This window comes from Podarcis liolepis, assembly GCF_965112155.1.
Source record: "Podarcis liolepis genome assembly, chromosome: 16".
In the NCBI taxonomy this organism is placed as follows: Eukaryota; Metazoa; Chordata; class Lepidosauria; order Squamata; family Lacertidae; genus Podarcis; species Podarcis liolepis.
In genome coordinates this window covers 28,255,377-28,519,350 of record NC_139567.1, presented here as the reverse complement: position 1 = coordinate 28,519,350, position 263,974 = coordinate 28,255,377, and the positions used below count along the sequence as shown (strand labels likewise).

Sequence of the window (263,974 nt, the reverse complement as noted above, 5' to 3'; positions counted from 1 at the left end):
TTGGCAACTATTGGCCCATAGCTGCTTTTCTGAACGGTTTTTGGTTTCTGTGTTTCCAGCTCTCAAGTCCCAAAGGGTGTTATTTACAGAGATGTGTCGTTTCCCAATCACAACGAGGATTTGAATATGGTTTGATCCAGCCAGCCGGGCCAGATTGGGTCTGATCTAGATTTACAAACTGAAGCCACAAATTGGCTTGGGGGTCTATCCACAGACATATTGAGCGGTCTGGTATCATTCATAATCCTGGCTACCTCAGGAAACACCCTGACTCAAGATTATTTGGGAATAAAGGGAGACCTCCCTGCTGCTCACTTCCGTTCATTGTAAGAACCGTTCATTCATGTCCCGCTGCCTTCAGCTTCCTGTTCCTTAACTGGTTACCCATCTATAAAATGACTTGTCCTCTTGTGCCTGCTCCCACTACTAAGTTTTATCAAGGTACTTAGATGCGCTTTAAAAACAAAAGCAAACAAACCAGGTTACCAGATCACTTTTGGCTATGAGCCTGTTGACACCCACAAAGAACTCTAAAAGTTTGATGGGAGGAGGATTTCCCTTCACAGATGCCATGCTAATTTTGCCTCAGTAAGTCTTCGTTTTTGTTGCCTCTTTGTTTTATTTTATTTCATCCATAAAATTTATACGTTGCTTGAGTTTGTTGAAAAGCCCATCAAAGTGGTTTACAAAAAGATCAAACAAGAAAAACAAACGTTTTGGCAAAATACATGGATCGGACCATGAAGAAAAATATACACACTACAAAACCACTGACTTTCTGGATCAGGGCCCCCCAGCTGCTTTTTCTTCACAATGGAATTATAGATTCATGGAGTTGGAAGGGTCCCAAATGGTCATCTAATCCAACCCCTCTGCAATGCAGAAATCACAGCTAAATAAATTGTGACCTTAAGCACCCCTTTTTTGAATAGCGTGCTCCCCACCCCAATTTCAACCTAAGTGACAGACTAGAGAGATTGGTGAAGCATGATTATTTGTATGTTAATCAACCCAGACCTGCAAGCTTGACATGCCAACCTGAGGCAGGTGCCAGGGACTAAAACATGGGTAGGCAAACTAAGGTCCGGGGGCCCAATCACCTTCCAATCCGGCCTGCGGACGGTCTGGGAATCAGCGTGTTTTTACATGAGTAGAATGTGTGCTTTAAATTAAAATGCATCTCTGGGTTATTTGTGGAGCATAGGAATTCGTTCATATATATTTTCCAAAATATAGTCCGGGCCCCCACAAGGTCTGAGGGACAGTGGACTGGCCCCCTGCTGAAAAAGTTTGCTGACCCCTGGGCTAGAGCATGGGTAGGCAAACTAAGGCCCGGGTACTGGATCCGGACCAATCGCCTTCTCAATCCGGCCTCCCGGATGGTCCGGGAATCAGTGTGTTTTTACATGAGTAGAATGTGTCCTTTTATTTAAAATGCATCTCTGGGTTATTTGTGGGCCTGCCTGCTGTTTTTACATGAGTAGAATGTGTGCTTTTATTTAAAACGCATCTCTGGGTTATTTGTGGGGCATAGGAATTCATTCATTCCCCCCGGAAAAAAAATAGTCTGGCCCCCCACAAGGTCTGAGGGACAGTGGACCAGCCCCCTGCTGAAAAAGTTTGCTGACCCCTGAACTAGAATCCTAGCAGGCCCTCCTTTAACAGTGCTCTGAGCTGGTAAGCGCTAGGCATCTGCGTCCCTCAGCATCCCCAAAGCGTGTCATTGCAGGAAAGCAGAGTGTCAGCCCCCAACCTGTGCCCTGCGGAGGTCTGAGAGCCAATCGTTTTAATTCCCCATTGCATTCTAGAATGGTGCTATCCTTGGGGCATTGCATTGTGGGAAACGTCAATGGCTTCTTCACTGGTACACTTACATTCTGCCACTGCCACTACCGGGCGGGTGGGGAGGCAGCACTGATGGCCCTGATGGTAACGGGCTCTGGTACCTGGGATGGATGTCTGTGGGTCAAGTGGCCTTTCAAAGGCAGCAACCTCCATGGTCGATGCAAAAAGGTTTGCAGGATCCAGCCTGACAACTCTCCCCTCAAACCCACAGCCAGCGCTGTGTCAACCTGAGCCTGCCTTGGAAGAAGAGCAGGATTAAAATCTGAATGCTTGTTTTAGTTTTAAGGGCTGCAATAATTAAGCTCCAGAATTTTGTATCAAAAACTCACCCCTTTCCTTCCAGATTTCCACATTTACCCATATATGGTGAAATATGCCCACGCCAGGTGGGGGTGCATACACCTTCTAAGCTAACCCTGCGGATATAAAGAGCTCATCGTTCCTTGCAGCTATTTTAACTCAGGAAATTATTCAAAGGGTTCTATATTCTGCCCGGCCTTTGATGCAAAGGATATTTCAGATCTGAACACCATAAGAATGGAACTTATCCAACGCTGGATATATAATCTGGACATTCCTTTTCCATTTCAGGGAGATAACCCTGCCAGCAGCTGGGCTCAAAATGCCTTTGAGGTGTCCTGCCGCAGCTTCTGTGAGATGGAGGCCTTTAGGACTGAGCAACCTTTTTGGCAGGATATTTTTCTGAAAAAAAATAACAGCCCGAATCCTACACCCAGCTTACTGCAGAGTCAATCATCATTAAACGAACAGGGTTCCTTCTGGAGAAATGTGTGTGGGATCATGAGTGGCATTGTTCAAATTACGAGGGTTGTACTGGAAGTAATGAGCCACGTTTAATGAGCCTGCAGAGAATTCAGATTCATTACTTTCAGTAAGTCCTTTGTATTAAGTACTGCGTTTTGTTTTGTTTTTAAAAAATGTGTATTTATATGCCGATGCGCTACAGCTGTTATTCATGCAAATCACTCTATTAACATTAAAGGGAGAGTTAAATGAACTGTGAAGGAAGGGGGTCTTTTGTGTGTGATTGGCTGTGGTTAAGCCCGGAACACAGCCAATGGGGTGGTGCATGAGGCTTTGACTCTACCCACTGCAAGTGTGTGCATGCATGTGTGTGCGCACACACACACATACACACACACACACACACACCACACACACCCTCAATGTTAGCCATAAGGGACTTTGGCCCTTGAAATGAAAAAGGATCTGAGCATCTCTGAGCTAGGGACTCTGGATATTTAACCAGGATCAAGAGGAGTGTCAGGCTACATGAGACGGCTCCTTTTGTGTGGGTAATCTGGCCAAGGATGATCTGGAAATGTGTTACACAAATGTTGATTACTACTATTGCTTATTAGTATTGCTGTTATTATTAGAGGAAGTCAGTTGTGGGTAGGGGTATCCTTTGTCCCATAGAAACTTTTCCACATACACATAGCCTGAAAGGACTCAAGGCTCCACACTGGAGCCCTGAATTTTTATAAATAAATTGATTTGCTTGGTGCGGATTAATGCTAAGGTTGCAGGTTCGATCCCCACATGGGACAGCTGCATATTCCTGCATTGCAGGGGGTTGGACTAAATGATCCTTAGGGTCCCTTCCAACTTGACAGTTCTGTGATTCTATTGTTTATATCCCACCTTTCCCCCTGACAGGGACTCAAGGCAGTTTACAGTTAAAACAGAAGCAGCCAAAAACATGGCTGGATGTGGGGTGAGGGAGGCAGAAGCAATCATTTTAAGAAACAACAATTAAATATTAATAGAATTAAAAGATATAAAGATAAATTAAACTATCTATTTGATCAGGTCCTCTGGAATAGCTCAGTCAGTAGAGCACAAGACTCTTAATCTCAGGGTTATGGGTTTGAGTCCTCCATTGGCCAAATATCCCTGCATTGGAGGGGATTGGAGTGGTGACCCTCTCTGATTCTTTGAAAACATACAGCTTATTACAATGAAAACATTGACTCCTATTAACGAGTGGGAGACATTGCAACTCCGCCCCCCAAAAGCTTCCTCTTGGTTAAACGCAAACCCACCTATGGGGGTGGGGAGGTCAGAGAGATGGTTAGGCAACAATTAACAGTTGTGCATTGCTTCCCCAAAGCTAGTGGAACTTCAAAGTTCACCAGAGATTTGAATCCTGCTGCGACAGAAAGGCTCAAGGAAGGAAGATTGTTCTTCCTGTTGAAGCCAGCCCACAGCTCCGTTTCATGGTTGGGCTGTCCCTGAAATGAATCAAAGAGGTCAGTGCCAGGGGAAACGTCAATACACCAGGTTCCTCTGTGCTCGTATCTGGACTTTAATGGCTCCTCCTCCCTATCCTGTGTTGGCATGTGACATGTGGTACAGATGTTCGTCCTCTGTGCTGCCTGACTCAACATCTGGATGACAGGCGTTTCTGCATCCCTGTTTGCCAGCAGACCCAAGGAAGCGGATGGCAGCGAAGCCTCCCTTTCTTCCTCCTCCTGCCCTGAAATATCAAAGAGCAGGGCGTTTGCTTTTTTATTTATTAAATTTCTATCCCACTCTTCCTCCTAAAGGAGCCCAGAGCAGCAATCATTAAAACAAGGCTGTTTACAATAAAATAAAAAACATATTTAAGAGCAATTTCAAAACCCAACTAAACAAACACACATTTCAGACCCATTTAAAAGCCATTTGGAACATCTGTTTTTTGTTTTTTTTTTAAATATCTAATAACTGTCATGATGACTGTTTCCCTGGAAGGTGTGCTATTGTCCACCCCCACCCCCCGGGTCCGAGTCTTACCCATCCAGGTCAAAAGGAGTCACATGCTAAGAAATGTGGGAGATTTCAAGGGGTAAAAAAGAGAGAGGATGTACCGTGCTATATCAGAAGCAAACCCCCCCCCCCTTGTTTTGATGAATTGGAAGAGCCACAAAAAGATGCCATTGAGCACATGGATTGATAATATGGACAGATTAGCTACATACAAACGAATTGCATGTCAACACAAATTAAGAATGGATAAATATGAAGAAATCTGGAATGAATATTTAAGTGATAAGGCGGATGGTGGGGGGAAGTGGGGGGAGGAGAGAGAGGGGATAAAATATTTATTAAAAGGTGCATATCAATGTACAGTATTTAAATCTGAATTGTTAAATTGTGTTATTATTGTTATTATGGATTTTGTTGTAGTGTCTTTTGTGGTTGCTGTTTGTATTGAAAAAATGATTAAATATTTTTTTTAAAACAAGAAAAAGAAGATGAGTCCATTTGGATCTGCCCAAAGATCCACACAGTCTTTCCTCCAAAAGTGACCACCTGAACACTTCTGGGAAGCAGAGTGCAAAGGCAACAGCTTTACCTTGGCTGTTGTCTTTCCTGCCAGATGCTTTAGACTACAACTCCCAAGCAACCCAACAGGACCAATGGTCAGCGATAATGGGAATTGTAGTTCAAAGCTTCTGTGAGGAACCAGGTTGGGGAAGGCGGCAGTAGCCCGAAAGCTCACTCCCTTCTTCAAGGGGGCACAGGAACCTAAGACAAGTCTGCTGGATCAGGCCCATCTACTCCAGCATCCTGTTCTCACAGCAGCCAAACTGTGGGAAACCCACAAGCAGGATCTGATCACAAGAGCCCTCTCCTGTCCTGCTGTTCCCAACAACTGGTATTCAGAAGCCTTCAGCTGTGGAGGGCAGAGCATAGCCATCCTGGCTGGTAGCCATCAATAGCCCTCCCCTCCCTGAATTTGTCTAGCCCTCTTTTAAAGCCATCCAGGTTGGCGGCCGTCACTGACTCCTGTGGCAGTGAGTTCCATAGTTTAACTATGCGCTGCATGGCGGAGGACTCTATCTGTCCTGAATCTTCCAACCGAATTCTTAGGCTGCCAGTTTGGCATGATCCAAACATGAAGCACCAGCAGGCTCAGAGGAATGCCAAGGTTTGCAGAAGCAGAAAAACTATTTGGGGGTGTCTGGGCAGGGGAGTGCCCCCCGCAAAAAACCTGTTGAGGACTGGGCGTGCCAAGTGGACATGGAAGGCTATCTCTGTCTGTTTTAGTGTGGTGGGGAGAATGGAAAACTGAGAGGAGGGGAAAGGAATGGAATATATTGAAAGGGCCCATGACTGGCAATTGGCCGGCACCCAGAACAGAAGGACTCCATTACAGCAACATTTCATTGCAGATCCCATTTGTACTGCTTGAGCAGAAGGTTCAAAGAACCCAATAAGCTTACCGTCTTCTGTAAATGTGTCTCATAATCCCACTTAAAATGGTCTAGGTCACATATTTTGGCAGCAGACCATCCACTGATCATCTATGCTGTGTGAAGAAGTGGTGGTTTTTTTTTTTTTGGTTCTGTAATAAAGCAATCTGTACTGAGCTCCGAAGTTTTGTCAGAGATGCATAGGAGCCGTTCATTTTGCTGGAGTGCCCTGGCCAGGGAGAGACTGGCTAGCCTACCATGTGGAATGAAGTAAATTGAATAATTAAAGACTCCTGTGACCCCTAAGGCACCATACACAAAGGAGGAGGCAGCTCGCTGCATCTCTGCAAGAGTCCCTGTTCTGGACTTGCCTCTAGCTTTTGCTCTGGGCAGACAGCTGCACCAGCTGTCTGACTGGGGCTCCCCCAGACGATTGCTATTTGGAGGCACAATTTGATCACATACTGGCAAATGCCGATTGCACAGCTGAAACGGGTTTGGTGTTCTGGTGCAACAGAGCCAGACTTTTCTCAATAAGGAAAGTGCTGGGAAAATCCATCAGAATGTGTAGCATAACCATGCAAGGTCTCATAAAATCTGCACACACAAATCAGAACAAATGCCGATTCCCCACAGGCTTTGGGTGTGGGAGAAGGGAATCGGGACGAAAGCTCAGTGAAGCTCCCACCACCATTCATTCCCTCTGCCAAATCACCTTCCTGCTGAAGGCCAATCGCTTTCTTCATAACCTATCTGCAAACTTGCACTCTTCCTACATCTACCGCTCAGGTCTGTTGTGGTGCTAAGGTGAGGAAACCCAAATTCACATATCATTGGAAGATGCCATCTAAAGAGCGGCAACCCAGTTTGAAGCCGTGGGTGGAGTGGGGATTTTGCTGGGAAGCCAGTCTCTTGCCAGGCCCGCCGACGAGCTGATGATAAGGGAGGTGGCTTAATTATGGCTTGCATTATTAATCTGAAGAACTGAGCCTTGAGTGGGAAATGGAGACATGGGGGATGAAGTGTGGGGAACTGACGGCGGCCGGTACTCATCACAACTGGGGGCATGTGCACAAATACAGCCATCAAGACCCTGCTCAGGGAAGGCCTGCATTAAAGCCAGGCAGGCATTGATCACACCACCTCTCCAGAGACGGTTTCTCCCTGTGGCCACTTAGGCTTCATCTATGCGCACCGGAACACCATGCATTATTCAGCAAAGGGCACTCTATGCTATGTGCACACACAGACACAGAGGATCTGTTGAAAATTGCCTCCTCGTGGTGCTAAACGCTGTGAGAGAAAACGAGATGGTGGAACACATAAACAACCCCCCAGTCACCTCTCCTTGCTGAGGGTTCCGTTACAAGGAAATTCATCGGATCGGGGAAACGCCAAAAGCGCTTTTGGCTCACTCCTTGTGTGGGTGGGCAGAGCATCCCTCTCACAGGAGAGACCTTCAGTGGACTTAGGCCAGATTCACACCATACTTTTAAAGTGCTATGATACCACGTTGACGGCCATGGTTTCCCCTAAGAATTCTGGGAGCTGTAGTTTGTTAACGGTGTCGAGAGTGGCTAAAATGTGGAAATGTTGTAGATACTAGGAGGGGATATATTGATTAAATTGTATCCTTCCTAACTCACACTTGTGAGTCAGCAGCAGAGTGCATTCTCCAATATATAGCAGGAAGCTATTGGTAGATTCGTTTGAATCTCTTTACTTAAGCAATCCAATCTGGCTTTGTTCAGATTGGGTTTGGTTCCTGGCAAGTCCCCTTTTATCCCTCCTAAAAAGAATAAAGACACAAGAAACTTCTTTTAAAAGTAATAAGAAATTTACTCACATTCAGTTCACAGTTGGATCCCTGGAGGCAGGCTTTAGCTTAGAGTTACAGAAAAGGGTTTAAGTTCATCCCATATGGGAATGAGCCCATGTCCTGGTGGCTGAGAGCCAGCAGACAGCAAAATACATCAATATCAAGAGAGCATGGCATCAAGAGGAAGGGAAAGGGAGATGGCTGCATGACTGGACCTTTTGAGGGGTCTGCAAGGGTCACGCCCACCTACCTGGTCACACACAGGTGAGAATGCTCCAAACCAGGTGTAACAGGAATTTCAACTGTCTGAATCAACATCCCCCGTCTGTGTCCACTCTAGGCAAACAAGGAATTTTGTACTTGACTGCTCCAATGAATTACACCCTACATAGAAGACACCTATTTCCACTCCCTGGGTTCAAATTCACAGAGTGGTTTAACCATCAATCCCTCTTCACAGGAAACTCTGCAAAGTTGCATATGAGAGTTACTATATTGGCTACATTGTTAAGATCCAGTCCCAGCAAATAGTTAAGTACAGTGGTACCTCGGGTTACATACACTTCAGGTTACAGACTCTGCTAACCCAGAAATAGTACCTCGGGTTAAGAACTTTGCTTCAGGATGAGAACAGAAATTGCATGGTGGCGGCGCGGCAGCAGCGGGAGGCCCCATTAGCTAAAGTGGTGCTTCAGGTTAAGAACAGTTTCAGGTTAAGAACGGACCTCCGGAACGAATTAAGTACGTAACCCGAGGTACCACTGTATTTAGTATGCTTAATCATCCCACCAATGGTCCATTAGATAGTAGGTTAGAGCCTCTCATATTGAGCAGACAGAAATCTGTCCATTTCAATTCCTCTCATTTTACCAATCTTATACTGTATCCAGTTCTCATAACGTCCTCATCCATTTGAGAATCTCTTTTCAGCCCTCCTGACAATCCCCCCCCCCCACTTTTTAGGGTGCCTTTCTCTCAACATGCACACTTTCTTTTTGTATGTGTGCATTTTTATGGACACGTTCCCCTTAGTCTCACATTTCCATGCACATGATGTGATTGGAAAACTGCAACGTACAATTCAGGGAGGCTCAAGTCCCACCACAGGTTGCACAATTCAAGTTGACACACACAGAGAGAAACTGGACTTGTGGTGTTCTGATAAGTGATAGGGAAATGCATGAGAAAGGGTGGGGTAACAATTGTTTTGAGTGACATTATATAGCCTCCTATCAAATACACCGAAACCAGTGCGCAGCTGGCAGCAAGCATTGCAGAACCTGTGTGCAAATTTTGCACAAAGCCGTCAGAATAAATCCTGCATGAACAGGTTGTCCGGCAATGGCTGGAGATGAGGAGCCTATCAAAGACGGGGTCAGGCTTGGGTGAAGGGATGGCGTGCAAAGCCACTGTGCCCGGAAATGCTTGTGTCACCGCCTTGCACTACTGGGATGAAGGACTCCCCTATAAAGGGGTCACAGAGATGCCTGTGAATCAGATGCTTCATTCTGCAGCCATCCCAGATGGAATCCGAGGGGTTTCCCCTCCTTTTTAAAACTGTCACTTTAAAGCTGGCTATTTAAAAAGCTGTCTGCTTGAGGAGAACAATCATCTCTTAGGAAGGAAACAAGTCCCTCGACTCAGGATTTCCCCCCTTGCCATCTCCAGCCCAGCCCTTGGACAATAAACAAGCTGTTGGTGCTTGGAAAGGGATGGGGAGGCTTTGACTGCAACCGAGGGACCAAAGCAGATAATTCTCCTAATGGGGCCAAAGTGATACATTTCTAGCTTGGACAGTGGAATGGACTCTTTCAGAAGGTGGTAGACTGTCCTTCGTTGGAGGTTTTCAAGCAGAGCTTGGATGGCCATCTGTCATGGATGCTTTAGTTGTGATTCCTGCATTGCAAAGGCATACCCTCCAACATTTTTCTGATGAGAATAGGTATGCCCTATTCCATAATAATAATAATAATAATAATAATAATAATAATAATAATAATTTATTTTACTACAGTGGTACCTCGGGTTAAGTGCTTAATTCGTTCTGGAGGTCTGTACTTAACCTCAAACTGTTCTTAACCTGAAGCACCACTTTCGCTAATGGGGCCTCCTGCTGCTGCCGCTCCGCCGGAGCACGATTTCTGTTCTCATCCTGAAGCAAAGTTCTTAACCTGAAGCACTTTTTCTGGGTTAGGGAAGTCTGTAACCTGAAGCGTATGTAACCTGAAGCGTATGTAACCCGAGGTACCACTGTATTTATACTCCACCCAACTGACTGAGTTGTTTTAGCCACTCTGGGCAGCTTCCAACATATAGGAAAACATAACCAAACATTAAACATAACAAAACTTCCCCATACAGGGTTGTCTTCAGATGGCTCAGAAGTTGGATAACTCCATATGCTCCAGCATTTCTCCATTGAAAATAGGGATGCGCTAAGGCAAGGTGAGACATTCTGGGATCAAAGCAGAAATCTGTAAATCCGGGACTGTCCCTGGAAAATAGGGACATGGAGGGTCTGCAAGGGGTTGGACTAGATGACCCTGGGGGTCCCTTCCAGCTCTATAGTTCTATGATTCTATTATTATCCCGACTTTCCTTGCTGGGCAAAGAACTGGAACGTCAGTTTCTGCCGATGGCTTCAGTGCACCTATCAAGCTGGTGCATAAGCAAAGCTCAGGGTTCACAGAGACTCCCTGAGGGCAGAAAGAAAGGCCTGGAGGGCTGGATTTGGCACCCAGGCCAGAAATTTCCCACCACTAGCCTGTTATGCTGTATCTCTGCCTCTGGTGACCCCTTCACCGGCATCCAGGTAACCCCAGGATGCCGTAGGCCAGCCTTTCTCAACCTGTGGGTCCCCAGATGCTGTTGAACTACAACTCCCATCACCCCTAGCTAGCAAGGCCAGAGCTCAGGGATGATGGGAGTTGTAGTCCAACAACATCTGGGGACCCACAGGTTGAGAACCGCTGCAGTAGGCACTGACTGCAGGTGTAAACCAGGCCTGGAAGTTATCAGGATGTGTCCAAGTGAGAGGACTCATGAACTGTGTACAGAGGCCCAGAAGTGCAATTCATCATAGTTATCATCCATGTAGTTTTCATTGAGTTAGCACCTAATATGGTTAAGAGGGGAATGCAATTTTTAAAATCATCATTCATAAGAGTGTTGCTAAACCACTGACTCACTCAAAAATGACGATGTAAAATTATCTGAGATGCTAGAGATCAACAGGGATGAGACATCAGAGGAGAAATACATAGGGAGATCTCATGAGATCTCGATGGAAATCGGTGCCAGTTCTGGTGCTGCTTCTCTGTTGGTGGGAGAGGCAGTGGGGCTGGTGGGACAACCACAAGAACACCATCTCAGGGATTTCTGCTGCCTGAGACAGCTGCCTCTTTGAGCCTCTGAGCCTCATCATTATGCCAGCCTTGCTGAGAGGTGACATGACAGCCATCTTTGAGTATCTGAAGGGCTGTCCCATGGAAGATGGAGCAAGCTTGTTTTCTGTTGCTCCAGGGGGCAGGGCTTGGCAAATAATAATAATAATAATAATAATAATAATAATAATAATAATAATAATAATTTTTATTTATATCCCGCCCTCCCCAGCCGAAGCCGGGCTCAGGGCGGCTAACAACAATCAAGTAATCAAACAATCAAATAATCCAACATTCTAAAAACATTTCATTATAAAAATTAATTAAAATCAAATTAATGGCAACCGTTAAGCAAAATTCTGTTCAGGTTGCCAGAGGAGGGAGTCAGGCTGCGCCCTGACCAAAGGCCTGGTGGAACAACTCTGTCTTGCAGGCCCTGCGCAAAGATGTCAGGTCCCGCAGGGCCCTAGTCTCTTGTGACAGAGCGTTCCACCAGATTGGAGCCGCAGCCGAGAAAGCCCTGGCTCTAGTTGAGGCCAGCCTAACCTCTCTGTGGCCTGGGACCTTCAGGATGTTTTTATTTGCAGACCATAGGTTCCTCTGTGGGGCATACCAGGAGAGGCGGTCCCGTAGGTACGAGGGTCCTAGGCCGTATAGGGCTTTAAAGGTTAAAACCAGCACCTTGAACCTGATCCTGTACTCCACCGGGAGCCAGTGCAGCTGGTATAGTACCGGATGAATGTGATCTCACAGCGAAGACCCCATAAGGAGTCTTGCCGTGGCATTCTGCACCCGCTGGAGTTTTTGGGTCAGTCTCAAGGGCAGCTCCACGTAGAGCGAGTTACAATAATCCAGTCTGGAGGTGACCGTCGCGTGGATCACAGTGGCTAAGTCAGGGCGAGAGAGATAAGGGGCCAACTGCTTAGCTTGGCGGAGATGAAAAAATGCCGCCTTTGTTATAGCTGTAATCTGCGTCTCCATAGAGAGGGAGGCATCGAAGATTACACCCAAACTCTTAACGGATGGTGCTGGCACCAATTGCACCCCCGCAAGAGATGGAGTTGCCCCCTCAATCCCATATCGTCCCGTCCCAGCCAGAGGACCTCTGTCTTCGAAGGATTTAACTTCAACCGGCTCCCACGTAACCATCCAGCCACAGCTTCCAAACATCTGGTCAGTGCGTCTGGGGCCGAGTCAGGATGGCCATCCATCAACAGATAGAGTTGGGTGTCATCGGCATACTGATGGCAACCCAGCCCAAAACTCCGGACAAGCTGGGCGAGGGGGCACATAAAGATGTTTAAAAGGACAGGTGGTGGGCTTTCCAGCTCGGAGGAGTCTGTCCACATCAGCTGGGGATATCCGGTCAAAGTGGTCCAATACTGGACCCGAGGACAGTCGAGGGGCCTCCAGTTCCTTTATTGTATCCAAATTGTCAAGGAGGTCATGGCGGAGCAACAGGACCTTCTCACAGCTGTGTGTCAGATTGTTATTTAAATTTGGCTGTCCTTCAAGGGATGTTAAAGACCTAATTATACTAAATAATTGCACCGGGCGAGAGCTAGCGGATGCAATGGAGGCCGAGAAGTAAGACTTCTTAGCAGCCTTCACTGCCATCTCATAGGTTTTCATAAAAACCCTATAAGATGTTCTATGACATTCTGACCAAAGGTTAGGAAGGGCTTCCTGATGATAAGAGCTCTTCAGCAGTGGGATGGACCACCTGGGGAAGTGGTGGACTCTCCTTCAATGGAGGTTTTCAAACAGAGGTTGGGTGGCCACCTGACATGAATTCTTGAGCTGTGATTCCTTCATTGCAGTGGACAGAACTAGATTACTCTTTGGGTCCCGTCCCAACGACAGGATTCTGTGATTTGAAAGTTATCCTTCACACATCCTTGGGATCAGCTGATGGGGAAATGACAAGTCAACCTGGTAAGCCAACAGGGCCTTCCTTCCAGGCCAATGCACAACTTCTTCCATGGCTGGCGTGGCTACGTCTGCAGCACCAAGAAGAAGAAGAAGAAGAAGAAGAAGAAGAAGAAGAAGAAGAAGAAGAAGAAGAAGAAGAAGAAGAGGTGTGTGTGTCTCAGGAGGGGAATCCCAGCAGGCCATGGAAATACCAGTTCCAAACTAGACTTCTAGGCAGGTTCAAGACACTGAGCAGGTCCTATTCCAGGAACCGGTGATTAAGAGGAGTCCGGAAGAGCATCATGAAACACGTACCTCGGTGACTGATGCTTTCCCCAGCTTTGGTTCTCCTCAACTCCACCAGTAAACGTTTCCATTATCAGCCTGGCATTTGAAAGATTGCCAGGATAGTTGCCCAAGGCATGGGCATGGAGATGAGCCATGGTTAAACCCAGCCCTAAACATCAAATCTTGCACCATCCTAGGTCAACCTTCCTTAGCATCAGTATGCTCTTTAGTATATCCAGTGAGCTATAGAAAATGGTGACAAAGGGGATGTCTCTTTTGGTTGTCGTTATTATTATTGTTGTTATTTTAAATGCATTGGCTGCCCTGTGTCCATGGGCAAATGTTCTCTCTGCCCAGCAACTTGAAAACAATGGGGAAAGGGATTGTTTCCCCTTCCCCCTTTGCTTGGCATCTGTGAAATTGTGCAACAATGTTTTGCGACCCGGTAATTCCCAATCCCTCCCTTAGGAATCAGCCTTATTAACTTGTGCAGTCAGACTGTTTAATGTATTGGCCAACTGAGGAAGGACGTGTGTGTGTGTGTGTGTGTGTGTGTGTGTGTGTGTGTGTAACAGAAAACAAATATTACAATCAGAATGTTGAATTCCCCTGTCACTCCTTTGCCAGAACAAACCTTCAATCAGAGGAAGCATTTGGTCTAAATATAGATGCTCCAACAAAAATCCAGACGCTCTCCCCCCCGCACACCAAATTTCATGCTGTAAAACATCTGCTGAACAGTTTCCTATAACTGTTTTTGGACCTTAAATCAAAGAGAGGCAAAACAATGCCCTGGTTAATTTTAAGTGCGGGGGGAGGATAAATGTGCCTTCCTCTGAGAGTAGGAGGACAATAGGAATGGAAATAGCAAAGGAGAAATGTGGTATCATCTTGAGTACAGAGAAGTGTAGTTCTGCTTCACCTGGGCATTTCCTCTGCTCAGATGTCCACTTTGGGGAACAAAGCTGAATGTCACAAGATTCAGAACAGAGGGGGAGGGAAGTCCTTTTTGTAGTGCATAGTTAAACTGTGGAACTCATTCCTGCAGGAGGCAAGCTCTTATATTCTGGTGTTCATGTGTGAAATGGCCCCTTGGTTACTCTTGATCCCTCATGGCTGAGTGTGGCTTCGAACCCCACCCACAAGCACCGCACTTTGGGCAGGGTGAAAATCCTGCCTGCGTTGTTCCCACCATGATGGCAGATTGATTCCTCACACGCAACTCACCTGTGGAGCTACAGCCATGAAACCATTGCGGGAGCCAGGTTGGCGGTTCCAAGATAAGCTCATAAGAACATCATAAGAGCCTGCTGGACCAGGCCAGTGGTCCACCTGGTTTAGCATCCTGCCCTCACAGTGGCCAACCAGGTGTTTGTGGGAAACCTGGAAGCAGGACCTGAGCAGAAGAGCCCTCTCCTGTCCTGTGGTTTCCAGCAACTGGTATTCAGAAGCATCGCTGCCTCCAACTGTGGAGGACTCTGCATATAGCCAGCATGGCTAGTAGCCATTGATAGCGCTCTCCTCCTCCATGAATTGGTCCAATCCTCTTTTCAAGCCATCCACATGGGTGACCAAAACTACCTCCTATGGGTGGGAGTTCTGCCGTTTAACTATGTGCTATGTGGCAAGTCCCTTGCGCAGTTGTGTCACTCCTGGAATGCCTACTGTCAGCAAGGCCCTGTGGCTGGCTTGAGCCCAGCTGGCCTGACCCACATCTGCGCAGCACCAGGGGCGGCCAGAGCACATCTGGCCCCGTTCCCCTATTCAATTCCAGGCACCGTCGTTTGAGAGCCACGTCGATTATTATAATTTGGAGGCTCCCTGCCAGCATCTGCAGGGAAACAATCGAGCCCTTCACTCGAATTTTGGCAGGGCCCTTTCCTCCACTCCAGCCCCTGCCAGCGGTGGCGGGGGGCAGTTTTCATTTCGGATGGCTCTGCCCTCTCCCGGGGACGGTGCTGCGGTCACACCTCTTTGGCTTCTTGGAACCCAGTACCTCCCTGTGGCTGTTTCCTGCCAAGTCACAGGATGCCGTGATGGTGCGGCTGGGAAGACTTCAAACTAGCAAACACAATCAAAGGTTGTCTGCCGAGCAGAGGCTAAAAATGGCTTCTTGGATGGATGCCCGCCTGCTCTCCTGGGGCCGTTGTCAGGGGCATTCAGGTTCTGGATCTGTGACGAAGGAGACTGATCTAATCTCGCTTCCTGTTCGTCATCAAGAGGATTGCATTTGGCCCAGTCCCACTGACCCCACAAAGTCCGGGACCCACCAGTTTATATGCTAAAGCACCAGCCTGGCTTTCCTGGCAAGGAGGCAATGGATAGCAGACAAGTGGAGGTGGTGGGGAGAAAAAGAGTCCTGAAGGACTGAAACCATCAGCAATACACCACTGACCAAAGTCTGGAGGGTTTTATGGGATATATATTGTTACAAAAGGGACGCGGGTGGCGCTGTGGGTTAAACCACAGAGCCTAGGACTTGCTGATCAGAAGGTTGGTGGTTCGAATCCCCACGATGGGGTGAGCTCCCATTGCTCGGTCCCTGCTCCTGCCAACCTAGCAGTCCGAAAGCATGTCAAAGTGCAAGTAGATAAATAGGCAGGAAGGTAAACGGCGTTTCCGTGCGCTGCTCTGGTTCGCCAGAAGCGGCTTAGTCATGCTGGCCACATGACCTGGAAGCTGTATGCTGGCTCCCTCGGCCAGTAAAGCGAGATGAGCACCGCAACCCCAGAGTCGGCCACGACTGGACCTAATGGTCAGGGGTCCCTTTACCTTTACCTTTTATTGTTACAAAAGTTGGGTGCCTCCCCCACTCTCTGCAGAGTGATAGCAAGATCCCAAGGGGTACCAGTCACTCACCCAGGGTCTGTGTTCCTTTGGAGAATTGAGACACGGCAGAGATTGTTGTAGCTTTAAGATATATGGTTTATTCACCTATTTACACCTTCAGTCTGGAGGGAGTCCAGATCTTACAGTATGGTCATTTCAAGATGGAACGACATTTCCTGTTGCCACAGCAGGTCTGTTGCTGGGATTCTTCTGGTGGCGGGGCATAGCAGTCACCCCCTTGGGTCACCCCTTTGGGGTGTGATGGGACACTCCCGTGGGTCATTGGCTGTGGATGGGCTTGTTCCTAGGTGAGAGAGTCGAGCAGCAGGTGTACAGTGGTACCTCGGGTTAAGAACTTAATTTGTTCTGGAGGTCCGTTCTTAACCTGAAACTGTTCTTAACCTGAAGCACCACTTTAGCTAATGGGGCTTCCTGCTGCCGCCGGTGCATGATTTCTGTTCTCATCCTGAAGCAAAGTTCTTAACCTGAGGTAGTATTTCTGGGTTAGTGGAGTCTGTAACCTGAAGTGTCTGTAACTTGAGGTACCACTGTATGTGCAAGAGAGTTCACCTGGATTCCGGGGGGGGGGGTTGAATTTAATGCCACAACACTTAAAAACGAGGGGGGCCCCACATGGCAATTATCCCATTGCCTTTACGCACATTAGAGCACCAGAAGGCAAGAGCAACTTGACTTGTAAGCACATTTTGCAAAGCAATGCACTTTTGCCTGGACTTTTCATTAATCGATGCATTCACATGCGCCCTTTACCTGAGCAGACGCATTCTTGTGCACAGTCCTTGACTGGAAAACTTGGCTGGAGAAGTGTGAATATTGAAGGACGGCTGTATTTTGCTTTGCATATTGTTTGGGGAAGGATGGATTGGGGAAGTTTGCCTTTAAATGTGAACTTAAACGAGCTGCTCTCCCGTTTCTGCTGCAAAGGCGTAATTCAGTGGCCCAAGGAAACATCGGTTTGGTCTTGGGTCCTACCCATCTCTTGCTCTCTTCCCCGTCCCATTTCTAGAAGTCTGTGAGATCTCTCTTCCTGCTCCTTGTCCTTCCCCGCAACTGTGGTGTCTCCATTCATCAATTCCTCTTTCCGCCTCCCTCCCACCCACCTCTCTCCTAGCCCCAGCTGTATTTTTAGCAGCCTGGCCATTCTGAAGATGTGAGCATCTTTATCTCAGAAGAGGAAGCAGGCGGAGGAGTCTCCCATTGCAGCTTGCGAATGCACCTTATCAGCCCACAGCCAGGCTTTTTTTTGGGGGGGGGGGCTTTATCTTGGAGCTCCTCTCCTGGAGCAGTACCTTCCAGGCCCCTCTGTCTCTAGCTTCCTCATTCCCCATCCCCACCTCTGAGCAGCTGCTTCCTAAGTTCATTACCCCGGAAGCTTCCCCTTCTGGAGGGATGAAGAGGGTGTCCCCAGCCAAGATGGACTCTTGACCACATTGCATCTCATCTGTATGGATATCTGGAGGGAGGGTAGAGAAGGTGTGTTAAAAATGTAGCCTACAAAGGTAAAAAAAAATTACATCTATTGCTCTGCCTACATTTGTGAAATATACTCGGAGTCCTGTACTGATTTCATGCTCTTTAATTGCAGCTTGTAAAACAGGGATTTAATTGCCCCCCAAACTTTGGGCTTTTATATACATTATTTTCACAATGAGTCCTGTCTGATTGGCTGATTCTGCTTCCCTCCTGGAGCCTGATTGGTCTTTTCCTGCAGGCCAATCAGTTGTTGCTATCTACAATCCTACCAGCCTAATAGGCTGATTAACTTTCTCCTGGGGCCTGATTGGTCTTCTCCTGCAAGCCAATCAGTTGTTGCATTCTAGGATCCTACTTGCCTATTGTTCTAGGATCCAAGCTTAGTACATAACAATTTGTCTCTGGCCCTTCCTGCCACTAGGATATGGCCCTCAGACATTTGCCCAGCAAGGAATGACTCCACACCCCTGCTCTAACCACTACACCACCCTGTCTTTAAATCCTGGATACACTCAAACAGAGCTGGCCCTTGGAAAGTGGCAATGCTACCACCTCAACGCCAACAAAATCTGGGCTTGCATAGCGGCTAGACTGTTGGACTGTCAGGATCCAGGGCATACCAGGTCCTAATCTCCACACATCCATGAAGCTGTCTGGGTGGCCTTGGGCTGGTCACTGGCTCTCAGCCTAACCTACCTCACAGGGTTGTTGTGGTGGTTAAATGGGAAGTGGAAGAGCCATGTTACACCACCTGGAGCTCCACGGAGAGAGAGAAATGTGGGATATACATCTAATAAATAAAAACGACTAGGTCAAGCTGCGCAACTATTTTAGAAAGCTGTCTTGGAAAGGTCCTCTCATCAGAAGCCTCCTGCAAGTCCACATCTGGGTCTCTTGCTGTGCAGTGTGTGGCATGAGGTTGATCTGGAGGGTGCGGCCTTGTGGGTCTCTCTCACCCGCCTGGCAGCTTCTCCAACATAAAAGCAGCAGAATCCATTGTGCTCACAGACAAGAGCAGGGAGGGGGTCCCCGAGTGGACTGTGTTTCTCCAAGAACTCAGAGAGTTTACAATTCCAGAGTCAAAACACTGGAGGCCTGGAAGCCAAGGTTTCCTGGGCAGAGCCTGCTTGCTAAATAAAAGACAAAGGAAAGAGCAATTAGATGCCCTTAATTGTTGTTAATGAAGGTGCTGTTCGCTGCCAGCCCTCCCCCCCCCCCCCAGCGGATGCAGCCCTGGAGTTACCCAGCAAAGCTGCAATAACACTGGTCTGGGGATGGTGTTTGTTTTAAGCCTAGATGTAAGGTCCCCCCCCCCATCCATCCAAGCTTTCTCCCCTCCTCTGCCCCCTCCCTGCCAGGCTCCTTTGTCCCCCACAGTTGCTATCCAGAGGAATTAACAGGGGGAGAAATTGATCAGTTGGTACCCATTTGTCTCAGGAGACACTGGAGGACTGCACCTTTGCGGGTGAAGTCAAATTCATTTCAGACTGTTGAAAGGTTACAGTACTGTTGGTGTTGGTGTTGACCTTTAAAGCCCTAAACAGCCTCGGCCCAGTATACCTGAAGGAGCGTCTCCACCCCCCATCGTTCTGCCCGGACGCTGAGGTCCAGCACCGAGGGCCTTCTGGCGGTTCCCTCATTGTGAGAAGCAAAGCTAAGCTGCAGGGAACCAGGCAGAGGGCCTTCTCGGTAGTGGCGCCCGCCCTGTGGAATGCCCTCCCATCAGATGGCAAACAGATAAACAACTATCTGACATTCATTTGTGGGTGCCTGGCCCCTTCATGGGGAATTTTGTGGGTACTTGGGCACCCGGGGCCCCAGGGAGTTGACAGCTACGACCAGGAGGATTCCTGAGCAGCTTCTCTGCTTTAACTCAGGCAAGCAACTGGCTGTGGACTAAAGTTGATGGACAAATTTGACAATTTCACTTTCTCAGTTTTCTCTTTTTCAAAGCTCTGTTCTCCACACTTCCACATCCGTTTGTGATTTTAAAAAAGGTCCTTGTGAAAATCTGCCAGCATTTTAGTGCAAAACTTTGGACTGAAATGCAATCTGAACTGAATTCCTTCCCCCATTCCTTGCCAAGGTGCCTCCTAAACAGTGGGTGCTATAAGACCAAGCAATCTCCCAGGTCCGCCGCCTCAGTGTACCTTCCTTTGGTTCAACCCATCCCATGTCCCTACCTCCTCAGTTCTGTCTTCACCCAAGGTAGACCTTCTTATCAGCCCAGACTGGTCTCTAGTGGAGCCAATCTTGGCTGCTGGGGGCAGGGACTGGTTTGCATTGGAGCTGATGAGAGCAGGCCAATGGTTCCATTTGCACATAGTGGGAGGTACCTAACCCAAACTCTCTACACCCAGCAACATAATTTGTGTACTTATTGTTTACATACTCAACTGTTTATAATCCACACCATCATAAAATCCATCAAGGCAGTTTACAATATAAAAACACAGTCAAATCAGTCTATAAATATCTATAAAATGAAATCAAAACATCAGCCCATCCTGGTTGACTAAAAGGAAGAAGACATGTTGTGTTAATGCCCATCTAAACAATACAGTTCTCAGAAGACGTCTGGAAGAAGGGAGGGTTTCTGCTGAACCTCAACTGGCAGGGAGTTCCACAGGGCAGGTCCTGCCATATCAAAGGCAATGACCTTAGTGAAGGCCAGCAAAAAGCAAAAACCTCAGGGGCCCCTAAAGTGCACCGCCAGGGGATCTTGGTGACCCTCTGACACAAACATAAATGACATGGCCCCATATGCTAAATCTGAGAAGTGCCCACACCACAAGGAAGCTGGAGCTGCAATCCTTACTGGGTCTTTCATAAATTGCAAGATGTTGAGAGGGGGATCTCGGATCAGGACCTCTAGCAGTGCCTTACCTCCCATGCCACCAACAGACTGAGACTTAGGGCAAGGATAGCCTACCTGGTGACTTGCAGATCCTGCTGAACTTCAACTCCCATCAGTTCCAGTAGGCATGAGGGTGATGGGAGTTGTAGTTCAGCAATATCTGGAAGGCACCACACTGGCGACTCTTGCTGTATGCACAGATCCAGCCACAAGAAGGTACGTGTATGACCCAGATCTCCGCCAACGGGGCTCCCAACCTGGGTGTCAACCTTCAAGTTAACCATCTCATTGTGCTGCTGATCTGAGACTATTGTTTCTGCAGCTGCAAAACCTCTGAGCCTTTCTAGGTCACCTTTGAAGTGCATCATTCTTTTATTTCTTTTTCGCAACAGCGGCAGCTTCCTAGAAACCAACGTCGCCTGCTGCAAACCCGTGCTTTCAAAAGCTTTTTCTTCTTTTCTTGCAAATAAACTGGAGGGATCTGTTAGGTGTTTTCGATTGTCATTTTTTTCGAGGTCTCCCATCGTTAGAGCTTTGGCCAAGGCAGCTCGACGGCACCCCCTAGAGGAAGACTTCCGCCTGCCGTTCCGCAATGTGGGCTGCACGTTTGTATCACATGCCAGGCTGGAGGTGAAGGGTTCACAGAGCAGGCTGGAGGCCAACAGCAGAGTTTAATCAGTGCGCCTTGTGCGATAAGCAGAGCAGCAGCTGGGAAAACCAGCAACCCGCTTCCATAAAATTAAAAAAATCTTCCCATTTCCCGTCGCAGGCTGCACAAGCCTCCCATGTTGCAGCTGGATTGGGGAGTGGCTCAGCAAAATGTGCCCTGTTATGGCACCATATAATGCCAGCACCTTGCCAACAAAGGTCCATATAGTTAAAGCTATGGTTTTCCCAGTGGTGATGTATGGAAGTGAGAGCTGGACCATAAAGAAGGCTGATCGCCGAAGAATTGATGCTTTTGAATTATGGTGCTGGAGGAAACTCTTGAGAGTCCCATGGACTGCAAGAAGATCAAACCTCTCCATTCTGAAGGAAATCAGCCCTGAGTGCTCACTGGAAGGACAGATCGTGAAGCTGAGGCTCCAATACCAGTGCTCTGGTCCATGGGGTCACGAAGAGTCAGACACGACTAAACGACTAAACAACAACAAATGCCAGCATCATAAGAACCTAGTTCTGCATCCTGTTCTCTCACTGGCCAACCAGATGACTCTACTTGGAAACCCGCAATATGTATTTCTGAACACACTTTGTCAACAACAACAACCACCACCACCTGTCCTTCACTCTGAGGACCTAGGGCGGGTTACAACATTTAAACACAGTGTCAGAGCTGCTCCCAGATCCTAGCTCCCAGAGGATCACGCTAGCCAGCGTTCACTTTATAAAAGTCTTTATTGAGTTACAGTTTCCATTTCCAAGCTGCCGCGTGCAGCTCTACGTCTTATAAGCTAGACCGGCGAAGCTCCGTCTGAGTCTCCGCCCCTTGTACACCAACTTAATACCCTTGCCTTACTCCATCTTTTCCGCCTGACCGTTCTTCTCTGGGTCCCTCTGCCCCCCGCGGTCTCTTCCTTCCTGGACTCTTCTGACGCTGACCCCCCGGACCCTCCTGTCTCCTTGCGTCGGGCTTTAGGACCTGGCTCCCTTTCCGGGCTGCTTACTGCGCCGCCTTCCTGTGCATTTGAACTTGGCGCGCGCGCCCATCCTTCCACTTTCCGCTTGACCGTTTCTTCGCTCCCCGATGGAGGTGTGGCCACTCCTGACTCATGCCCTCCCCCCTGCTGCGAGCTGCCAGAGCTCGATACCTGACGCCCTTCCTCTCCACTGCGCTCTGCTGGGGACACTGGCCCTGATTTCCAACTGCTGCCCTCTGAACCCCCTCTGGCCCCTTCTTCCTGGGGTGTCCCCCTAGGCTCCCCCCTTGCTCTGGCCACTGGCGCTCCTTTCTGTGAATCTTCTGATTCACTGGAAAGACTCGGAGATCTCGGGTCGTCGTCATCACTCATCTTTTCTTCGGACTCCTCCCCCTCGCTCTCTGTTTCCTCCCTTGTCCTCGCCTCTGCTCCTGAACCCCTGACACACAGTATTAAAAATAAGGGGGTCCTAAAAATATTGTTGTTTAGTTGTTTAGTCATATCCGACTCTTCCTCATGGACCAGAGCACACCTGCACTCCTGTCTTCCACTGCCTCCCGCAGTTTGGTCAAACTTATGCTGGTAGCTTCGAGAACACTATCCAACCATCTCATCCTCTGTCATCCCCTTCTCCTTGTGCCCTCCATCTTTCCCAGCATCAGGGTCTTTTCCAGGGAGTCTTCTCTTCTCGTGAGGTGGCCAAAGGATTGGAGCCTCAGCTTCAGGATCTGTCCTTCCTAAAAATATATACCTCAAGAATCAAATACCAGGGTACAGAGATGTATCTTCATTTTTCTTATATTAAAAAAATCATTTTTTTTATTTTCTTGAGCCACGAGCTGCTCTGTAAAATTAAAGAAAATGCAAAATCCGAGCCATGGCTGCACATTCTGTTCTACACATTTTCCCGAGAGGTGCAGATGACGTCTGTCCATTCCATTTATACAGAAATTTGCATTCATTGCCCCACCCACTTACCCCTCTGGCTCCACCCACTAGTGGGATGTGGCTCCCCTCCCCTTCCCCCTTCCCCCGCCAAGGTTGCAGAGAAAGGAATGTGGCCTGTGGTGTGAAAAACATTTCACTTTGCTGCTACAGGTGGAACCATTTTGTCCATCGCCTCAGGCAGCAAAAGGTCTCAGGTCAGCCCAGGTTGCAGGTTGGGTGAGACTAGCATGGCTGCCCTACAACCTTCTGGGTCTGAAAGCACAATGCATCCCTAAGGAGGGATGCAGTGCGGGCTGAGAACTTGCACCCTTTGGGCACGCAAGAAAACTGCTACCAATGTGCCGCCACCAGGCGATCTGTGGAACTGCGGCTTCTCCATTCTTAGCAGCATCCATGCAGCCCATCACAATATCAACCGACCACTTCCCACTCTGCCAGATTTCTTCTTCCTGTTTGCCTCAGGGTCTGAGCCATCCTCCACCCTTTGGGTGTTGCTGGACTGCAACTCTCATCATCTCTAGCCAGCCTGGGTCATGGGTTCGAGTTCCACATAGGACAACAGATTCCTGCATTGCAGGGGGTTGGTCTAGAATAGATAACACCCCGGGGTCCCTTCCAGCTATGATTCTACCCATTTATGAAGAGCATAGCTCAATCGGTAGAGCATGAGACTCTTAATCTCAGCCTGGGTGGCCTAAGCAGTGACTACACAAGGGATCAGCGTGACCTTGGCTTGCTTGGTTTGCCAGTTGCCCTGGGCTCCTGAAATGGGCTTTCTGCCTTCATCTTTCAACAGAGTAACAGGGGCTTTGAAAAGCCTCTTGATCTTTTCTCCAATGCTTCATGTTAACGTGGCATAGAGCCCTCTGATGGCCACTGGCTGCCATTGCAATATCTGTGAATGGAGGAAGGAGGAGGGATCCAGGGCTTCTTTTAGCAAAGGGTTGAAGTGAGATGGCTCTCATTCAAGAAAGGTCTCCCCTCCCCAGAACAGGGCTTCTGATCGCTTCACACATGTCTGTAGCATAAAAAGAGAAAGGAGAACATCGTGCTGTCCTCAGTTCCCCTGTTTTCATGACCTACTTATTCAAGGCACCAGAATGAGGAAGTGAATTTGCTTTAAAAAGAAAGTGTTGCATTCATAAGGCAAGACTGAATTAATTCATTGAGACTTACTTCTGAGGAGGGAGGGGTGAGGAATTTGTTTCAGTCCACGTTTGAAGGCAAACTCACCTAATTTGCACTTTGCAAAACAAGACACCAACCGGAAGTTAGCCCTCCTCCAAAATCTGCACATTTCTGAAACATAGAATCATAGATATGAGACAGATTGTACCTTTCATAGGCTTTTAAAAAAATCACACACACACATACACCATCCCTAACGCATATGCACGTATCTGCCAAGAAGGATAAGTCTTCATGAAGATGGTTTTATAAAGTTGTTAGGTTTTGGGAGATTGGGCAGTTGAGAGTTAATGGAGCCTGGAGTGTGGCTGGTGATCATCTTAAGCATGGGTAGGCAAACTAAGGCGGGGGGGGGGGGATCTGGCCCAATCACCTTCTAAATCCAGCCAGTGGATGGTCCAGGAATCAGCGTGTTTTACATGAGTAGAATGTGTCCTTTTATTTAAAATGCATCTCTGAATTATTTGTGGGGCCTGTCTGGTCTTTTTACATGAGCAGAATGTATGCTTTTATTTAAAACACATCTCTGGGTTATTTGTGGGGCATAGGAATTCTTTCATTTTTTTCTTCAAAATATAGTCCGGCCCGCCACAAGATCTAAGGGACAGTGGACCGGCCCCCTGCTGAAAAAGTTTGCTGACCCCTGATAAGGGTCCTGGCAAAGTTGCCAAATTTTCTCTTCTCCAGTGGGACCTGGCAGATTGCCACAAGCTGGGATTATGTATCCTTAGGAACTACTGTACCTGAAGGGGAGGAGAGGGCCTCTCCCCAGGGGGTGCTGCCAGGTACTTAACAGCCTTTGGACACAGGGCCCTGACACAAATCTGCATAACATTCAGATATGGCAATGTGTTTGCATAGATTCTTTGGGGACATTAAGGCAATAGGTGGGCGACTGGTGTCTTGCAGGAAGTGTACCCAAGCATGCTCTAGCAAAGCTGGCTTGTTGTTGTTGTTTAAAAAAGTGTTTTGAAAAGGTGAAAGGGCTAGGAGATCGGGGACCAGATGCAGAAGACCCCAGGCGTGGGAGGCTTGACAACACTTGTGTCTCTCCTTCCAACTCCTAGATAAGGATTATGTGATCCAGGAGGTATCTACGTGTAAGGACAGCCTGCTGCCTGAGTATGCTAACCACATTTTGGGATGCTAGCTGTCATCCTAGAGGTCTGATGTGGAAACAGCAGGCTTTGACTGCCTTTTGGAGGGTTTGGGCCAGAGCTTTCCAAACTTTTCATGTTGGTGACACACCTTTTAGACGCGCATCATTTCGTGACACAATAATTCCATATTACTAGCAAACAGGAGGTGAAACTGACCCTTTTCCAGCTCCATGAGGAGCACAAGGAGCATTAACGTGACACACCTACACATTTGCAGCCAACACACTAATGTGTTGCGACACACAGTTTGTTTAAAAAATTATTTGATTTTACAAGTATAAAATTATAACAGTACCAAATACATACCTATATTTAGAGATTCCTCTGAATCTCCATACTTCCCACCATCCCCTCGATGGGTCCTATTGTCAACATTTTCAACTGCATATTATTTCATCATCCGTATTTTATATCTCTCCATATTGTCCATAGCATTTGTTACATTACAAGTGTTATTAGAATCCTGCTAATGCTTTCATCTGCTTATGGTGGTCTCCTAAATAAATTAGAAATCTTTCCCATTCTTTCTTGAAGTTTTTGTCGACACACAGTTTGGAAAGCTCTGGTTTAGGTCATGGGCCTCCACTTACGCTCAAACTCTTTATATCTGTAAATGAATGCAACAATACGAAACACCGGTAAGCCTCCAAGGATCCATTTTTTCATACCCAACCTGGTGAAATGCTTCACCCCGGAACATCTCACCACTCAGAGATAAGGTGGGAGCAGGCCACCGTGTTTGACTCAGAAGATCAGCACCTTCAGGGTGACCGTCTATGTCCACAAAATCAAAGGACAAAGATATATTTTTTGGACTGTGCCTTTTCAGGCTGCACATCTCAGTGAGGTTCCTGTTTGAATGTTCCTCCACTAGCTGCAATTCTTGCATCACTGGGGGTTGGACCCTTTGGGTCCCTGTAGAATTGGCAAGTTTGCCATGTAAAATTAGAGATCGAGAAGAGACTGATTTTAAAGAAAATTGGAAAATGTTTGCAGAATACTTAAAAACTCAGTGCAAATATGTTAAAATGCAAATAGGATTTGAATAAGAACAGCAGTGGGGTGAACTTTTTGTTTTTCTTTTGTGATAAGTAGAGATAAGTATAGTGTAACTATAATATGCAGCGTAAAGTCATAAGTAGAATGATTGATTGCTAAATCTGAAATGTGTTGAACTGTTTGTTTTATATATATATATATATATATATATATATATATATATATATATTTGCTTTCGTAGATTTTCACGGGTACAGGAATGCAGGTTTTGGTGTCTTCGGGTGTCTTCCCGTGTAAGAGTTATATATATATATATATATATATATATAGATGGACCTTTGGGTCCCTTGCAACTCTACAACTGTGTGATTTTATGGGGGGGGGGAATTCTCTGCATGTAGACATGCTGGCTGTCAAGGAGAATGTTAGGCTGAGCTCTTCTCCCTTGTGTGCACGTTTTGGGGTACAGAGAACCCTCATCCGGACGAACCTTTGTGAAGCCAATAGTAGACAGAAAGGACAGTTTGAAAAAATAAGATAAAAAGAGACCAGCTTGGAATCCTTTTCCCAATGAAGTCCCTCCAAGGCATAAACTATAGGCCACCTTGCTTTCTCTGTAGACACACAGACACAGAACACACTTCTCAAACTTAGGGTGGATGGTGGAACGGTGGATCAGGACAGATGGACATAGTCACTGTCAGCAGGAAGGGGGCGAGGAAACCCAACTCTGCTTTCCATTTGGTCTCAGTCTAAATGATTTCACTTACTCAGCGTCTGATGGAGATAGGATCTTGGATGAACTCCAGCTGGCTTTCAGCTCAGTACAGACAAGGGAAAAAAAGAGGTGATGTGGGCAGGAAGGTATTTTTAAGAAGTGCCACTGTCTTTGACTAATGGCCCACTCTTGTTGGTTTTTGTCCAGTCCCCTTTAAAACAGACACAAGGCTTTGCCATAAGTGACCAGAGGACCATAGGCTTGATGGTGGTAAAAAGTGACGCCACTGACCAGCATTGCTGTCAATTTATGGAATCTGGAATCTGAAGCAGAATACTGTCCTTTATTTTTGTGGCAGCCAAACTCATTGTAGTTAGTCACCAGAGATCATTCGAAATAAAATTCCTCAGATGAATGGTACCAACAGGTTAAGAGCTGAGAATTGATGAGAAAATTCATGAGGGGCTGTAGCTCTGTAGAAGAGGGTCTGCTTTGCATGAGAAGCTCCCAGGTTCAATCCACAGGGACATCTCCAGGTAGGGCTTGGGGTGTCGTCGTCGTCGGAATTCCAGAGAGTTGCTGCTGGTCAGTGTAGGCCATACATGAACCGCTGGGGTCAGCAAACTTTTCCAGCAGGGGGCTGGTCCACTATCCCTCAGACCTTGTGGGAGGCTGGACTATATTTTGAGGGGGGGGGGGAATGGATGAATTCCTATGCCCCACAAATAACCCAGAGATGCATTTTAAATAAAAGGACACATTCTACTCTCTAAAAACAAGCTGATTTCTGGACCATCTGCGGGCCGGATTTAGAAGGCGATTGGGCCAGATCCGGACCCCGGGCCTTAGTTTGCCTACCCATGCCCTAGATCAGGGGTCTGCAACCCGCGGCTCTGGAGCCGCATGTGTCTCTTTTACACCTTTGCCGCGGCTCCGGGGCGGATACTAGCGAGGGGAGGAGGCGCATTGTGAGCCCCGACACTCCCCACTGTGGTGGGCGCTGGACTGGCTATGACGTCGCATGGGGGCGGTGCGTGCATTAGTCACGCACCGTCCTGACATCACCTTCCCGCCCGCTGTCAGATCGGACATTAAGGTAAGAAACAATATATGCAGTGTTATACTTGTTTTAAATGTCGCAATGGTTTTGCGGCTCCCAGGTTTTTTTTCTTCGGAAACGGGTCCAAGTGGCTCTTTTTGTCTTAAAGGTTGCAGACCCCTGCCCTAGATGAACCAAAGGTCTGACTTGGAACACGGCAGTTTTCTGGGTTCCTTTCTAAGCAACTGAAAGCAAATCACCCATGAATATGTTATTTGATAAGGCGTTACTTCGTTTTATATTAATTGTTCTGAAGACCAGTAGCCTCAAACAGGGTTGGCGCCATGAGTCAGAATGTCTGGGCTTGTGCCAAGAACCCAAACCGCACCACGGGATCTGCTCTGCCTCAACTGGGAAGCTTTTAAATTTGCTGTATCCCCTCCTAGACTCTGCATTGAGCGACTTCAATTTTCTCTCTGGAGATCTCACAGAATCATAAAACTGTAGAGTTGGATGGGACCCCCAATGGTTCTCCAGTCCAACCCCCTGCAGTGCAGGATCTCTCAGCAACTGAGCAAGCCTTAAGAATCAATAGATTCATATGGACTTCCTCGGATGGTGGTGGACTCTCCTTCAACAGAGGTTTTCCAACAGAGGTTTCAGGGATTCTTGAGCCGTGGTTCCTGCATTGCAAGATGACCTTTGTGAGGGCCTTTCAATTCTACCATTCCACGATTCTATGGTATGTTGGTTGATAATTAGTTGCAGAATTTCTACTCCCCTTTAGAACAGTTTTCCTCAAAAAGAAAAGAAAGTCCCCCCCCCGTGGCCTGGCCCTCTGCTACTCCGAACTGCAGCCTGGAGGGCCTGGCCTTGCTCTTCCTGGTCACCTTGTGTACCCCATCACCAGACTCAACCCTCTTCCTACAGCGAAGCAGGCGGCTGCTTTTCTAAGTTGTGTGTTGCTCAAGTTGCTCTCAAGTTCTTAGTAAAACTGAAGTGTGGACAAACTGCATCAAGGAGGAGTCTGTTGGCTCAGTTTGTCCCTGTTGCTGACATTCACTCCACGTTCTGGATTTATTTTCTGCTTCTCAGCCAACACGAGGTGGCAGTGTTTCAGAGCTTGGCTGCATCATAAGTCAGCAGACAACCAGATCCAAATGTGACTTGGGTGAGAAGACGGCAGATCCTGGCAAAGGAGACTCTGGTTCAAAGAGGCGTCCGTTTTAGCGCTTGCACTAGACAGAAAGCCAAGGGCACATTTCAGCCTTTTCCACAAAGTTCCCAGTTCCTTCTTTGCTCGAAAGATGAAGTTGACAATGAAAAAGAAGAAGAAGAAGTTGGGGGTTTTGCAGGCCCCAAACCAGACATCGGAACAAAACTGAGCTGGTTTCTTCAGCTTCAGGTTTGCATCAAGAGGATCTTAATTAAAAGAGTTCAGATGTTGACGTTTTGCTCCAATTCTGAACCTGCTGCTTAAATCTTTGGATCAGAATTAGTCCCACTGAATTGAATGAGGTGCATTACTATGAAAGACCTGCTTCATGTTTTTGCAACATCCCCACCCTGAATGCTTTAGAGAACTGAAGGAGAACCAGGCTGCTGGATCAAACCAAAACCTCATCTACTCCAGCATCCTCTTCTCAAGAACCCTATCTTTCCTCGGTCTCTCTCTGCTGCTGGAGGTCATATATAGCCATTGTGACTAGAAGGAGCTATTGTTCAATAGCTGGGAAAGACTGAACGCCTGTGCATGTGAAACTGCTAGTGCATCAAGCCCCACATTGGGCATAAGATTCCTGCATTGCAGAGAGTTGGACTAGAAGATGACCCTCGGGGTCCCTTCTGTGATTCCACCAATAAATGAACAGAGAGGAGGGCCACCTAAGATGTGATGCACATTGGCTAGCCTCACCCCTGCTGCCTGCACTGATTTCCTCCCCCTTCTGGTGTGAATATTTGCAAGGAGGCAGCCTTTGCGCATACAGCTGGGCATGCAAGAGCTTCAGCACAGGAGGTCTGTTAATGAAAAGGATGGAAATGGTTGGGAAAACTGGATCAAGTCTTCATTGTGCCTTAGCCATTGGCAAGCCCTGGGGCAAAATCCTTCTGGTGCATTATCGAAAGCCTTCCCCCCCCCCCCCGGTGGAAAAATAGCACCGCTGGCATATGATTTTATTGACAGAACTCTGTGTTCTTTTGCACTCAGAATGAAAACGAAAGTTTGGCACCAAAGTTTGGTGACCTGATTTTTAAGCCAAACACAGGGAAATGTCATCAAATTTTCATACATCTATTTATCTTGGCTGCTCCTCTGGTTTTACTATTTAGAAAGGTTTTTAAAATGCACTAATAGAGAACAGGGAGTAGTAATAGAGAATGGAGTAGTAAACTACAAGAGAATGCAAAAGCATTGTGTTACCTAGAACATTTTGATATTAATTTATTACGTTTGATTTTGGTATGAAATTCTGTTCCTCTATGTTTAGATATCTCCTTTGACTCTACATTTGCTTTCTTTTGTTTGGCATCTGTTATTATAATTTCTTATGCTTTGTTATAAATAAAAATATATACAGCAAGAAGTTACTTGCATGCAGCCCACAACTCTTATGTTGCAGTCCTCTGCAGGCTTACCTAGGAGGAATCAAGGTAGCTTGCTTCTAAACAGACATATATATGGCTCTGTTAATCAACTCCCAATTTCTTCAGTCGTGGGATTGCCCTAGTTGTAGCTGCTGTCAGGAAGCCAGGAAAAGCTGTCGTGTACAGAAGGCTCAAGAGATTGAGGTGCTATCAGATCTAATTGCCTCCTTTCTCCTGGCTCCATCCACAGAAGGAAGGAAGGAGGATGCGATTACTGAGTCGTGCAGATATCCATCAGACCCCCTGCCATCTCCGCACAAGGAAGACAAGCCTGGGTAATTCCTCTAAGCTCCTAATACTTCCCTGATCTCCCGATAGTGCCTAAATGGGGCTCTGCACTCCGCGAGGCTGAACCGGGAGAAGCGCCTCCTGGGATGTGAGGCTTAGCCTTTTGATTCATGGCTGCCACTTTGACCCCTCCCCAAAAGGGAAACCACCCCAAACCCACATTCTTAACTCTCTGAGGATTTGTCTAAAGAGGCAGGTGAGCTCCAAGGTTATTTGCCCTGGACCTTGTTATCAGACACTCAGCTGGGAACCTGTTAAATGCAGCAATTGGGATCCCAGCAGCAACTGATCCTTTTGATCAGAAGGATCCCTTGGAGCTTTTTCAGACACTGGATCTATGAAAACATGTGTCTCAGCGGGGCATGGGAATTGTGGTTAGTATCCCAGAAAGTGACCACTCACATGCCTTCAGACTAGAGCTGAAATATTGGGCGGGGGGCAATAATTCAGACTGCAGTCCTAATCCGCTGGGAATAAGGAGTGGATTCATGAGACATGACTAGGATTGCACTGATCATAGGTAAAGGTAAAGGGACCCCTGACCATTAGGTCCAGTCGTGGCCGACTCTGGGGTTGCAGTGCTCATCTCGCTTTATTGGCCGAGGGAGCTGGCGTACAGCTTCCGGGTCATGTGGCCAGCATGACTAAGCTGCTTCTGGCGAACCAGAGCAGCGCATAGAAATGCCGTTTACCTTCCCACCAGAGTGGTACCTATTTATCTACTTGCACTTTGACGTGCTTTCGAACTGCTGGGTTGGCAGGAGCACGGACTAAACAACGGGAGCTCACCCCGTCGCAGGGATTCGAACTGCCGCAAGTCCTAGGCTCTGTGGTTTAACCCACAGCACCACCTGCATCCCTGCACTGATCATAGTGAATTTCTAAATGTAGTGCCTGGCAAATATTCACTTAGCAACCTTCAGTTTTTGAACTCAGAATTTCTCTTTTAGTTCTAAGTTCAGATATTAAAAGTTATACCACCTGCGTAGTTGTGAAAGTTGGCCTGCATTTCCTCTAAAAATACACGTAATAAATTTTACCTTCCAGGCAAATTATGTGGATCTCTTGTGGGACTTTCAGGAGATGAAAACTCAGTTTCCACCTAGAGGCAGTAAACTTTCTGAATCCCTGTTGCTGGGAGTCACAAGTGGCGAGAGTTGTTGTTGTGTTCAGGTGCTGCTTGCTTGGATTGCTCCTATTGGGGCATTTGGTTGGCCACGGTGAGGACAGGAAGCTAAACTAGATGGGTCATTGGCTTAGTCCAGCAGAACTTCTTCTTATGATCTTATATTAGCAACAGCCCCCCCCCCCCAAGAAGAGGCTACTGTGCAATAATTTCCAAACCACATCCCACCATTGATAAGTACAAGAATCCCATTTTAGCTTCTGGTCTCCAGCAAGATGATGTTCCTTCCCCTCTCCAGCTAACTGAAGCTTCCCAAACAGATCATGTCCTGCTTTGCTGGCCCCTTCCAATCAGCCAGCGAAGCTCTCGTCCATATCAGACGCCAGCTGGCTTGCAGGAAGGATTCTGGTATATCTGGATTCTTTCGATAAAATGTGCTACAAAAATAGAATTTCTCTCTTTGTGTTTTCATTGCTTTGGTGCTATAGAACCGCAGGAGAACATGAAACAGAGACATGCCATCTACAGATGTTCAGGACATCTGGCTGGGCCAGTTAAAGCATCCCCCAAATTGCCACAGAAGCAATGGACAGTTTTCAAAGGACCTGACTGTGGATTTCAAGAAGAGCTCAATTCTCATTTATGAGGGCTATTGGCTCTCGGGGGTGGAGACTCTTCTCTGCATGCAGAAGGTCCCAGGTTCAATCACCACCATCTCCATCTCTAAGACAGACACCTGGCTGAAATTCCAGATAGCTGCTGCCAGTCAGAGTAGACAATACTGAGGCAGATGGACCAATGGCCTGGCTCAGTGTAAGGCAGTTTCCTATGTTCCAGACTTTTTAAAGATCTCAGATCTATGACCTAATTCGTTCTGAGAGCTAACCTCTACTGAAGGGTTTCCCAGACTTGGGTCTGCAGCTTTTGGACCACAACTCCCATCACCCCTGACCACCGGTCCTGCTAGCTAGGGTTGATGGGAGTTGTAGTCCAACAAACAACAGCTGGAGACTCAAGTTTGAGAAGCTCTGCTCTACTGTATAGAGGGCCCATAGCTCAGTAAAAAAGCATGCTCTGCAGATAGAAGTTCCCAGATTCTGGGATTGCAGAGCTGAAGGGAGGTAGACACTGGCTTCTGCCACCAGGACATCTCCAGCCTCCTAGGAAGAGCAAGTGGGAGACCAACCAGGCCCCATCAACTGGCCAATAAATGAGCAGTTGCTCCAGTGTTTATATGCTAAGTATGATGCGATGCCACACTGATGCATGTCTCCTTTGTTATTGCCCCAGAGACCTGAGGCTTTCAGAGGCGCAACTGATAGAGCCTTCTGCTTCTCGGTGAATGGCCAGAGCTGACGATCCCAGGCGAGGGTGTGTTTGCATCCCAGAAACTGCCATGGTGGGAAATTATTTATAATTCCAGCCCTTTGGCCAAGAGGAATAAATCGTGTGGGCTTAAGGTGGCACCCTGGGCTGCTGACAGATGCTGGGCTTGGAAGACGATTCCTTATGGGAGGCTGGAAAGCAAAAGCGGACATTTTAGAAAGGGGTGGAGGGATATTCTGTGGATGCATGGCAACTGAGAGCATCGTGCATCTCGGGAGGTGCGTGTCGGTGGCCAAAGAGCCGTCAGCATAGCTGTCCTGCTCTGGGAATGCAGAAATGAGCTCAGTGGGCACCAGAAAGCAAAAACAGTGGACAGCTCCAAGTTAAATAAAGTGGGCTTGGCCGCCTCCAGCTCCTGCCTGAGGTTATTCTGAGGATTGTCAGCGGAGGTGGTGAGGAGGGTTTCAGGCCTAAGTTACATTACTGCAGACTTCCTTCTTCTTTCTTTCACCAAGCCATTAAACAGCAGAGAGTGGAAGTCCAATAATAGAATTGCATAAGGGACCCTAAGGGTCATCTATTCCAACCATAGCTGTCAACGTTTCCCTTTTTTAAGGGAAATTTCCTTATTCCGAATAGGATTCCTCGCAAGAAAAGGGAAAAGTTCCAACCCACTACAAAGCAGGAATCACCGCTAAAGAATCACTTGCCAATGGACAGCCAACCTCTGTTTAAAAATATCCATTGAAGGAGAGTCCACCGCCATCTGAGAGAGTCCATTCCACTGTTAAACGGCTCTTACAGTCAGAAATTTCTTCTTAATGCTGAGCCAAGAATCTCCTTTCTTAGCAACAGAATCCATTGGTTTGGGTCCTCCCATCGGAAGCAGCAGAAAACGAGTTTGTTCCATCATCCATGTGACAGCCCTTCAGATATTTGAAGATGGCTCTTGCATCCCCTCTCAGTCTTCACTGCTCCAAACAAACCATCCCCAACTCCCTCATAGGATTTGGTTTCTAGACCCTTTATCATATCAGTCACCCTCCTCTGTACATGTTTTTGCTGGGGACGTTTTGCATGCAGTGTGTACTCCACCACAGAGCTATGGCTCAAGTTTTGATTCTCTTAATATAAATAAAAACAGCAGCCCCCCCCCCCCAAAATCTGGATGAGTCTTGTCAGTCAAAATTGTGACAGACGTGTATATGGATCTCAGCCTTCCCAAAGATTCCTCGCAGGAATCTTGCAAGGACAGCATCCTTGTTGGATGGGCAGCCACGCAGACTCTGCTTAAATGCCTCCAGCTTGGGTACATGCAGCAGACGAAGAAATCTTGTGAGCTACAGGTAGCTATTACCTTGAGATGCCTCTAGCCAAAGAGAGCCGCCCCCACCCTCTTTGCGAAGCAGTCTGCTGCCCTGCAAAGCAGAGGAAGCATCTCTTAATGTTTAGCTAAAATGTGCTTCCTTGCAATTTCCACCCTCCGGTCCCAGTCCTGTCCTCTGGAGCAACCGACCACAAGTCTGCTCCATCTTCTGCATGGCAGCCCTTCAGATATTCGGAGATACTTATCCTTATTGCCCCTTGATCTTTTCCTCTCCAGGCTAAACATCCCCCAGCTCTTTCAAGCATTCCTCATGCAACTGATTGCTCACCATCTGAATTTCTCATGACCTCGGAAGGTTGGGAGATCCAAAGAGCTGTTTTAGGCTCAGGCAAGTACTTGGGTATATCCCCTAAGGGGTTTTTCGACTCTCACTCCTATGCTGTCCTCCCACTTCAAACAGGAGACTTCCCATGATATACCACAGAGTTTTTGTATTTTGTATAATTATAATTCACCTTGCAATCTCTCCCTGAAGTTTGTTTGTTCAGGAGTAGCCAGTGTGCCATAGTGGTTAGAGTGTTGGACCCAGGTTCAAATCCTCCCACTCAGCCAGGAAACTCACTGGGTGACCTTGGGTTAGTCACTGCCTCTGAGACTAACCTACCTCGCAGGACTGTTGTGCGGATTAAATGAAGATGGGGAGAGCCTGGTTCATCACTTTGAGCTCCTGGGAGAAGAGCAGGTGGGAAATATTGTAAATGCAATAAATAAATAAGCTCAGCTATAGAGTGTCCTGGGGATATGGATGGCCAAATCTGACCAATTCAGTTTCTCATCTTTTCCTGTCCTAAATTCAGTTCCCCACATTTCCACATCAGCTTGTGATATATTAAAAGTCCTCATGAGAACTCATTAGCTTTTTAATGCCAGTTGCTCCTACGGTATACTTTTTTTGTATGGGATTTTGCCTAATATACTCATTTTTGCAAAGCAATTTCCTCTAACATACTGGATGCTCATCTGCTATTTTTACACGCAGGCACCCCATGCATAATTTACCCCAGTCTATGCACATTTCCACATATCACCTGGCTGGAGAACAGTCCTGCAATATTTGAAATAGGGGGCACTGGTTCCTGTGTCATTTTGAAAAGTGTGAATTATGCAGGTTGGCTGTTCAATGTGAACTAAATCAAATTTTCCACAGTCCTGACCCAGGAGGCTGAAATGTCCCCCCCCCCAGCTTTTCTAGCCTGCCTTTTCTGATGTCCAGTTTGGTGTCCATTTATTCTTCAGTATGGCAACTGGCCTCTTTGTCCAATGTTTGGAAGACAGAAGGGCATTGTTGGCAGATAATGGCATCTATCCCACCAGAAGATGAGCAAGTGAATGGACATCAACTATGCCAGCAGAGCAGAGATGGGGACAGAGTTGGCATCTGGGTCTGCCACAGGCTCTGGGGTCGCTGTGGGTATCCCTGCTGCATGTGGCTTGTTGTACAGTGTTGTGTTGTAAGGCTGGGTGGAGAGATCCTCTCTGTAAGCAAGGACATGTGGACGGAGAGAAGTTTTCCTTTCTCTCTCATAACACTAGAACTCATGGTGGACATCACATGAAGCTGAATGGTGGAAGATTCAGAACAGACAAAATAAAGCTCTTCATGTAGCACATAGTCGAACTATGGAACTCTCTACCACAGGAGGCAGGGATGGCCACCAACTTGGACAGCTGTAGAAAAGGATTAGGCAAATTCATGGATGAGAGGACTATTGAGGGTTACTAGTCATGGTGGCTATGTTCTTCCTCTACAGTTGGAGGCAGCCATACTTCTGAATTGCAGTTGCTGGAAGCCACAGGAGGGAAGAGTCCTCTTGTGGTCAAATCCTGCTTGCAGGTTTCCCACAGGCATCTGCCTGGCCGCTTTGAGGATAGGATGCTTGACTAGATGGGACATTTGCCAGATTCAGCATGATCTTAAGCCTGTCACTCAAGGCATGTGAGAGGGTAGTGTCATTGTCCATGATTCAGCCTTTCTTAACCTGTGGGTCCCCAGATGTTGTTGAACTACAACTCCCATCACCCCTAGCTAGCAAAGCCAGAGCTCAGGGATGATGGGAGTTGTAGTCCAACAACATCTGGGGACCCACAGGTTGAGAACCACTGGGCTAGATCATTCCAGGGGTTTTATCTGGGAGCTGTAGGTGACAAGGTGGTGGTCTGACAATGAGTCATACATTCCTGGTAGGCTGGGTGGTTCAGTGGGACTCTTGCCCCAGTCTGCAGCTTGGTTTCCTGAATTTATCTTGCCCAACAGATTTCCCTTCACTGCTTGCAGACTCTCACTCCTGCAGGCTCACACACCTTTCCAATCCATCTGAAGAGCCCATCTGGGTTCACAGCTGGCTGTCAATGAAAGGAGCAGGAGATAAGAAGCTGGGCTATGTTTACGTTTCCTTAACTTATCCTGCTTGCTGGAATATATATATTTCCCCACTCTGAAAAAAATGCATTGCTCAAGGAAAGGAAAATGTGAGTGTCCTGTTGGAGCAGGAATGAAAGGCCAAATATGCAAGCAGGAAAAGGCATTGGAGATGAGCAGGGATGAGAAATGAAATGAGGAAAGAGGAGACAGAGGAAGAATGGTTGAGAGAGATCTCAAGGTAATAGCTACCTGTAGCTCACAAAATTTCTTCATCTGCCGCATGAACCCAGGTTGAGGCATTTAAGCAGAGTCTGAGTGGTTGTCCATCCAGCAATGATGCTCTCTTTGCAAGATTCCTTCATTGAGCAGGCAGGAACTTCGGAAGCTGCCTCCATTGGTCCAGCCAGCTCAATACACCTATACAGACTGGCAGCAGCACTTTGGGGTTTCTAATGGGGTCTCTCTTACATGGCATCCTACAATGCCATGTAGGATTGACCCTGGAGCCTTCTGCATGAAAAGCAGGTACTTTTCCACTGAGGTGTGATGGCCCTCCCCCCAAAGGCAATTGGACTAGGAGACCCCAAGGAACCTTCCAGCTCTAAAATTCAATGGGTTGCATCCAGCGTAGCACTAGGCTAAGGGCACTTAGGAGGATGCTTGTTCTGCTGGTGAAATGTTTTGCACAAGTGGGATGTTGCTGTGCAAGAAGATGCATAAGCGCATTGCTGGTCACTTTGTTGTGTAATGGATGGCGCAATCTGTTGCGCAATGAGTTTCTGGTAGGACAACTGAATAATAATAATAATAATAATAATAATAATAATAATAATAATCCACCCATCTCTGGGCTGCTTGCAACACATATTGAAACATAATGTAGCATCAAACATTAAAAACTTCCCGACACAGGGCTGCCCATTTGCTAGCTCAAGAGCCTTTGAGTCTGGGCACAGAGAACATAGTTAAACAATGGAACTCACTCCCCGAGGAGGCAGTGATGGCCTTCAAAGAAGATTAGACAACTTCATGGAGGAGAGGGCTATCGATAGTACTTCCTGATACTGGTGGGTTCCAGAAATGACCTAAATTTTATCCCTTGCATCCAGAAAGCAGAATTTGCTTGTCTGGGGCTTGACGTTGGTCTTTATGGCTCTTGCTCAAGCCATACATTGTTAAGTTTATATTGACCTATTTGTGTTTGTAATTCATCCGAAAGCAACCCCAGGGTTGGGGTATCAAGTAACCCTTTGCCTCAGTAGCCCCCGTGATGGCTGTAATCAAACACAGCTGGGGCTCCTAGAGCAGACCCCAGCTTCTTACAATAGTGTGCAGTGCACAGAACTGGCATCGGCTAGGATCTGTTTTCTCATAAGGTAGCAAGTGATTTGAAAAACCCTGCGCCACTCTCCTTTTCCTTTCCATAACTTCCAAATGAATGGTTTGATTTGATAATTCTCCAGCGTGACAATAAGGCAGGGTGGGGGGAGCCTCAAGCCAATGTGGCCCTTGAGGACTCTCTGTCTGGCCTCTGAAATGCTCCCCAGGCAACAACCTTCCCTGGCCTTGCTTCACACTCGGAGCGTGCCTGTCTGGCTGGGATGTGTGCATGATGCTTGATTGTGCCATTTGGATGGAGAACAGAGAAGGGTGTGGGAGTGGATGTAGAAATGAGTCCACTGGACAAAGGTGAAAATGGACATTTGTTGCTCCTATAACCTGCTTTAAACATGCACAGCCTCAACATTTCAACACAGGGTGGTTACTCCAAGTTGAAAGGGACCTTAAGAACCATCTAGTCCCTGCAATGCAGTAATCACATCAAAAGAATTGCTGACAGATGGCCACACAACCTCAGTTTAGAAATCTCCAATGAAGGAGAGTCCACCACCTTCTGAGCTAGTCTGGGCTACTGTTGAACACCTCTTCCAATCAGAAAGTTCTTCCTAATTTTTAGTTGGGGTGTAGCCTAGAATTCTGCAGTAACATGCACCAGAATCTTGGCATGTTCTGATGATGCCATTCATGTGAACCAGCATTTAGAAACCTTAGCGAGGCTAAGACCGGTGTGAGTGTATAGTGAGCTGGGAAAACCCAGCTCTGGTGTGTAAATAAGGACCGGGCCCCTCACTTTGCCTTGGATTTGCCCTATCTGAAACACAACATCCACCACCAAACTTTAGTGTGAAGTCTGTTGCAGCTCAGGATACGTTTTGATGTTTCACCCAGGACGGTGTTCTTCAACCTTGGGTTGTTGTTGTTGAAATCCAACTTCCCTCATCCCCCACCAGCTTAGCTGATGGTCAGGCATGATGGGAGTTGTAGTTCGGGAAATGATCTATAATGAAATTAAAAAGGTCCTTAAATGGACATTTTTGAAAAAGCCAGAGGCCTTTCTCCTGGGCATGGTAGGCCAATTGGTGTCAAGGAAGGACAAAACATATTTTATGTATGCTACCACAGCGGCAAGAATTCTTCCGGCAAAGTATTGGAAGACGCAGCAGCTACCTACTCTGGAAGAATGGCAAGCGAAGGTGATCGAGTACATGGGAATGGCAGAGATGACCGGCAGAATCCGTGACCAGGGGAGAGAGACGGTGGAAGAAGACTGGAAGAAATTCAAAAAATATCTTAAAGACTGTTTGTAAAATTGATGATGGCTGAGATGTTATGGTTATAAGAAATAGAAAATTGCAGCGGTAAATCATAATTTTAAAGAATGCAAAACGAAAATGAGCGAATTAATTGAACGAAGGGTTGCTGAGAAAGGGTTAACATAAGGATGCAGAAAAAGGGAGGTACGGGGAAGTCCGGGAAATAAGGTGTATGAAAATAAGTTTAAGAAATTATACATGTTTATTTGTTTGTATGTCTTGTATGGTTTTGTTTTGTTATTTGTTTTATTATATGTTTGGAAAATTAATAAAAATTATTATAAAAAAAAAAAGATGGGAGTTGTAGTTCATCAGCATCCAGAGACGCAAGGAACTTACTTCCACCCAAGTGCACTTGGGCTCCTCTCTCAGGTGTCTATGGGCATCTTCCAGTGATGCCTGCCTGGTGATGGGGATGTTGAAATGTTGCTTACATACCAGTCACTTATGGTTTGTCAATGAACCCTGGAGATGGCAGGTTGCATTTGGGAGTTGTTTGGGGTACACAAAGCTCCTGTGAACGTTTTCTGCTGCTCCAGGGTGATTTCCCCCCTCCTTCCCTCCTTCTTTGCTTTGTTACTGGGCCTGCAGCTGTTTCCAATTTGCTTGCAATTTTCATCTGGGCTAGTAAAGCTCTGGGGATGACTTAAACTAGCCACATGGGGGATCTGGGCTCTGCTCGGAGGTTTGATTACAGAGACAGAAGAATTGTATACTTCAAGAAATGCATATATTCTTAAAATACTGCCCCACCCCCACAAACTTTTTATGTGTATCCTAGACCTCCCTTCCTTTCAGAATTGTTCATTTGGGAGGGTTGGTTTTATTTAGTATTCCAGTTTTAACTTGGTTAGAAACCCTACAAATGAGAAAATTGGTGAGATAAAAATCTGGGGTTGTATTTAAAACACACACACACACTTACCAATTAAAGGGGGTGATGTTTGTGTATATATATTTGCTTCTTGGGGTGGATGAAATGTTCAGTTCAGATAAATTGTTCTTTTCTGTTTGGTTTATCCAAGCTGCTGTCCTGTACCTTCTTACCTAGAGAGAAGCTAAACTTAACTTAATGGGACTGCCTTCTGAGTGGACATTTATAGGACTGTGCTGTCAAACCCGCCATTTTGGAGAAGCAACTGACTCTGACCTGGCGCCCTCCAGGTGTTGTTGAACTACAGCTACCATCATCCCTGAGCACTGAACATGCTGGCTGGAGCTGGTGGGCGTTGTAGTCTGAAACATTTGTGGCGGTGGGAGGGAATGGATTGGTGGAAGGCTTCGCTTAAGCAAAGGTTGGCATTCTTTAGGCTATTAAAATCAATGGACAAGTTTGCACTGGAACTTATGCATTTTGGTTTACACAGCAGTGAACTTGGCCCTGGATTAAAATGCAGTTACGCTCAGTGCAAAATTAAAAATCCAAGTACATGCACCATCCATCAGCATAGCTGTAAACTTTTCCCTTTTCTTGAGAGGAATCCTATTCAGAATAAGGGAATTTCCCTTTTAAAAAGGGGAACGTTGACAGCTATGTCCACCAGCAGTTTATTCCCAAGTCTTTTAGTCAGTGGCGTAGCGTGGGTTGTCAGCACCCGGGGCAAGGCAAGTAATTTGCACCCCCTAACCCGTGGATTTTAGCACTCGCGTCTCTTCCGCGCCCTCCCCCAGATGTTGCGCCCGGTGCGGCTGGCCCCCCCTGCACCCCCACGCTACGCCACTGCTTTTAGTAGAGCTAAAAGGTAAAGGTAAAGGGACCCCTGACCATTAGGTCCAGTCGTCTCTAGAGTAAATGTGCTGGCTGAATTTGCTTTAATCTTGTTCCTTAAAAAAACAAAAAATACTCAGATGTAAGTACTGTGAAGTTCAAAGATTCGCATTCTCAGGTTAAGAAACTGTCACCAACAAAATACTGAATCAAACCACTTCCTACATTTCAGTGAACAGAATTATGAAAATCTGTCATTTTAAGCTGCTGCTGTTGTTAAAACAGCAACAAACTCACAACGCAACCCTTCTAGGACTCTCTAAAGAGAAGATTTACTGCATTACTTTTCAGGCTGAGGCCTAAGAAATACAATTACTTGTGAGTCAATACAACTGAAATGGTGGTATATAGACTGTTCAAGTCTGCAAGTTACATGCCTTTGATATTCTTGGCTTTTTCTTTCCTTTTCTATTCTTGCAAGCTTGCAATGTTTACCTTGCCTGCAAAAATGGGTTTTCACGACAATCAGCCCATAATCTTCCCCCCCCCAACAAAGAAGAATAATAATCTCAAGAATGCCGACATTCAAAAATGCCTTTGCTTGTTCCAGAATGCACATTGAGGCACCATTGTTTTCTTTAGGAATTGTCAGGAATTCTGTCTGGTGGGGAGAGTGAATTGTATATAGACATGACTCCTGGGTTGCCCTTTCACCCTGCCACATTATACATATATATTAAGGAGGAAAATGTTTCAATATGTTAGACTTAGGCGTAAACCTGAAAGGGAAGAGATTTGCTGCTGGGGGTATTCTAAATACTTGGGGCAGGAGGTATTGTTTACACTAAACGAGGTCCCTTGCTACATAGTCTCTCTGTGGGCCTTATAAGAACATACATAAATAACTTTTTTAAAAAAATGCTGTCTTAAGTGACATTATTTAGAATTTAAACATGCAAATAAATCATGCTATCTTAGTCCATGTAAGGCTTTTGTTTTCCTTTACCACAGCAATCAGCCCAGGGTTGCCTTGACCAACCACTCTACTCCAAAGTAAACCTGCTTTCAATGGGACTTATTCCCAGGTTACGAGATGGGCTTTTCTGACAATTTTAATTTTTCTCATTTTCTCTGTCCTCCCACCCTACCACCAATCTAAAGTTTGGCTCCCTACATTTGCCAAATCAGTTTGCATTTTTTTATTTTTAAATCCTTTAAAATTGATCAGCATTTTGGTGCAAATATCTTCTAACATACACATTTTGGAATGCCTTTTTGCCTAATATACGGTACACATTTTTGGGAAGGCTGCTTCCTCTACTATAATGCCTGCTTGTCATTCATTTTTTGGACACCCTTTATCCTCGGATGTGCATTTTGCTGAAAGTTACCTGGCTGGAGAATCTCAGAGCAAAATCTGGAGAAGTTTGAATTTGAAAGGATGGCAGTTTTGATTCGTTTTGAATTTGAAAGGACGGCCGTTTGATTTGAAAGGGGAAATTATGTAGGTTGACCTTTATATGCACCCTGCCCCTTTCCTACTCTCAGGTAAGTGTGTCTAAGATTGCAGCCTTAACGCATATTTGAATAGATTACAGGCATATCCAAAGTCTGTTTCAAGGGCCTAATCCCCCCAAAAATCATTAAAAAAACTCAACAACCTCAATCCTAAAAAAAGTTCAACAACTTTGGTCAGCCCTCACACATGTTTACTTTGTTTGGGAACCCCTGGTATAGAAGATCAGTGAATATTTCGATGGCAAATTTGTTACCTTAGTCTGAGGTCTTGAAGGATTCTCTTTTTTGTGGTGGGGGAGGGGAAAGGTCTCCAGCAGCTCTGCTTCATTGGGGAGGTGTTAAGCCTCTTTGCACTCCCCCATTTGCACAAGTACATATCACTTGCTTGCACAATACCTGCCTGACAAGTGGTTGCCGTGTGTTTGATGAGGAGGTCAATATGCTGATGCTGGATCACGATTCCTTCACAAATCATCGCTTGATATGACAGCTATCAAGTAATGAATGCGTATGAGGGAAGCACGTTTCTCTGCTTCTCTCTCATGCACCCTCACTTGATGGCTCCAACCTCCAATACCCACAATGGTTCATTTCCCCCCCATTCCACTTTTAATTTGTATACCCCCCTCTCTATTTTACTAAACCCAAGGCGGCTGACAAGCTGAATGGCAGCATTTGTCCCCACAGTTGTAATATACCAATGAAGGGCTCGTTCACGCACAAATTGGTTTCGGGAACCAGGAGTGTATCTTCAGTTGGAACAACTGAAGGATTCAACCTGGAGGAAGTTGTATTTTAGTTTTGGTTAACTTGTCCCCTTTATTTACTTCAATGGGAAAGAGGAGGTCCGCTTCCACAGTGTCAGATCGTTGATCCCTTCAGGTCAGCAGTCTCTTGCTGAACCTCCGCTCACATAAGACTAAGACCAGTCTTCAAATCTCTGAAGGGCTGTCACATGACGGGGGGGGGGGGGATGAGATTTCAACTAAACATCAGGAAGAACTTTCTGATGGCATGAGCTGTTCAACAGTCGAATGAGCTACATTGGAAGGTGATGGACTCTCCTTCGTTGGAGGTTTCTCAGCAGAGGTTGGATGGTCATCTGTCAGGGATTCTCTAGCCATGTTTCCTGCACTGTAGGGGACAGGACTAGATGTTCTTTGGGGATCCCTTCCAATTCTGCAATCCTATGATTCCTTTGGGTTCATTCAGTCCATAACAAAGAGGAGTGGAATCTCCTTTAACATGTCCAACCAATACCCACCCCTAGATTTTTTAGGAACCAGATGAGAAACAGTTCTCTTTACCTGTGCTTTTAGTAGATTGCAAGTTGCTTTTGCTGCTTTTATTCCATCTGACTTTTCTGTGGTTTTATTCTGTATTTTAATGCAGTTGTAGTCTGCTTTTCCTGTTGCATATTCTGTTCAATAAGCTTCACTTTTGGCCATGTGGGTAAGTCATTTATGATTTGATTATATTTCTAATTCAGAAGATGTCTGGACGGTAGCCTTCTTAGATTAGCACTGAAAGTCATGTTTCAACCCCCTCCCCACACCCCTAAATAAACAAGAGACTTCTGAGCATGCACAGAGTTCTTTTACCTTCCCACCAAGTACGCAAAACTCACCCTCTCCCATCTAGAATTGGAGAGAAGGGCTTTCAGGTCACTCAGATTACACTTTACACAGAGGCTTGAGTTCCCAGCACATTTCCTTTTTGAACTTAAAAGTACTGCCTTCCTCCCAAACAAGTAAAAGTCCAAACCGAGGAATGATGATTTTAAGAGCTGGTATTTGGAGTGTCTTTCTTTTGAAGCGGGAGACCTAAAGCAGAACTTGAGCTCCACTCAGTGACGCTTTTTGGACTGGTTGCTCCAGTGGGTGGGTGGGTGTGTTTTCCCCTTCCCCAAAAGTTTTACAGTCTTGCATCTTTTTTTTTAAAAAAATAGGGTTTCTAGAAGATGAAAGCAGCTCCAGTCGAAGAGCAATCGACGGAGGCAAAAATGGTCACATTTGGCTGATTTATCAAAGGAGCAGCTGAAATATTGATAAGAGGTGACGCTGGGTGGCAGGCAGGAAACCCAATGAGAGGAGAGGAAGGGAGAGGGGTCTGGGAGTAGGGGAGAGAGCAAAAGGGGAAGGAGGCACTGGGACCCACAGCATTGCAGAAAACCCCCGAGGATGCCTGAGAGCTGATGCAGGCAGTCTGGAGAGTCTGGGAAGAGAAGGACCCTTTTCATCTTCTCTACAGCCTCTGATGCAGCCAGGTTAATCTCCTTCCCGCAGAAAAGAGCTCTGTGTTGCCTTCGTAGCAGAGGGTTATGTTGGACCACCAGACTGGGGGAGACTTTGCTTAATTTTCTCCGTCACCTTGGATCTTTACAACTTGGCCTTCTTACTGGCAAGAGAGAAAGAGAGAGATCGTGCATAAAAGGTGAGGTTTTAAAAATATTTTAAAGTAAATACGTAAATGAAATCTGCAATGCAAATAAAGGATTTTAAAAGTTTGCCTTGTAAACGGAGGGCTGTGTTTTGCGTGGACTGGAAACATTGCCGGAGCACCACCACCCGCTGTTCCTTTTCCAGGGTGGTTTCTCTCAATGCCAAAAGTTTTATATCGAAATTTAAGAGGAGTTCTGGAAGCAATTCTGCTCGCAGCAGAGAAGATTTCCCATCTGAGAAAGATAATTTGAAGGTGGTGAACCCCTTCCTGACCTCTGAAAACGAACTGGCCAAGGGAAATTATATTGCTCCTTAAGTCAGAGGCTTTTCAGCCCCTTCCTTATAGTTAAAAAAAAAAATGAGATGTAAAAAAAATTGGAATGTTTAAAGGAAGGAACCGTTTAGAGTCAATCGTCCTTTTGTGCTAGCTGGCTGAACAACAAATGTATATTCTACATTATTTGAACTTTTCTTTTTAATAGTAGATGTTTTAGCAAAAAAATCAAAGGCTTTGGAGAAGAATAGAGATGTTTTCAAAAGGAAGGTCAGGGGATGGAATTCAGGATTTCTCCTTCCGAGAAGTTCTCCTGCTCAGGGTCCCAGTGAAATGAACGGGAGCGCTTGCTCCGGTCCAGCAAACCGGAGGACGGTTCAGCGGGGGTTGCACAATGTCGCTTCTCCCGTTGTTGGATTGTGTCCTAAAGCTGCAAAGGCAGCAGAGACGCAACCGAAGAGCTTCAGTATCGACTGCCGGATTTGACACACAACGTCGGTCCTGCATTGTGTGGGCTGCATTTTGATTTATTTCTTTTTGCCAGTACCATTCACAAAAACAGCAAACATGAAACTTTGCACGAATACCTACCCCCTTCCCCGCCCTCGACACCACCCTTGCACCGTGAAACACACACCTCCAAATGCAACATTCATCTTGGCGATTTTTAATCCCAGGTAGTTGTAGAAAATCAATATCGTTTGCATTTCAAAATGCCTAAAAGCTGCGGGTGGATGGGGGACGCGGCAAAGATCTTGGATGAACTTTGTCGTACTCCAGGAATTGTGCGCTCAGGGTACAATCTTAAAAGAGAAAGTAAGTTTGGCTGCATTTGACAGAATTTACTTCCGAGTAAACATGCTTAGGGCTGTTCTGTCAGTAGCTCAAACATAAGGCAAAAAGTTTACTCATTCCTATTTAATAACAATTAATATTTTATTATTTATACCCGGCCCACCTGGCTGGGTTTCCTTTGCCACTCTGATGCAGGAAGTTCCCCCTTAATTTTAGAAGCACTTTGAAAAAAAGGAGTTGGTTCTCTCCCATCTTGGTTACTAGGTAGGCGTGAAATGAACCAATCCTTCTGATAATCCATATTTGTGTGGGTGTGGGTGTGTTTGCGTGTGGGTGTGTGATCCTAACCTGTTAATAGCTGTGTGGGACTCTCCAAACAAAGCAGCACTCCAATCCAAAAGACATGGCTTGGTAATGATTTCCACTGAAACCAATACTTATTCCTAGCAATGTAATAAAACTACTGTACACTGAATAAACTAATGACACGCACCACTTTAGCTGAGCACCGATGACATTTTCTTCCGTCTCTCTGAAATTCTCTCCGCCTTATACATCGAGATCTTATCAATGGGACCTGCTCCCGAGGAAGCAGTATATGGATCGCTGCTCCCTTGAATCCTGCAACCAGTTCCTCCATAAAACTCTTCACGGTGACGTCGCATTTAAGTTGCAGTGAAAGTGGTTCCGTATAAACAACCCATTATTTTGACATCAGATATAACACGGGCTGCCTGTTCCTTGCAGTGTTGATAACCCCCGCCCAAAAGTATTTCCATGACCAAACACAGCTGTAGCTGCAAACGACTGCAGAGTGCTTTTCTGTCCCAAAATCAGTCGTGAGGAATAACTTCATTTGCTTAACCAGTTCCCACTCGCATGATCCTACACATCCATGGCCAGAAGCACCCCTGTCTGTCACTCGTGTTATCAGTGATCCTTATCAGGCACGACGTGGAATAGCGGGTCCGCAAAAGGACCATTTGGGAAGATTTGTGTCTCCGCACTGAGGACTTGGGCTTGTTGGGAAATGAGCATCGTTGATTCCTGACTTCTAAAAGATAGTGGCTGAGTGTGGCTATGTCAGCTGTCTCCCTTGCAATCTGAGGACGAAATTCACCCCAAGTTAAACACTTCCAAACCCACTGATTTGTATGGGAGAGAGTTAAGCACATGTTAAGCTCATTGACCTCAACGGGACTTTTAAGGACTTGGCTTTGATTGGCTGGTAGCCCAAACTTAAATACACCAAGACCCATAGCATTTATTTACTGCTGATATATTTGGTTGTGCATGCAAGTGCGAAGTGTGTAATGATCAGTAGAAATAAATAATCTGAGACTATTCGTTTTACTACTGAGGGGGCTTTGCTGTGAACACACTAGGTTCTGTTCCCTTGCCTTATTAGAAATCATGTTAACAGTTTATTAAAAGCTATTAATGATGACATCATGATGTCATAAAGGTTGACCCGCAGAAAAAGTATGCGAGACAGCAGGAGCCCCTTGGCTGGCCAGCTACTTGTTCAACCAGCAGAGCTGACATTAAGAAACTGGGTTTCTTTGTTCTTTTTGGTGACAGGTTCTGCTTCCTAATATATGACTTGCACAGCATTGATTTGTTTATTAATGGGCAATACACACCCCCTCAAATCAACAAGGTTTGTGCAAACCACATTAAGGACTGCAAAGAGTTAGCATGTGCTATTCTGAAAATAGGAACTTAGTACATTTGCATTTCATTTTGCAAAATAAAAAACAAAAAAACCCCACACCTTCCAATTTGGATGTTAATGCCTAGCCAGTCTCAGCCTAAATATTCAAAAGTTTATTTTAATTATGAATTGTTGATGTGGAAATTGAGTGCAATTATCTAGTGCAAAGTTTTCCACCTTCTCTGCCCTCCCTATTCTCCTGGCCCCTTCAAAAGAGACGCTGCAAAATGGATAAGTGTTATTATTTCATGTGGTTTCCCCAAAATTGTTCTTTCTTCTGACATATAAACCTGGATTAAAACCTGCTCAAACTGTATCTCAACTTGCTGGTTTTTATTATAAAAATCGAACAGGTTTGTGTTTGGGAATTTTTTTAAATAAAAAAATTACATTACTCTTCCAGGCCAACTTTGGGGCTGTTTCAAACATCTCTGTACAGATAAGGATGTTCCAGACGGTACCAGACACTTCGTCTTACGTCAAGGTAAGACATGACAGCATCTTTAAACAGGTAATGTCAAACATTTACAATCCTCCCATTTACAACCCCCTCCCTCTATTCAGTAAACCACATGTGTTAGTTTCAAGGTGAGACTTGAGCCTCCGTGACAATGGCTGAGTTTAGGGAAGCTTCCTGAAAAATTCCTTGCATCAGCTGTTTAATGCAGAGATGTTTACAGGAGTCAGTTGGGGTTTCCTGACATACCGTATATCATATTCATCCTTTTGCCTTGTGGGAGTCTAACTAAGTAGTCCTATAAGGTAATGTACTGATGAATAAATAGAACCTTGTTCCAAGATTATTAAACAGCAGCCTGTTGCTCAGATTTACATATACTGCATAATATACATGCTTCCCCAAATGGTATCAAGTCTAGAATCTAAATTTGGTGCAATGATGGGAAATGTTCTTGTCGCCTTTGGGGTTGCACTAACAAATTTCCCATCTTTATGACAGGTGCTAAGGGGGCCCTTTGCCATAGCAAAGCTTACGGGAAGATTAAGAAATCAAGAAGTGATTCTTTAACGAAGAATGGGGGAGATACAGTACATGGATTATCTGAAAAAATACTGTAAACAATTAAATACATTAGCAGGATTAATTTAAAATCTAGCACTTAAGAGGTGATTTTGGAAGAAATATAGAGAGTAATAAACAAAAGGAGTTAAGGAGGAGGTGCAGTTTTGAAAATGTTTGTATAAGAAACCAAGGAAGGGGAGGAGGGAAGTCTAAACAGCTATGTATGTATTTGATGATTATTGTTAATTTGAAAAAATGAGAAATAATATTTATATATATATATATATGTATAAGGAGGGCTTTTATATAGAAGTAGTAAATAGCTCGACGCAGCATGCGGCCACCGCCATGCAAAAGATAAATTCCATGTTAGGCATCATGGTGAAAGGAATTGAAAAGAACACTTACCAGGATCATAATGCCATTATACAAATCTATGGTGCGACCACATTTGGAAGACTACAGTTCTGGTTATCTCCCCTCAGGAAGGATATTGTAGAGTTAGGAAGAGTTCAGAAAAAGGCAACCAGAATGATCATAGGGATGGAGTGGCTCCCCTATGAAGAAAGGTTGCTGTATTTGGGACTTTTTGGTTTAGAGAAAAGGCAAGTAAGAGGTGATATGACAGAAGTTTCCAAAATCATGCATGGCACGGAGAGAGAGAGAGGTTAGAGGCAAGATTTTCTCCATCTCATAACATTAGAACTTGTGAACAGCCAATGAAGTTGAAGGTTGAAAGATTCAGGACAGAGAAAATAAATTCCTTCACACGGCGCAAAGTTAAACTGTGGAACTCACTGCCACAGGAGACAGTGCCGGCCACTAACTTGGATGGTTTTAAAAGAGGATTAGGCAAATTCATGGAGGAAGAGAGGGCTACCTGTGGCTGCTAGCCAGGATGGCTCAGCTTCTGAATGTCAGCTGTTGGTAACTGCAGGAGGGGAGAGTGCTCTTGAGCTTGTTCCCTGCTTGTGGGCTTCCCATAGTGGACACCTGGCTGCCCACTGTGAGGATGTTGAACTAGATGGACCATTGACCTGATTCAACAGGCTCATCTTATGTTATTTATGACAGCAGATGATGCGAAGAGGAGTTCCTTCTCTGAATCACAAACAAAGTACAGTGGTACCTTAGTTTAAGAACAGCTTGGTTTATGAACAACTTGGCTTAAGAACGCTGCAAACCCGGAAGGAGGTGTTTTGGTTTGTGAACTTTGCCTTGGAAGCAGAACATGTTTCGCTTCCTGTTGAGTGTGTTCCATTTGTAAATTGAGTCCCCCGCTGCTATGGGAAAGCACGCCTTGGTTTAAGAACGCTTTGGTTTAAGAACGGACTTCTGGAACGGATTAAGTTCGTAAACCAAGGTACCACTGTAGCTTGTTTTGTTTTACTTTTGCATTGAACTTCACTGTACAGTGAGAAATCTGGAGAATAGTTTTTATCAGGATCTCACTTGCCTGCCTTTTTTAGGCTGCTTGTCCTCATACATTGTGGGATCCAAGATTGCAGATCAGGATTTTTGGGTTTGTTTTTGTTAAGCTCATTTGAGCCCAGTATCATATTTTACATTATATATATGGGGTTTCCCCCGCCTCCCCAAAACAGTGCCGAAGAATGTAAACAAACCAGGCCTGCGACATCTGGATTACACATTTTAAACCAGCTTGCAGTCCGTACAAGAATTTAACATGCAGGCTGCTGCTACTTTCCTTGTCTGAAAAAGTGGAGGTGGAGGAGGAGGCTGTGATAAAACCAGTATCTGATGCAGAATTTGCCCTTTCCCTTTTTGCCAGGCTGGGATCTGATCTTCACAACATGGTTCCTTATAAACATGAAAATCAATAACATCCAAAGACAGAGACCCCACAGAGTTGAGACAGTCTTATCCCCTATGGAGCAGGATCCTATGCATGATTACTTGGAAGTCCCATTAGAGTTGAAGGGAGTTTGGGATGGGGGAGGAATTTGACCCAATTCGCATTTTAAAGCGAACCTATTTAATTAGCACTTTCCAAAACAATATGTGAACCCAAAACCGTCTTTTGAAGTTTGTAAACTGCCAAATATTGCAATGCAGTTTCACAGCCAAGTAATGTGTACTAAATATGCACATTTTAAAGGTAAAGGTAAAGGGACCCCTGACCATCAGGTCCAGTCGTGGCCGACTCTGGGGTTGCAGCGCTCATCTCACTTTATTGGCCAACGGAGCCGGCGTACAGCTTCTGGGTCACGTGGCCAACATGACTAAGCTGCTTCTGGTGAACCACAGCAGCGCACAGAAACGCCGTTTACCTTCCTGCAAGAGCGGTACCTATATATCTACTTGCAATTTGACGTGCTTTCGAACTGCTAGGTTAGCAGGAGCAGGGACCGAGCAACGGGAGCTCACCCCGCCGTGGGGATTTGAACCACTGACCTTCTGATCGGGAAGTCATAGGCTCTGTGGTTTAACCCACAGCACCACCCGCATCCCTCTAAAATACAAAATACATAAAAATCCTTCTAAAATACAAATCCCTCTAAAATACTAAATACATAAAAAGGCACATATTAGTGAAAGCAAGATGAAAAAAATGCATTGTATTAGGAGAAATGACCTTGTAAACAAGGTATATAGGAGAATTTCACACTAAAACGCTGGTGAATATTCATGAGGACTTAAAAAATAATAATTCACAAATTGATGTAGAAACAGGTAGGACTGAACCGAGAGAAAGTGAAATTGACAGATTTGCTGGTCCTTGGAGCAAGGGCCTGCGCTTTGCATGCAGATGGTCCCAGCTATTTCTGGCGTCAAAACGTGTAATGCTGCCAAAATCTGTATTTCCTGGCTCCAGAATGCAAACCTCTGTAGGCTCATAATGCTTTCCTCAGTATGGGGTGAGAGTTGTGACTCTGGTGTCCTTCTCCAGACAGGATGCCTTCCATCCACGCCTGCTCCTACTTAAATTTGTTGCTGCTCCATAGGCAGTGGAAAGAGGGAGGAAGGGAAGCCTATGTCCCCTCCGCTCCCCCTCTGAGAAATAGAATTTATCCATTCACATGCATTGGTAGCACTGGGAAAATCACATTTTCTGCCTGACATGCAGCTGAAGCAGCAATCTGGGGATGGGGCTGTAATAATAATAATAATAATAATAATAATAATAATAATAATAATAATGTTTAGGGAAGTTTTAATGTTTGATGCATTACTGTATTTTAATATTTTGTTGGAAGCCGCCCAGAGTGGATTGGGAGGCCCAGCCAGAGGGGCGGGGTATAAATGATAAATTATTATTATTATTATTATTATTATTATTATTATTATTATTATTATTATCACCCTGCCCATCTGGCTGAAAGAAAAAAAGAGGTGGACTGGGAGTCAATTAGACCAGGAGAGCAGGAAGAGCACTTAAAACTTCCTGGTGCAGGATTGGAGGAAGGGATTGGACCATATTGCGCTTCTTATGACATCATTGGGGGAAAGACATAACTTTTCTGTAATCCAGATCGGAAATAACTGTAAACTATTTTCCAGGTTTGGAGAAACAGTTCTGGTTCTTCCTGAGCCTTCCATCATGATGGGGGCATCCTTCCAGTCACTAATTTTAGATCTCAAGTAGAAGAGCTGCTTTGACTTGGTGGAAGGCAGACATGCTTAATCCATTTGCAAGGAGAGACTTGCAAAAAGCCAATGCTGAATGCCAAGAATTCATGCCCAGATCTTATCAGCCTCACCCATCCTCCTCCATTTCCTTCTGCTCTTGCTTCTCCTGGCTCCGAAGAATCCCGTCTTCATACCGAAGCTTCATCTCAAGCAGGCATAGGGTGTCAAGCGCGGTCTGCCAGTTGTTTAGAAAGGGACTTCCTGGGGAAATTGAAGTACTATAGGCATTGCAACTTACACAGGGGTTATGTAACTTACGTTCTGGGGGTTCATGAGAAAATAAAATTGTGCAAAGTCAGGAAGACTCCTGGAACTGCACCTGTGTTGACTATCCCTACTTTCCCAGGTTCTGGGAAGGTTGCGCAAGACCCTTGGAAGTCTGTGGGAAGCTCTCATGACATCTTGCAGGAGCCTACCACAGCCTTCAAGAGGTCTTGCATGACCTCCCCAGACCGCTGTAAGCAAGGCTCATTCCATGGCAGGAAAATCCAGTGCCAAAAGAGCTTTGTAAGCCCTCTTGCCTTGCTTACTGGGCTCTGGGAAGGTTGCAAGAGATCTCTGACTGTCCCTTCCCTTCCCTTCATTTATTTATTTCCTCACCATTCACACAAAGCTGCAATTGCATATGTAAAAAGGTAAAGGGACCCCTGACCATTAGGTCCAGTCGTGACCGACTCTGGGGTTGTGGCGCTCATCTCGCTTTATTGGCCGAGGGAGCCGGCGTACAGCTTCCGGGTCATGTGGCCAGCATGGCTAAGCTGCTTCTGGCAAACCAGAGCACCGCACGGAAACACTGTTTACCTTCCCGCCAGAGTGGTACCTATTTATCTACTTGCACTCTGGCGTGCTTTCGAACTGCTAGGTGGGCAGGAGCAGGGACAGAGAAATGGGAGCTCAGCCCATCACAGGGATTTGAACCTCCGACCTTCTGATTGGCAAGTCCTAGGCTCTGTGGTTTAACCCACAGCGCCACCCACGTCCCCGCAATCGCATATGTAGATCATGTGTAAGTTGTGGATATACTGTACATATTTAAACTACTGAATCAAACTGCTTCCCTTGCCCCCAGATAGGCTTGGCAACAGGGGTTCTACTTGAGGCTACTGTGGGACTGCTGAGTCTGTAATGGGACTCAGATGAGGTGTCTGAAAAACCAGAGAGCTGTTGTTGCCAGCTTCTGCATAGAAGATACTGGAAGAGATGGACCAAGAGTTTGACCAGGTGCAACCCCCCTCTTCCTAAATTGACTGCATCGCAGCAGTTGGGTGAAAAAAAGAAAAGAGCATCAATTTGACTATAAGATGGCCACATACAATGATGGTAATTGGGATGGAGGGGAAGGTGTTTCATGGAAATAATAATAATGACCTCCTGTGAATCATGCCCTCCCACTTTGGAGGCTATTAAGAGGGTCCTGCAAAACGATATGAAAATATTCACCTGTCCGTAGTAATGACGAGATGCATGACCATCTCTGATTTGCCATCATGATGTCACCCTCCAACAGGTAGCCAGAACTGTTTGTGACATCATCATCCCTCTGGCTATGTGATCTCTGATTGGTTAGGTCATGTAGCCAGAAAAAAGAAGAAAGCCTTTTTGAATACAAAATGGATATGGATTGAAGTGGTGTAAGCAAATGTTTGGCTTTGCTTTGGGACCCACTTGATACATTTTTTTGTAGGAAGGGGGAACCTTTTTCAACCTGAGAGCCTCGTTCCCTTCTGGGCAGTCTTCCAGGGCTCACGTATCCATGGTGGGTGGAGCCAGAGACAAAAGTAGGTGGGGCAATGAATATGAAAGTTACTCTTGTACAGCAGGCTAGCTTATTACACTCAAACAGCCCCCTCTGTCCTCCAGGCAGACAAGCAAGAGGCATGATCAGAGTTCAAGGACACATCCCAGCCAAGCAAAAATATGTGGGGGCAAGGTCAGTGAAGGATGTGGCCTGGGGAGCATCCCAGGGGCCAGATAGACAGGTTTGGAGGGCCACATTCAGGGTCTAAGATTCCCCACCCATGTTTTACTGAATGATGGCCATTGCATTAGGGGTTGATACCAAGTTAGAAGTTTTATTTCCATGTTGCATATTGAAAATGCTGCAATTTGGGGGATGCATTTTGGCTGTTCTTTGAGATTCAGAATTAGCTGCATCGTATTTCAGTTTGAAACAGCCTAGGATCCTGCAGGAAAGTGAAATGAGCTATTATTGCATGTCAACAACACTCCAGAGGTGCAATATGAATGCTTAAAGATGATGATGTTTTAGGAAGGCCTTTGGGGTTGATATGGGAATTCAAGCTGGCCAGACTGTTGTCATCTCTCTGTTGCGTAGATAAAATATTATGGCCACGCATTGGCCAGGATCCAAAGGCCTGTGTGACTAGTTCTGTGTGCTCAAGTGAGGAGGAAGAGGGTGGGCTTGTGCTTCTAGCGCAACAGAACCTCATGGCTCAGGGTAGAGGGGCTTTTAATAGTGAAAGGAACTTCCAAAGCAATTTGTAATGATGTAGGGGGAGATTTGCTGTGTGAAGATGTGTATGTGCTACCAATCCGACCGACTATACCCAAGCTCCCAAGAGCACATAAAACAGCTCTTTGCGCCTGTAAATGAGTGCCAGGTGACAATTTTGAATCATCTGTATATATAGACATCTCTTGATCTACAGTAGAGGAGGCTGGTCCATCAGGGCAAATGGGGCAGTGCCCCACCGTCATGGTCTGGCTGGACACAGGAATGGTGAGAGGCACCAGCTGGAGAACCCCCAAGGGAAGAAGGCTGAGAGCCTGGGGATTGGTGGTGGGACAACGATGGGTGGTCAGAGGGACGAGACTGGAAGGAGTTGGTGTCGGAAGCAGAAAAGGGAACAGGATTTAGTGAGAAGGGAGAGTTTGTGGCAGAGAGAAGTCCAGAATCAGAAGTGGAAGCAGGAGAAGAAGGACACCAAGAGCCAGAGATAATTCAGGCTGGTGAAGATGCCAGAGTGTCTTCTCCTCCTGCTGCAACCAGCTCCCTTCCCGCTGGTCTCCCAGGACCAGGAGAGGCATGAAGCAGGAGGAGCAAAAGCAGGCACATGGCATACTCTCAGATTGCTTGGGAAAGACCCGGGAGAGGAGGAGACTTAGGCAGCTGTGGGCAAGTGAGCACCTTTAGTCCCCACAACTGCCTCATAGAGGCAAGACCTATAGAAGAAGAGTTGCTGTGCTCATTAGGCCTGGCAGTACTGAGAGATCTTCTTTCTTCTAATAAAGGGTTAAGTTCACTTCCTCTGTGTGATTTATTGCTGGCTTGCTCCAGACACCCACCTACTTTAGCCTGCCCTCAGTCAGCAGTCAGCTCCACCTGTGTGCTGGTCCCATGGGTTAACCGCGAGGCGAGGTCCGAGTCCAGTCCAAGGTCAAGGGTGCAGTATGGAGGTAGTCCATCAAAGCTGGAGCTGGGTGCAAGGCAGGGAGTCAGGTGAGGTCAGGAGCTCCGGCAGGAAAGCAGGCCGTGTGCAGGCAGGAACTGGCTACCAACAATGTTGCTCCCACAACTTGGGACTGGAGCTGGCTGGCTTTTATCTGCCCCGAGCCATAGGGCGGCCCCGGTCCTAAGGTGACTCGCCTGGAGGTGAGCACTCCTCCTGCGGGAACTTAGTTCCCTCCGCCTCTCTGCCCTGAGCCTCTGCAGCTCAGGAGAGGCTGGAGGGTTACCGGACCCAGAGGCAACCTCCTCTTCCCCTGACGGGGCTGAGAGTGGTGCACCTGCAGGCAGTGGGTCCTCCATCACCTCAGGGGCCAGAGCAGACTCAGCTGGTGCCTGCACCTGAGGATCCAGCACAGGTGAGGACCCTTCAGGCTCAAGCCCCAGCCCCGGCTCAGCTGGTTCTGGGGGCGGGGAATCCTGTGCAGGCTGGGATCCCTCAGGTTCAGCATCCGAGTCCGAATCCCAGGCCATCACAACCTGCCTACCTTCTCACATCCATCTAATCCAGAGAGTGGACTTGCCTGCCAGCTTCCTCCTCCTCTTTAGCCTCAAAGTTTCCCTTCTACAACCCAGCAGGGCAGAGGAGAGCCTGAGAGAGAAGGGCATTTGCTCTCCTACAGTTGGTACCCACCTACAATGGGATGTAGGGGTGGGGGTGGGGAATCAGTTCAGGCTGCTTTTTAACGTGAATCTACCTAATTTGTACTTCCCAAACAATGTATGGACCAAATTGCAATTATTTTTCAAAATTCATTTTTTTCCTCCAAATTTTGCATTTAAGATCCTGGCTCACTCTGAATCTTGACATTTAGGTTGGGTCACAACTTGGTCTTTGTTCTCTGCCTGTAAAATGGGAGGAAATTGTGAAAAGGGATGAAATGAGGTTCAGAGGATGCTGTGCTGCAGATGTAATTTTTGAGAAGGAATGACCAACGTTACTCAGATCTAAACAGGTCCCTTTCAAAATCCCCTGTGTCTGAAAGGTGTGCAAAGTGGGCAACTTTGTGTGTTTCTACCAAGCTTGAGAAAGGACCTGTTTGCCATCTGAATGAATTCAGTGCGCAATTTCTTGCTTTTTCAAAAATGGGTTTTCATACAGCCATAATGTTTTTGGTCTCTCACAAAGAAGCACATTCATGGAGGGTGAATGGAAACAATATTTGGCTTGTTCTTGGCATTGGCCTGTCTGGAAGGTTTGCAAAGCCAGAGAGAGAGAGAGAGAGAGAGAGAGAGAGAGAGAGAGAGAGAGAGAATGAATTGTTGATAGCTAAAAACATCAATGTTTTCACTAGACAGAAAACAATTACAACTGCTGACAAATTGTGACACTTCCATCTTATCAGTTTTGTGCTCTGTCATGTCATGCAGTAACAATGGATAGTAGAGAGAACTTCTGCCTAAGTAGCAAAACGACTGCACAACGGAGCAATTCATTTCCATGTACTCTTATTACATTTCTATCCTGTGTTTCCTTCCATTGGTTGTACATGATTCTCCCCATTTTATCTTCACAAAAACTGTGCAAAGTAGGTCAAGCAGAGAGATGGTGAATGGTCCCAGGGCAACACAGCAAGCTGCATGGCTGAGTGGGGAATTTGAACACTGGACTCCCAGGCATGGGCATAGCTGGAGGGGCACCTGCCCCCTAGATAAAGTAAAACAATAGAAATACTTAACTAACTGACCAATCATGTCAGTTCTGCCTCTCCTAACAAAAACCCTGCCTACACCCATGCCCCAGGTCCTAGTCTGTCTCCCTAACTGCTACACAACACAGGCAAAATGATGACTGGCTTGGTAATGGTGACTTTTCAGAGGACAGCATTTGCTACAGTTCTTTGATCATGGGTTCATGGTCAGGGTTGGTGTGAGACATTGTGCTGCCTGAGGCAGAAGAGCAAGAAGGATTGTCCCCAATGCACTTAGTGGGATACTTCTTTCAGTGGCAAAACATTTTGTGCAAGCCGAATGCTGCTTTCCATGAGCAGAACGTTGTTGCACAAGCAAACTCATAAGCAGGTTACAGATAACTATGCTGCAGAACAGATTGTGCACTGTGTGTTTCCATTAGCTCTGGATTCCTCTGTTGGGCAAAGCTGAAACTCACCTGTTCACGAGAGCAATAGCCCTTGCACTAGTAGACACAGAAAGCCTTAAATGGCTCAGGGCCGCAATAACGCAAGGATTGCCTCTCTCCATTTGAACCTACGCAAACACTGAGATCATCCTCTGAGCCCCTTCTTTGTGTGCCTCCCCCATGAGAGGTCTGGAGGATGGCAACATGAGAACAGGCCTTTTCTGCAGTGGCTCCCAATTTGTGCAATGCTCTCGCCAGGGTGGTTCGGCTGATGCCTTCATTATACACCTTTAGGCACCAGGCGAAAATGTTCCTCTTTGGCTATTTGACATCCAGTGCCCTTTTAAATGTGTGTGGAGGGGGGTGTTATTGGTTTGTTGTTGTATTGTATTATGGTTATTGGTTTGTATTATGTATTTTGTGGTTTTTATATTGTAATTTTATGTTGTGAACCACCCTGCAGATGAGGGATAGTATAATAATAATAATAATAATAATAATAATAATAATAATAATAGTTGGATAATTCCCACTGTCTCCCACACCACATGTGAAGGTATTTAGTACTCCAGTCTGGCCAAGTTATTTTGGAATCTGGGGCGGAAAGTCCCACAAGTTTTTCTCCCTTGGAATACAAATACAGTAGCAATACATTAAATAACTAACAAGTTACTGTCCTTTTATGAAACCCAAAATTCTCTGCCTAATGGTAGGGCTGGCTCTGCCCATGATTGTGGGAGAGCTGGGGGGAAATAAGAATCCTGTTCCTACATATCTCTTGCAGCTAGGGTTACACAGAGGCAGGGCAGAGGAAAGGACTGCCTCAGTAGGCCCAGTTTGGCCCAGGTGGATGCTGTCTGGGTTAAGCCAGGACCACCATTCCAAGAGATTTCAATGAAGCAATCTGACAGCACAGAACAGCACAGACTGCCATCAACAAAACTGCAGTATAGTAAAATCAGCAGCCACTAGGCCCTTGATCACCTTCAAAAACCTTCTCCTGACAGCAGAGGGAAATGGCAAAGGAATGGTATCCACAATATACAAAATACTGTTCCAAAACCCCACACACCCCCTTGATGCAAAGAACAATGGGAGCATAACATAGGCTATGAAATTAACCCCACCCAATGGACTAGAATGTGGTCTAAACCTCCCTTAAATCCATCTCAGCCAAAAGAAGGTAACTCACTCTGAAACTCACCTACAGGTGGTACTTAACACCACAGAAATTGGTGCTGATATACCCAGGAACCTCGCCAAAATGTTGGAGAGGCTGCACCTCCACAAGCACATACCTTCACGTGTGGTGGGAATGCCCTTAAATCCAACCCTTCTGGACAGTAGTCGGACAAGAGATATGCAAAATAACTAAACAGGTATTAGAACTCACCCCAGAACTGGCCCTACTGAACATCTTCCAAGACCACTCACATTATACAGAGCTTATAACCCCCCTACTCTCAGCAGCCAAAAGCCTCATAGCCAGACACTGGAGAGACCTGTCAGGAGTGAACATGGACCAGTGGTACCAAACTGTATGGGAAACAGCCTTACTAGAAAAGCTAACCCATAAACTGAAACTGACACAGGGACAAATAGAAGAGGACACCTTCACCCCAGTATGGCTCCCCTTTATCACATACACATCCCAACAAGACAACAACAAGAACCCATCACCAGCATACAAATCAATCTGGCTTACCTGAACCAACAAGCCCCCACCATCCCACATGCAAACAAACCCCACTGCAGCCAACCACAGACAACCAACCACACCCTGCCCCACACTACCTCTCACTACCAAGGAAATGTAAAAAACGAATAGAAAGAGAACCTACCCAGCTGATGCTGACTCAAAACCCCACATGTACACTGTGCAAAAGAATATAAGCCTCCCCACCCCACCCCCTCTTCTTCCCTAACCTTATACTGTACTCAACACTAATGCCTCACAACAAATGTAACTCATTTGTAAGAAAAACTGTACAACCTGAAAAAAGAGACAAGACATGAACTTTTGTAAACCAAGAAAATCTTTAATAAAATATTATCAGAGAAAAAACAAAACTGCAGTATGTCCCAATCTAAACAAGCTTCTCTCTGCCTGCCCTGGATACATCTCTAGTGCCTCTGTTTCTGGATTCTGTCTTTTTGTCACACTCTGCTGTGACCAAGATATGGAGCCCAGGGTGATGTTGTGCAGATGAAGCAAACTCCCTTTTTGATAGATCCCACTGGATTCTATAGGGGGAAATTAAGAAAAGGTTGCAAACAGCAAGACCTTCTAGAAGGGGCATAACCCACAATAAACCAGGGGTGGTATTCAACTCATTTTTACACAGAGTAGACCCACTAATTCTGAGTAAAAGTGTGTCACCAAGGGCAGCTCTCACCACCCCTGCAGTGTTTTCCTCCCACTCCAGGATGGAGGTAGTCAAATTGAGACTGAGTAGGGATCTGCTGTGGTAGATCCTTCTTGGTGGCATCTCTGTGTGTTACTTGGAGTAAGTCACAGTCCATCTGGAGGAAGGAGAAGATTGTAAAGCCTTCTTTTCTCCAGACCAATACAAGACTCTTCAGGGGGCCAGGGAAAGTCCTGTGCAATTTGCAAAGCTCCTTCTTCTGCCAACACAGCTGGTTCAATAAATGGTAAAACTTAAGGCTGCCCGACATGATTCTCATTCTTAGATCCACATCCACACTCCCTTCCTTAAGCCAAACATGTTGCTAAACTCCTGGCTTACAGTGCTTCAAGGGCTTGAGAGAGAGAAAAATACTCCTTATGCTCACTTACTTGGGTGTAAGCCCCACTGAACTCAGAGGGACTTACTTTTGAGTAGACATGTATGCATAGGATTGTGCAGTCAATCAGCAGCATAGATTAAAACATGTATTTTAGTTAACTTATTTAAAAAATAAAATATGTGCCAACCTTTTTAAACATTTGAATGAACCGTTTTCACACAGCTTTAAAATAAATCAGCAGCTTTTTTTCTCATCCTAGGACAATCTTCACCTTGTTATTTTAAATCATCATCAACTGCAATGAGTTATTTTTTAAAAAAAAAAAAATACTTAAAAGGTATCACTTGGAGTTAAAGAAAAGAGCAAAGTTATTTATCCTGGAAAATTCAACAGGCTGAAGCTGTTAAAAAGAAAACAGCTTAAAAAAAAAAGGCAAGAAAGCAAAATAGGCACAGGGGATCGGCTTTTACACTGCAAAAGTCTCTTGCTTTTCCAGACACCAGAATCCAAGTAACCAAATCCCCCTTCAGTTAATTCACTAACTCTGCTGACCTTCTAAAGGTTCCATTATTTCTGTGACTTATAGAAAAATGCACCTCTAAGAAAACAGACTTCAGCTCCTCTGCACATTTTGCAACCCAGACTGCCTCGCCACTTCTCCACCCCCCCCCCCGCCGCCTGCCCCCTTTCTCAGTAGGGGAGGGGGATGCTAGGGGAGGGCGTGGGGGAAGCCTTAAATCTTTCCTTCAAATCTCCAAATATATGAAGTCTGAGGAACAAATTCAAAGCAGGCACGGACGCCTGAAGAGAAGTTAGAGGGAGAAATATTCCGTTTCATTCAAGCGCATCAAGGGTCTAGCTGGAGTCTTGTTTGGCTAAGGTCAGACGAGACTGGGCTCTCCAATAAAAATAAATCTCAAATTAATTATGGCCTCAAGCGAGGGGCCAGACGTTTGGAGCTGGTGTGCTGCAGTCTGGTTTTGGGGAATTCGTTTTTTCTTCTTCTTCTTCTTCCTCCTCCTCTTCCTCCTCCCTCCTCCCGCAACCACTTTAAGTTTACAATATTGGAGCGAAATGGGGAAGAGAAAGCGTGGTTTCTTTTTTACATGTGGCCTTCCAGATGTGTATGGTGGACTCTTGGATCCCTTCGGCCTCAGCCAACATGACCCTCGGCCAGAGATTATGAGAGTCCAGCAACCTCTGGAAGGACACGGGCTCCCCATTCCTGGATTGGGGGGGCGTGTACCCAAAGAGAAATCCCTTATCTATTAAGAAAGAAAGAAAGAAAGAAAGAAAGAAAGAAAGAAAGAAAGAAAGAAAGAAAGAAAGAAAGAGTTTGAGATGACAAAACCTGAACTACAGCTCCAGCATGGAGTAAGAAAACTAATGATGTCAGTGCTTCTGAGCATGTGCAAAATTCCTACTTTGTTAGGACAACTGCTTGGCTGAGATATGTGTGCTGCTTTGGTTTTTTTTTGTCCTTGTTAATGCTAAAAACCTATGGAGGTGCTACTTCCCACCACCACGGGAGCCAACTCCTAGGGGCAACTCCAGCCTCCCCCATAAAATACTTGAGGGGGCTACTCCCCACAAAGTTGATGGGCATTGCCATTGAAGTGGTGTGAGTGTGTCACACGTTGTGTTTGATTATGTGCCCCCATATTTTATTCAAGTTGGCACCCCTGCCCCCCCAAAGGAATCTTATGCCTCTTAGCCAAGGCATACATCAATTTGCCCAAGGGCTCATTATCATTGCCATACCTGTATTTCCATATTGAGCAGGGTGTGTGGGTGTGGACTTGCCCTGCTGAATATCTGCCTGTTTCATAGCTGTTAAGGAAGAGTTAACAAACAAACAAACAAGCAAACAAACAAACAAACAAACAAACAAACAAACAAACAAAGGATTATTCTGTCTAGTTGTGCTGAAGACTGCAATTCAAACCTTGCCAACTTCAGCCGAAAGCAAGTCCCCAGTCTTTCTGGTCCTTAGCTTATGTCACTGCCTTGTTTGTGTGTGTGTGTGTGCGCGCGCGCAAGGTGTGGAATCCTGCCTATGTGAAAGATAATGAGAGGCTTTCCCTCAATCTGTGAATGAGCCAGGATCTCTCTCTGCTGCTGTCTGTTTGCATATCCAAGCCAAGTCGAAGAACTTCCAGTTCTTCTGGCAGCCTTGCATCCAGATCCTTCGCTCATCGGGGGTTGGCTGAAATGTCTAACTGACGTTCACTGCCCCCACCCCCCATAATGGTTTTAGGGGGACTGGATTGTGCAAGCAATGAATGTAATATATAACTTCTCTCCAAACTCCTTTGATTTCCGCACTGTTGACAGCTACATATTGTAAGCTCCTTGGGGGCGAGGACTTCTCACTCCCGCTTCTGTAACTGTAAAGCCTCCGGTCCGTTCACAATGCTCTATAATAATCATAATGCATGAGAAAGAGGACTCGCTAGGCTTCTTTTTAAGCCAGATCGGATAGGTAAAGGGAGACTTCCCGGAAGAGTGGAGCCCGAAGCAAGTCTCATTTGAATCTACGGGGATTTCTATCTTACATGCATAGAATAGAATTTCAGCCTGGGTAATCAGTAGCTTATACGTGGAGCAGCGGTATAGATGCACAAAATGTCACTGCAAAAACGATAATTCTGTAGAATGGCCAGCATTTTGCATAGTTACTTGGGAGCAGATTTCTGCTGCAGTCAATGGAACTTAGTTCCAAAGAATTCGGATCCTGCGCATTTTTGCCACGATGTTCTACGGAGTTCCAAGTAAGAAGGCATAAGATTCCAGCAGGGTGTGTGTGTCCATGTTTCCAGCGTGTGTGTGTGATATGGACATAGACACCAGCGAGGTACCAAGAGGGTATCTTTCTTGCATAGGTGTCTGGCATAGGGTTCGATCCTAAGCACAGAGTTCATTGTGGATGGAAGAGACAATTCCTGCATCGCAAGGGGGCTGGACTAGATGCCCTTTGGGATGCCTTCCAACTCTACAATTATATGATTCAGTGATGCGGTCTAAGCATTTCTCACCGAATCCGTAGCATAATTGCGTTCTTGTGCAGTCCACGGTTGCTTTAAACAATAAATGGCGTAAGGGGTGGTCCATTCCACTATCCTGATTTGATTGATTGATTGATTGATTGATTGATTGATTGAACGACGGTATTAAATACTGCCCGCCAGTGATCCCATCTTTTCTGGAGCTCCTCTACAGTCGGATCCTATGCAAAGTGAGCCACGCCCAGTCTGGCGTTTGAGAGCCATCCGGAGAGGCGCGGAGGGACTCAGCGCCGGATTGAAAAGGAGAGCCCTTGAGGAAAGAGGCTCCCAGCATTCCTAGGCATGCTTACTCGAAAGTAAGTCCCATCGAAATCGATGGCATTTACTTCTAAGTCAGCAAAATGAGTAGGATGGTTTTACGCTCATTTTAACCGATTTGCGAAGTTTATTGAACATCTTGTTTTAAAATTTCATTGTGATATGCTGCTCTATCCCCCCACAAAAAAGTAATATCTTAAAAAAGAGAGAGGAAAACTATCCTGACATTTTAAAAAATTGTTTCCAAATCTCCCTTGGCATCCCTATTAAGTCGTAAATTTTCAAGGCGGACTCTTGAATAGAGACAAAACAGAAACAAAAAGTCGAATTGAGAGTTTGCAAAAATTGTTTTCCAGTTGCATGAAGAACGCAAGGCAGCCGCCCGCCCGGGTTCATCCGACGCATCAAGAAAGGCTTGGAAAGAGTTCCTTGTCCATTTACCTCCCTCGCTACTATCCCGGTTTGCTTGTCAAAGCGTCGCTTAATGTTCCCGCGGCTGACAAGCGGGAAATGTTAGGGTAATTCGGATCTTTCGCCAGTCTTCAGCCAGACCTCTTGGGCCTGCGAGAAGGATGTGGCCTGAAAGTAAGTTTCGTTGAAGTCCACGGGACTTACTTCGGAGTAGACGTGCCTAGCCTGGCTGTGACTGACTGTGCGCAGTGGCCTGTCAGCTAGCTCAGGATCTTGATGAGTCCTCTCTGAGGCGATCCAGCGCCGGCTCGGCGGCTTAGATCCCATTGATGTCAATGGGGTTTCAGCAGCCTAACTCTGAGGCTGCGCTTAGCTCCTGATCTTCCTGCAGGTGAGGGAGACTTGCCGAAGGAAGCGGGCAGAAAGAAGGAATTGCTGGAAGTGATCAGCCCAAGGGAAAGCCGGGATTGGGGGGAGCTATCGGCCAATCCTGTCTCTTCGTTGGGTTGATCACTATATACAGCGATGTATATACATATGTGTGTGTATATAGATATAGATATAGATATAGATATAGATATAGATATAGATATAGATAGGAAGTGAGAATCTCGTGCGTTCCAACTTTCGCCTTCCTTTTACTTGTCAAAGGCACCCCAATTCTTTTCTTGTTGGCTGGTGGGGGGCGATAACAGGCGGCCTGATCCCTTCTGGCGCTCCCCTTGTCCACACCCGCGTTTTATTAGAACTTAACTCCGAAAGGAAATTGGTTCAGATCTCGGCTTCCAGTATAAAAGGCGGAGGAGCCCAGATCGCTGGAAGACGAGCCCTTTCAGAGCGCTTTCTAGCCCTCTCTTCGCCTCGCATCATTTCCAGAAACTTTCTCGATTTCAGATCTTGACATTCACGGCCAGGTTTTAATGGCAAGCGACCTCAGGTCACCTGAAGGTCAGTATATTCGTTTCTCAAGGCGCACAAACACAGCAGGCAGCGACCGGGATGGCTTGCTCTTCTCAGTCGCCATGGGCACTGCTTAATAATAATAATAATAATAATAATAATAATAATAATTGTACCACGCCCATTTGACTGGGTTCCCCCAGCCACTCTGTGCGTCTTCCAACATACATAAAACTTCTTGTTGTTCTTCCCGATGCCATTTAGAATTAGACTGCGCTGCTGTGCACATCTACTCGAAAGTAAACTCCCCCGGATCCAATGGTTCTTCTGAGCAAGCACGCATTGATTCGGGTTGCAAACATTAAGAAAGCGACATCTGGGTCAGAGGAGGATGGGGGGGGTCCCCTTTCCTCCCTTCTCCCCCACTGGAGTTTGCCATGTCGTGGTGAAGCGGAGGGAGGGAAGTTGTTGGTTAGAAGAGACAAGCAGCCGGCCAGCCAAGGGTTAAGCCTGGTGCCTTTGCGCGGCCTGCCAGCCAGCCCCCGTGGCCCCGGGCGGAGGGGACCTGACCCCGCTAGCAGCATCCAGATGTGGGCTGCTCTCCGGGGACACCGCGGCAGAGCAGCACTCGGATTGTAAAAAGGAGACAAGGCGGCGGGGCGGGGGGAGGCGGTGGTCTTGTCCCCAGCCTTAGCCGCCCCACCCCACCAGAGACTGGCTGGCTGGCAAGGCGGGAGCCCCCGACTGGGTGGGGTGAGTGGGGGGGAATGGATGGGGGCTGATTTCTGGAGAAGGGGAGACAGAGGGAGGGGCCAGGGAGGCTTCTCCGCCGCCGAGGAAGTCAAACATCCAACTCTCTGGGCGCCGCGCCTCCGCGTGCGCGGCATCCTAAACAAACCTCCCCTTCTGGACGGGAGGGGCAAAAGGGACTCGGGCTTCTGCTTGAGACAGACACACACACACTGGCTGGACTAACAAAACCGGAAGAGGGGGGAGGAGGAAAGGCTGGACCTTGCATGAGGTAACCATCTTTTGTGGAGGGGGGGCTGTAGAGAGAGAGATGTTGTCAGTGAACTGCGGGGGGGGGGGCTGAAGCTGCGTGGGGGAAAACTCATTTTCCAATTTCTGCTCCATTTCCTTGGAAGACAACCCCCACCCCCACCACCCCTGCGCGCGTCTTTTCATTCTTCTCTGTTGCACAAGAACGGTGGAAGTGTTGGATGTTGGGGCTACTTTGGGAGGGAGAGAGATTTGTTTGAACAGTGCATGGCTTTGAGTGTTTGGGGAGTTTGTCCAGATCATTCTCATATATATATATATATATGAATCTCCAACCGTCGCCGCTCGTTACATGGAAACGCTCCGCCAGACCCTCAAATCCCAGATCCTGCAGGGAATATCCCAGAAAGAAATCAGAAACAAATCGGGCTTTCGTCCGGGTTTGTCTGGGTTCTGCTGGCCGGTCGCGCGATCCTGTGTACTTTTACTTGAAAGTAGGTCCCATTGAGTAGAATCATAGAATTGTAGAGTTGGAGGGGACCCTAAGGATCATCTAGTCCAGTAAGGCGGGACTTCCGTGGGACTGAGCTCCGTTGGGGATTTACTTCCGAGTAAACCTGCCTATTCACAGGTTTGGGCTTGGAGAAAAGAGGCAGAGAGGATCGGACTTCTTTTCAATCCTTTTTTTTTACATTGGTCGCCTCACCGTCCGCCCTGAGTCTCAGACCTATTCCCACCATCAAAACCGGCAGGGGAGGTCTTCTAAGTCCCTTGCACCTAGTCCTAAGCGGGGGGAGTTTGTTTCGTAATAGAAAAACATATTCGAAATTAAGCGTCTCCATATATAGATATACTCCATCAATTGCTTGGCCCGAATGTGAATCTGTCCTAAAACTGTCCCAGACCCCCAAACGCAGTAAATTTGGCACAGTCCCTCTCACTTGAAATGAGCAAACGTCTCTCCACACTCTGGAGAACTCAGGAACCCTTTACTTCCGAGTAGGCATCATTGGGATGCCGCTGCATCTCAGCTGTCCTGCAACGCAAAAACGTTAAAATGCCGATTGGCTGCAGTGCTGACCAGGATATCACCCGAGCAGGTTGCTCAAGAAGGTCAGTTTGTGGCTCCAGGAACCATTCCGTAGTACAAATGCTGTATTACTGAGAAGAAGGTGCAGAAAATAAAGAACAGGGGTCCCCAGAAGGGCTGCAGTCCTAGCTCCTCTTACTTGGGAGTAAACCCCATTTCATTTAATAGGATTTACCTTTGAGTAGACATGGTTAGGGTCGCGTTGCAAAGCTGCAATCCTCCGGTCGGGCTGAAATCCGAAACAAATTTACAAAGGAGTAAATCGCACTGAAGCCCGTGGGACTTGCTTACAGGGAAGCACGCTTAGGATCACCCTGTTAACTAGGAGTAAGCTCCATTGAATCCCGTGGTCTTTGAGTAGACACGCATAGGATGCCACTCTTGGCTTATTAAACTTGGTGGCAAACAATGCTTTATTTTATTTTGAAAATAAAGAAATCTTGTGGTTACGCGAAGCCAGCGAAAAGGTTCAAGCTCTCACATACACGTATACACGTGTCCACCCACGGTTGCCTCGCGCCTTACCTTAGTTGCCCTTTTCCTGGCAATAAACGGGAGTTTTGAGTTCCCTGTTAGGAACGGGGGAGGGGGAAAGCCAAACAAAGGAAAAACCCTCCAGAAACCGTTCCATGAAACGCCTGTTGAATATTGACAACCATGTGGTTTTGTCATCTATCCAAAAGAGCACATAGGCACATTTAACCGTAAGAAATCAAATCAAATTTGGTAGGCTGGGGCGAACGAGAGCCTTCCCCCATCCCCGATGTAATTAACCTCCGACGGGAAAACGCCTTATGAATGATTTATTTATTTTACAAATTGCATGTGAAGGAAAACGGGAATTGATGGCTCACACTGGGATCCTGCAACGGATCTGTATCCTACTGAATTTCCGGATAAATAGAGCCAGGATCGCAGCGTCGGGCACCTTTAAATAGATCTGTCTGGACAGCTGGGGAAAAAAAATATCCCCCCAGATGTCCGGGAGAGGAGAGCCGAGTGGGGGATCCTTGCCTCTCCTGACCAGCCAGCCAAAATCCTGCAGGAGCCGGAGGGAGCGCCCCGAGTCCTGAAGCGCGCTCCGGGGTCTCGCTCCTTATCTAACCCCAGCAAATATCCTGCTAGCTTTAAAAAAAAAAAAAGTTCTCCTCCTCTTCGGATCCAGCAGGGCCGGCCCAGGCGCGGCGGGGAGCGAAGTTTCCTCCTCGAGTGACTTCACTTCCCAAAGTGAGCTGGGGAAAAAAGTTTCATCCGGTTAACTGTCGCTCTTTCGCTTTGCGGCGAGAGGAGAGGCGGAGGAGGCAGGCCGGGCGCGGAACAGAGTCGGGGCTGAAGCGGGCGGCGTAGCGCGGGCGCGGAGCTCAACCGGGTCAATGTGCGGACTCCCGGGACGCCGGACTGGGAAGCGCGCTCGATGGACGGGACCATTAAGGTAAGGGGGGGGGGAGAAACTGGGGGAACCAGGACGGATGAAGAGGTGGATGGATGGATGCGGGGCGAGAGGAGCGCAGCGAGCAGGGGTTGGGGGGCACAATTGGGAAGAGGGCTGCTGTGGCTCTTTCCGAAAGAGGAGGTCCAGGAAGGGTTAAAACCCGGCCGGCGAGCGAGGAGCACCCCCTCCTGCCTATTCTCCTCTCCTCGCTACTTGGCTTGCGCGGCGCCGGCTGCGATCCTACGCGAAGGGCGCAAGCGGCGCGCGGCAGAGCGCAAGCCTGAGCTGCTTGCCTTCCCTCCAGCTTAGCCTCCCCCTCGGCTGGGGAATCGGGGTTGGCAGCATCTGGTGGGATCTTGGGGGCTAGTCTTGTGCGTTTCCCCCCTTCTCCCCACCAGCATTATCACGCACACGTTGGAACGGGCAGAGCTGGCGGGAGGGAGAGAAGCGCTGGACCCGGCAGCTCTGGGCTAGAGGAGCTGCTCGGGTCGGGGATGCTTTTGCAGAAGGACTGCAGCGTGCGCAACGAAATCCAGGTCCAGAGTAATCGGGATCGGTGCGGCATCAGGATCTCCGGTTCCCCTCCTTCTGTATTTTGCAATCCCCCCCCCCCAATTTTCAGGGGAACTTCTATCCACGAATCGCCTTCCGACGATTGGGCGCTGCTATTCGCCTGCCTGGCTCCACGCGCGCCCTTCCCACGGCGGGGGCGCCACTGCTCGGTGTTTCTTTGGATTGCTGCGACCGGGGTGGGGTGTCTGAGTGTCCCGAGCCCGGCACGGTTGATCCTCGGGCTCGTCTGAACACGCGCCGCTCTACAGAAAAACAACTCCACACACGGGGCAAGGGGGCTCCCTTCCTCCACCCCCAGCTCCATTACGGACCTGCTTAATTTCTTGGTCGCCTTTCAGAGGAAGAAAGAGGCGGGGAAGGGTTCTTTTAAAGCTTCCGTGTATCGGGCAGGACTTCGTTGCGAGGCGCACGAGTTGGATCTGGGCCCCGGGGGGAGGGAAGGGAGCTGGCCCAGAGGGTGCTCTCCCCCACCAAACGTATCTGCCTGTTTTTGGAGATTCGTCGTCGTTGTTGTAGGAATCACAGAAATGTAGATTTGGAAGGGACCCACAGGGTCATCTAGTCCAGCCCCTTTGCAATGCAGGATTGTTGTTTTGTGTTGTTGTTTTGACGGCTTCACCAGCAGCCCTTGAAACGGATCAGAGGAGGCGAATGTGGGCAGGGACGCGGCGGGCGGGCGGAGAAACAGCCCTGGCGGCTTCCTTGCCTGGGCTGGGCGGCGACAGCAGCTTCCCTTCCTCTCCTCCCTCCCTCCCTCTCCCGCACCCGCCTCGCCCGCAAGTGATCTCTTGCGGAATCTGCCAGATTCCTCGTAGTGAGTAACAAGTGCAGCATCCCACCCTGCAGGGAGGGTGGAAGGGAGCGGACGACGTCTTGATGACCTGGCAAGGAGGCTGCTGCTGCTGCTGCTGCTACCACGAAGCCTTCAGCTATTTTGCTTCCTAACCACCAACTCCTGGAGAGAGAAAACACCAGTTTCTCCTTCAGCCTCCCAGACACTGACGGAAGCCAACTACTCCAAATCCTCTTCTCTCTCTCTCTCTCTCTCTCTCTCTCTCTCTCTCTCTCTCTCGGACAGAAACACTCCGGAGTAAAACCAGGAGAAGGCAACAGGTCTCTGGGAATTATTTATTTGGGCTTCCAAGATTTAGCCTACCTAGTGGTGAATTTGAGCCCTGGTCCTGGGCGGGAGATGTAGATCGGCAACATCTGGAGGGCCAGAGGTTCCCTGCCCTTGCCCTATAGCGAAGTGGTAGAGCCCTGAGGCTGCCGGTAGAGGATCGCAATTTTTTGAATGGAGAGTAAACCCTTCCCTGTATTCAGCAACACATCGTTGATGTAATGCCAGGGCATCCGTGGTGGATTTATACTGGATCATTCATACATCATTTTGCTTTGCTAGTTGTTCTGTGTCGCACAGATACAGCAAAGGTGCCATTATTGTAGCTGCTTGGGGAGTCTTTTTATAGCCCACATATAATAATAATAATAATAATAATAATAATAATAATAATGGAATTGGTAAGAGGGAAAGGAACAAGGAAAAGTTCTGTGAATGGTTCAAAGGCTTGCTTTTGTACCCCATCCCAGCTGAACTGCCAAAGAGCAGCATGCATTTACAAGTATTTGCTGTGGTTGCTGCTAAAAATCTCTGTAATAACTTCTGTGCAACATGAAATATGGGGGAGCACCTACTCCCTTATGACTTTTCCCAGCACCGCTCTTAAGAGCTATGTTTTGTGTTGTCTGGGCCAAAAGTGGATGTTTGTATAAAAGGCCTCAGTATTGTTTTGATGGGCTTGAACTCCATATGTAGCTTTATATGAGACCTAATGTGTAAATCAGCCAGTGAGGTGTAATGGTTGGACAGACGGAATATGACCTGGGAGACTAGAGTTCAAATCACTGGGTGACCTTAGGGCTGATCATCATCTCTCCGCCTGACCTAACTTGCAGGCTTGTTGTGGGGATTAATGGAGAAGGGGTAGAACCATATCCACCACCTTGAGCTCATTGAAGAAAAAGTGTGAGATAGAAATGTAGTAAATAAATAAAGCTTCCTAGATGCTGCTGGATTCCAGTTGCTGGTGTCTCTGATGGTTGGCCAGGGTTTTTTTGGAGCCAGGAGTCTAACAACAGTTAGAGTGGGGAGCGGGGGGGGGGCAGCGGAGATCTTTGGCCCTCCAGCTATTGCTGAACTACCCCTCTGATCAACCCCAGCCAGCCTGGCCAAGAGTTGACGCTGATAGGAAGTGTCATTTGGCAAACATCTGGAGGGCCACAGGTTGCCCAAACCATGATGAAAAGGACGGTTTACATTTTGGATTCAGGGCAGTGTGACAGGTTCCCCCGCACTGGCGCCGAACCATAGTGCATTGCGCAGAATGGAAGGCAAGAGGTGATGGGGGTGGACACTGAATTTTGGCTTTGGACAGGGGGGGGGGCGCAGCCAGGGCCGGATTTTGGTTTGATGAGGCCCTAAGCTACTGAAGGTAATGGGGCCCTTTATATGGCAGGTGGGGCCCTTTACTTATATCATAGGAGCCTACACAACACAAGACAAAACACTGTTGCTGTATGTAGGTTTTATTTTATTTGTTTGTTACCTTATATTTTGGAAATGTACATCCAGGATTTTTTTCCTTTAAATTTTTTTGGGCCCCACAAGAGAGTGGGGCCCTAAGCTATAGCTTGTTTAGCTTATACATAAATCTGGCACTGGGCACAGTTGAAATTTGAAAGACCAAAGCCCACCCCTGTCATTAGGTATGTAGTACCGGCAGCCTTCCCCCCCCCCCAGAAGAAAAACACTGGTTAAAAGTGTGGTGCTTACTGTAACATCTTTGTGGTGAGAACTGGCACTTTCTTTCTTGAAGAAAAGCACCAGCTGTAACCATGTGCATCCATGTAAATGGAAGTGGTGCATTCTGGTTGGCATTATCTGCCCTTGTAGCGAAATGCACTTTGTATTTAAACAGTTCAGTGTTGCTCCCAGCAAGGCAGGCTGGGGAGTGGGGGGCGCTGGTCCCAGCAGCTGACATGCAATGTATACAGGAGCCCTGGGTAAAATGGCAAAATATTAATCTCTCCAGGTCTGCAGAACTGCAGAATTAGGAGGCAACCAACACCCAAGTTTTGCTCCTGCGTGATGTTGGGCATCAGTGCTCATCTGTACCAGCCAGCCTGGACAACGGTTAGGGGAACATGGAAGATGCAATCCAACGTTGTCTGGAGGGCCCCACATTCCCCATCCCTGCTATATGTACATGAGCGACCACATTCTTCTCCCTTTTCCAAATTCAAGTGCATCTAGCAGAATGCTCGCCAGAAGGTGGAGGGAATGGATTTGGAAATGTGGACATAAATATGAACTGTGGGTGAGCGTTGGTGGTTGTTTGCCTTTGTTACAGTGGTGGCTGGTGCCCATAGGGTACTGGTAGGGTGGAAGGCAGGGAGCCCAACAGTAGGGGGCACCAGATCCAATGACAGGCAGGGCCAACTAAGTCTGCTTTGGCTCAAATCCTTCTCTCTGCTGAGTTCTACAAGGGCAATACTGAAGAGGAGGAAGTTGATAGGCAGGGCCACCTACTGGACTGGCTGTCAGTAGGAAGGCCAAGATGGAGGCGCTTGGAGGAAGACCAAGGTTAGGGTTGCCATATGTATGGATTTTCCTGGACAAATCCAGAATACTGCAGTCAGCAGCAGTGTCTGGGCAGAAATCAGGAAAATGTCTTGGAAAATCTTGGCCTATGGCAGCCCATGCCAGCAGTTCTGTTTTTGCCGCTTCCCATAAAAATAGCTCAAAAACGGCATTTTAATGCAATTTTGCGGGGGAAAAGCTCAACCACTTTTCTGTCTGGATTTCCACTGTTTGAAATATGGCAACCCTAACCAAGGAACGCAGGTGGCGCTGTGGGTTAAACCACAGAGCCTAGGACTTGCTGATCAGAAGGTCGGCGGTTCGAATCCCTGTGACGGGGTGAGCTCCCGTTGCTCGGTCTCAGCTCCTGCCAACCTAGCAGTTTGAAAGCACGTCAAAGTGCAAGTAGATAAATAGGAACCGCTCTGGTGGGAAGGTAAATGGCGTTTCCGTGCGCTGCTCTGGTTTGCCAGAAGCGGCTTAGTCATGCTGGCCACATGACCCGAAAGCTGTCTGCAGACAAACGCCGGCTCCCTCGGCCCATAGAGCGAGATGAGCGCCGCAACCCCAGAGTCGGTCACGACTGGATCTAATGGTCAGGGGTCCCTTTAACCAAGATTGATGGAGCAGTGCTCCATTTGCCTCACTGGGGTAGGTTCCACCGCTGGCTTTGAATCTACTTGTTCACCCTTGTCCCTTTGCTCCATTAGCAAGCATGGCAATTTGTGCCCTTGATTGCCAATCATGCAGATTGATCTGAGAGGAGGGTGGGGACTGGGCCAATGCAGGATTCCTCAGCCTAGTTCCCTTTGGACTACAACTTGCCTCATCCCTGAGTGCTTGTCATGCTACCTGGGGCTGATGTGGTCCAACAACCCCTGGAGGGAACCGGGTTGGTGAAGGCTGATCTGGCGACTGCTAATTTTCTGGCTCTCAAGACAGAGGCATAAGTTGGGGAAAGGGCAAGAAGTCTTGTGTCTCTATTCTGTTGGCTTCTCTCTCCTGGCAAACAGGCCTGGAAGATATCATGTGTGCATTTGAGCCCCTTCAAACATGCAGTTCCTAACAGTGTTAATCTTATAATTCACCCCTTTCGGGCTCCAATCCTGTCCAAATCATCACATCTGTGTACTTATTTGAGGAACGATGGCCATTTTTTATTCTGGAAGAATCTGGGACTGCAAAACAGCACCGAGATGACCTTTACATTGCCTTAAATTTAAATTGCTTTAAATGTTGTGTTTTAATTACGTGACCTGCCCTGGGACTGTAAGGCGGGCAATAAATAAATTAGGAGGAAACCCAGTTTGGTCCTTTGCCAGTCGGCCAAGCCAGAGAAAGCTGGATTGAGAAAGCTTTCCAAGTGGAATTACTGCTTCTGGGCCACCGGGAGATGGGTGCAGCGCAAGACAGTCCCTTTCCAGGCAGGAGGCTACTCTCGATGCACCTGGCAACGTCCTAACGGTAACGGGCATTTTTCTGCAGCTGCGGCTCCTCTTTGCAAAGTTGGTTTGCCGCAACATAACAGATGGAGGAGGGAAGAGCTGTGAAAGGACAGGGAAGGAACCCTTGAGCGTAGCCTGCAAGGGAAGGAGCAGTTGCCCACAAGGCTGGGTAATTTGTCCAACCTCAGAGCAAGAGCTCTTTGTGCTTCCTGAGAGTCTGTGCCTATTTCTGTCCTCTGAAACATGCAACTGACATACACAGTCTGCCTGCCTGTCATTTAGAACAGAAAATTTTAGATTTATTTTTTTTTAAAAAAGGTTGTCAGTGGTCAACTCTTAACCCGCGTGATACGCTGGCTGTGTTTTTAAATGTGCTTCTTTGGGATCTCTTAAGCAGTTAAAGGACAACTAAATCTGTGATGCAGAGTGATCCTGTGTACACTTTTGGGGACCACAGCTCAGGGGCACAGCACGTCAAGAGTGTCAACTTGAATAGAATATTGTGGGGGCCCAGGTAAGCCCCAGCATAATTGATCACCTGATGCGGTGCACACACCCCATGTGGATGGCAATGCGCACCAACTTTTGTTGGGGGGGGCTGGCTCCCTCAAATATTTTATTGCAGGGGCCAAAGCTCTCGTGGCCCCTAGGAGTTGGGCTCCTATGCAGCACGTGCTCTGCAGGTGTAGAGATCCTTTGGCCTTCCATTCGTTGCTGAACTGCAGCTCCCATCCTCCTCCTTGACCATTGGCCATGTTTGCTGGGGCTGATGGGAGTTGTAGTTCAGTAACTTCTGGAGGACCTGCTGTGGTTAGGAGGGCAGGATTGTAGGTGATGGAAAAGTGAACTCTGTAGTCACTGGAGGCCAACATGGACTCAGAGGTGGAAAAATTAGTCTGAAATAATAATAATAATAATAATAATAATAATAATTAATAATATCATAAAAATATTTTAAACTGGCACTCCAGGCAGCTTACAAAAATTAAAACAGAGCTTATTTGTAAAAATATTTGTATACCACTATAGCATAAAAATATAGCAAAAGTGGTTTACAGCAATGAAAACATGAAGCCATTTAAACTTGTTTTATTTATTATTTATTTCAGAAAAATGATATGTTGCTTGACTGTTTAAAAAGCCCTCGAAGTGGTTTACAGAAACAAGAAAATCAAGAAAAAATACAATACTTTGAAACACACAGAAAGTTAAAATAATAAAAGCAAATTAGTATTCATACCAGCTTTCTAAGCATCTGGGTAGGCTTGTCTAAACAAGGATGTTTTTAGCAAGCGTCAAAAAGAGGACCCTGAAGGCACCTGCTTGATCTCAACAGGAGGGAGTTCCAAAGTGCAGGTGCTGCCACACTAAATGACTGAGTTATTACAAATGGTGACAGGCTATTATGTGGCACGTGTATTAGGGCCAATTCCATCAATTGAAGCAGTCAAGTGGGCACATGTGGGGTAAGGCGATCTCATGATCCCAGGTTGTTAAGGGCTTTATATACTATTAGCAACACCTGCAACCTGGCCCAGTAGCAAACCAGCAAACAGTGCAGGTCTCTGAGCTGGGAAAAAAAAGTTTAAAACAAACAGCAGCAGACTACTGTGGATGGGCTAGACTGTGGCACAGTGGGTCAGTACACCTGGCTGTTAACCAGAAGGTTGGTGGTTCGAGCCCACCCAGGGATCAGTCTTGGGCAGGATTGCTGCATTTCAGGGGGTTGGACTAAATAATAATAATAATAATAATAATAATAATTTATACCCTGCCCATCTGGCTGGGTTTCCCCAGCCACTCTGGGCGGCTTCCAAGAGAATATTAAAATACAATAATCTATTAAACATTAAAAACTTCCCTAAACAGGGCTGATCTTTGGGTCCCTTCTAACCCCACAGTTCTATGAATTGCTTGAACAGGCCTGGCAGAATAGAAACATTTTTAGCAGGCCTTTATAAGTTGGCACAGAAGTCGCCTGTTGGATCTCTGTGTGTGTCTCCTTCGCTGGCATCCTATAGGTGGGGGTCACTAGGGCCAATAATACCTTCCCCCCCCTCCTCGTGTTTTCTTCTGGTTGTCACAATTATTTCATTCTTTAGAACAGGTGGAGGCAGCCTTCCGACTTGTCAGATGTCCTTTGTTTGTTTGTTTTTATTGGAACCAGATTTCCCAAGCCTAGCCAGGTGCTAAGTAAATAAGAAAAGAAAAAAATATAATAAAAAGAAAATGTGGGGTTTTTTTGGGGGGGGGGTGTCAAATAACATGGTACATCTGAGCACTTTTTGAGCCTAAGGATTTGTTTCTAGTATCAGTACTGAACTCTCACAAAAAGCCATGCCTGGCTAGGTTGCTTCATCTCAACAGACTTATCTAGATTGGGAAAGGAGGTCATTTCGTTGTTGTGGTTGCTGCTGCTGTGGTTAAAACGATTTGCCAAGGTGTGTTGCACATCCCCTTTCTGTTCTCACTCCTCTGCTTTACAAGGTTGCTAGGGATGTACTTCCTAGAACGGTAGAATTGTCGAGTTTGAAGGGCCAGCGAGTCCAACCCCCTGAAATGCCGGAATCACAGCTGATTTCCATCATTTCCAGCCAGACAGTGATGCCCTTTCCCAAGACTCCATTCCATCCCTCCTCCTCCCCTTCCTCTTCCCACCGAACATTCTGTGCCCACTGGCACTAAGCTCTTTGGTGTTTTCGATTCCTGCATTACAGTCTCCCTGTCCCCCTTTGAAGATATTCTGTAATACTGAAATTTTGAATTTCCCCAAGCCTGTTGATATCTCCCACTACTGTGAGGATGGTGCCATTTTGGTTACATAAAAACCGAGCTCACTGTTGGTGTGTAAGGTGCTGGGGGCAGCCTCCTTTGTGAATGAAGCAACAGGAGACTTTCATTTGTTATTAAATTGATCCATTTTTCACAAACAAGCAGTTTTCTCCCCCCATGGAAAGAGCCCAACATGCCTTTTTGAAAGTTCGCCTCTGTCCCAAGGCAAATAGGAAAGCTTTTTGGTTGCTTTCCTAACCCAATAGTGGTAAAATTGCAAATACCTGCCTGAGGATTGAAGATGTGCTCTCGCACCTGTAAGCCATCTTCGGCTGCCACTGTTGGAAAACATCAGCCTTAGTTCTTGAGTGCATTGTAAATTAATTTTACGTGCAAAGAAAAAGCGAACTGCAGTCAAGAAATGGTTGGCTGCCTTTCAGGGATTCACAGCTTCCTCTCTGATGTTTCCCGTTTTCCTCCATAACCTCTTAAGAAGCACCATAACCTCAGAAAATTGCTTAAATATGTGACACACATTGTTGCATGGTTGGGTGGGGGAAATGGTTGGCATGTGTCATTTTTGGATCTAACGCCACTAGAGTTTTATACAGTTTGGTGGAGCTCCAGAAATTGAGGTCATAGAGAAGAGTGTTGAGTTAGACCAACTGGTGTCCAGTTGGTGGTGGGACTGGACATCAGGAAGCCTTAGGTATGGCTCCTAGACTGGGCACCATTAATGGTAGCAGTAAGCAGAAAGATTCAGAGTCACCAGCTTCCCTGGGATTCTCCTCTTCGGCTTTCCCCAGATGGTCCATATTCAAGTGCAGACCCAAAATTTAGCTTTGCACAGTTAAAGTGGGTGAAAGTGCACTGTCACCCTAACACAACACATTTAGAAAATCCAGACTTTTGTGGTTGGGAGAATGACAGGGAGATGCATGGAAAAGTGTGGGAGATGGATGGATGATTGACAGGAAGATGTACCAAACACTCGGCAAGCGAATCAAGGTGAAAGCTCATTGCCGTATAACCTCCCTTTAAGCATATTGGAATGAATGCTCAGTAAAGCCCAGAAATGGTCTGACGTCTGCCTAGGCAAAGCAGGTTGTTTGGAAAATTAAGAAGCCTTTTGGAAATAGAAAATCAAATCAATCAGACTGGGCAATATCAAAGCAAGACACACTTTGCTAAAAGAATAGATGAAAAGAGAGTTCTACGTGAAAGTACATGTGTTAGGTGATGTTCTTGAATGTTGCAGAGAGATCACCTCCTTTCAGAATGTGGAGCACACAGTGGCATGCTAGAGGCACATGATATCAATGGTACCCAATGCTCAACATAGCCATATTTTTTTGTCGTAGTGAATGGATTATTTATATAAGTTTGTCCACAAGAGAGAACCTCCATATTCTCTAATACCGTTGAGAAACTGATAAGTGATTCTGTATTTTTACAGTGCTTAGAAATCTTGAGTCTGGCTGCTAATAAGCCAAATGTGATCAAGTCTCGATAAGAATAATCTTCATTGTCAGACATGCCTAGAAGTGCTAAGTACGCACAGATCTCAATTCATGATCAATTATCAGTTATATTTCTCTGAAGATATTTCCACACACTACCCAGTAAGGTTATACTTGGACACATGACTTAAAAGAGCACCCACATTCCCACAGCCTCTCCCGTAAGTGTGTGTTATATCAAACCTATAAAGTTTTATAGGAGCCAACTGCCATATAGGCATCAGTTTTGACCCAGTCTCACATCAACAGAAATAGAAGGAAACGGAAGTTTGTTCCACACCGCAGTCAATTTATTTAATAAGTAAATAAACCTTTGTGCCATAAGCAAACATAGAACCAAACTGCAAAAGGGCTGTAGTTGCCTGTTGTCTGTGAAATTGTGCTATTTGAAAAAATGAAAGCACGTTAACCTAAATTTATCAACTTCACCTGCTAAGAGCTCAAATGCTAACCTACCTGCTAACCTAGATATGAAATTGGTGGCTTTGGATGAGTCATACCTTTCCCAGAGGCTGGTGAATGTTGTCACGCTAAGCCTCCCCAAGTCAAGAACTGTTTTTTTGAGAACCCGATGGAGTTGAACAATGGAGAATCTGTGGCCCTGCAAAGGTTGTTGAACTACAACTCCCATCAGCCCCAGCTGACATGGCTAATGACCAGGGACATGATAACTGTATTTAACAGCATCTAGAAGGTTTGCAGGTTCCTCACCTGTGGCATGCTTTAAGATCCCAAAGGGGGTAGGTGGGGATTCTGAAGCCAGAACCATCAACCCCTCTGGTGCTATTGGTGTGATAATGATGTCTGCAAGGGGAACGGGTTGCCACCAACAGTCTTGCCTCGTGATGCATCAGGACACACCAACTGGCATGGGAGATGTTATGGAGACACCTCCAGTTGCTTTGCTTGTGCCTCTTTCAGTGCCTCTGCATGTGGTCAGCCAGGGATTCTCCTAGGCACGGGAGCCCTGGGATAGCTCAGCTGGTAGAGCTTGAGACTCTACATTTCAGGGTTGTGGGTTTGAGTCCCATGTTGGACAAAAGAGTCCTGCATTGCAGGGGGTTGGACTAGATTGATGACCCTCTGGGTCCCTTTCAACTCTAGGATTCTGTGTGATGAAGGCAATAGGTTGTGTGAGCCATGCTCTCCCTGTGTTGTTCTGTTTGCAGATGATAATAATAGTAATTTATTATTTATACCCCGCCCATCTGGCCAGGTCTCCCCAGCCACCCTGGGCAGCTTCCAACAAAGTATTAAAATACAGTGGTCTGTTAGACACTAAAAGCTTCCCTAAACAGGGCTGTCTTCAGATGTCTTCTAAAAGTCTGGTAGTTGTTGTTCTTTTTGACATCTGGTGGGTGCCACCTCTGAGAAGGCCCTCTGCCTGGTTCCCTGTAACTTGGCTTTTTGCAGTGAGGGAACCGCCAGAAGGCCCTTGGTGCTGGACCTCAGTGTCCAGGCAGAACGATGGGGGTGGAGACGCTCCTTCAGGTATACTGGACCGAGGCCGTTTAGGGCTTTAAAGGTCAACACCAACACTTTAAATTGTGGTCGGAAATGTACTGGGCTCAGATCTTCTCTCTCTCCAGAAGTGGGAGGATGGCACTCTTTTTGTCTTCCCCACAAATTGTTTTTTGCCTCTCTCTCATCCCACCAGCAGTGGTGAAGATAGTCAACAGGCAGGTGGCAGGCTAAGCCCAATCTCCCCTGTCTCGGGTCTGGGGTCCAGTGCTTGCTCAACAAACAACTTGGTTGTTCTCTGCACAAATTTAAAATCGTTCTGCTGCAACTTCTCCGTCCAGGTTTGATTGACTTATAACTGCATCCAAACCCACTTCGCTTCAGTTCTTTTTATCAGGCTGAGAGAGGCTTCCTGCGCTCCACAGCCTGGCTTCCTGATGTGTTTCCTTTTTTCCTTTTAACAGAACAAAGGAAGCTATAACTCTCAGCTGCTCCTGTTCCAGCTCTCCTGGGGAACCTCACATAATGTTTGCATTGAACATTGCCTTCTTTCTTTCTTTCTTTCTTTCTTTCTTTCTTTCTTTCTTTCTTTCTTTCTTTCTTTCTTTCTTTCTCTCTCTCTCTCTCTCTCTCTCTCTCTCTCTCTCTCTCTTTTGGTAAAGCAAGCATTGTCTGAATACCGGCCATTTCACATACTGTTTTCAACAGTTTCTTTTTAAAAAGTGCTTTAATTGTGGAATGGATTGCCCATGTCAGCCCAAAAGCTCTTTACCTCTGGGGTAAAAAAGGGGTACCTGGGTCAACTTTAAAGGGTCAAGCTACTAGGTGAGAGATTTTTCAAGAGGTTTATTTTGCCAAGCTAGAGGGCTATGCCTCTATCTTCTTAGGGATGCATGGATCCGTCTGTTTTCAATCTGTGTTAATTTTGCATGTCTTCGTTCATAACTCCATTCCATCCTGTTTCCCTAGCAACCTGATTTTTTTAAAGGGGAAAAAATGCATGAAACTTCACATTATTCTTGAATCTTTTTGCATGAAATTCGCATTGTTGTAGGCAATTTACCCCCAGAAATGTAATTCTTACTGTTATAGGCATACACAATTTCTATATGCATATTGGTACTTTTTTTTTTTGTATTGCAAAATTCAAAACAGTGTGTAAACCAAAGGATAAGTTGTGCTCTGATACAGGGGATAACCCAGGAAGTGCAAGCTGAGCCAGGTTGCTTAAAAAGGTTGATCAAAGAAGACAGGAGACACATGTGGGAATCTCAAATCTGCTGCCAACAGTGCAGGCTCAAGAGCCTAACACATCATCACAGATCCTGGGAGAGTGTTAATCTATATGCATCTTCCACACAGTGGAGATAGATAGTGAACCAATAGGAATTCATCTTGCAAACTCCCCTAGACAGGGTTGGGGACTTTTTAGAAAAAAGGAAAGTAAGAGGCAACATGAAAGAAGTTCGCTAAACTAAGGAACTTGCTGCCACGGAAGGCAGTAATGACCACCAATCTGGATGGCTTTAGAAGAGAATTAGACAAATTCACGGAGAAGAGGGCTATTAATGGCTGTGCTCTGCCTCCACAGTCAGAGGCAGTGATGCTCCTGAATACAGTGGTACCTCGGGTTAAGAACTTAATTCGTTCTGGAGGTCCATTGTTAACCTGAAACTGTTCTTAACCTGAAGCACCACTTTAGCTAATGGGGCCTCCTGCTGCTGCTGACGCCCGCCGCCCAATTTCTGTTCTCATCCTGAAGCAAAGTTCTTAACCCGAGGTACTAATTCTGGGTTAGCAGAGTCTGTAACCTCAAGCGTCTGTAACCCGAGGTACCACTGTACCAGTTGCTGGAAACCACAGGAGAGGAAAGGAAAGGACTCTTGTGATGTAATCCTGTTTGTGGGTTTCCCACAGGCTTCTGGGTGGCCACTGTGAGAACAGGATGCTGGACTAGATGGGCCATTGGCCTGATCCAGCAAACTCTTCTCATTATGTCCTTCAGCCTGGTGCCGTGCTGATGCTTTGGACTACAACTCCCATCAGTTGTTGCTGGGACCTGTAATTCAAAACATCTGGGTGGGTGTGGCTGGCAAAGGATGCCAGAAACACATTCAGCACTTCTTGTTTATTGGGGACAACCCCTATATTTTGGTGCCTTCCCCTAGAAAATCCCTGTCTCCATTGTGCTTCCTATTTTTGCCTTTTTGGAGGATGCCGTCTTGAAACGCTGTTAAGTGTTAGTTGCTAGATTTGGGCCATTCTCCAGATTCAGCTCAGCTTCCTTCCCAGAAGCATAAACAGTCAAATCTTCTGAGTGGGTAGGTGAATACAGCATACCTCCAACACACATCCATGAAAATTTTAATGACATCCCCCCCCCATCTGTAGAGAAATTATTTGGATTCAAAGCACAGTGCGGTTGTTGCATCTACCTCCTTTGAACTTAGATAGGTGTCGATCCCATGATGTCATTGGGCCGGTTGATCAGCCTGCCAAAGTTGGCCCATGGAGGGATGGGGGATTGAGGGATCCTGCCGGGTGTCTCCCCCCCTGTGGCTTCCAGGAACTGGTATTTGGAAGCATAGTTGCCAATGACTGGGGAGACCGAGCCAAGCCACCGTGGTTGGTAGCCATAAATAGCCATCAATGGTACGCAACTGTACCAACTGAATCCAGGTTTCTTTGGTGGTGGGTGAAGACAGCTCATCAGAATCCACGGTAAAGTTCTGAAGCTTTTGAGCAGGACATAAGTAGAACATTAGCTGTGTGCCTGAGGGTCACGTGAGTCGACCCCACAGATGAGAACTAATTAGTCTGACTATATATATATGTATAGGCTCCCTTTTATGCAAATGATGCTTAGAGACTGGATTGTCTTCAGTGCTCATCTTCTCTGAATGCCAATCGGACACCTGGGTTAGCACCTGCCAAGACAGCAAAGATGCAAATAAGCCCTGGAAATCTGAGCTGGATCAGCCGAGGCCATAATGAAGGCTAATAGACATGACAACAATGCTTCTGAATGGCTTTCCCTTTAGACGGGGCCAGGCGTAGATATGGACTCAATTGCATTAATTAACAAGTCAGAATGGAAAAGGCAGCATTGCTCCCCTGCGCATTAAACAAAACAAAAGAAAGAATTCTCAGTGCTTTCTTTCTTGTGTGTGTGGTTTTTTGTTTTTGCTTTTTTGGTTGCTGCTTGGTTTCCTTTCTTTTTAAATAAATGAATGAGGAGGGAGAGCTTTTATTATTTCTGCAAGCAATGTGCTCCAGGGACTCTGATGTGTTCCACGGATAGGTGGTGGTGGTGAGAGAGAGAGAGAGAGAGAGAGAGAGACAGAGAGAGGAGAGGAGAAAGAGAGAGGAATTTTGTTGCTGAAAGCTTAAATTGCAGAAAAATGATTTCCGCTTATTCATGGCAGCAACAGGCTGGAGATGTTTTTTCCAGATTGTGGCTTTCAAGTCTGCATTTATGGGAGTCTATGGGGCACCCAGGGACTCAACAGTGCCACTAAAATTTGCAAGGGAAATGGAGGAGTGAGTTAAGATAATATGATGGTCCCTGGATTTTTTGTTGCAGTGCTTTCCAAATATGTCAGCATTGCTTCACCATGTGACATTATGAAGCACATCATGTGATATGATGAAGCACCATGTACACCGATAGTACTATTTAATAAGTATTGTAAACTGATCCCGGGGATATTGCCTGCTAACCTCAATGGCTTCAAAAGAGGATTAGACAAATTCATGGAGGAGAGGGCTATTGATGGCTACTATACTAGGGACGCAGGTGGCACTGTGGGTTAAACCACAGAGCCTAGGACTTGCCGATCAGAAGGTTGGCGGTTCGAATCCCCACGATGGGCTGAGCTCCTGTTTCTCGGTCCCTGCTCCTGCCAACCTAGCAGTTCGAAAGCACATCAAAGTGCAAGTAGATAAATAGGTACCGCTCTGGCGGGAAGCTAAACGACATTTCCGTGCGCTGCTCTGGTTCACCAGAAGCGGCTTAGTCATGCTGGCCACATGACCCAGAAGCTGTACGCCGGCTCCATCGCCCAATAAAGCGAGATGAGCGCTGCAACCCCAGAGTCGGCCACGACTGGACCTAACGGTCAGGGGTCCCTTTACCTTTTTAGCCATCATAAACTATGCTTTGCCTCCACAGCTGGCTGTAGCCAAGCTTCTGAATCCCAGTTTCTGGAAGCCAAAGGAGGAGAGAGGGTGCTTGGGCTCAGATCCCACTTGTGGGTTTCTCACAGGCATCTGTTTGGCTGCTGTGAGGACAAGATAATGGACTAGATGGGCCGTTGGCCTGATCCAGCAAGTTCTGATGTCCAAAGGAGCACATGATGTGTCTTCACATTCACATATTACTTGTCTCTGCAGCAGCAGGAGTCATTGAAACTTAAGGGTTAGGGCAGGTACAGGTGTTGCTTAGAAACCAAGCAGAGTGGCATGATTTTCATAGGGGGGAACAGGTGCCCTGATTGACTGTGTAGTCCTGAGGGTTCTTTTCCTCTGTGTGTTTGGTTGAATGTCTCCCTCAAATGTTTCTCCTTCAATTATCCACTGTTTTTGTTCAGTTGGCTTAGTTAAGCATTACCAGGATGTTTCCCTCTGGATTCCGTTGGTGTTCTTTAAGTGACTTTGCTAACAGTCTCTTCCTCACATGCTTCTTTTGCTTATTTTCATCAGTTCCCTTCCTCTTTCTGTCTAGAAATCTAGAATTTCTGGTGGTGTCAGCAGAAAGCTCCCCTCCCCATCCATTGAGTTCTGCTTCCATTTTTGAGTTGTGATTCATAAATTTAGCAGAATCATACAATAAAGCTTTCCCTGGAATGCAGATGAGGAAATCACATACACTGGTACCTCAGGTTAAGAACTTCGTTCTGGAGGTCCGTTCTTAACCTGAAACTGTCCTTAACCTGAGGTACCACTTTAGCTAATGGGGTCTCCTGCTGATGTCGCGCTATTTCTGTTCTCATCCTGAAGCAAGTTCTTAACCCGAGGTACTATTTCTGGGTTAGCGGAGTCTGTAACCTGAAGCGTCTGTAACCTGAGGTACCACTGTATCTATAACCCACCTTTTTCTCCTAGGACCTCAAGGTAGTCTATGTGGTTCTCCCCGTCCTCATGTAATCCCCAAAGCAATCCTGTGAGGTAGCCTAGACTGAGATGCAGTGACTGGCCTTTAAGGTCACCCTGTGAGCTTCATGACCAAGTGGCCATTTGAACCCTGGTCTCTCCCAGCCCTAGTCCGACACTCTAACCACTACACTACACTGGCTCTCTAACTGGCAGAAAGCAGGGCCTCCAGCTCTTTTTGGACCACAGTTCCCATCATCCATGACCACTGGTCCTGCTAGTTGGGGATGATGGGAGTTGTAGTCCAACAACATCTGGAAAACCAAGTTTGCGAAAACCTGTGTTGGACTAAATGTGGGAGAGACCAAGGTTTGAATCCCTGCTTGGTCGTGAAACTCGCTGGGTGTGACCTTGGGGACTAGTCACTGTCTCTCAGCCTAACCTACCTTGCAGGGTTGTTGTGTGGATTGAATTAAGGGGGGAAGAGCCATGTACACAACCTGGAGCTCCTTGGAGGGAAAGAAGGTGCGATATGAATGCAATAAAATAAATAAAACTTCTGGATCATCACATGTTCCCCATAGCCACTCTGTATTTTCATGTCTACATTTTTTGTGCAAATCTGCAGCCTTGTGCTAACCTTTTTTTGTTGATTGCAATGCCTTCCATCATTTTTGGTGATGCACAAACAGGTTTATGACTGAGCTGGGAAATGGCAGACCTAACGAAAGTGAGGGCCCAAGCCAGGCAATTGTAGTCACATTAGCCAAATGGGTAACCCAGCCCTGATGGCGTTTGAGATTTGCACATCCGAAGCCCCTTTAAGTGCAAAGTCCCGGGGCCTGGTTCCAGATTGACCATAACGGCAAAGTGCTTTTCAGTTCCGCTTCATGCAGATTTCGGGGCGCAGAATTTCATCTTTCCAAGAAACTTTGCACTTGTGTGTGTTTTCAAAACCTTTCCAGAATCTGCTTTCAACTGTGGGCAAAATGCCTAGTGACATCTCAGATGCCAAAAGGTTTTCAGCAGTTGTAAGTTGGGGTTCCGACCATCCTGTATTGCTTCCTGCCTTTCCCTGTGACTAGCAGAAATCAGAATAAAACATGAAAATAGAGGTGTTTAATGAAATAATAATAATCTGCAGAATTAGGACTGAGATGAAAGTTGCATTCAGAACTTCAATGCAGAAATCACAACTAAAAAACTCCTAGCTGATGGCCATCCTGCCTCTGTTTAAAAGTGGACTTTTCTTCACTGGAGCTGTTTAAACAGAGGTTGGGTAGCCACGTGTCAGGGATGCTTTAGCTGTGATTCCTGCCTTGCAAGGGGTTGGACTAGATGACCCTTGGAGGCCCAACTTTACAATACTATGATTCTAATTTTTCCAGCTAAAATAGGGAGGGTACCCTCTGTGATCCTGGTAGTGGTTATGCCCCCAACGGAAGCTCTGGGGGCTGGTGGACACCATTTCTTCCCCTCAGGAGACTGGAGAGTGTGGGCGGCCAGGAGTAGCTTTACATTGATTGACCTGGTGGTTGTATATGGAAGACAAGTAACATTTAAAAACCACTGCAACTCCCGGGACTGCGATTTTCACCAGGATTAAAATCATGGCACCTCCCCTCCCCCACAAAACACACTTTTCCCCCGCTGCCCCCTTTGCCAAACCTCTCCCCTCTCAACCATTGCATGTGTATAAAATGTTAAAGTTGGAGAAGCATTTTTGGTTCAGCCCTTGAATAAATTGCAGGGAGAGGAGGGTGGGAAGGAGTGGAAAATTGCTTGTTTTCTTATTATTATTACTAAGGCTTTCTTAAAGATAAAGAAAGAGAGCAAATCTAATAACATCATAAAACACCCCAGTAAAAAATGGGATTCCCCACCCCTTCTCTTTCCACATTACTGTGTCTTCATGAATATAAGGTTGATAATGTCTTTACAATCTTCACTCAAAAATGCCTTATTTTGCTGTTTGTCTTGCAAGCCACAAAGTTTTGGCTGAAAGGCACCCAGTTCTGTGCCTTTATTTTTTGGGGGGAGGGGGAGGGGAAACAGACAGCCCTAGTTACAAGCCCCTATAGGATCCGAGTGCGAAGGATGAGGTTAACGCTCGCCTATTCTTTTCCCCTCTGCATCTCCACCTTTATTTCTTATTTTTTGAACGTGCATCACCATATTTTCAGAATGTCACTTTTGGGATAAACACAATTGCGCTATAAATACTCTGGGCCGTTTCCTGTTGTTGTTCTTGCTGCAGCTTGCGAGAGCTTTGAGCCTGGCAAAGGGTGTGCCTGCTGTCCACGCACTGACATATGCGAACTGTCCTCTCTCAGTTTCCGAGGCCCTTTGCTGTGTGGGCTGGAATAACTTTGCAAATCTTCCCTCTTTCTCCCAAGTTTTTTTTATCTTCCCATTTGGCCAAGATACCATTCTGCAAGGCATCATACACATTCAGTGAACACATGCAGTTTCAGGATCATTTGCATTGTGCCATTTTTAACACGTGGACACACCCATGTGCATGACTGGGGCAGGATAGAACCACAGGCCAAATCAGCCTTTTGATTTCAATAGGCTTGATTATATACAGGTCTGAATTACCAAACAACCTAATCTCAGTTAAGAAAGGAGACTTGATGGCGTTTATTATCTGTGCTGTGTTGCTCCTGCATCAGCTGAGCTGGTGCAGGCAGCACAGAGCACTGAATTACTTTGGCAACACAGCAGCTTTCAGTTCAGGTTCTGTGAGGGAAGGGGCAGCTGTCAGTTTGGCTTGGATTAAAATTTCTCAAAGAAGTAGGCTGGGGAATGGAAAAAGGCCCTGGGACACAGAAAACTGGGAGCATTTAAATTGCTCTTTAAACCCCTAAAAGGGTGAGAGTGGTTCCCCTTTCGATATTCATATCCATTATTCATAGTCCTCTTCAGAGAAAACCCACTGACATGAATGGATCACTTAGCTATGATTCCTGCTTTGCAAGGAGTTGAACTAGATGACCCTTGGGGTCTCTTCCAGCTCTATGATAACAGATTTGTTCATTTCAATGGGTATACTCTGAGTAGAACTTGCTTGGACTTAACCCTCTGAACCCAATCCCCCTGTGACTGAGCTGTTGTGTGAGGGGCAATCTTGGCCAATAGGTGGCAAACCTATTGGCTTCCTGCTTTGTGGATTCTCATGTATAATTGTGTAGTTGTATTTGTGATCCATTTTTTCTACAACACCTTTGGTGTGCTGTACATGATGCTCAGCATATACTCAAAGGCTCATCAAGGAACCAAGGCTCGGACTTGGAGGAGCTGAGCCATGGGGCAGGTGTCCTCCAATTATCTTCTCCATGCCTCCAGTGGTTACTTTGAGCTCCAGACTGAGAAAGACCAAAGAGGAGGTTGCTTGCTGCAGCAGGCTAGTTTCTACAGACACCTCACACACCTTTCTCTGTCCTGGATTTGGACAAGCAAGAGGCACAACCAGAGTTCATTTACAGCCTGGCAAAATCTCAGAACGAGGATGCAAAGCAGAGGGCAGGAGGAAAGGGTATGGGGCCTGAGGAGAATCCCAAGGGCTAGGCAAAGATGCTGGACGGGGTGGGGGCTGCATTTATAGAATTGTATAGAGTTGGAAGGGACCTCCGTGGGTGATCGAGTCCAACCCCCTGAGATGCAGGAATCACAGCTAAAGAATCCTTGACAGATGGCCTTCCAAACTCACTTTACAAACCTCCAGTGAAGGAGAGCCCACCACCAAGGGTCTATGGTGTTTCCCATCAAGCAGATGGGAATTCAGGCACTTTTTGAAATGCAAAGCATTCCTAGCACTTCAAGGTTGGTTTGTGTCCAGTGCCGGATGAATGCAGGATGTGTTCCTATGTGTGTCAGGAGGCCTGGAGCCTTGTGAGCACAAGACATAATCAATTTGAGCCCCTTGAACCTTCTTACAATGAAAGACTCATCCCCCAGTGCTCCCTTCTTCCTGCAGTGAGGATGTGAAGTCATAGAAGCACAGAACTGTGCAGTTGGAAGGAACGCCCGAGGATCATCTCATCCAACCCCCTTCCTTGCAGGAATTAGGAGGGAAAGCATAGTAGGCTAGAACCCTGACATCAAAGTCACAATATCCTTTATGAACTGCGCCCGCGTAGCATATTTCTTTTAACCTACTGCAAAGCACATGCCATACCCTACAACATCACAATGTTCAAAATCAGGACATTTGTGTTTGTGTGCTGTGTGGACTCACCAGTCTACATGTGCGTCTGCATTTTATGGTATGGATGGTTCAGGCAGTGGCGCTGCTTTTTATATACAGTTATATAGATACTCCTTTTCCTGTCAGTGTTTGTTGGGCTTTGTCATAGTCTTTGGCAAGTACAAGAGAGCTTATTTTGAGCGATTGATTGATTGGCCCCTAGCTCTTGTGGGCGTCAGCTGATTTGTGCCAGAGCATCGGACCAAAAAATGGGACATTCCGGGATCCATTCAGAAGGCTTCCATAATTCCGAGATGTCCTCCTCCCATTGAGAGGGTTGAGGGCTATTGTCACAACATTTTATCCAGTTCAATTTTCAGATTATCTCGTTCAAGACAGGACTCTCAGTATGCATGGCAGGTTTTCTTCTTTCTTTGGCGATCACTCATAGCAGAGTAAGATTGTCTTCCATAAACACGGTTTTAACAATGAGTCCATAAGTGACTGTGGAGGCCAATTCTGGATCCACATGTCCTTCCACAGTGGGGACATTGGTTTCCAGGCAGGAGTTGATCACGGTGTGGATTTGCCAAGCGTGCCTTCCACTTAGCACATTTCTCCCTTGCGTCCTGAGTTCGAGTGTCTTCAAAGCCCATGACACCTTTGGTAAAGGCTGTTCTCCAACTGGAGCGCTCTCAGGCCAGTGTTTCCCAGTTGTCAGTGTTTATACTACATTTTAAAAGATTTGCCTTGAGACAGTCTTTAAACCTCTTTTGTTGACCACCAGCATTACAGAATAGAGTAGTTACTTTGGAAGATGATCATCAGGCATCCACACAACATGACCAGTCCAACGAAGTTGATGTTGAAGAATTATTGCTTCAACACTGGTGATCTTTGCTTCTTCCAGTATACTGATATTAGTTTGCCTGTCTTCCCAAGTGATGTGTATAAAGCTGGGGTACAAAGTCACAAAAAATATCACTACATAAAATGCAACTTCCAACTAAGGAAGGCGGCTTTGGGCTCCCAAATCTGGATCATATCACCAGGCTTACCTGATGAGTAAGACTAATTATTGGAGAGCTAGCAGGAATCCCAAATGGGCTACTCTCGAATATAATTTCTTTGAACTTCTTGTAGGGTGGACTAAGCTCGGCTCCAATTTTATGAAATATCCTATTATCCTGGAGGCTATTAAAGCACCTATAAAAATTTGGATGAATATAAATGAAAACGAATATAACTAAAAATAATAAGGATGACCCCTATCAGCATGAGAAATTAACAATATAGGCCAACTCAAAATTAAAAACTGGAAATCAAGTACAGTAATAATTTGGCAAAATTGAATGAAAAAAGGTATTTTGACATTAAATCAATTTATTGATGAAAATTATAAATTTGTGCAATATAAGACTTTGCAAGTAAAGTACAGATTAACCAGTGAAACACAATGGCAATACATCCAATTGAAACATATGTTGGAAAGGCAGTTTGGCCCTGATGCTATAGCAGTATCGGAAACACCCATGCTGCTACAAGATTTAATCTCTGCAACAAAAACAAAAAACTGTACACTTGCACTATATAAAATCCTACTCAACAGGAAGAAATAAGATTTAGAATATGATAGACAAAAATGGAGTGAAGAGTTAGGGGTACAGATAACAAATGATATATGGGAGTCAAGTATAAAATCAACAGAAATAGCCTCTATGGATCTAAGACTAAGACTTATTCAACAGAAAATAATATTCAGAGCCTACTGGACTCCAGCAAAACTATACCAAAAGAAAATAACAAGTGCAGACAACTGCTGGAGATGTGGGAGTAAAAATGCGAACTTAGTACATATGTTGATTAACTGCCCGATGATAAGATCATTTTGGTGCGGGGTGAGGATATTTATAGCAAGATTAATAAAAAGAAATTGTTATTTAGGGGAACTGAATCTAATTCTAAATTATATTCCGGAAACATGGGAGATTTCAAGGGGTAAAAAAAATAATGGATGTCCGTGCTATATTAGAAGCAAAAAAACGTGTTTTGATGAATTGGAAGAGCCACAAAAAGATTCCATTGAGCACATGGATTGATAATATGGACAGATTAGCTACATATGAATGAATTGCATGTCGATGCAAAATAAGAATGGATAAATATGAAAAAAATCTGGAATGAATATTTAAGCAATAAGGCGGATAGTGGTGGGAAGTAGGGGGAGGAGAGAGAGGTGGGGAAATACTGTTAAAAAAGGTGTAGTCATAGGTATATCAGTGTATTCAAATCTGAATTGTTAAATTGTGTTATTATTGTTATTATGGTTTTTGTTGTATGTGTCTTTTGCGGTTGATGTTTGTATCAAAAAAATGATTAAATAAATTAAAGGGGGGGGGAACCTTCAAATAAAGCTCACCAAAAACCAACAGGCTACTATTATAAGTGCTTATGCACCAACAATGGATGCTGATGAAGACATTAAAGAAAAAATTTACTCTCAGCTGGATACCATCCTATCAGAGACACCTAAGGAAGATAAAATTATCCTCCTGGGTGATATTAATGCAAGAGTTGGGTGAGATTTCGATCTGCGGCCTGGGACTATTGGGAAAGAAGGAGGTGGCAACAGCAACCAGAACGGAATCTTACTTTTGACGAAATGTGCAGTGCACAAACTTGTTATTACCAACACACTCTTTCGACAGAAAAATAAATTTAAAACTTCATGGAGGCATAGGCTTTTTCAACCTGCTCACAAACTACAGAGCTTGTGGGTTTCTTCCAAATAGGAGCCAATAAGCTAAAAGATTAGACAAAATACCTGAGTCCAGCAAAAAACCCTGAATCCTGAGTTAGTGTACCACCTGGCAACAACACTATGAAATCAAAGAAATAAACGTAATTACATCCTTTATTTGTTTGATTTAATATATTTCTTTCCCACCTTTCCTCCAAGCTGGAATTCAAGGCGGTTGCCCTAAGCCGCCAACCCCAATCTAGGCGCTGGGATTTATTTAACTATCATTATTTAATTAATTTATATACCCCTTACTGCCAAAATAGGCTCCTAAGTAGTTTACAAAATAGAAAAGCTAATTGCGCAGCATTAAAATATATGAAATAAATATAGGCAAAGGTAAAGGTACCCCTGCCCGTACGGGCCAGTCTTGCCAGACTCTGGGGTTGTGGCGCTCATCTCACTCTATAGGCCAGGAGCCAGCGCTGTCCGCAGACACTTCTGGGTCACGTGGCCAGTGTGACGAAGCTACTCTGGCGAGCCAGAGCTGCACACGGAAATGCCGTTTACCTTCCCGCTAGTAAGCGGTCCCTATTTATCGACTTGCACCCGGGGGTGCTTTCGAACTGCTAGGTTGGCAGGCGCTGGGACCGAGCAACGGGAGCGTACCCCGCCGCGGGGATTCGAACCGCCGACCATGCGATCGGCAATCCTAGGCGCTGAGGTTTTACCCACAGCGCTACCCGCGTATTAATGCTTAATTATTTTTTCATTATTGTCTTCTCCCCCGCCATGTTTTTAGATACGGGTAGGTAGCAGTGTTGGTCTGCCGTGGTCGAAACAAAATAAAAAAATTCCTTTCAGTAGCACCTTAGAGACCAACTAAAATTGTTGTTGGTATGAGCTTTCGTGTGCATGCACACTTCTTCAGATACCTTCATGTTTTTAGATGTTACCCTTTTAGCTGTACTCTGCCTTGTGTCCCTGTCAGGAAAAAGGAATACAGTGGTACCTCAGGTTAATAACTTAATTCGTTCCAGAGGTCCGTTCTTAACCTGAAACTGTTCTTAACCTGAGGTACCACTTTAGTTAATGGGACTGTGCCGTTGTTGTGTGATTTCTATTCTCATCCTGAAGCAAAGTTCTTAACCCGAGGTACTATTTCTGGGTTAGCGGAGTCTGTAACCTGAAGCATCTGTAACCTGAGGTACCACTATACTAATACGAATACGAATACGAATACGAATACGAATACGAATACGAATAATTCCACAATCAAAATATACAATAAAACCATTCTGGGTAAATGTTATCAACAAGCTTGCCCAATTTTAGCTCAATATGAATTTATATCAAGTAATTTTCAAGCTGTATTTCAGGTGGCATACATGTGAAAGAAAAAAGCCGATGTTCTTTCTTCCTTTCACTGACTGTGCTCCTCCCCTCAGTGTTCAGTATAGTGGGGATTTTTTTAAAGAAACAACCTGTCCTATTGGGCCAATGAAACCGATTGATTTATGCTGGCTGGGGGAGGGCAGGGCTGAGCTTTGCAGCAAAGGCTCCCTCTCCCCCCCCTTCCCGCCCACCCCACCCCTCTGAGCAAAGTTAGTTTTGCACACCCACACGTGGCCCAAATGGCTGCTCCATGAATGGGTGCCTTTGTTCCCCGGCCAGATCAACAAGACAGGCTGTTTAGTTCATGTCTGCGCCTCAGCAGAGGAGGAGAAGCCGGCCTGGGAGGCAGATGTGGCCTCTTAATTGCGTGGAAAGGTTAGCAGATTGTTAAGCTCTCTTTGACAAGGGGTTCCTCTTGGGGCAAAGGGGCCGGTGCTGCGGCTGCAGGAAGGCAGGGGCAGACGACTCCTTTTGCCCCACTCCATCAGAGCCTGCCCCTCTTCCGTTGCCCCTCAGGGGCAAAGCAAGGGCTTGGGTCAAGGTGTGTCTCCTGTCCCCCATCCCCAACCTGCCCCATCAGGGGAAAGGATCCCATCAACACCTGCCTAGTGTTTTGCTAGATCAGGTAGGGCAGATCAGCCCACAGAGGACCTCAACGGAGAGGTCCAGTCTCCATAAGAGAGGCTTCATCCATCTAGGTCAGTGTTGTAAGAAGATAAGAAGACCCTGGTAGACCAGGCTCCAGCATCCGCTTCTCACAGTGGCCAACTGATGCTTGTGGGAAATCCCAAGCAGGATTCGAGCACCAGAGCACTCTCCTGCCCTGTGGTTTTCCCTCCTCGGTTTCCAGCAACCGGTGTTCAGAGCACGGCTTCTGTGGCTATAGCCATGGATAGCCTCCTCCTCCTCCATGAATTTGTCTAATCCTCTTGTAAAGCCATCCAAGTTGGTGGCCATTACTGCTTCCAGTGGGAGGCAGTTCCACAGTTTTAACTATGTGCTGAGTGAAGGACTTTTTTCTTTTCCTCTTCAGATACATGATTCTGCTAAAGTCCTTCGCCATCTTTTTATTTATTTTTTTGTTTAGCTCTAGCATTCTTTATTTTATTTTTTATACATTTTTTAAAAAAATTAATTTTCCAATTATTTTTAAACATTCTCAATCAAACCTAAACAGCAAAAGAAAAAAACAGATAGAAGATTCTCTTGCATCATTGGACCTCCCTCTGCCCTTCAATGGGTTCCATATTTAACCTTTTCTGCTGTAAACAGCCGAGCTCTTTAACAGGACTTACAGTAAATAACACTTGTGAGTTAACAGAGACTTAAGATTTAACATTTATATCTTAAGTCTCTGTTAACTCACAAGTGTTATTTAAGTCCTGTTAAAGAGCTCAGCTGTTAACAGCGGTCTTCTACATACAACATAATTTTCCTCCAGTCTATATTAAAATCTTCATCTTCCTGGTTTCTGATTTTCCCAGTCATTTTTGCCATCTCTACTTAGTCCATCAGTTTAGTTTGCCATTCCTTTCCGGTTGGGACCTTGTCGTCTTTCCATCTCTGGGCAAGTACTTTGCCATCTTAGGCTGGATCATGCTCCCTTAGAAGACATCTGATAAGTGGCTTCACGCACACGGCAATTTCTTCTAGTTCCCCAACATTTACCTTACTGTCAGTTTCCACACTATATTTGAGATTCTGGAATTATAGTGGAATATAGTGCTTATTTCCATATCATTTGCTTCCAGGAAAAATAATAATCCATTTGCGAATCCCATGGAACTGAAAACAGGTTGATTAGCATGGGAATTTGCAAAGAGCTAATTTCTCAAGCACCTCTAGTCATTGCGAGTGACCTCACAGTCTATTGCTATGCCTAGGGCTCACTTTCAGGTCATGTGACCTGGATGGTGGAACTTAGATCACTGACTCCTCCTTGAGTTCTTGATGGAAGAAAGGTGGGAAATAAACATTATAAAAATAAATAGAGAAATAAATATTGTGGTTTTAGGGTGGGCTCAATGGGTAGTCCCAATTCCAAGAGCATTTAAAATATATTTGCAAAAGAACAGATGTGGGGGAAACAGAAAAACTCTTTCATATCCTTTATGTCCCCATAGAGGCCTCGTTTATTAGTTCATTGACCTTTGCCACAGCTCTGTCTCCCTACACAATTGTTGAAATTCTAATGCAGAGATATATATGCATTTTGGTTACCATGATCACATCCATGCCTGCAGAACCATCACATCTGGGCGACCTAGATGCCCATTTTGGCATCCTTCAGCTTCTCATTTTTTCCAACTTTTAGTTCTCCACCTTCCCACATCAGTTTTCAATTTTATAAATCCTCATGAAAAATTATTAGCATTTTCGTGCATTCCCCCCCAATAATAATCACATTTTTTTGGTATGCAATTCTGACTAATATACACATTTTTGCAGGGCATTTCCCCATTTTTGTATGCTGTTTTTACTAATATATGCATTTTCATGCACACTTTACCCTTGCATCTAATTGCCTTGCAAATTCTGGAGATGTGAAAGATTCAGTGAATGGCAGATGTTCCGGTTTGTGTATAGTTTCAGAAAGTGTGAATCAGGATTAGGGCTGCATTTTCAGTGCAAACTGGATTTAATTTCGCCCTAGGTGTGGAACTTGGGCTGCAATCCTAGACATAATTTTCCTGGGGCTTACTTCTGAGTAGACACTGTCAGTTGTGCAAAGCAGCAGACAGTTGGCAGCAAGTGAAAGGGTTACGTGATCCACACTCCCATTCTCACCCATTCTACAATGCGGGGGGGGGGGAGTCTCCTGGCATTTCTCCCCAACAACTGGAAGACTTGGCAGAGAGCCGAATGTTGGCTCTCTTATGCTCAAAGCAAGAATTGTCTCCACAGGCACGTCAATGGGCTCCCCTTGCTGGGGCTGGTGGGCAGCTGAGTCCAGCAGCATTGGACAACACTACATTGCCTACCCTCCACTACATTGATGGGAGAAGATCTTGTATGGAAACATATTAGAATCATAGAGTTGTAGGGCTGAGAGGAACCCCAATTCTGTAATGAAGGGTTTGTGGCTCAAGAATCCCTGGCCGATGGTCACCCAATTTCGGGCAATATGTTTCACCATCCAGCTTTCTCTGACCAAGTCAGCAGTCTTGCACCAACTGTTACAACAGGAATCTTACGTGTTTTATTACTGGTTGCAGATTTTTGTGATTGCAAATTTTGAGGTCAACACCTAAACCAGTGTGTCAAATGGAGTTTTCTCTCATTTCCCTGAGTGCAGTCATCCCTTTTTCATCTTCGGTCTGCGTTACTCATATCAAGACTGTGCTCAAAGCACCAAAATCCCCACGAATGTGAAACGCCAACCGATTTCCTATACTCATTGCACCCAGACGTAGGAGGAATAGGATGCGGAGTTTGGGCACAAAGAGCACTGAAGTGTTTAAGTTTGCATTCAAGCCTCTGCCTTGCAAAACCTTTGAGGGAAACTTGAACAGGACTCCATCTGTTCTGCTTGCTTGTAATTATTATTTATTGCATTTGTATCTCACCTTTTTCTCCAAGGAGTGCAAGGTGGTGTTCACAGTTCTCCCCTGCCTCATTTAATCCCCACAAGAAGCTTGTGAGGTAGGTCAGGTTGAGAGGCGGTGACTGCTGTCCCAGGATGACCCAGTGAGCTTCATGGCTGAGTGGGATTTGAACCCTGGTCTCTGCCAGGTCCTAGTCTGACCCTCTAACCACTACACCACCCTGCCTCTCTTTATGCCCTCCAAAAGCTCAGGATAGCCCTCTCACTCTGTCCTCACAATAACTTTGTGAGGTCGGCTAGGATATGCGTGAGCGGCCGACCCAAAGTCACCTTCTAAGCTGCCTGCCTGAGCCCGGATTTGAACCCTTGGCTCAATGAGTTCTTTAAGCAGAAGCCCTTACGCATTCAGCTGGAATGGTTGTTTGTTTGTTTTTAATTGTTTTTATTAAAGATTTTCTTAGCTTATGAAAGTTACATGCATTGTCTCTATTTTCACATCGTAAAATCCTTTCTACAGATCAGTTATATTCGATGTGAGATTTAATGTTGAGGAAATGGAGCAATAACAACTTCACCCTTTCAGACAAAATAACCATGATCAAAACATGATCACCCTCCCAAAATTAACCCGCCTATTCCAACCCCTCCCAGTCTGGATTCCCCCAACCTACCTCCATAAATGGCAGCGGGGGGGAACTACACTTGTTTATTTTCTCACACACAAAAAACCCAAGGATAAACTGAAATGAAAATGTTCTTCACTTGTTTCTGGAAAGCACAACAAAGGGGGTGCCTGTTGGATCCCAACAAAGATGCTGTTCTGCAGAACTAGGACATCGGGAAGATTTTGTACCCCGTGATCACTGCAGGATCCCTGGAGTGGATCTTTCCCTTGAAGGGAAACTGGTTTATTGCTCCGACCATTGCCCCACCCTCTTTAGAAGTGAATGACACATTGCTGTGTTAACTTTGGGTCTGCGCCCAGCATGGTCTGAACCCCCCCAACCAACATTCCATCCCAGCCTGCGACCCACCAAGCCCCTCCAGGGGACACCCTTTTGCTCTTTTGGAGATTGGAACATTCATGAATCTTTTTTGTGGAAAATGAGATCAGCCAAGCCCGCCTCCCCCGACAGAAGTTTCGGCGGCTTGAAGCTGGATTTTCAATCCCCCACGGTGCGATTGGGACTGACAAAGAAAATAGCTTGATGTAATCCCATTGAGATGTTTTTGTTGGAATGCCACGAGAGGACTCGTTCGCAACGCGCACACACACAGAAAGAAAGTCTATACTCCCGCCACCGCAACACACACTCGTAGAAGTGCGTGGAGGCAAACCGGCCAGCGTGGAGCCGAAGGCTGGACTGGGTGTGGAAAGAAAACACAGACGCTTGCCAGCCCAGTGGGGGCAGCAGATTTGGGCTGGGCTGCCAAATGTGGGGGGCCAGTCAGGGGAGAGACGCAGAGGAGTTCAAGGGAAGGACATATTTGTGGAGGAGGCCAACCAGTGGATTGCCAAATGACTCGGGGTGGGCAGCGCCAATATTGTCCACCCCAGGGCACAGCTGAAAAGACAAATGATGGTTTCCTCCTCTTTCCCCAAAGAGAGGGATGGAGATGGCTTGGAATAATTCGTGGTGGTATATAGATTCATCACACAGTTGTCTCTCATGGACAGACCCAGGGGACAGTTGCTGGATCAGGCCAATGGCCCATCTAGTCCAGCATTCTGTTCTCACTGTGGCTGACCAGATGCCTGCAGGAAGTCAGCAAGCAAGCCAAGAGTACTCTCTCCTGTCTATGGGTGCCAATTTGAATAAAATGGGGGGGGGAGAGTAAGCTCTGCCCCACACAATCAATCATAAGACGTGACATACTCACATCATTTGAATGGCAATGCCCATTAATTTTGGGGGAGGGTCATCCTCCTCAAATATTTTATTGGGCGGCCCCAAAGGGACCTCAGCCCCTAGGCGTTGGCTCCTATGGTTTCCACAAATGGTATTCAGAAGCATTGCTGTCTTCAGCTGTGGAGGCAGAGCATAGCCATCGTGGCTAATAGACATTGACATACCCTCCAACATTTCACCAAGAAAATAGGGACGTCCCATTCCATAATGATAATTTTACTATTCGTACCCCACACATCTTACTGGGTTGCCCCAGCCACTTTGGGTGGCTTCCAATATATGTAAAAACATAATAAAGCATTAAACATTTTTTTAAAACTTCACTATACAGGATTGCCTTCATACGGCTTGGGGGTCAGATAACTCCATGCCCTCCAACATTTCTCCAATGAAAATAGGAACATCCTAAGGAAAAGGGGGACATTCTGGGATCAAATCAGAAATCAGGGTGGCTTCTCTAAATCAGGGACGTTCCTGGAAAGTAGGGACAACTTGGAAGGTCTGCACTGATAGCCTTCTCCACCCCTTGAAAGCACATTGGAAGGGTGTTCTTTCAAAGAATTCTAGGCCCTGTTGTTGAAGGTTGGTAGTAATGGTAACTCCGAGAGGGGGAATACTACCGTTCCCAGAATCCTCTGAGGGAAATAATGAGCTTTGGAAGTGCTTTAAAGGGATAGTGTGTGCACAACCTCAGTCTTTCTTCAGGGACATCATCAGTCAAAAAACAACACGTTGCATCATGTACAGAAGACAACAGGAAGCCAATGGGATTGTTGGAGCAGTGGTGACATGTATTGTAACCCTCTGGTATTACATGCCCCCAGTAGGAGACAAGCTGCTGAATGTGTTACATGAATTCACAGCACCAGGAAGCTGCCATGACAAAGATCTTCAGGGTTTAGGCAGGAGTCAAAACCAGCACTTTGAATTGCTCCGGTGAACGACCTGGCCGCTGAATTCTGCACTAGCTGAAGTTTCCGAACCGTCTTCAGAGGCAGTCCTATGTATAGCGCATTGCAGTAATCTAACCTTGAGGTTACCAGAGTGTAGACAACAATAGTTAGGCTACCCTTGTCCAGATAGGGGAGTAGCTGGGCCACCAGCCGAAGCTGATGGAAGGCACTCTGGGCCACTGAGGCCACCTGAGCCTCGAGCGACAGCAAAGGATCCAGGAGGACCCCCAAGCTACGAACCTGCTCTTTCAGAAGAAGTGTAACCCCATCAAGAGCAGACGATCTCCCACCCATCTGGTCTAGGGAACCACCCACTAACAGTGCCTCAGTCTTATCTGGATTGAGTTTCAGTTTGTTGGCTCTCATCCAGTTCATTACTGAGGCAAGAAGAAGAAGAAGAAGAGTTTGGATTTGATATCCCGCCTTTCACTCCCTTTAAGGAGTCTCAAAGCGGCTAACATTCTCCTTTCCCTTCCTCCCCCACAACAAACACTCTGTGAGGTGAGTGGGGCTGAGAGACTTCAAAGAAGTGTGACTAGCCCAAGGTCACCCAGCAGCTGCATGTGGAGGAGAAGAGACGCGAACCCGGCTCCCCAGATTACGAGACTACCGCTCTTAACCACTACACCACACTGGCAAGACACTGGTCCAGCACTTCCACTGCCTCACCTGCAGATGTAAAGGTGAAACAGAGCTGAGTGTCATCTTCATACTGCTGACAATGTACTCTGAACCTCTGGATAACCCCACCCAGCGGTTTCCTGTAGATGTTAAACAACATGGGGGATAGGATTGAGCCCTGCAGAACCCCACCTTGAAGGTGCTACGGGGCTGAAAAGCATTCCCTAAGCAACACCCTCAGGGAACGACCATCCAAGTAGGACTGGATCTACCACAAAGCGGTGCCACCCATCCCTAGTTTGGAGAGTCGCTCCAGAAGGATACCACGGTTGATGGTACTGAAAGCTGCTGAGAGTTCAAGAAGAACTGACAGGGACATGTTTCCTTTGTCTCTCTCTTGACAGAGGTAATCATACAGGGCAACCAAAGCAATTTCTGTGCCAAAACCAGGTCTAAAACCCAATTGAAATGGATCCAGAAAATCAGTTTCTTCCCAAAGCACCTGGATTTGGTCTGCAACCACTCTCTCCAGAACCTTGCTCAGGAAAGGAAGATTAGCAACTGACTAGTAGTTTGTTCGGTTTTCCGAATCCAGGGAAGGTTTCTTAAGGAGTGGTTTTAGCACTGCATCCTTCAAACAGACAAGGATCACCCCCTCACATAAAGAGGCATTGATCACCTCCCTGGCCCAGCCGCCTGTTCCCTCCCTGCTGGTTTTTACCAACCAAGAGGGGCAAGGGTCTAGAGCGCTAGTGGTCGCCCTGACCAATCCAAGCACTGTGTCCACATCCTCAAGCCTTACCAGCTGAGCCTGAATCGTTAACTGGGCCTGCGGACATCCTCAAATTGCATTCTTTCTCTTCCTGTGAGTTTTTCTTTAGGCAGTCCTATTTGTTTTTGATTGTCTCCCCCTCCCCTTTAGTCTTCAATAAAACATCTCATGCTGGAAGTGAATGTTTTGGTGTTTGAACCAGACTCTATCAGCAGCACCTTGTGAATGTTTCCTAATGGGCTTCCGCTAATTGTTCTGGAAATGGCGTTGGGATAAGGAAACAGGATGTTGCAACACAATGCTTATGAATGTAGGTGGAATAATAGCGTCACGGGTTGGTTTAAGAAAAATAATGAATGGGCATTGCTTGTAGATGGTGGATCAACATAGCAGACTTCAGAAGCGGCTACGTATGTCCCTCATCTTCTCTGAATGAGTTGTATAGACTGGTGGTTTCCCAACTGTGTTCCTGGGGAACATTTTGTTCCTGGATGAGAAGATCAGTCATGACAGACAAGATTCCCTGGAAGATAGGATGTCCAATACTGCTGGCCTTTTGTTATAATGGTCAACCCACAAGGTAGCACTGGGTTAGTTTTAAGGCAAATTTTCATTTCATCTAGTGTGGGATGGGATTCAAAATTCAGTAACTGAGCACATGTTTACATGTGTGCTGGTCCCATGGGTTACCCGAGAGGCGAGGTCCAAGTCCGGTCCATGGTCAAAAGTGCAACATGGAGGCAGTCCATAGTAGCTGAAGCTGGGTGCAGGGAAGGGAGTCGGGTGAAGTCAGGAACAGACTTGCAAGCAGGGAGCCAGGGCGGGTCAGGAGCTCAGGCAGGAAAGCAGGAGAGGATTCAGGCAGGAACTAGCAACCAACAATGTTGCTCCCGCAACTTGGGACTGGGGCTGGCCGGCTTTTATCTGCCCTGAGGCATAGGGTGGCTCCGATCCTCTGGTGACTCACTTCTCCTGGCCTGGAGGTGAGCACTCCTCCTGCAGAAACTTACTTCCCTCCACCTCTCTGCCCTGAGCCTCTGAAGCTCAGGAGAGGCTGGAGGGTTACTGAACCCAGGGGTGACCTCAGCTTCCTCTGACGGGGCTGAGAGTGGACCACCTGCAGGCAATGGGTCCTTCATCGCCTCAGGAGCCAGAGCAGACTCAGCTGATGCCTTCACCTGAGGATCCAGCACAGGTGAGGACCCTTCAGGCTTATGCCCCAGCCCCGGCTCAGCTGGTTCTGCAGGTGGGGAATCCTGTGCAGGCTGGGATCCCTCAGGTTCAGCATCCGAGTCTGAATCCCAAGCCATCACAGCATGGATAAAGTCTAAGGTTCAACTCATAATGTCTTCTGTTAGTGGTGATGAGGGAGACTTCCAGCTGAGACCTTGAAGAGCCCACTGCCTCTTTGAGTGGACCAGCCTTCCCCTGACCCACCAGATGTTTGGGACTTTGGTTTCCATTATCCCTGACCTTTGGGCATGTTGGCCAGGACTGATGGGAGTTGTGGTCCCACAACATCAGGAGGCACCGGGTTGCGGAAGGCTGGAATAGAGAATACTGGTTGAGATGGGCAAACAGCCTGAACTTCTGGGGGAGTTTTGGTGAGCAGAAGATTGGTCTCTGTAGCCTCCATGGTGATTCATGAGCTTCGCCTGACCATTCTCCTGCTGAGGTTGCATGGGTAGCCTCAAGCTTCAGGGCAAAATTTAGCAGAGCTGCAGTGGGAGAGTGTTTCTGGAAGGCTCTGTTTGTGTAAGGTACTGAGGCAAGAGAAACAACAGCAAATTAGAACCGAGAGTTCCTGCTAGTGTGCCCAGTCAGTGAGCACAAATGTGGAGATCTATGCCCAGGAACTGAATTGGAGTAGCCTATTGATAGATACTGTTAACAGGGGTGAAGAGATAAGAAACTGAAGTAGACATTACGTAGCACTGTGATCCTGACTGATAGAGTAGTAGTTTATTGGAAAATGAAGTTTTAGAATAAGGGTCGAGATCATTTGCAAGGGGGTCGGATAGTTTATAAGAAATCGTTGAGATACTAGTGAAATTCATGGTGGGGTTTGTGGAATATATTTATTAAAGGAATAGTGCAATGTTATTCAAAATGAAGGGATTGTGCAATATGCATAGAAAGCTGTGCTTATTGTGGGTTGTGAATTTTATGGAGGGTCTGGAGGAAGTATCTGTGTATTTGAGGAATGTGATAAATAGATAAATGAAGATGTAACCTATTCAGGGAACCAGTCCTCATTAAGAACAAATCAATACAGAATAAAGATGAGACCGAATATTCACAGAGTGTTAGTGAGTGTCCCCCAGGACATGAAGACTAGGTTTCATAATTTCAGTGATAATATTAAAGGCTTTGAAAAAGGATGAATTAGTATATAAGAAGAAAAAGATAAAATCAGAAATAAAATTAAAACTAAATACGTTTGAGAGAAGTTTTTTAAAAAAGGATTTTAATCCATAATGGATAAATAAGGTATTTCAGAAAGCAGAAGTACACATCAAAATTGTCACTGTTATGAGAAAAGTGGAAAAGATGAAAGAAGAAAACAGATTCACCGAAGCAGCGAGCGAGATTGATGAACCTTAGATAAGCCATTTAGCGGAAGAAGAAAACGAATCTAGTTGTGCTAACAGTGAGAACAGAGGCATTGAAGAGCTCAGCAAGTTGCTAGAAGAATTATTAGCAACCATCCTAGGAGGAGCATAGCAAGGGGGGTGCGGTAAGTGCGGTCTGACCCAGGTGTCTCCACTGAGGGGGGTGACAAAATGGTGGACAGCAGTCACTGTGGGGCCTGCAGCGCACCCGAGCCACACATCTCTCCTGGGAGTGACGTGGTGGCCACTGGCGGAGGAAGAGGTGTGCCGGAGAGTGCACCGCCCCTGGCAGCGAGATCCCGGCAGGGTGCCATCGTGGCTGCCCTCTGCCCGCGCTGGGTGCCACGCCTCTACGGGCGGTGCCCCCAGGACGCATGACAACCCTGCCCCACCTGCTCTCCGCCCCCCGGTGCTGGAGCATGAAGCTCTGCCACTGGTAGTGGCTCCCCCTCAGCTGTAGGGCGGCTGAGTGGGAGGAGGCAGGCAGACTCCTCAGAGGCGCTGCGGTGCCCCCATGGGTGGCTGGCCCCGCCCCCAGGCGCAGGGCATGTGCGCTGCCCCAGGCGCCCAATCGGCTTTCTCCACCACAGCATCCTAGGAACGAAAGTGGATCGTTGTCAGTTGAGCCAAAATATATATACAGTGGTACCTCTGGTTGCGAATGGGATCCATTCCAGAGGCCCATTCGCAACATGAAAAGAGCGCAACCCGCAGCGGCACTTCTGCACACGTGTGGATTGTGATTTGACGCTTCTGCACATGCACGTGATGTCATTTAGCGCTTCTGCACATGCACGAGTGGCGAAACTCGGAAGTAAACCTTTCCAGTACTTCTGGGTCGCTGCGGAATGTAACCTGAAAGAACGTAACATGAAGCGGACGTAACATGAGGTATGACTGTACTGGGCCCGGGAAAGTAGGCAAGTCCATGGGGAGGAACTCACAGGTGCTTTGGTCTGGTCTTTTTTCACTCCTGCACAGCACTGAGCAAAGTCCCTAGTCCTCCATCTGCTCTGCAGGATTTCTCAGGCCTCTGGGGCAGGTTTTGTGGGGCTAGGAGGGTCAAGCGGAGGACAGAGGAACCCTGTGGTGGCAACAGTTGTCTGCTCATGCTAGGTTGGATCTCACACTTAATTTGGATTTTTTTTGGAGCATTTCCACTGCTGAAATAATGCTATAGGTAAAGGCTGGATCGTCTCCTGCCACACTGGTGTGGCGCACCACACTCTTTGAGAACCACTGCTGTAGATGAATCAGTGTGGAAAAGGGCTGACCCCACAGTCAGGCAGAGGGAGGCAACTGCCTCAGGCAGCCCATTCTGGGGTCCTTGAAGGGCAGCACTTAATTCATTGTTGTGTTTCTCCTGCCGTTGGGAAGTTTGTGCCTTGGCTTGAGGAGGCGCCATTTGTTTACTTCATTTATCAACAGCTTCCTTTGGGGAAGGGGGTCAGAGGTCAGTGGCAGAGCTCATGTCTTGCAGGCAGAGGGTTCCAGGTTCAATCCCTGCCATGGCTGGAGAGTCTTTCCTGCAAGTGCTGACCAAGATGAGCCAATGGCCTGACTCAGTCCAAGGCAGCTTCCTGTGTGCCTTCCTATGAAGCATCTCAAAGCAATTTCGCAACGAAGAACGACATCTTTAACATAAAAAGTCACAACAAAGCATGCGGTGTATTCACGTATCAAAACAATAGTTAGCTCCTCCAAATGCCTTCCACACCGGCTCTGCTTCAAGATAGGAAGTTTGGAAATGGCCAGCTTGGTTTGTTCAAAAGGACATTTGATGTCCTCTGTGGTTCTGCGTCTTTTTATTTCCTTCTGATGTGGCTTGCTAACAAAAGGTAACCTTCTGACTGGAGAGTCGTCCTTTCATATTCCCCCTCACCCCACATTTGTTTATCCTTTCTGAATGGGGAAATCAAACAGCAGGACCGTCGGACAGAGCGTCTCTTGGTCTGGCTGGGCACGTGGCTAGAGAGGCTTCTAAACTTTCCTGCACCAGGAATAAAAACCAAAGCTTCGGGAAGCGAAAAGGACTTAACGCTCAAGCTTCAGATTAAATCAGAGAAGCGAACAGGGCTGCAGATGGAGATGGATTTTATTCGGAATGATTTGCCGTGTTTCTCAGCCCAACCAGCTCCACATCCATCGCCTGCCTTCCTCTCCCTCCTTGGAGGAAGTATAACCCTTCTCATCTCTATGGCTGGCCCTGCCACGGGGCACTGGTAGGCAGTTGCCTCAGGCGGCAGGTGTTGGGCAGTGACAACAGGAGTATCAGCCCTCCAGCTGTTCTTCCTGAGGACCTGATCCCTTCTGTGGGAGAGGAGAGCTGTGCATGCTCCTCAAACACTAGACTTCTGATGAAGGATGCTACCTAGTCGCTAGTGTCAAAGCAAGATCAAACTGTTGATCCAGTGGGTTTCTATGAACAGATTAGGGGTGGAGAAGGGGAACACAGCATCTTGACCTTGACCTCAGGTAGCAAAATGTCTTGGGCCAGCCACACAACCGATTAAGACCACTTTGCCTGTGGTGTCTGGGGCAGGGGACAACTTTGGTATTGCAGAGGGGAGGGTTAAATACCCACCAAATCTGCAGTCTCTCTCCCACCCCCCATTGCTCAGCTGATTGGCAGGGAACAACTGATCGGCAGGAGAAAGGAGACTGCAGCCCACTTGCAGTGAGATGGATGAATGAGGAAAGGGGAAATGCATGGCCATTTTTTGAGCAAATCAGAGTAAAGTTTCCATGTCACATAACTTTGGCTGATTAGCAAGAGGGGGACACCACGAGTCACATAAAATTGGGCACTGCCTCGCATGTGTCCTGTGGGCAACTGTTTGCCCACCTTTGAACTAGACACAGAAAGGAAGGACATGCTTCTCAGACAGTACATGCATATTAATTGGAGAATGTGCATATTACCCAGAGAGTGTTCAAAAACCTTTTTCAGATGCATGCATTATTTCCAAGGCCTGTTGGTGATTGTGTCTGTTGACTGGATATGTGCTCGCTTCGGCAGCACATATACTAAAATTGGATAATATATAAAATGTTGTTGAGATATTAATGATCCTCATTCCTTTTTTGGAGACTATGTACACTGACTGGGAAATGTGCACAATTCCCTCTATGGGGCATGTTAAATGTGCATAATGGCCAGTTGCAGACCCTCCAAGTGTCCCTATTTTCCAGGGACAGTCCTGCATTTACAGAAGCTGTCCCAGTTTCTGATTTGATCCTGGAATGTCCTGCTTTTCCTTAGGACATCCCTATTTTCATTGGATAACTGTTGGAGGGTATAGTAGGATGTCCCTATTTCCATCAGATAAATGTTGGAGGGTATGGAGTTATCCAACCCCAGAGTCATCTGAAGGCAGCCCTGTATAGGGAAGGTTATTTTTAATGTTTAATGTTTTATTATGTTATGTATTTGGGAAGCCACCCAGAGTGGCTGGGGCAACCCAGTCAGATGAGTGGTGTATAAATAGTACAGTTATTATTATGGAATAGGACACCCCTATTTTCATTGGAGAAATGTTGGAGGCTATGCAGTTGTTTATGCACACTCCACAGGCATTGTACCTAACTGTGCACTTCATTTAACCTCTCAATTTTGCATGTGAGACAAAACTTCTTAGAAAAATTCAATATATTGTTGAGAAGGAAGAGTGAAGCCTGTTGCATGAGCAGAAGTCTGGCCTGCTCACATGCAGAAGGTGTTGGATACTATTATTACCTTGTCGTGGATGCTTTAGTTGAGATTCCTGGAGGTTGCAGGAGGTTGGATTAGAACCAGGCACGTCCAACAGGTAGATCGTGATCTAACAGTAGATCACTGGACGTCTGTGGTAGATCACTGGCTCCTCCCAAAGAAGCTCAACAACTTTGGCTCCCCTAAAAAAAGCTCAACATTTTTGCCCTGCACCCCAAAGAAAGAAACGGGGCTTACCTTCCCCCTAAAAAAGCTCTACATCTGTGACCTGAAACCCAAAAAGGGGGTAGATCACCACCAGTTTTTAATTCTGTGAGTAGATCACAGTCTCCAGTCTCTTGGGAGTTGGTCACCCCTGGATTAGATGATCCTTGGGGTTCCTTCCAACTCTATGATTCCATCTTCCCCTCCAGGTTGCTAGCATTTTGTGGGAGGGATTCAGAAATTTAGGTTTGGGAAATTAAAGTAAAGCTTTCACACCAGCACAACTAATTTACTTTAAAAAACAAAAACAAAACAAAACACCAAACTGGGTTTTTTGTGGTTAGGAAAGTGATGCAGAAATGCACCCCAAGGTGAATGAATAACGAAAGGGGAGGTGCATGGCCACCATGTGAGCTAATCAGAATAAAGTCTCCTTGCCATATAACATTTGCTTTAACCAGAAAGAATGCTCAGTGGTGAGCAAACATAGTCTAACCTCTCTGTATGTTTTGTGCAAGAAAGTAGCAGGATGAAGTCTCAGTGAACAAGTCACCTGCAGCAGCCCCTTCCTCCAAAGACCTATAGGTTCATGACTTCCCTCCTTTTCTTGCCCTTTAAATTCTGGCTGTAAGGGAGACAGAAAGTAGAGAAAGCTGCTGCTTTCTGCAATGCAACGTGCTTCACTTATTTATTCGTCGAGGAAGTGGTTTGGTTTGCAAAGTAGCCAGTTCTTGAAACCATCTTCTCCCTGGCCCCGAGCATCTCCAGCTGAAAAGACCATAAAACCTGCTAAAACAATATTTACAACTGTGTCTGCAATATGCGACTGTGTATTTATAGCCTTGGGTCAATGCTGACAAATAGGGATGCCTAATTATTTCCCCCCAAAATGAAAGGAACAACAAGGGAGAGGGAGGGAGAGAGTGGGGAGAGAGAAAGCGAATCAATGCATGCACGCTTGGAGAGAGAGAGAGAGAGAGAGAGAGAGAGAGAGAGAGAGAACATGCTTCTCTCCCCCCCCCCCCGCCCCGGTCTGGTCTGTGGGCAATTGAGCGGCGCTGTAAATTGTTATGTACATACCAGATGTAAGTGAGCATTAAGGGGAAAGTGGGGCGTATTTGGTGGAAGAGGCAAGGCTCGGAGTCTTGAACTGATTTGCCAGCTCGGATCAATCCAGCACCAGGCCCAGGTGGTTCTTGTTGGGATTAGCATGACAAGTTTAGCCTGGCTGCCAAATCAGCTGCAACAGTTTTGGCTGCCTCTGCTCTGCTGCTCCAAACCAAGAACAGAGCGCAGAAGACTCTCCTGCACGGGAGGCTTTTCAGCAGAGGTTGGATGGCCATTGGTCAAGGGTGCTTTAAGCTGCGATTCCTGCCTTGCAGGGGGTTGGACTAGATGACCCTCAGGGGTCCCTTCCAACTCTACAATTCTGTGATTAAGAAGGGATGTATGTGTGTTCAGTTTTTTTTAATTGTCTGTTTATGGATTTATTTCGAACCATTTTGCTTTCACTCTTCAGGTCTCCCTCCTTCCCTCCCTTCTCCTAAGAATATGCCTGAGCATCATTCCTGCATTGCAGGGAGTTGGACTAGGTGACATATTTGCTTCCTTCCAAGTTGACAATTCGGTGATTCTATGATCTGGGCTAGGAGAGATTTACAGGGATGGGATGGACAGTGGATTGAAAATGGCAGCCTTACAGAAGTGAAATGGGTTTCAGAAGGAAGAGCTGAATGTTTTTTTTTTTTTTTTTTTATAAAATTTTTATTGGTTTTACAACATTTTTAAGAAAAACAGACAAACACTAAAAATGACAAACATACACGTATAGTTTCAAACATATTTTCATAAACCTCTTTTCTTGGACTTCCCCATACCCCCCCTCTCTGCATCCCAATGTCCATAGTTCAACTAGCAACTCCCAATTGTTACTTTCCAATCTCTATCATCTTAGTCCTCTTTTATAATCTGACCTTATATCCCTGTACCCCTTTGTTTCTGGAAACCACGGCATTTTAGCATTCATTAAGTTTATAGTAGTCCTTAAGATAACTTTTGAATTTTCTCCATTCTTCTTCCACCGTCTCTTTTCGTTGGTCACGGATTCTGCCTGTCATCTCGGCCAGTGTCATATAGTCCATCACTTTCATCTGCCATTCTTCCAAAGTGGGTAAATCTTGTGTCTTCCAATACTTTGCGATGAGTATTCTTGCTGCTGTTGTGGCATACATGAAAAAAGCTCTATCTTTCTTTATCACCAATTGGCCGACAATGCCCAAGAGAAAGGCCTCTGGTTTTTTAGAGAAGGTACATTTAAGTACCTTTTTCATTTCATTATAGATCATTTCCCAGAAGGCCTTAATCTTCGGGCATGTCCACCAAAGGTGATAAAAGGTACCTTCAGTCTCTTTACACTTCCAACATTTGTTATCGGGCAAATGATAGATTTTTGCCAGCTTGACTGGGGTCATGTACCACCTGTATACCATTTTCATAATGTTTTCCTTTAAGGCATTACACGCCGTAAATTTTATACCGGTGTTCCATAACCATTCCCAGTCAGCTGACATGATGTTATGTCCAACATCCTGAGCCCACTTAATCATAGCCGATTTAACTGTTTCATCCTGTGTGTTCCATTTCAACAACAAGTTATACATTCTAGATAAATTCTTAGTATTGGGTTCTAACAGTTCGGTTTCTAATTTTGATTTTTCCACCTGGAAACCGACTTTCCTGTCCTGTTTAAAAAATTCCATTATTTGACGATATTGGAACCAATTTTCTACTTTATGCTTCAATTTCTCCTGACTTTGTAGTTTGAAAGGAAGAGCTGAATGTTGCTCAGCTGGTTGGTTTTTTGCTTTTTTTAAAAAAAGTGTGGTAAGATCTGTCTGTATACTCTGGACCAGCTCTGCACATCTCATGACCTACTGAGCTGATGAATCTAGATGAGTGGCCCTGCCAGATGGTTGTCAATGACAAGGCTGCTGCCTTTGCAGTCCCAACAAGGCCAGGAGATTTAAAGGAATTCTAAAAAGCAGCAGCAGCAACAACAACAGCAACCAGGCCATATTTTTCCACCTTCAACATGACCGCGATGGGGGGGGGGGATATTTTCCTGGCATAAAGATGAAGCAACAAGGAATGCTTTGCCTGTTCCACTGCTGGGAAGGTGAGGTGGACACTTATGCATTGTCAAAAAAGAGGAGGCTGTATCCAACCTTATTTGCCCTATTCAGAGTACACCCATTGGCATTAATAGGCATAGCTAATGTAGGGCCATAAGTGGTCTCCTCTGATTAGAAGCTGGATATGGCTCAGGAAACCCCCCCCCCAAAAAAAAGTCAAATGATGATACAGTTTTTGCATAGATTCTGCACAGGGGCGCCAACTTGGGCCACAGGTTGTGGGTGCCCAATGGAACCCATGACATAGTGTGATGTCATGGTGTCATGACGTCATGACATCATGTTACATCAACGCTCTGCAGCAGCGCTTCTGAGGACTGGCAGGGCCTCTGACGTGATCTCTGAGGCCTTGCACATCTTCCCCCGTGACTTCTGGGAAGGGCCTCTGACGTGACTTTCAGTAGAAGCCAGAAGTTGCATTGGAGCCTGTGCTGTGGACCCACAATTTTTTTTGTGGGTGCCTTTGGCCCTTAGGGCCCCCTGTAGTTTGTGCCTATGATTCTGCATATTTAGACCTGGATCTAGGTGTGGTTGGAGAGTAAGGGGCTGTTGAGAGGTAAGGGATTATTCCCCCTCCATACTAATGAAGCCGTGCTGATGTGAACGGCTTTTGTGGGGTAGAGGAGGAAAGAGTTGTGAAAAGCACCGCTACAACTCCACTGTGCTTGAAAACGGTAATATGAAACTCCCTGGCTGGAGCTGATGTCCAGAACATCTGGAGGGCAGCAGGTTGGCTAAGGCTGCTCTAAAACATTTTGACTGTCTATTTTTAAGGGTTATCTTTTTCTCTTTTTTCTGTCGGTTTGTTCTTCACTTCCTCTGTTTCAGCAGATGTGCTTTGGTATGACGTCAGCTGGACGTTGGCTCCCAAACTGCAATCTGGTCAACACTTGATTCAAGGAGTCGTTTCAAAACACAGCTCAAAATTGCTTGGGCGGATTCTTCCTCAGAGGGCTCCTTTTGCCCTGAGAGGCATTCAGAAGTTCCAAAGTCAGGCCTGTTATTGTGAAGCAACAATCCCTGACGATGTGAGCCAGCCACCCCCTATATCTGATGGATTTAAGTGGTTCCCAAGTCAGTTGTGCGGAAGTCTTCGCCCCACCCAGGTCTGCAGGCTGCAGATAAAAACTCTGTCGCGCTTTCCTTGATTGCTTAGTCTGAGATGAAAGAGAAGTGAGTTAAGAGTCCCAATCTGAATTATTCCCAGGGCTTTCTCACTTCCCTCTGAGTTCCCTTTAGCTCATCTGCTGCCTCCTGTGTGCAGTGCACTTATTCCACTGGAATATATTCTCTAACCTTCCAAAACTGAGAGCATCATCGGCCACTTATCACCAGGGATGGAGAAAACCACCAATTTTGTCTTTTCTCAGGCTTCTTATATTTTCAGTCTTCACCTTAGTCCACCCCATTTCCACATCAGTTAGTAGGCAAAAACTGGCAAGCATTTTTGTGAATATTTTTTCTCAATGTGTGCATTTTGCAAACACTTCCCTAGAATGTCACGTCTTTGTGTACATTTGTCTCAACAATATATGCATTTTTGGTATGCCTAAGCTTTCGCCTAAAATAATGCATTTTGGGACACAGTTTTTTTGGCTGGAGAACTAAACAAGCGCAATGAATGAACTTGCGCTGACAATTCAGAGAAGTGCGAATTTTGAAGGTTAGCAGCAACTGAGTTCACTTATTGGTTCATGAAGTGCACCTTGCGTAGATTGGCAATAAAATGTGAATGGAATAAGAATCTCCCTACACCTTCCATGTGGTTGGTTTCCCTTTGGAATAGCTGTATGTAGACAGGAAACATGCATAATATGGCCCAGAGTGCAGAATTCAGTCTTCAATGAGTTTCAGTTTTGTTTATTTAAATTGAATGGTAAATTTCTTTCTCCTATGACCGTCTGCAACCAAGTATCAGAAGCCAGACGTTGATGGTGCTTGAATGTATGGGTACAGTGGTCAGTGAATGGGGGCTTCAGCACCCCAATCAACTCTTTGTCCCTCCCCATCGCTAGCAAAAATAGACTAAATTGTGCCAGTTTTTATAACAAATTTAGGTCACAGGATTCAACCTTCCTGGATGAAAAATGCTTTAGAGCAGGATCTTAATCTTTTGCAAGGTGAACTGTACACACAGCCAAGGAACTAGGATAACAAGATGTCTAGATTTAGGGCTTTTAAAATTTGGTGTTGCGTTGGAAAACTCTAAGGACCCTTGGGTGGTTTCCTAGAAAGGGTTGCTTGCTCTTGGAGAATGGACTATTTCTGTTGTTGTTTCGTAATCTACAAAAAATGTACATGCACAGGTGTGTCGCAGTGAGCTGCCACAAAAGGGGGAGAATTATCTGTAGCTCTGGTTGACCAGCTGGTGATATGTTTGCCTCTTCTACCTCATCCAGCACCTTCTACATGTTTTCTGTATGAATTCTTTCCATACCTCTGTGAGCTCTTAAGGTGTTTTCCCTAGTGACGCCCCACAATCGTCTCCCTATCCCTGCAGCCATAAAAGCGGCCGTCTTCTGTAGCGCCATGCAGCTGTCTTGGGGGGGGGGCAAGGGGTTGGGGTGTGGTGCTGACAGTCCCAGGAACCTGGGCTATGTTCAGCTTGGCCACAGACAGAGCCCACAGCAATGTGCCAGGAATGCAGATCTACAAAATGGGGGAAAGCTAGAGAGCTGGCTCTCCACCAAGGGCAATAAAAGGCAAGAGGCAAGCACAAGGCCCCTCTCTCAAGTTCAGTCTGGCCAGCTTTACAAAGATCAGGACAAGCCATTGTGTTGCAGGGAAAGAACTTGCCTAGGTTGCTTCTAGCCTGACTGGGCGATAGAAGCCTCTTTATCTGCTGCTGTAGATTACTGAAGGAGCCCAGCGTGAACCATAGAATTGTAAAGCTGGCAGGGACCCGAAGGGTCCCTTCTTAAATTTTGATGCCCCAAATTGGACACAATATTCCAGGTGTGGTCTGACCAAGCAGGATAGAACAGGACTATTACTTCCCTTGATCTGGACACTATACTTCTGTTGATGCAGCCTATAATAGCATTAGCTATTTTGCTGCTGCATCACACTGTTGACTCATGTTAAGCTTGTGGCTCACCAAGACCCCTAGATCCTTTTCATATGTACTGCTAGTATGCCAGGTGTTCCTCATCTTATATTTGTGCATCTGGTTCTTCCTGCCTAAGTGCAGAACCTTACATCTGTCCCTACTGAAATTCATTTTCTTAGCTTGGGCCCACTTCTCCAGTCTGTAAAGGTCATTTTGGAGAAGAGGAGGTTAAGGGGTGATATGATAGCCATGTTCAAATATATAAAAGGATGTCACATAGAGGAGGGAGAAAGGTTGTTTTCTGCTGCTCCAGAGAAGCGGACACGGAGCAATGGATCCAAACTACAAGAAAGAAGATTCCACCTAAACATTAGGAAGAACTTTCTGACAGTGAGAGCTGTTCGACAGTGGAATTTGCTGCCAAGGAGTGTGGTGGAGTCTCCTACTTTGGAGGTCTTTAAGCAGAGGCTTGACAGCCATATGTCAGGAGTGCTCTGATGGTGTTTCCTGCTTGGCAGGGGGTTGGACTTGATGGCCCTTGTGGTCTCTTCCAACTCTATGATTCTATGATTCTGCGGCATTAGCCACCCCTCTCAGTTTGGTGCCATCTTCAAATTTGACGAGCATCTTTAATATTTGTTGCTGCATCTCCTTTGAGTATTTGGATGTTTACAAAGGTTGTCCAGGATTTTCAAAATGCTCAACTTGCAGACACTGAGAGTCACCAGAGTTGGGGCTTCCATCATAGCACAGCACATTCTATGCATTAGCATTTTCCAGTATGAGGTGAATCTTCTGCCATAAGCAGCCTTCTGCATATGAAGCCATGCCAAACAAAAGGGCTGCTACTGTCATGGGGCCTGATTGACCAAACTGCCTCCACCAAGTGATTTTTCATATGTCTCAGCCCTCAGTCAGGATGGGCTAAACTGTTGATTTTGGGTTCTTTCAGTTTCTCATTCTTCCAATCTCAAATTGCAAATTTGCAGTTTCAATTTCCAATCTTTCAGTTTGCGGGGCGGGGAACACACACACACATCTGCACCAGCATTTTGGTGTAGATTTCTTCTAATTTTTGCAAACTGTTCCCCCTGATAAAATGCTGTGGGTTTTTGTTGTTGTTTGTTTTTTGTTTTGCTGTTTTGACTAATATACGGTAAATGATACTGATGGTGATGATGATAGCAGCAGCAACAATTTAATTTAATTTTTTATACCCTGCCCATCTGGCTGGGTTCCCCCAGCATATTTTAATACATATGATTTGGTTAGAGAAGTTGACCAGATTCAGAGAATTGCAGATTTTGTAGGACAGCTGTCTTTTACTTAGCATATTGTTTTGGAAGGTGTGAATTAGGGAGGTTTGCATTAAAATCTGAGCGTAACTGGATTTCACCCTCTGAGCTCTTAGCTATTTCTTCTCCAGAACCCTCTCCAGAAAAAGGGGAGGCAGTAGACTGTTGGTGAATCTTTTGCTCCTGGTTCCAGTAAGTTCCAGTTAAGAGCAGGAGCCCAGGGGTTTCACTTAACAGTTGGGTGGAGGTGCAAAATATCTGATTCAATCTGCAACTCTGAGGCAAACACTAGTTTCAGGTAAAGCCTGCCTTGGCAGCTGCTTGCCAGCTCAAAGAGGGAGCATAACTTGAGTTTCTAGTCTAGTTTTGACAACCATTTTTAATTTTGGGTTTCTTCTCTTTGGCATCCAGGAGGCCCTCTCCGTGGTGAGTGAAGATCAGTCCCTCTTTGATTCCACCTACGGCGCTGCTGCTCACCTCCCCAAAGCAGACATGACAGCCTCAGGGAACCCCGATTACGGCCAGCCCCACAAAATCAACCCTTTGCCTCCTCAGCAGGAGTGGATCAACCAGCCAGTCCGAGTCAACGTCAAGAGGGAGTACGAGCATATGAATGGATCCAGGTGAGGAAGGACAAAAGGCTGTGCTGTATTTCTAGAAAAAGAAGTGTCGGAACTCACCATTAACGCTATACCTTGTTTTCTTATGTAGGGACGTGGGTGGCGCTGTGGTCTAAACCACTGAGCCTAGGGCTTGCTGATCAGAAGGTCGGCGGTTCGAATCCCTGTGACGGGGTGAGCTCCCGTTGCTCGGTCTCTGCTCCTGCCAACCTAGCAGTTCGAAAGCACGTCAAAGTGCAAGTAGATAAATAGGTACCACTCTGGAGGGAAGGTAAATGGATTTCTGTGCACTGCTCTGGTTCCCCAGAAGTGGCTTAGTCATGCTGGCCACATGACCCGGAAGCTGTACGCCAGCTCCCTCGGCCAATAAATCGAGATGAGCGCTGCAACCCCAGAATCGGCCATGACTGGACCTAACAGTCAGGGGTCCCTTTACCTTTTACCTGTTTTCTTATAATGGCAATGGTGCTCACCTGACAGGTGCTGGAACTGCAAAAAAGCCCTGACAAAATGTGTGAACAGGATGCCTTGGTGCCAGCTTGGGATCCTGTGTGTGGAAGCTCAGAAAGGCACACAGAGGAGATTCTCACCTCTGGAGTTCAGGTTGCACTCTCCTACTGCAGGGCCAACAGTCATTTCCCCCTCCTGAGGTGAAATGAGAAAGTGAAACCCTGCACAGACCCACACACACACACCCTTGCCAACCTCGCTGCTTACTGGAGTTGTGTAGCTGTGGCCTCCAGGTTCTGGCAAGATCTCTGCAAGATCTCTCAGAGACCTCATGTGGCCTTCACAAGACTCTGGTAAAGTTGCACGAGGCCTTCACAAGATTTCACAGGACTCTTGCGAGATCTCGATGGAACCTGGAAACTGTCACTAATTTTCCTCACTTCTCCAGCAGAGTGTGTGTGTGTGTGTGTGTGTGTGTGTGTGTGTGTGTGTGTCTTCCCCTACATCCAAGTAACCAATGCCAATTCCCCCCTCCTGAAATAGAATTTGGTTCTAGATAAGAGCCTCTGGCAACTTGCCATAACATGGAAGGAAAAAGGAGAGTTGTTGCATGAAATTCTAGCACATACTGAAAAATAGGGGCGGGGAACTTGCTGTTGCTGGACTACAACTCCCATCATCCTTGGCCATTGGTTTTCAGACTCCAGGATAAGGGTTTAGGGTTGTCAGTTTGTGATCCAGAGGTGCTACATACATATACAGGACAACTGCCTCTAGATATGTCAGGGGAATCAGAGCTGGCACAGGGATGCCTTCAGCTTGCTCCATTTCTCCCCTCTATTTCCAGTCTCTGCCTCCCTTCTGCATCTGCTTAGTGCAGTATCCAAGGAAGGTGTCTCATCAGGGCATGAATTTCTGCTTGTACAGCAGAAATTCTGCCCCCTCCCAAGTGCTCTCTGAACTCTCCCCAAATTGCTCTGGAGTTTTGGGGTAATCCCTAGAACAGAGGTCACAGGAGGAGAAGAGAGGGGAGCTCCGTTGTGCAAGCACTGATGATATGAATTTTGTATCGCTACTTTGGCTGCAGTCCCAGGACTTCATTTTTTGCACTCTGGGAAGAACAAGAGGAGAGCAGGAAGAGGACTTGGGGGCAGGGGCATGAGGACCATCCACAGCTGTGACCCCTCTGCATCAGAACCCGGAAAGCCAGCACCAGAGAACAAAATTGTGCTGTGACCTGCAAATTGCAATGTGCTTCTTTGTAGAGCACAATTTCTCCCTTCTCCCCAGTAGTTTTGGCAAACTGGCCTTTGCACCTCATAGAATTGTAGAGTTGGAAGGGATCCTCAAGCATCATCCAACAATTCAGGAACCACAGTGAAAGAATCCCAGACCGATGGCCATTCAACCTCTTCTTAAAAACCTCCAATGAATGACAGCCTGCCACCTTCCGCCTTTGTGATCCTTGCCAATCCCAATGCAAAGACAGATAAATGGAGCCAGTGACTATCAGGCCATAGGTTACCCTTTCCTACACTTTTCTTCAGAGGGGCTACAAATGGACATCTTAGCTGTGGTGTGGTTTTGCCCTGATGGCGCTTTTTGTCCCATGATCAGCAATGGGGGAAACTTGCCGCTGGCTAGCTGTTTAGCCTCCCTTGTGACGTTCTTCTTTCCTGCGCCTGAAATGAGGAAATTCAGAAGCAGTGCCTAGAGGTAGATAAACAGAATTGGTGGCTCGTTCCGAGGAATCTTGTGCTCCAAAAGAAATGGGGACAATATGTCAGGCTCCATGAGCCAAGGCAATTTGAATTATTATCCTTCCAACGAGAACCGGATAAATATTTTCTAGTGCCCGAGTCTGTGCTGGATTAGCAGCTGTTATTTTTTTTTTTTTTTTGCAAACAGGACAACTCTGTAAGAATAATGCCTGGTGCTTTGATTTTAAGGTTGCTATAGGATTATGGAACTATCTGGGTGGGAATCTTAACCCCGACACCTTAGAGACAGCAATGTTAATTCTGAGCTCTGCTGGCAGACTCCATATGCCTGTCCCTGGGATATTTTCTTTATTGAAACAATTTTTTAATCGTTGTTTTCAATAACCACAACAAGCAAACAAACAAAAACCAGACAGTAGGAATGCCAACCTTTATCATTCTGGAAAAAATTTAAGGACTATTTACAAAAACACTATAAGTTATATGAATGTTGAGAATTTGCTAAGTTTTTGGAAGAATTAGCTTCAGCAAAAAATTTTGAAAAATGGTGGAAATTAAGTTATAACTATGAAAAGACCAAAGTTTTAGAGTAAAACTTTTTTTTAGGACTGATGGTAAAATAAGAGGTGATTTAACAATAAGTACTCTAAACCTAAAATTTAACTACAGGAAAGTACAAAAAACGCATGAAACAAGGTTACAATTTGCTGTTATTTTTATTGTAAGGAATGCAGAGTGCGGAAGATGCGGGGAAGTCCAGTAGATTATGAAAAAGTGCTTTGGAAGGATGAATATTTTCTTTTCCAACTCTTTTCTTTTCTTTCTGTAAAAATGCTTTTGTTGCGCTATTGATGATGTATTTGAATTTGGAACCTAGAAAAAAGCAAATAAAAATATGATTTAAAAAAAACACCTTTATCATTCAAAAATAGGAATTAATAAAAGATTCCCAAGAGCAATCTTCAGCTCCAGCGGTTCTCAAACTCCTCCTACTCCTCCTACCTCCACAGACCACTGTGGATGGTTTTGGCGAATCACATAACAATTTTTCTGCCTGTTGTAGCCATAGTAATGCACCGTGCTAGGTGTTGTATGCTTTTAAGTTATATTTAAATAACTTATTTTATTTCTTATGTACTGTTGTATCGTATTGCGTTTCATTTAATTCACCAAATTTATATACTGCTTGATGGTTAAAAACACACACACACACACATACACACACAACCGGGAAAGTGATTTACAATAAAATGCATTTCGTAGAATTTGAGAGGGTGGGGGTAGCAAGACCATTTCATTTCTTCATTTTAAAAATAATTTCATTTTTCATTTTCATTTCACAATTGCAACATTAGATAATAATCCCAGTATCAAATAAACATTTAATGTTGACATCCTCCACCCTTTCCATGGTTTACTTCATTATTTTATTTTCCACAGCATATTCTAACTGACCCCTCACTTTTCATTTTCTCATTTTTTTATCTCAATAATTGTTACTGCTGAATTTACTCTGTTGCTGTTAACTTTTTAATAGCCTTACAATAATTTTCCAAATATTCTGTAAAACATTTCCAATCTTCTTTAAATGTTTTTTCCCCCCATCTTGGTTTCTTATTCTGTTGGTCAATCTTGCCATTTCTACATATTCTATCCATTTCATCTGCCATTCTTCCTTTGTTGGTATTATAGAGTAAGACCATTTCAGACCAGGGTCTCAAAATTACCTCATGGGTTAAGTCTAACAGCTGCCTGCCACTGAACTGGGGGAGCACCATGGGTCATATCAAAGTTCAGTGGTACCTCGCAAGACGAATGCCTCGCAAGACGAAAAACTCGCAAGACGAAAGAGATTTTCGTTTTTTGAGTTGCTTCGCAAGACGAATTTCCCTATGGGCTTGCTTAGCAAGACAAAAATGTCTTGCAAGTTTGTTTCCTTTTTCTTAAAACCATTAATACCCAGGGAAACCGTGCTTCGCAAGATGAAAAATTCGCAAGACGAAAAAACTCGCAGAACGAATTAATTTCGTCTTGCGAGGCACCACTGTAATGCCAAACTGATCCAGAGAGAAACGCCTGCTTATCAACCACAGCCGTGAAAGAAACAGAGGCTTCAGATGCCTTCTCTCATTGTTATCTTGGCTATTCTGATTTCTCTTCCTTTAGTCTGCAGGAGATGGAGGGTCCTTCGAAAGCGGGGCAAATTGTCCCCATCTTTGGGTGGTGGGGGGAGACGCAGAAGGCCAGTTGAAATCTTCCCTCCCCCCCAAAAAAATTACCGGTATTAGTTTTCCAAATTTATAACAAACACAAAATAACAAAACATATTAAAAAGGCAAAACAAACAAACATATAAAACTTCTTACAGTTAAAAATCCAAGTTAATTCCCATTGTTAAATGACTTCCTCGCATCCTTTCTAACTGATTTTCACGGAGTCATTTTAGCAATTTTCCAATATCTACTTCCTAATAAAATTAAGTAGTTCAAATTGTTAACTTCCTTTCTTTTCATGGTAATCTCAATCCATAGTATTATACAATTCAACATACTTTAATCCTAAAACAATTTGGTACTTGCAAGTATTTCCACTTACGTTATACTATAAAATTTAGCTAAACATTCCTTAAATTTCTTCCAATCTTCTTGATATTTCTCCTCTTTCTGCTTGCGGATTCTTCTAGTAAGGTTGGCCAGATCCAAAAAGTCCAACATCTTCATCTGCCAATCTTCCACTGTTGGTATTTCTTGTGATTTCCAGTTTTTGGCTAGTAAAATTATCGCTGCAGTTGTGGCATACAAAAACAATCTAACATCTTTTGGGGGCAATTTCATTCCTATAGAAGGCCAGTTGAAATCTTTGTGAAATTTCCTCCTTTTGCAAACACAAGGGGAGAGTTTGATAATAGGCTCGAGACTCGCTCATCTTTGTATATAGCCTGAGTCCCCTCACTGGCAAAGTAGCTGGTGTCCTTGGCATCGTGCCACGCAGAAAGGCCTTGTCCCCCCCCCCCACAAATAATGCTGAAACCCCATGTTTGTGGTTTGCAGGGTCTGCCTCCACCTCCACCCCGTTCATGTGTTTCTTGTACCCCGCAATTGTTTGGCAGAGCTGTGACTCTTGGATTCTGAGTAATAAACATGGTCTCTCTCTCTCTCTCTCTCTCTCTCTCTCTCTCTCTCTCTCTCTCTCTCCTTTCTTTCTTTTCGCCTCTCCCTCAGCCCCCCTTTTTACAGGGCTCCAGCTGCCTCCCAAGAAAGCAGCCTTTACTCTCTTCTTCACCTGTGCGTCCAGCCAGGGATGGGCAAATCCGCTGCTTCTCCCCGTAAAAAAATGTTTAGGGGTACTCTCATTTTGACGCAAGAAAATTACCGTTTTATACTTCAAATTGGGAAAAACAAATACAGTAAATGGACAAAAGTACAAAGATTCACAGAATGTTTAGGGGTATGCGTACCCCTGCACCCCCCCCCGAAAAAAGCACTGGGCAAATCTGTCCCTTTCACTTGCTCTCTGGATCTGCCTTTCTGCCAATCAGTTCTCTACATTTCCACACCGGTTTGCAATTTCTTTTTCATGAAAATTCATTCTCATTCCCACATGTGAAATTCCCTAATCTGTATGCAACTTGCCCAATATAGATTTTTTTTCTTTTTTGTGAAGCTATCTCCCCAAACACGATCCATTTTGCGGTGCTCTGTTTCGTGAACAGATCCATTTTGATGTACATTTTACCCCCAGTAAATGCATTTTTATATTCCTTGCTTGCAAAATTCAGAAAAGTGAGAATTTTGAAGGCTGAGCATGACCATCATGGCTAGTAGCTCTTGGTAGTCCGTTCCTTCTCCAGGAATCCATGTACAAATCCCTGTGAACTCTGGGAAGGCCCATAGCACATGCTTTGCATCCAGTTCTTTATATCTCTACCTGGACTGGAAGAACTGCAAGCCACTGTAGACAATGCTGAGCTAGAAGCCCCAGTGGACTGACCTGATATGAGATCCTTTGGAAACCTTAGGTGGCTTTTAAACAAAATAACTGAGACAACTGCCATTCTCATATTCATCAGAGAGACCATACGTGGCTTTCTCTATCCTCAGTGAGTCAATGCTCATAGCACTGTGACCAATTGCTGCTCTCCAACATGTCCCATTGAGTGTTTATTGCATTCAGATCTCCCCTTCCCACTGTGAGAAACACCAAGGTAGTCACAGCATGGTTGCTACCTAAGAGTCTCAGCTTCTGGGCCCCTCCTAGATTGCTGAAGAAGTTGCTGTCCCGATGTTGCTGGACTTCAACTCCCATCATCCTTTGGTCTGTTTGGTTGGGACCAGTGCTTATTTTTCGGGGGGGGGGGACGACGCATACCCCTAAACATTTTGTGAATCTAAGTTTGGCCTCACTGAGAGGCAGTATTTCAATATGTGTAGGAAAATGAGAGTACCCCTAAACATTTTTGTTTTAGAAAAAAAGCACTGGTTGGGACTGATGGGAATCGAAGGCCAATGATATCCAAAGGACTACAGCTTCAACCCCTCAGCCTTGCAGCACCAGACACCTGAACCTGAAACCCTGACAGCAGTTTCTGCTCTCTGATGATGTCCTATCTTATACATCTGCTGGCAGCCCAAACACTACTTTGGAGAAGGCTGTAATCCCTCCAGAGAAACTCTGTAGCATGCCAAAGATTTTGCACTCCAAATACTTGCAGCTTTTAACACCTGACACTGAGAATTTCTGCTGCCAGTGAGAAATGGTCTGGCCTTCTCTCTCTCTCTCTCTCTCTCTCTCTCTCTCTCTCTCTCTCTCTCTCTCTCTCCAAGGCTTGTCTGCCCTGCAGTTCCTCAACACCCCCCCCCCCGACTGCCACGGGGACATTAAAACTCCAGCAATTTACCTCTCCAAAGACTGACTTTGGTTCGGTGCCTGGAAAAACAGTAGGCGAAATAGTGCAACCTTAAATTCTAACATGTGTAAGTTATACATCTTATTTCCATTTCCAAGCAGCCTTTCTCCCCAGAAAGACATGAGGAAAAAATTACCATCCGCCTCGAGAATATCTCAGCGGAACGTTTATCTCCTAGCCACGATAACTATGCTAGAGTAATTCTGCCTCCGCGCCTTAACAAACAAATTTAATGTTCTCAATTGGAAAATCCTTCAGGCTTGTTCGCCAGATGGGAATCCAGCACAGAGTTGTAAGGCTTCCCTTTTCAGTGAATAGGGGCAATTATTTCAACGCTGGATTTTGTGTGTGTGTGAATGTGAGAGGTGGTTGTGTGTGTGTGTGTGTGTGAATGTGGGAGGTAGTAAGTTCAGATGACACACACATACACACCCTGAAATAATATATGATGTATAATGTCCACTGTCCCATGTGGGCAAGCTCTGCTTTCCATGGGTAACACAGGCCGTGACCACATCCCCTGCCCTCCATGGGTGTGGCTGGCATGTAAAAGGAACATGGAAGGAAGACCCTTGGTCCATCTAGCTCTTTGTTGAGACATTGATAGTCAGCAGCTCTCCAGGGTTTCAGGTGAATGATGTTCCCACTCCCACCTGAGTTGCCTCCACTGGAGATGATGCCTGGGACCTTTTGCATACAAAACAGATGCTCTAACCACTGAGCTACAGCCTTTCCCTTTATACTTGGTCTACAATGATCATGGTCCTCAGTCGTTTCAGATAGGAGTTGCTTTAATGTCCCATGGTGGGCAGGCCTGTGGGTCATCATGGCTGCCCAGGGCTTTCCTAACATATTTTTGCTGCCCCACTTTCCCTCCTTGGCACAAGAAGCCCTCTTTCCTCTGGCATTGCAGGGGGCTGACCCATTGGATCACTTCCAACTCTACTGTTCTGTGTAGTTGCACTGGAGCTGACGATTGCCTGGTACTGATCTGCCCCTGTGTTTGCATTTCAGGGAGTCCCCGGTGGATTGCAGCGTCAGCAAATGCAACAAGCTGGTTGGTGCCGGGACCGAATCAAACCCCTTAAATTATGGCACCTACATGGATGAGAAGAACGGACCTCCTCCCCCCAACATGACAACCAATGAGAGGAGAGTCATTGTGCCAGCAGGTAGGGGCTCAACAGTTTCTGGGACACTGACACCCATCTGCATAGCCCAGATTTGGTTTTGGTCCTAACATGACCTCTTTCATCAGAGAAATGAACAGGAATACTGTAGGCCTTCAATGAAGGGTGGTTATTGTGGTTGCTCCAGAAGGCTCCATTTTGGGGTCAGTGATGAATCCAAACATCATGGCAAGATGGCAAGTTGAGGATGCACGAATTGCCTTGATGAATCTGGTCCAAACTTGGGGAACCTGTGCCCTTGCCCTGCCCCCAGATGCTGTTGGTCTCCCATCAGTCCCAGTCAATATGGCTGATGGGCAGGTTTGACAGGAGCTCTAGTCCTGGAGGGCCACAGGCTCCTCATCCCTGACCCAAAGCCTTGCCACAGCAGTTCATGCACTTGAATTACTTCAAGACTGGATCACTGCAGCACGCTCTATTCAGGGCTTCCCTCGCGCTTCATCCAGAAGCTGCAGTTGGTGCAGAATGCCGCAGCACGATTACTGCCAGGTGTAAGGGCTTGCCAGCATATAACACCTTGTGCTCAGAGATCTGCACCTGTTGCCAATTTGCTGCCAGGTCAAGTTCAAGGTTCTGCTATTGGTTAGAAAGCCCTAAACAACTTGGAACCTATGAGATCACCTTACCCCACATGTGCCCACTTGCTGAATTGGCACTACTACACGTGCCACATAATACTCGTTCCTCATTTGTAAGAACTTGGTTGTTTAGTGTGGCAGCATCTGTGCTGTGGAACTCCCTGCCTCTTGTCATCAGGCAGGCACCGTCACTGTACTCTTTTTGGCACCTTCTAAAAACATTCTTGTTTAGACAAGACTGTCCAGATGCTTAGAAATGCTGAGGTGGATTTTAACCTGTTTTAGTATTTTAACATTTTGCACATTTCAACTTTTCTTGGTAAGCAAGGATGGTCATGCGAGGACTGTTCCAAGGAGACGGTTCAAGTGCACGTGTTTTTGCTTATGCGCACCAGTCCTGGTTCATAACCCCCATGCAAGATGCTATCGTGCTGTAATTACAATTGCAAGAGTTCACCTGAGGATGGAATCTGGGAGAGAGGAGAAGGAAAACAAAGGGCATGCAGAATATATTCTGCTATGACTCTTTTCCCGAAGGGTACCCCTGCGTGTCCAGATAAGAGTCATGAGAAAAATAGCACAGGATGCAGATAGAGAGGCAGACATGCAGTGATAGGTACCTCTGTAAAAACAGCTTCAGACCCTGATATATTGCTCCCTAAGGAGAGGCACAAGGGTGTTGTTTTTAAAGTAGTTAGATTTATAGTTAGATTTACTTTATTTTATAGTTAACTGCGGTTCACGGTAACTATGGTTAGCTTTAAATAACCCCAACCATGGTTTATGGAGCTGGCTTGTTTCAACTGAGCATGCTTCTGAACTCCTCAGCTGTGTGGAAGGAAGAGAGGAGGGAGCAAATCTAGGAGCCTGGGGAAATCTAGGTTCATGTGATCTTCCATTAAACCATGGTCTGGCATTATGACCAAACATGGCTACAGCAGATTCTGCAGAGTGAATAGTTTTTGAGGAAGAAGCCATGGCTCACTGGTTGAGCATGTGCACTGCAGTCTGAAGTGCCTAGGTTCCCTCCCTGCCATTTCCAGTTAAAAGAAACAGGTGGCAGAATGAGATGTGGGAAAGATCTCTTCCTAGAGAGCTGCTGGTGGTTAGAGTAGGCAACCCTGGGCTTGTGTCTGCACAAATGTGTCTGCACTTAAGGCAGCTTTCTGATCTTGCTATATCAGAGTCCGATAAAGTTGGCATAAGGTAAAGGGACCCCTGACCATTAGGTCCAGTCGTGACCGACTCTGGGGTTGCGGCACTCATCTCGCTTTATTGGCCGAGGGAGCCGACATACAGCTTCCGGGTCATGTGGCCAGCATGACTAATCCGCTTCTGGTGAAACCAGAGCAGTGCACGGAAACACCATTTACCTTCCCGCTGGAGTGGTACCTATTTATCTACTTGCACTTTGACGGGCTTTCGAACTGCTACGTTGGCAGGAGCAGGGACTGAGCAACGGGAACTCAGCCCATTGTGGGGATTCGAATTGCCGACCTTCGGATCGGCAAGTCCTAGGCTCTGTGGTTTAACCCACAGCGCCACCCGCTTCCCTAAAGTTGGCATAAGGCCAGCCTAATGTCGTTGGTACCCTAAAGTCCTCCAGCCTGCACAAGCCAAGCGTGGAATTGCCCTATCAGTTCCTAGAATCGCCACTGGCGGTTAGCATTCTGTATGTCAGTCCTTGGCAGCAATGTGTCGTTGTGGACGGAATCCATCATTCTTCCTGCCCTCCTCCTCCTGTGTTGACTCTGCAGGGCTAGCGTGGCAAGGGAAGGGTGAGTGGGCGGGGGAGAGTTTGTTTTTGTCAGCAGGGTCTGGAAATATGACTCAGACCGAGGAAGCCAGCTTGTCTGAGCAAGGAGAGGTCATTTTCACAGAATTTACTACTTTCTGGAGCGCAGTAAGGAACATCCGTCCAAAAATTTTAATAACCCATCTGTACGAGATTTGCAACGGGCCGAGAGGAGGACCAAATGTGCTGGCCTGCCTGTTTGTAGCTGCTTTGCGACTGGAGACCTGCAAGAGTAGCTGAAGGGGGTGGGGAGTAAGACCTCCTGCTCTTCAGAAAACAGAGGTGCTGTGATGGGGTCAGTGTGGTGTGTGCAGTGAGTTGTTGAGTGGTGGGGTCAAATCCTGCCCATTTGGCTTCTCACACAAGCACCCACAGCTAATGCAGAAATGAGCTGTGCCCTCCCATCTGCTGATGTCACAAGTATGTCCGCTGAGTGGCAGGTGAGCGTGGCTTGGGGAAAAGATCATCGGAGGCCAAATTGGGACCCCTGGCCGGCCAAGGTTAGCCCACCAGTCCGTCTGTAGCAAGAGAGAGAGGAAGACAGCAGCAACCCTCTTAGTCCCACTGAAGTCTTACTGATGGAAAAATTTCTCATCTAGCTCAGTTGGTAGAGCACAAGACTCTTAATCTCAGCATCTCGGGTTTGAACCCCACGTTGAGCAAAATATTCCTGCATTGCAGGGGGTTGGACTAGATGACCCTTGTGGTCCCTTCCAAGTCTACAAATTCTACGATGCTATGATTCTAATCTCTTCAGTATCTGAAACTGATGGCTCATTGATAGGAATAACACCCCCCCCAACAATCTTTCGGTGCTTGTTTGCATTTTCAAGTGCCCAGATCCCCCCCCACTTGCTTAGTTGCAGTCCTTACAACAACCCTGTAAAGTAGGTCAGTGTCATTATCCTGAATATCACAAACAGGGAAGATTGAAGCTGAGAGGGAGTGCCTTTCCTAAAGCCAAGTGGTGAGTTCGTGGCAGAGGTGGGATTTGCACTGTGGACTTTCCCAATGCATAGCTCAGTCTCACAATCACACAGGGAAAATGTCCTTAGCTACCTGTACATTGACGGAGCAGGAAAGCTATTGGGGGGGGGCGTGATTCCGGGCAATCCCCCCCCCATGACTTTGGACTACAACTCCAATAATCCCTGTTCATAGGCCATGCTGGGTGGGGCTGATGGGAACTGGAGTCCAGCAGCATCCAGAGGCCTTCACAGGTTGCTCATGCCTGCCCTAAACAATCTGGCCCAACTTACCTGCAGAACTGTCTTCACTCCTGTGATCCACTGTGACCTACATAAGAACAACGGTGTACAGAGAAATGTTCTCAGTGGCTGCTCCCCAGCTTCAGAATTTTCTTTCCCTGGAGACTCTCCAAAGCCAGAGCCTGTGCATCTTCTGGAAGTGGTGGTTTTATTCAAGCCAGTAGCCAGGATGTGATTGTTATTGCAGGTTTTTACAGCAAAGCATAATTGCAGGTTTTACAGCAATTAAGCGGTACATAAATTTTGTTGAATCAATAATAAACACATTGGCATATAATCCACTCTGAACACTTGGAATCTCAAAGGTTATACACATTGTTGCAGGGAGGAGGATAACAGCTTCACTGTTGCTCTAAAGCAGGGGTGGAGTGTGGGGCTTTTTTTGGTCCTCTGGATGTTACTGAGCCACAACTCCCATCAGCCCCTGCAAGCATGGCCAACAACCTGAGATGATGGACATTGTAATTCGGTGACTTCTGGGGGGCCAAAGGTCCCCCATACCTGTTGTAGGAGAAAAACCTTGATGTGACTACATGAGCACTGTTCCACACACAACATTTGATATTTTCATTTACATACATTCATTCGAAATAAGATAGCTTTATGAAGCAATTCTATATCCTCCCACCACGCTGACGAAGAATTATACGAAATAGTAGTCTATATCCAGAATCACTGTTCAGTGTTGGACATCATATTTGCTGAATACACAAAGCTTCACAGCTTGTCTTTCATCGTGCAAAGTCTGGTACCTCACTTCATTTAAAGATTTTCAGAGACTTTGAGACCAAAGATTTCATTTTGGATTTGTTATGGTTTGAAGGAATTCTATAAAAGATTGTCTATTGCTTATGTACATGGTCATCGTGTTGCCTAGACATTGCTGACGTTCTCTTTGCAACACAGGGGTTTGTTTGCTTACTTATCAGTATCCCCCCCCCGCTTCCTTCTGGCAGACCCCACATTATGGACCCAGGAGCATGTCCGCCAGTGGCTTGAGTGGGCTATCAAGGAGTATGGCTTGATGGAGATCGACACCAACCTCTTCCAGAACATGGACGGGAAGGAGCTCTGCAAGATGAACAAGGAGGATTTCCTCCGGACCACATCTCTCTACAACACGGAAGTTCTGCTGTCTCACCTCAGCTACCTCAGGGAAAGTAAGTGACTGCTCTGTTCTGCCTTCTTCTTTCTCGGAGGCCTGCCTAGCACGTCAAACAAAGAGTAGGTTCTTTTGGCCGAGAGCTGAAGTCAGAAGGGTAGCTGGGAGGAGAAAAGGAAAGAGATTGAAAGCGGGCCAGCGTCAACAGCAAGAGCCAGTGTGGCACAATGGTTAGAGTGTTGGGCTAGGACCTGGGAGACCAGAGTTCGAATCCCCTACTCAGCCATGAAGCTCACTGGGTGACCTTGGGCCACCCGCTCACTCCCTCGCAGGGTTGTTGTGAGGAGGAAAATGGGGAGGAAAAGAACCATGTGCCTCTCTTTGAGATCCTTGGAAAATAAAGGTGGTATATAACTGAAATACATACATACATACATACATACATACATACATACATACAACAAGAAATGCAAGAAAACAGCGTCTTTCCTGATGTTTCTGGAATCTAACTCCCATCATTCCTGGCCCATAGCCCTGCTTTCTGGGGCTGATGGGATTTGGAGTCCAGGAACATCTGGAGGGCCAAAGTCTCTCCATGCCTGAAGCAAAATCTCCCAAGCTGTGCTTGTTCTGCCTGGTTTTTTCTTGTACCCACTCTCAGAGATGGATTTAGGGCAGCACAACTGGTTCCACTACTCTGGCCACCAAGCCAAGGAGGCATTGCAACAGTAGTGAATTGAGCAGAAAGGGAGAGGTGGTGAGGCACTGGCTTTTGGCCTCACATAGGGCACCTCTGAAATTTGAAAGTCCTAAGTCCACCCCTGAGGCTCCTATCACAAAAACCTAGCTGGCGTTGTGGAAGAGCAGATCCACCGGGTTTCCTCTGAAAATACAGATCAATGAATTGCTTATTTGTTTAGCTCTGTTATCTCACTGAGAACAACTTTTTAAAACACCAAGCCGCAGACATTTTGTCTGACTGAAAAAAGGTGTCTCCAATTAACTGATGGAAAGATTAAGTAGTTATAGAAGCTGTCTCTGTGCAAGCGATATAGAGTGAAGTGTGTGGGGAGCCTCTCCTTAAGGGCACAGCACACATGACTCTTATGGGGGCCAATGGGAACTTTGCCCCCCATTGCTAATTGCAGCACAGGGTAGTTTTTTTCTATTAGGGTTGCAATTGGGGAGGGAAGGTTCATGTGTCCCCTCCACACATGGTGTAATCCCAATGGAAATCCATGGGGTGTGTGTGCCTAGGATGTTGTTTTTTTATCACCTGATTGCCTGCAAGTCCCATAGCTGGTTTAATGTGTAGTTAGGTTTGCATGCAGATGTATGTCACAATAAAGAGCTAGAGCAGAATGCCTATATGCATGTGAACTCAGAAATGAGAACCGTGCAAATCTGTTTGGCATGGGGAGAGTGCAAAAGAGGAACCAAAGGGTTTGCATTTCTGCTTTCTGTACACCTGGAATTTGTAAGATCCAGTCACGAAGACTTGTATCCAATACAGAACAGATTTGCTGAATTCTACTGGCATGGCTAGCTTAGGTCCATTCATTTCAGTGGGTCTACTCTGCGTAGACATTAGTTGGCTCCCAGTTCCAGGGTTCAACCAGCCTCTCAGTGAGTGAACCCATCAAAGTCTTTTTTTCAGTGCAACCCAAAGCCAAACAGATTTGCCAGCAACCTCCAATTCAGCAGCCTCCCACTCTTATCTGCCTCAAAATGTGGTTTCCTGGAGTGCAGCAACTTTGAGGACGTAATGCTCAGCACCGCCACGTTCTGAGGCTTCTTTCCACCCACATCTGACTTGGCAACTAGGAGAGTTGTGCTGATCAACATCACTTTCTTGGTGTTTTCCTGCCGTCACAGTGCAGTGACCTGAGCTCAACCACCATAGAATTGTAGAGTTGGAAGAGACCCAAAGGGTCATCTAATTCAACCCCATGCAATGGAGGAGTCACAGCTAAAGAATCCCTGTCAGACAGCCATCCAGCCTCTCTCTAAAACAGTGGTTCTCAACCTGTGGGTCCCCAGATGTTGTTGGACTACAAATCCCATCATCCCTGAGCTCTGGCCTTGCAAGCTAGGGGTGATGGGAGTTGTAGCTCAACAACATCTGGGGACTCACAGGTTGAGAAGGGCTGCTCTAAAAGCCTCCAATGAAGGAGAGTCCATCACCTTCCAAGGTCATCCATTCCATTATTGGACGGCTCTTACTATCAGAAAGTTCTTCCTGATGTTTGGTTGGAATTTCCTTTCTTGTAACTTGAATCCATTGGTTTGGATCTTCTCTTCCGGAGAAGCAGAAAACAAGCTTCCTCCATCTTCTGTGTGACAACCCTTCAGATATTTGAAGATGGCTGTCATACCACTTCTCAGTCTTCTCTTCTCCAAGCTAAGCATCCCCAACTCCCTCCTCTGCTCCTCTTCAGGCTTGGTTTCCAGACCCTTAATCATCTTGGTTGCCTTCCTCTGCACACTTTTCAGCTTGATTGCTGTGGTCAATGACTTGCACGAGCCTGCCTCCCTGGGCACCTGACCTGTTCCTTTCTTCTGTTTTGCACACTGACTCCATGAGATGAGGCTGCAATCCTCTGCGCTGCTTTCTTGCTGCTGCCATCTCTGGCTGTAATTGGGGGCGGGAAGAGGTGTGGGCTTTGAGGGAGATAGGGCAAAGCCTTGTTCTCATTAAAGCGTGTTCACAGGCCAAGCCAGGCTACTGGACATGACTCCTTTCCAAACAGCTGTTCCTGTGCCTGCTTCACGACAGTCTGGTTTCTGGATTTCTGGGCAACTCCCTTGTGGTGTCATGCCTTTGAAGGGAATTTATTGTTTTTCCAGACTTAATTTCCACTGGATGTTTTGCGCTGCATCTATGAACCAAGAAGGGCACTGGAGGAGATGGCTCCTTACTTCCCCACAACAGAGGGACATTGGGGGCACTTTAATCCACTGCAGTGAGTGAGGAACACTTTGCAGAGAGCAGTGGAGCAGCTGGGGAATTTTAGACTCTGGGTTTAATGGTTGTCCGGATGGTCACTTGCTTAAAAGTAGGGCAAGCCAGCCCTATGGTAGCTGACTGGGGTCCTGGGTCAGAGTCCTGCCCTGAAGGCACCAGGGTAAGAATTGCAGGCAAGCAGCTTACAGGGGGGATCTGGTTTGCTTGTCATCTAAAGGTAAAATTAACACATTTGCACTTTCTGAAATGAAACACCATGGGTGGGGGACCTTTTCTGCCCAGCAGGACAGATCCTTTCCTCCTTACCCTTGGAGGCCCAAATCTGGCAGATGAGCTGGGTCACCCACCTGTCAGTTGCCCAACAACATAGTGACATCAGGTGATGCTGTGCTTTGAAGCCCCCAACCATTGGGGCTCCAAAGCATAGCATAGGGATGTCCAACACACACACACACACACACACACACACACACACACACACACACACAACTCTAAATGTCTGGGTAGTGGAAGTTTAAAAGGCAGCATGCGGCTGTTTGCAAAAGGGCTTTCAAGCAGCCCTGCACTGCAGCCAAATGATTTATCAGTTTTCCGTGGTACAATGTGAAATTTCCTAATGGTCTTAAGTACTCTGCTTCTTTGTCGTGTGTTTGAACTTCTGTCGTTTTTATTGTATTCCTTTGTTTAACTTACTCTGATAAAAATGATAAAATAAATAATAACCTGGAATTAGCAATGAGGGCTTGCCATCCCGGCACAAGCCCTTTAGAATGTAAAAGTTGTCAGTTAAGGATTCCAGGTCTGGTATTTCTGCTGGTCTCAGTGCCCTTAAAGTCTTGATGTCTGCTTCGTTCTTGCTCCCCCCCCCCCCGCACACATTCCCCTCCTTTTTTCATTTAAGCATCTTAATAGGAAACACATTTTTCTTCCTTTTCTGGTGTTCCCAACTAGAAACCTCAGACTGCTGGGCAAAGGTGAGAACTTTCAGCAATAAACCTGGGGCGACTCTCTCCCTTTTGACGGCCACAACTTGTGCTTTTCAGCAGAGAGTGGCCCTTGTTTTATCTGACAAGTTCACTTAGACGGGAATTCCCCCTCTCCCTCGCCAGCCCCACTCCCTGCCCCACCGTCTGCAACTTCAGCCATGTAGGCTGTCTGTCTGATCACTGGGTCTTGGGGCACTGGGCTGGCTGGCTGATGCTGTTGTACTGAACATCGAAATCTGGATCCGTTTCCAACCAGAAGCCAGAAAATGTGTCAGGCATGAATTAGTTCCCTCGCTGAGATATTTGAGAGGAACAAATTAAAAGCGAAACGAAACACCAAGTGAAAACCAAGGATAGGGGGGTGGGTGAGAAGTTTGGTTTGGTTTGTATTTTAATGTGAACCAACCTTAATAAATCACACGTTCTGGAACGAGATCGGCGAACCAAAATGCAGCAGTTCCTTGGAATTTGCACCTCTCTGATGGTTCTCGATGTGATTCTCCAAACAAGTAATGTGCACAAAAATCTGTATTGTAAGGAGGAATGTGCATAAAAAGGCCAGCATTTGTGAAAATAGCATTAAGGGAAATTGCTTGCAAATGTGTTTCCGTTAGGAGACCTTGGCACTCAAATGAGGATTAGGCAAATTCATGGAGGAGGAGAGGGCTGTTGATGGCATCTCTGCCTCCACAGTGAGAGGCAGCAATGCTCCTGAATACCAGTTGCTGGAAGCCACAGGAGGGGAGAATTGCTATTTTGCATTGGATCCTGCTTGCACGCTTCCCCTAATGGGCATCGTATGGGCATTATGGGAATCACATGCTGCTTGGAGAGAGGAGAGGAAAATCTGAGATTAACAATGCCATCCTGCATAAAGCTAATCAGAAGGAAACCCCATGAGTTTAATGGAATTTACCCCTGTTGAAGAATCAGTGGAAACTGATTTCATCTCAAATTACCAGGTCAGTTTCATGAATTTTTAGTTGAATCACTGTTTCCCAACCTTAGCTGTATCTAAGTTCTACTCAGATCAAACCCACTGAAATTAACAAACCTAAATTAGTCATGTCCATTCATGCCAGGGGGTCTACTCTGAGTATGACCAACGTTGGATACAACCCATAGATAGATAATACAAATACTTAACGGTAGTTTTGGTATGTGTCATATCGTAAAAGGTATTCCCAGTTCTCTCACACTTGGCTGAATGGGGGAAATGCCTCTTCTCTAACACGGGGGATGTTTTTCACTTCAAAATTATTGTCTTGTTTATATTCAGACAGGGGGATTTAATTGGCTAGGTACTTTGAACTGATTTATAGACTATGGCAACTAGTCATGGATAGTGCTCCGTTAAGATTAGAAGTGATCCCTGATGTTGATCTCTGATCATGATGATCCACTTTCCAGAACACCTGCTGATTTTCCTTTTGAGATAATGGACGTTAGGGATTCTTTAGCTGTGATTCGCTGCATTGCAGAGGGTTGGACTAGATGACCCTTGGGATTATTCTTCCAGCTCTACAATTTGATTATCCTAACTGCAGAAGGGAACTAGGAAACTGTTCGTTTCTCCTTCCTTTCTCAGCACAGATCCCTTCCGAGCAAATAATTTGATCACAAATACTTAACTGCAGCATTTCTCTACCCTGCCCCCATTCAAAATACAGGCTTTCCCCCTACACATTGTTTTTCAAAAATACCCGTTTTTGCACAGGCTAAACCTCTTCTTGTCCTTTATTTTTTCCCCTTCCAGGTAGTTCCTTGCTGTCTTACAACACACCAGCCCACACGGAACAATCCTCTCGACTCAATGCCAAAGAAGGTGAGTTCCTTCTTCTGGATCTTGACCATTTGTCTGAGACTGTTTTGCTGTAAAAAGTACCAAGGAGCTCAGTTTGGAAATGTGCAGAATCTGCTTCCTTGTCTTTTCATCCCAGATGCTGGGGAGGATGTTTTTCCTTTCTTCCCCATTGTCTAAAGCCGGTGTGGGGAACCTTTGACCCTCCAGAAGCTGCTGAACTACGACTGCCATCAACCCTGGCCATTGGCCATGCATGCTGGGGCTGATGGGAGTTGCAGTCCAGCAACTTGCTGGCATTAGCAGCTGTTCAACAGGGGAGTGGACTCCCTCAGGAGATTATGGACTCTCCCTCACTGGAGGTTTTAAAGCAGAGGTTGGATGGGCATCAATCATGGTGCTTTAGTTGAGATTCCAGCCTTGTAAGAGGTTGACTCTTGAGGTTCCTTCCAACTCCACAATTCTATGATACTATGAAATGTAGTGGTGTAGTGGTTAAGAGCGATAGACTCGTAATCTGGGGAACCGGGTTCGCATCTCCGCTCCTCCACATGCAGCTGCTGGGTGACCTTGGGCCAGTCACACTTCTCTGAAGTCTCTAAGCCCCACTCACCTCACAGAGTGTTTGTTGTGGGGGAGGAAGGGAAAGGAGAATGTTAGCCGCTTTGAGACTCCTTTGTGTAGTGATAAAGTGGGATATCAAATCCAAAACTCTTCTTTAATGCACCCGAGTGTGTTGATGGTGCTCTGCTTTTCTGTTTGTTGCATTAGTCAGTGCAGTTGAACAGGTGTGTAATTGTCCCCCTTGGGCTTTTATCTTCATGTGTCCTTTTGCGTTGCGTTCGTGGCCAGTGCTGGATTTACATATAAGCTAAACAAGCTATAGCTTAGGACCCCACTCTCTTGCCCCCGCAATTTCACTGTTAATATACTTCTTAATTGTATTTCAGTTCAACAATTACTTTGATCAAATACATATTTTGTTATGTGCAAACGGCTTTAGATACCTATTAGGTCCATAAATTACCATATATTCAACACAAAAAACAGCGACAATTTGTTGTTGACAAAGGACAGCTGGACATATAAAGGGCCCCATTACCTTCAGTAGCTGAGGACCTCATCAAACCTAAATCCGGGCCTGTTTGTGGCCTCCCCGGTAGAGGCCCCCATCCATGCTAGGCAGCCCCTGGACCTTTCCCCCTCCATGGCCTCCTCTCTCCTTCTCTATGTCTGCATCGCTGCTAAGCCAAAGCTGAGCAAAGGTCCAAAGCAGGTCTGCAGCACTTCTTTAGGGGTTGGGTTTCCTCATCATGTTAAGAGGGGTGCAGGTTGTGCAATATCTGAGTCGACCCTTGTGAGTGTATGTGTGTGAAGGCTTTGATCACAGCATTGTGGAGGCAGCTGGTGAGGAGATGGAAAGTTTAAAGCGTGTGCATCCCAGAGGCTGATCTTGGTCTTTGGATGTGTACTGCGTTGTCTTGGCCCTCATGGCTTGCCATACCAGGAACTGAGTCAGCAATCGGGCATCGTGCTTCTAGCTCTGCAATAAAGCTCTCCACACACACAGCTGCCCTTGAAATTAACTGCTTTTGGAAAAGTTCTCTGGTTATCCATCTTTTGTGCAGCCTCCTCTTCATGATACCAGAGGTTGCCACCCGTCCCTAGAAAAAACAGGATTGCCCCATTTTTGGACAAAAGTGTCCCCTGTCCCATTTGGACTTCAAACACAATCCCCGTATTTCAGCTCAGCTGACCCAAAATGGCGGCTGTGTCGCTGTTGGTGTGGTTGACGAGGAGCCTGGCCCGGTGCGAGCGACAATAGAGAGGGAGAAGGAACAACTTCCTCTCCCTCTCTCATCCTCTCCTTTGTTCCATTTCACTGGTGCTCCACATCAGCCACCACCTGTTGGTCTAGCATGGTGCAAGTCTGCCACCCCAACCTGACCTCCCCTCCTCCCTCCTCTGAAATTTGTGAGGCAGTTCTCTGCCCCAAAAGGATGCTATCTATCTATCTATCTATCTATCTATCTATCTATCTATCATCTATCTATCTATCTATCTAATCTATCATCTATCTATCTATCATCTGTCTATCTATCTATCTATCTATCTATCTATCTATCTATCTATCTATCTCATCTATCTATCTATCTATCTATCTATCTATCTATCTATCTATCTATCATCTATCTGTCTATCTATCTATCTATCTATCTATCTATCTATCTATCTATCATCTATCTATCATCTATCTATCTATCTATCTATCATCTGTCTATCTATCTATATATCTATCATCTAATAATAATAAGGAGAGTTGATTGGGGAACTGCAGAAATGGGCCCAAATTGGATACAAAAGTTTGCATACAGGGGAAAAAACCCCAGAAACGTTTGTGCAGATTTGTACAGGAAAAATTGCAAACGGATGTGGAAACGAGGCAGATTAAATTTAAGCCTGGAAAAAATGAGGGGCAGATTTGCCCATTTTCCTTAATGCAAAAATATTTCTTGCATATCTGTGGAGGGGGGGAGGGGCAGGTTTTTCCGCACAAAAGCACCAAGCCCACGTTAATCCTGCAACGTGAATTTTGGCAGTATGCAATCTGAATCCTACCCACTAAACAATGACTGTCTGGGAGAGCCCTTACTTTCATATAATTGTGCCCCATGGGATTGCAGTGCTCTAGATCCATGGAGAAAATGTCCTGCGGATCGCTCAGATGTTGAAGCCAGACATTTACTCTTTGGACGTCTGTTCATCTAGAGGCCAACAAGCGAAGAATCCTCCTTATGACTTTCCAGGCACAGCACCCCACCAGAGCCTGCTTGTTCTCTGACAAGGGGGGTGGGGCGGGGTCTGGATTTTAGCTAATTCATGCCTTTGCAACTGTCTGTTTCAGCACGAAGCCCACATTTTATATAAAAATCCCTTCTGCAAAGTGTTGTGTCTCGTGGTACTTCCACATTCCCACATCCTGCAGCCGCTGAGTCCATTTCCCTTAGCAATCACTTAATCTAAATCCCAGCTTCATCCTGGCTTTATAAGCCTAACCCTCTCCACCTACAGAAAAAAGAAGCAAGTAGCGTATCTGTTTCAGTTTAAGCTCTGCCAACATCTCCTGTGTGCTGACGGTTGATGGGTTTGGCTCTAGGAGATTTTGGGGGAGGGAAAAGGGCCAGGTCTTTTTATAACTTGATGTTTCATTGATTACAATTTCCTTTTTTAGATGTGTTTTTCGTATTTACAGCAGTAGCAGCATATAAAACGATGATATAATAATCAAGATCAAAGCAATGCAATTCAATATCGCAATTTTAATTTATTACCTGCCATTCTCCCTAAGGTCCCAGGGTGCAACCATTTAATAAAGAGCTTAAGAATTTAAAAGATGCAGCCACCCAAAATAGAGTGGGTCCTGAAAATATACCTCTTAGGTGTCAAAAGAGCTGCGTCTTCAGCATCCTCTGGATGCTATATAGTGAAGTTGCCAAATGTATCCCTTTGGGAGGGAATTTTACCACTTTGGGGCTGCCACAGAGAAGGCCCTGTCCTGGGCATCACATGCAGGTCCTGCAATATAATATATAACTGAGTGCAAAAAAAGGGGGGGGGATATATCCAGTACATAAGGTAAAACTACAGCTGGCATACACACGCATTTTAAGACTACAAATCTGCAATTTGACTAGAAGAAGCGGAGCAACCAGCTGCGAAATATTTCAGTTCAGAGAAGTGCAGCCTGTTGGATTGATCAATAATTGCTGTAGAGATGACAACAACACAAGCATAGTGGGAGAACCTCCGGATGTGTATACAGGACATGTTAGCATGGCCTCAGGCTGGAGAATGGTCTCCGCATCATGGACAATGTCCTCTAATCTCCTCAACTGACACCTTCGAAACAGTGTCATTTCCTTTTTATCAGAGCAGTTGATAAAGACGGAAGCCAAAACCTCTCGCCACATACATTTTTCTATAAAAAGCTCCGTTTTGTTAATCAGAGTAACATAGATATTATTTTAGTATTTAACTGGATTCTAAAAGGAACCTTGAGCATGCTTGTATGAAGTGCTTGGAGTGGGCTCTTTTGAACTCAGGTGTGCTTACTGCTGCCTGCGTAGGTTCTACTTGTAAAAAAAAAAAAGGTGCATTGAGCATTAACAAAAGATCTTCAGCCAGCTGAAATGCAACCTTTGGCTTTTAATTAGAAATGCAAACCCTCTTGCAAAGAAAGCTTAGCATTAAGTTTGCTAGCATGAACTGGGAACCCCACTGAAGAAAAGGAAAGAAGGACCCAGCCTCTACTTAATTATTTCCCTGATTCTTCCAAGTTCAATCTTTTTTTGGAAGCCTCCTTACTTTGTTTATTTATATGAATATATATGTACCACCCTTCATCTTATGTTTGCAGAAAGAAAACTAGTGTACAGTGGTACCTTGGCTTAAGTACTTAATTGTTCTGGAGGTCCATACTTAACCTGAAACTGTTCTTAACCTGAAGCACTACTTTAGCTAATGGGGCCTCCTGCTGCTGCGGAAGCAAAGTTCTTAACCTGAAGCATTATTTCTGGGTTAGTGGAGTCGGTAACCTGAAGCGTATGTAACCTGAAGCGTATGTAACCCGAGGTACCACTGTAGACTTAATAAAACCCTCACCTCTGTCATTAGCCAGAGCAAGAAGGGTCTGTCTAGGAGCCCAATACCCTGGTAGATGACATCATCTGCCCTGCTCATAAAAAGCTCTGCTCCTCTACCTTTGCCCTCCCCTACTTGTAGGGCTTTCATTGCATGTTACAGAAAAGGCAAGGCTCTGAAACGGGACTGCGGTTTTCCACAACCAGGAAGACAAAAAGACAGGCAGAAGGCAATGAAAGCAACAAGAATGCAAAAAGGAGAAAATGGCAGGTACCAGCTATCACGGACAAGAGGCCTGTGGGTTGTTTGTTTGTTTTTAGATCACCTGCTTCAGAGATTTGGGTAAGCTGCTTCAGAAAGCCTTAAGATTGCTCCTGGAGGAGGGACTGCTTCAAGCTTCACATTAAACCAACCTTCCCTGACATCTTAGGGGTTGATGGGAGTTGTGGTCCAAAATTCTCCAGAGGGCACTCAAGCCTGTGATGGCTGCAATGAATGCATGCCATGCCAACATTTCTTCGATGAAAATAGGGACGTCCTAAGGAAAGGTGGGGACACGGGTGGTGCTGTGGGTTAAACCACAGAGCCTAGGACTTGCCGATCAGAAGGTCGGCGTTTTGAATCCCCACAATGGGGTGAGCTCCCGTTGCTCGGTCCCTGCTCCTGCCAACCTAGCAGTTCAAAAGCATGTCAAAGTAGATAAATAGGTACTGCTCCAGCGGGAAGGTAAACGGTGTTTCCATGCGCTGCTCTGGTTCGCCAGAAGCGGCTTAGTCCTGCTGGCCACATGACCCAGAAGCTGTACGCCGGCTTCCTCGGCCAATAAAGCAAGATGAGTGCTGCAACCCCAGAGTTGGCCATGACTGGACCTAATGATCAGGGGTCCCTTTACCTTTAAGGAAAGGTGGGACATTCCTGGATCAAATCAGAAACTGGGATGGGTTCTGTAAACAGGGACACTTGGAGGGTCTGTGGACCTAAACCTTGATAGCTGGCGCTGATGAGGGCTAGTTTCTTCTTTTTGCATTCTTCTGAGTCCCCCCCACCACCACCACATCATAACCAGCTGCAATGAGCAGCGAGGCGTGGTTTTGCAGGTTGTGACGATGCACTCCCTGAAGAGGTGAAGATGAGCATAGGCCTTGTGGCTGAGCAATGGGAGATCATCACGAGGGTGCCTGCTTGGGGTGACACCCTTGTGTTTCCTGCTCTGTGTGGTTTTGGCCTCAGCAGAGGATGTTATCTGATTCTGCTGCTGCGCCTTCTAACCTCAGCCGCCACCTGCCTCGCAGGCAGAGAGAAGCAGTACGCAAACATTGTGTGTGTGTGTGAATGCGGCACCCTGCAGGTGCTGCCATTGTCTCCGCAGCAGCCGCCCACTTGAGTGCCCTGTGCCCTCCTCGCCCTCCTCTGAGCAGCCCGGCTGCAAGGTGGCAACAAAGCTCACCACGCTTGCCTCCAGCTCCTTCTCTGGGTGAATGGGTATCTGTTTGAAAATAATAACAAAAGCTTGTTTGGACGAAGCAAACAAGGAGAGCCTAGAGCCTCCATCTGAAAGCGGGGAGTGCACACAAACCCATCAACCTCACTGAAAGAACTGAGCCTCATTCCTTTCTGGACCCCTTGGGGGACAGGTGCTGAGACTGTAAACACAGGAAGGCAAGCAGAGAGAGACAGAGAGAGCATGCTCAGGCTGCAAAAGTAACCCTTCTGGGTTTTGTGTGGTTTTGTTGAATCTGGCGTAACTTCTGTCGCTCGAGAGCAGCCCTGTGTTCATTTTCAAAAGGCAACCTGGTTAGATATCTTTTTGTGCAGAGCATGCAAGAGGCTGCGTTTTATTTGGTGTCTGGCCTTCACGCCGTTAATGTACAGGGGTGCTTTCCTCATTTGTCTGTCTCTAAATAAAAATAAAAAAGGATCAGAGTAGAATGAAGAAGAAAAAAATGCCCACAAAAAATCCCAAGAAAAAGAAAAGAACCGGTTGGAAACTAGCACAGGGAATTGCTGTCTTCCCCCACCCCTCTTTATTAGATTAAGGGCAGAATAATTTATAATTCAAACAACAATCACAACTTGACTGTCAGTTCTTGAAATTAAGACTTCCAGAATGCAGCAAATGGATCCCATATTTGCTCAAACTGGTTTGAAAAATTTGGATTTCCCCCAAGCGCGCTTATCTTGTGCAAGTACATGATGTTCTAAGTTTAGTGTGGCGTAAGGAGAGCTTTTTCTGGACTAGAGAGTGTGTTATGCGATGCAGGAAGTCAGGAGTAGCCAACCTGGTGCTCTCCAGATATTCTTGGGCTCCAACTCCCATCAATTCCAGCTAGCATGCCCAGTGGTTAGAGATGTTTTGTGGGCTTTTTTTTTTTTTTTTTTTTTTGCTATTGCTATTCACATTTCTTAGTTGCTTTATCCAAAAAAAGGATCACAAAGGTCTCTAGATAAAATATAGATTAAAAAAATAAATTAAAAACCACATTTTAAAAAGTGCAAAGTACAACATTCCCAAAATGCTCATCCGACAATGAACTAAAAGATGAGCACCACAGGAGAGGATGATTTAACCACCAAAGGGCTAGGTGAAAAAAAACATCTTAGTCTGGTGCCTAAGAATGGACAAGGATGGCACTAGGCACATTTCCCCGGGGAGAGCATGTCCATGCGGACACCCTCCACACCTCCTTTGGAAGAGACACACTGTAAAGGACATCTGGTAAAGACTATGGGGCCTGGGCTTGTTTCCGCAGGATGATGTAGTTGAGCAACAATCCAAAGGGCACTCCAGAATTAAGTGGTATTGCCTACTGGGACTTGAGATGCACCACAGGTTAAAAGGGGATATTACACACTGTGGAACCAAAAGACTATGAAACTCATGGTCAGTATTTCAGGGGTTGTGTTTATTTGCACAGTATAACTGGGGTACAGAAATGACTGCTAAATTAGGAGATCTCTCTCTCTCTCTCTCTCTCTCTCTCTCTCACACACACACACACACACACACCAACAACAATTAGCTTGGCTGCCACCTTAGTCAGTAGGTATGCTATCATACCCTCCAAGATTTCTCCAAGGAAAATAGGGATGCCCTAAGGAAAAGTGGGACATTCCAGGATCAAATCAGGCTTTTGCAAATCCAGGACTGTCCCTGGAAAATAGGGACACTTGGAGGAGCTGTGCTATGCATTCCTTGTTGGTGTTAACTGGCTATTAATCAGCATTCATGGTTAGGAGCCAAGCCACTAAGCAAGAGAGCAGATTGCTCCTAACAGTATCACAGGCGGTTGTGGTTGTGCTGGGGAACATGCTCAGGTTGTCTCCGGCTCCCTCCACAACAGTCTGCCTTGCGGTTCGTGAGGCAGGTTCCTTTGGGATCAAGCCCGGCCTCCTCTGGACATTGGCTGAGGTTCCCCGTTAGCAAGCATCCCAACCGTACAAATGTACGGGGTTTCACGTCCTTGGTACAAATTGTCTTCAGCTGCCTTGGAGACCTGAGTGGTCCTAATGAGAATCATCAGGCTTTCCTGGCCAAGGAACAATTTTCTTGCAAACGAAATGAGGCTCCTCTCATCACTAAGTGGAACGATTTGGGCCTCTCTGCTTGTTTTGTTTTAATGGGAAAGAGTCTGTTTCGGTTTCCATGACTTGGCAGACCAGGTCAGATATTGCAGGGGCATAAGGAAAATGGGAGACATCACAAGGTAGTTTATTGTACAGGCAGGGTAGCATCCTCAGAACACCATTCGCGTTTTGCCAAACCAGATTTCAATATGGCAATGCAAAACGGCATGGTTTACGTCAGGAGTGGCTAAATCTTTTGAGGCTGAGGGTGGCCTTGACCCTCAGTCAACATACTGAGGGTTGTTCATCAAAGTGGGTGTGGCCAATGTGGGCGTGGCCAATGTGCAAAAGTGGATGTGGCGAGAACTTTAGAATTCTCAGGTCTTCTTCTTTGCCCATTAGCTGTTCGGCGCCATTTTAAATCCTTATTTTATCATCCATCGTTCAATTCAGCAAACAGCAGCGACAACAATTTAAAGGGACAAATGTAGGTGGTGTGCGCAGAAGACATGGAAACCTTTTGGCATCGCAACAGTGAGCACACACAAATGGTCAGAGATGTTGCTTTTTAAAAGGGGAAATTACATTTTTGTTTTTAAAAGGCCAGATTTGGGTGAGGGTCTTAGGAGTCTGCAAAAAGCTTTTGGCAACAGTTTTTAAAATGGAAAAAAAAATGGCAGAGAAGGGGAGGGTCGAGGACACAAAAAACCAACAGAGGACCCGTGGTGGAGGCAGAGGCCCCAGCCCAGTTGCCACCGTGGCAGCAGAGAGCTGGAGCTAAGGCAGCAGGTGGTGGTGGCAGGCAGAGAATGGGCACCGACAGTGAAAACTTTGTGGGTACCCAGGGCCCCCTGGAGATGGCGCCAGTGCCTTTTGGTAAAATGGCATAACAATAGGGGAACCACAGGAGCGGGTGTGTGTGTATGTGTGTATGTGTGTTTCATTTTATAGTTTTTAATTTGTTTATTTATCTAAGAAAGGACATACAGTTAAGTAACATGCAATGTAAGAAAGAAAAGAGACAGACAGACAACACAACTGAATGAAAATTAAACATACACACAAAATGCAAATTTGAGTTGTTTCGTTCATTATCCCTGAAGATTATTATTATTGGTGTTGGGAATGGGATGGGGGCAGTGATGCCTCTCTGCCCCGCTAAATTTTATAGTTTTTACTTATTTTTTTATTTTGTATCTTTGTAAATCACATAGAGAACATTGTAATTAAGTGGCACATACCTTGTTTGAATGAATGAATGAATGAATGAATGAATGAATAATTCTATGACCTTGATGGCTTTGATGTCCCAGTCTAATGCAAAGCAGGCACTCATGTACCCCTCTGTGGTAAAAATGCACAAACAGGACATATTTCTATTCAGATTATTGTAATTCTCTATAGATTTGTATATAAATCACCACGTGCATGTTTATGCAAACCAGTGTCCTCTTTTTCCTCAGTGTGTTTCCTCTTTTTTTGTGGGCAGGGTGGGGGGAGTTGCAATGTGCAAGTGGTTAGCCTATTGCAGATAGTGGGCAGACACCACCACTCCTGTTCCAACGAGGATGGCAGTCAGGGCAATGAGTTTAAAAAAACCCCACAACCTTCCCTACACGTGAGGTCCAAATCTGTTCTTCCCTCCAAACACACACACACACACACACACAGAGAGAGAGAGAGAGAGAGAGAGAGAGAGAGAGAGAGAGAGCGCTATGCAATGCTAAAAACTCTTTAACAAATAGCACCTCTTGCTGTGCCCTCAGAAGTAGAGTTACTCTAGAACAGGGGTCAGAAAACTTATTTAGCAGGGGGCTGGTTCACGGTCCCTCAGACCTTGTGGGGGCTGGACTATATTTTTTTTTGGGGGGGGGATGGATGAATTCCTCTGCCCCACAAATAACCCAGAGATGTATTTTAAATAAAAGGACACATTCCACTCATGTAAAAACACGCTGATTCCCAGGCTGTCTGCGGGCTGGATTTAGAAGGCGATTGGGCCGCATCTGGCCCCCGGGCCTTAGGTTGCCTACCCATGCTCTAGAAAGAGTGAGTTCTAGACCTTTTTCCACAAGGGAAGGATCACACGCCCCCATAAGTAATATATTGGTTTTTGAAGCATCTTTTGTGAATGAAGGAGGCCATCCTGCCAGGAAGACCTTCTGCAGATAGAAAAACACACCTTTGCTTACCCTGAGAGCCAGTGTGGTGTAGTGGTTAAGAGCGGTAGATTTCGTAATCTGGGGAACCGGGTTCGCTTCCCTGCTCCTCCACATGCAGCTGCTGGGTGACCTTGGGCTAGTCACACTTCTCTGAAGTCTCTCAGCCCCACTCACCTCACAGAGTGTTTGTTGTGGGGGAGGATGGGAAGGGAGAATGTTAGCCTCTTTGAGACTCCTTCAGGTAGTGATAAAGCGGGATATCAAATCCAAACTCTTCTGAGAGATTTCATAGAATTGGAGGGGAACCCCAAGGGTCTTCTGATCCAGTCCTCTGCAACGCAGGAATACTGTATCAGCTAAACTAAAGCATCCATGAGAGATGGGCATTCAACCTCTCCTGAGACTCCACCCCCTCCCAAGGGAGTCCCTTGCACTGTCAAACAGCTCTTCCCTTCATTACGTTCTTCCTGACATTTAGTTGGAATTGCCTTTCTTTTTAACCATCTCTCCCTCTCAGGAACCTTTGCATCTTTCCCTCATTCCTCCCCCCCCCCCTTTTTTTTACTGGCCAAACAACCCCAAATCCCAGTCAGGACTTGGCGGACCAAAAATTTCTGTCGTCCCCCACCTGCAGCCACCACCACGTATACTTTATGTTGTTGCTGCTGATGCTCCTGCGTGGAACTATAAAGTCAGGATTTTTTGGTTCCAGGAGAAACAGTAGCTTGCTCTTGGGAGCTTAAAAAAAAAACACCACTGTTTTCCTTTGAAATTCCAGCGCTGGTGTTGTGTCTGCATTTCTCCCTGACCCGCTTTGGAGGTAGCCATGTGCATTTTTCAGAGAGAGAGAGAGAGAGAGAGAGAAGGGAAAAAAGGAGGGGAAGGCAACCCCTCCTGGAAACAAAGCACTGTTGTCTCTGTGCTGGAGCAGGCCGGAAACACTGCTCACAGGGGATCCCTGAAGGCCAGGACTGTCCCAGCGCAAGACTCCAGTGGGCTGAATTCAACCTGACAGCTTGTCTGGAGCACTTTCTAAGTAACCATTATCCTTCCTTTGCCCCTTGCTAAATAAGGGGGCTTCTCTGCCCCCATCCATCTCCCTCCCTCCTTCTGCCTTGAGTGCATGGAGTGCAGTCCTCTGGCACATGTGTGCAAGGAATGCGCTGGAGGGGATACCTTTGCCCCCTTCAGAAAGATCCCAGACTGATCCGGGCTTTTTCCTAAGACAAAAAGTTAATGCGTTTCCTGATGGTGTGTTTCTACAGACCAACAGCGTGTGTCTTTCTCCAGCTTGCATTGCGCCTGTGCTCATGCGTACGAGGACTGAGTTCTGGCTGCATGCACCCCATGCAATTGAATCCCATTTCCTCTTGCCCAAGAATCCTGGGGACTGCAGTTTTTTTAAGGGTGCTGGGAATCGTAGTGCTGGGAAGGGTAAGCTACAGCTCCCCAGATTCATAAGAACATAGGAAGAAGGCTGCTGGATCAGGACCATGGGCGCCTAGGTAGTCCAGCATCCTGTAGTCACAGGGGCCAACCAGGGGCCCCCAAGGGAAACCCACAAGCAGGATTCGAACACAAGAGCCCTCTCCTTTCCTGCAGCTTCCAGCAACTGGCATCCACAAGCATTGCTGCCTCCAGCTGTGTAGGCAGAGCATAGCCATCATGGCTAGTGGCCATCGAGAGCCCTCTCCTCCTCCATGAATTTGCCTATTCCTCTTTCAAAGCCGTCTGAGTCGGTAATCATCATTGCCTCCTATGGGAGGGAGTTCCATAGTTTAACTTTGCAGAGAGGGAATGTGCGTCAAATGAATGGCATGTCCGCAGCCTCGCCATGCAGAAACAGAACCAGGGTCGTGTACTGGTTAAAAGTGTTGGATAAGGACTTGTTCTTCTAGTCCCGACTCGGCCGTAACGTTCACTGGCTGGCCTGAGCTGGTTGCTATCTTCCCGCCTAGCCTACCTTATGAGGCTCTTGTGAGGATTACGTTGGGGAAGAGGGCACAGAACCACGCAGATGCACCCTGAGCTGTTTGGAGAAATAGATCTTGCATTTCTATTGGCTGCAAGAGTGCAGAGTCCAATTCCTGAAAATCTGTTTGATTTTATTTTTTTGCTGGGTGGGCGAAGGCTGACAGCAGCATTACTTTCACCAGTGGAGTCCCAGGACTTAAACTAGTGCAGGGGAACTAACACCAGCACATCCCTGGTTGAGCCAGGTTGAGGAAGACCCACCTGTTGTGGGGGCACCTATTCTGAACATACTCATCCTGCCAGACCTTGGGCTTGGATGGTGGTTCAAGTGGGTGGAATTTCCCCCACCTCTAAAATCACTTTAAATTATTTTATTTGCATACGCTGCAACCCCACTCTCAACATACCTTTCCCTCGGTGACTAACAATGGAATAAGCATAAAAGTGCATTTTCTTTAAAAAAAGAAAATAATAAAGTTATTGGCATATAGATGAACACATCAGGAAGCAACTGTTTATTCAAGAGACTAGGGGTAGCTGACCCCTAAGCCAGATCTAGCCTGGCAAGCTGAAAGCTTGATCACCTCATTTCAGGGCTGTGGGGCTCCCTCCATGCTGAGATGGGGAGAGAAAATGTTTTCTGCCTGCCGGCCCACCTGGCCCTCCTGAGAGGTTGCTTACTATCAATGTGGCCCTCAGGCCAAAGGGGGTCAGCTGCCCATGAAGCAGGCGATTAAATCGAAATAGTTCTACATGTTAAAAGATGCTAACATTAGCTGTTCTTAAAAGCCTGGGAAAACCAGAAAGGCCAAAAGGAAAGTACAGTGGTACCTCGGGTTAAGTATTGTATTCATTCCGGAGATCCGTTCTTAACCTGAAACTGTTCTTAACCTGAAGCACCACTTTAGCTAATGGGGCCTCCTGCTGCCGCAGTGCCGCCATCGCACGATTTTTGTTCTCATCCTGAAGCAAAGTTCTTAACCTGAGGTACTATTTCTGGGTTAACGGAATCTGTAACCTGAAGCGTATGTAACCCGAGGTACCACTGTATTTCTTTAGGCAAGCCGTGATTTCCAGTGCATCTTATACACCAGGGGAGTCCCTGTAAATACTGCCAGACTCCAACCCCCATCAGTCCCAGCCAGCTTGGGCGAGGTCAGGAATGATGGGAGTTGTAGTCCAGCAGTATTCAGAGTCCCCCCCCCCCCCCGGTTCCGCATCCTGACAATGTAAATCAGAAGTAAGCGCCACTGAAATTCATGGGACTTACTGAGGCCTGAAGTATTTTATAGGCGAAGGTTAGCAGCTGAAGACGTCCCTGCTCCAAGGAACTTCCAGTCCGCATTTCAGCAGTTGGCTAACTGGGAGGGAAAGCAGCTAAGGCTAGCAAGGAGCGATTCAAAACTGAAGCCTCCCTTACAAGAAACACCAGCACAAAGGCGGCAGGCAGAGCTGCTCCCAGAAATTATCAATGAGGCCTAAATGGTCTGCAAATCTGAGAGATCTTTGGATGAAAGAGTCCGTGACGTTGTAGACATTGTTTAATATCCTTTTTCTCTGGTTTGCGATAGAGTCTGTGTTCATTCAAGGACCTTCTGGATGGAAACCAGATGGCTGCAAGATGACGGCTCTTGAAAGCCTCATAGGATTTATATTGTGCTTTTTAATTTTGTTTGGAATTGGACACACATTTGTCATGGAAGCCGTCACAGAGATCCTCATATCTGCTGAAGCCGGCAGGTTGGCAGCGAGCTACACCAGAGGGCAGCTCTTTCCCCCTCATCATTTGCAAAATATTGTTACGTGCCACCTTAGTCTCCTACATCAATCTCCAACATTTCTCTGATGAAAATAGGGGTGCCCTATTCCATAAGAGGGACACGGGTGGCGCTGTGGGTTATACCACAGAGCTAGGACTTGCCGATTGGAAGGTTGGCGGTTCGAATCCCTGCAATGGGGTGAGCTCCCGTTGCTCAGTCCCAGCTCCTGCCAACCTAGCAGTTTGAAAGCATGTCAAAAGTGCAAGTAGATAAATAGGTACCGCTCTGGCAGGAAGGGAAACGGCTTTTCCGTGCACCACCCATTCATTCTATGGGCGGGGCGGTAAGGCACATCCATTTGTTCCATGGCACAGAGCAATTTATTTCATTACAGTCATACCTCGTGTTACGTCCGCTTCATGTTATGTTCTTTCGGGCTACGTCCTGCGGCGACCCGGAAGTACCGGAAAGGGTTACTTCTGGGTTTTGCCGCATGCGCACAAGCGCAAAATGACATCACGCACATGCACAGAAGCAGTGAATCGCAACCCATGCGTGCGCAGATGCGCCGCTGCGGGTTGTGCTCTTTTCATGTTGCGAACGGGCCTCCGGAACAGATCCCATTCACAAGAGGTATCGCTGTACATTAATCACGATGATTGACTAGTCAGCCACAGCCATTGCCTAGACAAAGGGGTTGGTCTGGCCATCTTGTTTTTGTACATTCTACCCCACCTCCAAAGATACAAAATCCCAATAATTGGAAGGGACTCGAAGCATCATCCAGACTGACCCTACCCCCAACTTCCATAGCTCAGAGCTGCATCTCAGTGTTTGGCTGGGGTGGGGGCGGAAATCCAGCGTCTCCTGCCAACTTTGCCCAACTCAACAGGCTGGCTGTGAGCTCTGTCACAAGAATGGGATTGTTTTTGCAAAATAAATAAACAGAAACCCCGTGCTCTGGATTGCTTCCCTGGCTGAGAATGCCTCACTGTGTCTGAAACACATTTTGCAAGGCTCTGGGTTAGGTGGCTGCCGAGTGCTGCTGTGGTGCACACATTGCATTCATTTGGCTGATGGCAGGGGGTGGGCTTTGGAGCCAGAGAGCCAGAAAAATGTTGGCTCCCCTGAGCAACTATTGTCATTGTCATTTTGGAAAGATGTGGAAATGCACTCATTAAGTTCCCAGTTGTTGCTGATTCCAAAATCCCCAACCCAAAGCTCCTCTTCCCGGGGCCGTGTCTCCCTCGCAGGTTTCAGCTGGAATCATAGAAGCACAGAATGGTAGAGTTTGAAGGTACTCCGAGGGTCATCTAGTCCAACCCCCTGCAATCTTTTGTCCAACGTGGGGCTCGAACCCATGACCTTGAGATTAAGAGCCTCATGTGCCACCAACTGAGCTGTCCCAGCTTTTAGCCTCATTTCTTCTCCATTCTAGCTGTAGCGTTGGGCCAATGGGCTGACTCCATATAAGGGAGATTCCCGTGTTTCTATTGCAGAACGATGAGGACTGGGATCTTGCTTGTTTTTAGGGGAAGGACTGTAGCTCAGTGGTAGAGCATCTGCTTTGCATGCAGAAGGTCCCAGGCATCTCCAGGTACACCTGGTAGAGATCTGTGCCTGAAACCCTGGTCAGTGCAAACAGTACTGAGCTGGATGGCCCAATAGGCTGACTCAGTATAAGGTGGCTTCCTGTGTTCCTAGCGAGCTAATCCCTGGGCGATGAGACAGTCCCACAACCATCCCACATACACGCAAATACACACAAATAACTGACGAAACATGCATCATGCATACAGATGACTCTGCCTCTGTTTGTCTGTTGTTGTTTTTAAAAAATCCACACCAGCTTCTAGCATTTAAAAAAACGAAACCAGGAAAATACCAAGGAAGCTTTCCCTGCGCCAGCTGGAAGAGACAACAACATGAGGGTTTTTTTTCCATCTGACAATTTTTGCAGTCTTTGTCATTCCCAAAAGGAGCAGACAATAGGATCTTCTGGCTTTAATTTGTTTGGGAGATTAAAGCTGTTCTCCACCCCAAGAGCATTATCTCAGGACTGGTTTTAAAACTGCCCTTTCAAGGGTCTCTCAAGTGCCAGGTTCAGCAGATGGCAGGGATGGGAATTTGCACTTGTGGCTAAAGGAAAGCGACAGAAAGACAGAAAGTGGTGGGGTTTTTATTATTATTATTTTTACAAAAAGAACTGAAAATGATTGGCAAGGACCAAAAGTTTCCTCAAACTTTCTGGTGGTAGGTTGTCAGTTTCTTCTTCCTTGCAAAGTGTATTATTTCACTGACTCAGTGTGATCACATCTACTCTGTATATTTAATACATGATTATACAGCTTTTAACAGTCATGGAGAATCCTGGGAACTATAGTTTGCAAAGGGTGCCGGGAACTGTAGCTCCAGGAGGGCAGAACCATTAAAAAAAACTACGTTTCCCAGGATTCTCTGTGAGTGTTAACAGTGGCATAAAATTTCTTTTAATGCACACCATGGAGGTGACCTTGGGCCAGAGTCTAGGAAACCTGTCGTATACAGAAGTGCTGTGCAGACAGCACTGTTGTAGTTTTAAAGTTCCATAATGCTGTTTTGTTTTGAAAATAAAAAACCAATGAGCCACAAAAACGGGGCATCTCATTTGCTGATGGTAAAATGTTGGAAGCATTTAGTTTTTTAAAATGCTGGTTCTTTTCTTGTTGAGTAAGGCTGTGGCTCGCCCTGTTACTCCTTTTGGTATTAGGCTTTGGTCCTGTGGATACTCATTCAATAATATCTTCCGGTTTCAAATCCTGTTGATTCAGAGCTGTTACCCTGAGGCAAAATTCTTGCTCTCTTGGAACATGGAAATTCCAGGATTTATTAATTTTTTTTAGCGGAATTGCTGGCTGGAAAAGATCAAAGCCAGCATGTACACACATTGAGTATTAAAATGATAGAATCATGGAAATGTGGGGTTGGAAGGGACTCCCAGAGGTCATCGAGTCCAACCCCAACATCCTAGGGCTGCTGCAGCTGCCACCAAGAAGCAAAACAAGGCAGTGAGTCAACAAAAAGTGCAAGGGAAGTGGGAGGACTGAGGGAGGGCAGGCAAATGGTAAGAGAGGTTACGATTTGGCTTAGGGTTACATGTCAACAAGTGTATTCACATTTTTTTAAAAGGTCCCACAGGTAGATGGTGCCTGTGGTCTATTTGGCATGAGCACCCCCTGCATATGAAACAGGACACCCCTGTGTCCGCTTCCTACATACTGTATTTTTCGCTCTATAAGATGCACCAGACCACAAGACGCACCTAGTTTTTGGAGGAGGAAAACAAGAAAAAAAAATATTCTGAATCTCAGAAGCCAGAACAGTAAGAGGGATCGCTGCGCAGTGAAAGCAGCAATCCCTCTTGCTGTTCTGGCTTCTGGGATAGCTGCGCAGCCTGCATTCACTCCATAAGACGCACACACATTTCCCCTTACTTTTTAGGAGGGAAAAACTGAGTCTTATAGAGCAAAAAATACGGTATTCCTTTCAAGGTGCTATTGGCTACGTCCGTTATTTGCATGCTGCGTCTCCTGGGCTCAGCTTGACTTTTCAGACGTCTCAGAGCACCTCACAGCTGCCGATGGCAATGCCCGCCTCTCACATGGCTAGGCTGCAGCAAATCCAGGACAACAGGAGCGAGGGATCTGTGGCCCTTAAGATGCTGTCGGACTCCAACTCCCATCAGTCCCAGCCAGCATGTCCAATGGTCAGGGAAGGCTCATCAACATCATGGCTCATCAACATCTCAGAGAGCACTAGCTCGCCTCGATCCCTAGATTGTAAAGAAAGCAAGCACAAATTTTAAACCACCTCCTAAAACCAAGCCATTATTTTCTCCCGTTCTTGCCTCTGTGCCCTGCTCTAAATGAAACATTCGCTTCTTCTTTTTTCCTAGATGCTTCTTCCTACGATGCAGTCAGAAGATCAGGATGGGGCAATAGCATGAACTCCAGCCACAACAACAAAAGTGAGTTGCCGATGGCCTAGATGACAACTGGCACATCCTGTTTAACTTAAAAAAAAATTGAATGAAGCGCTACAACAATGGCTATGTCCACCGACTCTTTTCCTCTCTCACAAAGGAAAGAGAGAGTCTTTAATCCACTTTGACCTCAAAATAAGCAGAGACTTCAGCCGATTTCTTCGGTTAGGCATCTCAGCTGTCACTCTCATCTGTATCTCGGCTTGAGAACACAAAGTGTTCAGCTGAGATATAGAAAGGGAGAGTAGTGCCATTGGCTCTGTTGATGTTCATACCGTGGAGGAATGGGGTTAAGTGACGCTGAAGTCCCGACCACCTGTGTTACTGTGTTTTAATTTTAGTTTAAGCCATCTCAAGAACTTCCGTTAGTAAACATGTGTAAATATTGGGTTAGATTCAGACTTGCTTTATAAAACATGGGCTTTATTAAAGGACTCATGACAAGTTAGGCATGACTTCATTGACTCCCCCTATTTTCAGTGGGAGCTCTGCTCAGCTAACTCATCTATTTATTTATTTATTCATGTATTTAAAATATTTGTATGCCGTTGTATCATAAAAAAAAATCAAAGCAGTTTATAGCTTTAAAAACATACAATAAAAACCATTAAAAAGTTTCAAACAGACATCAGTTAGCATTGCGGAAGGGATGTTTACTTTAGCATCCCCTCGTAGCACAAAGTTTCTGGGCAGCTTAGAGTCATAAAACAATGTAAATATAAAATGAAACATTTTTAGAAAGCATTGAAATCAAAACTAAATAAATGCAAGCAGGATTTATGACGGGCAGATCAAGTTTTTGTTTTGTACCACCTAATCTGTAAATTCACCAAAAGCCCGCATAAGACTCTCTATGCTGTGATCGTTGACTTTTCCTCAGCCTTTGATTTAATAGATAGGGGACAGCTGTGGAACAAACTGGCCCATTCAAATACAGATGAAAGACTTCTCTGGCTCACCCAACAAGTACATCGAGGGAACCTCATGCAAGTGAGACTGGGCCTTCAAGGCAATTCCAATTAACAGAGGTGTCAAGCAAGGATGTATACTGGCACCCTTTTTTGATTTTTTGATCAGGATGCCAACCAAGACAGAGCACCCATCATTGCCACCCATTACTCTACTTGGTACCCCCCAAGTTAAGATCAATCACTCAAGGCCCCATTACCTTGAGACTCTGACCACCCCACAACTATGCAGGGCCTTTGTGGAACTAAGATTTCAACAGATGCCCATAGCATATTTGGAAGGGAGATATCAGGAAATTCCCCATATGGATTGCAAATGTATACATGGATGCAATCTGGCAGAGGACATCACACACTATCTGCTGATTTGCCCCCTGTATACAACGCCCAGAGGAAAATTTATACTGCCAATTCTTAAATGGCTTCCAGGTCAATCTGCACAGGACATAACAGTTGAACTCCTAGCAGATAAACATCTACAGGTACATATTACACACCAGGTAGCCAAATTTGCACTGGCAGCCAAGAAGCTCCATTCCAGCTACGTGGCTGCACTCCAATTTTAAGTTTTAATGTTGTAAATTTCTTTTTATGCTGTAAACTGCTACAGGTTACGTTGTATGATTTTAGATCAGGCATAGGCAAACTCGGCCCTCCAGATGTTTTGGGACTACAACTCCCATCATCCCTGACCACTGGTCCTGTTAGCTAGGGATGATGGGAGTTGTAGTCCCAAAACATCTGGAGGGCCGAGTTTGCCTATGCCTGTTTTAGGGGAAAGTTTCCTTTTATTCTCCATTGTAAAGGCCTTTGGCTATATACAATAAAATTGATTGCCTTATCAACTAAACAAATGCAATGAAAATAGGACACACAACACCCCTACGATTAAAATACACAGGGTTTTTTGTTTTTGTTGTTTTTACAAAAACAGAGAGACCCAAACTATTGTAGGCTATCTGGAAGGCCTGCATAAACAGACCACAAAGAAGAGGACCTTGGATTGACTGAGTCAATCTGAGAATATTTAGGGGAGTGGGGGGAAGCTAGCAGGACTGTGGGGGTTGAAGGACAGAGCGGCTTTGTGGTGAGGTGGACAGAGTGGCAAGGTGGGGCAGGGCAACTGGGAATTCTTCTCTGGATTGGATTTGAATCCAAACCAGAGAAAAATCCAGGAGCTGGTAAGGCTCACCTCTTCTCCGAGGCTGGCTTTTTTGAGCTCACAAAGTCTCTTGCTCAGCCTGGCTCAGGAGAACTTCACCAGCACCACTCATTGGTGAAAAACACGAACTATGGCGACAAGGTCTGCCTTCAAATACTGTATTACACAGTCTTCTTTTATTGTGCATGGAATCTGTTTCCTTTTTTCTCCTGCGATCTGAAATGCTTTCGTTTCTCTGATACCCCCAGGTCCTCCTCTGGGAGGGACGCAAGCTGTGAGCAAGAGTGTGGAGCAACAGCGACCCCAGCCAGGTACTGGTGTTGAAAGTTTATTCCCTTAGAAAAATATGTATATACCCAGCTAGATGGGTGGAGCATTATTATTATTATTATTATTATTATTATTATTATTATTATTATCATCATCATCGTCATCATCATACCACTATGACATAAGAGTGGTTTTACGCTTACCCAAATCATGCCTATTTGCCTCGTAATTCAGAAAGTACACAGAGGTGATGCACACCCTTAATAAATATTCTATGTATAACTATTGGTTACCCAGGAAATGAACAGCAAGCAGGGATCTCTCAGGTGCTCTTATGGACAGTGGAAATAGCATCCCGTTGAAGCTAACAATAACATTACAGTTTGCAGCTGTGATAAGTAGTCTTTGGTGCAACAGTGTCTAATTTTCTTTTCCTTTTGTTGGTCTCTTTACTTAGATCCCTACCAGATTTTAGGACCTACCAGCAGCCGTTTAGCCAACCCAGGTGAGTCTAGTGGGTCAACAGGTTAACAGCCCATGGGCTCATTCTATCTCTCCAGTTCTTAGATCAATACCTTATGGCTCTCATCTCCTATATGGGTTGCAGTTCTCACTCTGGGTCCCACCCCCCACCCCGTTCAATGAAACACTCACCAACTATTGGGGTCACATGTTGTTTTAGTTTAAGGTCACTGGGTTTCTGTCCAGGGAGCATTCCTGTTAGCTAAGACCTTTTTTGGGGAGGGGCGAGCACAGTATTCATTTTGAAGAAAGAAAGAAAGAAAGAAAGGAGGTTTGTTGAATATATATTGGCTAGCTGGAGTTTTCTAAATCCAATGCCAAGATTCACAAGGCTTGAAAAATCATTACCTGAACACAGACATCCTAAGCACAAGGAATATCATTGTTGAATTCCGAAGGCAGGTATGGGTGGGTCATAGTTGCATTGGCAAAACAAAAAATAAAAAATCCTGTCAGTTTCATCTGGTCCAAGAAATAATAAACCAATGTATGGCATTGACTTGATGGATCAGCTCATACCTCACCACAGCCAGTTTGCTCATTCACAAAATATTAGCTGGAATTTCTGCAGCTGGTTTGAGCATGTGATTACACTGTAACCAGGCAGAGGGCCTTCTCGGTGGTGGCACCTGCCCTGTGGAATGCCCTCCCATCAGATGCCAAGGAAATAAACAACTATCTGACTTTTAGAAAACATCTGAAAGGCAGCCCTGTTTAGGGAAGTTTTTAATGATTGGTGTTTTATCACACTTTTAATATTCTGCTGGGAGCCAACCAGAGTGGCTGTTCACAAGGCGAATTTCCTCCCTCTCCAATGGCTGCTATTTAACAGAAAACAAACAAGCAGAGTGTTGTGATTTTTCATTCATGGGAGCCGCCAGGTAGACCAGCTGTCCGGGGGCCCCAAAGGGAAACATAAAATTTACTGAGGATAATAGGTCATCCTTGTTTTTTAAAAAGCAGCTGCAGGGGGAGGAAGCGTGACCAGGTCTGACCAGGAGTAGAGCTATGAGGAAGGGTTTAACCCTTTTCACCACCCCCATGAAGTCCCAACAAAAATCCCCTCTGAAGCTTCTATTTAATTGAGTGGTTCTCAAACCTTTTGAGGCCACCACCACCTTGATTCCATAAACTTGCCCCCACTGCCCTATACCCAAATCTATAAATAGCATCATTCAAAAGAACACAATGCAGTAAAATTCGCAACAGTAACAATTAATTGCACGTTTATTCAAAATCCAATTAAAGCTATAATTCAACAAAATTTGATGTACTTGATCCAGTGACATCAGCTTTTCAAAATCTGATAGTCATTTATACCTCCAGCACCTCTTGCCTTTTAGTGCCCTCCTTGGTAATTCCACCCCCCATGGGGTAGTATCACCCACTTTGGGAACAACTGGTTTAATGGGGGACAGTTCATTATCACTCTGCGTCAAGGGGGGGATTGTTATATCCACCAGAGGAAACTGGCTATTGGTGCCACCAGCAACTTCTGGCAATGGCAACTTCATAGGAGGGAGGTTTTTGTCTAGACTACAGTATATAGAGAAAAGGGTTCCTAAAGCTGCAGTCCAGCCCCCACAAATGGCTGCCATTTCACATGCACACCCTGACAGATAGAGAAGATACATTCCATGTATCATCTTAACCAGGCATAGGCAAACTCGGCCCTTCAGATGTTTAGGGACTACGATTCCCATCATCCCTGACAACTGGTTCTGTTAGCTAGGGATGATGGGAGTTGTAGTCCCAAAACATCTGGAGGGCCGAATTTGTCTATGCCTGTTCTTGTCCGGTTCACATCCAGGAGGTATTGGGATTAATAGGATATAGACATCTCCAAGCCACCTGGAATGACATTGGAGACAAACCACCACCAATATTTTTATTCCATTTATAGCTCACCTTTTCCTGCAAGGAGCTTAAGGCGGCCTGCATGGTCCTCTCCCCTTCCTCAATTAATTCCCACAACAACCCTGTGAGGTAGGCTAGGCTGAGAGGCAGTGACCAGCCCCCAAACTCTTTTTTTTTTTTTATAAAATTTTTATTTGGTTTTCTGCTTTTATAAAGACAAAACATACACAAAGAAAAAACAAAAGACAAAAACATGTATAAAATCAGCAAATCCCCATTTCATAACCTTGTTCCCTGACTTCCCCCCACCCCCCCTCATGCATCCCAGTTTCAAGATTATGTCAGCAAGTTGATATTTCTCCTCTTAACAATCTTATTCATCTTATTTCCTTTTTTATAATAAAAATTAATTTTCATAAGTTGGACTTAAGTTCTCTTCCATCGATTTTCATTTTATCTTAATTAAGAGTCATCTTAACCAAACCTAAAAGTCTTGAGAGTTTTTAAGAGTCTCTTCTTCCCTCCCTCCCATCCCCGGTTTTTGTCCCTTCCCAATAAAAATCCAAATTCGAAGTTCTCAGCCTGGGTTCCTCACGTCCGAGGCTTTCAAATCTATTTCCGTTCCTCTCCGCCTGTCCTGTTGGTAGTCCTTTATAGCAGTCGTCAGATCTGGGAAAAGTTCTTTCACCATCAAAGTATGTCCTCTTCCGACAAGAAGATTCAAAGGTAGCTGCTGAAGTATTTCCACAAAGTCTATCTCTTCCAAGTCTAAGTCCAAACGGAGGCCCCAATCATATTTCTTTATTTTAAATTCCTGTACTCCATTTTGTCTTGGGGCCTCCTCCTTCTTCTTCTGTATCTCTCGCAGACTTGTGGTGAATATGTTCCCAGCGTCTCCTTGCTTGTATTCCACAGATGTCAACTTTTGGTTGTTGCTTCCCAGGATTACTTCTTCTTTTTCTTGTTGTTTAGTCTCTTCCAGCTCTGTAGATGTTGTTTCCCAATCAGCTGTGGATTCTTTCTCATTAAGGTCCTCAATACAAAGAGCAGAGTTGCCTGTTCCCAAGGTCATAGTCTCAAGTTGTTTGTTCATGGCCAAGCTCTGCTCCTGTAAGATTCCCACCAATTGAAACATCCTTTCGATTTCCACTAGTAACTTTCCTTCCACAGCCATTGTATCCATTGTAGTTTCACAGAGTTCCCCCTAGGGGGAATCTTGTTACTTATTTGCCTTTTCACCAGCAATCCTTTAACTAATTATTATTACTTTGTTTCCAACAGTTTCAGCTCAATTATAACTCGTCTTAGTCCATAGGAATCTTAAATGGCAATTTCTCACTTTAAACCGCCTGTTTGGCAGCTTTGACAGCTGTCAAACTCCGCAGCTCTAACGCAGGCACAGAGGCAGGACGTTCCCGAGCCCGGGAGGGGGGGTTGTTTAAAACAAAAGGAAGGTTTCCAAAACTCCACTCTCCTGCACAAAATTTCCTTTAGTAAAATCTTGAAAGTTAGTGTCCTTTTTAACTCACCCCGCCAAGGGTAGGCTCTCCAGCTTATCTCTTGTGTCGTTGCTTAGATGGTCTGCAAGGGGGGGGGGTGCGGACTTCCTTTTAGCACACCCCCCGGTCGTCTCCAATTGAAGGTAAAATTTTTATAAAGTCCCAATCCGTTTTACTCACGGGTGATTCTTTCAGTCCAAATTTTCAAGGAAGGAAGTCAGCGCTCTCCGGTCATGGCTCGCGGCTTCGCTCCACCGAGGTAGCGATCGACTCTCAGTGCCACGCCACCCCCGTATCCCCTCCGCAGCCTTTAAAAAGGCTCTTTGCGAATCAGGGGGGGCGCTTAAGGCACCCGCCGAGTCTTCAGTCCGCAGGCTTCCGCGCCTGCGGTTTTTAAGGGTCCCCGCGTCGCCGGCGCGGCAAAGACCCATCCTCAGTGGAGCCGATTCCCTCCGGAGCTCGGAGGGAATCCGCCATTTCCAGATCGCGTCAACCCGGAAGTTGACCAGCCCCCAAACTCACCCAGGGAGCTTCATGGCCAAGTCGGGGGAACTGAACCCTGGTCTTTCCTAGAGATGGAAAGAAGACAAAGTCTCTACCAGAGAAGAATGGCAGATGAAGTTGATGGACTATACTGAAATGGCTAAAATGACCGGAAGAATCAGAAATCAGGAAGACCAAGATTTTAATAAGGAATGGGGAAAATTATAACTGATCTTAAAGACCATTGTAAACAATTAAAATCATTAGTAGTATTGGAATATCACTTGCAGTTTAAGGGTGAATTCTGGACACAGTGGAGATGTAGAAGATTTGGATTATCATAAAAGATGCAGAAGGAAATGATTAATAACAGGACCCACAAAGGGGAGGATGGAAGTCCAGGAGATTCCTTGGAATCTTGTTTTCATGATATATGTCTGATATATCTCTGTAAAATTTTAATTTGAAAAACCAAATAAATAATTTTTTACATATTAAAAAAGAACCTTGGTCTTTCCCCGGTCCCAGTCTGGCATTCTAACCACTGCTCCACTTTGGCATTGATCAATTATCAGTTGGCAGATGATATTCCCGGCCCCTTGGCTTTGGGGCACTGTACCTCCTGGTAACTGGGCGTTTTGTGGCCTCTTCTCTTGCAGGGAGCGGTCAGATCCAGCTCTGGCAGTTCCTCCTGGAGCTGCTGTCTGACAGCTCCAACGCCAGCTGCATCACGTGGGAAGGCACCAACGGGGAGTTCAAGATGACGGATCCCGACGAGGTGGCCAAGCGCTGGGGCGAGCGCAAGAGCAAGCCCAACATGAACTACGACAAGCTGAGCCGGGCCCTGCGCTACTATTACGACAAGAACATTATGACCAAGGTGCACGGCAAGAGGTATGCCTACAAGTTTGACTTTCACGGCATTGCCCAGGCGCTCCAGCCTCACCCCACCGAGTCCTCCATGTACAAATACCCTTCGGATCTCTCCTACGTGCCTTCGTACCATGCGCACCAGCAGAAGGTGAACTTTGTGCCTCCACATCCTTCCTCCATGCCCGTCACTTCCTCGAGTTTCTTTGGCGCCGCGTCGCCCTATTGGACTTCCCCGGCAGGAAGCATCTACCCCAACCCAAACGTGCCCCGCCATGCCAACTCCCATATGCCATCGCACCTGGGCAGCTACTACTAGGCGCCTTTCTCCATGTGACGAGCTGTTCTTTTTCCAACCGTGGATATCTCTGGACATTTCTTTTCTTGTTTCTGTTGGACATGTGCCTTTCCGTTGGGAAGAAAGCTAAAAAACTGGATATTATAATTATTATAATTATTATAATTATTATAATTATTATTGGAGTCAACTTTTTCTTTTTTGTAACTCTGTCTTGGACAGGCAGGTGGATTCTCCGGTGGGCCAGTATTACGCGTTTTATTTTGGTTCTAAGCCTTATATCCTCTCTAGAGCCAAGTGGAATGCGTTTTGGAATTTGCAGTGGTTATCACTTCAGATCTTAGACAAAGCGTTGTAAAGTCCAAGGCGCTTATTTTGTTTTCTTGTTTTTTTGGGAAGGAAAAGACCAAGACCTCTAAGTCTTAGAAGATAAATGTTTGTTTGTTCCAGACTAATGGCAATGACCAGTTTTTTTGTTTTTGTTTTGTTTTCCGGTTTGGGGGCGGAAGCAGAAGCAAGCTCCTATATTATAGGACTTTGTTTGGAGACACCCAACTGGAATCTTAGCTATGAAGCCAATTGTGGCTTGTTGCTTTTCACCCAACTGGAAAAAAAGAGAGAGAGAGAGAAATTAATAAATATATATATTCCTATAAATAAATATGTATATTTTAAGACAAGGGCATTGAAAGGACCTTTTGAGAATGTGCATTTTTGTTGTATCAGTTTTGTTAATATCTCCAGAAGCATCTGAGACCAAGGGAAAAAGAAGAAGTTATAGTGGATCATGGGCAGGTAGTCTTATGAATGCAAAATGGAACTAATTTAAATGACAGCAGCTCCCAAGCTTGGCCAGGGTTTCAGGGGCTGCGAGAGCATAACCGATTCACGAGCGCTGTGCGTTTGTCCGGCCGCTACTCAGAGGGTCAACCAAGTCAGAAGGCAACTTACTGTATAAATTATGCAGAGTTATGTTTTTACCTATATCTCACAGTATTAAAAAAGAAAGATGAAAACTAAAACGAGTTGACCTCGGTCACAAATGCAGTTGTTGTTTTTTTTTTACTATCAAATCCATTGTTGTTGGTGTTGTTTTTAAAAATGTAATTTGTACATCTTTTCAATCTGTACATTTGGGGTGCAGCTTTGTAACTTTTTTTTTGCTAAAAAAAATAAACTAAAAAAAAAAAAAAGGAAAATGTATGCAATGTGTCTGTTGGAAAAACAAGCCCGTGGTCTTGAAAAGAACAATGGTTATATCCGGAAACTAGGGCTGCAACTACACTACAAACTTACATTGATTTTGTGCCATTTTAACTGCCATGGCTACCCCCAGAGAATCCTGGGAAATGAAGTCTGATGAGAGGAACAGGAGTACAGTCGTACCTTGGTTCTTGAACGCCTTGGTAATCGGACGTTTTGGTTCCCGAAAGCCACAAACCCAGAAGTGAGTGTTTTGGTTTGTGAACGCTTTTTGGAAGCCGAACGTCTCACACGGCTTCCACTGCTTCCAGTTGAGTGCAGGAAGTTCCTGCAGCCAATTGGAAGCCGCGCCTTGGTTGTCGAACAGTTGCAGGAGTCGAACAGACTGCCGGAACGGATTAAGTTGGACAACCGAGGTACGGCTGTATGTTTGAAACCCTAAATCACCTCACAGAACCACAGTCCCCAGAGTTTCCTGAAGGGAGAAAATGCCCATTTAAACCACTTTCAGTTCATAGTGTAGATATGTCTTAAGGCATTCTGGGTAATTAAAATACCACTTTAGCTCACATTTGAGTTTATTTCTGATTATTGCCTGGTACCTGGTATTTTGATCAAGCCGTGAATATGTAACAGTGATGATTAAATAGGGTTGGGTTCCATGAGAAGAGAGCAAGGTTCTCTTTCTACAGGCACTAAAACTCTTCTGGGTTGATTTGTTAGCTGCCAGAATGGATGCAATAACTCTGACGATCACGTCATACAGCACAAACCATTTTTGGCCTGTCATTTCTTCCTTAAAATGGACATTTGCCTCAGCTCTTCTGGTTGCAGTCCAGATGCAGAGATTTGTTTTACCCCAGTAAATTTTTCCTCCAGGGTACCAGGCTAAAAGCAAGCAAACCAAAACCGATAAATGTTTTGTCACCCAAAATAAGCAAAATAAACTGGGATCTGCTGTTTCTCCCTAGTCCAGCAGAACCGGTTACAATTTCCAGCATCTCTGACCATTGAACAAGCTGGATTGGGCTGTTGGGGGGTGGGCAGTTGGGTGCCCAACAAAATCTGGTGGGCCATAAATAGGCTCCCCACCTCTGCCATAATTCAAACTCAACAATTAATTGGTTGACTTAAATCCCTAGTTTTTATTCTGTGTTTCTGGGGATCCTGGGGTTCCTTCCCCCTGCCCAAAGCTCCAGATTCATAGAAATATTTCATAGAATCATAGAGTTGGAAGGGACCTTGAGGATAATAGTCCAACCCCCTGCAATGCTGGAATATGCAGGTGCCCCATACAAGGATCGAACCTGCAACCTTGGCGTTATCAGCACCACACTCTAACCAGCTGAGCTATTCATCTTATTCCTGTGTTGTGCAAAGGGCCTCTTTAGGTAGCAAACCAGGAGCAGCTACTGTGGCGCCCCCTCTGGAAGTTGTTGGGACTAACATCATCCCTTGCCACAAGCCATGCTGATGGGAACTGGAGTCCTATGGCATTGTGAGGGCATCATATTAGTTTCCACTTTGGGAACAAGTTTCAGGCTCTTGTGCCTGGTAAGCCAGTCCTGCTGTGTCTTGGAGTCCTCCTGCTCCTTCTGCTGAGTGGGTCCCTGGACTTCTTCCACTAATGGCTGGACCTGGCATAAGGCGGCTCCCTGTGTTCCTAATGGTGGACACACTTTCAAAAAAAAAACCCACCACCGCCACCAGTTTGCCCTCCACAAGCAGCCACTTCATAAAATCCACACCAACAAGAGTGTTCTCTTGGGTGGGTCCCAAGAAGAACGAAGGTGGGGCCTCAGAGACCTGAGAGTGCTCCCCAGAAGCCTTCTCAGGACCCTCCATGAGACACGAGTCCCATGACAGGTGTGCCAGGGTTTCCTCGGAAGACAAGTCAGTGTAGAAAAGGTTCCCAGAAGATCTTACCTGAAAACCACAGCGGCAAAAGGCCATAAAAATCTATTTCTGGGATGAGGAATCTTTGGTAGCTGTCCGGATTCTGCTGAACTACTATTCCCACCATCCCTGACCATTGGTCATGCTGGCTGTTGGGGATTGGAGGGTCCAACAACAGCATCTTGAGGGCCACAGGTCCACCCAACCTTGGGCTATCATGATCTGAATGAAGTTGGCAGAAATTTGGTTGTAAGTCTTCCCCCAGCCACAAGACTGACACCTCCAATTTGCATGTACCATCCCAAGCACAATCTAGAAAAGCTTACATGACAACGGGCAGTATCCCATGCTAGTCCTGCTCAGAGTAGACCCATTGAAATAAACACACATGACTAGATTAGTTTTGTTCATTCCAATGCATCTACTCTTGAGGAGACGCTGGTTGGATACAACCCAAGCACTGATGCTGTTTCTTTGCTAAACAAAAACAAGAGGTCAAGCTAATCTTTCTCCATGTTTGTGCTCTTTGGAATGTGGGTCAATCCTATTTTGCAAAATGAAACATTCCTGAAAGATGTATTTTCTAGTTTATATATGCAGTGTATTTTTGGGTATTAAATATATAGAAATATATATATAATTTTGCAAGTAAACTTTGGGGCCTTTTGTTTTTCTGAAAAGAAACGTGTTAAGCTAAAGACTGTTGTATGATGATGATGAATTATGATGTTTTAAAAGTGATAAAATAAATGGTTCTTTCTCTAATTGAGGATTTGTTCAGATATATATTTATATATGGTGGCAGTGCCAGATTTACGTATAAGCTAAACAAGCTATAGCTTAGGGCCCCACTCTCTTGGGTGCCCCCCCAAAAAATTAAAAGAAAAACAACAACTGGATGTAGGTTTCCAAAATATAAGATAAAAAACAAATAAAATAAAACCTACATACAGCAACAGTGATTTGTGTTGTGTATGCTCCTATTTGTTATGCGCAAATGGCTTTAGATATCTATTAGGTCCATAAATTACCATATATTCAACACACAAAAACAGTGACAATTTGTTGTTGGCAAAGCACAGCTGGGCATATAAAAGGGCCCTATTACCTTCAGTATCTTAGGGCCTCATCAAAACTAAATCTGGCCTTGTATGGCGGTGTTTCTTGACCATTCATGCATACCATATAAGCTGCAAGGCTCTAACCATGTCAGGACGATCCTTTCAAACAGATAAGGTGTAGAGCCAAAATGTGTGTGTGTGTCCTTGGCTGCCTTTTTGAAGGGGAGGGTCTTTTCCTTGAGAGCGGGGAAAAGGGGAACCTTGTGTGGCCCTCCAAGCCACCCTGCATGACCTTTGGGACTCTCAACAGGAACATCCCTCACTGCTTCTCTTTAGGGTTGTCATACGTCCAGAATTTCCTGGACATAGCCGGGATTCATCCATTGGGAAACAGTGAATTGCTCAAATTTCCAGGAAACTGCAGGGATATGGCATCCCATGCTGGAAGTGTAGATTTCGGTGAATTTCATTTAAAAACGCTCAAAAACTTCTTCTTTTTTGAGACTTTGGGGGAAACTAAACATCTTTTGCGTACAGATTTTCACTTTTTAAAACATGGCAACCCATATTTTGGATTTTCCTGGAACAGATGCTTGATCTCTGATCATACACCTTGTTTGCCTGGATGGTGGATAGAGAGGGGTGTGTGAGTGGGTGCAGACCCCCCAAGTGTCCCTTATTTCCAGGGACAGTCCCGGATTTAGAGAAGCCGGTTTCTGATTTGATCCTGAAATGTCCCACTTTCCCTTAGGATGTCCCTATTTTCATTGGAGAAATGTTGGAGGGTATGGAATTATCCAACCCCTGAGCCAAGGAGTTAAGTAACTATACAACATTTAGAAGACATCTGAAGGCAGCCCTGTATAGGGAAGCAGCAGCAGCAGCAGTTGTTATTATTAGTTTCTATACGACTTTATATTTTAAAGAAAAACTCTCAAAGAGGTTTACATTAAAACATCAAATACAACAATCCAGAGCAAAACATTACTTAAGAAAGTCAAGTTTAAAGTATACATTCAAAGAAACATAATTAACAGGAAACTAAAATATTCTCTTAAAGATTTGGAAGTATAACGTTACAGAATGCACATTTAACGCAGCAAAGTTAACAACAACAAAATTATCATAAACGTTTCGGAAGAAAACATTACTAAAGGAAGTCAAATATAAAATGCACATTCAAAACAGCATAATTAAACAAGAGAGTAAAATATTACCATAAGTGCAGGACATATCTGCTGCCGGTTCCTGCCAATGGTGGCTCATGGCAGGTGGTAGCTGTGGAAGCTCAGGCTCAGTGACCTGGGTCTGCGCTAAAAGACAGCCAAGATTGTCTCTGGCCTCTTCAGCAGCCTCAGCCTTTGCAGTTGGAGTCAATCGAGGCCCCTGCTCTCCCAGGCCAGGTGGGAAAGGGCCTGCAAGGCAGGGAGCAAGCCTTCCAGGACTCACAGAAAATCTGGTAAAAGAGGAAAGCATTCAACTGACACTGAAAGGCAGCCTCAGCAGTCATAAGCTGAAACTCAAGGGGAAGAAGAGGTTCCAGGCCTGGGAAGAGGACCTACTGCCAAGTCACAGATTTCATTCAGCAGCACCAAGAGAGCCTTCACAGCTATGATTCCTGCACTGGAAGGCTTTGGACTAGATGACCCTTCCAACTCTACAGTTCTATGACCTCACAGCCTGGAAAGGATGATGAGGGGAGAGGAACTCTTTCAGAGGCCCACATCCAAGGCCTTAAGACCAGGCATGGCCAAACTTGGCTCTCCAGCTGTGTTGGCACTACAATTCCCATCATCCCTGACCACTGGTCCTGTTAGCTAGGGATGATGGGAGTTGTAGTCCCAAAACAGCTGGAGGGCCAAGTTTGGCCATGCCTGCCTGAAGACCTTGAACATAAGAACACAAGAAGAACCTGCTGGATCAGGCCCATGTCCCATGAAGTCCAGCATCCTGTCCTCACAGTGGCCAACCAGATGCCTGTTGCAGGATCTGAGAACAAGAACCCTCTCCCATCCTATGGTTTCCAGCAACTGGTATAGATTCTCTGCTTATGGGTTACCATTCTAGATGGCAGAGAAATTCAACTTGTTTTGCATTTAAAGGTGAATCCATAAAAGCTGCACTTTCTGAAGAATATGAGAACTGAAACACAGCCAATCTTTGAAATCTGCACTTACCTGAATTTTGCAGCACAGTTCCCCCAACCAACCCCTGTTTAATAGCAGGCATGTGTTAGGTAAAGAATACTCTCTGACATGCCTCAGTTGGAAATCAGGATGTGCTCTCACCGGAGCCAAAATGAGACGTCCCGGGTTCCAATCAGAAGCCAGAGAGGATTTTTTAATATAGGCTGCCGCAGGTATCTGGAGAGCTAGATTTAAGATGGGTAAAACGAGAACTGGAGAGGGCCCAAACAGACAGATCTTCCCCTACTTTGAATTAGGCCCAGTGACAAATAGGAAGCTGGAACCGATCTTTGAGAACCTGTCAAGTGTGGTCTTGCGCAGATGTTCCGTTTTGCAGAAACTGCAGTCTCTGGGCAGCCCCGCAGAAAGCAAACTGCATTGGGCATAGAATCATAGAATTGTGGAGTTGGAAGGGACCCTCAGGGTCATCCAGTTCATCCCCCCGCAATGCAGGAATCTCAGCTAAAGCATCCATGACAGATGGCCATCCCAACTCTGCTTAAAAACCATGTCCAGAGATTACATGAAAATATGGGAAGCTATTGGTTCATTGAGCTCATGTCTGCAGTGATTGCCAGGTGCTCTCCATTCTTTCGGACTGGAGACTACCAGGCCTACCTGGACGTGCCAAGGATTGAACCTGAGACCTTCAGCTTGCAAAGCCTGGGCACTCCCCCTCCTCTCACAGTTACCCTGGGCCACCTGATCACATGAATATGCCTGTAATAACCCACATTTTTTTCCAGAGGCATCCACCATCAAAGAACCAAATATGAGGCTCAGCGGGCTTGTAGCCTAATATTTATGCACCGAGGAATTACTCCACCCACTGTGCGCACACTTCTGACAATGAACTCCCTGGCTTTTGTAGACTTTGTAAATGTGAGGGCTTTTCCTGTCTTAACGCCTCCTTGTTTTCGCATTAGCAAAGGAGGGAAACGGGAAGGAAATATTAAAACGTATATTGTACCCTTAACCACCTTAAACAATTCCGTCAGGCCTGATGCCACTAGAGTGGAATGCGAGCTGGTTGGGAAAGGGGCCAGACGAGACTTCTCCCTGCACAAGAACTTCCTCCCGTAACAGGGAACACTAGCTGGGGAGTTTGCAGATACAGTGGTACCTCAGGTTACATACGCTTCAGGTTACAGACTCCGCTAACCCAGATATAGTGCTTCAGGTTAAAAACTTTGCTTCAGGATAAGAACAGAAATCGTGCAGCAGCGGGAGTCCCCATTAAATACAGTGGTGCTTCAGGTTAAGAACAGTTTCAGGTTAAGAATGGATCTCCGGAACAAATTAAGTACTTAACCCGAGGTACCACTGTATTCCCCTCCGCTGCAACAAGGGAAGGCAACAGTCATTTCTCGTTTCAGGTTAATAGTATCATAGAATTATAGCGTCAAAAGGGTTGTCTCGTCCAACCCCCTGCAATGGAGGAACCACAGCTGAATCTCTCCTCCCCTCTTTCTAAAGGATGTTCAGAAGAACGGTTGTTCAAAACGATGCTTGCCCTTTATTTGCATGTAAGCAGTAACAGTAATTTTAAGTGTGATGTGTCTTGTGCGAAAATTGCTTGCTCCAGCAATTATCGTGAGGTTGTGCCATACAGATACAAGGAAACAGAACGGAAGAAGCATCCTCAAGCAAAGCTTAACATTTAGTTTCGTCTCCCCTGCCCTCGTGCTAATGGGCTTGCACTGCCTCCTGTGCTGGGAATCCCAGGACCTCCAGACCTAGGGAAAGGGGTCCTTTTCTGACATACCCCAGGGCTTGGACCCTGTGGGTTGCTATGGGAAGCATCCTCACAAGCACACGCTTTTGGAACGCACCCTCCAGTTTGCTGACGTTTTGTCTCCTGTAGTTTGTGATGTTAGCCATAGATCAGGCGTTGAGGCTCCAATGCTGGGACTTAGCAAAGGACGGGAAAGAGATTCGATTCAATTCACGTTTAAAGCTGGACCTGCCTAATTTGTATTTTCCCAAACGAGGTATTATCTGAAATTCATGCTCCTTTGAATTCTTCAGTGCAGTTCTCCAGCCAAGCAATGTGCACACACTGCATAGTTATGAGTTTAGGGTTTTCAGCGTTAGGCTAAAAACCTGGACCCTCTTCTGATTCCTGGAACAGCCAAGCTAGCTTCTTGGTGAGGTGATGGTCCAGTAAGGGGAACAAAGGAAGTGGCTCTGTGCAAGATGGTGAATGAGTGAAGCCCCCTCCCTCAACTCACGGGTAGTTAGAAAGACAAAAGGCTGCAGAGTTTGAAGTGATATGCCCAAGAAGCAAAGCAGCAAACTGGGAACAGAGAGAGAGACAGAGCAATGTTTGATTTCTGTTTGAATCCACAGCTGTGGCTATGGGGGCGGGAACAAGACCCTTTAGGGGTGTAAATGCTGTGAACCCTTCCATCGCAGGCTCAGGTTGCATACATGTGTAAATAAACCAGGTATCAGAAAAACACCACAGCCTCATTCCGAAGAAAATGTGAATCCTGGATAAGCACCTGGAGCCCCTGGAATCTCACACCACTTGAAGACTGGAGTGGTGTGTGCAGCTATATATTACTGAAAATTATGTACACAAATGCTTTATATTAGTGGGAATTGTTTTGCAAAAATGTGTATATTAGAAAACTTGTATATATTAGAGAAAATGTACATCAAAACACTGATGAATTTTGATGAAGCCTTTTTTTAAAAAAAGTAAATTTCAGATGCAGACAAAGCAGCAATGCAATCAAGAAAGGGCTAGAAATATTTCTTCTTTTGCTGCCTCCAGCCTCTGCTGAGTGTTTCCTACGCCTGCAGACGTAGCTGATGCGGCTCATCACCTGACGGAAAGAGATGTGCCACCTGGTGGCCGTTTCACTCTAAGCACATGGCCATGAATTCACTTTTCTCAATCCTGCAGCTCCTCTTGGTGGCTTTCCCCGCTCCCTGCTTCTCTTCTCCTACCTCCCAAGCCCCTGGCAAATGGATCACAGGATAGAACTGTTCACAGAGCCCTAGAAGTCAGACAGGAAGATTTGGCAGGGCAGGGGAGAGGTCTATAAGGACCCAGCACTCCCAATAGATAGCTCAGTGAAAGAGCCAGGGCAGGGGCTGGATACAACAGGCACCAAGCAGATGTTGCTGGACTCCCATCAGCCCTGGGGTTAGGGCTCCAACAGCACCAGGAGAGCACCACGTTGGCTAGTCCTGTGCTGGGCGACCACGATGACGGACCCCTATTCGAAGGGCTGTGAAATATACTCAGAGTCGCAAAGTGATTTCATGCTCTTTATTCAGCTCATAGTGGTGAGGAGGAATGAATGAAAGTCCCCACACAGTATCTGCTTTATATACATTATTTACACAATGGGCTGCACATTATTGGCTAATTCCGGAATTCTACTGTAAGCCAATCAGGTTGTGGATTCACTTCTATCTGGAGCAGGATTGTGTGGTTCCTGCCAACCAATCATACTGCTGCATTGTTCTAGGACCAATCAGACTGTTGCATTCTGAATTCTATTGTACTTAGCACATAACAGGCTGTTTAGAGGGCAGCCTTCTATTCTCAGAGTGATTTAACTATCAAGCTGACTTCCCAAGGAACTCTGGGAATTGTAGCTGAAAGGGGAACAGCAGCATACTAACAACTCTCAGCACCAGCAATATTTTTCTGGAAAAAGAGGTGCCAGAACTCACTCCCTTGTTCTTTTATAATGGCAGTGGCGCCCACCTGAGGTGCCAGAACTGAGTTGAGGTGAGTTCCAGCTGAAGAAAAGGCCCTGCTCAGCACCCTTAATTAACTACAGTTCCCAGAATTCTCTTTGGGGAAGCCATGACTGTTTAAAGTAGTGTTGTAAGAAAACGTATTGGAGGAAAGAGAGGGAGAGAAAGAGAGAAAGACTGGAGAAACATGAAGAATTAAGGAACCTGAACAAGGGCTGGAAAAGGAAGGGAAGACTCTAATGGATTCTTAGGACTGGGTTATGAAGACTTGGGACTCAGCTACATTTGTCACAATAATATGTTTTGAATGCGTTATAAACACCCAACACCAACTGGCACCAGAGAGCAAAAAGGAATTCATATGGATTTTTACATAGGCTTCCCCCTCCTTCTGTTGTAACAATTTAATTTCTGACATATTTATAGTGTTTTTAACCTGTGTCTAGATACACCCTCTAAAGGGAAGAGTATTTTTCTGCTTTGTGTTGTCTTTTCCCCACCTACTTTCCTTTTTTAAAAAAACAATTTTTAAAATTAATTTTCCAATAAAAAACATCCAATTAATATATCCAATCATAATCCAATTAAAATAAAAAAGACCAAATTATAATTCAATTATAATTATTGATTTTTGGGGACTCCCCATAGTCTGGACCTCTGAAGCATATCTCCAAATCTCAGTCCTGCCTCTCCTCGTTGTTTCCATATTTTCCACATTCCGATTTTAACGCTTTAAAGATCTCCGTCCCTGGCTTTACGATTCTCAATCATGTCAGACATCATATATCCTTTCGTCCGTTGAATACAGCTTTATTTGTGTGTATATATATTTTTCCTACTGTCTTTTTACCAGCGCAGCTTCCCCTGACTCCATTCCAGTCCGGGCTGTTATCCAAGTCTGTTATCTGAAGTTTAATGATGCAGCAACTCCCATCCTCCTACTTTCCTTTTCAAGGAGCAGCCTAACTTCATCTTAAATTCCCCTTTGGCACCAAAGCTTTTGTCCCCAACCCCACCTCCCACAACTGTGCAAAACGTGTCCCACTGGATATCAGAACGAACGCTGCCATAGCCAAAGAACTGTGCAATGACAATCAGCCAAGATGGTGGTGGTGATGACAACAACCACGATGATCCAAGGAAAACTTGGCTGCACTAACGTCCTAACAGACCTGAAACATTGTCATTTGGTGGGGGTGAAGAATCATTAACAGAAAGTGTTTCGGTTCCGGGATTGCCTGGCTCCAGCACCAGGGCTGGCCTATCATTAGGCAGACTGAGGTGGCCACCTCAGGTGGCAGATTCTGAAGGGCAGGGAGTGGCACGTGCTCTGCCCAGTAGATAGTCTGTTGCCCTCACGTGCCCTGGAGGACACCTTCTCATTGCCAAGGTGGAAGTAAGAATCAGTTACCAGTTCAGGTGGCTTTTGTGCATGGATTGGAAGAGCGGCCATCTTGTCCTTCGCTTTGGGTAGCAAAATATCTCAGGCTGGCCCTGTTCAACACATGACCTTCGACAAGCCCACTCCTCTCCTTGTAAGCTTCCACTGAGGGCTTCATCCAGTGTTGCTGTTTGAAGTACTTTTGCTCTGAGTGACTCACAACAATCGGAACACAACTGCAACTTGGTGGGAGGCTGGAAACAAGCCGAGGCCTTGTTGTTCCTCCCTCCGCCCTCAGTGCCTGTTCTGGAAGATTACATTTATTTTTATCCTGCCAACCGAACTTTCTCTTAATGGCCACGGGATGTCAAAGTACAGGAAGAGTTTTCCTCCAGGATCTCTCCTGAGTGGACTCTGGGGCCTCCTGATAACCCTCCTTTCCTGACCCGGGACTTTTATCTTGTGGCGAACGAAGAGCCCGCGCTGGGCAGAGGAAATTCCACTCATTGTTCCTGAGCTTCGGGGCCTTTTCTGGGCTGTGCTATCTCCCTCTGCCCTGGCCCGCCACCTTCAGGATGGGATTGGCAAGCATTTCCTGCAGCGGCAATGAACAAGAGCCCCGTGAGACGGAGCTGAGCTTGTTCCTAGGCAGGGGTGAAACTAGGCTTTATTACTTGGGAGCTTCAATGGCACCCCTCTGGAGGCTTCGCCCAGGGCAAAAACCCCATCTAGTGCCCTGTAGCTATGACACTGCCCTTTGTCCCAAGTGTGTTCCTTTGCCCAGCTCAGAAGAAAACGGCAGTGCTTTCCGTATGAAGATAAGAGTCACAGCTGCCTACTTCAGCCTATGCTGCCTCAGGAAGGTTGCTAACAAGGTGATGTGACCCCTGGTCTGGAACAAAGGATTCTCCTAAACTGGGCTATTGAGACAAAAGTGTGTAGGTCCCCTCTAAGGCAAAGCATCTGAGGGGTTTTCACCATCATTTATAAAAGCTCGCAAGGCCGTTGGACAAAAAAATAGAGAAATAGAAATCTCCCCTTCGCAGACTCCCAAGGCATGGTTCCAACGAGAAAAGGCACAGGAAAATTTTGTGCATGCCGGGTGTGAGGTGGAGTTAAAGTGTACAGTACAGTGGTACCTTGGTTCTCAAACTTAATCCGTTCCAGAAGTCCGTTCCAAAACCAAAGCGTTCTAAATCCAAGGCACACTTTCCCACAGAAAGTAATGCAAAATGGATTAATCAATTTCAGACTTTTAAAAACAACCCCTAATACAGAAATTTAACATGAATTTTACTATGTAACGAGACCATTGATCCATAAAATGAAAGCAATAAACAATGTACTGCAGTCACACAATCAATCAATCAATCAATCAATCAGTCAGTCAGTAGCTGAACTGGGTTCCACACAGTCACAAAAACAAAACAAAATGCAAAATAAATAGCAAAAACAGACAAACCTCAGCGTAACACTCAAAGCGGAGCAAATTCGGCTTCTGAAAAATGTACGCAAACAGGAACACTTACTTCTGGGTTTGCAGTGTTTGGGTTCCAAGTTGTTTGAGTACCAAGGCGTTTGAGAACCAAGGTACCACTGTAATTCACCTGGAAGTAATGATGAATTTTTAGAATCATAGAGTTGCAGGGCTGGAAGGGACTCAAAGGGTCTTCTAGTGCAGCCCCATGAAACACAGGAGTAATCAAAGAAGGGAGCTTTGTGAAGGGTCAGGGCCTGGTGTGGTGGAGTTTGGGCTTTGACCAGGCAAGGATCCAGGCTCAAACCTTAGCCCTTCCAGTGTAAAGGACCTCAGAAGGAAATGCTGAGATGCCTGCCTGACGCCACGCAGAGTTGCTTACGAAAATAAAACGGTGACATGCAGACCTACTGCTTGGAAGTGAGGGTGTGGGGTGGAGAAGGGGACCTTCGATTCAGCTTGCATTTAAAGGCAAATCTTCTGGATTGGCACTTTCTGAAGGAAGAAATGAAATGAAACACAGCTGTCCCTTGGAATCCTTATGCCTCTGAATTTTGCAATGTATTTCCCCAGCCAAGGAAAATGTGTAAAAAAAGCAAACAAACAAACAAACAAAAGCATAGATTTGTGAAAAGAACACCCTCAAACCTCATTATGTTGGGGAAAATATAAATATTAGGGAAAATATGCTTTGCAAAAATATGCAGTTTAGGCAAAACTGCATACAAAGTGTAGAGCTTAGGAGAAATTTGCTAATAAATTTTCATGAGGACTTGAGAAATAGTGTAATGTCCTCTTTTGACCTGAAGGGGGCTTCCTTCTGCAACAAAACAGTCTGCAAGACTTCGCCTCCAGCATTAGAATGTCCTTTGTGGGATTACTCTGAAGTACCGGTGAGCATCAGAGCCCTTGGTGATTCATTGCTTCCAAGTAAAACATGATCAGGTTCAGGAAGAGCCAATACCTCTCTGCACAATCTCTTCATTAGGAAGCTCCTAACACATTTGTGGCTTTAGCAGTGATGGAGGAAGCTTCTCGGGCACCTGGGGCTGCACAAACTGCCCATAGGGGCGGGGTGAACCGTGCATAGGGGGGGATGGCACGGGGCATGCGGTGCCCATTCCCACCCCCTCCATTGTTTGCTCGCCTGCCTCCTTCCCGTCCTCTCCCCTGCCTGCCTGCCTCCTCCAGCCAGGAGCGCGGGGGAACAGTGTGCCGCCTGCCTGCAACTCCTGACCCAGGGGGCGCAATTCAGCATGGCGGCCTGGCCAGGGGGTGCGCTCTGGTGCGGCCACAATTGGGCCCGGCCGGGATTTTGTCACCCCTCCCTCAGGGATGACACCCAGGGCAGACCACTCCCAGCACATCCCCTTGCTCCATCTCTGGGTTTTAGGTAATGTTAGTACTGCTCAGAGTAGACCCATTGACAATCATGGACATGATTCAGCTAGACCTAGTAGGTAATTTCAGTGGATATACTCTAAATGGGGAATGGTGGGTGGGTGGGATTCAGTTAAATTTGCATGTAAAGGCGGACTTATTGTTGCTTCTAAAACAATACAACAACCAAAATGCAGCCATCCTTTGATGATTGCACTCCTCCAGATTTTGCAATTTAGTTCTCTATTATCATGTACAAAATTGTCTATACTAGGGCAGGTATCTTCGACCTGTTCAGGCCCAGGACCATTTTAACCCAAACATCCATTTGTGGATCCCTCTCTTAATCTTTTACCATATACTTGCTTGGTGGTACTGTTCCTGTTATGACCCACCTTGAATCAGGTTGTGATCCACCAGTGGGTGCCAACCCACTAGTTGAAGACCAGCGCACTAGGGCAAAGTGTGCATAAAAAGGCGTATATTGATGAAAGCAACATGCAAAAATGCATATATTTGGCAACATTGCGTATGGATATTATTTTTTCAATAAGATGCAGGTGAATTTTCATAAGGACTTAAAAAAACACACACACACCAAAAAACGACAAACTGATGTGAAAATGTGAAGAACTGAACTTTAGACTGGAAAAGTGAGAAACTGAAAAAGTTTCAAAATTGGGCATTGCCCAGTGGAAGAGGACAAGACCAGCCCATTTCCATAGAGATGGGGAAGAAGGTGGTACAAGTATTGAGCGAAGCCACATCTACCATCTCACCAGATGGTATCTTAACCAATGGCTGTGAACCTTTCCCTGTTGCATCTGTGGGAAGGAACCCAAACGTCTCCGTCTGCCCACAACTGCAAACTCCTATCGAAACGTGGATGGTATGACATCACACTATTATTACATCATAAATAACGAAGGGAGGATAAGGGGGAATAGAAATGCGATTAAGGGAGGCTTCCTTCCCTCTTCCTATTTTCAAAGGGTTTATTTGTATTTACTAATCTAATCGGTCACGGCAAACACCCACAGGAGCTAAGTCAGGGCAGCCTTTCCGGTTTTTTTCACGCGGCACAGATTGCATACGCAAAATTTTTTGCACCGGATTGCAGCACGACGCCTCTCACCTTCCTGAGATACATTTTGGCTATTTGCATCCCTGCCCTTTCCCTACACATTTTTTGAATACAGCTGCTCAGTGTTCTGTATCCTAACAGAATCCTCAAGGACCAAAATCTGTACAGGTTTAGGAATAATGTCTGCTTGAACCATAGAATCATAGAATTGTAGACTTGGAAGGAACCCCAAGGGTCATCTAGTTGAACCCCCTGCCACCAATTAGTTTCCGGGCCCAATTCAAAGTCCTGGTTTTGACCTATAAAGCCTTAAATGGCTCAGGACTGCAGTACCTCAAGGACCACCTCTTTCCGTATGACCCTACCCGGACCCTGAGATCATCTTCTGAGGCCCTTCATTGTGTGCCTTCTCCTCGAGAGGTCCAGAGGGTGGCAACATGAGAAGGGGCCTTCTCTGCAGTGGCTCCCCATCTGTGGAATGCTCTGCCCAGGGAAGTTCGCCTGGCACCTTTGTTATACACCTTTAGGCACCAGGCAAAAATGTTCCTTTTTAACCAGGCTTTTGGTTGATCTGATTTATATCCTATGCCCTTTTAAAATGTATTTTTTTTGTGAAGGGTGGGGGGCTATTGGGTTGTTGCTTTTATTTTTATTATGTATTTTGTGGTTTTATATCTTGATTTTATTCTGTGAACCTCCCTGAGACCTCCAGGTATAGGGCAGTATATTATTATTATTATTATTATTATTATTATTATTATTATTATTATTATTATTAATACCCAACTCCCCCATATATATATATCCCATGCAGTTCATGCAAGTTTAAGTGGATCATAGAATGACTCCCCCCTTCTTGGAATCTCATCAACGATCTGGATATCATGCAACTTCAAGCTGGTGCTCATTGAGTGGGAAAAGAGTCTTTCACACTGAAGGTGGGTTCCTGCCCATATGTAGATTGGGGGAGGAAGAACCAATATAGTTCAGTAGTGGAATGCATGCCTTTTCTGCAAAAGGTCTCAGATTCCATCCCTGAGTCATTTCCATGCAGGGTTGAGAAGGGCTCGTGCCTGAAAGCCTGAAGAACCATTTCCAGTCAGGGTAGCTCAGCCTGTCCCAACCTGGGACAAGTCGCATGTTGTTGGGCAACTTCCATCAGCCCAGACCAGCCTGGCCAGTGCTGAGGAAGGATAGGAGCTGTGGCTGTCAGTGGCGTAGCGTGGGGGGTGCAGGGGGGGCGGCCGCACCGGGCGCAACATCTGGGGGTTAGGGTTAGGGTGTGCAAATCCACGGGTTAGGGGGCGCAAATCCACGGGTTAGGGGGCGCAAATCCACGGGTTAGGGGGCACAAATTACTTGCCTTGCCCCGGGTGCTGACAACCCACGCTACGCCACTGGTGGCTGTCAATGGACACCAAGCTCGGAAAGGCTTCGAGTGTAGGCAAGATTAAGGTAGGTGGACCAATGGCCTGACTCAGAGCAAGGCAGCTTCCTGTGTATAAGCCCACCCAAAAGTTCCCAAAAGTGTATTGTAGAGGGTTAGACTAGATGATGCTTTGGGTCGCTTCCAGCTCTTCTGTTGTTGTTGTTGTTGTTGTTGTTGTTGTTGTTGTTACTTGCATACCACCCTATCCCTGCACCTCTTAGGGTGGTTCACAACATACAATTCTATTATTCCAAAAATCTGAATGAAAATTTTATTGGACATACCAATTTACATAAAAGTCTCACAAATATATAAAAATATACAGGCTGTTCTGTGACTATAAACAATAGGAAGTTAGCAGCACCCAGGGATTTGCTGCTGTGTACCTTGCCCTGGTAAAGTCTCACTCAGTATCCAAACAACCCAGTCCCTTTTCCCTTTTGTACTCAGAATATTCTTAGGCTTCTTTGGCGCAATATCCTAGTTTCTATCAAGAAGTCAGCATTCCTATCTCATCTGACTGAAGATTACATTTTTGTGTCATTGGTTTCACCGACTCCTTGAATTTGGAAGCCGAGGTTGTCATAGCCCATCTTTGCTTTGGCTTTGGCATCTTTCTCATTGTAAAGGCAGAAGGCGCAGTGAGGGGTCTCCACCTCCACAGGTTTGCCAAAGTTATGGAAGTCCACCCTGTACTTCCCTTCTTTGGTCTTGGAGACTATGGGAGCAAAGCGATAGCCCCACAGCACCTCCTCGGCGATGTAAGAGGTCCGCACCTGACAGGTAGCACTGGTGGATTCCACCGTCCCATCTAGAAACACCACCAGCTCAAAGTCGTGTTGAAGGATGGTGTCCGCCGTCATGTGAAAGAAGGGGCTGTGCTTGTCAATGATGTGGTAGATGGTCAAGGGGGAGATGAAGAAGAGATTCTCGTTTCCGGCATCGACTACAAAGTCTATGTTGACTTGGTCCAAGATGATGGTCTCCCCTTCAGGTGTAATGGTGGTTTTCAAGAGCTTGCCATAGATGTGGCTCCCAATCAAAAGGCTTTTCCGAAGGTTGGCCACCCGGATGAGGAGACACAGCTTTCCGCCACGCTTGCTGATAACGGCATTCTTGCTGAAGGTGATGGTTTTTGCCCTCTTTTTGGGCCTAGAGATCTTGGCCAAGATGGCCCCGCACATGAATGAGTTGATGATAACCCCTAGGATAGACTGAATGATCAGCAGGAAAATAGCAGTGGCGCACTGTTCCGTAACACACCTGAATCCGTAGCCAATGGTGACCTGAGTCTCCAGGGAGAAGAGGAAAGCAGACGTCAAACCATTTATGTTGTCAACACATGGAGTGTGATTTATCGAAGGGCTGAACTCTGGCAGATCCTGGTGTATGTAGGCCACCACGTACCAGAGAAGGCCAAACAAGAACCAGCTACCTAAGAAGGCTGAGATGAAGATGGTCATCTTATATCTCCACCTGAGGTCCAAGACGGTGGTCCAGATGTCAACCAAGAAAACAAATCTTGATTGTTCTTCTACATTCCCAAACTCTATGTTGCATCTTCCATCTTTCGATACCAGTCTGGACCTTCGTCTTTTGTGTTCCACCCAGAGATGGGTGAAATGCTTCTGGAAATATTTGAGCATCTCCACCAGCCACTCTGGATAAGTAATGAAAAAAGAGGAACATGGAATAAACATTAGGACTGCAAGTAGCTTTTTAAAAAAACCAACAACAATCAAACAAATAGGAATTGGACCATTTGCAAAGGATTTCAATGGATTGGTGAATAAACAAATGTGTAATAGCCCAAGGGAGCATTCTATAGTGGTAGTTAGCTCAGGTAGGCATGGAAATTTGCGTCTGTTCTGCTTCGTGGCTCTCCTGTAGAGCAGCTAAGTAGGCACTTTTATCCTTCACTCTCTTGCAGGGCCAAAAGTCACAGCAAGGTCATACAACAGCAAGGTGGTTCCCAGGGACACATGGTTTGGAAAGTACTTTTTGCTTGGTTATTGTTGTGTACATTTGATGAAGGCAGCTGCGAATGCATGAATTAACTTTGCTGGATGGTGCTTGCAATGTGAGTAGCAATAATGGAAATCCTGCGGTGTGTTTTATAAATGTATCAGTCATGTCTCATGCATGCATTCAATTCATTGCTTGGTGCTGATGAGTGATCTGAGTGGCGAATGTGCATGTGTGAACCAGAGCTCAGGGATGCCATCATGATTTTGAAGCTGCCTGCTAGTCTTCTAGGAGAGTGTTTTGAGGAGCCTCAGGATTTAACTTACTGCTGCATCAAGGTGACACTTCACAGCAAAAACTTAAACCCTTCACCCATTCCTCCACCACAACTCCCACCCACCAACATGGATGTGCTTTTTTTGGTGGCTGTTTTCAAACTTTCCAACCACAGGCCAAAGTGGATCTTAATGTAACATGGAAAGAAAGAGGAATTTGTAGAACGCCAAGCACCACTGAGGCTTGCCTGGTGATTGCGTTATAAGAATTTTAAGGTCTCAAATATAGAATAAATATTCATAAATACACACCTACCGAAATATATGAACCATGTGTCTGAAATAGTATGGGAGAGCAATCCTGAAGCCATTTTGACTCTCCCAATGACCTCAAATATTCCTCGGAAGTAAGTGAGGCAAAAGGGGAAGTTTTCCCATTGTATTTTTGCTTGCAAATCCTGTCTTAAGGGTGTATTTGTGTATGAATAGGGTGAGCCTGTGACATGGATTCAGGAACTGAGTATTAACCATCACAAAAGAATGCCCAGGATGCCCAGGTAATGCAATCAGTGACCATTATCAGGTATCCTGGCAGACAGGTTTTCTGCTGTAGACCGCCTCCTTCTGTGATGTATGTATGATTTTTTTTTTTTTTTTTGCTTTGGGCTACAGGGTGAGCAATTTTAAGAGTCTCTATAAGGGCTTGCGCGCCATTGTTCAGGGTGCTCCTCCCTCCTGCGTGTGGTGAGTGGGGACCCCGTTGCAACAGTTTATTTTCCTTTAATAAAGATCAGGCTTTCTAACCATATACTCTGGTTGGCCTCTGTTATTTCCTCCTACCGATAGGGAACCCTCAAGGACTCTATATGGGCTCTGGAATACCCCATAAGGGAAAGGAAGCAGTTTTTTCTTATAACAGTTGCATTATGGACTTTTAGTACGGTGAAGACGTTTGTATTCTTACAGGCCTTTTAACTCACTCTGTGGGTAAGTTTGTGTTGGCCTTGGATTGTTGCTGTCAGAGCTGCCCAAGGTCCCAGCTCACAGAGGACCAACGCCAGTCCGTTGTTATATACAAAAGTCTTTATTGAAGTTCAGTTTGTCTTTCACATCAGCAGCGTGCAGCTCTACGTCTGAAACTCTAGACCGCCGAAGCTCCGTCTGAGTCTCCTCCCCCCTGACACCAGTTTAAGATCCTAGCCTTGCTCCACCTCTTCCTCTGCTCTTTCCGCCTCTGGGTCCGCCTGTCAGCTGGGGTCTTGCCCTTCCTAGACTCTTCTGACGCTGAGTCCCCTGAGTCTTCCCCCTGCCTCCGGCGGGCTTTAGGACCTGGTTCCCGATCCGGGCTTTCTGCTGTCCCACGCGCCTGTACATTTGAACTTGGCGCGCGCGCCCAGCCAGTAACCTTCCTCCTGACCGTTACACTGCTCCTGTCACTGCTTTCCCCTTCGGGGCGGCTAGCTGGACTTGACCTCCCCTCCGTTCCCCCACTCTCCGATAGAGGCGTGGTCAGTCTCGACTCATCTTCTCTCCCTGCTGGAGGAGACGCTGGCCCTGACCCCTGGGACCCTTCCCCCCCACTACGCTCTGGTGGGGAAGCTGGCCCTGATCTCCAGCTGCTGCTTTGGGAGTCCCCGCTGGCCCCCCTTGCCTTGGCCATCGGCGCCTCCTTCTGGGAATCTTCTGATTCGCTGGAGAAGCTCATGGAATCTCTCGGGTCACTGCTATACCTCCCTACGCTGCCCTCCGATTCCTCCCCTTCGCTCTCCATTACCTCTCTCCCCTGTGCCTCTGTTCCTGAGGCCCTGACAGTTGCTAATGCTGATTCGTATTTTATGTAGTTGGTTATTCTTGATGTGTGGCTTTTTCATTTTGAGAGGTTGTACTATATTTTTTAAAATAATTTTTTAAACCACCCAGAAAACTTAGGTGATGGGCAGTATAGAAACATAACATATAATAATAAAGCAGTCTCCCTTTCATTGGGTACCCCAGCATACTCCAATGGGATGTTTGCCCAATGTTCTAGACTACAACTCCCATCAGCCCAAACCAGCTTGATGGGAGTTGTAGTTATAGTTCAAAATAGCTGGGTGATGCCAGGATTTGGCTAATCACCTGAGTCATCTCCATCTTCTCAGCCTTCTGCCTAGACAAGCAAGACATCCTGGCACAGGTAAGGCACACAGGGCGTGCTCAAAATCCTTTCTCTTGATTCAATCAACAAGTGAACCTATTGATTTATTGGACCTGTTGATTTATTGTGACCCAGCAGGGCTCAGCAGCAAGGAAGATTCTGCCAGAGAAAATGCATTAGTCTTCAAGGTGGTACAAGAGCCTAGCACACCTTTGGCTGCAGGATACAAACACGGCCACCCCTCTGGAATTTGGATCATGTGACTGACAGAATGTATTATTTGGGAGCACACAGGAGTATTAATGTACTCGTTTCCGAGATGTGCAGATTTCGATGTTCCCATTCAGCTCTCAAAGGCCTTGTGGCCATTTTTGTTCCGGCCTTCCACCCCTGCTCGGGGGTGGGGGTGGAGAGGGAGTCCGGTTAAACTTTAAGCAAGTGTGTGGCCACAGGAAGAGGAGCAAGGTTATTTTACAGTTCAAACGTTTCACGTCCTGGCCCTTACTTAGCATGTTCATGTTCAAAACACAGCCTGGAGCACTAAGAAAACATCCCTGTGCAATGGAGCATTCTTGGTACTTTTCCAACATCTGACTTTTCATTTCTCCTTGTGCTTTAATTTTTTTTGGGGGGGGGGGGTTGAGGGGGTTAAGTCTCAAAACTTGTGAGTGCCTTATTTAGAGTCTTTCTTTATAACAACCCCCCTCCTATAACATACTGTTTCTGTATTGCAATTCTAGGGGTGTTGCGGTTGGGAAATGCTTGAGTTGCCAAATGCACAGTTGTATATGCCAGAAGGCTGCCATCTGTTCATAGGCTGGGACGGAAAGGAGGCTCAACCAAGGATTTGTGGGTGCCCAGGGTGAGTTTGGGCTTTCAAAATTGTAAACAGCTGAACAACCCATGCAATTGTATCATGGCTCTTTGCGCATCCCTATTACACAAATTCAGTAGTTTATCGTCATCATTGTTGGTGCATGAAACTTCTGCTACTCGATCTGCAGCTAGGATCACAGAATTGTAAGGTGGGAAGGGACCCAAAGTGTCATCTAGTCCAACCCCATGCAATGCAGGAATCGAATCACAGCTAACCTTTACCTGCAGCAGAACATGATGCTGAAGTGGGGTGGACCATTTTGGGGTTGTTCTTAAATGTTTTAGAAGCTCTTAAACTTTTATTTAAGTTTAAAGTTTATTTAAAGAGAGCCAGTGTGGTGTAGTGGTTAAGAGTAATCTGGTGAACTGGGTTCGTGTCTCTGCTCCTCCACTTGCAGCTGCTGGGTGACCTTGGGCCAGTCACACTTCTCTGAAGTCTCTCAGCCCTGCTCACCTCACAAAGTGTTTGTTGTGGGGGAGGAAGGGAAAGGAGAATGTTAGCCCTTTGAGACTCCTTAAAGGGAGTGAAAGGCGGGATATCAAATCCAAACTCCTCCTCCTCCTCCTCCTCCTCCTCCTCCTCCTCCTCCTCCTCCTCTTCTTCTTCTTCTTCTTCTTCTTCTTCTTCTTCTTCTTCTTCTTCTTCTTCTTTTTAAATGGTACACTTTTGCTGCTTCCCTGTTTGCCACTCTGGGCTCCTTTCCGAGATAGATGGTAACGGTTACTGTAACTATTATTATTGCCTTCTTTTTTTTTTTACTGCTTCTCCAATTTAAAAGTCCATGCAATTCAAAACAATCTCTTCAGAGAGTGCAAGAGTGGAGGGGTGTTCACATTCCGCTCTTCTGCAGTGAAGTTTGTTTCTCCTGCCACAACTGCTATACAGTGGTACCTCGGGTTACAAACACTTCGGGTTACAGACTCCACTAACCCAAAAGTAGTACCTCGGGTTAAGAACTTCACCTCAGGATGAGAACAGAAATTGTGCGCCGGTGGTGCGGCGGCAGCAGGAGGCCCCATTAGCTAAAGTGGTACCTCAGCTTAGGAATGGTTTCAGGTTAAGAACAGACCTCCAGAACGAATTAAGTTTGTAACCAGAGGTACCACTGTACAGCTAGGCTTCAATTGATTTCCATTGGGGACATGGACAGGCGATTTTGTCTCTCTCCTCTGCAAAGGTGTTCACACATTGGCTAGAGACAAAGCTGGTTTGAGGAACAAACCAGGAGCAAAGAACAAGATACACCTGCATTGCGGATCATGTCATGTGTGAACGTGGCTTTAAAACCCAGCATTGGCGATGCAGAGGGTGCCCAGCCAACAGGAGTGTGCTTGGCACAGCTAGAGTCTCTAACCTCACCCAGTCCCTGCTGTGCAAGTTTAAACTTGCAGGGAGTTGTGTGTGTGTTTGTGTTTTAATGCAGGGGAGCTTTGAGGAAGTGTGAAATTACAAACACGGCAAATAATGTGCAATGCCAAATCCAGACCTCCCTTCTCTAAATCCAGCTTCTCTCTTGCTAAGCGCCTATCAGTTGTCAGAATAAGTCCCTGCCTGGGTTTAACACTCCAGCATATGCCGGGTGGGTGGGCATTGTTCTCAGCCTTTCTTCTCAAAATAAAGCATGCATGTTGTATAACGCAGGGTGGTCATGAAAGGTGTTTGCTAAGATTCAAGAGGAACCCAAAACCATCTTGTGGTTAGCATTCTAGTATAAGCTCGGTGCGATTAGAGATCGTGGTCCCCTCTTGAAACAACGCTTACGTAACACACGTTGTATAATGCAGAAGGCTCCTAAGGAGAGTTCAGCTGAAATCTGCAGAGTAACCAGAGCTTGTCTTCTCTAATTTACCAAGGTGTATTAATTGCTTGGGCAGGGAGAACATCCAACGTTGCTGCCCTTGCAAGAGAATTCTGGGTTGATTTTAAGCGGAGGGAATGTGGCGTCTGATCTGATGGAAGGAATATGAGGCGTCTGCAGAAGCACCACTCATTCCTGAACACTTCTAACGATAAAGGTGCTTATTCCATACTTGTATTAAGTTAGATTGCTAATTCCCTAACTGTTTGCCAGTTTGCTGTGAGATTTCCTGATTTGCCACAATAAATAGAATGATTAGGAGTGTTGGGATACGTCTTAAGATCAAGTCAGGTCATTGATCCTTCCCAGCCCTCCAGATGTTTTGGACTACAACTCAGGTACCCATAAAAATATTAGAATCGCCCCCATATTTAAGAGCATTGACATTATAAACAATTCTTTAAAACCTGGGGAAAACAAAAACATTTTAGTCGCAAAAAAAGGATAGCAGCCAGGGTCTTTCTTCCTGGGGTAAGCATTCCAGAGGAGCCACTACTAAAAAGTCTCTGCTGTCTGCACTTGAGAGGCCTCCCCTGTTAAAAGGGGCTGTGTGTTGTATCTCTGCATGAATAACTGTTATCCCAGGAGGCATACCCAAAATTCCTAATGAAGCAATGAGGCAAGCATCTCCCAGAGGTGAACTAGGATTCATCCACAGCCTAAAAGTGTAGAAAGATTCAGAGTAGAAAATGTACTGGGTCTGCCATTTTTAATGCAGAGAACAAGCTTCCCTTGGCTTTCTGGTGCAGTTTCTCATCAGTAAACTCCCTAGAGATGTAAAACATCCACTCATCATTTCTAAATTGTCATTTAATAGCTCCATCCCTGGAACAAATCTAAACCCCCCTTCTTTTTTACCTCCATAGTGTTAATGTTCCCTGCACACACAATCTGTTCCTATTCACTCTCTTTAATCTTTCTTGCAAACATTTATCTTGTTTCATTTTACATTCTGGCTTTTAAAGGAGTTCCCTTCCCTGCAGGCACATAAACAACACTTGTATATTTTTCTCCTTTTACTTTTCGGGATGGAAGCATGCATACCAATTGCAGCTTTTCTTTATGGCCAGAAATACATCGTGTCCCCCACTCCTGTAATAACGGCTATTGACTTGAAGTTGTGATGTCATAAACAGCAAGCAGTCAAGTGGATTCAAGCTTCTGAGACACACCTTCCCCCCTCCCCTCAAAAAGGGTGATGCTGAACCAGTTACTTTCTCTTTTCTGCTCCCTCTTCAGATCCTGACCTTCCTCACAGGATTCTGGGTGGCAGAAAACAGGGGGCAGTGAGTTGCCATAGGCATGGCCTTGAGCTCCTTGAGGGAAAGGTAAAAAAATCAATACATGAACGTAAAGAACATCAGAAGAGGCTGCTGGATCAGGCCAATGGCCCATCTAGTCCAGCATCCTGTTCTCACAGTGGCTAACCAGATGGGAAACCCATCAGCAGAATCTGAGCCCAAGAGCTTTTGATGTTCTCTTCCTCCTCCATGAATTTGCCTAATCCTCTAAGAAAATCATCCACATCCCTGGTTCTTGTGGGAACAAGTTCTATACCAAGAGTCAGCAAACCGGTTTAGCAGGGGGCCGATCCACTGTCCCTCAGACCTTGTGGGGGGCCAGACTATATTTTGAAGAAAAAATATATGTACGAATTCCTATGCCCCACATATAACCCAGAGATGCATTTTAAATAAAAGCACACATTCTACTCATGTAAAAACAAGCTGATTCCCAGACCATCTGCAGGCTGGATATAGAAGGCGATTGGGCCGGATCCGGCCCCTGGGCCTAAGTTTGCCTACCCATGTTCTATACTTCAGCTATGTGCTGCCTGAACAAGGCCATGCTCTCTTTATGAGGGAGTATAAATGCAAGGCCTCAAATGCTCAGCCTCTCTTTTTCTCTCCGTCTCTCTCTCTCTCTCTCTTGTCAGCTCTTGGAAGTCTGGGACTTCCAAGTTTCCACCACCTCCCAGTCACGCAGATGCGCACACCCACAAGTCTAGCAATTTAGGTAATTAATTTCACTGTCACTGTTGGCTGCCAGAAATATGTAGTTGTTCGAGGAGATTAGCAAGGATATAATGAATAACTAAATGGGTCTCGTGAACCGGGGGTGCACTGTGGATGCCCTAATCCAAGGCTTTGGCTATGGACACATTAGAGGTTTGCAACGCAGTACAGTTGTTTCCCCTCTGCCGTATTTCAAGTCACATTTGTACATTGCTCTGCACTTCAAAGAGGGGTTAGGAATGCCTTCACTCAGTGCATATTACCTGTTTGGTTCCCCAGTGCTTGCAACCCCCCTGAACTCCTATCCAAGGAAGCCATCATTTGGGCAGCTGCTATGGCTGCCTGAAACGGATACACCTCAGTTGAACCATGACTTATGTTTCAAAACTGGACGGAAACTGGTTTGAGGGAAGTGTACTGTTGTAAACAAAAATTGCCCTTTTCCCTTATGGGGTATCCAAGAGCCCATATAGAGTCCTTACATAGGTTCCCTATTGGTAGGAGAAAATAACAGAGGCCAACCGGAGAATACTGAGAAGCAAAGCAGCTAGTAAGTTTGATCTTTATTGATCTGTTGCAACAGGGTGCTCCCCTCACACACAGGAAAGGAGGAGGACCCAGAAAAATAGTGTGCAAGGCCTTATAAAGACTTTTGGAATTGCCATTCTGTAGATCAAGACCACCCCCAGAAACATCATACATACATCACAGAAAAGGCGGTCTAAAACAGAAACATTTGAATGTTGTTTTTCTCCTATCGTTGTTTATTTCCTCTCTGGCAGGTTACTTGATTGGATTTCCTGGGTAGCCTGGCTAGTCTTTTAAATACTTAGTTCCTGGGCCAGGTCGCAGGCTCACACCCTATTCAAACACAGACAGGATTTGTGAAGGAAAAGACAATGGGGAGGCTTTTCCATTTTGACCTTGCAGAGAAAAGATTTGCTCAGTTTAGGAATCAAAATGGTTCCAGGTTGGCCTTCCTGTGCTGATCTATGTATGTGCTTGGTTGGTACACTTATGAACATCACCATATATCTAAGACCATAAAATACTTATTACAGCACCAAACAGCTGTATTGCTCAAGAAACTGCAGAATAGCCGTGCACTGTGGCTCATGTCATGTGTACATAGCTTCAAACATCAGCACCTCCTTTCCTCTTTCCTCTGTTGCCTTTCCTCCTGTCTCCCTTGGTTTTTGCACCACTGCACCCCCTCCTGTTTCAAAACAGGAACACAGGAAACTGCTTTATAGCGAGTCAGACCATAGCTCCATCAAACTCAGTATTGTCTACACTGACTGGCAGCAGCGGCTCTGCAGGCAGAGGTCTCTCCCAAGCCCCACCTGACTTGCCTGCAGAAGGTCCCATGCGGTCCATCTCTAGCGTCTTGGGGGAGGGTTGGGAATGGCCCCTGCCTGAAACCCTGGAGAGCTGCTGCCAGTTAGTTGCAGGCAACACTGAGCAAGGTGAGTCACTGGTCTGACTCTGTGTAAGGGGGCATCTCTTGTTTGGCTGACTCAGAGGTGGAATGACAGGCATACCTGTTCCATGTATGGATGCTGATTGGGTTAAAGGGGACCTTGAGCCAGTCGCTTATTCTCAGCTTAACCAGGTTTTTGAGAGAGATTAGAAGATTGGGGGAACCATATATGCCACCTTGAGCTCCTTGGAGAAAAAGGTGGGATATAAGTGTTGTTGTTGTTGTTAACTACTCCTACTCCTACTCCTACTCCTACTCCTACTCCTACTCCTACTCCTACACCTACATCTACTCCTACTCCTCAGTACTGGCTCCCAGTATGTTTCTGAGCAGAATTCAAAGTGTTGGTGCCCTAAATGGCCTTGGCCCTGTAGACCTGAAGGAGCATCTCCACTCCCAATGTTCAGCCCAGACACTGAGATGGAGCACTGAGGGCCTTCTGGCGATTCCCTCAATGCGAGAAGTGAAGCTACAGGGAACTAGGCAGAAGGCCTTCTCTGCAGTGGCACCCTCCCTGTGGAACACGCTCCCATCAGACGTCAAGGAGATAAATAACTACACAGCGGTTCTCAATCTGTGGGTCCCCAGATGTTGTTGGACTATAACTCCCATCATCCCTGAGCTCTGTATACAACTTTTAGAAGGCATCTGAAGACAGCTTTGTATAGGAAGTTTTTTAATATTTGATGTTACACTATGTTTCTATGTGTGTTGAAAGCTGCCCTGAGTGGTTGGGGCAACCCATTGAGATGGATGGGGTATAAATAATAAATTATTATTATTATTAGGCAGAAGCTGAAATCTCATAATGTCGCCTCCTTTCATGAACAGCAAGTTGCACCACCTGATCCATGACCCACAGGAGAGGAGACAGAGGTCGCTGTGTTCCAGCCCCAGCCCGAGGTGTTAATGATTAAAGCCTGGAAAGGACCCAATGGATTTGGGATCATGTGAGCCATTGTTACTCTCCTGCCTCTCACCACCGCTTGCCTCGCTCCCCCACATCACCCCCATAGAATCTTGGAGTGAACTATTAACTATTATTTCCATAGAACCAAACACGCTCTCCTCAAAGCCAACTGTACCAGAAGCAAAAACGGATGATTCATGAGAGGGCAGCAGCTCTACCAGGGTAACAGTTCCAAGACTTCTTTATGATGCATAGGCTACAGCAGAGCAGTCAAGTGCCCCCCCCCCCCGCCTTGCAGGCAATTCCCACCCCTCAACAAGACAGCAGTGGGCAATATTGCACCCTCTTCACTCTTCCTCTTGATCAGCAGCTTGGGATCAGTTTGCCCAAAGGCTCGCCTTGCCCCTTACGTGCACACTCAGCCACTTTGACCTTACAAGTGCCAAATATCATTCGCTCCATACTTGAGAGAAATCAGTCTTTTCTCTGGTCAGCCCCTATTCTCTGGAACTCCATGCCTACTGATATTAGGCAGATGCCTCTGTTGCATTGCTTTCAATGCCAGCAGAAAACCTTTTTATTTAAGCAAGCTTATCCATACATGTTAGGGGACACGGGTTAAACCACAGAGCCTAGGACTTGCTGATCAGAAGGTCGGTGGTTTGAATCCCCGTGACGGGGTGAGCTTCCGTTGCTCGGTCCCTGCTCCTGCCAACCTAGCAGTTCGAAAGCACATCAAAGTGCAAGTAGATAAATAGGTATCGCTCCGGTGGGAAGGTAAATGGCTTTTCTGTGTGCTGCTCTGGTTCGCCAGAAGCAGCTTAGTCATGCTGGCCACATGACCCGGAAGCTGTATGCCGGCTCCCTCTGCCAATAAAGCAAGATGAGCGCCACAACCCCAGAGTCGGTCATGACTGGACCTAATGGTCAGGGGTCCCTTTACCTTTACTATCCATACATGTTAATTATTACATGCATTTATTTTTTAAAAAATCAGTTTATTTCATATATCCCCTTCATGGATCACTGCCTTGTCATGGCAAAGGGCCTTGAATGACTTCAAGAAGCTATGACTATGTCTTGCAGGGCCACCCAAGACGGACAGGTCATAGCCAAGAGTTTAGACTAAACGTGATCCACCTGGAGAAGGAACTGGCTATCCACTCCAGTATTTTGCCAAGAAAAAAAAGGAGAAGCTTTGAGAAGAAAGCGAGAGTTTCCAAGGCATGCTCTGGTTCATGGGATCACAGAGAGTCGAACACGACTAAGAAGACTCAACAATAACAATTTCATATATATTGTTTGGTCATTTTCATCATGCCTACTATTTTCCAAAGCTGTTTTACTGCTCTTTTCAATTAATTTTGCATACCATTTGAATCAACCTGCTCAGGTTTACCTTTTTGATTAAGCACTATATAAATTCTGTTAAATAAATAAAATCAGGAGCGGAGAGGGTGTCATGCTCCCAGTGGTGTAGCATGCAAAGGGGGGCTGTGGGGCTGTGACTCCAGGCACATTTTCTTTAGGGGGCGCAACCAGCAACCCCATCCCCACCCCACAACAGGCTCCCTCATCGAGGTTGGAGCCATGGGGTGGGAAGCTGGTGTCAGGTTGCCATTGGAGCTGGGCACCATTCCTTGAAGACAGGAGCTGTAGCCACTGTTATCTAACCGCTGGGGGGAACGTTTGCTCCACCCCCTGCCTTGAAGGAATGGAGCTGGGCTGCCACTGCTGATGCCAATCAGCCAATTTTCACAGTGCAGAATCAGGGGCGCAAGAGCCATTATTGGCATGAGAAGCCTGGTCACGAAAGGTGGCAATTAGCTTTTCCCACCTGCAGAGGCAAAAGGGATGCAGGTGGTGCTGTGGGTTAAACCACAGAGCCTAGGACTTGCCGATCAGAAGGTCAGTGGTTCAAATCCCCGCAACGGGGTGAGCGCCCGTTGCTCAGTCCCTGCTCCTGCCAACCTAGCAGTTCAAAAGCACGTCAAAGTGCAAGTAGATAAATAGGTACTGCTCCAGCGGGAAGGTAAACGGCGTTTCCGTGCGCTGCTCTGGTTCACCAGAAGTGGCTTAGTTATGCTGGCCACATGACCCAGAAGCTGTACACCAGCTCCCTCGGCCAATAAAGCGAGATGACGCCTCAACCCCAGAGTCGGACACTACTGGACCTAATGGTCAGGGTTCCCTTTACCTTTTTACCTGCAGAGGCAGCCCTGGGGAGAGGCTCTTTCAGAGATGCTCCAGGTTTGCAGACTCAGAGGTTGCTGCAGAATGGGGAAAGATCGTTCAGCTAAGCTCCTTAAGGTGGGCCTCATCCACAATATAGATTTAAAGCAGCACCATACCAATTTAAACAGCCATGGCTTCCTCCAAGGAATTCTTGAAAACGCAGTTTGATGTTAGCAGATCCCCTAGTCCTCTCTTAGACCGGACATTCCCAGAGTGGTTTAACTGTCAATCCCTTTCCCTAGGAAAACACTGGGAATTGTAGCTCTGTGAGGGGGAACAGCAGTCTCCTGACAGCTTTCAGCACCCTTGACAAACCAGGCTTCCTTCAAGGAAGCCACAACCATTCAGAATGGCGCAGAGCTGCTTTACAGGTACAGGGGAACCTTGGTTCTCGAACGCTTTGGTACTCAAGCATTTCAGCTCCCGAACAACGAAAACATTCTGGTAAGTGTTTTGGATTTCAAACAGTTTACAAACGATTTGAAATGATTACATTTGAGAACCAAGGTGCCACTGTATAGTGCAAAAGGGGGCATTTATTATCTCAGGATTCAAGCCTTGTTCGTGCATCAGGAAGGGACATCGGCTCAAATCTAAGAACATCAGGAAAGCCTGCTGGATTGGGCCAATGGCCCTTCTAGTCCAGCCCCCTGTTCTCACAATGGCCGACCACATTCCCCTTATAGGAAACCGACAAGCAGGACCTGAGCACCAGTGGCGTAGCGTGGGTTGTCAGCACCTGGGGCAAGGCAAGTAATTTGCGCCTCCTAACCCGTGGATTTGCGCCCCCTAACCCGTGGATTTGCGCCCCCTAACCCTAACCCCCAGATGTTGCGCCCGGTGCGGCCGGGCCCCCCTGCACCCCCCACGCTACGCCACTGCTGAGCACAAGAGCAACTCTCCCTTGCTGTGGTTTCCAGGAACTGGAATTCACAAGAATTGCTGCCCCCACTGTGGATTGCTTCCAACAATCTGAATTGACCTCAGGATTCCAGCACGATTGCATTGGTCACGCATGAAGCCTGATGCTTGTGTGGCTATGATATCTGACTCTGCAACTGATGCTTTTTCTTCTTCACTCCCCACCAGCTGACTTCTGGAAGAGAAGGCAGAGATCTCGGAGCCACCAGAGCAATGGAGGAAACTTGGAGTTTCCTCCTTGACGTTCCTGTACTTTTCCACCCATCGGCCATGTAAATTCATGAGTCTATATTCTGCCATGCAAATGGGGAGCTCGTCAGCCAAGCACTTGTCAATGAAGCTCTCCGTGCATCTCCTCCTACTTGGCAAAGATGACCTGCTGCTCTGCCTTTGTGGGAGCTGCACCTTTTCGGAGGAAAAAGTGATGTCCTGGGGCACTCCCAGGCAAGGGAGGCTATCCAATCACATCCAGGAAAATTCAGGTTGCGCAGTTAATGCTGATGTGGTGCTCTTGTGTGCCAAACCTGCTTCCACAAGAGATCAGACCTTATGTGCTAAGGGAAAGGACTGGGAAATGCAGGGTAGGGTATTGTCCAGGGCTTTCTGTTAGGGCCAAGATTTAATTTTGAAGATGTTAATTTTGCTGTCATTGATATTAAGGTTTTGGGGGGGTTCCTGCATATTTTTGGATCTTATTACGAGTTTTATGGGGATTACTTAATTTTGTTTTTCATCCATTGCTTAGGGCTACTTCTGTAATTACGTAACTTTTCATCTTGTAAGGCACCTTGAACATTTGTTTTAACTATGGAAAGGTGGCATGCAAAGAAACCATGAGGGTGTTGCCAATGGATGGTGCCACAACATTGGCCCCCCCTCTGCACTCTACATTTCAAGCAGTATCATCCCACTTTAAACAGTTGTGGCTTCCCCTAAAGAATCTTAGGAAATTTAGTTTGTGAAGGGTGCTGAGAGTTGATAGGGACCCTCTACACCCCAGCTAAAGGTAAAGGTAAAGGGACTCCCTGACCATTAGGTCCAGACCATTAGGTCCAGGCCGACTCTGGGGTTGCGGCGCTCATCTCGCTGTATTGGCCGAGGGAGCCAGCGTACAGCCATGTGGCCAGCATGACTGAGCCGCTTCTGGTGAACCAGAGCAGCGCACGGAAACGCCGTTTACCTTCCCGCCGGAGCGGTACCTATTTATCTACTTGCACTTTGACGTGCTTTCAAACTGCTAGATTGGCAGGAGCTGGGACCGAACAACGGGAGCTCACCCTGTCGCGGGGATTCGAACCGCCGACCTTCCGATCAGCAGGTCCTAGGCTCTGTGGTTTAGCCCACAGCGCCACCCATGTCCCTACACCCCAGCTAGATCTACATTTATCCAGAGCTGTTTAATAATCAACTTCCCTTCCCAGAGAACTCCCAGGGAATGGTTGAAGACTGCTACAACCTCCCATGCTTTTCAGAGCACTGGCAGGATTCCCTCTCTCTTCAAATCCCTCCTCAAAACCTACCTTTTCTGAGACACTTTAGCTCCACAAAGCCCAGTTCCCACATCCCCTGCCCTGCTGTGCCTCAGCCTGTAACAAGGCCTAAGCCCACACAATGGATTCCTGCATTCCTGTTGACTTGCTGCCTCTCACTCCCCTTCCTCTGTAGCTTCCTCTATGTTGCATTTTGAATTGTAAGCTCTGAGGGGCAGGGACTGTCGTCTTGCACTACATAGAGCACTGTGCATAGTGATGGTGCTGCTTAAATAAATAATCAATAGCTGTTTCTCTCGCCACCCCCAATTCAAAGTGATATTCCCCTGAAGAATCTGAAGAAGTGTGCATTCACACGAAAGTTTATACCAGAACAAACTTAGTTGGTTTACAAGTTGCTACTGGACAATTTTTTATTTATTTGATTTTTATTTTGATATTCCCCCTGTCATCCCAGTTGGTTTCCTGAGTTGGTTGGTGCAAAATAAAAGTGGGATTGTTTAAACCATCCACTTCTGTGCTATGATGAAATGGAGGAAGGGTGTGCCTCTGACAGCAATATCTGATGCCCAGTACTGTCCATTCCAGTACAAGTTCAGTCCAAGTATTTCTGAAGAACTTGGGGGACATCAGCCAAGTTCTCTTTGCAAACCATGGTGGAATCTATGAAAGGAAGCTTGTCTTAAACTTCTCTACATATTGCATTCATTCTTGTTCTTTAGCTTCATGAATTAAAACAACACCCTGTTTTGTATTTCTAATTTCTTCCCCAAGTATAATTGATTTGCAAAACTTTGCCCGTTTTCAAGCTACGTTGAGTGATTTAGTGACCCATTACATGGGTCGCTGATGTGAAGAGGCGCGTAAGCAAATGAGATGCAAAAAGCTACTTTGCATTTGTGATTGCAGACACAGCCATTAATAACTTTGCCACACGATGCACTAAGAGCCTTCGCTGTTTGTTTGCCATTTTAATGCATCCGGTCAAATCCACCCATAGAGCTCCATTGACCGTCTCTCCAGTGACAACCCCTTTGCCCTCTAAAGTGTTTGGAAAGACCTGGGCTAAATTCCATTGGTGGAGGGGGCGGGGTTGATTGTGTACAATTAACTTAAAATGCTCCATTAGAAAATTAAAACAATGGGGTGGATAACCTTCCCCAAACTACTCCCCATTGTGCTTTAGAGGCATTTTCTAAGGAGTGTGAGGGAAGGAGGAACTGGCGAAAACTGCCTTCCTCTCTTCCATCCATGGAAGCATCTCATGAATACAACTCCACTCATGGTCAGTCTGGATGCAGCCCAATATCCGTGAGGTTGTCCAAGATTCTAGCATAACTTTGCTCACCACGGGCACATTGACCCCCACATTGAGGGGGTGCAGCCACTTGATGTGCCTATAGTTGATGCCCCTGTTGTTCAGGGTAAGCATAGGTAAAGGTAAAGGGAGCCCTGACCATTAGGTCCAGTTGTGGCCAACTCTGGGGTTACGGTGCTCATCTCACTTTATTGGCCGAGGAGCCAGCATACAGCTTCTGGGTCATGTGGCCAGCATGACTAAGCCACTTCTGGTGAACCAGAACAGCACATGGAAACACCGTTTACCTTCCCACCGGAGCGGTAACTATTTATCTACTTGCACTTTGACGTGCTTTCGAATTGCGAGGTTGGCAGGAGCAGGGACCGAGCAACGGGAGCTCACCCCGTTGCGGGGATTCGAACCGCCAACATTCTGATTGGCAAGCCCAAGGCTCTGTGGTTTAGACCACAGTGCCACCCTCGTTCCTAAAGCCGCGTACTAAGGCATACTTCGGAGCATTTTTTAAAAGATGTACACTCCATATTTAAAGAAATACACCTAAAAGTATGAATGTTATGAATATGTGTTTGCAAATATATGTATGATAGGTATCACTGCAGAGCTGGTTTTTGACTGCAGCTTTCTGGGAAAAGCAACACTCGGCTCCCTTTTTTCACATCACAGCTTGGTGACTGAGCACACACTTTGCATTCAGGAAGCCCCAAGTTAACTCCCTGCCATGTCTAGTAAAAGGGGGACGAGGATAGCAGGGTTGGGATAGACCCTTCCCTGAAACCTCAAAGGATTACTGTTACTCAGAGAAATACTGGGATTCATGGACCAGTTCTTTGACCCAGTACAGCAGGAGCAGCCAAAATGATACCCTCCCTAGTCAGTGGTCAGGGATGATGGCAGCTGTAGCCCAATGACTTATAGAGGGCACTATCTTTTTTAACAGAAGAGAGCTATGTCTGCCCTATTTTATAAACCCTCTCATGTTAATAAATCTCATGAGATTTCCATTGCAGCAAATTAACTTCCCTTTCCAAAACTACAAAAGCTCTGCAGCTCAGACCTGAAGACCTTGAAGAAAAGAGATCACCGTCTGAGCCTGCCTGTGTGACATCTGCTGGATTTAGAGGTGGTGGGAGATACAGGCTCCTTTCCAGTGTCCCAGATTGTATGCAGCCATTTGGCCTGATTTTAATACTGACGCAGCTGCTTTTGGAAAGGCTCACAGCCATTGCTCTCCTGCCTGCAAAGGATGTGAGGTCCAGAAGTATCACCAGGTAGTCTGTGTGGTACACACAAGACCCTACAGAAGGAGCTGTGCAAACGACAAAGTTCCCCCTACAAGGAAGACCATGTTGTGATCTTGGTTGATCTGAGCATAGGAACCTTGCAACTCAAGTTGGCTTTCCATACCCTCCAAGTTGGCTTGCCATACCCTCTGAGTTAGCTTTCCATACCCTCCAAGTTGGCTTTCCATACCCTCCAAGTTGGCTTTCCATACCCTCTGAGTTAGCTTTCCATACCCTCTGAGTTAGCTTTCCATACACTTCCTATTTTCCAGGGACAGCCCTGAGTTACAAAAGCCATCCCAGCTTCTGATGTGATCCTGGAATGCCCCAATTTCCCCCACCAGTGCTGCTGCAGATAACCCAGCACTTGTCTTGAACAATGGCTGCGAGGAGGCATCCTGTTGCCTCTCCATGGCCTCTCCATGGCCACTGCTGCCAGCCTCCTCCCTTGGGCAGCTCATAGCGGCTGCTGGAGAGCAGTTGAGGAAGAGGAGAGGCTGTCCCCATTGAGCCTCGCATGACGCACCAGCTCTGAGGGGCAGGCAGAGGGCAGGGCTGCCCTTGGCAGGAAGAAAGAGGAAGCAGAGCAGAGTGCAAGCTTTGTGTGTCTGCATCTAATCTTGCCTGTTTCTAACATTTATTTACTGGCGTGTGCGTTTCTTTTTGGGAATCTACCAAAGAATAAAATAAAATTGGAAATAAGGGTGTGTTTTTCTCAGGACAGTGGAGAGTGTGTGTGCTGTGTCCCATTGGTGTGGTGGTGGTGGAAATGTTCTGTGGGACAGTGGAGGACAAAAAGGGAGGGGGGTTGAGGAGGGGCAGTTGTGAAGGAGTGGGAAATATCTCTATTTTTATCTGAGGAATGTTCCATGCAAATGTGATTTTGCATCTGAGTTAATTGTGCATCAGAGAAGCAACATTGTATCTCAGCCATCAGACACCATGAAGTACAGGACCTCTTCACTCTGCCTGACCTCAGCCCACTCACTGAGCCTTTGGATCAAGAGGAGGAGAACAAGGACCGGATGCAGATGTCCCCAAGGGACAAATCCCTGCAATCAGGTGAACGTAATTTTGGCTGGGCAACATGGATTGGGTCCCTGGCATGGAGGCTAAGGGGGCTTTAACCCTTTGCCTCCTGCTGTGGTTCCAATCTGTGCCTGCTGACAGGGCTTCAAAGGCAGATCTGAACCCAAGACTTGATCTGCTACACACACCCTCTCCTATTGTCTACCCATCTCTCCATTTGACAGGTCCTGATCAGAAAAGACTTTTAAACATTGCAGGAAGGTGCCAGTCAAACTATAGAGCAGCCTTTTCCCAGCCTTTCAGGTGCTTAGGACTGCAATGCTAGCTGCCTCTGACAATTGGACCTGTTGGTCCTCCAAAATATCTGGAGAGCACAAGGTTGAACTGTAGAATATACAGTTCAATTAACTGTACCTGTGGAAATGGCTTGCCCTGTTACCTGAGACTAATATCGACCAGAAATTCAGCATATGATTGCTTCTCTTACCTTCTTTGCTAAACAGTAAGGTGAGGGATGTCCCAGCCTTTCCCTGTTGATCTTTTCTTCAGCCCCTGTAAAGCTGCGGCTTCCTAGGCTGTTGTGGTCCACTAGCTCTTGAATTCTCTGCCAAGCAGCTTGGGACTTTCTTTGGCATTTATGAATCAATGTGTGAGCTTAAACTGGTTGCCAGCTCATCTATATGCAATGGCACAATTAGGAGTGTGGCTTACTTTATAACCCCGCTGGAAGGAGAGAGAGGAGTGGCTGCTTCGAAGGGCTTAGATTCAGCAAAGGTGTCGAACTTCCAAAGCGGCACTGGCAACAAAAACACCTGAGTACAGAATGATGGCCCAGAAACTGAATGTGGCTTCCCCCAGCATGAAACTGACCTCGCCATGGTGGTTTTCAAGTATTCTGCTTTCAAGAAACTCTTTCAACATCAACTCATCTGCCAAGGGAGAGGCAGAGAGAGACCTTCTCTTTAAAGTACTGAAACTGCCCAGGTCCAGGTTTCTCCAGAAAGTGGCTACTTCATAAGGACATGCTAGCCACGAACACAGCCCTTGGATGCCCAGATCTTGGTGCCATCCATATGTGCGATCAAATGGGCAGCTGCAAGAGATTAGTCTCTCTCATTGGCAGCATCAATATTGTAGAACTCCCTGATGGTGGAGATTCACAAAGCTACCTCTTTAGATGATTGGAAAAGACATTTAATATATATATATATTTAATTTTTAAATCTCACTAGCTTTTAATCTGTGACCCTCTGTTTCTTTCTTCTAAGCTTGAAATTTGTTGGCTGCTGGGAGTTTTGTCTGCCTTTTTCATCTTTTAATTAACGGTTCCTGTTGCATTCTTTGAAAGGATGTATTGTTTTCAATTTGCTTCCCCCCCCAGTTCTGGTGGTTCTCCTGTGGAAGTAAGTTCCACAGTTAAATGATGCACCATGTGAAGAAGTTTTTTTTAGTTATGGAGTCATCAAATTGTAGAATTGGAAGAGACCCAAAGAGTCATCTAGTCCAACCCTCAGCAGTGCAGGAATCACAGCTAAGCTTATAGTCTCTTCTTCTGCATGCATATAACCCACAGATGGATCGGTTGTGTGAATCTGGCACTTTTAAGTCATCCAGCCATTCACATCCAGCCTTACTTAAAAGAGAGAGAGAGATTGTGTGGCCAACAATGGGAAGCCACAAAACAGGACCTGAGTGCAAGAGCTGCCATCTTCCCACTTGCAATTCTCATAAATTGGTATTCAGAAGCATCCTGACATCAGAAGTAAAACCCGGCCACCATGGCTAATAGTCATCAATAGCCTTCTCCTCCTCCATAAATTTGTCCAATCCTCTTTCACAGCCATCCAAGCTGCTGGCCATCACTGCCCCCTGCGGAAGTGAGTTCCACAGTTTAATGATGCACCGTGTGAAGAAGTCCTTCCTTTTGTCTGTCCTGAACCTCCCAGCATTCAGTAGTCTTCAACCTCCTCTGAAGCCGGGACCCACTTTTAACCCAAATGTGTGCCCATTTCTTTTATTTTCTTTTTTCTTCACCACAGATTTGTATGGCAGCAGTGCTGTTCTTACGCCTTCCCTAAATCAGGCTGTGGTCAAGACCATTGATGATGAAGAAGAAGAGTTTGGATTTGATATCCCGCTTTATCACTACCCTAAGGAGTCTCAAAGCGGCTAACATTCTCCCTTCCCTTCCTCCCCCACAACAAACACTCTGTGAGGTGAGTGGGGCTGAGGGACTTCAGAGAAGTATGACTAGACCAAGGTCACCCAGCAGCTGCATGTGGAGGAGCGGGGAATCGAACCCAGTTCCCCAGATTACGAGTCTACCGTTCTTAACCACTACACCACACTGGGTCTCATTGATCCATTGCAATCACAAGAAATAGGACAACATTTTTTTTAAAAAAAACCACAACAACTAAAATGAAGTGAATCTCAACATAACAGTAGGGCAATAAAATAGAAAGATCAAAGAAGTAGAATATGTACCTCTCCTCCCATGAACTGCATCCTGCCACAGAGCTACGGGTCTCATGCCAATTACAATGTCAAGCAAATCACCTTCACACTTTCTGTTCATTTTCATCGGAATATCAAAAAGCCTCACAGAAGCTTGGCGTTCATTCACGGGTGTCTGTGAGAGGTTCTACCGCAGTGCTCAGGACTGCATGGGCTTGTGACCTCCCTCCATCATGTTCCTAGCTCAGCAAAGTCTTCTCAGTTCCCAAATTGAGCTGCTATAAATACATCTTGCAACACTATGCAGATGCATCTGCATCTAACCACGTATTTCAAGCTGACAGGGAGCCACATTTGCCTATCGGCCACAGTCAAATCCCATCTCCAGATTTCCCGGCCAGGGTTTGAGCAGTGGGCATATGAACATCAGAAGATCTTTGCAGGACCAACCCAATGGCCCATCTAGTCCAGCCTCCTCTTCTCGCAGTGGCCAAACCAGATGCCTGTGGGAGGCAGTGGTGACGCTTCTGAACCAAGCCCCGCTTCCGTTCACTCTGGCTGCCCACCATCTTAATTTTCCCAGAATGCAACGCCCTGGATCATGGATCCATCAAGCTTAGTGTGCCTACACTGGCTGGCAATGGAGTTCAGAGACGGGTCCTTCCCAGTTCTGTCTGAAGATGTTATCGGGGGATTGAATTTGGGATCCTCTGTATGCAAAGCAGATGCTCTACTACTCAGCTACAGCCTTTCATTTTCAAAGATGTTCATGTTACACGGAGCAAACGTCTTTCCCAAAACATTGGCCTCCATCACCTTCCTTGGACTGAAACAATTTATAAATTCCTCCCTCCCTACTCCAAGAGCTCTTTTGCAGAGATGGTCTGAAAAGGGGGACATGGATGATTGTTGATTTTTGGAGACATTTTGGACTCGAAACATTGGAAGCTCTTGCAGTGAATGTCCTCCTTTGTTCACAAATAAACACAACAGTGCCAGCTCAATGCAACCCAGATGTTACTACTCTCTGTTGCAATGACAGGGCAAAAGGGACACCAATCTGGACCTCTCTCATTCTGGAAAAGATTGAGCAAAAATTGGGTTTGAGGTCTTCTGTATATTGCTTTACAGGGCACATTTCTATCTGAGAAGAGCGTGTTGGAGACTTTTTGAGTGTCTCTTGGACCACATGGAACACATTCAGATTTGTGGGACAATGCCATGGCCATGTGATTCTTTAGTGACCTCTGCTGGCATCACCAATTATCACACAGGATTCTTCCCCTGACTGTTCATGCCTCTTTTCCCCTCTTTCTCATGCTCCTTTCCTGTGTGTGCTTTAGATTACAAGCCCCTTGGGGCAGGGAGCTGTCATCAGCACACAGGCAAAAATATATATTCTGGATCATCGCAGGCAGCTGCCTGCAGTCCTCATGACATGTATCAATATTTTTTCTTATGTGTGCATGCTGCCAGGAAATGAGAGGGATGCAAGTTTTCATTTGTATACCTTTGTATACCTCTGTTTTTATTGGCTTGACCAATAGATGATGCCAGAAAGAAGATGCTCCAGACAACTGTGCCTTTGAATATGTTTGTGTGATCCAGAGATTTCATAGAATAGAATAGAATAGAATAGAATAGAATAGAATAGAATAGAATAGAATAGAATAGAATAGAATTGAATTGAATTGAATTGAATTGAATTGAATTGTAGGGTTGGAAGGGATCCCCAAGGGTCATTTAGTCCAACCCCCTGAAATGCAGGAATCACAGATAAACAAGAGCTAATGGATGGCCATCCAACCTCTGCTTAAAAACTTCCCATGAAGGAGAGTCCCTCACATTCAATGGGAGTCCATTCCATTGTCAAACAGCTTGTTGTCAGAAAGTTCTTAAGGTTTAGCTGGAATATCCTTTCTTATCATTTGAATCCATTGGTTTGAGTCCTATCCTCTAGAGGAGCAGAAAACAAGCTTGCTCCATCTTCCATGTGGCAGCTCTTCAGATGTTTGAAGGTGGTTATCATAACACCCAATGGTCTTCTCTTGTCCAGATCAAGCATGCCCAGCTCCCTTAATCATTCCTCATAAGCTTTTGTTTCCATACATACATCATCATGGTTGCCTTCCTCTGCACACATTCCAGCTTGTCAATATCCTTCTTAAATTGGCGTGCTCGGTACTGGACACAGAACTCCAGGTGGGGTCTGATCATGGCAGAATAGAGGGGTAATATCTGGGTACAATATTTGTGCTGCTGGAGCCTAGAATGGCATTTGCTTTTTTTGGCTGCTGCATCTCACTGTTGGCTCATGTTAAGATCTTTTTCACAGGTACTGCTGTCTAGCCAGGTGTCCCTCCCACCCCATATTTGTGCATCTGGTTATTCCTTCCTAAGTGTAGAACCTTACATTTGTCCCTATGGAATTAGGGACATATACTCTCACTCATTCATGTCAGAGGTCTGATGCAAGCTTTCACCTTCAGTCCCCATTCCTGGACTACCTGGAGGTACCTGGTTGACCATCTAGGCTGCTAGATTACATGGACACCCCTCCCAACCCACTTGTGTTGGGTGGAGACTTGGCAAAGGTGTGTGTCTAAAAGAGAGAATTATGGCTGTAGTCATTACATTGTGTTTTCATCTCTGCAAAGGGTGGGATGCAAAGCCTTCCTCAAACGAAGCTGCTCTTGTCAAGGTCAGCTGGTGCGGTTGATCTAAACCTGCCAAGAACAAGATGTGTAGATGTGCCAAGAGATAGGGAGCCTGGCATCTGGGCACTGGGAAGCACACCTGGATCGCAGCCAAAGCAAAGAGGTAATAAAGATACAGATGGCGTGATTCAAAATGTGCCTGTCAAGATCCATGTTACAATGTTTCAGCATCTAATGAATGAAACGGATCTGCTTTGGGAAACGGAATCCAAGGTTTTTGGTAGAATCCCTTTTTCTTTTTCTCCCAGTGTGATTCAGTACGACAGAGTGATGGTCTGATTGCAGCACAGAGAGCAGGCTATTGATCACCCGTCTAATCACTCTGCTTCCTCCTCCTTATCCAAAAATCTGCTTTCTAGAATGCTTCTGTGCCCTCTTGGCTGTCAGATGTCTTTTGTGCGCCACCCCAGAAGCAGAAAAAGAGCACACTGTGGTGAGTCTATTCTTGGGTGATGCATGACCTAATCAAACCCTGAGGCATCTTTGAAGTCTTGGACCAGAAATCTGCTCTGACAAGATGTCCAACCAGGTTTTGTTTTTCTGCACACCCAGGAGATTCACACTTTATTTATTGCAGGAGGAATGAAGAGCCTGGCCTGGCATCGGAAGCCACCTGTGATCTGGGAATCTGCATGGCCTTGTCATGGGCTGAGGAATGTGGAAAGTGGCCTGGACTCCTGAAGCAGGAGAAGAATCTGGGGTTCCCCAGAATGCAGAGGACTCAGAAACCTTGGCTGAAGCTGGTCAGTAATGGAATGGGAGATCTTCCCAAACCTTAATTGCATTGCATGGAGTTCCCCAAAAGGGCGGTGGGATTTCAGTGCAAGGAATCATTATTAGTAGTATTAGAATTAGTATTATTTGCATTTATATCCCACCTTTTTCTCCAAGGAGCTCATGGTGACACACATGGTTTCCCCCCTCTGCATTTAATCCCCACAACAACCATGTGAGGTAGGTGAGGACGAGAGGCAGTGACCGACTTCGAAGGTGAACTTGAGTGGACTTGAGTGAACCCAGTGAACTTGAGCAGGGGCTGAGTCATAGCTGTCAACTTACAGATTTGGAAATAAGGGACCAACAGCCTTGAAAATAAGGGATCAGCAGCCAAAATAAGGGATTTTCCAAGCACAGGTATGTTCAACTTCTGAGCCCCTCCAAGCCAAAGGCAGAAAGCCCAGCCAGCAGCCAAACGAAGCCTCAAGCGGTGGTTCCCACAGCGCAGCAACCCGGCAAAGGGGATGCAGCAAGGAAAACCACTGTCACCTCTCCGCTGGGAAGCGCTGAGCAAAGGTGAGTCCCCAGGCAATGCGGCCGATTTGATTGGCACAATGCATGCAAGCTCCACCCCCCAGTTGTTCTTAGACTTCTTATTGGGTGAGCAACGCAGCTAAGCAGCACAGTTGGAGCCTCCCTCCTCCCTGGCTGGCAGGGAGGGAGGAAGAGGAGCGGCTTCCTTCGAAACCCGGGAAATTTAAGGGGCATCATCAGTAAGGGACAGCAGCGGGACACAGCTGCTTCTTTCCCACCTTTTCCTCCAGATAAGGGACTTTCCCGCCAAATAAGGGACGGTTGACAGCTATGGGCTGAGTGGTGACCTTGGATACCAGCCTGCATCTTTCAGCCTGGCCTACCTCACAGGGTTAAAGTGAGGATGAAATGGGGAGGAGATGAACCATGGACACCACCTTGAGCTCATGGGAGGAAAAGTTGGGATAGAAATGCAACAAATAAATAAATATGAATGAATGAATGAATGTGAGCTTCCTGATAGCATCATGAGCACAAATAGTCATGAATTTAAAAGGATGCCTGAAGGGCCCAATATATGACCGCCTGCTTTAAAAAAAAATTAAAAATCTGTTCAGGCAAGCCTCCCCAGGCATGTCATTTCATTACACAGTTTTTTAAAAAAAGCTCCGTTGGATTTATTTATATTTTGAAAATGTTATTATGTCTGCCTTTTTGTAAGGTCTGTTGATTTTATTAGCATTTTCTTGCATATAAATTATATTCAAGACAAGGGGCGAATGTGACTGTGCACTTCAATGTATTTCGTTTTTCTTGCTTTAAACAAGGTCTTCTGATATTAGACTGCCCTGGCAAACTGTGGGGCTGCAAATAAAATGCTCCCCCCACCCCCGTGTCCTGCTCTTCTCATCTTTGTAAATATAATAAAACAAGGTCAAGAGATCAGAAAATGGCCATAATGGCTGGGATGTGTTATCTTTTCAAACACCTTCACTGGCACTGGGAATTGTCACTAGCCACAAAGGCCAAGGCTGAGCTGTACTACTTTCATAAGCCTCCTCGTCTTTAGGGAGATGACTTTTGATGGAGGTCCTAGTCTTGGCTTCCATTAACTCAGCTAGCATATAATTGAGGGCATGGACTCTGAAGAATCAGGTCCCTGTTGCCCCAGTGCAAATGTCAATGCAGTTTTGCCTCTGGCAGATGAAGGTCATTAAATGCCGCAGTTAAAGACTGCTGGTTCCCTATAAGGAAAACCCTAAAACACAGAACAATCCTCAGACACACTCTCTGCCACAGCTCTTCTATCTGATTCACAAGACTAGCAAAAGGTCTATAATAAATCCCAGTATAAATTTAACATCCAGAGCAAATTTTGCACAATAAACCTAGAATGTGGAAATTGTTTCAGAAGCAGAGGTTGCTATCCATGAGCCTTGCGGGTGGGCAGTGGGTGGTTTGCCCAGACAAAATGAGCTAAACTTCAAGTAATTCCTGACCATAGACTAATAGAATGGATAGAAGGGACTCCAAGGGTCATCTAGTCCAACCCTCCTCTGCAATGCATAATAATAATAATAATAATAATAATTTATTTGTTTATTTATTTATACCCCGCCAATCCTGCTGGGTTTCCCCAGCCACTCTGGGTTTAAACAGGGCTGCCTTCAGATGTCTTCTAAAAGTCTGATAGTTGTTTATTTCCTTGACATCTGATGGGAGGGCGTTCCACAGGGCAGGTGCCACTACCGCGAAGGCCCTCTTGCAGTGAGGGAACCACCAGAAGGCCCTTGGATTTAGACCTCAGTGCAAAGGCGAAGCTAGCTGCTCCGGCACCCGGTATACAGGCTGTTTAAGGCTTTAAAGGTCAGCACCAACAATTTGAATTGTGCTCAGAAATGTACTGGGAGCCAATGTAGGTTTTTCAGGACCAGTGTTATATGGTCTCGGCAGCCACTCCCAGTCACCAGTCCAGCTGCTGCAGGAATCAGAGATCAGCAGGAGTCAATAGATGGCCACCAAACCTCTGTTTAAAAACCTCCAGTGCACGAGAGTCCACCACCTCCTGAGGGAGTCTGTTCTGCTGGAGAACAACTCTTACTGCCAGAAAGTTCTTCCTGATGCATTGGAAAAAGCAGAGTGCCACAGCTTCAGACTGTATGGGAAAATCCAACTGGAAGACCATTTGTATATCAAGGAGGTAGTGATTCTAACATGTTTACCTTTCCCACCTCTGTTCCTTCCCCCTCCCTGGTAGCTGTTAAGTTTTTGAAGGTGTGAGAACCTTCTCTGATATCCTAATCAGTTGGGAGGAGATGAAACCCCACACACAGCTGCCTTAATCAGTCTGGGAGGTTAGTGCTGGGAACCTTCTTCAATGTTGGAAATTGTTATTGGAAACTGAGGCATTGGGAGTGATACGGAACGGAAGGGGGGGGGCTCCTTACCCTTCCTTCTAGGAACATCCGAGGCCCCGCTTATTCCTATGGCCCCGCTTTAGCCAATCACAGACCTCCTGTTACAATGTATCCATTCTGTTTCTGCTTTTGCCCTATAGTACAGAATGGGTTTGAAATCATTGAAATCTTTAAAAATTGATATAAAATCAACCGTAACTCCAATTTCTTCGCTCTCAGTGTCATTCAACTCAGTTCCCCGTGGACTCCATAATGCTATCCCTACTTCCATAATCCCCGAAGCGGCAGGTCACGTACGCAGGAACTTCTTAATTTGCCAAACCTTCCCTCTAGGCAATATTAGGTGGCAGACGATGCATGTGTATCTATGTATATTTCCCGCTCCGCATATCCCCCCTCCCTCATCCGAAAATGCTAATTAATGTAATCCCACCTTTTCATAATGTATTCATGACGTGTAAAGTATATTCATGATGTAACTTGTGAAACCCAACCTTCCCATAATGTATTCGTGACGTTTCATGCACTGTATTCTGGGATATGGAGGGAAATTTCAAAAGTTCATGTCACCCCTTTCTCTGGGTTCAATCTCGCCTTGAACCTGTTGCGCAATAAACTTGGATCTTCTGCAGTTTGCTCCTGCGTCCGGCTGAGCTCATTTTCTTCCGCAGGGACCCACGGACTTAGTCCGATGAGCTGGGTGGCAGAGTAACCCCGCACCCAGATTTTTCCGTAACAGTTGGCGCCGCAACGTGGGGCTTGCGGTTCTCCCGAGCTGCTAACTGGGGGCCCCGAAATCTTCAGCCGGCTCCAGGCCATTTTGCCTGGGAAGATCCTTTTGGACCCCCAGCCATCTTCTGGGCGGTAATCGAAAGCCCTAGGAGTTCAGCCGGGGAGCAAAAGAGGGATCCAGCCGGCTTATTCATCGATCCCGGGATCAACGTTGAAGACGCGTGAGTATAGGAAAAGAAATCCAGTGCACTGGTGGGAAGGGGGTGGAATCTCCTGGCAACTGAATTCTCTGCCCTCCTCTCTATCGCTCCTTCTTGCCTTTCTCTTGGTCCGGTTAGTGAGAGAGACCGTGGACCGCTGCTCAACCCGAAAGGGGGGTTCTGAGCTCTATCTCTTTTCCTTAAAATCTCCAGCCAGCCGCACCAATTGGGAGCCCGAAAGTAAGACGGAGAGACCCGACTTGAAAGACAGCCGACTCTCCGCAATGGACATCCCAGTTGAAAGCAAGGGGTTGGAGCTCTCTTTCCGAACTTCTCTAGCGCCCGGCAAGGGGGCGGGAAGTGGTCTTGCTTTCTATCCCAATCCCAGCCGCACTGGTCTGTGCCACGTAACACGTGTATCGTGCGTGAGCCCGCTTCCAAAAGCAAGGGGGATTTTCAGTTCGAAATTCTATCCAGGGACCACCCGATCTGGCACTGCATGGCGCGGGCGTCCAGTAGGGCCCCTTTTCCTGAGATGTGACGATAGGTAGGAGGTTGCCAGGAGGGATAGCCCATGAGGAATTGGGCAGGACCGGCAGAGTGGAAAGAGACCCCAGGTTATAGGAAATAAGGAAATAGGAAATAAGGAAATAGGAAAGGGAACGCAAGGAACCGGATAGCTAGAGCTCTCTAAAACCCACTAAGGAAGTTGCCAGGCAACTAGAAGCCCCTTCTCCTCTTTACTATACGTCCCTGTACTAAGCATACCAAACCCCTAGACATACCAATCCTAATCAACCCCTCTCTTTCCCCCTTCTCTATCCCAGACACCCCCCCCCAAAAAGGAAAAAGCAAAAAAAAGCAACAACCGCAACGCATGCATCTATAAAGGGGTACCCAGTCGACCAAGCGTTATGAGCCCTACCAGTTTGATTAACTGGTGGTGTGTTTGAAGAGGCAAGGAGGCTCATAAAACCATGTGGGACCTTCCTACTAATTTCACTTAATGAAGCCAGAGGTAGTGGCCCAACTCCTTGCAATAACCAACTAAAGAATGAGAATATATCTGTTTATATGTTACATGTTGTCTGTTATGTGTGTTGTCTGTTAATACATATATGAGAATATGTATGTTTACATGTTGTCTGTTATGTGTGTTGTCTGTTCCTTCTGTCTCTGGCAGACTGCCTTTCTTAAGTGTGCATAGTTTAAACTGCAAGCTTGCTTCAAAATTTAAATCTAAGGAAGCCATGCTGGATCTTAGCAGTCCTAAATAAGACAAGATGAGAATGAAGTGTGCAAATGTTTACCCCACCTCTTGCTTTGCCCCAACTTTTGAGATTGTGAGTCTACAGTCTTATTTTGGAAGGTGATGATAACCTAATGTTTCTGCTGCAAAAGCCTAGTTGAGCACAACTGCTCGCTCAAGCTAAAATGCAGTGTATGTATTTCATTAAGCGTATGCCTATAAAAGTATGGTGTTCATTCTAAGAAAAAATATTTGAGTCCAGTTTTAACTTTGATTTGGTTGGACAGAAGAGTTATTGTAAGGCTCCTGATATCAGTCTCTATAAGACTTCATGGCCTCTTTTGTTAGAAAATGCCCCCCTCCCCCTTGTTTCACTCTGCCTCTTTCAGTTGGTTTCTCCCTTCTTACTTCTGTGCTAGGTAAATTTACTCCCGAGTAAGCTTCCTTTAAAGGAAACTGCAAAGAGGGGAGGGGGCAACACTTGTGTATTCCCTTTAAAAAAAAAAATCAAATCTAGGGCTGCTTTACCTGTGCTTTATAAGAGATCCTCTCAGGAGTATAGATGTTTCCTTTCCCAGCTGTAAATCTGTACTTAAATGTGTATGCCTCTTTGGTAGTACAAATCTTGCTGTGAAATCTCGCTGTGAACCCTATATTTTGGAGGGTTGGACTAGATGACCCCAGGGTCCCTTTCAACTCTCCCAATTTGTGGCTGTGTGGAAGACCATGTGTCTGCAAGCATTGGAGGGTAATTCTTAAATTCTGGTGTGGTAATGGAGTTGAAATTCAGCCTAGCTTTGCTCTTTAGTTTTAAAAGGTGAGAGGTGAAGCCCAACTGGTAATACCAAGCATTTGAGTGATTACAGTGTTTATCATTTTGTCTACTATTTAAAAAATCAGACTTAAAAGTCTACTCAAAGTTTAAGCACATACAAATGAATAATCAAGTAGAATTAGCCTTGACCATTCCTGTAAATAAAGGGCAGGAAATAATAATAATATTAATAATAATAATAATAATATTTTTTTGTCTGCAAATGGTAAGGCTGAAATGGCTGAGAAGTTAAAAAAATAAATAAAATAAAATCCTATGAATTCTAACTCTGGCCATTTTTACTCATAAATAAGAGAGCGGTTGATTGTTCCGCGAATGGCCAGAGGGATATTAGCCCTTTCCTGTACATAAAGGAAGCAGTCTCAGTTTGCTTGGGCTGAAATTGCTAGCTTTGGTGAATACCTAAATTGCTGAGTTTCTCTTTTTTGTTTAAAATCAAACCCTGTTTTCAAAATCTACTCCTTACCCTTCCTTTCCCTTATTCAAATGGTAATTTAGCCAAAGGATGGTAATTTAGCCAAAGGATGCAACATTTCAATAGTATAAAACGTTTGCTGAGACATGAACTCTGCACATGCACAGAGGCCAGATTAGCTAAAGAAGAGAGAGAGAGGAAGGGGGGAACTGTAAGGGGGAGAGGAGGTTTCTTCGACAACTACAGAGAGAAATTTATCCAAATGCAAAAACTTTGAACCATTGAGGGAAATCACCCTAAATGTTTCTTTGCTCCAGAGGCTACGTAAGACAAAAGGCTTTTAAAAAAACACAAACAAACAAAAAACTAGCCCATCAAAAGCCAAGAGCCTTCCAGGTTTCAAATCTTAACATGCCAAATTCTTTTCACAGGTAAATATCAAAGCATCCCCCCCCCCCTCAATGGGAATTTTAGGAACAGCATTTCCTGACAAGCTTCTCACATGAAATAATTTTCCCTTTTAACAGGATATGTGAACCCCGGTAACAAAGTGTTTGTCCCTTTTTCCTCCCACAGCAACTTTCTTTCTGTTCTGTGAAACAAGTCTGAATCCATGCTATATTAGTGACTTCCACAACCAAACATTGTTTGTGGAATGGTATTTGTTTACCTTTTTGCCTGAGCATTTCTTATTCTGTCATTTTGGCTAGTGCAAGGTACCTGCACAACTTTAAATTGCCATTCATTTTCTTGGTATTAACTCATTTCCCAGTATTAACATTACAGTTGATGTTGTCACATCAAGAAACACTATTTTATTTTCATTTGCGATGTTAGAATGCCAAAACAGATTACTTCAGGTTACTTATTAATTGTGTGTTTTAGCATTTATTTATTTGGTTCCTCATAGGTCATTTTGTGTGTGTGTGTTTTACTTTGGGGACATGTTCATCACATGTTGAAAGTCAGTTTCATGAAGTTCTTTTATCAAATAGCACATGGTGAATTTAAAGTTTTTTCCCCATGGTTTTCCCATTTTTTTTTCAGTCTAGTAGTAATCTGCGTGGTTTTGATAATATATTTAATAATAATTCTTTTCTAAATCTGATGTCTTTGTGTCAAGTTTGTTTTCATCTAACTGGTAATCTAATTTTTTGCTTTCTTTTGTATTTTTTAACCTTTGTATTTTTTACAGTTCTCTTTCTCTCCAAAGTGAAGGAAAGCAAATGAACTTGGCAGATAATAACAGTAGTTATAGGAAAATGTGATAATAATATTGGAATGAATGAAACGCTTAATTCGCTAAGATTTTTATTATTTGCAGCTTCCAACAGAAACCGAAGGACATCCTTTTTGCCTTTTGCCCCCTCCCTTTTCTAACTGTCTTTAAGCCCCAAAACCCTGCCCCTTACAGGATATCACCTATACAGATGTGCAATGATGAAAAGCAGCAACAACCCCTCAACTCAGTTCTTCCGTCATCACAAGACACCAGAGTTTTCAAGTGCCCACAGCTATCTCTTTCAAAGGATATAGACTGCCAGGGGAGTGGGCCTGACAAAGGGGGGTGGAGTTGACTTGCAAGGACATCTTTTCACTTGAACCTCAAGCCTCTGTGCTCCAGGATTCAAAAGATACATGCGTAAAAGATCACAATTGTGTCAAGATATGCAACTGATATTTAATTAGTTTGTTTTGTTTTAAGTGTTATTATGTAGGAATGTTGAAATGTGTCTGACAGTGTGTTATTCCCACAAGGGGGGGGGGGCTATTTTCTGTGTAATTATTTTTATGTTTAATGTCTTATTGCTTGCACACCAATTCTCATGCATTTTATACTTTCTGATAGCTCACACTATTGTGTAGTCCAATGTTTAGATCAACTTGTAACCACATTTAATTGTTCCACCGCCAACTTTCCCTATCCATTTTAAAATGTGTTAAACCTCGTTTTGCCAAGGACAAGCTTCTGGATCCATAAAACACCAGGTACATGAAGGTGCGTATGCTTTGGTTTAGCAGGAATGATCCCTTATAGAGTTAAATTGACTTATTTGGACAACTGCCCTTGTTAAGAATGGTTTTCTTTTAACAGATTGGTTTGAAGAGTTGAGAACCATGGGGCAAGATAAATTCAAATTGGACTCAGTTTGAATTGGGCAAGTGTATCCAGGCTGCAATTAGCCTTTTGGTCCTTTAAGTGCAAGTGAGCAACCCCCATGCGTGCAAAACCACAGCCTATAATAGAATCCCATAGTTAAAGGCCAAGGCGAAGACCTCTCCCTCACGAGATGCCCAAACCTGTGCCAGCTATGGTGAATGTCAGGCGACATGGTTAAATGAAAGCCCTGAGGGGATTCAACAGACAGGATGTGTTGCTGTAGCACTATGTCAGTGTGAGACCACAGAAGAGCTACCTTGACACCTGAGAACACACAAATGGCGGGGGGGAAGCCAACTGCATTTTTCAGTCAATTAGACCTTCCTGCTAGGTGTAAAGCATAAAACACTATTGAGAATGCCACAACTAATTTAGCAACAAAATACAAGAGGTGTTCTTTATATAATACCCTATATGCAGCTACCTGCACTGCTATACTTGCAAATGACCGTAAGAGGCATGGCTTGCAAGTCCCTTTCAGGTTTGCATAAAGCCACACATCCCATTCACCGAGATTTAGGGTGCGGAGAAAAGATTTGCAAGTTCTTACAGAACTTTAATGCAAATCTATCTCCGAATGGGGGACTGATACGGAACGGAAGGGGGGGGGCTCCTTTCCCCCTTCCTTCTAGGAACATCCGAGGCCCCGCTTATTCCTATGGCCCCGCTTTAGCCAATCACAGACCTCCTGTTACAATGTATCCATTCTGTTTCTGCTTTTGCCCTATAGTACAGAATGGGTTTGAAATCATTGAAATCTTTAAAAATTGATATAAAATCAACCGTAACTCCAATTTCTTCGCTCTCAGTGTCATTCAACTCAGTTCCCCGTGGACTCCATAATGCTATCCCTACTTCCATAATCCCCGAAGCGGCAGGTCACGTACGCAGGAACTTCTTAATTTGCCAAACCTTCCCTCTAGGCAATATTAGGTGGCAGACGATGCATGTGTATCTATGTATATTTCCCGCTCCGCATATCCCCCCTCCCTCATCCGAAAATGCTAATTAATGTAATCCCACCTTTTCATAATGTATTCATGACGTGTAAAGTATATTCATGATGTAACTTGTGAAACCCAACCTTCCCATAATGTATTCGTGACGTTTCATGCACTGTATTCTGGGATATGGAGGGAAATTTCAAAAGTTCATGTCACCCCTTTCTCTGGGTTCAATCTCGCCTTGAACCTGTTGCGCAATAAACTTGGATCTTCTGCAGTTTGCTCCTGCGTCCGGCTGAGCTCATTTTCTTCCGCAGGGACCCACGGACTTAGTCCGATGAGCTGGGTGGCAGAGTAACCCCGCACCCAGATTTTTCCGTAACAGGAGGAGGTGGCTATCTATAAAATCAGATGGTTTGGGCAGAGTGATTTAGAAGCTTGTACATGGACTGATCGGCCGCAGGGCTGTGCAATCTAAGGCTACCAGGGGGAGTCACTTCGCCACTTCTTGAGGGCTTCCAAGTGGCAGATAGAAGTGCATGTCTGGTATGTATAGGTTGCTCGCTATTTAGGAATGACATCTTCTTCTCACTCCCTTGTGTTTTGTATTGCTTCTGAATCTTTGTTAAAAGAACCACCTTGGATTTGGCAAGACACAGACCAGGAGTCCATAGAACAGGAGAAGCTCCAACTGGTGAACCACCGCTTGATCCTTCCCAAGTAGATGTACCAGCACCTGTGCTGTTTTTCCAGAAAAAGAGATGCTGGAACTCACCATGAACACTCTTATAATGGCAATGGTGCCCACCTAAGAGGTGCCGGAACTGAGTTCTGGTGAGTTCCAGCTTAAAAAAAGCCCTGGCCAGCACCACATCCTGTCTCCATGGTTGAGGAAATACAGTTCCCATCATCTCAGGTCATTTGTCGTGCTGCCTGGAGTTCATGGAAGTCCAACAATGTTTGGAGGCCACAGATTCCCATCTCTGATTTCAATTAAAATTCCCTTGGGAGTCTGCACTATTTTGGGTCAAAGAAGTGGCCTGTAACTTTCTTGCTGCTCGGGTACATATGTAAAGCTACCCTACAGGTGACATACTTGCCTAAGTCATCTAATTTTAAAATAACTTGATTGACTTCCTAGAAAATTCCCAAAAGGAGAATGTTGTAGGAAGGGCAATGGAGAATCCAGTCTGCTTCAGAACTATATTCGGTATTTTGCAAAAGGGAATCAAACACAGGCTGGAAATTTACACAATTAATATGACAACATCCAATCCCCTTTAAAAAAAGAGAAAAAAGCTTGGATTTCTGCATTTTGGAAAGCTATGTGGGAATGCATTGAAAAATGTGGGATGAACAAATGAGTAACAGGAAGACAAGTAGTCGCCCCACAAGCAAACCATGATGAATGCAGGATTTTCATCTAACTTCCCCACAAACAAATCAGAACTGATGTGCAGTAGAGGCAGGCCTAGTCTGACCACCACATAAAGTTTGTGCAAGCAGATCAGGTCATCTGGAGGGGATGAATGTGCACAGAGTCTGCAGAGATTTATTGGCCTGTTATAGAGTTTACCAGACAGATGTTCTGTGGGCCTAGGAAATGCACGCCTATCAGGGAACACAGTTAATTGCCTGGTATCTGGATGTCTGATAGACTTGGTCTTGCTTATGTTCTCATCCATGTTCTCCTCCTAGCAGAGACCCAAGGAACTTGCCAATTAGCAGAAGAAATCGCTACCAGGCTTGTTGTCCCCCAGGCTCTCAGTGGAAGCTGGCCCACGCACTGGAACAGATTGCAGGCTTGGTCCCTCGGACGGCTAGTCCGGATTCCTGCCAGGCAAGAGCTTCCGTGTGCCCTTAGGGGAATTGGCTTTCATCCCCCCCCCCAGCTTGGCATTAACATATCAAAGGACCTGGAATTGGAACTCTCCCCATTATTTCTTAAGCAGGGGTGGATGAAATACTGAGAGCTCCAGATCACAGGAATCTGTGCGTTAACCTCCCTTCCATAACTGATAGCTCTACCTTGGAAAAACAGTGAGACTGGAGGCCACAGAGTCAGAATAAAATGCAGAAAAGTCCACTGAATAGTGCAGCAAGGCTTTTAAGAGGGTTCAGGGAGGGTCCATCTGGTTCTCTGATTCAGGCAGACAGTTGTCTTGGGCTAGCAGTAAACTGAGCCAAAATGACTCCCTCTAAATTCTCTGGCAAGTGGCCCATTTTCTCTATCCTGGTCTCATCAAGGAGAACGAGGGTGGACAAAAATGATCTAAGAGGCCCTTCTGGATGCTGATCTTCATGAAGACTCTTCTCCCCCAATGAGAGGCTGACAAACGGGAAGTGACATCTCCGTCCCGGAGACTAACTTGCATACCAAATTAAAACATCGCCCCGAGACCCTGTCTTTGACTTCATGTCTTCCTATGGAAGGGAAGACTAGGGAAGACAGACAGAGCTGACTCAGAGAAGGCCTTGGCTCTTGTCACTGGTGGCTTCCATAAAGAGATAAATCAAATGAATAATGACTTGGAGGTAAATCAGGACTGAGTCACAGCAACTATCGCAGGATAGCCCAACCTGTCAAAGAACTAGTACAGATCAGCAAACATTGACAGAAGCAGAGCAGATTCTCATCATTTCAACGGGTGTCTTCCAAGCAAGGGAGCCTTATCAAGTGAACCTCAGGTGAACCTCAGGAAGCTATCTCCACCACTGTGTATAGGAAACGACCTTAAGCACTCTTATTTGCTTGGGAGTCTCTGAGGTGCAACCAGCCCAATATTACGGGGCGCCTGGTAGAATGGCTTTGAGTAGCTGTGCTTAATCACATGATTCAGTGGGCGAATCAAGTGAAAGCACCGCAGATATGCATTGTGAAATCAAATTTAATCCAGAGAAATCAAATGTGGCTTCTGATCTGCACAAACCCAGGGGAAGGGTTTTGTTAGCAGGATGAGTAAGGATGTGGCTTTTCAGGGGCTCAGAGCTGATCTGATGCATGCGTGCAGGCCATTTGATGTCCTATTGTTCACACACTTCACAGCTGGGCACATGAAATGCCTTTGTCGAAAAGCAGTGTGCCTGAGTTGATATGAAAGCTTTGTTGGTGAGCTTTGATCTCTGACGGCTGATGAAACCTCTGTGCTGGAACTCGTTCTCAGATAAAAAAGATCATAGAATTGTAGAGTTGGGAGGGGTCCCAAGGGTCATCTAGTCCAACCCCCTGCAATGCACGAATCTCAATTAAAGCATCCATGACAGAAAAAAACCCTCCAAGGCAGGAGAGCCCACCACCTTCCAAGGGAGGCTGTTCCACCGTCAAACAGCTCCTGCCATCAGAAAGTTCCCCCTGATGTTTAGAATCTCCTTATCCCAGTGGCCTTATCCCCACTGCAATTGGCATTCACAGGTAGAGGCAGCTTGTGATCTTCGAAGTAACCCTTAGCCATAATGATTGCTAGCCCACTGACAGCCATAATCTGATAATTTGTCAGTGCCCTTTAAAGCCATCTAAGCCAGTAGTCAAACTCATAGGAAGATGTCTTACACTGAGGCAGACCATTGATCCATCTTGCTTGGTATTGTGTACACTGATTGACAGAGGCTCTCCAGAGTTTCAGGCAAGCAACTCTCCCAACCCCACCTGGAGATGCCAGGACTTGAACCAGGGACCTTCCGCATGCACAGCAGATGCTCAGCCACTGAGCTATGTCCCTTCTTCACTTCAGAAGAGTAGGAAGTTGGTGACAGACAAGATCATAGTTGGGTCTCAGTCTCATCCTGCTCGCTTTCCCAGGCTTCTCAGTGTTTGCTTTGCAGATACTGAGATTAAAAAGCAGGCAACAGAAAGAGCACTTCTAAGCTGGCCTGTTTCAGTTCAGTCAAGGCCTGATTCAAGCTTTTTGAAATCAGCCTCCTTGAAGCCTATGATGTAATCCTACAATGCCCTCTGTTATAAACCATGCAAGCAAAAACTCAGAGTTTAATCTCGGCGTTTATCTGGTGGACTTCCCATATTGAACATCTATGAGAAGCAAATGCCAGGCTAAATGGACCCCCTTTGGCCTGATCCAGCAGGAACTTTCTTACCACTTGCTAGAAGCAGTGGCGTAGCGTGGGCTGTCAGCACCCGGGGCAAGGCAAGTAATTTGCTCCCCCTAACCCGTGGATTTGCACCCCCTAACCCTAACCCCCAGATGTTGCGCCCGGTGCAGCCGGGCCCCCCTGCACCCCCCACACTACGCCACTGGCTAGAAGTTAACCCTGTGCCAGGCTGATGTTCAAATCAAATCAAAGGTCATTATAACTTTTGCAGAAGTGATGCAGGAACAGCAGAAACCTCCACATCCCAGCAGATGGCAGTCAATGTTAACCTCCAGATAGCCTGCACAGTCTTCTCACAAATAAGGGAAAATGTCAAATGTTTTAGTTTCCTTAACTAACTTTTTTTTTGGGGGGGGGGATTTCAAGTGTAAATCCATCAACTTGTCCTTTACTGATGACACCCACTGTGCTAGAACCCACAGAGGAGATGCTGGGTACGGGGGGGGGGGGGCGGTTAGAAAGAAGCTGATGAACCTGCAAGAAAATGTTACGGTGTGGACTACTCCTATTCAGGGTTCCAGACAGCTGTGTCCACTTTCAGGATACTCCATTCCACACCCACCCACCCTAGTTTTCTGCCTTTGCCACACCAGTCAGCCAACATTCTGTGTCCCAAGCCTGTTGGTATCTCTTAGCTTGTAGATGGATGGGGCTGTTTTAGCACTTGGGAAATGAGTTTGCTCTCAGTAAGAACAATGTAAGAACTTAAGAAGAGCCTTCTGGATCAGCTAATGGCCCATTTAGTCCTGCATCCTCTTCTCACAGTGGCCGCTGACCAGATGCATGTCAGAAACCTGCAAACAGGACCTGAGCAGAAGAGCCCGCTCCCCTCCCAGGGTTTCCAGATGGGGAATTGCTATCAAGTTGCATAGCTGAACTACAAAGAAATGCACCTCTCCTGCCCACTTTGTTGTGCTGCATTGCATAGATTGTAGCTGTTGTTTAGTCATTTAGTTGTGTCTGACTCTTCGTGACCCCATGGACCAGAGCACGCCAGGCACTCCTGTCTTCCACTGCCTCCCGCAGTTTGGTCAAACTCATGTTTGTAGTTTCAAGAACACTGTCCAACCATCTCATCCTCTGTCGTCCCCCTTTTCCTTATGCCCTCCATCTTTCCCAACATCAGGGTCTTTTCCAGGGAGTCTTCTCTTCTCATGAGGTGGCCAAAGTATTGGAGCCTCAGCTTCACGATCTGTCCTTCCCGTGAGCACTCAGGGCTGATTTCCTTAAGAATGGAGAGGTTTGATCTTCTTGCAGTCCATGGGACTCTCAAGAGTCTCCTTCAGCACCATAATTCAAAAGCATCAATTCTTCGGCGATCAGCCTTCTTTATGGTCCAGCTCTCACTTCCATACATCACTACTGGGAAAAACATAGCTTTAACTGGAAGATTGCATAGATTACAAAGCCTGAAAGCATCCTGAGAGCCATTCCCTTTAGAGACACACCTGTGGACAGGTGCTCAAGCTCCTGGCCTTGCTGTGTTCCCTCCCATTTTCTTTCACCACCACCCCCCTCCATGCAACACAGCTTCTCTCTGTGTCAGGCTGTCAATGCACAGCTTCCTGCTCTGCTAAAAGTCGTTCCAAATCTTATTATAAAGGTTTTGCTTAAGGCGGGAACACGGTGTCTTTGCATGAAGGGGACATCGCCCTTGCCACCGTTACGGAAACTGCATCCCCTTTTGTCCTGCACCCCAGGCAGAGAAACAACCAGCACTTGGCCTCTGTTAAAAGTTCAAGGGTGTAAGGAAGCTTGTCTCTCTCCCTCAGCAACAAAAATGAGTTACTTGCAAAGTCGTTTTCTTTTATGGGTTCTCCCCCCACTTCTTCTTCCAATGAAGAATATCTCACGGAACCGGTGCTCTGTGGTGAGACTCCCTTTGCTTCTGTTGTGTGTGGTGTACTTGCATTTAAGGTAGTGGGTAAATAATTGGAACAATCTTGATTTCTCCCCCACCCTTTTTTTAAAAAAAAGTATTTTTATTGAATATTATCCATGCAACCCAAATGACAAAATAGAACTTTGTGAGACAAATGCATAAAAACCAAACCCAGGCTGGCATGGGATGTTATATTCACAAGAAGAAGTGATACAGCTGGTTATCTGGATATTTGCAGTTAGATACAGGCAGGTAACTGGAGAGTGAGGCACACAGCACTTGTGAGTTATAAAGAAACAGAAGCCTACAGCTGAAACCATCAGAGGCACAAGGAGTACCAAGAATAAAAGGTTCCATATTACATCAAGGGGGGGGGATCCAACCACTTAGATGTTACTTATCCCAAATTTCTTTAGAGGCTTGTAGAAGAGATAAATCTAAATTTCAGATGATGTCTTAATTTCCAAATGGCACCTGGTCCTGCCAGTTGAATTCTTATGTGCTGTTGTTGCTGTGAGATTCAAGAGCAAACAATATGGTTGGCAGAGGGGGAGAGCATGCATGAGAATCAGAAATGATTTTCTGTGCAATATTTCTAAGATAAAGAGGACACTGCTATTGCTATATTTATCTAGAATAGTAACCGGCAATACCCTACAGTAGGGGTGGGGAAACCTCTGGTCTGGGGGCCAAGAGTGATCCTCCAAACATCTCTGCCTGGCCCTCCAAGCTCTCCCCATGCCCCCCACCTTCACAGGCCCAGTTTCAAACCCCAAATATTTTGCCTGGCTGGACTGCGGTCTTGAGTGTGTGCACAGCCTGCTGCGCAAAGGTAAAAAAATAAATTACATGTCTTGCTCTGCCCACTTTTGCTTCTTGGACTGCCAACCACTGTCATGGGACCCTTGGAACTGAATGTGTCCCTTGGGCTGGAAAAGGGCTCCTCGCCCCTGATCTATAGACTCAGTGTAGGACCATGAACATGGCTTACAGGAAAGGGTTTTGGCTCAGTAGTTGAGCACATCCTTTCCATACAGATCTCAAATACCATTCCTGGGAGCTATGAATTGGTTAAAGAGGTTGGCATTGATTGATTTAAGGGTAAATGAGCTGATATGTAGCGCCAATAATGCCCATCACCCAGTCAAACTGGGTAGCTCAGTTGGCTAGAGCATGGTGCTGATAACATGATGGTTGTAGGTTCAGTAAAGGCAAAGGACACCTGGATGGTTAATTCCAGTCACATTTGACTATGGGGTGCAGCGCTCATCTCCGCTTTCAGGCTGAGGGAGTCAGCATTTGTCCACAGACAGCTTTTCCAGGTCATGTGGCCAGCATGACTAAACCGCTTCTGGCACAACAGAACACCGTGATGGAAACCAGAGTGCACGGAAACACCGTTTACCTTCCTGACACAGCAGTACCTGTTTATTTACTTGTGGTGGTATGCTTTCAAACTGCTAGGTTGGCAGGAGATGGGACAGAGCAACGGGAGCTTACCCCATTGCGCAGATTCAAACTGCCGACCTTATGCTCGGCAAGCCCAAGAGGCTTGATGGTTTATACCACAGTACCACCCACATCCCTGGTTTGATCCCCTTATGGGGCAGCTGCATATTGGACTAGATGATCCCTTCCAGCTCTGTTCTTTTAAGCCTAAATCTAAGCCCAGCATTGCAATTCCTGCCGATCAAAACTCCTGAGGCACCCTACAGTGAATGAAGCAAGTTGCCCGGGACCCAAGAACGGCATAGATGGGAGAGATGGATTCAGTGCAAGGAGATGCCATTGAAGAATAGGGATGAGAAAGTCAAAGTGCCAAATGCAGGAATTGCTTGATTATTGGGAAATGGCTATTGTGGTGATATCATTGACTGTTCTGATTTATCACCTAATTGCTTAGCTGTGGGAGGCAAGCCAGATGAAAAGAGTTATCATTTGAACAGCAGCACACAAGGTTTCATTTTTAATGTGGCTCTCCTTTGTTTGAACTGCATGACATCAGAGAGAAGAGTTAACCAATCTCCGGTGGCAGTTTTGCAAACATGAATTTGCTGTCCTTAAGCTGTGAGAGGGACTGGAAAGTGCCATTAATCATTGGGACATGACGTTGGATGCCTCCATCAGTCTGCTGCACACATGGAGCAGGAGAACTGAAGAAGAGCTTGCTGGATCAGGCCAATGTCCTAGCCAGCCTAGAATCCTGTTCTCACAGTGGCCACCCAGATGCCCCACTGGAAAACCCACAAGCAGAGCCTGAGCCCGCCAGCCCTACCTGTGGTTTTTCAGCAGCTGATATTCAAGAAGCGTTACTGCCCCTGACTATGGAAGCAGAGCCATCATGGCTAGAAGTTATCAGCCTTCTCCTCCATGAATTTATCCTGTGCTTTTCTAAAGCCATCTAGGGTGGTGAACATCATTGCCTGCTGTGGCAGTGAGTTCCACAGTTTAACTATGCTCTGTGTGAAGAAAGACTTTCTTTCATCTGTCCTGAATCTTCCAACATTCAGCTTCATGGGATATCTGTGAGTTCTAGTGTTATGAGAGAAGGGGGGGGGGCTTTTCTCTTTCCACTTTCCCTATGCCAGGCATCATTTCATAAACTTCTTTTATATTATTCTTATAATTTTATTGTTTATTTAAGATAGTTATTACAAAATATAAGCAAAATGTTACAAATACAAACAAACATATATATATATTTCAAGTAAGCACATATATATGAAAAAAGGAACAAAAGAGGAAAAAAGAAGAAAAGAAAAAAGAAAGAGGGAAAAAGAATAAATGTTGGAACATTTCCAACATTTCATTTCATAAACTTCTATTATGTCACCTCCCACCAGCCTTTTCGCTAAAGTTCCACATGCTAAATGGCAGAGACAGTGAGACTGTGGCCCTCGGCTATTGCTGGACAGCAGCTGCATTAAGCTGTGACCACTGGCCTTGCAGAGATTGATGGGAGTTGCAGTCCACTGGCATGTGGAGAGCCCTGCCCAGATCCTCATCTCTTGAGGTAGGTCTTTGGTTTCTAACAAGCTCTACAGAGGAGATTCTAGAGCAGGGCTGGAGAATCTGTGGCCCTCTGGATGTTGCTGGACTCCAACTCCCATCGCCCCCCCCTTCCCATTGCCCATGCTGCCTGGGTCTGATGGGAGTTGGAGTCCAACAGGATCCAGAGACCCACAAGTCCCCCTTCCCTGGCCTAAAGGTTGGGCTTCTTCCCACACTACTGATATCTGCGAGGTCTTTATTTACAACAAGAGGTGATCTCTTCTGAGCACCTGGATCCATACTTTTCCATATTGTCTCACATTTGTACACACAAACAGTACCTATAGCAAAGGAAAACATCTCTGCTTTGGTTGCCAGGAAAGGTTTGGCAGAATTCGAGGTTGGCAACATAAGCGAAAGCTGAGAATAGAGAGTAGGAGCCAAGCATCTGAGGCCAGCTGGCTAAAGCCAACAAACTAGAAGAGGTGAACGGGATTGAATAATGGAAAAAGATGCCTTCCTTTTCTCCAACCATGGGGCATTTTGAAAGGCATGCAAGGTGAGCACGTGGATGGGAAAGAAGAGTCCGACATTCCGGTTGCAACCCTCTGTACGTTTGTCTGGAAGTAAACTCCACCGAGCAGGATGGCCCTTGCTTCCGAGGAAGCCTGCAGAGGTTCAGGCAATGCATGTCAGAGCCTCCTGCCAATTTTGAGAGACATCCTTGGCTTAGAGACCCTGTTCAAATCATCCCTAATGATGCACGGAGCTGCTTAAGGCAAAAAAACCAAAGAAAGTGCTCACGTTCATATATTTAAGTTTGACTCCTGGAGGAGGTAATTTGTCATTTGCTTTTTAATGGAGCAGATAAACATGGACATCAAGAGTGACAACATGGCTCATTAGGTATGCCTCGAAGGTGGGGGGGGGGGAATCAGATGCCTGATCCTGTACAGAACAGAGGAAACATTTATTTATTTTAAAGAGCCATAAAATTAGCCTAGATTGTCTTCTTTGATCATTCTCCATATTTCTTATGTTTAGGAGTGTGTGCCATTGTTTGGGAAGTTCAACTGGCATGCACACACACAGAAAAGAGAGGCAAGAGAAGGTAGGTACTTAGGTAGGTAGGTAAGTAGGTAGATAGGGTGACCTGATGGACAGCAAAAACAGCCCAGTAAATAGCTCAGCTGGTAGAGCGGAGGACTGTAGAATGTTTGAAATCGCCATCCGTAGGTAGCTGGTTCAATTCCGGCTCAAAGGACAATGTGTGTTTTTTAAAGCTGGGATAGCTCAGTCTTGGGCAAAAGATTCCTGCATTGCCGGGGATTGAACCTTTGGGTCCCCTTCCAACTCTACAATCCTATAAAGGAATGCTAACCGGCTGTTGTGAGGTAGGAGGAAGCCAGGTGGAAAGGGGAATGGAATGGAGTATCCTGAAGAGGCTATGTTTGGACCCCTGAAGAGGAGCACTCCACATTCCAAGGTTTTGTTGCGTGTCCCACTTGTATTAGTATAATGCAACCTTTGGGGATTTCATTGTGGTTGTTGGCTCTCCTCCCGCACACCCTCCTCCTCTTCCACCCACATCCTGCTCTTCCTGTTCTCCTCATTCCTCTTACTCTTCTCCTCCACTTGCCGCATAACCCGACAGTGCATTACCTCTCCTCTTGTACACGATAAAGGCCCACATTGAGGGCGCCACATGAACAAATAGTCATGCATTTCCAACAGCTTCGGATGCTCCTCCAAGCCCTATAGAACTGCTTTGATACGTCTCTTGAGAGCCAGTGTGCTATAATGCTTGGAGCATATCCAAGCATAACCCCCAACAACCTAACAAACCTCTCTCTTCCCGCTGAGATGATTGTAATGCACTGCACCCTCCAAAACACTTCAGAAACTGTAACTGGTACAGAATACCACAGCAAGCGTACTGACTGGGCCCGGGCCTTATGAGCACATGAGGCCAGTTTCTTGCCATCCATTTCTGAGCCCAATAAGTAACTGTTGTTTTGACCTCTAAAGCTCTTTATGGCTTGGGAGCCACACTATCTGACAGACAGCCACTTCCCCTACGCACCCACCTGTGCCCCCCCCCCAAAGATATGGCAGATGACCACTAGACAGAGGACCTTCTTAGTGGTGGCCCCTCATTTGTGGAAGGCCCTCCCCCAAGAGGTTTGCCTGGTGCCTTCTGTAATGTTGTTTCAGCACCAGGAAAAAAACAAACAAACAAACAAACAAAAATTCTCACAGGCCTTTAAAATATAACCCTTTTGCAATTGCTTTACCTCTGAAGTGTTGAAGCTGTGATTGTATATGATGTTTTCTTGTTTTTTACAAGGACGCCTGGGAGGCTGCTTTTCAGAATTGCATTTTGCACGGTAGAGTTTTGTCAGTATTACTAGACGCTGTGCAGGCCGCCCAGAGGATGCTGAGAAGCTAATTGGGCAACTAATAAATACAGCAACGTCGCCTCCTTGGATTTGCCTGGTCTCAGCGCAGACAACACCACCTCTGCCACCTCTTCCCTTCGGAGTTCCACCCTTGAACCCTTCCTTCCCTTTGGTGGGTGGCTTGTCTGTCTGTCTGTCTGTCTGTTTGTTTGCAGAAACGGATGTGTAAACACCCACCATGTCCCTGTCTCCAGCATTTCCTCTGCCCGCTGCCGCTCCTTTCTGGAGATGCATCTGCCGATGAAAGAAATAGGAAGCCCAGTTCAGAAAGGCAGATATCTCCTCTGACGCTCTCTTGCTGTGCGTTTGGAATGAGAGATACAGAACTGTCAGCCAGGCAGCCTTGACAGGGAGAGGACGGGCATCTGTGTTTTCTCAAGGCGACTGAGGTTTAATCTCTCGCCCACCCCGCAATCTCTCCGCGCCCCACATCGGCCGTCCTCCTCCTCCTCTCCGTGCAGCCTCTGAAAGGCACAGTCTTGGCACACAAACCTCTCCTCTCTCCCTCCTCCTTTTCCCTTCCTGCTCATTCAGTACAGATGATGCTCTGATCACATGGATCAACCTCCCTCCTCGCCTCCCCTCCCCTCCTCTCCACCCCTTTAAATAGCTATATTACCCAGATAAGTCATTTGTACTATACACAGAGAGAAAGAGAGAGGGAGAGGAAGAGAGGAAGCAGAAGCAGGAGGCATGGAGAGGGAAATTTAACAAGTCAAAGTGGCAGCTGGGGAGGGGTGGGGAGGGGAGGGGCAGGTAGCAGAAGGCAGAGGTGGCTGAGAAGGAGGGGAGACAGGAGCTGCGTGGCTCCTCTATGCATCTTTTGTTGTAGCAAGCAGGAGGTGAGGCGAGGAGGCTCCTCAGCATGGCCGAGAGCTCGCCAGCGTGCAAGCAAGTGGTGATGATGGCATGGACTGGGCAACTGTAGGAGCGGCTGCCCCCTTCCTCCCAGCCTTGGTACCACCGGCTGACCCCGGAGAGCCACACGAGGCACCACCATTTGCACGTAAGTTGCCTTCCTTTCTCTCGCTCTTGATTGATTTCTCTCTCTCTTCCTTTGGCTGAGGAGGGGCTGGGAAGTTCTCTCTGGGGAGAGGGAGAAGCCCAGGAGAGGACAATCCTACCCACACAGCTCCCTGCTTGCCTGAGGACATCTGGGGAACCCGTAAAAGCAAGCTAAGTTTCGGGTGGGTGGGTGTGGGGAGTTCTGCTCCATTGTGGAAACTAGCAGGGCCCAAATGATGCAAAAGTATCACGAAGTTGTTTTGGATGCTGGCCCTGTGTGTGTGTGTGTGTGTGGCAAGGAGGGCAAATTAACAAGGAGGGTCCAATGAAGAAAGATGGGTTTGGAACTAAACCGCTGTGTAGTTGGAAATGCACCCAGAAGGCACCCATTTCAGCCTCTGAAATGTTGCGTTTTAAGAAAAGGAGACTGTAAAGAACAGCAGGGACTTGTTAGCACAAGGTATGACAATGCCCAGTAGTAGTCAGGAATGAGGAGAGTTGCAGCCCAACAACATTTCGAGAGTGCCAGGTTGCAGAAGGCTGGATCAGATGAGTCTCAGAGGATAGCTAAGGGGAATCTCCGAGTGCCGTATATGCTTTGAATACAAAGTGCTTATGACATTCAGTGGGGAGAAGCATCACCTTTGTGCCCTGCCTATGGGGCAGAGTTGGAACCAGACTCCGAGCCCTGGGGAATGTTGGCAGGATCCAGCAGGGCTCTGCTTTTCTGCTAGCATAAGAGATGATTTGGGAACTAACTGCTTAATAATAATAATAATAATAATTCAACTTGTTCGTTGCTTGCTACCTCAGAAGGTCTCCAAGTGACTTCCATTTCAAAACAGACATGCATCTCGCTCCAGCAATCCGGCTGATCCCATGGATGAAGTGGATTGGAAAAAGTGTTGGGAACATAGAGTGTGTGTGTTTGAAGTGAGCAGATGGGTGTCAGAGGCAGTGGGAGCCATTGTGATCTCACAGGACTACAGGATGTGAGTTGGAAAGACCTGGATTCAAACCCCCTTCAGCCAAGGACTCATCAGGAGGCCTGTAACTGAGCTCCCATGATGGCAGCTGGCACCACATTGGGGTTCCAGGAAGGGCTTTCCTTACATTCCTTCCTCCCAAGCTCTCCTGAGAACTCACCTTTCCCAGGATGCCTTTGGTTTAGCCCAACCTGGTGCCCTCTGGTGTTTGGGGCTACAGCTGCCATCAGCTCCCTTGCTGGCTGGGGCTGGTGGGAAGTTCAGTCTGAAACATCTGGAGGGCCTCAGGTTGGGGAAGGAAGGCTGTTGAACTGAAGTCTAAACCCATGTCCACATTCTTCACTCATATTTATCCCAGGAGATTTTTGTTTCGCTCCTTCGTCTTTTCCTTCCCTCTCTTTTTCCTTCCCCACAAGGGACCAAACTTAGATGAGGTGGCAGCAGTCCTGTTTCATTAAACCAGTAGTGTATAAAAGGGGGAGTTCCAATTTTTAGAGGGGGGAGGGATCCAAGATCAAGGGAGCTGAGCCCGCTCCCCATTCCCTTCCCCAGAGATTCCCAGCTAACTATAGGTCTTCCAGGTGAGACTCAGAGCTCAGCTGAGAAGCAGGGGAGGTAGCACAGGAGCCAACTGCTAGGGGTGGAGGTCTCTTTGCCCCCCCATAAAATATTTGAGGGGGCCAGGGCCCCCAAAGTTGATGGGCATTGTCATTCAAATGGTGTGCATGTGCCACATCTTGTGGGATGGGGCTTACCTGGGAACTCTACATTGTTAAGGGTGCTGGGAATTGTAGCTCAGTGTACAGTTCCCAGAATTGTTTGGGGAAAGCCATATGCTTTAAGTATATGCTGCACATGCAGCCATTGTGACTGGAGAAGACCCAGTTATCATATCTAGTATGTCTTTGCCTAGACTTTGATTGCAAGCTTTTAGGGGCAGGGATTTCTCATTTTGGGGGTAGTCATGTCATGCTATACATCAATACCACTAAACACTTCTTCTTGCTGTTGATGTTCACAAAGCCAGATGAAAAAGTCATTTTGTTAAATTCCAGCAAGACCTAGTCGTGCGGACAAACAATGTCACCATTCAGGCCATCTAAACTTTCCGCTGCTGCAGAAGTCACTCTCTCCCTGGCAAAACTGAGTCCAATAAACTGACTGCAAGCCAGTGAAGTTTGAATCAACCTGAGCCAGAGGTCAGTGCTGGCACGACGCCGCTGGACCTGGCTCGACTGGGCTGGCATGTGCCAGGAACTTAAGGGCAAAACTCTGTCCTGCGTGCTCAATATAGAGACAGGAGCTGATGCCTCCCACCTCCGACACCTGGCCAGTGAAGGAGGCGGGGTCTGGGTGCCCGCTGTCTCCCAGCAGAGGGCAAGGTAAGCTCACTAGTGGACGATCCCCAAGGACATTCTACTGTGCAAGTCCTGCTGAAATGAATGAAAGACCTGAGCAGGTTGCATTTGGTGCAATGAGGCTTGTGCAGGAAAATATCCTAATGGATTGTGAATGTGTATGGATGCAGAAGGGGGGGTCACTTCAGGCCAGGCGAGTGGGACTTGCTTCAGCCCAGGAACTGCATTCCCTTATGGAAGGGGGTGTGGTGGAAGATGCATGCCTGTGGCTGCAGGATCCAAAGGCAAAAACAGGCAGATGCAACTTTCATCTTTGTGTGTGATGCTGCAATCCAGCTGTGCAAAACCAGAGGTTTCTTTCTACACACACACACACAGAGAGAGAGAGAGAGAGAGAGAGAGAGAGAGACCATCTCCAGGACAAAGGATGGTGCAAAGAAAGGTCAGAGAGAGGTGTGGCTTAGGTAGAGGGCGTGGCCTGAAGAAAGTTCCAAGAGTTCAATGGAGAGACTGTAGGGTGGGGCACATTTGGCCCCCAGGTCTGAAGCTCCCAACCCCTGCTTTAGGTTGTTCCATTTTCCCTCTGGAGACCTGAATCCGCTCCAGTGGACCTTTTACATTCTGCATCCTTGAAAAGTGACCAACCAGATGTCCCAATTGGAAACCAGCAAGCAGGATTCAAGCACAAGAGCTCTCTCTCTCTCTCTCTCTCCTCCCATGGTTTCCAGCAACAGGAATGCAGAAGCTTTATGGCCTCCACCTGTGAAGGCATAGCATAGCCACGATGGTTAGTAGCCATCAATAGGCTTCTCCTCCATGACTTGGCCTAATCCTCATTTAAAGACATCTAGGTTATTGGTCATCACTGCCTCCCAAGGGAGGGAATTCCATAGTTTCACTATGCCTTGCCTGAAGAAGTCATTTCCATTTCTTCAAATAGGATGCCCCTATTTTCATCGGAGAAATGTTTGATGGTATGATAATTGTGAATGGGATTGGTAAGTGACAGGTGTTAAATCTCAACCTTACCTTTTGCAATATTTTGCGAAGGGGCAAAGGGAAGAATCATTTGTGGGTTAATTTGATGGCCACACAGAAGAAAACCTGTCACCAGAATCCCCCCCCCCCGTGTGTGTGTGTGTGTGTGTGAGAGAGAGAGAGAGAGAGAGAGAGAGAGAGAGAGAGAGAGAGAGAATTAGTGAAGTCCTGGGAGAGGTTTGCACATCACTTGATTTTTCTGTGCTTGATAAATGCAACTCCAGGGATGAATGAAAACTGCACTGGGCATGGTGATTCTGAGGTGAGACAGGAGTTTTTTCTCTGTTTGTATTATAATCCCTGTTGGCGCAAGCCATAGTTGTGGCAGTTGTGGAGTGACAGATGGGGCGGCCAATATGATCCAGATGTTTTGGATGACAGTTCCCATTATGCCTGACCATTGGCCATGTTAGATGAGGTTTGCCCCCCTTGGCCTGCGTTCACTTGCAGTGGATCTTGAGCTTTCAGGCTGTGTGTGTGTGTGTGTGTGTGTGTGTGTGTCTCCAAGCCATACCTGGAGATGTCAGGGATTGAACCTGTGACCTTCTGCATGCAAAGCAGATGTTCTGCCCCTGAGATTCAGGGCCTCCCCAGTCCCATAATCCAATGATCTGGCTGATAATTCCATTCATGAGATTCTGTGCCCTTAACTTCCTTGGATCAAGAATTGACAGTCTCCTTATTATTGTATCCTCCCTGTTCTTTGAAAAGATTTCTTCCTGGTCTATGATTTTGTTTTAATTATACCCCTAACGTGTAAACAGTGAGATGGCATCAATCAGCAAGTGCGCTGCAAATATTGATGTATGGGGGCGAGCAGATGCAGATTTGGGGAGCTTTGCATTGCCATTCTGATACTGAGAACCTTGGATTTGGAACTAATTAAACTCTACAGAGGGCAGGTCAAGTAGCTGGCCTCATTATTCCGGCTGGATCTCTGTCTGGTTTATATAGAGAAAAGCATTTGTTAATTACTGCGCTTGGTAGCACCACTAACACTGGCATTCATGCTTAGAAATGGTAATATTGGAGTTTCTCTCTTTAACTCTTCCACTACCATCGCTGCCGCCGCCGCCAGTTAGCAGTGCTTCTGTCACACATTTCCTTGCACACACACTGCAAAAAGCCCTTAACCAGCTTACCTGAGAGATCACCATATTCAGTGCTATTTTTCTAGAAAAAGAGGTGCTGGAGCTCATTATGAACTTCTCCCTTGTTCTCTGAGAATGGCAATGGTTCCCATCTGAGAGGTGGCAGAGCTGAGCTCCTGCTGAAAAAAAGCCCTGACCTTATCCTGTATATGCCCATTTGATTACTAGGCTCTCACTGTTACAGGTGCCACCTTTGTAAGAAATCAATCTTTTAATCTTTTACACTTTGGAGCCTTCCCTGTACTCATTTTTGGCACCTGCTAAAAAAAATTGTCATTTAGACACGCCTATCAAGACATGTAGAATATTGACATATGCTTTCATCTGTCTTTCATTTGTTGCTGGTATTATTTTTAATGTGTTTACTGATGATTTTATTTTTTTATTCTCGTTGAGTTTGTTTGTTTTGCAGTCAAGTGGTGAATGCATTTTATGAAGTAAATAAATGAAAGTCAGGTCTTGGGAGAAGGTTTTGGTCTCTCCTACCCGGAACAAGCAAGCCTTAGGGTCCCTCATTCATGCCTGCATAAGTGAACCACCATAACATGTTCTGCTTAAGGACAGTGCTTAAAATTGTCAGGGGCTTCCTCATCCCAGTTTCAGCCAAATCGTGCCTTTTAAAAAGAGTACTGTAGTTATGCAAACATTAAGGAAATAGGAAAAGACCTGTTAGATCTAGTCCAGTATCACACAGAAGCCAACCAGATGCCCATCATGGAAATCCAGCAAGTAGGATTTGAGTGAACAGTGCCTTCTCTGCTTGGGGTTCCTGACAACTGGCATGCAGAGGCATACAAACTCTTTCAGTATAGTATGGCAACACGAGAACGGGGCCTTCTCTGCAGTGGCTCCCCATCTGTGGAATGCTGTCCCCAGGGAAGTTCTCCAGGCACCTTCATTATGCAACATTAGGCACCAGGCAAAAACATTCCTTTTTAACTAGGCATTTGGTTGATTGGATTGACATCCTATGCCTTTTAAAATGTTGGGGTTGGGGGGAGGTTATTGGGTTGTTGTTTTTATTTTGGTTATGGATTTTGTGGTTTTATATTTTGATTTTATTCTGTAAACCGCCCTGAGACCTGTGGGTATACGGCAGTATAATAATAATAATAATAATAATAATAATAATAATAATAATAGAACACAGGCATCATGGCTAGTAGCCATTTATAGCCTTATCCTCCAAGAATTTCTCAGAATTACCCAAAAGATATTGGAGCAGGGGCAAGCTTGTTTTCTCCTGCTCCGGAAGGTAGGACCCGAACCAACGGCTTCAAGTTACAAGAAATGAGATTTCGACTAAACATCAGGAATAACCTTCTGACAACAAGTGCTGTTTGATGGTGGAACAGATTCCCTGCATACAAAAATGTGCTTACTTAAGGGAGATTTGTTCTGAAGAATTTTCCTCAGGGTATTAAAAAAAGGAAATTCAAAAATTGTGGCACAAATGTGGAGAGCTGAATCAAAGGGGGCGGTGATGGGAAACTGAGAGAACCAAAACAGACAGGTCTTCCCATCCCTCCTGCCAAGGGATCCCACCCCCCAGGGGCTGATGGGAATTGTAGTCCAAAGCATCTGGAGCGTCCAAAGCATCAGGTTAGGGAACGAGGTAGTAGGACCATCTTGTGAGCCAGTGTGGTATAGTGGTTAAGAGCAGAAGACTCATAATCTGGTGAACCGGGTTCGTTTCCCCACTCCTCCACCTGCAGCTGCTGGGTGACCTTGGGCTAGTCACACTTCTCTGAAGTCTCTCAGCCCCACTCACCTCACTGAGTGTTTGTTGTGGGGGAGGAAGGGAAAGGAGAATGTTAGCCGCTTTGAGACTCCTTTGGGTAGTGATAAAGCGGGATATAAAATCCAAACTCTTCTTCTTGTTGTTGTTCAAAGCAGCTTTTTGACAGCCAGGACTTAAGTAGGGGCAAGCAGAGTGGTTTTAACCAATATTTTTAATGTCACCCCCCCCCACACACACACCACTACTACACACATGCAGGGATTTAATCCTGCGATTTCTGCTCTACTTTGCGTTCTAAACTGTTCTGGCCAGTTCTCCACCCCAGAGGTGAAGCAGGATAAAAAATTTAAAAAACCGAACTACATCAAAATCAAATCAGAGAAAGAAATGGACATCTCTGCCTAAGTTTGTGTGACTTCTTGGCATCTGAATTGGCCCACTGCCTGTCCAGCTCTCACTGAAAATCGATGTATTGTTTTAATCCAATCATTCTGTTTAAAAGACAGGAAACTGTATTTCAGCCAGTACATACAAACCTAAGAACAGCCTTGCTGGATCTGGCCCATCTAAGGATCCAGTATCCTGTTCTCACAGTGGCCAACCAGATACCCCAGTGGGGAGCCCACAAGTGGGGCACAGAAACCCTCTCCCTTTCTGGGATTTCCAGAAACGGGCATTCAGAAGCATTGCTGCCCCTGACTGCAGAGCGAGATCAGGGCTGTACAGAGTGGGGAGCTTTCTGAGAGCCCCAATGCTTTCCCCCAAAGCTAATGGAGAAAGCATGGAATGCTCCCTCCTTCCACTGCCCCAATTTCCCTCCATCATCGCAGTGTTTCCAAGAGGAAGACGAGGAGCCCAGCTGCCAGCAGCTGGAGTCCCATTGTCAGAGACAGAGAGGTTACCTGGCTGCTTTGCTAAGTAAGTCTCCTCCATCAGTTTCCTTTGTACTTTTGGAGGTGGGCATCTCATCAGCAGCCCTTAAAGGATTCCATTGTGAGCCAGCATCAATTCCCCTCTCTGCTGTTCGGAAGTGTTCATGCCAAGGTAACAAAAACCACAGAAGATGAAATGCAATTTTCATTACTTCTGCACTGAGCCCAGATTACATTTTGAATGGGAATTACTCCCAGAAGGTGGGGAAGACATCTGGGGATCCATTTTGTCGTGCTGCAGAGGGCACTTCATTGCTTGTCTTGCTCTGTGCTTCCTGAGAAATGATGATGATAATAATAATAATAATAATAATAATAATAATAATAATAATAATAATGTGGTGCAGGCTAACCAGATGCAACAGCAAAGTTGTTTTCGCATGACACATTAAGTTGTCAGGAGTTCCTAAATGAAAAGATCAATAATGATAAATGAGATTCCCTGAAAGTCGGCTTTTGTGCTGCTAATGTTTCCCTGTAATAAGCAGCCACAGGGGAGGAGAAGCTGCGTTTGAGGACAGAGACAGGCGGAACAAAGGTTGGCAGAAAGGAAGGATCCCCGAGGCCCAAGGGGAGCAGCCGAACAGGGGCTTCGGGGAATCCTTTTCCTCACGCAAAGACAGAATGCAGGTCAAATCTCTGCTCCAAAGAATCTTCAGCAAGGAGGGCACAGCAGGAGGGGGGGTGCATTTGATGAATTGTTTGCAGCTCTTAAAGGCGACCTTTAAAAACACACACACCAAGAAAGCAGCAGTCTGGGATAAGGGGGTGGAAATGGCAAAGGAGCAGATTTTGGCTGAACGTTTGGAGACACTTCCTAATTGGGAGGGCTGTTCAACAGAGGAACAGGAAGGGCCTGAAGAAGAGGGGGGCTCTCCTTTGAGGGAGTTGAGGGGCCTTTTGCCAGAGATGCTGAAGTTGCGCTCCTAGACTGAGCAGCAGCTTGAACTGGATGATCCAGAATGTCAGGGATTCTTTCGCCATGTTGCAGGGGATTCGACTCAGTGATCCTTGGGGGTTTCTTCTAACTCTACACTCATATGATTCTATGATCTCCCAGGTCAACATCCAACTCTTTGATTTTACACACACACACACACACACACACACACACACACACACCACAAACAGAGAGAGAGAGAGATCCCATCAAGCACAATGCCCTTAATAGCCACAGGCCACTCAGCAATACAGTGGTACCTCAGGTTACAGACGCTTCAGGTTACAGACTCCGCTAACTCAGAAATAGTACCTCAGGTTAAGAACTTTGCTTCAGGATGAGAACTGAAATTGTGCTCCGGCGGTAGCGGGAGGCCCCTTTAGCTAAAGTGGTGCTTCAGGTTAAGAACAGTTTCAGGTTAAGAACAGACCTCCAGAACGCATTAAGTTCTTAACCTGAGGTACCACTGTATTTAGAGTTGCCAACTATCCAGAACTGAACGTTTTTCTCCTAACCAATTTCCAGATCAGGAAGATGGAAGGTCAAAATAAAATTATATGGTCAGCTGGCTTTGCTGTTTCTGAACTTTCATTATGGTTTGTATTTAGAAGAAGAAGAAGACGGCCTTCAAAGTGTGGTTTTCTGCACATGCACTACAGCACGTTGTCCTTGCAAATGTTTTAACTTTCCTTTGACTACAAAGTACTCTGCAGCACAGTCAAGAAATCTTTGTGCTTAAGAAAGATGTGTGTCTTAAGAAAAGAAAGGAATTGTCAGAATGAATTCTGCACGTGCTCTGTGAGACCCAGTCCTTGCAATTTCACCGCTTCCCATCTGAAGGCGGAAAGCACTTTATTTTGCACTAGTTTATACTCCTATCATTTTTATGTGCAATCGCCAAGGCCATGCTAAGAACTAGGCTGTGGGAAATAGATTGCCAGGAACTAATCTCAGCTGTGGAAAAAAACATGTCCCCCTCTTTATTTTCGGCTCTCTCAGGCGCAGGAATTTAACCTTATTTATTTACAATTTTTGTTTAACCCTCAAGACAGAACGGCTTTTTCGCTGGCTAGGTTCAATTCTAATTCTTCTAACCTCCTTTGGGGTAGGTTTGCAGGTATGGCAGAAGGAGATAGGATCTACCCATGTGATGCCCACCTGGCAGAAACTCTAGTTCACATGGCCCTTAAATGTAAAATGTATGATGATCTCCGCCAACAATTTTTAGACCATCTGTGTATCCCAATATGAAAACCAGAGACAGAGGTCATACACTTCTTATTACAGGGGAAAGATCAGGAGCTCACCAAGACAGTAGTTAAGTTCCTCTATTTGATTTTTTGCCTCCGAAGTACACTACAGGACCCTGCCCTTGCTGGAGACCCACAGAGGTGAAATAGAGTGCTCGCCTCCTCTTCTTCCCTTTGGCAAAGTTGAAATGGCAACAAGATTGCACTGGCCTATTTATTCTGAATGTTTGTAAGTAATGCCAGTAAAGGTTTGATGATGATGATGATGATTTTTATGTGTGAAAGGATAAGTATTATAAACTCACCTAGACGTTCCCTTGGAGGACAACGAAGTCAACTCACTTAGCACAGAGACAGGGAAATTTTTGCAGCCAGAGGGCCGCATTTGCTCATGGACAGCCTTCCAGGGGCCACATGCAGGGGGTTAGACAAGATGACCCCTGAGATCTCTTCCAGCTCTATGATTCCTCCATCCTGGCAAGCAAGGGACATCATCCCAGTTCACAGTTGTATTCTGGACCTGCAAAAGCAGTCAAGGAGTATGTGGAGGAGGGGAAGGGGTGTGGACTAGCAAGGGGTGTGGCCTGTGGAGAGCCCTGGGGGACCTGATAGAAAGCTCTGAAGGGCCATGTTTGGCTCCTGGGCCTGAGGTTCCTCACCCCCTGCTTTAAGAGAAACTGCCCCAAGTCATGCACATTCTTTACTTTGCTCTTATCTTTGCAGCCGGAATGCGGAGGCTGACAGAGAAATGGTGATGATGCCAAGCCCGCCTCGAAGGTTCCTACGTGAGATGGAATTTGAACGCAGGGCTCCCAGGATCAAAGCCAACCTCTTATGTCTGGTGCCACACTGCCTCTCATGCTGAGGTAAGGACTGTGTGACAGATGTACTTGAGTGAACTTCACTGGGCTTCCTCAGAAACTTTGACTTCTTCTTCGGAAGCCAAGATGGGAATGACAAGTGGGCAGAGTGTTCTTGCCCTTGAATCCTTCTTGGGGGCTTCCCCAAAGCATCCGGTTGGCCACTGGGACGAAAGGATGTTGGACTAGATGGGCCCTCTTTGGCCAGATCCAGCAGGGATCTCCTTATATTGATTGGCACTTATAAGTTAATTTGTTAGTAAACACTCAGACCTCACCATGTCTGCGCAGAGGTAAATCTTATGGATTTCAATATGGGCAATTCAGTGTCAGAATTTGGATCCAACGTTAGTTAGTTAGTTAGTTAGTTAGTTAACATTAGTGAGTTGGGTAATTTATCAACTTCAATATTTACTTATTTATTTGGCAAAATGGATATACTTCTTGGATATAAGGAAACCGCTAAGCAGTTTGCAAGAATGTAAGTGTGGCTTTTGACCATCAAGGAAGTCTCAAAGTGACTTGCAAAGATTACAGAGAATTTGCTTCAGCTGCTCCTTGATTTAGACTTTCGCTTTCCCCAGGGCTCATCTCCCTAATCACATTGCTTCATCTTACTCTATCCATAAAGCCACAAAAAGATCAAAGATAGAGAATTAACAGCATTGGTTAGGGTTTAATAGGATTTGCAATGTATGGGCATCAGGAAGCCTACCGCTGTCTTCTCTCTTTCATGTACAGAGGAGGTGGTGAGCACGTTCTCTACAGGGAATCCTTCCTTTGTCTGAAGCTCAATGATAAGTTTTCTGGCAGGTTCTTCCTTTTCTGTTTTCCACCACAAAAGGGCTTCCATTAACAGATGAAGTATCTGCAAAAGACCCCTGGTTTGCTGGAGATGGTCCTTGAGAAGATCTGACAAATAATTTGCACCTCTGTGTTGTTATCTAACAAACACAATTCATTTGTGTCCAGGCAAAAGCAATGATAGCTCTTGAATGAGCAGAGTGTCTATGCTTTAATGAACAAAAGTTTAAAAATGGCACAGCTCTGCACATATTTGACTCTGGCTCCACCCAGATGTCATTTAAGTGGTTTATAAAATCAATACATTATTAAAATACACAGTAACAATCCATTAGGTCATGAAAGCACCCTTAATCAAAGTATACACTAAAACAAACAATTAAAACAAGAAATTCAATTCTGGGAAATGTTTAAACAGGTGCGTGTATTCAGTAGCTGGTGGTATGCCAATGTTGATGGGGCATCTTATATTTCATCAAGCAACCCTGGTGCCACCAGTCATTACAGCATAATGCAGACACAGATCCTTAAGGCTAATCTTAAAATGTCTTCACCTACCAACAAACTAAGCACCAGGTGAGCTTACCTGGGAAGAACATTCCATAGTTCCATAGCTTAGGCGCTGCAACAGGAAAGACCCTTCTATGCGGTTAACATTATATATGGCAGCTGAATTATGTGTTTTTTCAAAAAGTTGCAAAAAGGACTATCTAGTGTACTTCAGCTAGAGCAACCTCACATGTGTTCAGGAGAGTTGTTTTGATCTCATCTTCTGTTTCTTGTTCTTTGCTGTAGCCCAACCATGGCTGGAGATTCTAGAATCTTCATGAACCAGGACATGGAAATTGGCGTTACTCCGAGAGAGCATAAGAAGATTCCCAAGCAAGTCCGGGATGATGTTCCCATCGCCACTGACCGAACGCGTCTCCTGGCAGCAGAGATCAAGAAGCCACGCCAGCGCTACATGGAGAAAAGCGGCAAGTGCAATGTGCACCACGGGAATGTCCAGGAGACCTACCGATATCTCAGTGACCTTTTCACCACCTTGGTGGACCTCAAATGGCGCTTCAACCTCCTTGTCTTCACCATGGTCTACACCATCACCTGGCTGTTTTTTGGTTTCATTTGGTGGCTCATTGCTTACATCCGAGGAGACCTGGATCACGCAGAAGATGAAGACTGGATCCCTTGTGTCGACAATCTCAGCGGGTTTGTTTCGGCATTTCTGTTCTCTATTGAGACGGAGACCACCATTGGGTATGGCCATCGAGTGATCACTGAGAAATGTCCAGAAGGCATCATCCTGCTTTTGGTCCAGGCCATCCTGGGCTCCATAGTCAACGCATTCATGGTAGGGTGCATGTTTGTAAAGATCAGCCAGCCCAAAAAGAGAGCGGAGACCCTCATGTTTTCCAACAATGCTGTGATATCCATCAGGGACGAGAAGCTGTGTCTCATGTTCCGGGTTGGGGACCTGAGGAATTCCCACATAGTGGAGGCTTCCATCAGAGCAAAACTGATCAAATCCAAACAGACCAAAGAAGGGGAGTTCATCCCTCTAAACCAAACGGACATCAACGTGGGGTTTGACACAGGGGACGACAGGCTCTTTCTGGTCTCCCCTCTCATCATCTCCCACGAAATCAACGAGAAGAGCCCCTTCTGGGAGATGTCCCGTGCCCAGCTGGAGAAAGAGGAGTTTGAAATCGTGGTCATTTTGGAGGGGATGGTGGAAGCAACTGGTAAGCTATAGGCATGATATTTGTGCTGTCATTGCTAAGCCTTGCCAGTGTCAAACATGTTTCTAAATGATGTGTTATTCAGGTGTGTTGGACAGAAACCCAAGACCTGTAAGGCACAGAGAGGTTAGGCAAATCCTTCTGTTGAGCATTGCTCATCTAAATAGCAGACTAGGAGAGGAATGGTCCAGGATGGGTGTCACAGGATGGGTATCTCACATTCAACCACACTCCCCATTCCATATGGTCGTACAGTACAATATCTGAAAGTTATGGGGGAAGAAAACAGCTCTGCATGCACAAAAGTAATGACCAAATTAACTAAATTGGCGTGGTGAGTAGTGGTTTGGAACAGATAAATAATTTTAGAATTTGACCTCATGATAGTATATTGGGTGGAGGAGGACTCAGCTGGTAATGTGTATTCCTTCACTTACTTCAAAATGTGGCAAGCCAGTCCTGCTGTTTGGGGGGTTCCTCCTGCCCATTCTGTTGAATGGGAACCTGCATCCAATGGGCCCCCAAATCCTGGCTTGAAGTCACAACCTCATATTTCACTGAAGAGACCAAGGTATCCCAGCCAGTATATTTTAATTGAACTCAGGAGTGTGAATAACTGCACACAAAAGCCACAGTGTTCATGCGTGTCACATGCATCTTAACCTGCTTCACTTTAAAGTATACATGAGCAATGACTGGAACAGAGTTAGTCATCAAACCAAAACAAATGTTAAAATTCTCAAATAATTGCTCATTTCCGAGTTTGAATGTGCAGATCCCAGATCTCACAAATGAAGCAAGTGGCTGGATTCTGTATTTCTGTGGCTTGCAATCAAAGTTAGTCCTACTCAGAGTAGACCCAGTGAACATAATGGGTGTGACCAACTTAATTTAATGTTAATGAGTCACACAGGCACTGACTCCCTGGGGCCGAGGCACTTTCGGCCCCCCAAATGTATTTTTGAGGAGGCTGGGCCCCCTCAACTTTGTGTGGGTGTTTGGCTCCGTTCCCTGGCTCCTTGCGTCCTGATGCCATGTCTCTCTCACACACACACACACACACACACACACAGTCCTCTGGAGAACCTGGCACCTCTGATACATCTACTCTGAGTATAACCTAGTTGGATACAACCTTATGAAACTTGGGCTTATATTGAATGTTAGTCATCCTCAAAGAAGACCCACTGAAAATAAGGAACATGACCTTATTGTGTCTGCTCTCAGCAGAATTCAGTTGGGTACAACTTTTCATTATTCTTGTGTGTTCTCATTTCTTGAGGATCAGCTACATTTCTACAATTGCCATTTGTTCCGATTCAATGGTAAACAGTGGATTTTCCTAGGGAAAGCAGTGGGACCCCCCAAAATTGCTCAGACACTGACAGGGAAATTTTGGACCTGTGCCTGGAAGTGTGGATAAGGATAAGCCGATGGAAAGCCCAAAGATTTGCCATACAACAGAGAAAACATGTCATGTGGTGTGTCTTTGTTAGATCTATCTGCATTAAGGATTTAATGGCTCTCTCTGTTGTTTAAAAAACACACACCAAAGCACATGATAGGTCCTTCAGGCATGATCCATCTTTCTGGACTAAAGCTAAGAAACGTCTGCAGAAACCTGATTTATCTCCTTCAGGGATTGGGAACGTGTGGCCCTGTGGAAGTTGTTGGTTTCCAGGTCCCATCAGCCACTGCCAATGGTCATGGATAATGGGAGTTGTAGTCCAACAACATCTGGAGGGCCCCACAGGTATCCCTTCCCTGATACAGTGGTACTTCGGGTTATATATGCTTCAGGTTGCATACACTTCAGGTTACAGACTCCGCTAAACCCAGAAATAGTGCTTCAGGATGAGAACAGAAATTGTGCTCCAGCGGCGCAGCAGCAGCAGGAGGCCCCCTTAGCGAAAGTGCTGCTTCAGGTTAAGAACAGTTTCAGGTTAAGAATGGACCTCCGGAATAAATTAAGTATGTAACCAGAGGTACCACTGTACTCCATGGACTTTGCTTGTAGGAAACAGCATTATAATGAGCCAAGCGGTTTGTCCTTAAAGGCCAGTGTTTTCTACTCTGAGTGGATCTCTGGCAAAGGTCTCTCTCATCTCCTGCTACCTACCTCAGTCCCACTGGCGGAGGAAGGAGGGTGTGGGGGGTGCGATTCGCACCAGGTGTCAGCCGTGAGGGCAGGTTACATCGCTGTGTGGACGGCGCCCCCAAATGCTCACTGTGCGGGTGGCGGGCCACTAGGGATGCTGCTGCTGCGGGTGGCTAGTGGTGCCCCCCACTTGCTCCGCGGGCGGCGGTCAGCTAGGGACGCTCATTGTGTGGAAAGCTAGCCTTGCCCCCACACCGCTCCGGGTGCCGGGGCAGGTAGCTCTGCCCCTGCTCAGTCCCACCCAACATGGGGCTGTCCTGTTATCATTGGACTCCATCATGGCTAGATTATGGGCTGAGATTGCGAGGGTAGTTCAAAACATCTAGAGGGAACCTGGTTTTGGAAATGCTAATTTAATTGACTGCTAGGGAATGAGTTTGAGGCTTCCTGCATGCAAAGCAGATGCTATACCACAAAGCTGTGGGCCTTCTCCACTTAGACTCTTCCCTGAACCTTCTGTCATTTAGATTTTCAATATTTATAGAAAGAGGGAACTTTTAATCTGCCAGTGTGGGGTGACTTTGAATTCATAGCAGCGCTGAGAGCAGCGTGACCTGGGCTGTGTTTTAATAAGGCTGTGTTGATTCTGGTCTTCTGAGGTATTTAACCATCTTCTGCAGAGAAGCTCACAGGCATCCTTTGATTAAAAAAAATCTGCAGCAAGGGCCTGGTCCAGCCAGCCGGGAAAACAAAACTTTCAGTGTTAATTAAGCCCCAGTGGGGGAATTCAGGGTTGGCTCAGGGAAGCTCAGCCAGCTGGGAAGTGATTGGGCACACCTGAGACAAGACGGATGCTGGACTTGGTACAGGAGAAAATATGGGCCAGCTGTAGATGTGTGTGTGTGTGTGTGTGTGTGTGTGTGTACACACACAAACACAGTTCAGGCCAGAAAGTTGAAATGAGGCAGTGATGGCAACCAACTTGGACGGCTTTAAAAAAGCATTAGACAAATTCATGGAGAGGGTGGGGGCTATTGATGGTCACTAGCCATAATGGTTATGTTCTGCCTCCGCAGTTGGAGGCCTCAATGCTTTTGAATATCAGTTGCTAGACACCGCAGGAAAGGAGACGGCTCTTGTGCTTGAATCCTGCTTGCAGGTTTTCCACAGATTCTTCTAATGCTCTTATGTCTGCAAACATGACATTTTTGGACCTAATGGCCAAAATTATGGGGCATGAAGTTTTTCTCCAGAAAGCCATGCTATACGGCCTCGGTCCAGTATACCTGAAGGAGCGTCTCCACCCCCATCGTTCTGCCAGGACACTGAGGTCCGGCGCCAAGGGCCTTCTGGCAGTTCCCTCACTGCGAGAAGCCAAGTTACAGGGAATCAGGCAGAGGGCTGTCTCGGTAGTGGCACCCGCCCTGTAGAACGCCCTCCCACCAGATGTCAAAGAGAAGAACAGCTACCAGCCCTGTTTAGGGAAGCTTTTATTGTTTAACAGACCATTGTATTTTAACATTCTGTTGGAAGCCACCCAGAGTGGCTGGGGAAACCCAGCCAGATGGGCGGGGTAATAATAAATTATTACTATTATTATTATTATTATTATTATTATTATTATTATTATACACGGGCTATTGGGAGATAGGAACTCCATTTCTTCTTGATTCACATGGAGCTGTCAGCAATTCAGACAAATGTCTGCACAGACTTAATTTAAAGAACATAGGAAGCTATGTTAGTGTTGTCTACACTGACTGGCAGCAGCTCTCCCAGGTTTTAGAGTCTCCCTCTAGAGATGCTGGAGGTTGAAACTGTGATCTTAAGTCTGCAAGCAGGTGCTCCACCTGGTTGACTCTAGCAACAGATTTATCCCAATTCCCACTGAGATCCTTTAACCAGAGTTGCTGTGGATTTAACCTGGGCTTGTAGGCAAGAGAAATCTAGACTCTGCCACATCTATTGAATTAGTTATTCTGAAATAATTAATTGTTGTCAGGGGTCCATAGTAACAAAGGAAGATGCACTAAACAGAGCCAGCCAGGTCACAGCATCACAGGTGTAGGGGTGTGTGGGTATGCAGGATTGCACCACTGTCCCAAGCTGCGCTGGCAAGTGGGCAGTGCTTTGTCACACACCGAGAACCCACCATGGGCTCACTTTTCAGTGCTTGCCACTGGGGCTCCTGAAAAGCAATGATTTGGCCCCAAATCCACACAACGAAGCCAGTAATTTGAGCAGGAAACGAGTTTCAGTGAATGTATCCGACTTACCTTGATGTGTCTGGCCAGAGCCTGCTCTTCATACCCTGTGAAACTGGGGTTGCTCAAAATGTACTTACTTAAGAGGTTCTGGGAATATTCCAGAGTAATGCAATCAAAACTGGCTTTGCCTAGGTTGGAAGGCATCAGCAAACAACAACCAGAAAGGTCACTCGACAGCGCAGGGAAAGGTCACCCTGTGTTTTCACAGCAGCTGCCTCTGTCTGCTCCCCTGTCAGTCATAGTTGCTGTGGCTGAGCACAGGAAGGTGGGAGCAGGCTGGATTTCACCTTGCATCTCTGGTTTTACAAGGGCGAAGGAGTTGCTTTTACAAAACTAAGATATGGGATTCTGGACAAGGCTATGGGTCAAATGGGCACTGATCATACCCACAGACCATGCATTTAATGCACCAGGCCTCCCCACCAATAACCTTGGGAACTGTAGTTTATCCCCCTCATATATATACAATTCACAGTACCCTAAAAACTATAGTTCCCAGGATTCTTTGGGGGAAGGATCCAGGAGCTTTAAAACATATGGTGTGGATCAGCTGACTTTTCCTTCGGCTATAGGGAATTAGGCACTTTATTTATTTGTTTTCAGAATGAATTCTGGTACATTTCCCCACCCCCATTGGATGCAGAAATCTGTTGCCAGGCTTCATGTTCCTAAAGCCATCATACACCAGGAGGTGTGGCAGAACCTCAGTGCTTTACTAGCCTGGAACCCAAGAGCATAGCAAGAGCACTTCCGTGTCAGACCAAGGTTCCACCTGGTTCATGGATGGCCAAAATGAAGACCTCCATATGTTGGGTTGTGGACTACAACTTCCACAAGACCTGGCCATTGGGCATGCTAGCTGGGACCGATGGGAGTTGTAGTCCAAAACATCCAGAGAGCAGCACATTGTCTATCCTGGGTCTAGTTCAATAATACACTTCCTATTGGGACAAGGAATGAAGCATTGCTCCATGATTGCCCCACTGGCCACTGTTAATCAGTGGTATTCTACCCCTACGTACATGGAGGCTCCATCATGACTAACAGCTGCTGATAGACCTCTTTTTCTCTAGGATCTCCCTGTAAAGCCCTGAATCCAATGTCTTTCTGGATGGAAACGTTCTGATGAACACAGATTTCTCCTATTTATTTGAATAACTCAATACAACACAATGGTTGTTCTTAAGGAATTCTCTCCCCTGCTGAAACTTCCATTAACTCTCTCTTGGAGGCTCCACGAAAAAGCCACTTCTGTGACCTTCGTACTGCTGAGTGCAAGAAGATACACAAAGAAAGTGCATTTGCAAAAACTCTCCTCTCTTTTTCAATTCACTTTAAAAAAAAGATTAAAAGCAAAACTTGAGCCGTTGTGCTCAAGATTACTGCCTGAAACTTTCCGGCACTTGTAAGATTTCAAAAGAAGCCAGTTTGATCCGATTCCCTGCCTTGTCTATTAGGCAGCCGTGTTATTTATAGAAAAGGAGTGGCTGTTGTGCCTCCACAAGCAGTTCCAAATTTTGTCAAGGTGAGCAGAAGGAAAACGGGTCACTGTGAGAACGAAGGACTTCAGAAGGTCTTGGATGCGGGATTGGGCCAAAGGGAGCCCATCTAGTCCAGCATCCTGTTCTGACAGCAGCCAGCCTGTTGACTCGATGGGAAGCCCACAAGCAGGCCCTGCACACAGCAGCCCCCTCCACAATTATGAGTCCCAGCAGCAGCTGGTCTCTAGGGGCATTTTCTGCCTCTGGCAGTAAAAATTGAACTGCCAAAGCTTCTCCCGATGTTATTGGGTACTGCATTTTGGAGGGAATTTGTCTCAATTTGCTTATATGGGGCAGTAGTCAGCTCCTCCCTGCACACACACCCAGATCTGCTCCAGAGTCTTGGGGGAATCCCTGGACCAGATTTAGGGGGTGCATGGGGGAAGTGGAAAAGAGGGGGAAGAATGTTCCACTGTTCAAGCAAGAAACCTTGCACTGTCTAATCTTTTTAAAAACCATATAGGATGGTAGTCCTGTGGCAGTGAGTTCCATAGTGTAACTATGCACTGCACTGTGCCTCCTTTTGCGATGGATCCTTCGTCTGACCCATCAGGGTTCTTGCTGTGTTCTCATGCCTGGAAGCATTCGGTCAGCCACTGTGAGAAGACAGAGGAACATAGTGAAGTGCCTCCTCCTGAGTCAGATCATTGGGACACCTGGCTCAGTATTGTCTACATTGACTCTCCAGAGTTTCAAGAATGGTTCTCTCCCATCACTTACCTGGAGAGGGCACTGTAGATTGAACCAGAGAACTTCTGCAAGCCAAGCAGGGGCTCTGCCACTGAGCTAAGACCCATCTCCTCTATTAATACTATGGAAACAAGATGCTAGATGCTAGATGTTTTGGTCTGAGCCAGCAGAGCTCTTCTTATGTCCAGCCTTTCATAAAGAAGTTTGCAACTCAAGACTCCCGTGGTGGCTTTTTGAAAGGAGACCAAGGAGCATGATCTCCAAGAGGTGAGCATTTGGTGACATTAATTATAGCTTCCACCCTTGACATTGGCTGCCTGCAGCTGAGGCTTTCTGTGCATGCTTGGCAGGTTAAGCTGTTCTTAACCTCACCAAGAGCTTCTCCTCTCCATTTCTGACAATATTTCCCATCTTAGTTTTGTTTTATCACCACCATTATTATCATTGGCCATTTTTAACAGTGTGGTCATCATTCTGACCCAAAAGCAAAGGACAGTGTACCAGCCGCCGATAATATTGCAGCACATCCAAGTGTGTTGGAGGACACACACAAACTCTAAAAGCTGATTGTTTTGCAGGAGTGCAACCCTAATTTATCAATAATTCTTACTTAGGATGCCCAATACTTGGTTGGGTGATTATCTCCCACGTACAAGCCATACCATGCCATTCCTACTCACCATCTTAGGCTACATGGAGAAAGCAGATTTGTTGTTGTTTAGTTGCGTCCGACTCTTTGTGATCCCATGGACCACAGCACGCCAGGCACTCCTGTCTTCTGCTGCCTCCCGCAGTTTGGTCAGACTCATGCTGGTAGCTTCGAGAACACTGTCCAACCATCTTGTCCTCTGTCGTCCCCTTCTCCTTGTGCCCTCCATCTTTCCCGACATCAGGGTCTTTTCCAGGGAGTCTTCTCTTCTCATGAGGTGACCCAAGAATGTTCCCCCCTCCTCACTGATGGCCCCGACCATCAGCCGCGCTTTGAAGCTTAAGAGTAAGCAGCAACACCACCCCCTCGCCAGCTCCTCATCATTTTAATTGCGGCTAGCAGGTCCCAGACGCTGCTTCGGGTGGGTGCTCAGACAGCCAATTAAGACCGCGGTTGTTACGATGATTTTTGCCATTTGCGTTGCTTCATGAGCTCCTGTCAGCAGGATTAAGAGCTACAATATAGTCGGCAATCACAGGGGGGTAATGAAGAATATCTCAGCATCATCAGGGTAGGATCAACTGGTTCCTAAGACGCAGCTTCATGTGTGAAGTTCGTCTCGCCCAGTCTTTGACACATCTATCCAGCACAGCGGTGACGGGTAGATTTCAAGTTTTGCAGGATCAACACTGCTGTTTTGCTGTGACCCCCACCTCCTCTGAGGTCTGCTAAATAACAAGGACCCATAGCAAAGCAATGTTCCAGGTGTGAGGCCAAGCTACACCTGATGCAGCTCTTCTGGCCAGTTTTATGCTGAAGTAAAAAAGGAGTCTTGAGGATTTCATATTATGAACTGGTGCCCTGCACCACTTTCAGCTGAAAAGCAGTCTTTCTCTCTCTCTCAGCTGACGCACGGTTGTTGGCACCCTTAGGTGCTATTCACTGCAAAACAGCACCACCTTCATGGGCAAACAGCAGGCAGGGGAGACTTTTTGAGGTGGAAAACACTGTGGGGGGGACATTCTGAGCTGGGATCAAGTTGTAGACAGGGACCTCAAAGCTGCTTTATTATTTTTATTTCCCTTTAACATAAAAGTGGCTATTTTAAGCATAATGAGAGAGAGAAAGAGAAACCTGAATAATGTGGTGTGCAATCCAACCCTTAAAATTAAGGAAGAGAGTTCCTCAGGATACTATCCTCAGGCCTGGGATTTGTTTTCAGATTTAGGACTAAATTCAGGACAGACAAAATTCTTTTCCTCTTTTCTCCCCCAACTTTCTTCATTTCAGCTTCCAGTGTGTATGTGTGTGTTTTCATAGAATCATATAATTGCAGGGTTGGAAGGTACCCCAAGGGTCACCTAGTCCAACCCCCTGCAAAGCAGAAATCCCTGACAGATAACCATCCAACCTCTGCTTGGGAACCTCCATTGAAGAAGAGTCAGCTGCCTTCTGAGGGAGTCCACTCCACTGTCAAACAGCTCTTACTTATTCAGGACAGAAAAAAGAAAGTATTTCATACAGTGCATAGTTAACATATGGAACTCCCTCCCACAAAAGGCAGTGAGGGCCACTGACTTAGATGACTTTAAAAGAGGATTGGGCAAATTCATGGAGGATAGGACTATTGATGGCAACTAGCCACAATAGATATGTTCTGCCTCCACAGTCAGAGGCACCAGTGCTTCTGAATACCAATTGCTGGAACCACAGGAGAGGAGAGGGCTCTTGTTTGCAAATCCTGCATGCAAGTTTCCCACAGGCATCTGGCTGGCTATTGGTCTGATCCAGCAGGCTCTTCTTGCATTTGTAGTGGGAGACTGAGACTATTTGGGAAACATAAAGACTGAAAAAGCAAGTGGGGCTGCCTCTGCTCTGAAGACGTTCTGCTTTGTTCCAGTTACTTGATGAATGACTTGGCTGATTCAATTAGAGAACATTAGAAAGTACCGTTTTGTCACCCTTAAGTCATCATTCCATATGATGAAACAGTCTGCACATCGTCTCAGACTTTCTGGCAGATACTGCCTTCCTGCCAAAACTCCCACCCAACCCAGGGTCTTGTTGACAATTAGCCAGCCGTTATTTTTAGTGATGCTGACAAAATTCACAACTGAAGGACATGAAATATAGGCTTGAAGTGCAGAAATGTTCACTGCCTGGAAATACTCATTCTTATTGCAAAAATTTATCAAGCAGAAATGTGATGAGATCTTCATTAATTGCAGACTACCTTACAGGGTGATATCTTTTTGCAACGGCATTGGTCAGCATTCATCAGAGCCTGGTGACACCATGCTCAGAACCAGGTGATGGAGCCTTTCCTTTCAGATGAAAATATTGCCGGTTGCCAAAATTAGCTTGATGTTTTAATTGGCAGAGACAGAGGAGTGGATCCATGATGTTTCTTGCTCCACCTCATGAGCCCTGCTACAAACAGTTTTCCAGAAGTTTCTTGGGAAAATTCTTGCATGTTTAGTAACTCATTTCATTTCTTGTGTGCAGAGCCAGCCTGCCCATGAGGCGGGCTGAGGCAGTTGCCTCAGTCAGTGGAACCCTCTGCCACCAGTAGAGAAGCGGTGGCAGCAGCAGTGGCTTCTGGTGTGATTTTGTGCAGTGCATGAAATCTTGCCAAAACCTCACTGAAATTTTGCAAGATCTTGGGTATTCTGCAAGATCTCGCCAGATCCTGCCACTGCCACCATTTCATCAGTGCCACTATGCAACACAGGAAAATAGGATTCAGCAGGGGTGGGGTGGGGACATTTCAGGTGGATGGACGTGATACCTTGATTGTGTGCAGGTATGGGTGTGACCAGGTGTGTAGACATGGGAACCTCCAGCACCACTCCTGGATTTAGTTTAAGACCTGAGACTCTAAGGCAGTGGGAGACGTAGAACCATTTCCAGCCCCTTGTCACTTGTTCCTTTCCTTTCCCACACAGCAGTGGTAGGACCCGTGAGGCATGGCCTGGAAAAATGGGTGTGGCCTAAGGAGTGTTCTGAGGTCCATATTTCAAGGCCTGTAGGGCCACATTTGACCTCCAGGCTTGAGCTTCCCTTTCTTGCTCTAAGACTCAAAGAGCAGAAGGTAAATCAGGGCCTACCAGTAGATCTCAAGATGTGTTGCTGTAGACGAGGACTTGTCCATGTGAGATGTGCAGAATTAATTGGAAGCTGAGCACCAATTACTTCCCAACATCTGTTTGAAGTGAAAAACAGAGGAACAATATTGACTTTTTCAGAGTCTGAGATCTCAGTCAGATTAATCAGTGCAAATGGGATACGATTGCAAGCCAATTTGGAACTCTTGAGGGAAGGAGAGAAGCAAGCTTATTTGTTTCTGTGCTCAGTGATGACCGTTTGCTTATCACTGTATTAGCAAAGCCTTGGGGTTGCAGCCAATACCTTCCGTACTCAGAGGACAGACAGCTGGACTAGATGGTCCTTTGGCCTGATCAGGCAGAGCTCTGCGCCCTGCCATGAACTCCCTCGCTGGCCTTTAGGCAAGCTACATTCTCTCTGCCTCGGCCCCTCCCTCAGCTGCAATGCACGGCTAATTATGCTGACCTACTTTGAAGGGTTGCCAGAAGGATTACTGAGATAACGAAGGTGAAATGCATTCAAAACTCTAAAGTGCTATATAAATGTGAACGTGTGTGTGTGTGTGTGTGTGTGTTGAGAAGGAGGCTGGCAGGAAGGTCAATGGCCATACCAATCTATTTTAAGAAATGCCAGGAAGGCTGTTTGTATATCGATCTGGAGTTACCTGGGGGACAGATGAGGCAGCCATAAGTTCAGGTTCTTAATTGCTCCATTGATTACATCCTTTTAGAAAAAGAGGCGGGGGAAGCAGGGAGCATTTTGCTCGTAGTGCAACAAGTTCCTGATAAGGGGGATTATGTCAGGAAATCAAGACATCTGGTCGTGATGTAGGATATGATCTGGACAGGTGTAATAAACTCTGGGTTATGTGGTGTCTCAACCTGGTTTCGAATCTGCACGTAGGGGAAGGACCTGCAGCTAAAAAGTTGGTCGTGTAATTCTAAACCAGTAGGTGCCCTCTTGGTCTCTTAATTCTTTCATTTATTTAGGAACATAAATAATAGAAAGATAGAACTGTAGAGTTGGAAGGGACACCAAGAGTCATCTAGTCCAATCTCCCCACAAGGCAGGACTATACAGCTAAAGAATCCCTAACAGATGGCCATCCAACCTCTGCTTAAAAACCTCCAGTGAAAGAGAGTCCACCATCTTCCGAGGGAGTCTGTCCCAGCGTCAAGCAGATCTTACTGTCAGAAAGTTCTTCCTAACTTTGAGCTGGAATCTCCTGCCTTGTCAACTGAATCCATTGGTTTGGGTTTCCCCTCTGGAACAGGAGAAAACAAGCCTGCTCCATCTTCCATGTGACAGCTCTTCAGATATTTGACATCCCCTCTCAGTCTTCTCTTCTCCAAGCAAAATGTAGCCACTTCCCTCAACCATTCCTCATAAGGCTTGGTTTCCAGACCCCTGATCATCCTGGTTGCCCTCCTCTGCACACCTTCCAGCTTGTCAATATCCTCCTTAAATTGTGGTGCTCAGAACTGGACACCAGACTCCAGGTTCCTCTCAATATTAGTGCATTGTACAACTCTATTTTTCCTTTATGGAACATTCCACAGAATGGGGAGCCTCTCTCTTCTATCATGGAAATCAAAATGAGCAGAGTACGGACAGTTGCACAGATTTAATTGGTAACGGAGTCCCCAAAAGCTCCTTCTTTCTAACACCCTTTTGATGTAAGAAGTTGAACAATATTGACTTTTTCAGAGGCTGAGGTTTTAGTTAGATTAATTAGTGTAAATGGGGTACTAATTTTTACAACCATGCAAAATTATATTTCAGAGACTTTGATGCTAATGAAGGACACACACTGCCTAATTAGAGGAGCAATAGTTAGAATATTTATGACTCTTCCACTCGGGCAGGACAGCAGTGTCCACAGCGCCATCCCATCAGAGACAAGTCTCTTTGATCATCCACGTACCCTCTATGAGGGGAAATGGATTCCTATTTGAAGGACTAGATAACTTTTCAGCACACTTAAAAAAAATAATTGCACTCAGCGTGTGAGTAGACAGAACTTAGAGTTAATAGAATCATGGAACCAAATGGTTGGAAAGGAGATCGGACCTCAACTTAACCCAATGCAGGATCCACAGTACAGGATGCAACCACAGGAATTTCCCTCCACAAGAGCCAGTGATGGCTATCAACTTGGATGGCTGTAGAAGAGGATTGGAGAAATTCAAGGAAGAGGAGGCTATGCACATAATGCTTCTGAATACCAGTTGCTGGAAGCCACAGGAGGGGATAGGGCTCTTGTGCTCCGGTCCTGCTCAAGAGTTTCCCACATGCATTTGAGTGGCTACTATGAGAACCTGGACTAGGCATGGGGTGGTGCCCTTCAAGCCTAGGAGAAACATGCCATCCTCCAGGTCTACCTTTCCTTCAGAACTCTTCCCAGGCCACACCTCTCAATTTGCATCCAAAATTTGTCCTTGAACTCTCATTATAAAGAGGGGAGGAAGAAGGTGTATAGAAACTAGGATAATGTGCAAAGGTAAAATGGGCATCCATTTCCCCTCACACTTTTGCTTCTGACTCCACCCGCTACTGGCATGTGGCTCCCCAGAAGGTTGCACAGAGGGGGATGAGGACCTCAGGCTGAAAACTAAGACCAGAGAGAGCTGGATTCAAATTCACACTTAGCTATGAACAGTGGTGTAGCGTGGGTTGCCAGGACTCTGGGCTGTGTGGAGGGGGCCAGGAGGGAGTTGTTCCATTGTCTGGTTCGCATGGAGAAGCTGTTTTCAATGGAGCCCAGCAATGGAAGCGTGCAGTTCTATTTAGGCTGCACTGTGTGTTGACGTTTTGTGCCTCTAACAATTTTGTGCTTGGGGCAACTGCCCCTACGCGCCCCGATGCTACACCACTGGACATGAAGCTTACTCTGATCTTGGGTGATGAATCAAGGATGATGATGATCAAGTTATCATCCACAAACACTTTTCATGTCTTTGACCCATGAATCTTTCACTCCGTGTGGTTTTTAACTTTGGGTGTCGTGTCAGCATAGCACATACATGTGTCTCTCTACATTGCCCCAGAGTGTTCCTGCAGATGGAAGCTGCACATGAGACCTGACCCCTGGGGTCTCCAGTCCTCTGCTGTGTGGGTTTTGAAAAAGGGGGGTGGGGAGAAAAGTCCCAAATACAGTGGTTGCACTGTAGGCAAAAGGCAAAGACACCGTTCCCGTCTGTTCTCAGTGAAGCCCAGCGCTTCTCTCTTAGCACCGCCTCTCTCTGCCTCCGTTTTGTTTGGGGAAACAATTAACTGGGAAAATAAGAAATGCTTTGAGGAGCTCAGGCTGGAGAGAGTCAGCAGCTTCCAAAGCCGGGCCCTTAATGGAATCTGGAGCAGGCAAGGACACGGCTGTGCTGCTTTTGGAGGGACGTCGGGGTTGCCAGGCGCCGCATCCCTGTGCGATTAACTCTGATGCACATGTGCTAAAAAGGAATATCTGAATGACATTGTGGAGCAATTACAACTGCTTCAATTGTGCTGGCTCCGAGTGTCCCCCTGGGGTTACAAGGAAGCAGGCTTTGGCAGAAAGGCAGCATTGAGGGCGGTGAAAGCTCTCCATTGTTCCCATCGTGAATGAAGGCTTACGGCCACTGATTTGGCTGTGGAATTCCAAATCAGAATAAGGATCTCCCTTTGGGGCAAGAGCTGTTCCAAGAACTGGCTGGAAGGCAGGCAGGGATTCCCCTAGGATGCTGAAGAACTTGGGAAGTCTCTTTTGCTTTTCCCCTCCATGATTTTATCTCAGGGTCAAGCAGCCACACCAAGACCACAGGTACAGCAACTAGAAAGCTGCCTTATATCCAGTTAGGCCATTGAGCTCAGTGTCGCCCATACTCACTTGCCAGTGGCTCTCTAGGGTCTCAGGCAGGAAGTCTAGTCCCAGCCTCACCTGGAGATGCCAGGAGTTGAAGCTGGGACCTTCTGCACGCAAAGGAGATGCTCTGCCACTGAGCTACAGCCCTTCACTGCCTACCGTGGAATGGGAAGGCCCAGGCATGTAGGTATGGTGTCAACAGGCCAGCCCTACCATTAGGCAGAGTGAGGCCACTGCCTCGGGTGACAGATGGAGGGGCACAGGAATAAGGAGCTGCCTAATGCTGGGTCAGAGCATTGGTCCTTCTTGATTGATTTGATTTATTGTATTTCTATTCCGTTTTGCCTTCGAATGAATCCCATAATAAACAGCGACACCAACAATGGGGGAATAATGGTTGTTAAAATTTAGCTGGATTTAGCTGAGATAGCAAAGTTGACATGTTTGATCAGAGAATAGTCGTTGTCAATATTTACTAAAGATTGAAAACCTCTTATAGACTTTTTGCATGAAAAAGAAAAGGAACTTACGATATTTGGATTTCAGGATTGAAGATAATATTGGTTTATAGAAAGTGGTGCTGAACAATTTTCTATTTTTAGCTGACAGATGAAGAATCAGAAGGTCTCTTTTTTATTCTTTTATTCTTTATCCTTTATCCATTCTTCTTTTTCTTCTTCTTTGCCTTCTCTTCTTCACTGTTTTTTATTTAGGTTAGGTTAGGTTAGGTTTTTTTAGCCTTGACAAAAAGATATTTGATATTAATCTTTGTATTCTTTCTCAGATTTTAATAAAATCTATTTTTAAAAAATAATAATAACAAAACAGTTACAGTCTCTAAAACACTATTAGCAAACAAGCAACTAAAAAAAATTAAGCTAAACACTATTATGTTGATACACACACACTCTCCCCCCCCCCACCGCCCAATGACTCATAATCTTTTACTCTGTTCAGCCTGTTCAGTTCATTAAAACACACAAACACATCTGCTGTACGAGGAGGGCCCTGCTCTAATATAAATACCAACAGCAGAGGTGTACTTTAACTTATTAGTTATTAAGTTGAACCTGTGCCCCATCCTCCCAGCAGGTGATGTTTGAGGTAGTCAGCAAGAGCAGCACAAATACAGAAGAAATGCAACAACCTCCTTGTCCTTGGGCTTCCTCAGCTGCTGCCCCCGGGGCCTCTGCTGCTGTTGCTGCTGTTGCCAATAGCAATGCATGTCCGGCGGGTGGCAGCTGCAGAAGCTCAGGCTCGATGACCTGGGTCAACACTAAGAGATCTGGTGCCAGGCAGAGAAGCACTCCAGATTGTTAGAAAAGGAACTTTCTCCCAGCTCTACCTGGAGACGACGGGGATTGAACTTGTGACCTTCTGCATGCAAATATAAATATACCCACAACATAACTGGCTGTGTTTAACTATATAATTCTCTATACATCATATAAACATAACTCTCTTAACATTATCTAATTGAGTGGAAGCAATTAAGGACCAACATTTAGAACAGGAAATACAAATAGATCAGGTCTTATATAAATAATGTCCAAATAGAAGCTTTGGTGTTCCACTTATGTACAAATGAATCAGTTTTTTAAAACATACTGTCCAAATAAAAGCTTCTTGTGTTCCACATATGTCTTAGCAAATACCAGTGTCAAACGTAACAACTTTAAGGAGCAGTACTTGCAAAAGATGAACTTTTCTTTGTAATGTTCCACATCTGCCTTTGCAGATGTTGGTTGTTGTATGCAGTTGCTGTATGCAGGTATCAGACGAAGGATACGAAAGATCGTAACATGTGCCTTTGCAAAATAGAGTTGTTGTATGCCGGTGTCAGATGAAAAAAAATTAAACGTGACATGGATTCCCAGAATAATACCTTGTTTCGCCCTGCCGGTCTTCGTCAGCCGAGCATACTCATATTTTGTGTATCAGAGACATGGAACGAGTGACATGGCGGATACCAAAGCAGATGCTCTAGCACTGAGATATGAATATATGGGCGTAAGTCGAGCCTTCTGGATGAGGCCCAAAGGGGCCCATGTTTTGCAGCCTCTTGTTCTCCCAGTGGCCACCCAGGTTCCTGTGGGAAGCCCACAAGCAGGATCGGAGTGCAAGAGCAACACCATACCTTCCAACATTTATCTGATGAAATTAGGGATGTCCAATTTTTTAATAATAATAATAATAATAATACCCCACCCATCTGACTGGGTTGCCCCAGACACTCTGGTGGCTTCCAACATATAAAAAATCATACTAAAACATGGTGTGACTTTCCTTTTGTATTTCCATTATCAAAGAATTGTGATCCGAAAATGTCCTGGGATTAATTTCTATTTTTTTTTACTTTAGGTTCCAACTCTTTGGAAATACATAACGAGTCAATTCTTGAACTGCTGTTATAAACATAAGAATAATAAGTGAACCATTTGTCAAACAAATGTATTACTCTCCATATATCTATCAAATTTAAAGTTTGAGCCAATACAAAAAAAAGTCTTTGATGATCTGCCTTCTTTTGTACCTTTTTTATAGCTGATCTGTCCTTTTCTAATGATGGAACTCCATTTAAGTCTCCCATTAAAATCATCTTTTGGTCCGTGTATTCAAGTAATTCTGTTTCCATTTTTTTTATTAAAAACCTGCTTTTTTCTCATTGGGGTCATATATTCCCACCAACATCACCTTCTCTCCTTGAATTTTTATTTGTATTATTCAGATGTGTAGTTACTTATCTCCTTAGCCCAGAGTCATATAACTTCATACCTTTCAACATTTCTGCAATGAAAATAGGGAGGTCCTAAGGAAAGCAGGGACATTCTGGGATCAAATCAGAAACTGGGATGGCTTCGGTAAATCCAGGACTGTCCCTGGAATATAGGGACACTTGGAGGCAACACTCTCCCCTCCTACAAAAAGATAACACAAGGAAATCAAGAAGAAATTACAGCAGTATGTTAAACCATGCAAAAGTTAAAATACTAAAACAGCTTAAAATTCCCTCAACTTCCTGTCTTTCTTGTTTAGTCGTTTAGTCGTGTCCGACTCTTCGTGACCCCATGGTCCAGAGCACGCCAGGCACTTTTGTCTTCCACTGCCTCCTGCAGTTTGGTCAAACTCATGCTGGTAGCTTCAAGAACACTGTCCAACCATCTCTGTCGTCCCCTTCTCCTTGTGCCCTCCATCTTTCCAGGGAGTCTTCTCTTCTTCTCATGAAGTGGCCAAAGTATTGGAGCCTCAGCTTCACAATCTGTCCTTCCAGTGAGCACTCAGGGCTGATTTCCTTAAGAATGGATAGGTTTGATCTTCTTGCAGTCCATGGGACTCTCAAGAGTCTCCTCCAGCACCATAATTCAAAAGCATCAATTCTTCGGCAATCAGCCTTCTTTATGGTCCAGCTCTCACTTCCATACATCACTCCTGGGAAAACCATAGCTTTAACTATACGGACCTTTGTTGGCAAGGTGATGTCTCTGCTTTTTAAGATACTGTCTAGGTTTGTCATTGCTTTTCTCCCAAGAAGCAGGCGTCTTTTAATCTCGTGACTGCTGTCACCATCTGCAGTGATCATGGAGCCCAAGAAAGTAAAATCTCTCACTGCCTCCATTTCTTCCCCTTCTATTTGCCAGGAGGTGATGGGACCAGTGGCCATGATCTTCGTTTTTTTGATGTTGAGCTTCAGACCATATTTTGCACTCTCCTCTTTCACCCTCATTAAAAGGTTCTTTAATTCCTCCTCACTTTCTGCCATCAAGGTTGTGTCATCTGCATATCTGAGGTTGTTGATATTTCTTCCGGCAATCTTAATTCCGGGCTTGGCTAAATAAGGATGTTTTTAGCAGGCACCGAAAAGCTCCTACCATTTATGCCATCATCACCCTGGTTGTGCCAGAATGCGGATGCTTCCTTGACCTACTTATTAGGAGAAGAACCTCGAATACCAGCCCAACCTCCTGCTTCCTGAGCAGGGCCCACTCGCCCGCTTCAGAACATCCTGGGCTTCCTTCCCTCCTCTAGCACATTATTTTTTCAAAGCAGCCTCTGCACTTCCTGGTTCCTGAGCTTGCTGAGAGCCAGAATGCCGTGACTAACACTGTTCGTGCCCAGAAGTCTGCTGTAACAGAAGCCTCCTCTGCCAGCCTGCCGAAAAGCAGTCCAGCTCCGCATCAGACAGGGAGCCGCATCCTTCCTTTTCTCTCTTCCCCAGCATGTTCTCTAGAAGTGGCTTCATCTGCTAAATATATGCTTATTACATTGCTGCCCAACTTTTTCTTCCCATCATGAAATTCAGAGTGAGCCTGCACACACTGGTTTACCTGCCCGTGAGATCACCTTACCCCATATATGCCCACTCAGCCACTTTGATTGGAGGAAATGGCGCTGTTACAGGTGCCACAGAACCTCAACTCCAAAGATCATGTAAGAACTCGATCTTTCAGTATGGCGGCAGCTACACTTTGGAACTCCCTGCCACTTGACATCATGGTGCTCTTTTCAGCACCTGCTAAAAACATGGGTTTTTTTGCTTAGGCAAGCCTGTCCAGATGTTTAGAATCCGATGTGAGTTTTGATCTATAGTTTTCGTCTATTGTTATTTTAACTTTGTGAAAGTTTTAAGTTATTGTTAATCTTTCTTATTGGTATTTTTATTGTTCCATCCTTTTTTGTAAACTGCTGTGGGGGGGTGTGTGGTTTTTTTACAGTCAAGCAGTGGATAAGTGTTATGAAATAAGTAAGATAAATAATATATACGACCCAATCCTGAATCTGAATTGGGCCAATTGGGGCTTTGACTGAGTCAGGTTGAGGCAGTCCTGGATCGCTCTGGGTTGGGTTGGATTAGGGGCCCTGGAGGAATCCGGGGTAGTCAGATAGTGAGGGCACAGGGTGGAGAGAAAGAGAGCCAGGCAGCCTCTAAGAGCAACACTGGGCTGTTTGCACAAGGGCTTTTAAACAGCTCTGCACTGTGCTTTGGCTGCAATCCCTTCACTCTGCCCCTGACCAAGGCTACCCCAATCCATGGTGCTGTTTGAGGCAAGTCAAGGGGGTGCTCCCTGCCATTCCAACCTGGAATAATAATAATAATAATAATAATAATAATAATAATAATAATAATAAATTTGTTCTTTGTACCCCGCCCATCTGGCTGGGTTTCCCCAGCCACTCTGGGCGGCTTCCAACAATAGATTAAAAGTACTGTATGTTAAAACATCAGTCATTAAAAACTTCCCTAAACACGGCTGTAAATTAATCTTGCTATTATGTTGGTGATGAGATAATGTCTTACGACCTCCTGAGGACAGGCGGCTAGCTTAGGGTGTCTAAGGAAGGTCACATGGCACCCATGTGACTGGCACCCAACATATCTGCCGCCTGAAGCTGTTACCTCACCAAAGAGAACGATAGGGACCCCAGCCCTCATGAAGTAGTCACAGAAAATATACGTGTTTGTCCAGTGAGAAAACAGCTAGTGCACTTAGTAGAGAGAAACCAAGGGAGAGATCCTGAGGTTTTGCAGCAAAGCTGCGGGAGGAGCCTTGGCCATTTAAGTCCTTTGTCGTGTCCCAATCATCATATGCTATTAAAACGATCTTCTTGTGCAATCAAATGTCCTGCTTCTGCTTGCCAAGAGGCATGGTCAGTTCACTGATGCTTGTGCTTTTTGTTGAAACATCAGGAACCTTTAAAAATATAAAATACTACTACTACTAATAATAATAAGGCTTGTTAAGCAAATCATTTTTCCATGTCCTGAAGCAATCAGGTATGGAACGACCATGAACTGCTTTTAAACTTTTTTAGAAAAGGAGGGAAGTGTGAGCATCTAAGGCGGCTTAACATTAAATCCCTTCTTGTTCCTTCACCGAATCCCCATCACGAATCTCTCTCTCTCTCTCTCTCTCTCTCTCTCTCTCCCCTCTCTCCTTCCTCCAGGAATGACTTGCCAGGCTCGGAGCTCCTACATGGACAAGGAAGTGCTGTGGGGCCACCGCTTCACTCCCGTTCTGACCCTGGAGAAGGACTTTTACGAGGTCGACTACAACTCCTTCCACAGCACCTACGAAACCAACACGCCAGAGTGCTGTGCCAAAGAGCTGGCAGAGTCGTTCCGCGAGGGGCACCTGCTGAGCCACCTGTCCAGTGCCAACCTCTTGGGGGGAGAGGAGTCGGAGAAGTCGAAAGAGGAAGAGGGGGAGGAAGAGGGGGTCGTCCAGGAGAAGGACGGGAGCAAAGAGGAAGGCCAGGAGCTGGCTGAGTTGAATGGAGCCAACGGAATGGCAGGGGAGCTGAAAGACAGCATGTCCTTATAACACAGATTTGGGTTGAACTATTGACAATTCAGGTGCATCTACCAGGGAAGGGGCACAAGGAGAGCTGGGAAGGTGGACTTAAGACTAGAGGACCATGCTCTCATTTCCAGTTGTGTGACTGAACTCAGACGGGCCTGAACATCTGTTTGGGCTTCTCCCCTCTTTCCTGCAAAATGCAATTACTACAGGGACTTACTCACCACTTTGAGATCCATGGACACCAACAAATGTTCTAGACGAGAAGTATTATGATTGTGATGACCTTAACTAATAGTGACGTTTCACAAGTGTGTGCTTTGAATGCCTCTCTTCTGGCAGAGGGGGGGGGGGCATGTATTGGGGGGGCCCTCTTTGGGGAATGGAATGTAGCTGCAAATCTTCTCCTTCATTAATTTGGTGGATTGTAGACACTAATTTGCTGAATAAAACGAGAAGAATGGAGTGTGCGGGGGATAGAGATGCTTTCTAGAGACAGCCAATGTGTGACTTTCCTTTTGAACTGATTCATAAGGTACATAATTAAACTGTGATGGCTATCAACTTGAATGGTTTATAAAAGAGGATTGGACGAGTTCATGGGGAAGAGGAATATTGATGGCTATTCAGCACCATGGCTTCACTCTTGGTACTGCCTTCCCAGGGAGCCCATTCACCGTTGAACAGCTCTTGCTATCAGAAAGTCCTTCCTAACATTGAGTTGGAATCTCCTTTCTTGTCATTTGAAGTTGTTGGTTCGGTTCCGCCCATCTGGAGCAGCAGAAAACAAGCTTGTTCCATCTTCCATGGGACAGCCGTATCATCCCTGAGCCAGGTGACATTAACAGTCCAAGCAAAACACTGTTGACACCATCTGAGTACTTTAACCCCATTTTTTCCTTTAAATGCCACAATGTATTAATGTGATTTCACTTCATTTAGAACTTTCTCACACCAATCCAAGGAGCGCCAAACAGTGACCTGCCAAACATGGTTAGCCTCAATATTTCCTCTCTGTATATTTCCTCTCTGAAAACTGCTGCGCAAATCCTGCAATTGCTCAGATTGCAACTTGTTTGTTCAGGCTTTTCTTTCCCATTCTTCCTCTGTGGTTGCCCCCTCTTCTGCTGCCCAGCTCTTTGAAATCCAAGCAACAGTAATGTTACACATAGTCATACAGATGGGATTCATGGGGTGAGGAATACATTTATGGTCAGAGAGGTGTCATGCAAAATCTATTCTCTAGTGATCTGTTATTCTCTTCCTCCTTGAAACCTATTCCTCTGTGCAACAGAAAAACTGTGACAATGGGAATTGGACCATACAGGCCAGGGCATTTTTATTCAGAAGTAAGCCCTGTGGAGTTCATAAGAGCTTATCCGCTGGTAAGTGTGCCCAGGATGGCATGAGGGAGGGAGGTTGGTGATGAATTCCACACTCTGGTTTACACACATTTAAAGGAGCATATGGGAAGTGTGTGTGTGTGTGTGTGTGTGTGTGTGTACATGAGAGAAAGGGGGAGTTTAAAGGGCAACAGGAATTGTGACCAGTATGAATCAGTGTGGCCACAGCTTAAGATGGATATTGACAAGCTGAAAGGTGCACAAGGGAAGGCGACCGAGATGATCAAGGACCTAGAGACCCAAGCATTATGAAGAACGCCTGAGGTAGTTGGGTGTGCTTAGCCAAGAGAAGATTGAGTGGCGATAGGACAGCCCTCTTCAAATATCTGAAGGGCTATCACATGGAAGACGGTGCAAGCTTGTTTTCTCCTGCTCCAGAGCATAGGACCTGGAACAATGGATTCCGATGGCAAGAAAGGAGATTCTGGTGAAACAGAAGAAGAAGAAGAAGAAGAAGAAGAAGAAGAAGAAGAAGAAGAAGAAGAAGAAGAAGAAGAAGAAGAAGAAGAGTAGTAGTAGTAGTAGTAGTAGTAGTAGTAGTTTGGATTTGATATCCTGCCTTATCACTACCCTAAGGAGTCTCAAAGTGGCTAACAATCTCCTTTCCCTTCTTCCCCCACAACAAACACTCTGTGAGGTGAGTGAGGCTGAGAGACTTCAAAGAAGCGTGACTAGCCCAAGGTCACCCAGCAGCTGCAGGTGGAGGAGCGGAAACACGAACCCAGTTCACCAGATTACGAGTCCACTGCTCTTAACCACTACACCACACTGGCTCTGAAGGGACCCAGAGGGTCGTCTAGTCCAATACCCTGCAGTGCAACCACCCCTGGGTGGGCTCGAACCACCAACCTTCTGGTTAACAGCCAGACGCACTGAGCCGTTATGTCTCAAGTAAGACCAGTATTATTACCCCCATATTCTGTGTGATGTGCTGAGTGTTGGCGGTTTCCCTTAACCCACTGAGTAAGTAAAATTTGAACCCAGGAGTCTCCTAGCTTGCATTCTGATAATACCAAGGTTGCAGGTTCAATCCCCATATAGGGTTAGCTGCATAGTCCTTTATTGTTGGACTAGATGAGACTCAGGGTCCCTTCAGACTCTACAGTTCTATGATTCTTGGCCACTAAACATCAATATCACTAACTTCTGGCATAGCAATTAGAGTAGACTAAAGATGGGGCCATATTCACACCCAGCCAAAAAGTTCCCTGGGAGACCTGGGGCCAGCCTAACTCTCTCAGCCTAACCTCCTTTACAGGGCTGTGGTGAGGACATAATGGGAGGGGGTGATTCTGCATTCCCTGAGCTTCTATGAGAAACAGAAGGATAAAAACGTAATAAATCCCTCTAGTTGAGTGCTGTTGTTTGAGGGCTGAGCAACAGTGGCCACAGAGTACCAAGTCATGGGAGGAAGGGTTAAGAGGAGGCAGAATGAAATGGAGTATCTTGAAGCAGAGCGCTGACCAGGAACACCCCACACTGCAACATTTTGTTGCAGCTTCCTCTTCTTAAATAACCCCCAAGAAGCTCTGTTCTCATTGGGATGCCCTTCTCCTGGACATACAACACTTTTGAACAAGAGATCTTTTTTCCAGAAATAATTGGCAGGGATAAGTCTCCAGTGCCGGGCGGTGTGGTGTTCAAACAAGCCCATTCCATCCACCACTGGGTGTTATATCAGAACTGCGTTTTTAAAAATCCTATTGCCAAATCCCAGGTGTTTCTGGAAGGAGTTAAAAAGATCTGCCAAAAAACAAATAAATCACAGCAGCCTCCTGCTCCTTCTCTGAGCTCTCAGGGGTACAGGACTTGTGTGTTTAGAGACATTTCCAGGGAATTTGAGCTTGCACAGAAATGTCCTAATTGGCAAAGCACCGGTTCGTTGCTTCCAGTTTCCAAGAGCATCTGAACTGCTGTGGGAATGGGAGTGAAAGGAGGTCAGTGATGGGGCCTCCGCCCTGATAAATAAATCTTGAACCTCCCCCCCCCCCTTGGAAAGGGGTGTTCATGGCACAGTTTGCATTGTTCTCCTCCTACTTAAGAGGCTTGGTGTAGCCACCAGAGGGATATGTGGCTCTTATGGTGATGGGAACAAAACCAAAGCTGGATTTTACATATTGGGGTGGGGCATTGAGACCTAAATCTGGATGAAAGACAAAAGGGAAGCTTCCTCTGCTCTCGAAATAACTTTCTGGGGAAATGTTGGCTTCACACACACACACACACACACACACACACACACACACACACACCAAAGCCCAGAAGCTCTTGCAGAATAATGGAGTGTGAAACAAAAGCCAGCCTCTGCCAGGCAAGAGGGAATTTGCAACTATGGGAAGGCACAGCTAAGCGCTGCAAGAAAGACAGGCTTGTCTGCACAAGAAGAAAAACAAAAATGCCCCAGTGATTCCGGGAGGCAGGTGAGCTTACTGTGTGACCCCAGGGAAGACGGCTTTGGAGGCTGCACCACCAGGCAGTAATGGGGAGGCCTGGCAACAGCAGAAGAGGCAGCTGCTGGATCAGGCCCAAGGGGACCCACTTAGTCACCATACCCTCAACATTCCTCAGATGAAAAAAGGGACATTTCTCACTCCCCCACAACTGACCCTCCTCGGCCCCTCATTTGTTGTCACACCCCTCCCCAGCTGAGCATTTCCTATCACCAACAGAACACAGCACACACACCCTCCACTGAGAAAGCCTCTTAATTCCAATTTTATTCTATTTTATCCTTGCCCTCTGCCCACCCCCAGAGCCAGCGTGTCGCGTGGGACTGGACCTTGGCGGCAGAAGCCTCTCCTCCTCCTTGCCTGCTCTCCAGCAGCCACTACAAGCTGCCCAAGGAAGGAGAGGCCACAGGATGCTCCTTTGCAGCAGCCACTGTGGCAGTGGAAGGGAAAATAGGGGCATTCTGGGATCAAATCAGAAGCCAGGATGACTTTCGCAATTCTACAGACCTGTCCCCAGAAAACAGGGACACTTGGAGGGTATGCTAGCCTAGAGCAGAGATGGGGAATCTGTGGCTCTTCAGACATTTCTGGACTGCAACTCCCATCA

General features: G+C 46.0%; 3 protein-coding genes and 2 long non-coding RNA genes across 9 annotated transcripts; 3 read left to right on the top strand and 2 right to left on the bottom strand.

Moving 5' to 3' along the window:
- The first annotated feature begins 44,766 nt into the window (after positions 1-44,766).
- Positions 44,767-165,301, top strand: FLI1 (Fli-1 proto-oncogene, ETS transcription factor). 5 transcript variants are annotated; one of them, XM_083479331.1, is made up of 10 exons: positions 44,767-44,787; positions 48,963-49,043; positions 116,781-116,992; positions 125,081-125,238; positions 129,854-130,057; positions 135,707-135,775; positions 153,787-153,858; positions 156,252-156,314; positions 156,731-156,778; positions 161,294-165,301. In XM_083479331.1, exons 1-10 carry the CDS (start codon positions 44,782-44,784, stop codon positions 161,821-161,823), a joined length of 1,443 nt encoding a protein of 480 aa, XP_083335457.1. In that variant the 5' UTR covers positions 44,767-44,781; the 3' UTR covers positions 161,824-165,301. The 5 variants fall into 5 exon arrangements, with proteins under 5 accessions (XP_083335457.1, XP_083335456.1, XP_083335458.1 ...); XM_083479330.1 differs by having other exon boundaries at positions 48,963-49,070; XM_083479332.1 differs by lacking the exon at positions 44,767-44,787 and adding an exon at positions 45,540-45,768 and having other exon boundaries at positions 48,963-49,070.
- LOC310695346 lies at positions 157,569-161,117 on the top strand. Its single transcript, XR_014520023.1, has 2 exons — positions 157,569-158,801; positions 160,653-161,117. It is a non-coding gene; the product is annotated as an uncharacterized lncRNA (long non-coding RNA).
- Positions 165,302-178,985: 13,684 nt separating the features above from the next.
- KCNJ1 (potassium inwardly rectifying channel subfamily J member 1) lies at positions 178,986-198,954 on the bottom strand. The gene is made up of 2 exons (XM_083479375.1): positions 198,897-198,954; positions 178,986-180,276 (listed from the first exon to the last, which is right to left on the bottom strand). The coding sequence occupies exon 2, from the start codon at positions 180,260-180,262 to the stop codon at positions 179,144-179,146; it is 1,119 nt and encodes a 372-aa protein (XP_083335501.1). The 5' UTR covers positions 180,263-180,276; positions 198,897-198,954; the 3' UTR covers positions 178,986-179,143.
- On the bottom strand, positions 181,921-182,485 carry LOC310695626. Its single transcript, XR_014520191.1, has 2 exons — positions 182,377-182,485; positions 181,921-182,313 (listed from the first exon to the last, which is right to left on the bottom strand). It is a non-coding gene; the product is annotated as an uncharacterized lncRNA (long non-coding RNA).
- Positions 198,955-225,789: 26,835 nt separating the features above from the next.
- Positions 225,790-259,980, top strand: KCNJ5 (potassium inwardly rectifying channel subfamily J member 5). Its single transcript, XM_083479346.1, has 4 exons — positions 225,790-226,232; positions 236,351-236,493; positions 238,087-239,033; positions 259,162-259,980. The coding sequence occupies exons 2-4, from the start codon at positions 236,462-236,464 to the stop codon at positions 259,536-259,538; spliced, it is 1,356 nt and encodes a 451-aa protein (XP_083335472.1). The 5' UTR covers positions 225,790-226,232; positions 236,351-236,461; the 3' UTR covers positions 259,539-259,980.
- Positions 259,981-263,974: the final 3,994 nt, after the last annotated feature.

Excerpts from the sequence above, each read along its gene's own strand:
- KCNJ5 (XM_083479346.1), top strand. The coding sequence starts at position 236,462 with ATGTCTGGTGCCACACTGCCTCTCATGCTGAG. Across the intron at positions 236,494-238,086 it reads ACACTGCCTCTCATGCTGAG|CCCAACCATGGCTGGAGATT; the intron begins GTAAGGACTGTG and ends TCTTTGCTGTAG. Across the intron at positions 239,034-259,161 it reads GGGGATGGTGGAAGCAACTG|GAATGACTTGCCAGGCTCGG; the intron begins GTAAGCTATAGG and ends TCCTTCCTCCAG.
- KCNJ1 (XM_083479375.1), bottom strand. The coding sequence starts at position 180,262 with ATGCTCAAATATTTCCAGAAGCATTTCACCCATCTCTGGGTGGAACAC.
- FLI1 (XM_083479330.1), top strand. Across the intron at positions 156,315-156,730 it reads GCAACAGCGACCCCAGCCAG|ATCCCTACCAGATTTTAGGA; the intron begins GTACTGGTGTTG and ends CTCTTTACTTAG. Across the intron at positions 156,779-161,293 it reads CAGCCGTTTAGCCAACCCAG|GGAGCGGTCAGATCCAGCTC; the intron begins GTGAGTCTAGTG and ends CTTCTCTTGCAG.